General features: G+C 38.6%; 2 protein-coding genes and 3 pseudogenes across 3 annotated transcripts; 2 read left to right on the plus strand and 3 right to left on the minus strand.

Annotated features, from left to right (window-relative positions):
- The first annotated feature begins 55,097 nt into the window (after positions 1 to 55,097).
- METAP1 (methionyl aminopeptidase 1) lies at positions 55,098 to 213,308 on the plus strand. Of its 2 annotated transcripts, XM_037830299.1 has the most exons (11): positions 55,098 to 55,443; positions 166,015 to 166,066; positions 173,919 to 174,031; positions 175,856 to 175,916; positions 183,262 to 183,353; positions 184,165 to 184,248; positions 186,579 to 186,717; positions 188,215 to 188,346; positions 190,440 to 190,583; positions 195,394 to 195,459; positions 211,493 to 213,308. In XM_037830299.1, the coding sequence occupies exons 1-11, from the start codon at positions 55,330 to 55,332 to the stop codon at positions 211,654 to 211,656; spliced, it is 1,161 nt and encodes a 386-aa protein (XP_037686227.1). In that variant the 5' UTR covers positions 55,098 to 55,329; the 3' UTR covers positions 211,657 to 213,308. The 2 variants fall into 2 exon arrangements, with proteins under 2 accessions (XP_037686227.1, XP_037686228.1); XM_037830300.1 differs by lacking the exons at positions 173,919 to 174,031; positions 175,856 to 175,916 and having other exon boundaries at positions 55,099 to 55,443.
- Positions 69,636 to 70,181, minus strand: LOC119529677 (annotated as a pseudogene).
- LOC119529675 lies at positions 84,844 to 86,296 on the minus strand (annotated as a pseudogene).
- LOC119529676 lies at positions 99,594 to 100,145 on the plus strand (annotated as a pseudogene).
- An 8,596-nt stretch (positions 213,309 to 221,904) lies between the features above and the next one.
- On the minus strand, positions 221,905 to 243,020 carry ADH5 (alcohol dehydrogenase 5 (class III), chi polypeptide). Its single transcript, XM_037830302.1, has 9 exons — positions 242,907 to 243,020; positions 239,251 to 239,352; positions 237,402 to 237,543; positions 236,822 to 236,909; positions 225,560 to 225,779; positions 225,151 to 225,411; positions 224,259 to 224,394; positions 222,340 to 222,478; positions 221,905 to 222,190 (listed from the first exon to the last, which is right to left on the minus strand). The coding sequence occupies exons 1-9, from the start codon at positions 242,916 to 242,918 to the stop codon at positions 222,166 to 222,168; spliced, it is 1,125 nt and encodes a 374-aa protein (XP_037686230.1). The 5' UTR covers positions 242,919 to 243,020; the 3' UTR covers positions 221,905 to 222,165.
- Positions 243,021 to 260,067: the final 17,047 nt, after the last annotated feature.

The raw sequence follows: 260,067 nt of genomic DNA on the forward strand, positions 1-260,067 counted from the left end.
CCCTCTCCTTCCTCAAATGGACCTATGGCCTTTTATTTAGGTAATTACACACTTTGGAAAGGGGATTGCCCAAACATTTCAAACCTTGTTAGGCTCAGATTTGACTTGGCAAACTGTGCTGGTTAGAAAATGTTATGGACCCCAGAAGAGCCATGATCTTTTAACACAATCTTGTTGGGTGGAAACTTTTGATTGAGTGTTTCCATGGAGATGTGACTCACCCAACTCTGGATGAGAACTTTGATTAAATTATTTCCATGGAGATTTGGACATCGCCCATTCAGGGTGGGTCTTGATTAAGCTCACTGGAGTACAATACAGATGCTGACACTTGGAGACACTTGGAGATGCAGGACAAAAAGATGTTTGGAGATGCTAAGCTAAGAGATAAAGCCCAGAGTTGGCCCTGGAGAAGCTAAGAGAGGACCCCCAGATGCTTAGAGAGAAATGCCCTAGGAGAAAGAAGCAAGGACACACAGGAGCTGAGAGAGAGAAGCTAAGACAGAAGCCCAGAGACATTTTGGCAAAAGCCATTTTTTAGGGGGAGGGTATTTATTACCTTTGGTTTTTTTTTTTTTTTCTCTTCAGTTTTATTGAGGTATATTCACATACCATACAGTCATCCAAAGTGTACAATCAGTTGTTGACAGTATCATCATATGGTTGTGCATTCATCACCATAGTCATTCTTGGAACATTTTCATTATTCCAAAATCAGGTAATAAAAATAAGAATAAAAACAGAAGTAAAAAAGAGCACCTAAAACATCCCATTCCCCCACCCCCTGCTATTATTCATTTACTTTTTTGTCCTTATGTTTCTACTCATCTGTCCATAGGCTGGATAAAGGGAGTGTGAGCCACAAGGTTTTTACCATCACATGGCCACATGTATAAGCTATATAGCTGTACACTCGTCTTCACGAATCAAGGCTACTGGGTTGCAATTCAACAGTTCCAGGTATTACCTTCTAGCTATTCTATACCCTATAAACTAAAAAGGGATATCTATATAATGTATGAGAATAACCTCCAGAATGTCCTCTTGACTCCATTTGAAATCTCTCAGCCACTGAAACTTTACTTTGTTTGATTTCTCTTCCCCTTTTTGGTCCAGAAGGCTTTGTCAATCCCACGATGTCAGGTCCAGACTCATCCCTGGGAGTCATGTCCCATGATGCCAGGGAAATTTACACCCCTGAGTCATGTTTTATTTAATGTATTTTTTATTGTGAACTTAACATAAATACAGAACAGTGATAACTTTCAAAGTGCAATTTAACAAGTAGAGCAAATTTCAAAGAATGTCATGGGTCACAGTTCCACAACTTCAGCTATTTCCATTATTGTAAAATATAACATATATACAGAAAGGTGTTAATTTTCAATGTAAAGCTCAACAAGCAGTTATACAGGTAATTTCAAAAATTGTTATGGGTTACAGTTCCACAGTTTCAGTTCTTTCCTTATTATGCAATATAATGTATATACAGAAAGGTGAAGAAATTCAAAGAACAATTCAACAAGTAACTGTAAATTTCAAAGGATGTTATAGGTTACAGTTACACCATGTCATTAACCTCCTTCCAGGTATTCCAACACCCCAGCATCTAAAAAAAAAATATATATATATGTACATATATGTATATAAATTTTCAGTATTCATACACCTTTGTTAAATCTTGTTTGTTGCTACCCCTTCCTCTCACTTAATCTCTTGCTACATCTTCAGGGGTGTCTATGCAGTGAGCACTCTAACTTGTTCATACTGAAACAGGGTGTCGACAGTATGGGGAAGGTGGCTACAAGTGATTGTTGATCTCAAAGAGGCTGTTGCCTCTGGGTTTTAGGACTTGCCTGGCATAGGAACATTCTGGAGAATTTAAGTTTCTGAAAGATAAAACTTAGTGAGTGATTGTTTTATAGAATCTCAGGTAGGGACCTAGGTATTAAGGGACTACTTTTGGTAAGGGCATGGCATACTGTGGCCATTTGGGATGTCTATCTGGAGCATGCATAAGAGAAACCTCCAGGATAGCTTCTCAACTCTAGTTGACACTGTGACCTCAGCTTGTTACTTTTCTTTTTTCCCCTTTTTGATCAAGTAGACATTTTCAATCCCTCACTGCCAGGGCCAGGCTCACTCCTGGGAGTTGTGTCACATGTCGGCAGGGAGATTCATTCCCCTGGGAGTCATGTCCCTCATGGGGAGGAGTTGGTTAATGAATTTATTTGCCGTGTTGGGCTTAGAGAGAGAAAGGCCACTTCTGAACAAAGAAAGAGGTTCCCCCTTTCCCTCTTAGGCATAATTATAGGAGGGCTCAGGCTCCTATTTACAACCCTAAATTTTACAAGAGCAAGCTTCAAGTTCAGGGCTTGATTTATTAAGTACTAAGTTGCTAATTTCACTTAATATATATTTTATCCCAAAATAAATGGTTAGTTTCTAACATTGTCTTCACTTAGTTGTAGAATCATCACTCTCAACTTTAAACAATTATCATAACATAATACATCCTAGAACTCTTATCAGCTGCTAATTATTCATCCCACGTATTGGTGTAGAGTTAGTAAGATATTCCTATTAAATATAGTCTTTAATATGTAATGGGTAGTTTTTCCACACCACTCTGTTGTTAACCCTCTGCACCAGTGTCATACCTTGTAAGTATATCATGCTGACACTTACTTAGGTTTGTGGTGCTACTCTGTGGGTTACATGCTTTAAAACGGCCATTTATGAACATGTTCACTTCCAATGTGTCACTGATACTTATGATCCCATTAATGAACTACAGTCACACCTGACCATTCCCATACCATTAAGTTCACCCTCATTATCAGATCTGTACATTTTAGATTGTCATTCCCCCTTCACTAGTTTCTGTCTGTCTCTAGGTCCCCTATATTCTACATTATAAGACAGTTATTTTCCATTTTTCACAGAATTCACATTAGTGGTAACATACATATTACTGGTAACATGCAATATCTCTCCTTTTGTGTCTGGCTTATTTCAGCATTATGTCTTCAAGGTTCATCCATGTTGACATATGTTTCATGACCTTGTTCCTTCTTACTGTGTGTAGTTATTCCATTGTGTGTATATACCACATTATGTTTATCCACTCATCTATTGAAGGACATTTGGATTATTTCCATCTCTTGGCAATTGTTAACTGTGCCACTATGAACTTCGGTTTGCAAAGATCTTCCGTGTATATACTGAGATGTGAAATTGATGGATCTTAGGATAACTTGATACCTAGTTTTCTGAGGAACCTCCAAACTGTCCTCCAGAGTGGCTCTACCATTATACAGTCCCACCAGCAATGAATAAGAGTTCCAATTTCTCTACATTCTCTCCAGCATTTATAGTTTGTTTAATGGCAGCCATTCTTATTGGTGTGAGATAATATCTCATTGTGGTCTTGATTGGCATCTCCCTAGTAGGTAATGAAGATGAACATTTTTTCATCTCTTTTTTAGCCATTTGTATTTCTTCGGAGAAATGTCTTTTCATATCTTTTGCCCATTTTACAATTGGGCTGTTTGTACCACTGTTGTTGTGTTGTAGGATTTCTTTATGTATGCAATGTATCAGCCTCTTATCAGATACATGGTTTCCAAATATTTTCTCCCATTGAGTTGGATCCCTCTTTACCTTTTTGACAAATTCCTTGGGGAACAGAAGCTTTTAATTTTGAGGAGTTCCCATTTATCTATTTTGTTGTTGTTGTTGTTGCTTCTGCTTTGGGTATAATGTCTAAGAAGTGACCTCCTAATACTAGGTCTTGAAGATGTTTCCCTACATTCTCTTCTAGGAGGTTTATGGTATTGTCACTTATATTGAGGTTTTTGATCAACTTTGAGTTAACTTTTGTGTAGGGTGTGAGGTAGGAGTCCTCTTTCATTCTTTTGGATATGAATTCTCCCAGGCCTATTTGTTGAGGAGACTATTCTGTCCCAGTTCAGTGGATTTGGGAGCCTTATAAAAAATAAGTCGACCATAGATCTAGGGATCTATTTCCAAATTCTCAAGTCAATTCCACTGAACAGTATGTCTATCTTGCTGTGTTTTACTGTGTGGTTCCCAGTATCGCAGCTGCAGCCGCTCCTGGGTTTCTCCATTTTTTTTTTTTTTAAAAAGAGCCAGTCAGTCTCCAAATGCTGAACCCTGGCTTCCCCAGACCGCCGCACAGCTGCGGGTCTTCCAGCCAGCTTACTCACTCGTTTCAGAATGCAGACTCCTGGTTTCACCAAGTATACGGCCCCTCTGGAGCTAGGAGACCTTGTCCAGCTGGCGTATCGCTGTACCCAGCATTCTGGGTCACTTTCTGGTTTTTAGCTAGTGTTTTTCACGGAGGTGCTTTTTCGCCCTGTCTCACCTAGCTGCCATCTTAATTTCTCCTCTCTTTTGCTTATTTTTTAAATTCTTGTTTACAGGTCTCAACAACCTAGGATTAGAAATATTAGTACTATCTCTAGCCATCTATATTTATTTATTTTTCTTATTTTTTATGACTATTTATTACTAGGGACTTATGACATCAGGTAAGTATTTATACATAAATACTAAATAAATATATTTTTAAATTGTGGTAGCATGTATATACCGTAAAGGTTGCCATTTTAACCATTTTTAAGTGTCCAATTCACTTAATTGTAATTAATTCAGCAGCATTAATTATTTTTACAGTGTTGTATTACCACCACTATCAAAACTTTTTCATTACCTAAAACAGAAATTTTTTACCCTTTAAGCTATAACTCCCCATTCCCCCTCCCCCTAGCCCCTGGTAAACACTCATCTACCTTCTATCTCTGTAAATTTCCAGCCATCTTTCTTTTGCCTCCAATTCCTCTAATCACCTATTTTTCTTTCTTATGTCTTTAGACAGGAATGCACCTGTAGGTTACATATGACCGCATTGTTAGTTTTTTCAATCGAGAAGATAAGAGACAAAAACTTGATCAAAAGGAGTTTTATTGTCTGGCCTTGCGCAGGCGGGCTGAAGCCTAAGAAAATGGGACAGCTCTGAGCCAAGGGAACAGTAGGGCTTATAAAGGATGTTTGGCGGTAAGTTCTTTGCCCAGGGAAGGGGAGGCTGGCAGGCCTTAGGTATGCAGTTTCTCAGTGGCTACCTTGGGGAAAGGGGGCAGCTGGCAAGTTTCCATTGGCTGGTTTGAAAGCCGAGGCTTGGAGTTGGGAAAGTTCAAAATTTTAATGTTCAGGATTCCTAGGGCTGGGGCACTGCCTTACTGCAGATCTGCAGGGTTCCTAGAGTGGGGTGAGGAGAGGGTGAGGGCCTAAACCTCATACTCATGTAAGTACTTTATCAATTTCATCAGCTTGGGTGTTATAGTTCTTGCAGATCACTCTGGTTTGCTAATGCTGCCACAATGGATTGGCTTTTATAAAGGGGGTTTATTTGGTGTGCCAGTTTGAATATATTATGTCCTCCAAACGCCATTAACTTTGATGTAATCTTGTGTGGGCAGACCTATCAGTGTTAAGTAGATTGAAATTCTTTGAGTGTTTCCATGGAGATGTGCCCCACCCAACTGTAGGTGATAACTGATGAGATATTTCCATGGAGGTGTGGCCCCACCCATTCAGGGTCAGCCTTGATCAGTGGAGCCATATAAATGAGCTGACGGGCAGAGGGAACTGAATGCAGTTGAGAGCAACATTCTGAAGAGGAGCTACAGCCAATAGGGACACTTTAAGAAAGCCCAGGAGCTGAGAGAGAGTAACTGCAGCTGAGAGACAGTCTGAAGACTGCCATTGAAAGCAGACTTTTTCCCCATAGAAGCCAAGAGAGGACAAATAACCCAAGTGCAACTAAAAGTGACATTTTTGAGGAACTGCAGCCTAGATAGGAGCATCCTGGGAGAAAGCCATTTTGAAACCAGAACTTTGGAGCAGACACCAGCCACATGCTTTCCCAGCTAACAGAAGTTTTCTGGACACCATTGGCCATCCTCCAGTGAAGGTATCCAATTGCTGATGTGTTACCTTGGACACTTTATGGCCTTAGGACTGTAACTGTGTAACCAAATAAACCCCTTTTATGAAAGCCAATCCATCTCTGGTGTTTTGCATTCCAGCAGCATTAGCAAACCAGAACAGATTTTGGTACCAGATAAGTGGGGTGCTTTTGCTGCTGAGTTTGCAAATACCAAACATGTTGGAATGGCTTTTTAAATGGATAAGGGGAAGATTCTGGAAGAACTGTGAAGAGCTTGATAGGAAAGGCCTAAACTGATTTGAAGAGACCGTTTGTGGAAATATGGACTCTAAAGATACTTCTGACGAGGCCTTGAACAGAAACGATGAATGTGTTGCTGCAAACCGGAAGAAAAGTAATCCTCATTTTAAAGCAGCAGAGAATTTGGCAAAATTGAGTCCTTGTGTTGGATGGAAGGCAGAATTTGAAAGCAACAACCTCGAATACTTAGCTGAGAAGCTCTCCAGACTACGTGTGGAGGATGTACCCTGGCTTCTCCTTGCAGCTTATAGTAAAATGCGAGTGGAGAGAGATAAACTTAGAACTGAACTCTTGGGTTCAAAGAAACCAGAAGCTGATGGCTTGGAAAATTCAGTCTTCCAAGGGGTAGAATCCCAGAAGCTACAACCCAACATGAGGATGTACCCAAACATGGAACCCAGCTGCCATTTCAGTACAAGCCAAGATTGGAAAAGGAGTTAAGCAGAAAGGATTTGTGGAAAGTCCTATTGTCTGATGTCTCTGATCCCTGCGTGCTTCATGCGAAGCCAACAGAATTTTTGCGAGATCTTTACAGACAGAGCCATTGTTGGTCTGGACTGGAGCAGACAGACAAGGAAAAAATAGAAGAAAAAATTTCATCAAAGACAGAGCCATGGAGGTTGAGGTCTGGAGTCAAGAGGTCTTGGGCTGGGAGAGCCGAGCAGCCCACATGCATGGAAAGGGTGAGTTTGCCCTGGAGGTCGAGGGCGGGCCTTCTGCCTTGATGCTCAGGAAATGTTCTGCAACCCCAAGCCCCAAAAAGGGTGGAGCATATTCCCAGGGAATTGGGGAGAGCCTGGCTGCCACCCCACTGTTCTGAAGGGGTTGAGCATGTGCCCCAGAGATGGAAGGGAATCCGGGAGCTGCCCCAATGTTTGAGGAGGGTGGGGCTGAGAAGGTGGTCTCCCCAATGTGTGGATATGTTGGAGCACTCACCTGAGCATTTGGAGAGGAAAGGGCTGCCACAAAGGCCCTTAGGAAGGGTTAGAGTCCTGCTCTCTCAAGCCCCAAGGATGCAACTCACTTTGTTAATGACTCTCAGATTTTGAAATCTAATGGAGTTTGTCCTGCAGGTTTTAGGAACAGTTTTGGTCACTTAAACCCCGTTTTCCTTACTGTTTCTCCTTATCCTACGAATGTCTCTCCTTTGTATATTAGAAGCACATAACTGATCTTTGACAAAGAAGCAAAGGCAATTCAGTGGAGAAAGGATTGTCTTTTAACAAATGGTGCTGGAACACCTGGACATCCACATGAAAAAAATGATCTAGACACTGACCTTATTCCTTTCCAAAAAATTAACTCAAAATGGACCATAGATATAAATGTAAAACACTAAACTTTTAGAAGATAACAAAGGAGAAAATGTAGGTAACCTTGGATTTGGCGCTTTTTAGACACAACACCAAAAGCATGATCCATTAAAGAAAACAAAGTTGGACTTTGTTTAAATTGAAAACTTCTGTTCTGTGAAAGATACTGCTAAGGGAATGAAAAGACAAGCTATGGAATGGGAGAAAATATTTGCAAATGTTAATGCCACCAGAGATCATCCACCATGGAAGAAACACTGAACAACCAAAACAAAATGACCTTGCCACTTGACATCAGCCAGTCTCTGTCCTTAGTTACTTCAGTGCTTACAAAATGGTGAATGAATGGAATAGTCATGCTGCCAGGGAATGGAGGCTCTGCATTGGCTCAAAAATATGTTTTTTACTTACCAAGGTTGATCCAGCTACTGTCATTGCCAAACTCCAACTTAGCAGTCAAGAAGAGGAGTCATCATCTGTCAGAGATAATTGACACTGTAAATCGAGAGGAGGTAGCACATGGTGGCAGGAGGAATATGCTTGGTGCCTCTAGGTACCTCTGTGGTGATTTGAAGCTGTATGTACCCCAGAAAAACATGTTCTTAAATTTAATCCATTCCTGTGGGTGTGGACTACTGTAAGTAGTACCTTTTGATGAGGTTACTTCAGTTAAGGTGTGACCCACCTCATTCAGGATGGGTCTTAATCCTTGTTCCAGTTTGCTAAAGCTGCTGTTATGCAAAATACTGGAAATGGATTGGCTTTTATAAAGGAAATTTATTTGGTTACAAATTTACAGTCCTAAGGCCATAAAAGTGTCCAAATTAAGGCATCAACAAGAGGATACCTTCACTGAAGAACAGCTGATGGCATCCAGAACACTTCTGTCAGCTGGGAAGGCACATGGCTGGCATCTGCTTGTCCTTTGCCTCCAGGTTGTGTTTTGGCTCCTCTCTCTCAGCTCCTGTGCCTCCTTGCTTCTCTTTCCCAGGGCTTTTCTCTATAAGCATCAGGCTGACCCTGAATGGGTGGGGCCACACCTCCATGGAAATATCTCATCAGTTATCACCTACAGTTGGGTGGGGCACATCTCCATGGAAACACTCAAAGAATTTCAATCTACTTAACACTGATAGGTCTGCCCACACAAGATTACATCAAAGATAATGGCGTTTGGGGGACATAATATATTCAAACTGGCACACCAAATAAACCCCCTTTATAAAAGCCAATCCATTGTGGCAGCATTAGCAAACCAGAGCGATCTGCAAGAACTATAACACCCAAGCTAATGAAATTGATAAGGTACGTATATGAGTATGAGGTTTAGGCCCTCACCTTCTCCTCACCCCACCCTAGGAACCCTGCAGATCTGCAGTAAGGCAGTGCCCCAGCCCTAGGAATCCTGAATGTTAAAATTTTAAACTTTCCCGCTTCCAAGCCTCGGCTTTCAAACCAGCCAATGGAAACTTGCCAGCTACCCCCTTTCCCCAAGGTAGCCACTGAGAAACTGCGTACCTAAGGCCTGCCAGCCTCCCCTTCCCTGGGCAAAGAACTTCCCACCAACCATCCTTTATAAGCCCTACTGTTCCCTTGGCTCAGGGCTCTCCCATTTTCTTAGGTTTCAGCCCGCCTGCGCAAGGCCGGACAATAAAACTCATTTTGATCGAGTTTTTGTCTCTTCTCTTCTCTATTGAAAAACCTAACAATGCAGTCATATGTAACCTACAAGTGCATTCCTGTCTAAAGAGATAAGAAAGAAAAATAAGGGATTAGAGGAATTGGAGGCAAAAGAAAGTTGGCTGGAAATTTACAGAGATAGAAGGTAGATGAGTGTTTACCAGGGGCTAGGGGGAGGGGAATGGAGAGTTACAGCTTAAAGGGTAAAAAGTTTCTGTTTTAGGTAATGAAAAAGTTCTGATAGTGGTGGTAATACAACACTGTAAAAATAATTAATGCTGAATTAATTACAATTAAGTGAATTGGACACTTAAAAATGGTTAAAATGGCAATCTTTATGGTATATACATGCTACCACAATTTAAAAATATATTTATTTAGTATTTATAAATACTTACCTGATGCCAAAAGTCCCTAGTAATAAATAATCATAAAAAATAAGAAAAATAAATAAATAGAGTTGGCTAGAGATAGTACTAATATTTCTAATCCTAGGTTGTTGAGAACTGTAAACAAGAATTTTAAAAATAAGCATAAGAGAGGAGAAACTAAGATGGCGGCTAGGTGAGACAGGGCAAAAAAACACCTCCCTGAAAAACTCTAGCTAAAAACCAGAAAGTGACCCAGAATACCGGTTCAAGTGATGCGCCAGCTGGATGAGGTCTCCTAGTTCCAGAGGGACCGTATACTTGGTAAAACCAGGAGTCTGCATTCTGAAATGAGTGAGTAAGCTGGCTGGAAGACCTGCGGCCACGCAGCGGTCTGGGGAAGCCAGGGTTCAGCGTTTGGAGACTGACTGGCTTTTTTTTTAAAAAAAAAAAAAAAGGGAAAAACCCAGGAGCAGCTGCAGCTGCAATAGTGGGAATCACACAGTAAAACACAGCAGGAAGGGGCTGGACCAGCCTCTTGGTGTCTGGCCAGGAAGATAGCTCGCTGCAGATACCCTTGGGGATGGGGGAATGGAGGGGAGAGCCAGAAGCAGAAAGAAACCCCACGGCTAGCAGCTGGTACCCTGGAGGACTGGATAAACTTCTGCCCGGGGCCGTGCCCACAGTCCAGAGCCCAGACCGTTGTCCCGGAGCTGGGAAGGAGGAACTGTGCAAGGAGGATGGGGTTGAGACGCCCCATTCGGCCACTTTTGCTTCAGGCTGAGAGCATGCCGCTGCACGACGCGGTGGCCCGGGGCTTCCCTTGAGGGACGGCGTGCACTGGTGATGTAGCACGGCATTCCCTTGGCTGAGCTCCTGGAAGATCGCAGCTGGGCTGGAGGACCCGCTCAGAGAACCCAGGGACGCTACACCAATTCCAGTGGTTTGTGGGTCAGCGAGAGAGAGGGTCTGGAGCTGAACTGAAATGAAGGCTTAGACTCTTGCGGTGGCCTTGAATCTCCAGGAACCTGGGGGATTTGAATATTAAAACTGCCCATCCTCCCTGGCCACCCGTACACACGCCCCACATTCAGGGCGGACGCCTCCAGCAACACACCCAAACTGAGTTCTCCAACTGAACCCCACAGAATCATTTCCCCACACACCATGGGAACAAGGTTGAGAACTGACTTGAGGGATATAGGTGACTCACAGACGTCATCTGCTGGTTAGTTAGAGAAAGTGTATGTCACCAAACTGTGTTTCTGAAAAATTAGATCGATATCCTTTTTTTTTTTTTTTTACAACTTGAAAGAACCCTATCAAGCAAAACAAATGCCAAGAGGCCAAAAACAACAGAAAATCTTAATGCATATGATAAAACCAGACGATATGGAGAATCCAGCTCCAAACACACAAATCAAGATTTCAGAAGAAATGTTATTCCTAGCAAAAATTAATTAAAGAGGTACAATCAAAGAATGAAAACATGGCAAAGGGTTTAAAGGACATCAAGAGGACCATGGCCCATGATATAAGTGCCATAAAAAACACCCTAGAAGAGCATAAAGAAGACATTGCAAGAGTAAATAAAAAAATAGAAGATCTTATGGAAATAAGAGAAACTGTTGGCCAAATTAAAAAGACTCTGGATACTCACAATTCAAGACTAGAGGATACTGAACAACATCTCAGTGTCCTAGAAATCCACAGAACAGAAAATGAAAGAACAAAAAAAAGAATGGGGAAAAAAATTGAAAAAATCGAAATGGATCTCAGGGATATGACAGATAAAATAAAACGTGCAAACTTAAGACTCATTGGTGTCCCAGAAGCGGAAGAGAAGGGTAAAGATCTAGAAAGAGTATTCAAAGAAATTGTTGGGGAAAACTTCCCCAACCTTCTGCACAATCTAAACACACAAAGCATAAATGCCCAGAGAACTCCAAATAGAATAAATCCAAATAAACCCACCCCAAGACATATTCTGATCAGACTGTCAAATAGTGAAGAGAAGGAGTAAGTTCTGAAAGCAGCAAGAGAAAAGCAATTCACCACATACAAAGGAAACAATATAAGACTAAGTAGTGACTACTCAGCGGCCACTATGGAGGCGAGAAGGCAGTGGCATGACATATTTAAAATTCTGAGAGAGAAAAATTTCCAGCCAAGCATACTTTATCCAACAAAACTCTCCTTCAAATTTGAGGGAGAGCTTAAATTTTTCACAGACAAACAAATGCTGAGAGACTTTGCCAATGAAAGACCTGCCCTACTTCAGATTCTAAAGGAAGCCCTACCAACAGAGAGACAAAGAAAGGAGAAAGAGATATAGAGAATTTTAACAGACATATATAGTACCTTCATCCCAAATCACCAGGACACTCATTTTTCTCTAGTGATCACAGATCTTTCCCCAGAAGGGACCATAAGCTGAGACATAAAACAAGCCTCAAGAAATTAAAAAAAAAAAAAGTGAATATAGTCAAAGAACATTCTCCAAACACAATGGAATACAAATAGAAGTCAATAATTTTTGAACTATAACTCTACTATTTACTTCTTACCTGATAAGAAATACACAAACTCTAAGGACAGATCAATGGTTTTGAACTCAATGTAAAATGTGTAATTTTAGACAACTATATAAAGGTGGGGGAATGAAGGAGTATAGGAACATAGTTTATATGCCCTATTGAAGTGAAGGTGTTATCAAAGAAAGACAAGATTGATAGGGATTTAAGAGGTTGATTTTAAGCCCCACAGTAAACACAAAGAAATTATTAGAGAATATAACCATAGAGATGAAAAGTAGAGTCTGGATTAAGAGAAATGGGGGAAGAGGCAATGGGAAGTTAAGAAAGGAGTGTAGGGTTGCTGTTTGAGGTGAAGGGAAATTTCTAGTAATGGATGGTGGGAAAGAGCATAACATCATTCTAAATGTGATTAATCCCACTAATGGAAGGCTATGAAAGGGTTGGAATGGGAAGATTTAGGCTGTATATATGTTTCCACAATTGAAAAAAAAAAAACAAGACAGTCTAACTAGACGACAATTGAATGCTAAGGATGAACTTGGATGGGATTGGAGGGTGGAGGACAGGTGGCTCCAAGGGACACAGTTTAAACATAAGGAAAAGGAAATATGGAATGTAAGCATTGTATCCTTGTTGAATCTCTTATACTTCTTAGCTGGGCTTAATGGAATTACATAAAAAAATGTTCTTGTTCATGGGGAGTACATACGTGAATTATAGTGGATGTTCAAGGATGCGTGCTGCTAACTCATATATTCAGAAGACAGAGAAATATATGATGGATGATAGATAGGGAGGGAAAGAAATAGTGATGTGACAGCATGTTAAAGTTGGTGGATTAACCTGTTGGGGGAGGGGGGTCAGGGTATGATGGAATTCTGTGTATGGGGCTAGTATTGTTTTTGCAACTATTCATGTAACTTTGAATTTATTTCAAAATAAACAAACAAAAAAAAAGATGTCAGTTCTACCCAAACTCATCCACAGATTCAATGCAATCCCAATCAAACTTCCAACAACCTACTTTGCAGACTTGGAAAAGCTAGTTATCAAATTTATTTGGAAAGGGAAGATGCCTCGAATTGCTAAAGACACTCTAAAAAAGAAAAATGAAGTCGGAGGACTTACACTCCCTGACTTTGAAGCTTATTGTAAAGCCACAGTTGTCAAAACAGCATGGTACTGGCACAAAGATAGACATATAGATCAATGGAATTGAATTGAGAATTCGGAGCTAGACCTCAGATCTATGGCCAACTGATCTTTGATAAGGCCCCCAAAGTCGCTGAACTGGGTCATAATGGTCTTTTCAACAAATGGGGCTGGGAGAGTTGGATATCCATATCCAAAAGAATGAAAGAGGACCCCTACCTCACCCCCTACACAAAAATTAACTCAAAATGGACCAAAGATCTCAATAGAAAAGAAAGTACCATAAAACTCCTAGAAGATAATGTAGGAAAACATCTTCAAGACCTTGTATTAGGCGGCCACTTCCTAGACTTTACACCCAAAGCCCAAGCAACAAAAGAAAAAATAGATAAATGGGAACTCTCAAGCTTAGAAGTTTCTGTACCTCAAAGGAATTTGTCAAGAAGGTAAAGAGACAGCCAACTCAATGGGAAAAAATTTTTGTTAACCATGTATGTGACAAAAGACTGATATCTTGCATATATAAAGAAATCCTACAACTCAATGACAATAGTACAGACAGCCAAAATATAAAATGGGCAAAAGATATGAAAAGACAGTTCTCTGAAGAGGAAATACAAATGGCCAAGAAACACATGAGAAAATGTTCAGCTTCACTAGCTATTAGAGAGATGCAAATTAAGACCACAATGAGATACCATCTTACACTGATTAGAATGGCTGCCATTAAACAAACAGGAAACTACAAATGCTGGAGGGGATGTGGAGAAATTGGAACTCTTATTCATTGTTGGTGGGACTGTATAATGGTTCAGCCACTCTGGAAGTCAGTCTGGCAGTTCCTTAGAAAACTAGATAAAGAGTTACCATTCGACACAGTGATTGCACTTCTCAGTATATACCCGGAAGATCGGAAAGCAGTGACACGAAGAGATATCTGCACGCCAATGTTCATAGCAGCATTATTCACAATTGCCAAGAGATGGAAACAACCCAAATGTCCTTCAACAGATGTGTGGATAAATAAAATGTGGTATGTACACATGATGGAATACTACATGGCAGTAAGAAGGAACGATCTCGTGAAACATTTGACAACATGGATGAACCTTGAAGACAATGCTGAGCGAAATAAGCCAGGCACAAAAAGAGAAATACTATATGCTACCACTGATGTGAACTTTGAAAAATGTAAAACAAATGGTTTATAATGTAGAATGTAGGGGAACTAGCAATAGAGAGCAATTAAGGAAGGGGGAACAATAATCCATGAAGAACAGATAAGCTATCATGGGTAAATTTAATGTTCTGGGAATGCCCAGGAATGACTATGGTTTGTTAATTTCTGATGGGTATAGTAGGAACAAATTCACAGAAATGTTGCTATATTAGGTAACTTTCTTGGGGTAGAATAGGAACATGTTGGAAGTAAAGTAGTTATCTTAGGTTATTTTTTAAATTTTTTTATTTTCCATACAGTTAATTTAAAAAAAAAAAGTTAAAAAAAAAAACAAGGAAAAAACTATGTCGTGCCCCCTTGAGGAGCCTGTGGAGAATGCAGGGGTATTGGCCTACCTACCCCACCTCGATGGTTGCTAACATGACCACAGACATAGGGGACTGGTGGTTTGATGGGTTGAGCCCTCTACCACAGGATTTACCCTTGGGAAGACTGTTGCTGCAAAGGAGAGGCTAAGCCTCCCTAAAATTGTGCCTAAGAGCCTCCTCCCGAATGCCTCTTTGTTGCTCAGATGTGGCCCTCTCTCTCGAGCTAAGCCAACTTGAAAGGTGAAATCACTGCCCCCCCTCCTATGTGGGATCAGACACCCAGGGGAGTGAATCTCCCTGGCAACATTGAATATGACTCCCGGGGAGGAATGTAGACCCGGCATTGTGGGACGGAGAACATCTTCTTGACCAAAAGGGGGATGTGAAAGGAAATGAAATAAGCTTCAGTGGCAGAGAGATTCCGAAAGGAGCCGAGAGGTCACTCTGGTGGGCACTCTTATGCACAATTTAGACAACCCTTTTTAGGTTCTAAAGAATTGGGGTAGCTGGTGGTAGATACCTGAAACTATCAAACTAGAACCCAGAACCCATGAATCTCGAAGACAATTGTATAAAAATGTAGCTTATGAGGGGTGACAACGGGATTGGGAAAGCCATAAGGACCACTGTACCATGAGTAGAAAAATAGGGGAAGGAAACAAACAAACAAACAGGCAAAGGTACCCAGTGTTCTTTTTTACTTCAATTGCTCTTTTTCACTTTAATTATTATTATTATTATTTTTGTGTGTGTGCTAATGAAGGTGTCAGGGATTGATTTAGGTGATGAATGTACAACTATGTAATGGTACTGTGAACAATCAAATGTATGATTTGTTTTGTATGACTGTGTGGTATGTGAATATATCTCAATAAAATGAAGATTTAAAAAAAAAAGGAATTTAAAAAAAAAAAAGCAACAAGGTTCTGAAACATATGCCAACATGGATGAACCTTGAAGAAATAATTCTGAGTAAAATAACTAAGACACTAAAAGGAGAGATATTGTATGTTACCACTTCTATGAACTATCTGAACAATGTAAAATCAACGTCTTATAAGAATATTGGGGACTTAGTGATGGACAGTAGCTAGTAAGCGGGAATGACAATCTAATATGTTCAAATATGTTAATGATGGTGAATTCAAAGGTATGGTAATGGATAGGAGTGACAATTGTTAGTGAGATTATGAGTATCAAAGCTGTATTGAAAGTGAATAGAAATGAAAGGGGTTGTTTAAAGGCATGTTTCCCATACAACAGCAACACAAATATAGATAAGAGCTTGCATGATATACTTCTAAGGTATGACACTAGCACAAAGAGTTGACAACAGAAGAGTGTATGGGAAAAATCTACATATTGCATACTAGGGACTATTATTAATAGGAATACCATACTAGCATTACACATATACTAGGAACAAATAATTAAGGGCTGACAAGAACTACAAGATGTTTTGGGTCATGAGGACTGTTTAAAATGGAGAGCAATGAGGATTGTACAACTAAGTGATGATAATGTGAGATGTGGATGGATTATCATGGATATAACATAGGCTATATGAACTTAGGAACCCCCTACTTTGTAAGTCAAGCCCTTGATATTGAGGCTTGCTTGGGTGAAACTAATGGCTGTAGAGAGGAGGCAAAGCTCAACTGTAATAATGCCTAGGAGTTATCTCTAGAGAACCGCTTTTTTTGCTCAAATGTGGATTTTCTCTAAGCCCAACTCTGCAAATAAATTCATCACCTTCCCCCCAATGTGCGACATGGATTCCAGGAATGAGCCTGGCCCTGGCATGGGGGGATTGAGAATGTTTTTTGACCAAAAGGGGGAAAAGAAATGCAACAAAATAAGGTTTCAGTGGCTAAGATAATTCAAATAGAGTCAGGAAGTTGTCCCGGAGGTTACTCCTATGCAAACCTCATCTAGGTATGCCAAATGACCACAGTATGATAGGCCCAAGTCAACAGTAGTCCTGAAAACCTTAAAGAATATCCAGGTCTCTATCTGAGACTTTATAAAAGTTTCACTCACTAAGTTTATTCATCAGAAACTTAGATCCTTCATAGTGCTCCTATGCCAGCTAAGTCCCAAAACCCGGAGGCAATGGCCTCTTCCAGAACATCAACTAGATGTGTCTCCTTTGCTCATAAAGTTGACATCCCTTTTCAGCATGAACAGGTTAGGGTAGTCACTGCCTAGACATCCCTGAAGCTCAGGAACGTGATTAAACTAGAGGAAGGGGCAGCAACAGACACGATGGAATTTAACAAAAGATTATGAATACTGAATCCTTATATAATTTTTTTTTCTTGGTTGCTAGGCTATTAGAATAGTTAGAAGGAAAGAATTGAAATAGTGAAACTGTAACCCATAGCATCCTTTGAAATTTGTTCTATAGCTACTTGTTAAATGGTAATTGGAAAGCTTTACTTTTTTGTATGTATGTTGTATTTCAGAATAAGGAAATAACTGAAACTATGGTACTATAACTCATAATAATTTTGGAAATTTCCTATATATCTACTTGTTAAATATACTTTGAAAGATATTACCTTTTTTTATATATATATTTCATAATAAGGAAATAAACTGTGGAATTATAACCAATAATATTCTTTGGAATTTGCTAACTACTTGTTAAACTGGACTTGGAAAGTTGTCACTTTTATGTATATATGTTATATTCTACAATTAAAAAATTAAGAAAAGTATAAATGTGACATCAACGAATAGTATGATATGTAAATTATACCTCAATAAAGCTATTTAAATAAGTGGAAAAAATGATATATTGAAGGAAAGTAAACTAAAAGATTAATTTTTATGTTAATTAGCAAAGATTTTCAAAACGAACAATCAAGTCTGATGAAGGAAAATTGAAGCAGATAACCATCTACAACTGGTTAACTTGTATATGGGTACATTTTTATTGGAAGGGAATATGTACCAAATGTCTTTAAAATGTTCACCTGCCCACTTCTGGGAAACCATGCTAAAGAATTAAAGATAAATAAGGACAAAGATTTTTGAGCACAGATGTTCTCTGCCGAGTTATTTATAATAGCAAGTGTAATAAAATGAAATTAAAAAAAAAGTCTAAATAGATGACAATTGAATGCTAAGGATGAACTTGCATGGGATTGGAGGATAGAGGACAGGTGGCTCAAAGGGACACAGTTGAGACGTAAGGAAAAGGAAATATAGAATGTAAGCTTTGTATCATTGTTGAATCTCTTGTACTTCTTAGCTGCGCTTAATGGGATTGAATAAAAGAATGTTCTTGTTCATGGGAAGTACATACGTGAATTATAGTGTATGTTCAAGGTTGTGTGCAGCTAACTCTCATATGTTCAGAAGACAGAGCAATAGATGATGGATGATAGATAGGGAGGGAGGGAAAGAAATAGCAATGTGACAGCATGTTAAAGTTGGTGGATTGAGCTATTGGGGGAGGGGGGTCAGGGTATGATGGAATTCTGTATATGGGGTTAGTATTGTTTTTGCAACTGTTCCTATAACTTTGAATTTATTTCAAAATAAGATAAAAAAAAAAATCAAAAAAAAAAAAAAAAAAAAGCAGAAGAATGGGGGGGTGGGGAGGGTACATTTAGGTGGTTCCTGGAGCTAAAAGCAACGCAGGCTGCAAAGGTGATAAGTAACTGTTTTCCCAGTGAGAATGGCCTGAGGAAGTGTAATGTTAGGTGCAGTGTAATGCAGTTGCCTTGTTAGAAAGAACTTGACATTTGTTTTAACAAATTTAAAAACTGCCAGCTGCTACTCCAGGGGGAGACAGAAATTCACTTGAGAGCAGATCTTTCCTCTGAGAAGAATCACAGTGTGGCTGCTCTTAATTATGTAAATATAAGGATTACCATTGCCCTTTATTTTGTGACTTGACAAAGGCTTCCCTTTCTAATACCAATTGGTATGCAAATTTTCATAGGAAGCAAGGAGCCTCCAGGGTGGAAAGGAACCTAGACCTTGACCCTTTCCCTTTTGATTTCTCATTTGAATCTCTCTGATAGAATGAGATGGTCCTAAGTGATGCTCACTGGCAGAAAAAACCATCAAGGGCATCAAGAATTAACCATGAGGAAAAGGGACCTCTGGGGTAATAATGACTAAGCCCTATGTGGCAAGGAATGCAGCTGATGAAGATTTTCCCTACCCCCCCCCCCCTTCACATCTTACTTGTCTTGGAGTGTAAGTTACAATGCTATTGCTATTGCTTAGGGAGCCCAAACCTAGGGGGACCTGTGCACCATCTTGTCCGACAAGGCTATCATCGTTGCAGTAATAGGCAAAATTATAACTCCAAACAAAGGCTGCTAGTGGACAGGTCCACTTTGCTAATTCTCTCTTTGGCAGCTAAGCAGTTTGGAATTAGGACAGGCCCCTTTGGACTGAATACATTTTTAGGATTTTTGATAATTCGGGGGAAAATTCCAGAATAGAAACTACTCCTCCAATAATCAGTAGACACTAAAAAAATTCAATCAAGATGACCTAGGTGTAATCTCAGGGAGGCACAACTGCATTGTGATTTTGACCAAGAAACTTAACACTTAGCGATTGCAATAGAGTCTGCATGAAGAAAAAAACATGCTTTGACAAAGGGGGATGGGAGCCTATCTGTCATCTGTAAAAGGCAAGTATGGAAAGATAAATTTGTCTTTGTGTTACCTGTATTATTCAGGGCCCTGGAATGGTAATTAACTTGTATCAATGGTAATTGACTAAAAAGTTTGGTGGCACTTGTCATTTTAAAACTCAAGGACAACTCTCTAGAATTAATCTTGATAATTGCTTCCCTTTGAATGCTAATGAAGGTAATTGGAGTCCAAAATAGTTCTAATTTCCTTTCTACATCACCAAACATGATCCCCTAGTTAATGATAAAATCATCTTCCACTCACTGTTTTTCTAGAAATTTTGTCATTATCATTCCAATGACTGTCCCTTTCTCATCCTCCACATGTAGTAAATCAAGTTTTAACAATTCTTTTAATATTCTCAAATATCCTCTCTCCTCCTCTTTCTCACAGTCTTAGTGTAGTAGACATCCATAGCATTTGTATGCCTAGCTCAGCTTTCTTTTTCTTCTGGAACAACAAATCTCTTCTTTTGGGATCTACTCTTCTCCACCTAACCATATGGTCCCACTGGAACCTTCTCAGAGTTCCCCTTCCTCCAGCCACAGGTGGAGACACATGCCCTAGGGTAGGAAGTTAGAAAGGCAACCCTAACAGAAAGGATGCACTCAGGAACTTGACCTTGTGTTAGTCAAGGTTATCGTAGTGAAGAAGGTGGCTGTCTGCCCAACACCAATCCCTCCACAAATGGTTAGTCCAAATCAGTAAATAAATACTACTGACATTTTGGACCAGATAATTCTTGGTTGTGGAACACTATCCAGTGCATTGTAGGATTGTTAGCAGTCTCCCTGGCTTCTACCCACTAGATGCCAGTAGCACTTCTCCCCCTGGTTGTGACAACCAAAAATGTTTCCAGACACTGCCAAATATTCCCTGAGGTGGGGGTAGGGAGGCAAAATCAACCTCAGTAGAGAACAAATGGTCTAAACTATTCAAGGCAATCAATCCCATTATCTTCTCCAGTGTAAGTTTAGGACTGGGCAGGTCTTCCACATCTAGCCAAGGAAACATTAAGGGGATGTCCACTAGAGGGCTTCTGGGAAAATTTCTGGGAAGTGATCCTGAAGAGACAGGATTTCTCTTGCTGGATGGTATAGCATCAGCATGAGTACTTAAACCACTGCAGCCATCTCGTGACCACAGGGAGTAAGCTTTTGGATGAAGCTAATATGGAGGGAGAAATGTAGGCATGCAGAGTAGAGAAATGTAGGAAACCTGTGGCCTTAAATATTGAGCTGTTGATTTCCCTGTGTGCACCTACAGCAACCTTAACTCTGGAATGCTAGTTATCTCTGATAGCAAATCTCCTTATTGTTGAAGCCAGATTTAGCAGTGGAGTTCTGTGACTTGCAGCAAAAAGCTTCCTACGATAAAGCTATAGAAAAGCAGAATGTATTAGGTAGCAGAAGCTATTGGATGTTTACAAGCTGTAAAGTAGAAAGTGAAGAAACCAACTACAGCTGAGAAGAGATGCAGATATGTTCAGAAGAAGCAGACTTGTCGATATTAGTTACGTAAGTGGCAGAACACCGTTGTGTAGAGGTTGAGGTCACTAGAGGTGCAAATCCACTCTCCATTGCCCAGCTTTACTATTATTCCTGTTCGGGGATGTCAGTAAAATTCCATCTTTCTGATCGTTTCTTGCAGTTTTATAATAACAGCACACTAAGTCTAGAAGCTTTTTCAGGGCCTTCTAGTTCTTATCATTTGTGTAACAGTGTATTTACAGTAGTTATCTTGGATAATATATATTAACATGTGTGTATATGTGCATACATATGTGCATATGAATTTATATTTAATAGTTGTTACAGCTCTCTTTAAGTTACAACTTTGTTGAATAAGTAATCCATACATATGGCACAAAATATGAAAAATACAAATGAATAAGAACAAGTTTCTCTCTACCTCTGTCCACCAACCACCTGGTTCCCCTTCCTCTTGTATAACTGTTTGCAGCCTTCCACCAACTTGCTACGCCTAAACTCGTGTGTGTGTGTGTGTGTGTGTGTGTGTGTGTGTACTCAAAAATGTACATGCACCCAAATGGGAGTATACTGTATATACTGTTGTTTATGTTACTTTTTTCACATATTTGTAGGAGATGCCTCCATATAACTATATAAAGGTCCTCCTTACTCTTTTCATTCACTGCAAATTATTCATTTTAGCTATGAAGCATAATTTATCTAAACACTATCCTAGAGGCTGTTACATTTTTGTTTTTCAAAAATCTTTTTCTAATGCAAAGAAAGGTTCAATAAATTTCCAAACACATAAGTCAAAGATCTATAAGTGTTGGCTATTATGATTATTACCCTTCAACTGCTTAGAAGAGAGATGGAGAAGGCTGAGGCTATGGGCAAATTTTGTAGGTATGGGCTTCTGATTTTGATATGAACCCAGGTAGTCTTGCTCCAAGACTGTTTTCTTAACCACTAAACTGCCTCACTCTTTAATATTCCTTCAGTTTAGTCCAAATTCTTCTGTGTCTAGAATACACTTTTCAAATTAAAAAAAAAAACATGTATTTTTTAATATGTAATTTTGTAATATGGAGTGTTCCAAGTTCCAAGCATATACAAAAGTAATAAGAATAATATAAAAAGCCCCCATTTACTCATCACCCAGCTTTAGCTTGACCAGACATCTGGACATCATTACCTGACCATGTTGACATGTGAACCTAACCATCACAGATTCAAACTAGAATTGCAGGCTATTCCTTATCATAATAACTATTATTTCCCTGAAATCAATAGCCATTGCCATACTTAATGATGAGATATTATAAGCATTCATCTGAAACCAGGTCTAGACATTTTTGTTCTTTTTAAAATATCTTTAAAAAGATAATAGTTGGCATGACTTGTTATATGGTTTAACTTAAGTCAAGTTTCTAAACTTGGCTCAGAAACTCAAATTCTTACAGGGAAAGGCAGGTCATATAAACATATAAGGCAGCCAAGAAATAATAAAATATTCTTTACAACAAAAAGAAAACCATTGCCTTCTTTTCTCTAGAAACATGTAGCATATGAGTACAAGAAAGATTTTATTTTCCTTTGAATTTTACCACAAGAAACACAACAAAACAAGTATAATGATAAATGGCAATTGACAATGGCATTAATTTGAGGAAGCTGTATTGAGTAGTAGCTGCTGTGTGTTTGCTGGCCAAGCAAATGTCTCCATCTTCAGGCCCTGAAGCAGAAGCAGAACACGTACAGGGAGCTTGAGGTTGGCCTCCATCATTCCGAGTCTGAACTTGCATGTAACTGTCCACCACAGCTGTGGCAGAATCAGAGATAGGCCTGAGGGATGTGACACAGACACCATGTATGTCTCCTCACAGAGTCCATTTGTGAAATGGAAGAAATGGTCCTATAGGGGAAAAAAACCCCTAGGAGATTGAGTTAAATCTTTTGTTAAGACCAAGTTCATATGGTGACCTGACCTGTGGCGTGTTGACTAGGAATATTTTGGTTTTGTTTTTCTTTATTTTCTTTGTGATTTGCCGTGGTCGTCAGCAGGTCTTCCACTGTCTTCTGCTACAGAAAACTTCCCCAGACCTCAGAATTCTTTCACCTCATTTTGACAACTCCTCAATATGTTTTTCTTCAGCACATGTGAAATTTTCTAGCCTGAATATTTCTTAAATTTACTCTCCAGCTTATGTAAATCAAATTAACTACAGATAATTTTGAAAGTGCAAAATTCCATAAAGCTTTTTTTTAAATTTAAAATGAAGAAAATTCATACATAAGTTAAAGGAACAATAATAGAAATCGATCATCACATTTACTATGTGCCAGGCAATGTTCTAACATCTTCACATCTGATGTCTCATCTGATTATTACCACAACCCTATGAGATAGGCGTCATTATTATTCTCATTTTCAGATGAGGGAACTGAGGCACAGGGATATTAAGTGCAATACAGAGGTTCACACTGCTTAATAAGTATAGTCAGAATCAACCTGGATGGTTGGTGTTGGGGATTGAATCATGTCCCCCATAAAAGATATGTTCAAGTCCTTAAACCCAGTCCTGTGGGTGTGAACCCATTTGTAAATATGTTATTAGTTAAATTGTGGCCAAACTGAATGAGGGTGGGATTAAATCCAGTATGGCTGAAGTCCTTATAAGCAAAGAAAACTGGATGCTAAAGTAGAAACCAGAGTAGGAGACAGAAAGAGACCAATCATGACTGAACCACCACCAACCAGAACACTACAGATTTCAGAGAGAACATGGCCTGCCAATACCTTAATGTTGGACCTGTAGCTACAAAAACTGTGAGACAATAAATTCTTGTTATTTAACCAAACAGTTCATGGTATTTGTTACAGTAGCCTGGCAAACTAAGACAGTCTGGCTCAACTCTGTGCTCCTTGCCACTTTGCTATGCTGCCTCAAGAAAAATGACTAAAATATTTAAAGGAAACATTCCTTCTTTTATATATGTCAATTATTCATTTGCTTAGTCTTTTATCAAACTATTTTGAGGTGCATACAATGAAAACATACCCTTCTAGAAATGGCACAGATATTAAAAAAGCAAGCAAGTAAACAACGAACAAGAGCTACAGAAACCAAAGAAATATGTAAAATCAATAAAAAAAAGTCTAATTAGTTTTGTTAGTGATTTATTATAATCACATTTGCATTTAAGTTTTACCTAGTTCATGGTAAACCATTCCTAAATCCCCAATAAACACTTCTGACATTTTCTTAAAACTAGCTCAGCATTTCATTTTCTCTATTTAATTCTGTTCAATTTGGATAAATAACTTGGTCTAAGCAAGTCTAATTTGGTCACTTTCCATGGGTTATCATGATAAATTTAGTCTTCATTTTGTTTGTTCTTCAGTCCTGTGAATTACTGACAGCTTTTTTTAAATTTTATTTTATTTATTTATTATTTTTTTAATCTTCATTTTATTGAGATATATTCATATACCACGCAGTCATACAAAACAAATCATACTTTCGATTGTTCACAGTACCGTTACATAGTTGTACATTCATCACCCAAATCAATCCCTGACACCTTCATTAGCACACATGCAAGAATAACAAGAATAATAATTAGAGTGAAGAAGAACAATTGAAGTAAAAAAGAACACTGGGTACCTTTGTCTGTTTGTTTCCTTCCCCTATTTTTCTACTCATCCATCCATAAACTAGACAAAGTGGGGTGTGGTCCTTATGGCTTTCCCAATCCCCTTGTCACCCCTCATAAGCTACGTTTTTATACAACTGTCTTCGAGATTCATGGGTTCTGGGTTGTAGTTTGATAGTTTCAGGTATCCACCACTAGCTACCCTAATTCTTTGGAACCTAAAAAGGGTTGTCTAAAGTGTGCGTAAGAGTGCCCACCAGAGTGACCTCTCGGCTCCTTTTGGACTCTCTCTGCCACTGAAGCTTATTTCATTTCCTTTCACGTCCCCCTTTTGGTCAAGAAGATGTTCTCTGTCCCACGATGCCAGGTCTACATTCCTCCCCGGGAGTCATATTCCACGTTGCCAAGGAGATTCACTCCCCTGGGTGTCTGATCCCACGTAGGGGGGAGGGCAGTGATTTCACCTTTCAGGTTGGCCCAGCCAGAGAGACAGGGCCACATCTGAGCAACAAAGAGGCATTCGGGAGGAGGCTCTTAGGCACAACCATAGGGAGGCCTAGCCTCTCCTTTGCAGCAACCGTCCTCCCAAGGGTAAAACCTGTGGTAGAGGGCTCAACCCATCAAACCACCAGTCCCCCATGTCTGTGGTCATGTTAGCAACCATGGAGGTGGGGTAGGCGAATACCCCTGCATTCTCCACAGGCTCCTCAAGGGGGCACTACTGACAGCTTTTTAAATTATCCTACGATTCTGAATTTCAATGATTTATTATTTGTCAAACAATTTCTGCAAAGTTGCTGGAACCTGGCAAGTCTATGATTAATTACATTTATAAGATTAAGCAGTTGGCTCTGACATGATAGAAATTGGTTTTATTTTTCTCATAACCACAGTGTTTTCTGTTACTATGTTATCTTTTGCTAATGTCTATAGGGGTACCTCAGTTCTGTTTTTTTGGTGGAAAGAGCATATGTATTTGTGCACCTTTACCTGAAGACTCCCTTCTAATCTGGCAGGTAGAACTGGGAAGGAACAAAATAACAAACAGGATCGGAGCATAGGTAAGTTTCAGACATGAGCAAAGGTGTCTAGCAAACTGGTAGGGTGGGTCCACCAGGAACCATTTGCATGAGGACAAAGTTGCCTGTTGGAAGAAATCGTCTTGAAGAAAGAGCAAGTCTGAAACAACGAGCGTAAGTTTATAGAAGCGCCTTTGCTGAAAGAGAATAGTGCTCTGTGGGCAGCCTGCTGGCTCCCTCTCAGCTCCATTTCAGTTACAATTCCCCTGAGTAAGTATCTCCCCTAGAGAGAGACTGGGCAGTAAGTAAAAATTGAAGTGCTGATTCACTGAAGGCTGTAAAATACCAGCACCAGTGGTTTGGATTCCCCCTATCAGAACTGAACCCCAGAGGAAGAGAAGTATCCGTCCTTCAGTGCCTTTTGTGGTGGTGCTTGCTAAGAGGTGGTGGTGAAGGCACAGCTTAGCAAGAGACACTGCCAGGCAGAGCAGTGGCCAAGAGCAGTAAGAAGTGCCACGCCTGATGGAACAGACACAGACACAGACTCTGACATGCCCAGTGGAACAGTAGCAATGTCTAGAGGGACCTTGGCGCTGATCCAGAGGTTTCCCTGAACATCAGTACAACCCAGCAGGAATTGCCATGCCAGCCGAGCAGGACCAGATCCTGCTAGGGAAGCACGGAACTGGTGGAACGGCTACAGGGTCCAGGGAGCTAAATCCAGATGTTTTTGTGGGCATATGCGAGATACCACTGACGATGCCTGAAACACCTCAAGAAAGTGAGATTCTAAGATAGGACTGAAGTCCCATGTTATGCTTGTGATGGCATGAGTCAGTGACTAGTGGGTTATTCTTCTTAATGTGACCTTACTTGTGTCCACAAGGTAGTGGATGCTGGGCAAGTGGATATATAAAACAGCCTAGTGATCAGGAAGCCATTATCAGAACTGCTGGGGACACTCGAAGGGGACCAATTGGGAATTTGTGCCATAATAATTTGGAGACAAACAGAAAGCATAGTCGCGTTTTATAGTCACAGGCTACGGTATAGAAGACACTCAAGATTAAATAATTTCTACTTTGGGAAATGTAGCAATCTGGACTCTTTGGTCATTGCTTTATAGAGATTATGGGGACAAACTATGTCTATATAAGTAGAGGTGGAGTTTTATCCCTAAGAAAGAATATATTCCTACTGTCATTTGACCTAGAAGTAAATCTTTGGGCAGGAAATAAGGACTTAGAAGAGATGAGACTTTGCAGAAGTTGGAAGAAAGAATCTTTCTTTTTTTTCTGGTATTGAGAATGTTTCATGTAGACCCTAAGATCCAGAGAGCACTGGAGTGTTTCTTGTTGGGAGAGGCAGGTCAGTTGTGAGGCTGGTAGTGTGTTCAGAACAGTTCTCAAGGTAGGTGTGGTTTGTGTTGCTTATTTTTTCTGTTCATTCTCTCTGTTCTGTTCTGTTCTGTTCTGTTCATTTATCCCGAAATTTTAGTCAAGCCTCTTTAAAACTTTTAACCTGGTTTCAATTAAGATGTGGAGAAATAGAAAAAGGCCAGTGTCCATTACTGGGACAAAGTATTCTGTGGAAACCTGTATCCACTTTCTCAGTGCTACGGTGGAATTAGCAGCAGCAGCTTAAGCAGAGGATAGCAATGCCTGAAACAACCAAAAGAAACAAAAAAGAGAAATACAAAATAATCTGTAATCTCATTCTTCAAGGAAACAACTGTTAAATCTGTAGTATGTTTTCTTCTAGTCTCAATTGTATGCATTGTTTTTCTTACATATTTAAACTCATACTGTAAAGACAATTTGCAATCTGTTTTTTTCTTTCTTATGGTGGGAGGGAGTTCAATGATAATATATTATAAAAGTTACCCATTAGCATTTTCTTACCTTCTCAATTTCGTCTATTTTAAAAGGCTCATTCAGCTTTTCAAAAGTGTTTTTTTTGATGATGAAGAGTTTCAGACAAACAAAAAGAGAACTAATTGTACAATAAATTCCTATGTACTCATTGCTCAACTCCAACAATTACTAAATCATGGTCCTTCTTATTGACTCTATCTCCATCTATTTTCCACACTCTCATATTATTTTAAAACAAATCCCTTGCATCATTTCATTTTATCCACACATATTTTAATATACATTTCTAAAAGATGAGGATTCTTTTTTTAAAAAAAACCCACAACACTTATCATACAATTAAAAAGATTAACAATAACCTCTTAATATTGGAACCTCCTTTTAAAATGTTTTTAACATTTTATCGTATGCAGTTTTCCATGTCATTGAAAAAATCTTCATAAATATACTTTTTAATGTCTACCTAATATTCTTCATATCTATGATTCATTATTTATTTAACCACTTCAGTATTGTTATATTTGCAGGATGTTTTTATTGTTTGCCCATATAAAAATAATGCCATAAGTGATATTTTTGTGTGTGTTAATCTTTGTAACTTTTCTGTATTATTTCCATAGAATTCAGTTATAAAAGGGGGCTTACTAGGAAAAACTTTGTGAACATTTTGAGTTTTTTTTTAAACATGTTTTGCAGATAGACATCTGGAAAGTTTGCATAAACTTATATTCTGATAGTTATATTTGGTTTATTTACCCTATTTTTACCAGCAATACTGAACACGTTAAGCCTCAGAATTCCTGTCTGCCCACAGCCCCTTCTAAAAGGTTTTTCCATTTAGTTCTTTCTAGAGCACTACTTCTACATATAATTATTTTTTTTGTATCAAATGACCCCATCACTTTAGCCACAATAGATATGTATTTAATCTAAGGAAGGCTAGTCCATGGTTCAGTCAATTGCCTATGAGTTAATCTATCAGGAAAACTTTGTCAAACAGGATGAATATCACTTTTCTTTGGGAGGTGTTCCACTGGTAGCAAAGGCAAAACTGAAAAACAAACACTAAGAAAATTTTTAGAGGCTGTAGTACATTGAATCATGAACCCTACAAAAGATGCGTTCTTAAGTCTTCATCCACATTCCTGTGGGTGTGAACTGTTTGTAAACGGTATCTTTGAATATGTTAAGGTGAGTCGGGGTATGGACTCATTTGTGAATAGGGTATTCAAAGATCCTATTTAGGTGTGGCCAAACTGAATCAGGGTAGGCCTTGATATTTATTCATGAAGGCCTTACAAAGAGAAGTCAGAAGTCAGAAAAAGCCACAGGAGGAGACCAAAGACATTACCATGTGACAGGATGCAGAGATGCCAGCAGGAACTCCAAGGATTGTGACAACACACTACAGACTTCAGTATAAAGTATGGCCTTGCCAGCACGTTGATTTTGGATTTCTAACTTCCCAAACCGTCAGCCAATAAATTCCTGTTGTTAAGCCAACCCATTGTGTGGTATCTGTCATAGCAGCCCTGGCAAACTAAGAAGCGTATAAGAAGGAGAAACCAAGAATAAGGAGATACTAACCAAGCAGATGTTATTATATTGAGAGAAAGAACAGAGGGTCAGTTTCTTGGTGGCATCTGGAGTAGCTATTCTCTGTTATGGCGGAGCACAGTTGGGGTCGTTGGAGACTTACACAGTCACTAGAACTGCTGGACGTCCTGTAGGATCTCAAACAGTGTTCCTGTCTCCTTGAGTCCTGGTAGTTGAGTATGTTGCTATTCCTGTAACCTCCTGGGCCTCGAGTACACCCACACACCTGAATGAATTTAATCAGTTTTAAAAAAATCAATACTGAGTTTAATAGGTAGGAAAACATATTTGTTTACAAAAGGATATATGTAATAAAGTTAATAAAATGAGAATGGTAATCAGAAATTAGAATTTAAGAAAAATAAAGTAGTAAGTATTCTAACTCTAAGGATCTATAATTGTGGTGTGTACTGAGCATAAAACTTGAAACTGAGCTTCCAGGTAGCTAAAGCAAAAAGAAAAGAAATTGAGAACAAAAGAACAAAAGAATAGTTTCAAATATTTCTCTTTCATGTCTCTTTATTTTTCCCTTTTACTTCCTCTCATTTAAGTAGGTATCCAAGTCTGTGCTTTCTTCTTCATGGTGAAATCTGTAATAAGGATGGACATTGAAGTTGCCTGGGAAACTTTCTGGCTTGTATTTCAAAAGGCTGAGCTTCAAACAGAGAAACTGAAGAAGAAACCTTGGCCCACAAGGCAGAGGATAGGAAAGGACAGGCATTTGGTAGGCACAGGGTGCCTGGGATTCACAAAAAAAAAAAAAAAAAAAAAAAGGAAAAAAAAAAGACTGAGCCTCAGCAGGGGAGAGGAATTGCAGAAATTGCAGGTAGAGACAAAACACTTTGGAAAAAGTTAAAAGTAGAAGGATTTCCCTCAGATTAGAAAAAGATTCTATAGGCTTAATGTGGGGGGAGGCAGTGCAGAGGACTTGGATTTTGCACATGGGGAACTGAATCATGCTTTTGGGTACCAGTGCTAAGGAGGGAGCAGGACTAACCCCAGAAAGAAATGGCTGCAGGGCACATGAGAACCTGTGCAGGAAATTCTTAGCCTTAGCAAAGATATCCATGCTGCAAACGTGGTACAGAAGCAGTTGAGAGCAGCTGAACCTGAGGGATGATGTGGACAGAGGATGTTCAGGGTTTTGACCAGAGTGGCTTCCTGCCACATCTTCAATGTCTTGGCACTATACAAGATTGCAGAATTTTGAACAACTCTGGGGGTGTGGGTGGGGTGGCGGTTTGGGAGCAAGCCAAAAAGCTGAAGAATGAACACAGTTAAATTCCCATAAGCCTGGTGGAATGGGACCTCAGAATCAGGAAATACCATGACATACAACATTTTTTTGAACATCTGTGTTGTGAACTGAGGGTCACACCCACTATACTCTCTGCAATGGTTTTCCAGGCTGCTGTAACAAATACCACACAATGGGTTGGCTTATACGATGGGAATTTATTGTCTCATGGTTTTGGAGGCTTCCAGGTTTGTTTCCTCTGTGAGTCAGTAATGCTCTGGTGAGCCAGCAATCCTTGGGCTTCCTTGGCTTTCTTGTCACAGGGTGATACCCTTTCCTTTTTCTCCTAGGTTCCTCTGACTTCTCCTTGTGGCTTTCTCTTATCTGTCCTCCAGTTACTTTCTTTTTATAAGGACTCCAGTAATCCAGAGTAAGTCCAAACCTTATTTAGCTGGGCCACACCTTAATTTAAAATAACATGTTCAAGACATATTATTTACAATGGGTTCACACCCATAGGAATGCAGATTAAGATTAATCTTAATTGGGGAGCATAATCTACCATACTTTCATTATCAGGAAAGAGAAAAGCACCAAGTTCTTTTCTGAGTTCCAAATGAATCACAGTGGCTGTGATGGCAGTTAGGTTCTTTCAAATCCGAAGCAAAATGACATGCTATGGAATCTTAAATAATGGAGATTTAAAGTAAGGAAGACAAATAACTGCCTTACGGCCAGCCCTCTCTTTCCCCAACCCCCCCAACCCTCCTCACACACACACACACACACACACACACATGCGGTCGCAGTTGACTCGTCTCGGGGGGGGAGGTGGCGGCCGGTTACCAAATCCTAGGCTGTCAGGATTGCTTGGAGGGTACCGGCGGCGGGGGCTCTTTCCCGGAGGCGAGGGCAAGGCGGGGGACTGGGCCCGGTCCCCGGCGTAGGCGTGCAAAGTATGGAGGGCGGCGAGAAAGGAACAAGCGGGACACGGTTCTTTTAGGGTGAAGAAGCCAAGAGAGTTTATTAGGGGAGAGTACAAGCTTATATCGGGCGTTTAGAGGGCGGGGTAGCTGTAGAGGTTAAAGGCTTGGATTGGTTCTGAGAAGGCGCGGAGGTTGATTGAAAAGGGGCGAGAGTTGCTCCCGTAATGGTGTCTGGCAACAATGTATGCGCACTGGTGGTAATGGGAGTTGCACTGGCAACGGGGAGTGTCCGGGCAAGATAAGGGGGTGGGGAAAAGGCGGTTCCCTCCGGCAAGCCTCCCCTAACAGTGTTATTTTGGGTGAGGAAATGGGGCCTGCCTCCGGCCTCACTTTCCCAGGCCCGGGGGGCTGCGGAGGGCGCTGTCGCCCGTGCCCACCACCCTCCCCAGGGGCTGATCAGGTCCCCCAGCCCAGGCCCGCCAAGTTGAAGCACGTTATCAGTGTCCCGCACACACACACACACACACACACACACACACACACTCACTCTCTCTCTCTCTCTCTCTCTCTCTCTCTCTCTCTCTCTCTCTCACTCTCTCTCCACTGGAATGAATCTGGAAGATCATTCGAGATATTAGAGGCTCTCGCCACTGTGTGCTCATGCGGCCGTGGCTCCCTGTGGCAGCCCTGTGCCAGCCCTGTGCCATTCTGATGACTCAGCTACAGTCTGTAGCTGTTTATCTGTTAACTGAGCAATGAGCAGACTTCTCTCCATTGTCTTTCTTAGGCTTTGCCATTCATGGCTTTTGTCTGTGTTTGGCTTTTGTTGTCTCATGGCTCTTGATCATTGCCTTTTCTCTAGGTGTTTGGTTGGTTTTATTCTTTCGTTTTTTTTTTTTTTTTTTTTTTGAATTCTGTGCCCACAACAAATTGCTGATTTACTCTGTGTTATACATGCAACTTTTACAGGACAGACTATTGGCCTATTCATTCAGTTATGCCTACCTCTGTTGGGCAGAGCTCTCATTCCTGAGTGAGCTGCTTATCCCTGGGCCAAGCTGCAATAAAAACGATAGGTTTTTGAGACTTTCTGAGCCTGCCTGAGGAGTTGTGGTTGTAGCAGACTCTGTGAAAGGAATAATAATAATAGCTAATACGTACGGAGTGCTAACATTGTGTCAGATTGAAGTGCTTTAAAGTTAGTATGTGCAAATCTCTGAATGATATTATTCCCATTTTACAGATGAGGTAGCTAAGGAGCAGAGAGGTTAGAGCTGAGCAATAATCCCAAGGTTGCACAGCTAGTAAACAACAGAGCCAGGATACCAGCCAGGCAATCGGCTCTTAACCACTGCCTCTCAAATTCAACTGAATTTAGAGAAACTTACACTGGAGTTGCTGCGTGTAGCAAAGGTGGCTACCTGACCAACCAAAGGTTGGAATTCTGTTTTCCTAATATATAGTTGTTGGGAAGAAACTGGCCAGTCAGGGACTATCCCTTTGAATCTAGGTAGGGGCGCATGACTGGTTCTGGCCTAGGAAATATGTGAAATGACATTTCACCTCTAGGTGAAGGAGGTTAAATATCTGGTCCACCTTCCTCATGTTCTCCTCCCTTCTACAGCAACTTGGAAGCCAGATATATAAGATGGCAGTGCTCTACAATGGAAACGTCTGCATTGCTGAGTGATCACTTAGAGAAGAATTGCCCAGGAGAGCTGCCCAATCAGGAATATCTACTAGACTTAGCTTGAAGGAAAAATAAACTTTAAGGTACTGAGATTTGGGGGTTGTTGGTTATGGCAGTTAGCCTACCCTGACAAATATACCATGTAAGCATCCATTTCCTGAATAATACTTGAAAATTTGTTGATAAATATGTGGTTGAGATTTTCTTATCATATAAATGTTTTTGACACCAATATTTAGTGAGATGGCCTAAACAACTTTGAAAGAGGCTCTGGGAAGAAAATATTGTAAATCTTTACTGAAGATTAATATATATGACATTAATTGACTTCTATCTGCACCTGTGGCCATACATGCAAATATTGTTATATGCTGGAGCATCTTTCTCTAGACCTTCTAGTATTATCATATATATAATCAAGACCATCCAATGGCAAATACTGTGTGCTACTTCCACATTTTCTGGATCTAGTTTCTGCTATTAGTAGATTTAGGTTCTGATATTGGGATCTAGAATTTAATATTAGGCCCTTTGTCCTTGAGAATCAATATTCTGCATCTTCAGATCTCCTAAATCATCACAGGTGTAACCTTGCACAGCATGAGCAAGATTCTTTATATATGAACCAATCTCTAATATTGTGGACACAAAATTTTGTTTGTTTGTTTGTTTGTTTGTTTTTAGTAATTCCATGGGCAAGAACTCTCTACTTGCATCCTATGAAATATCTTAATGTTAGAAGTTGCTTCCTTGTTTTCTGAGTTAAGACAGATAATCCAACTCTTCAATTAAGTAAGGAATATCCCCACTAAGTTGCTTATTTCATTTCGATTTTGAATAACACTAACAGTAATAATAAGGAAGACTCTTTCAATAATCCCACAAATTCATTACATGCTTTCTTCCTAGGTAAAATGGAATAGAGAGCTTTTCTGATGGTAAGTATTTTCTGTTCAACATTATTCAATATCCGGGACTATCAGGAGCATAACATCATTCTTTTCAGGGACCTCTATTTTTGCTTATTTTTAAAACAAAATGGAAAAAAGAGAAAGAGAGAGAGTGAAGGCTTAGAAGAGCAGTTTCACTAATATCATATTTTTCAGAGAGCCCTCCAAAAGTATTTTATGATCATGTCCTGTTCAGATTTTATAATTTATGGAAGCAGGTACTTATAAGTAATATTAATGCTATAAATAAGATGAAATGACTTTAGGAATTGGAAGTCTGTACTGTTCATCTTTGTAAAAAATACAGAAATACGTGGAATTAAACAGTAATGAATACAAAATTATTTGAGAACCCTTGGAGACTCACTGCTGATATTCTTGTTGCAATGACTACTATTGAAAAAAATTGCCTAAATGCACCAAATGTTTTGAGAAGAAAAATGACTTAACTGTGAGATAGGAAAAGAGAACTGCATTATTCAATTGCTTTATTCATTTTGATGCTCATCAGAGTGGAGTAAAGCAAAGTAGACGGCTTATGCAATCCCAGGTTGCACATTTGCAACTTTTCATATTACGAGGAGACACTTGACTAAAGTAGCATCACAGTCACAGTAGTCAGTCTCACCACAGCAGCTGTACTCACTACTAGATGACATAGCATTCTCACAAAGGCATTCTGACCTTGGGAGCCTGATTGACCTCTCCTTTGAGCTTTCTCTTGGTAGCCTCTGTAGCGCTCACTTTTTGTACTGCTTTCAGACATTCCCAGAATAGAGTTGAAATGGAGTTCTGCCATAAATCAAGGTCCATGAATGGATGCTATAAAATTCCTAATTTATGTGCTACATGGTATGTGTTCCTTTGAGAGACATAAAGCTATGCAAATAGAGTAACCAGAAAGCCCTGATAGAAAAGGACTATTTTGCTAAGAAAGAAAGCAAGAGGAATCAGTAGGCTCATTTCATGTGAGTGTACCACCAAGCAGTGTGAAAGGGCAGCTGTAGAAGGGCTCCTATGAAGCTTGGCTAAGTTATCAGAAAAGAAGCTGACAAATTTTTAAAACGAATGGATGCTCATTTTTCGATTCCACACTGATTTGGTGTAGTGTAGTTGCCTTTCCTGCCATCTACTTGGAATGTTTTTAAAGCCATTCTGTGTAATTTGAGCCCTATCAAAAAGGAAAAGTATAAAAGAATTGTACTTCTTGCTTCTTTTCTGGCCTTTTTCTTTGCTAAAAGGGTTGCTGGGGACAGAAATAGAATATAAAATGCTGTATCCTTACATATAATTGTTACATTCCTGGGTAATGAATCTTCACCATCTTTTAAGTCAGCCTAGCTTATAGATGATGAATTATTTTCACAGCTCAAATGAGAAATAAAGTTCCAATTTTGCAATGTGGCTTTGTTATCTATCTATATATATCAAATATTCCACAATTTATGGATAACTAACTCAAATTACTTGAAGCTTCTACTTCTTTTAAGTTTGTCAGAAATTCTCAAGATAGAAGACCAGAATAGGGCTTATTATATCACTTTGCCAAACTTACTTTAAAATAAAAATCACTTTAGTTCAATTGGATTCTGTAATCAACCTTAGAACAGTTCTGTAATACATTGTAGAATATGTCAGCAGAAATAAATTCAAGAAACTCTAGAATCAGCAAATGATGCCACTTGCCATTTTTAATTTGTGTCCCCCAAATGCCATTATCTTTGATGTACTCTTGTGTGGGTAGACCTTATCAGTGTTGATTAGATTGTAATTCTTTGAGTGTTTCTTTGGAACACCCAGCTGTGGGTGATGACTCTGATTGGATAATTTCCATGGAGGTGTTGCTCCGCCCATTCATGGTGGGTCTAAGTTGATCAGTGGAGCCATATAAATGAGCTGACATAACAGAAGGAACTCAGTGCAGCTGAGTGAATGTTTGAAGAGGAGCTGCAGCCAAGAGGGACATTTGGAAGAAAGCACAGGAGCTGCAGATGAGAGACAGTTTGAAGACGGCCGTTGAAAGCAGACTTTTGCTCCGGAGAAGCTAAGAGAGGACAAATACCCCAAGTGCAACTAAGAGTGACATTTTTGAGGAACTGCAGCCTAGAGAGGAATGTCCTGGGAGAAAGCCATTTTGAAACCAGAACTTTGGAGCAGATGCCAGCCACGTGCCTTCCCAGCTAACAGAGGTTTTCCGGACACCATTGGCCATCCTCCAGTGAAGGTACCCGATTGCTGATGTGTTTGTTACCTTGGACACTTTATGGCCTTAAGACTGTCACTGTGTAACCAAATAAACCCCCTTTATAAAAGCCAATCCATTTCTGGTGTTTTGCATTCTGGCAGCATTAGCAAACTAGAACAGATGGTATTGAAGGAAACCAGACTGTAATGTAGCTCACATATTTCAAATTAAACACTGCAGAGCTTGCTTGTTATTTATCTGAGGGATTCCATTTTAGATGGTAGAGTTGCATTAGCACAGAATTTGAGTAAATTAATCTTGAGGCTGAATTGTAGAATGAAACGTTTTCTATGGAAAGTAGAAAAGATGGTTCTAGTAGTTTGTTGGGCTTGTGAGTCCAGACCTCTTTCTTAAATACCACTGTTTAGAAATGCATATTGTAGCATTCTCCATCTTTGTAGCTGAGCTGAAATCCAGATCTTTTAGCCAATGAAAATGAAGTAGGAAATTTTGAACAAATAATGTGGGCTTCATATTATTATAAATAGCATATAATGTAAGTTAAAGAAATAATGTTTCTTCTATTTTAAATAGCTTTTCCTCCTTATTTTAAGAAAACTCACATTTATTAAAGAAAAGCAGAAGATAGAAAAGTATAAGGAAGAAAAAACACCTGTCATTGTCCCACCATCCTAACGTAGGTATTATCCATATTTGCATATGTTTCCTTTGTACTTTATTTTTATGCTTCTGTTTTGGGTTGTGTTTGCTTTTATAATGTTTTTTAATCTGTCCTTTTCACTTAACAGTATATAATAGCATTTCTCTATTTAAAAAAATAAATGCATAAATAATTTTTAAGTCTAGAACAGTTTTATATTAAATGTATGCTCCATAATTTACTTATCTAATCTTGATTACTAGACATTTACATTGATTTAAGTTTTTACTTTCATAAAGTATGCTACTGTTAATATCTTTGTACATTGAAAATATTCTGAATTTTGAAGTTTAGATTACTTTATTAGGCTTTTTTTTTTCTCAGAAGAGAAATAAGATTTAAAGAACTTTTAGGATGCTGCCACTGTAAATCTATGAGAATACTTTTTATGACACTCTTGCCTGCATCAAATAGCATACCTGAAATATTATTTTATGAATACCTTGCATAAGATGAGACTACATTTTTTGAAACACTCTCAAATTTACAGAGAAATTGTAAGTAAAGCATAACAAATTATTTTTTCCTAAGCCATTTGAGAATAAATTGCCAACCTGCTGACCCATCACCCCTAATAATAATAGTCTATTTCATAAAACCAGGACATTCTCCTACAGAACCACATATTACTATCAAAATCAGAAAATTACCATTCATACATTATTATCATCTAATCTTAAAGTTTATGTTTTGCCAAATGTTCTAACAATTCCCTTTAGAGAAAAAGGAAGCAGTTCAGAATCATGAGTTGCTTTCAATTGTCTCATCTCTTTAGTCTCCTTCAAGCCAGAACAGATCCTTGGTCTTTCCTTTATTTTTATGACCGCAACCCTTTTGACAATTTTAAGACAGCTATTTGTATAAGATTCCCCAATTTTAGTTTGTCTGATATTTCTTCATCTTTGGATGCATCCTTGGACGTGACATCACAGAGGTGAAGCTGCGTTCTTCTCATTACATTCTCACCCACTAGCAGGTGGTGCATAATTTACATTTTCTTATTGCTGATGTTTAATACTTGATTAAGGTGATGTCTGCCATGCTAGTCAGTTCTAAAGTGACTTTTTTTTGTCTATAATTAATAAACATTTTATGGGGAAGTACTTTGAAAGCGTGTAAATATTATATTCTCATTAACTTCAATTTATTCATTTATCAATTTATGAGTATGACCCACTGTTTTCCATTTTATTCAGTTGGTTGTGATATTACTAGCATTTATTTTGATGCTGAAATTCTCCGTGATTTGGCCAATGAGAGTCCCTTCAGGTAGACTATACTGTTTTTTTTTTTTACTTGATATATCCCTATCATTTTTGAAGCACCTTCTTACTTTCTGTTATAAGATGTTTCAGGCATTTTTTGTACTTCCCTTGCCCCAGCTGTGAGGCAGTCATTTCTCCAAGTTATCCTGGTTCCTTTTAGCAGAGAAGGGAAGATCTTTAGAAGCTAAGATCTGGGTACTGAGTATAATCGTTGCTATTGAGATATTGCAGGTCTCAGGCTTTGAATATGCATATTTTTAAACTGCAGTTTTATTGAGATATATACACACACCATACAAATCATCCGAAGTATACAAGTACTGGCTCACATTATCATCGCATAGTTGTGTGTTCAACCCCATGATCAATTTTAGAACATTTTCGTTACTCCAGATAAAAAATAAAAAGAAAAAAGAAAACCCAACTCCTCCCATACCCCTTACCCCCACTCCCATTATTTGTCCAAAGTATTTGTGTAGTACATTTGTTACTGTTGATGAAAGAGTATGAAAATATTACTGTTAACTATAGCCCATAGTTTGCAATAGTTATATTTTCTCCATATATCCCTCTAATAATTAATTCCTTTTAATAGTGTCATATATTTGTTCTAGTTCAGGAAAGAACTTTTTAATATTTGTACAGTTAATCGTGGACATTGTCCACCACAAGATTCATTGTGTTATACGTCCCCATGTTTTAAGCTCCAACTTTCCTTCTGGTGACATACGTGACTCTAAACTTCCCCTTTCTACCACATTCACATTCCATTCAGCACTGTTAATTGTTCTTGAATATATGTATTTTTATACATACATATATGTACCTGTATGTATTGGAAACCATTGTTTATAACAATTCCTCCAATTCCAATACATTACCACAGGGTTCATTTGTATGTTCTACCTTTCCCTATTTGTAACTCCCTTCTCTGACAGTGGGAGAACTAGTTTCAATTATCTTTAACATAATTACTTATTTGTTCAATCCCTCTGATATATTACCAAGCTCCATCACTGCTGCTGCCACCTCCACTCTGTAGTTTTTTGCCTCATTGCCCTTGGGTTCTGTCCCTCTGGTCTCCTTCCACGTGCATAATTTCCTTACTCTGCTCAGGCTCTGACACCTTATGCCAGACCATTGCCTCCTTGTGGATACCCACCTCATAGTAGTGAGATTGATTCTCGTGATGGGTCTTCCCTGGTTGACTCCTCATGTTGGGTTGCCCCTGGGGGGAGAAGAGGATGCCCCCCTTACCCCCATTAGTTTCTGACTTTTCCTATCAAGCTGCCCCCTGGCGGACATCCTCCTTACCACACTCAGGGGCTGACAACCCCTCACCAGGCTGCCCCTCAGTGGGGATGCCCTTCTTACCCTGCTCAGGTTTTGACACTCCAGCCTAGACTACTGCACTGCAAAGATGTCCTCATTGCCCTGCTGGGACTCTGACATCCCACTCTAGGCTATCCTTCTTGTTGGGACACCCTCTTCACATTGCTTGGGCTCTGAGACCCCGAGCCAGGCCATTCGTCCTCAGGTACGCCATCTTGTATGAGCTCAGGCTCTGATACCACACCAAGATGCCTCTCTTTGGAGATTTCCTTTCATCCTGCTCAGGCTCTGACACTGGGCTAAGCTGCCTGCTTAGATGGACTCCCTCCATACCCTGCTTAGGTTCTGACACCCACTTCTGAGCTACATGGGCCCCACTCCTGCATGTCCTTTTCGTCACCACTCTCCAGCTCTGACACCCTGTGCCAGGTGGTTCTTTCCCCTTGCTCACCTCCACCCTCACTCCCCGACAAGGACACCTCTTTACCCTGCTTGATGCTCAGGACTGAGACTCTTGAAAAAAGAAACAAGTGGGGGACGTTGGGGATTGAATTATGTACCCCAGGAAAACATGTTCTTAATCTTAATTCCTGTGGGTGTGAACACACTGTAAATAAGACCTTTTAGTTAACATCTGAATAAGCCATAATTCAATACAGCTGAAGTCTTTATAAGTAAAGGAAATTGGATGAGGAGAGAGAAAGCCATGAGAAGCTAGAAGCCAGAAGTTAATGGAATCTGGAAAAAAAAGGAGAGGACATAGCCATTTGACAGAAAATTCAAGGACCCCCAAGGCACACTGACAGCCAGCACCAGAATGCCACAGTCTTTTGGCAGAAAGCATTGCCTTGCTGATGTCTCAATTTTGATGTCTCAGCTTCTCCCACCCTCAAAACCATCAGCCCGTAAATTTCTGTTGTTTAAGCCAACCCAATATATGGTATTTGTTTTATCAGCTGGAAAACTAAGGCAGAGGACATACTCTTTCAGATATCAAAACTTATATAAAGCTACAGTAATAAAAACTGTACAGTATAGAGGTAGAGGATAGCCAAAAAGATCAATGTAATTTAATAGAGCATCAAGACACTAATCCTCTCATATATGGACACTTGATTTAAGACAAAGATGGTATGGTATGTCTTGGAGAAAGGTTGGACTTCAATAAATGAAGCTTTTGTGTCCTGTTTATGAAATTATTGGCTTCCACAAGGTCATGAAGATATTTCCAATGCTATTGTCTGGAAGCTGTATTGTTTTATTATTTACATTTGTATTTATGATCCCCTCATAATTGAATTTTATGTAGTTATCCATATAGTAAAAAAAAACAGAGAGAAAGAAAATGTGAACCCTACACAAAAAAGTCCCAGAGAAGTCCGACTTCTTATATGGTGACTGGTTACCAAGACCAGTTGAAGCTTCAGACGGCTTAAGGCTTGACCTCAGAAGATTTAATATTCACTTGACCCAGGGGTGCTCACCTATGAAGAAGCTTGAGGTGGGGAAGAAGCCAATCCTCAAGTGGAGCCCTGTTGCTTCAGAATGGAATAGAAAGGGCTTACTTATTGCCTTGGCCAACAAGTCCACATTACTAGCCATCTAAGAAAGATTTTGGAAGCAACATTGAAAAAAAAAAAAAAAAAGTTTCTGGCTCTGTTTCCTAATTTTCTTAAGCCACCGAGAGTTTTGGGATTGCTTGTTACAGCTGTTAGCCTTCCCCGACTAATACAAATGTAATGCCTAGTCTGTGCCAGCTGCCTTCTAGGAATACAATAGTGAACAAACGAGAGACTGTCATAGGACATAGATCATAGGAGGGGTTAATAAATAGTGATAACTTATATCTGTATGGCACTTTATGGTTTACAAAGTGCTTTCAGAGGCATCAACTCATTTAATTTTCATAACGATATTTTACAGATGAGGAAGCAAAAGCTCAAAGATTTTAAGTGTCTTGACAAAACAAAGAGTAAGAGCCTGATTTTCATACCACTGAACCAAGATGCTTCTCAGGTATGAGGATATGAGAACAAAGATATGAAAAACAGCTAGTCCTAGTCAGAAAGTGCCATTGTTCAATTTTATTTTTAAAACAATTTATTATGTATGAAGATCTTTACTGATTGTAAAAGAAAACTATGGAAAACAAAGTATATGACTGTCAACCCGAACATCAATATATTGTGGCATTACGGATTGGATTGTGTCCCTGAAAAAGGCATGTTCAAGTCCTAACCCCTGTCCCATGAATATGATCCTACTTGGAAATAAGATCTTGGAAGATATTATTAGTTAAGATGAGGACAAACTGGATTTTAATGGGTCCTAATCCAATGACAAAGTATCCTTATAAGGAGAGAAAATTTGGGATTAATACTAGTACTTTCTTCATAAGGTCATTGTGAGGACTAAAACCGATAGCATCATGCCTAGCTTATCGTAAGTTCTTAATCAATGTTATGTAAAATCATTGCTAATTGTAACAATAACACTGTGTACCTCGTTTAGAGCTAGCACAGAGGAGGGAATGATTAACTAGCACTGAGGAGGTCGGCAAAATTTTCTGTGAAGTGGTGACTGAGCTGGATTTTGTTTTTTTATTGTGGCATATAACATATTTACATAGAAGTGATAACATTCCAAGTGCAATTTAACAAGTAGAGAGCAAATTTCAAAGAATGTTATGGGCTACAGTTCCACAGTTTCAGTTGTTTCTTATTGTGAAATGTAACATATAGGCAAAAAGTAAGTACGATTTAACAAGCAATTATATAGGAAATTTCCAAGAATGTTACAGTTTACAGTACCATAGATTCAGTTATTTCCTTATTGTGAAATATAACATATATACAACAAGGTGATAACTTTCAAATTACATTTTAACAAATAGCTATATAGCAAATTTCAAAGAATGTTATGGGTTATAGTTCCACCATTTCAGTTCTTTCCTTCTAGCTATTCTAAAACCCTGGCCACTAAGAATAAGAAAATTCTATAGAGATTCAGTATTCATAATCCTTTGTTAAATTCTCTCTTGTCTGTTGCTACCCTTTCCTCTAGTTTAATCACTTTCCTGATCTTCAGGGATGTCTAGGCAGTGACAACTCTAACTTGTTCATGATGAAAAGGGGTGTCAACATTATGGGAAAAGGGGGCGCAACTGGTGGATGTTATTGAAGAGGCTGTTGCCTCTGGGTTTGGGGACTTAGCTGGCATAGGAGCTCTCTGGAGGGTTTAAGTTTCTGAAGAATGAACTTAATGAATGAAACTTCTGTAGAGTCTCAGATAGGGACCCGGGTATTCTTCAGGGTTTTCAGGACTACTATTGACTTGGGCTTATCATACTGTGTCCTTTTGGCATATCTAACTGCATAGGAGTAACCTCTAAGACATTCTCTCAACTTTATTTGAAATCTCTTAGCCATTGAAACCCTATTTTTTTGCTTTTCTTTTCTCCCTTTTGGTCAAAAAGGTATTCTCAACCCCTTGATGCCAGGGTCAGGCTCATTTCTGGAATCTGTTTTCCACATCGCCAGGGAGACTAATTCACCTGGGGGGTTCTGTTCCATGCCGGGGGGAAGATGATGAATTTATTTGCAGAGTTGGGCTTAGAGAAAGTTCACATTTGAGCAACAAAAGAGGTTCTCTGGAGGTGACTCCTAGGCTTAATTATAGGTGGGCTTAGCCTCCCCTTTACAACCATAGCTTTCACTCCAGCAAGCCTCAAGATTGAGGGCTTGATTTATAAAGTAGGGGATTCCTAATTTCATATAGCGTATGTTCTGTCCATGACAATCAATCATCTCACACTGTCATCACTTAGTTGTACAATCCTTATCATTCTCCATCTTAAACAATTCTCATGATCCAAAACACCCCATAGCTCTTTTCAGCCCTTAATTATTTGTCTATAGTATTTGTGTGTTACTAGTAAGGTATTCCTATTATTTATTGTCCCTAGTATGCAATAGGTAGATTTTTCCCATATTACACTCTGTTGTCAACTCCTGCACAAGTGTCATACATTAGAAATATATCATGCAAGCACTTACCTATATTTGTAGTGGTTTGTTTAATATCAGCTATTCTTAATGGTGTGAGATGGTATCTCATTTTGGTTTTGATTTGCATTTCCCTAATAGCCAGTGAAGATGAACATTTTTTCATGTGTTTTGTAGCCATTTGTATGTCCTCTTCGGAAAAATGCCTTTTCACATCTTTTGCTCATTTTATAATTGGGCTGTTTGTACTATTGTTGTTGAGTTGTAGGATTTCTTTATATATGCAGGATATCAGCCTCTTATCAGATATATGATTTCCAAATATTTCCTTTGATTGAGTTGGTTGCCTCTTCACCTTTTTGACAAAGTCTTTTGAGGCACAGAAGCTTATGATTTTGAGGAGTTCCCATTTATCAATTTCTTCTTTTGTTGCTTGTGCTTTGGGTGTAAGGTCTAAGAAGCTGCCTCGTATTACTAAGTCTTGAAGATGTTTCCCTAAATTATCTTATAAGAGTTTTATTGTGCACTTATGCTGAGGTCTTTGATCCTCTTTAATTATTGTTTGGCTGCAAATTAAATTTTTTTATTTTGAAATAAATTCATAGTTATAGGAACAGTTGCAAAAACAATACAAACCCCATACACAGAACTCCAGCATACCCTGACACCCCTCCCCCGATACCCCAATCCACCAACTTTTACATGCTGTCACATCACTGTTTCTTTCCCTCCCTCCCTCCCTATCTATCATCCATCATCTATTGCTCTGTCTTCTGAACATACGAGAGCTAGCTGCACACATCCTTGAACAAACACTATAATTCACGTATATACTTCCCATGAACAAGAACATTCTTTTATGCAATCCCATTAAGCGCAGCTAAGAAGTACAAGAGATTCAACAATGATACAAAGCTTACATTCTATATTTCCTTTTCCTTATGTCTCAACTGTGTCCCTTTGAGCCTCCAGTCCTCCATCCTCCGATCCCATCCAGGTTAATCCTTGGCATTCAGTTGTCACCTATTTAGACTGTCTTTTTTATTTTTTACTTTTTTTTCCAATTGTGGAAACATATATACAGCCTAAATCTACCCATTCCACCCCCTCCCTAGCATTCCATTAGTGGGATTAATCACATTTAGAATGTTGTAATGCTCTTTCCCACCATCCATTACTAGTAATTTCCCTTCACGTCAAACAGCATCCCTACACTCATTTCTTAACCCTCCATTGCCCTTTCCCCCATTTCTCTTAACCCATACTCTACTTTTCATCTCTATGGTCATATTCTCTGATAATTTCTTTGTGTTTACTTTGGGGCTTAAAATTAACCTCTTCAATCCATAACCATCTTGTTTTTCTTTGATACCACCTTCACTTCAATAGGACATATAAACTATATTCCTATATTCCTCCATTCCCCCACCTGTATATAGTTGTCTAAAATTACATATTTTACATTGAGTTCAAAACCACTGATTTGTCATTAGAGTTTGTGTATTTAATATCATGTAGGAAGTAAATAGTGGAGTTACAATTCACAAATTATTGACTTCTATTTGTATTCCATTGTGGTTGGAGAATGTGCTTTGAGTATATTCAATTTTTTTTTTTTTTTTAATTTATTGAGGCTTGTTTTATGTCCCAACTTATGGTCCCTTCTGGAGAAAGATCTGTGATCACTAGAGAAAAATGAGTGTCCTGGTGATTTGGGATGTAAGGTACTATATATGTCTGTTAAAATTCTCCATATCTCTTTCTCCTTTCTTTGTTTCTCTGTTGGTAGGGCTCCCTTTAGTATCTGAAGTAGGGCAGGTCTTTTACTGGCAAACTCAGCATTTGTTTGTCTGTGAAAAATTTAAGCTCTCCCTCAAATTTGAAGGAGAGTTTTGCTGGATAAAGTATTCTTGGTTGGAAATTTTTCTCTCTCAGGATTTTAAATATGTCTTGCCACTGCCTTCTCACCTCCATGGTGGCGGCTGAGTAGTTGCAACTTAGTCTTATTTTGTTTCCTTTGTATCTGGTGAATTGCTTTTCTCTTGCTGCTTTCAGAACTTGCTCCTTCTCTTCAGTATTTGAGAATCTGATCAGAATATGTCTCGGAGGGGGTTTATTTGGATTTATTCTATTTGGAGTTCGCTGGGCATTTATGCTTTGTGTATTTATATTGTGCAGAAGGTTGGGGAAGTTTTCCCCAACAATTTCTTTGAATGCTCTTTCTAGACCTTTACCCTTCTCTTCCCCTTCTGGGACACCAATGAGTCTTAAGTTTGGACTTTTTATTTTATCTGTCATATCCCTGAGATCCATTTCGATTTTTTTAATTTTTTCTCCATTCTTTCTTTTGTTCTTTCATTTTCTGTTCTGTGGACTTCTAGGACACTGAGACGTTGTTCAACTTCCTCTAATCTTGTATTGTGAGTATCCAGAGTCTTTTTAATTTGGCCAACGGTTTCTTTTATTTCCATAAGATCTTCTATCTTTTTATTTACTCTTGCAATGTCTTCTTTATTCTCTTCGAGGGCCCTCTTTATGTCATGTATATCCTGGGCCATGGTCTTCTGGATGTCCTTTAAATCCTTTGCCATGTTTTCATTCCTTGATTGTAGTTCTTTGATTAATTGTGCCAAGCACTGTGTCTCTTCTGATATTTTGACTTGGGAGTTCGGAATTGGGTTCTCCATATTGCCTGGTTTTATCATATGCATTAAGATTTTCTGTTGTTTTTGGCCTAATGGCATTTGCTTTGCTTGATAGGATTCTTTCAAGTTATTAAAAAAAAGATACCAATCTAATTTTTCAGAACTACAAGTTGGTGGCATACACTTTCTCTAACTGATCAGCAGATGGCGTCTGTGAGTCACCTGTACCCCTCAAGTCAGTTCTCCTCTATCTTGTCCCCACGGTGTGTGGGGAAATGATTCTTGTGGGGTTAAGATGGTGAACTCAGTTTGGGTGTGTTGTTGGAGCCGACTGCTCTGAATGTGGGGTGTGTGTCCAGGTGGCCAGGGAGGAAGGGCAGCTTTAATATTCAAACCCCGCAGGTTCCTGGAGATTCAAGGCTGCCGCAAGAGTCTAAGCCTTCATTTCATTTCAGCCCCAGACCCTCTCTCTCACTGTCCCACAAACCACCAGACTTGGCGTAGTGTCCCTGGGTTTTCTGAGCGGGCCCCCTTTCTCAGCTGTGATCTTCCAGGACCTCTGCTGAGGGAATGCCATGCTACATCACCAGTGTGCGCCGTCCCTCAAGGGAAGCCCCGGGCTGCCGGGCTGTGCAGGGGTACTCTCAGCCTGATGCAAAGATGGCCAAATGGGGGATCTCAACCCCCCCCTCCTCACACAGTTCCTCCTTTGCAGCTCTGGGACAACTGGCGGGGCTCTGGGCTGTGGGCACAGCCCTGGGCAGGAGTTTATCCAGCCCTCCGGGGAGCCAGCTGCTAGCCGTGGGGTTTCTTTCTGCTTCCGGCTCTCCCCTCTGCTCCCCTGTCCCTGAGGGTATCTGCAGTGGGCTATCCTCCAGGCCAGATACTGAGAGGCCAGCTCAGCCCTCTCGTGCTGTGTTTTACTGCGTGGTTCCCACTGTCACAACTGTATCCGCTCCTGGGTTTTTCCCCTTTTTTTTTCTTTTTTTAAAGAACCTGCCAGTCTCCAAATGCCAACGCCTGGCTTCCCCACACCACAGCATGGCTGCGGGTCTTCCAGCCAGCTTACTCACTTGTTTCAGAATGCAGACTCCCGGTTTCACCAAGTATATGGCCCCTGTGGTACTAGCAGACCTTGTCCAGCTGGTGCATCACTGATCCCAGTATTCTGGGTCACTTTCTGGTTTTTATCTAGTATTTTTCACGGAGGCATTTTTTTGTCCCGTCTCACCTAGCAGCCATCTTAGGTTCTCTGAGTTAATTTTTGTATAGGGTGTGAGGTAGTGGTCCTCTTTCATACTTTTGATTATGGCTATCCAGTTCTCCCAGCCCCATTTGTTGAAGAGATTGTTCTGTCCCAGTTCAGTGGATTTGGGGGCCTTATAAAAAATCAGTCAGCCATGATCTGGGGGGTCTATTTCTGAACTTTCAATTCAATTCCATTGATTAGTATGTCTATCTTTATGCCAATACCATGTTGTTTTATAGTGGGCTTCAAAGTCTGAAAGTGTAAGTCCTCTCATTTTGTTCTTATTTTTCAGAATGTTTTTGGCAATTTCAGGCCCCTTTCTCTTCCAAATAAATTTGATAACTAGCTTTTCCAAATCTGCAATTGGCATTTGTTGAATCTGTAGATCAGTTTTGGTAGAATGGACATCTTAACAATGTTTAACTTTCCTGTCTATGAACATGGAATATCTTTCTACCTCTTTAAGTGAGCTGGATTTTGAAGGAATAATATCCCAAGGGAGATCGGGAAAAGGCAGTCCAGGCAGAGGGAACCACATATATAAGAACTTAGAAGAACAAACTAGCATTGCACATTCGGGAAACCATGGACTGTTTGCTATTACTGAAGGGTCAAGGCCAAGGCATGAAGATTACTGAGAGATGACGCTAATGAGTTAAGTAAGGAGTGTGTACAAAATTTCTGGATTTGATGTGATCCTGCAGGTGATAAGCATCTAGGAATGGTTTTAAAACCTTTTTGTTTTGAAATAATTTCAACCTCATGGAAAAATTGCAAGAATGTAAAAAGAACTGTGGTATACACAGATCCCCAACTTGTTAACATTACACCAGATTTGTTTTATCATTCATTTTCCCTTTCTTTGTCTCTAAGAATATGTATTTTTTCTGGACCAATGCAAAACTGCAGTACAACTGCTAAAATCCCCTAATTCGTAAGGATATAACACTACCCAGTTTCCTCTGAAGCAAAAATATATATTTTTTTCTGGTTGAAAATACAACCCAGGATCACATGAAGCATTTAGTTAGCATGTCTCTTTAGTCTTCTTCAATCTGGCACAGTTCCTCAAATCTTTCCTTGCCTTTTGGGACATTGGCATTTTTGAAGCATACAGGTCAATTACATTGTGGAATGTCTTTAATTTGATTTTTTTAAATTTCTCCTCATGATTAGATTCAATTATGCATTTTTGGCAGGAACACTGTGTTCTTCTTAGTGTTTCATATTAGGAAGTGCACAAAGTCGATTTGTTCCATTAGTGCTGCTAACTTTGATAACATGGTTAGGAGGGTATCTACTGGGTCTCTCTACTGTGAAGTTACTATTTTCCCTTTTAAATATAAATATTTTTGTTGGTAGGAATGTAAAATGGTGCAGCTGCTGTGAAAAATTGTTTGGCGGTTCCTCAGAAAGTTAAGTGTAGAATTACCACATGACTCGGCAATTCTGCTTCTAGGTATATATACCCAAAAGAACTGAAAGCAGGGACTTGAACAGATACTTGCACAGCGATGTTCATTGTGGCATTATTCACAAACACCAAATGATGGAAGCAACTCAAGGGTCCATCAACAGTTGAATGGATAAACAAAATGGAATATTATGCAGCTATGAAAAAGGAATGAAGTCCTGATACATATGACAACATGAATGAACCTTAAAGACAACATGTTGAGGGAAATAAGTCAAACACAAATATTGTGTGATCTCACTGATAGGAAATAATGAGAATAAGCAAATTCACAGAGTCAGAAACTAGAATACAGGTTATCAGGGGCTGGGATGGTGGTAGGGAATGGGGATATAATGCTTAATTGGTACAGAGTTTCTGTTTGTGGTGATGGAAAAGTTTTGGTAATGGATGGTGGTGATGGTAATGGATGGTGGTGATGGTAACACAACATTGTGAACATAATTAACAGCACTGAATTTTATATTTGAATGTGATTAAAAGGGAAAAATTTAGATTACACATATGTTACTAGAATACAAATTAAAAAACAGTAGGAATGTACAACACAAACAGTGTACCCTAATGAAAGTTATGGACTACAGTTAATAATATAATGGTAATAATATTGTTTCATCAATTGGAATGAAGGTACCACACTAGTGCAAAGTGTTAATAACAGGGAAAGCTGCATGTGTGAAGGAGGTATTGAGAACTAATATATTTTCTGTATGATTTTTCTGTAAACCTAGAATTTCTCTAATAAAAAAATTAAAAAAGTTTCGTAATGAGTCACACTGAGACCATGTAAATATCCTGTTCCTCAATAAATTTTCACTCAATCATTTTAGCAACCATTGATAAGTTTTGCCTGAATAAATTATTAATATAATGGCTTTCAGATGGGGCTTTTCTAACTCCATCATTCCTTCTACATTTATTAGTTGATATTCTATTGTAAAGAAGAGCTTACCCTGTCCCTCATTTGTTTGTTCATTTTTATCAGTATGAGTGTGTGGATAACTATTTTTTTCAATGGATTTTAATCTGATATGATCATTTATTTTGATAATCAAATTGTCCCTGGTTTGGCCACTGGGAGCCCATTCAAGTTGCTACTTTTTATGGTTTCCGTCATTTTTTAACTTTTTATTTTGCAATAATTTCAAACTTACAGGACGGTTGCAAAAATCATACAGGGAACTCCAAATACCCATATCCACCCCACCCCGCCAGATACCCAGATCCACCAGTTTAACGTTTTGCCCTTATCTGTCTGTCTGTCTGTCTATCTGTCTACCTATCTATCTATCTATCTATCTATCATCATAATCTATCAATGTGTTTATCAAACCATTATCAACCTTTTTCTGAACACTTGAGTGTAGGCTGTATACATGATGCTCCTTGAACACATAATACTTCCATGTACAGTTCCTATAAACAAGGATATTTATTCATTTATGTAATCACCTTAAGTGCAGTTATCAGCTCAAGAAATTTAATACTGATATAAAACTTACATTGTACATTCCAATTGTTTCTTATGTCCCCATAATATCCTTTTGAGCATTTTCTCCTCCATTCTTAGTATCATTCTCTAGTAACGTGTATTGCATTTAATTGTCATTATCTCTAATTTATCTTTCTTTCTTTCTTCTTTTTATACTGGAAACATATATACAACATAAAGCTTCCCGTTCAGTGGGATTAATCACATCCACAATGTTGCAGTATCCTTACAATCATCCACTACTAAATTTTCCATTGACTCCAAAAAGAAACACTACACTCATTTTGCATTAACTCCCTATTGACCCTTTCCTGACAGAAAACATTTTGGTGTTGATTGGGTTGGAGACTTTTGATTGGATGTTTCCGTGGAGATGTGATCACTCAACTGTGGGCGAGATCTTTCATTGGGTAATTTCCATGGAGGTGGGGACCCGCCCATTCAGCAAGGCCTTGATTAGTTTACTGGAGCACTATATACGCTCAGAGAGGAGTGAGCTTGCTACAGTCAAGAGGGACACTTTGAAGAATGCACAGTTGCTGAGAGAGGAGCTTCAGCTTACAGAGACATTTTGGAGATGGCCTTTGAAAGCAGACTTTTGCTCCGGAGAAGCTAAGAGAGGACAAATGCCCCAAGAACAATTAAGAGTGACATTTTTGAAGAGCTGAAGCCTATGAAGGAACGTCCTGGGAGAAAGCCATTTTGAAACCAGAACTCCAGAGCAGACGCCAGCCATGTTCCTTCCCAGCTAACAGAGGTTTCCCAGACACCATTGGCCATCCTCCAGTGAAGGTACCCAATTGTTGATGACTTACCTTAGACATTTTATGGCCTTAGACTGTAACTGGGTAACCAAATAAACCCCCTTTTATAAAAGCCAATCCATTTCTGGTGGTCTGTATTCTGACAGCATTAGCAAACCAGAACACACACCATACAAACACTGATACGTCTTGTACCCTTTGAACACTGAAGGGAAAGATTTAATGCTGTGTATGTTTTCACATATAAAGGTATAAATCATCCAACCTATAGAGTTTAGCTACCCAGGTCCCAAGGCAAGATACAATGAAGCCAAAAGGAAGTATGGTAGGCCACAGTAGGGGTGACGAGGACAAAGAAAATAGAAGCTGATGGCAGGACTAATTCATAATGATAATAACTACCACTTACAGGGCCCTGAAACATTTGCCAATTTCTATACAATTTAATTATCATGAAATTCTATGAGGTAGGTACTCTAACCTGTATTTTTCAGATATGGAAAATGAAGTTAAATAAGTTGCCCATGGAAACGTGACAAAGGGAAGGAAGTGGAAGGCAGAGCTTTCAACCCAGTTCCCTCGTAACTGTCCCACAGCACTGCTTTCATAAAGATGCAAGGAAGCAGCAGCCTCCAGAGCAGAAGGCCAGGAAGTGCAGGGGCATTTCCAGCATTACTGTGCCTGAGGAGAACCCTTAGGATCTTTGGACTACAATTTTCAGAAATTCCTGTTCCTCTATTGGATTAGCTCAGTGCTGGAGAGAACACATTAGGGGTCAACAAACTGGAATTCCTCCAAAGTAGAAGGACACAGATCACAAGTGATCTAAAACTACCACAAAATAAAAGGGATTGTTATAAGAATTGACAAACTATAAGATATGATATTTATTCTCAAATATAAAGGAAAAGGAAACGAAAAGGAAAAGGACTTAGTTTAATGCATTTTCTAAATGTAACATACAGTTACATGAAAAGGTAGAATAAAAAGTTCTGTCAATAACTGCAAATAAGTAAATATTGAATATATATGTAAAAAAGCATTAGAAAGTAACAAGGACAAATGAAACGCTGATGTATTTAGGTGATGGTATTGTGGGCAATTCATATCTTGGCTTTCATTTGTTTCTTTAGCATTATTTTGCAAAAAAGAAATCTTAAAGAACAAAAGCTAAACACAAAAGAAGAAACACAAATGCTAAATATGTTCAGTCTTGTAATAAATAGGAAATTTTAAAAAGATACAATTTCCTATTTATCAAATTGGCAAGCATTATAAATAAATAATATTCAAGTCTCAGGAAATAAGGTCTTTATTTCTTCTATGGATTAAATCGTGTCCCCCACAAAGACATGTTCAGGTCCCAACCCCAGGCCCTGTGGACATGAATTTATTTGTAAATAGGACCTTTGAAGATACTATTTTGTTAAGATGAGGCCAAATTGAATCAGGGTGGGCCTTAAACTAATATGACTAGAGTCTTTATAAGCAGTGGAAATTTGGACACAGTAGGAGGAGACAGATGGGGAAAGGGATGGCTATGTGATGGACCAGAGACTGATTGCCAGCAAGCCACCACCAGAATACTCTAGATTTTGGAGAAAGCATGTTTCTGCTGACACTTTGATTTTGGACTTCTAGCCTCCAAAACTGTGAAAACTAGTTGTGGTACTTCGTTACAGTAGCCTTGGCAAACTTAGAAAACTTCTGACTAGAGTGTAAGTTTGTACATGTTTTCTCCAGAAAAATTTGATGAACTCTGTAAAAAAAATAACAAAACACAATAAATTGATGTAGAAATTCAACTTTTAAGAATATATCCTAAGTAAATAAGGATGTATGCATAGTTCTAGCTAAAAGAATATTTACCAAAGCCTTGTTTATAATTTATAACAAAAATAACCTAAATGCCTATTATTATTGGATTTGGTTCAATAAATTATTTATACAGCAGGATATTAGGCAGCCATTAAAATTATGAGGCAAAAGTATATTTAGTGATGTTCAAGTAAGTTCATAATATAGTATTTGAAGAAAGCAGGCAATGAAATACTCCATATGGTATGGTCCAGTTTTTTGTTAAACATATTTTATATACATACATATACAACAAATTGTGTTTTCCAAAAATGGCCACAATAGTTTTCTGGTCCCACATTGTCTTCTAGAATTTGACACTCTCCCATCAAAGTATGGAGTCTTTTCCTCCTCCCTGCCCTTTAAATAGTGATACTGTGTGACTTCTATGCTAAATTGTAAAAGACAAAATGGCTTCTACCAGTTTCTCTCTCTCTCTCTCTCTCTCTCTCTCTCTCTCTCTCTCTCTCTGCCTCCCACACTAGCTCCTTTGGAACACAGCTATCATATTGTAAGGAAACTCAAGCTACGTAGAGAGGTTATATGTAGGTATTCCGGCTCTGGCTAAGGTCTGAAATCACAGCCAATGTCAACCTCTCAATGTCCAGATGTATAAATGACCTTTCAGATAAGTCCAAATCTTACCCTTCCAGCAGCCCCTAGCCTTCTGTCTACCTCTAGTGGAGAAGAGACTATCACCACTAAACTCTGCCCAAATTGCAGATTCATGAGCAAAATAAATGTTGTTCTAAGTCAAGAAGTTTGGGGTGGTTTGTTCCATAGCCCTAGATAACTGGAACAAACACATATAGAAAACAGCCTTGAAGACCATTTAAGTGTTTCCGTAAGTGTGGAATGTGGATCACAATCTAGGTGCAACAGAGTTACATTTTTGGTTTTTAATTTTAGTGCTATATACTTATTTAACATGTATTAGAAAAATATCCAACTAGCACATGACTTCACAAATAGTATTGCTTAGAATGAGCTTATAAAGTGCGTTGATTTAAAGAAAAATATTAAGTAACATAATGGTGGTGAGTGAAGTACATAAAAATTATGAAGGTAGTGGGTTGCTGAATGTCTGAAGTTTGGGAAACACAAATTAACTCTCAATGTTAATAGTGCTTTATCTCTGAGTGGAGGAATTGTGGGTGATTTTATTATTTTGCTTATGTGTATATAAAATTTTAAAATTTATTGACGATATTACATTATTTATTTGTATTGTTAATATAGGAAAGCAGTTCTTGAAAATAAAAGTAATATCTTTTCTCATCTATTAAATATGGATTTTTAAAAATATTAATTAGCACAAATTTTACATCACTTATGATGATCAATAAATATTAGTTCTGTTCTCTTCTTTACTGACAGGAGTGTTCAAGCAAAAGATAGTGACAGATCCGGGATGTGGCTGAAGAGATTTAGGCAACAGGTCAGATTTGCGTCAGATGACTTCTAAAGCCTCTTTCAACTCTGCCACTTCATGATGAACACAATTCTCCCCCGTCAACTGCGTTAACACAAAAAAGTTGTATCAAATATCTGGTAGTGTTACTATTAGTACTACTAGCATCATAGATTTTGAAGGGGGGTTGTGAATAAAAAATCGGGCAGATCCAAATCCCAGCCCACCTCCTCATTGACAGCTCTCTGGCTCCCGGTTTTGTGAATGAGCGGTGATCTTCGGGCCTCAAAGCAGACACTGTGAGAAAAAGAACTTAAAAAACGGAATTACTTTCCTAGGATCGGCCGGGCGAGCCAACCCCGCAGAAGAGTGGAGTGCCCTCTCCAACAGTCTGCGGATATGAGGACATTCAGGGTTCCTTGGGATGCTAATCAGTAAGAGACGACTGACCACTGGTGTCTCTAGGCACAGGGAGTGAGCGGTGTGCGGGCCTCTCCTCGCGTACCCCACCGGGTCCTCATCGCCCGTGCCCGGAGGTCGCTCTCGCTAGAGGCGTACGCTGGACCGCGCGGAGCCGCAGGAGGTCCCTGTCGGGCTTCCGCGTGGTTCCCACGTGTGCTCCCGCCGCCGCCAGGCGTGGGCGGGGCGATGGACGTGGGGCAGGGGCGGGACGGAGGCCGAGCGCCAGCAGCAGAGCGGGGGCGGGGCGAAGGCCGCGAGGCGGGGCGAGACCCCGGTGGAGGCCGCGCGCGAACCTAGGGGCGGGGGTTGAGAGCAGGGGCGCCAGCCGCGCGCCTCTGGGGCTGACCCGCGCTCCTCCCCTTTCCGCACCCAGGGCAGCAGCGGGCCGAGCTCCTCCCACGGCTCGTTCACTCTCGCGTCCCTTCCCCTCCTCTCCTCTCCGGCGGGTCATTCCTCCCTCCCTCCCTCCTCCTCCTCTTCCTCGGTGAGGCGCTCCCTCCCGTAACAGGCAGGCAGCATGGCGGCCGTGGAGACGCGTGTGTGCGAGACGGACGGCTGCAGCAGCGAGGCCAAGCTTCAGTGTCCCACCTGCATCAAGCTGGGCATCCAGGGCTCGTACTTCTGTTCGCAGGTAAACGCTCGCTTCCCGCACCGCAGCCGCAACCCTCCCCTCCCGCCCTCTCGGTGGGTCAGAACGCGCTCCTCCTCTTCCCTCGGCGGGCGCGCGGGCCGCACTTCCTTCTCCCCCCAGCCGCAGCGCCTCTACCCCCTCGGCACTCCAGGGTCCTAGGGGGACGGGGTCTCCTGGGGCGCCGTGTGGGGGTGGGGGCGCGGTCGACAACGGCCCTGTGGGCTGCGGGCGGAAGCAGACTTGCCCCTGGGTTCCCGGCCACCTTAGGACGTCGTGTTAGGGGTCGCGCATCCCTTGCTCGGGCGGGGGCTGACAGGTGTGCGGGCTGGCTGGGACAGGTGGGGACTCTGGGGGAGGGGGCAGCCCCACCTGTGTTAGTCACTGCAGCTGCAGCTCCCCGCGGGGCTCTGGCCCGGGGAGCAGGAAGCTGCGAGGCCAGGTAGTTACTCCGGTCCTGGCTGGATTGTGAGACGGAAAGGACCCCCTGAGCTTTGAGATGTGGACTAACTGGGGGCGGCGGGAGACGGAAGGAGGAGTAATTACGTAGCGCTAGCTCACTTTTGTCCTTGTGTTTTACTACCGCGCTTTGACACTTAGGGAACTTTGGGGGTGGAGGTGGAAAGAGAGCTGTGTAATTCATTCTTTTCATTTGGTATCCAAAATTATTAATTTAGAGTACCGTAAGTTAACGGGATGGTCACCTCTCTGTTACTTAAGTTCCCACTGAGTGAAGAAGACAGCTCCATTGAGAGGTTATGCTTTAAGACTTTAGAGTATTTTGATAAGTTTTGTGCAGTGGAGCACATCCAGCTTTGAATGGGGTCCTAACTGAAGTGTGTGCTCGTTTATGTTTACTAGTGTTTTTGCTGCATTTCGACACCCAGAATATTGGCAGGTTGCAGTAGCACGGTTCTTAGCGACAGTCCAGGTTTCCAGGTTTGTCAAAGAGACATGAATAATCAGATATTAAACTGATAATGTCCTGGGGCAAGAAGAGCTAGAACAGAGTCAGAAGGCCTTGTCAGGGCCCTGCCCTTGCCAGTTCCTGTGCAGTCTTGAAGTTGTCATCAGAGGTCGTGGTAATACTTTTCCTTACATATTTCAAAAGGCTGTTCTGAGACTCAAATTATCCTGTCAAGTGAAAATGCTGATAAAATATAAGACATTATTGTTTTTTCTAAGGATGACAATACGATTTAACACTGCCATATATAAAGATAAATGAATAAAAATGAAAAATATATAAAAACAATAAACAAATATAAATAAGTATTTTAAAATGTAAAATTGATAAGCATAAAGATGTGTGTAAAAATGAACATATATAAATAAAATCTTTAAAGTCACAACATTTGTAGATAAGCCATTGTTAGAGATCTTAGCTGTATTGTAAATTTATTTTTAAGATAGGTTATGATTCTTGGCCTTGTTAGTATTATTTGGAAAAAGTTGCACATGAAGAAGTAGTTGCTTGATCTAAAAATAGCAGTAGCACTCCTTAACATGCCAAACTTGGTACAGGTCCTTTTGATTGTTTAAAATGATTTTCAAATTCTACTTTGTTTAGGCTGATGTAGGACCTGGATACAAAACAAAGAACAATGGTTTGCTTTTGGACTTTGTGTACCATCTGAGTAGAATAATGTGGTTTATCCTGAGCATTTACAATTAGGTTGCATTTTGTAATGCTAAATGAATTAATATATACTGACATTTGTCTGTGTTGAGCTTTTGAAAAGGTAATATGAAACCATGTGGACCAAGGGTAGGTGCCATTCTCTTAAGCATATCATCCAGTAGAAATATTGGATCATTGGAGTTTGTGAAAAAGGCCAGACACATTTGTGAAAACATGCAGTGTGTATTTGATATAGTAGGATTGGGGGTATTCGATGTTGGATTCTGTAGGTATTTTTCTGCTACCACTGCTATACCTGTAGTCAAACATAGCTAGAGTGGCTCTCACAGCTATCTTTTTCTTTATTCCTATTACCACTTTCTGCTGTCAGGTTTTTAAATTTCTCACCATGTCAAGAGTAGTAGTCTCTAAATTGGTTTTTCTATTGTAGTTCCCCACATCACAGGCAAACACCTACAAAAAAACCAAATAAACAAAATGCTTTTGTATAGAAGTTATTTTCCCTTTAGCACAGTCTGATTGTGCTTATTCCACTTCCTGACAAATGGAGTTCCCACTGTCTGCAGGGTTCTAACCTGCAAGGCAGGGAAGGCATTGGGGCACCTGTTCTGGGTCCAGCCTTATTTTCTTTTTGTTTTAGCTAGAGGCTCTGTTTATATTCTTTCCTTCATCCAAAGTGTCACCCATCTTCTGCAATCACAGCCCTTCTCTCAGTCCCACCTTGAGACCTTGCTCAAGTCACATAACTTCTAAGCTAGTTTCTCCATTTGTGATCTAGTTATGAAATTAGGGCTTCTCCTTGCCAGTTTCTCTAATCATCTTCACAGGGAGTAGTCTGTCTTCTTTTTACCTCTTTTGTCCCCAGCCTAGCTGTCTGACCAGCCTACCTTTGGCAACAAATTTAGAACAAAACTACAAGAGGCCTTTCCAGGACACCATAGCAGAAGTAAACCTTTTTCCCTGTTAGTCTATCACACCACTTTGTTTATTTCTTTCATTAACATTTTGTACAATTCAGTTAACTCATTTGTTTTCTTGTTTACTGTTTTTCAATCAGGTGAACTCTGTGAGTAAACCGTCTGTTAATTACTGTATCCTCATTTCCCAGTACAATGATGTGTATGCAATAGGTGCTCAATCATTGAATAAATGTATTAAAAGGCAGAAAAGAGAGTTAGACTGATGAATTTGAATTTCAGTTCTACAGTTTATGAGCTGTGTGACTTTGGTCAGGTTTCTTAAATGCTCCGTGCTTCAGTTACATCATTTTTAAATGGGGCCATTAATAGTAGCTAACTCTGGGTTTTTGTGAAGTTTGCTAAGTGTATGTAAAGCACTTAGCACTAAAGTAAACTTAACTTTAGCTTTTTTTTTTAATCGTTGTACTGTTTCTTATGATTGAGAAGGTAGAAATATTTAAGATGCTTACTTTTAAGGAAAGTTTTGTTCTTTTAAAGGAGTAAAACCTCAGTTTTACTTGAAAATTGAGCTGTCCAAGAGGTCCTGAAAGAGTTCCTGATGTTTAATTGTATTTCTTGATAGAAATGTCCTCTTCTATTTAACAGTAATTTATATGTCTTATTTTCCCTAAGAGTTTATAAGAGTTTTTGAAGATAGGAATTGTGTTTTACTCATTTTTGTATTTCCCTAAGTGCCTTGCACACAGTGGGTGCTTAGTTCTTTAAATGAAAGAAAAGAGATTGATAGGCCTTTGATGGTGCCCAAAGAATTTCTGCATCTAAGCCCTTAGGGAACAGCATTTGGCAGATGCACTCTTGTCCTGAGTTAAAGGATCAGCCAGGCGGGACCAGAGTCATCTGCAACCATTTATATTTATTAGGAGCAAGAACTTAAAAGGTGGTATAGTGTAAGTGGAAGGGGACTGACGTTGCAGTCAGACCTGGGTTTAAGTGTTTGCTGCCCTGTCCTTGGGTAAGTCTCCTCCTAATCTCATTGTGGAATTTAAGGGAAGGTGAATAAAAGAGGATGCAAAGTGCCTAGCACAGTATTCAGTAAATGGTTTATTATGTATATAGCCTCATGTTTAATACTACTAAAAATCTGTTCTGAGCGAAGTTTAAAAATGTTTCATTTGTTTATGAACATGGCACAACTACATTTATGTTATCCTTTGTAAAGGCTGAATAGTATACTATGTAATGCAGGTATTGTCATTTATTCCTGTATGGTTGAAATGAGTTTCTTTTCAATTATTTAGCTGCTATTTAATTGCTCTTTGTGCAAGTTTGGATATATTATGTCCCCTGGAAAAGCCGTGTTCTTTAATGCAATCTTGTGGGGGCCGATTTATTAGTCTTCTGGTTAGGCTGGGGCTTTTTGATTAGGTTGTTTCCATGGAGATATGACTCACCCAACTGTGGGTGAAACCTTTTGATTATATTATTTCCATGGAGGTGTGACCCAGCCCATTCAAGGTGGGTCTTAATTAGATCACCAAAGTCCTTTAAGAGGCTCAGGAAGAGAGACAGGAGCAGGAGCCGACAGAGACGCTTAGAGATGCTTGGAGATGAGGATATAAGGAGATGCTAAGCTAAGAGATGAAGCCCACAGTTTGCCCTGGAGAAGCTAAGAGAGGACCCCCCCAGATGCTTAGAAACTTCCTGAGAGAAAGAAGCAAGGACATAGAAGAGCTGAGACAGAGAAAGTAAGACAGACGCCCAGAGACATTTTGGAGAAAGCCATTTTGAAACACAACCTAGGAGCAGAGGACACCAGCCACGTGCCTTCCCAGCTGACAGAGGTGTTCCAGACGTCATCAACCTTTCTTCAATGAAGGTACCCTCTTGTTGATGCCTTAGTTTGGATACTTTGATGGCCACAGAACTTGTAACCTAATAAATCCCCTTTATAAAAACCAATCCATTTCTGGTGTTTTGTATAATGGCAGCTCCAGCAAACCAGAACACTCTTCAATAAATATTCCTGCAGAATCTGAATCATTTTGATTTACTCAGGAGCACAGACTATTGGTAGAACTGTACATGAACCCAGAATTGAAACATCCCAAGCTAATTCAACATCCTTGTCCAGAAGCAGTAGTTCTCACGGTGTAGTCACTGGGTCATTGTTGGTTTGAGAGCCTTCTAATGGTTAGTGGGGATTTCCTTTTATTGTTAAGTTTATGTTATAAACAAGTTGGAGGTTCGGCGTGAGTTATACTTATATTGTAGTAGTACTTGTAAAAAGCAAGCTTCATTTTGTTGGAAGTGACTCAAGTTGCGCAAGTTTTTGGAGAGTGAGGGGGTATAGGAGTAGGTGTTATCTAATGCTGTTCACATAGTAAAAATCTTTACTTTTGTAAAAGTTTTAGTCACAGGTTTTTTTATTTTTTTTTATTTTTTTGAGTCTTTTTTCAGGTTTGGCATACTTGCAAAATTTTTACTTTAGTCTTAGGAAATTTGGTAGAGATGACAGATACATAAGCGTGTAGCTGAACACATACCAACTCTGGATGTTAGGAAGACATAATAGCCTGGCAACACCTATAATAATGTGGAATTGTCTTTGGTATTAACAGCAAACCCATTTATGTAGGTGTAATATAGGGGGGAATACTTTACAGAGTAACTATTTGGGTTCTGTCCAGTATTAAAGTTTTAATGTAATGGAGTGAAAATATAATTATAGTCCTATATGCTTGATTCTGAACCTTTCCTAACCTTTTCTTTTTTTTTGTCATGCAACATTGTTTTACACATGCTTGGGCTAGTAGAGCTCCCAGCTCAACAATTGAAAGTCTTTTGGTTTTGTTTTCCTTGATTGGTATCCAGTGTGTTTCTAGCTTTGAAAAAAGAATAGTTCTACCCACTCTGCAAGCCAGGCCTGCCTTATTCAACCTTTGTGTATGGCACTAAAGTTAAACCTGCAGAGAGACCCTGTGAAACTTGTCTCTCATTATACATTGTAGATGAATCCTGTTTTGTTCTTGTCTCCAGTAACTAGTCTGTTTTATTGCAAAACTCAGTAAAGACTTCTCCTAGACCAGAGCTGTGCCTTGCTCTGTCAGCTGGGGTCTTCTAGTGTGACATTTATCTGGGTCATACACTTAGGCATCTGAAGAGTTGTTGGGGTATAAATAATAAATGAAATTATGACTTGAGCAATTTCCCTTCACATCATGAAGTGGGAGGCAACAGAAACTTCTCCATATTGTGAATCTGTATTTTATGATTCTGCCTTGATAGAAGGGGCAAAAGGGCTATACTTTGCATCAGATTCTGAAGGTTACCCTGCCTTTTTCATCAAGCTACAAGCTTAAGTCATTGGGTAAAATAGGTAAAAGTAAGTACCATTAGGTTTTGGATGTCATAACCACCCCCACCCCCCCGTGGGGATTTATTTTATTCCTGATGAGTTTGCTAACTGATAATAGATATTTGTTTGACCATGTGAATACTGGTAACTTTGCATTTTTTGCTACTAGACAAATATAGAGAAAATATATGAATATAGTTATTACGTGAATAATTTAGTATTGCTTTTGAATCAAGGTTTTAAGTACCTTAGAATCAGGACCCATATAAGTATTTTCTTTTTATTAAGTTGTTTTTTTAAATTAGATATTGAGTAAAGTAGAAGAACTATTAGTAAAACATACCTAAGGCATAAGGAAAGATGGTACAATAAATACTTGTATTCCCACCACCTAACTTATTAAAAAGATGACTACCAGTAAAACAAGGAAAAACAGAAAGCCCCTGTGTGCTTCACCCAAGAGGTACTCCCTATACTGAATTTTGTGTTTGCCATTCATTTGCTAATATATCGATTTATTCATTCTTTTGCTGATAGAAATTTGGGTTGTTCCAGGGTTTTGCTATTAAAAATATTGCTGCTCTAAACATTCTCATACCTATCTTCCTGGTGCTTGTGTGCAAGAGTTTCTTTTGGATGTACACCTAGGAGACAAATTCTTGGATCGTAGGATATGTGTTCCGGTTTGCTAATGCTGCCGGAATGCAAAATACCAGAAATGGATTGGCTTTATAAAGGGAGTTTATTTGGTTACAAAGTTACAGTCTTAAGGCCATTAAGTGTCCAAGGTAAGGGGGTACCTTCAGTGAAGATGGCCATTGGTGACCGGAAAACCTCTGTTAGCTTGGAAGGCTTGTGGCTGGCGTCAGCTTGCTCCCAGGTTATGTTTCAAAGTGGCGTTCTCTTAAATGTTGCTCTTGGGGCGTTTTGTCCTCTCGTAGCTGCAGCTCCTCTTCAAAATGTCACTCTCACGAACAGATATCTGCACGCCAATGTTCATAGCAGCATTATTCACAATTGCCAAGTGATGGAAACAACCCAAATGTCCTTCAACAGATGAGTGGATAAATAAAATGTGGTATATACACACGATGGAATACTACGCGGCAGTAAGAAGGAACGATCTGGTGAAACATATGACAACATGGATGAACCTTGAAGACATAATGCTGAGCGAAATAAGCCAGGCACAAAAAGAGAAATATTATATGCTACCACTAATGTGAACTTTGAAAAATGTAAAACAAATGGTTTATAATGTAGAATGTAGGGGAACTAGCAGTAGAGAGCAATTAAGGAAGGGGGAACAATAATCCAAGAAGAACAGATAAGCTATTTAACGTTCTGGGGATGCCCAGAAATGACTATGGTCTGTTAATTTCTGATGGATATAGTAGGAACAAGTTCACAGAAATGTTGCTATATTATGTAACTTTCTTGGGGTAAAGTAGGAACATGTTGGAAGTTAAGCAGTTATCTTAGGTTAGTTGTCTTTTTCTTACCCCCTTGTTATGGTCTCTTTGAAATGTTCTTTTATTGTATGTTTGTTTTCTTTTTAACTTTTTTTTTCATACAGTTGATTTAAAAAAGAAGGGAAAGTTAAAAAAAAAAAAAAAAAGAAAAACAAGGAAAAAAAAAAAAGATGTAGTGCCCCCTTGAGGAGCCTGTGGAGAATGCAGGGGTATTCGCCTACCCCACCTCCATGGTTGCTAACATGACCACAGACATAGGGGACTGGTGGTTTGATGGGTTGAGCCCTCTACCATATGTTTTACCCTTGGGAAGACGGTTGCTGCAAAGGAGAGGCTAGGCCTCCCTATATTTGTGCCTAAGAGTCTCCTCCTGAATGCCTCTTTGTTGCTCAGATGTGGCCCTCTCTCTCTCTGGCTAAGCCAACTTGAAAGGTGAAATCACTGCCCTCCCACCTACGTGGGATCAGACACCCAGGGGAGTGAATCTCCCTGGCAACGTGGAATATGACTCCCGGGGAGGAATGTAGACCCGGCATCGTGGGACGGAGAACATCTTCTTGACCAAAAGGGGGATGTGAAAGGAAATGAAATAAGCTTCAGTGGCAGAGAGATTCCAAAACGAGCCGAGAGATCACTCTGGTGGGCACTCTTACGCACACTTTAGACAACCCTTTTTAGGTTCTAAAGAATTGGGTAGCTGGTGGTGGATACCTGGAACTATCAAACTACAACCCAGAACCCATGAATCTTGAAGACAGTTGTATAAAAATGTAGCTTATGAGGGGTGACAATGGGATTGGGAAAGCCATAAGGACCAAACTCCACTTTGTCTAGTTTATGGATGGATGTGTAGAAAAGTAGGGGAAGGAAACAGACAAAGGTACCCAGTGTTCTTTTTTACTTCAATTGCTCTTTTTCACTAATTATTATTCTTGTTATTTTTGTGTGTGTGCTAATGAAGGTGTCAGGGATTGATTTAGGTGATGAATGTACAACTATGTAATGGTACTGTAAACAATCGAAAGTACGATTTGTTTTGTATGACTGCGTGGTATGTGAATATATCTCAATAAAATGATGATTAAAAAAAAAAAATGTCACTCTCAGTTGCTCTCAGCTCTCTGTGTGTTCTTCCAAGTGGCCCTTGTGGCTGTAGCAAGCTCACTCCTTCTGCTTGAGCTTATGTAGCGCTCTAGTAAACTAATCAAGGCCCATGCTGAATGGGCATGGCCACACCTCCGTGGAAATTATCCAGTCAGAGTTATCACCTACAGTTGGGTGGATCGCATCTCCATGGAAACACTCAAAGAATTACAGTCTAATCAACACTAATATGTCTGCCCATACAAGGTTGCACCAAAGATAATGGCATTTTGGGGGACATAATACATTCAAACTGGCACAATATGTATGTGTTCTGCTTTATTTTTTGAAGGTGTCAAATTGTTTTCCAAAATGGTTGTACATTTACTCCCATCAACAGATAGTTTATATTGTTCCATGTCATGGCTAGTATTTGACATTATCAGAAATTTTGATTTTTTTTCCCCACTCTGGTCTTGTGCTGTACAGTATATCCTGACTTTATTATATATGAATATCAGTGTTCATTGGACTATTCATATTTGCAGACCTGCAGAAATTCAGAAGAGTTTAACTCTCAGGGGACTTGTGATATCTTTTATGGAAAGGAGGTACAGAAAGATAAATGACAAGGAGGTACTAAGTAAAAGATATAGTGAGGTAGTTACTTTTTCCCACTTTTTTTTTTTTAACAACTTTATTAACTTCTTCAGCTTTTTAATATGAAAAATTTCAAAGATATAGAAAAGTTGAAAAATAGTATAATAACTGCATACCCATTACCTAAATTAACATTTTGCTCTATTTGTTTTATTTATGCGCATTTGTGTGCACATGGAATGTGTATGTGTATTTGTTGAAACCTTTGAAAGTAAGTCACAGACAGCATGACACTGTATCCATTAAATATTCAGCAGCATCTTCTAACAAGCATGTTCTTCTGAACTCCAATACTGTTATTCCAGCTAAGAAAATTAGCCAGCATTCTCTAATATCTAATATCCAATCCAGTTCACAATTCTCAGTTGTCCCCAGTGTGTTTTTTTTTTTTTTTTTTTTTTGATTTTATATTTTTTATGACCTTCTCCAAATACAATTTTGCTTTTTGCCTAACCAGGGATACAAATAGACTCAAAATTAAAGTCCGAGAATTTTCCCCTCAATTTTCTGTGTCAAATAACGTAATAAGAAAAGGCAGTGGTGAAGGATACAAAAAACTTAGTACAAAGTTGTGCCCTGGGCATGACTTTTTTTTTTTTTAACCTCAAAATATAATGCCTAATAAATTAGCTTATTTTTTTATCTTCATTTTATTGAGATATATTCACATACCACGCAGTCATACAAAACAAATCGTACTTTCGATTGTTTACAGTACCATTACATAGTTGTACATTCATCACCTAAATCAATCCCTGACACCTTCATTAGCACACACACAAAAATAACAAGAATAATAATTAGAGTGAAAAAGAGTAATTGAAGTAAAAAAGAACACTGGGTACCTTTGTCTGTTTGTTTCCTTCCCCTATTTTTCTACTCATCCATCCATAAACTAGACAAAGTGGAGTGTGGTCCTTATGGCTTTCCCAATCCCATTGTCACCCCTCATAAGCTACATTTATATACAACTGTCTTCGAGATTCATGGGTTCTGGGTTGTAGTTTGATAGTTTCAGGTATCCACCACCAGCTACCCCAATTCTTTGGAACCTAAAAAGGGTTGTCTAAAGTGTGCGTAAGAGTGCCCAACAGAGTGACCTCTCGGCTCCTTTTGGAATCTCTCTGCCACTGAAGCTTATTTCATTTCCTTTCACATCCCCCTTTTGGTCAAGAAGATGTTCTCCGTCCCACGATGCCGGGTCTACATTCCTCCCCGGGAGTCATATTCCACGTTGCCAGGGAGATTCACTCCCCTGGGTGTCTGATCCAATGTAGGGGGGAGGGCAGTGATTTCACCTTTCAAGTTGGCTTAGCTAGAGAGAGAGGGCCACATCTGAGCAACAAAGAGGCATTCGGGAGGAGGCTCTTAGGCACAACCATAGGGAGGCCTAGCCTCTCCTTTGCAGCAACCGTCTTCCCAAGGGTAAAACTTATGGTAGAGGGCTCAACCCATCAAACCACCAGTCCCCTATGTCTGTGGTCATGTTAGCAACCATCAAGGTGGGGTAGGCCAATACCCCTGCATTCTCCACAGGCTCCTCAAGGGAGCACTACATCTTTTTTTTTCCTTGTTTTTCTTTTTTTTTTTTTTAACTTTCCCTTCTTTTTTAAATCAACTGTATGAAAAAAAAGTTAAGAAGAAAACAAACATACAATAAAAGAACATTTCAAAGAGACCATAACAAGGGAGTAAGAAAAAGACAACTAACCTAAGATAACTGCTTAACTTCCAACATGTTCCTACTTTACCCCAAGAAAGTTACATAATATAGCAACATTTCTGTGAACTTGTTCCTACTATATCCATCAGAAATTAACAGACCATAGTCATTCCTGGGCATCCCCAGAACGTTAAATAGCTTATCTGTTCTTCTTGGATTATTGTTCCCCCTTCCTTAATTGCTCTCTATTGCTAGTTCCCCTACATTCTACATTATAAACCATTTGTTTTACATTTTTCAAAGTTCACATTAGTGGTAGCATATAATATTTCTCTTTTTGTGCCTGGCTTATTTCGCTCAGCATTATGTCTTCAAGGTTCATCCATGTTGTCATATGTTTCACGAGATCGTTCCTTCTTACTGCTGCGTAGTATTCCATCGTGTGTATATACCACATTTTATTTATCCACTCATCTGTTGAAGGACATTTGGGTTGTTTCCATCTCTTGGCAATTGTGAATAATGCTGCTATGAACATTGGCGTGCAGATATCTGTTCGTGTCACAGCTTTCCGACCTTCCGGGTATATACCGAGAAGTGCAATCGCTGAATCGAATGGTAACTCTATATCTAGTTTTCTAAGGAACTGCCAGACTGACTTCCAGAGTGGCTGAACCATTATACAGTCCCGCCAACAATGAATAAGAGTTCCAATTTCTCCACATACCCTCCAGCATTTGTAGTTTCCTGTTTTTTTAATGGCAGCCATTCTAACCGGTGTTAGATGGTATCTCATTGTGGTCTTAATTTGCATCTCTCTAATAGCTAGTGAAGCTAACATTTTTTCATGTGTTTCTTGGCCATTTGTATTTCCTCTTCAGAGAACTGTCTTTTCATATCTTTTGCCCATTTTATAATTGGGCTGTCTGTACTATTGTCATTGAGTTGTAGGAGTTCTTTATATATGCAAGATATCAGTCTTTTGTCAGATACATGGTTTCCAAAAATTTTTTCCCATTGAGCTGGCTGCCTCTTTACCTTTTTGAGAAATTCCTTTGAGGTGCAGAAACTTCTAAGCTTGAGGAGTTCCCATTTATCTATTTTCTCTTTTGTTGCTTGTGCTTTGGGTGTAAAGTCTAGGAAGTGGCCGCCTAATACAAGGTCTTGAAGATGTTTTCCTACATTATCTTCTAGGAGTTTTATGGTACTTTCTTTTATATTGAGATCTTTGGTCCATTTTTAAGTTAATTTTTTTGTAGGGGGTGAGGTAGGGGTCCTCTTTCATTCTTTTGGATATGGATATCCAACTCTCCCAGCCCCATTTGTTGAAAAGACCATTATGACTCAGTTCAGTGACTTTGGGGGCCTTATCAAAGATCAGTCGGCCATAGATCTGAGGGTCTATCTCTGAATTCTCAATTCGATTCCATTGATCTATATGTATATCTTTGTGCCAGTACCATGCTGTTTTGGCAACTGTGGCTTTATAATAAGCTTCAAAGTCAGGGAGTATAAGTCCTCCCACTTGGTTTTTCTTTTTTAGAGTGTCTTTAGCAATTCGAGGCATCTTCCCTTTCCAAATAAATTTGATAACTAGCTTTTCCAAGTCTGCAAAGTAGGTTGTTAGAATTTTGATTGGGATTGCATTGAATCTGTAGATGAGTTTGGGTAGAATTGACATCTTAATGACATTTAGCCTTCCTATCCATGAACATGGAATATTTTTCCATCTTTTAAGGTCTCCTTCTATTTCTTTTAGTAGAGTTATGTAGTTTTGTTTGTATAGGTCTTTTACATCTTTGGTTAAGTTGATTCCTAGGTACTTGATTTTTTTAGTTGCTATTGAAAATGGTATCTTTTTCTTGAGTGTCTCTTCCCCAGTGTGTTTTATGCTTTTTTTTTTTTTTTAATCAGGACATACCCCATTTGGTCATTATGTCCCTTAGCGTCTTTTAACGTGGAATAGTCCTCTCTTTGTTTTCATCATGCTCACTTTTTTGGGGGTGGGGTGGGGTGGAGGGATGGCATTTGTTTATTTATTTGTAAATCTTCTTATTGTGAATTTCATTCAAACTTACAGGACAGTTCAAAAATAATAAGTCACTTACAGAGAACTCAATACCCATATCCCCCCTGATACCCAGATCTACCAATTTAACATTTTGCCATATTTGCCATGCCATTCTATCTATTTATCTGTCAGTCCATCTGTCTGTCCATCTTTCTATCTGTTTGTGAATCCATTTTCTAAACACTTGTGGGTAGGGTTGTATACATCATGCTCCTTGAATACATAATACTGCAATGTGCATTCCTGTGAACGAGGATAATAATTCACTTATGTAATCACCTTAAGTGCAGTTATCAAGTTCAAGAAATTTAACATTGATACAAAGCTTACAGTCTGTATTCTGTTTTTTTCATATGTTCCAATAATGTCCTTTTGAGCCTTTTCTCCTCCCTTGATAGATCCATCCAGGATCATGTAATTGTGTTTGGTTGTCTTTGTCTCTTTCATTGCTTTCTTTTTTTAAATTGTGGGAATGTAAATACAACATAAACTTTCCCATCTCAACAACATGTAAGCATATCATTCAGTGGGATTAATCACATTCAAAATGTTGTGGTACCCTCACCACCTTCCATTCCTAATACTTTCCCCTTTCTCCAAACAGAAACCCTACACCCATTATGCATTAATGCTCTGTTACTGCTACCTCCATTCCTGGCAACCTGTACTCATTTTCTGTCTCTGAGCATGCATATTCTCCAATATTTTCTTTGTAGTTACCGTGGGGTTTAAAATTAACATCCTAAATCTATAATGATCTCATTTTCTTAGATTATCAATTTAACTTCAATGGTATCTACAAACTATGTTCCTATACCTCCAGCCTTTATGTAGTTCTTGTCACAGATTGCATGTTTATACATTGTGGGTCCAAGACAACAGATTTATCACTATATTTTATATATTTGCCTTTTAAATCCTATAGGAAATAAAAAGAGGAGTTATAAACCAAAAATACAATAGTACTGGCATTTATATTAACACATGTTGTTACCCTTACTGGAGATCTTTATTTCTTCATGTGACTTTGATCTGTTGCCTAATGTCCTTTCCATTCAATCTCCAGAACTCTCTTAAGCATTTCTTGTGGGGTTGGTCTAGTGGTGGCAAACTCCCTCAGCTTCTGTTTACCTGGGAATCTCTTAATCTCACCATCATTTTTGAAAGGTAATTTTGCCTGATAAAGAATTCTTTGTTGGTAATTTTTTGCTTTCAGTGCTTTAAATATGTCATCCCACTGCCTTCATGCCTCTGTGGTTTCCAGTGAAAAATTGGCACTTAATCTTTTTTTTTTTTTTACCTTTAATTTGTATTTAATTTATGATGAATTTATTCCCGAGCCATAAGTTTTTGTTTCTTCAGTTTCTCCTGGGATATCTTTTTCTTCTGTGCAACCTCCTCTTCTGGTTTAGGAATGATTTGTTCTTTCTCAGGAAGGATCATCTCATTGTGGCAGGGAGAACTCATGTATGGCTTAATTCGACCATGAGCTCTGTAAGAACGGCGGCGCATCTTGGGGGCTTGGTTCACCTGGATGTGCTCAGTGACCAGAGAATCTCCATCTAAACCCTGAAGTTCAGCATTACTTTCTGCATTTTTAAGCATGTGCAACAAAAATTCAGCACTCTTTTTAGGCCATCAACTCTGCATCCAGCCCCACTGTTTGGCCTGGGCACACCTACCAACACCACCGTTGTAACGACGGAATGGCACACACTGCTTCTGTAAAGTGACATCTTTCAGGTACTTGGTGGCTTTTCGAATATGCATACCCTTGATGGCCTGAGCAGTTTCTCGGGTGTTCTTAAAGTGAACATTAAGATTTGAACCTCTTGATTTGCATGATTTTGTGGGGTTTTCAGGGTGAAGTGAATAGCGAACTGTTTTCAGAGATCACCTTGGGCCACTTACGGGAAGAGGAAGATGGCACTTAATCTTATTGAGCCTCCCTTGTAAGTGAATCTTATTGAGCCTCCCTTGTAAGTGACACATTGCTTCTCTCTGTGGCTTTCTGAATTCTCTTTATTTTTGGCATTTGACAATTTGATTATAATGTGTCATGGTGTGGGTCTGTTAGGTTTATCCTGTTTGGAGTTTGTTGAGTCTCTTGGATACGTATATTCTGTCTTGCATTAATTGTGGGAAGTTTTCATCCATTATTTCTTTGACCATTCTCTCTGCCTCCTTTTCTCTTTTCCTTCTTGGATTCCCACAATGTGTACATTGGTACCTCGATGGTGTCCCACAGATGTCTCAGTCTCTGTTCGCTTCATTCTTTTTTCCTTCTGCTCCTCAAACTAGATGATTTCAATGAACTTATCTTCAAGTTCAGTTTTTCTTCTTCCAGCTCCAATTTGCTGTTGAACCCCTCTGTGGAATTTCTAATTTTTGTAACTGTGTTCTTCAACTCTGGTTCCTTTTCATTATTTCCATCTGTTTTAGTTTTCTGGCTGTCAAAGCAAATACCATGCAGTGGGTTGGCTTAAACAATGGAACTATAGTGGCTCACAGTTTTGAGGGTAGGAGAAGTCCAAAATTGAATCATCAGCAAGGCAATGCTTTCTGTTACTGTGGTCTTCAGCTCTGTTGGTTCCTTTTCATAACTTCCATCTTTCTATTGCTGGTCTCTTTGTGTTTATCTCTTGTTTTCCTAATTTCCTTTAGTTCTTTGTCCATGTTTTCCTTTAGCTCTTTGAACATATTTAGGATTTTTTTTAGTCTTTGTCTCGTATGTCCCAGGTCTGGTCCTCCTCATTGAAGGTTTCTAATGCTTTTATCTTTTCCTTTACCTGGGCCATTGCTTCCTGTTTCTTTTATGTTTTTTAATCTTTTGTAAACCTGACATTTGGTATTTTAATGTGTTATGGCTGAAATTTAGACTCAGAGCCTGTTCCTTAAGCTTGTACTCAGCTAGTATTATGACAGAGCTACCAAAAAAAAAAAAAAAAAAAAAAAAAAAGGAAGAAACAAAGGGAAGGAAATGCTTTTCCAAGTCTTTACAGATTGACTTGTGTGAATGCTTTACTTTAGAGTTTATCCATGTAGTGAGTATGTGCATGTGCATGGGGCCTCAGGAATTTCCCCATTTATGCAGCTAGGAATGTTCCTTTTATCTAGCAATCCACTGTTTGTCCTATGGCCAGTAATCCCTTTCTCCTGGCAACACAACTTAACTGTTTTCCCACAGCAGTCTGAAGGAGAACTATGTGAGCTGCCTTCTAAATGCAGGGAAAGTTTTGGTGTGGTGAGCCTGTGACGAGTATCCTGATTCAGTCCCCCAGGCTGCCACTGTCAGATTGGACCAGACATACATGTTTCCAGTATGTGCATGAGGGTTACTGTGCTCCCTCCAGCACTGAGACCAGGGGCCCACACTGGGAACACTTAGCCAGAAAGGGGATGGAGGAGGGGCCAGCCAGGGACCTGCGAGATCCTACTGATTTTAAGGTGCCTTTTTCTTGATTTGGCAGTCACCCCATTACTACAGTCCTTTAAGTGTTGCCCTATTACTGCAGTCCTTTAAGTGTTTTCAGGAACTTTGAAAAAGATGTTTCTGCCTTTTTTTGCTGGTTGCTCAAAGCTTCTGTGGGGGGTTGGGTGGGGGGTGGGATAAAGCCTGGAAGGTTCTAATACCATCCTCTTGATGATGCTGACGTTTTGAAGAGATTAGTGTGTTGTCTTGTAGAATGTTGCTCAGGAAATGTTCTGCCACCCCAGGCCCCAAAGAGAGTGGAGCACATTCCCAGGGAATTGGGGAGAGCCTGGCTGCCACCCCACTGTTCTGAGGGGGTTGAGTGTGGGCCCCGGAGATGGAAGGGAATCCGGGTGCTGCCCTGATGTTTGAGGAAGGTGGGGCCGAGAAGGTGGTCTCCCCAATGTGTGGATATGTTGGAGAACTCACCCCAGCGATTGGAGAGGAAAGGGCTGCCAAAAAGGTCCTTAGGAATTGTTAGACTCCCGCTCTCTCAAGCCCCAAGGATGCAACGTCGTTCTGTAAATGACTCTCAGACTTTGAAATCTAATGGAGTTTGTCCTGCAGGTTTTAGGAACTGTTTTGGTCCTGTGAACCCTGTTTTCCTTTCAGTTTCTCCTTATGACAATGAGAATGTTTATCCTATGAATGTTCCTCCTTTGTATATTGGAAGCACATAACTTGTTCTAAATTTACAGTTCCACAGTCAGAGGGGAATTTTGCTTTTGGGCAGACCACACCTCTAACTGATTTAATGGGATCTTGTACTTAACTATTGTTACTGAAATGATTTAAGTTTTTGTGATATTGTGATGGGTTGAATGTATTTTGTATATGGAAAGATCATGTTTTTCTGGGGTCCAGGGGGTGGAATGTACCAGTTTGCATATATTATGTCCCCCAGGAAAAGCCATGTTCTTTGATGCAGTCTTGTGGGGGCAGACATATTAGTGGGGATTAAGTTTAAATGTTTGGATTAGGGTGTTTCTGTGGCGATGCACCCCACCCAACTTTGGGTGATGACTCTGATTGCATAATTTCCGTGGAGGTGTTACCCCGCCCATTCGGGGTGAAGTCTAAATTAAATCACTGGAGCCATATAAATGAGCTGACAAACAGAAGGAACTCAGTGCAGCTGTGAGTGACATTTTGAAGTGCAGCTGAGAGTGACATTTTGAAGAGGGGCTACAGCCAAGAGGGACACTTGGAAGAAAGCACAGGAGCTACAGATGAGAGATAGTTTGAAGACAGCTGTTGAAAGCAGACTCTTGCTCTGGAGAAGCTGAGAGAGGACAAATATCCCAAGAACAACTAAGAGTGACATTTTTGAGGAACTGCAGCCTAGAGAGGAACGTCCTGGGAGAAAACCATTTTGAAACCAGAACTTTGGAGCAGACGCCAGCCACGTACCTTCCCAGCTAACAGGTTTTCCGGACGCTGTTGGCCATCCTCCAGTGAAGGTACCTGATTGCTGATGTGTTACCTTGGACACTTTATGGCCTTAAGACTGTAACTGTGTAACCAAATAAACCCCCTTTTATAAAAGCCAATCCGTCTCTGATGTTTTGCATGCCAGCAGCATTAAGAAACTAGAGCACTTTGTTATTTATTTCCTCATTTGTCTATAAGCTATTCTTTTATCCCTATGTTTTCTGTAAGTGAGAATTTAGGTCCAAAGTCCTGATTAATTCTGGTTAAACACCTTTGACAAGACGACTCATAGATGATGGCTGTGTACCTGGTATTATAGCACCTCAGGAGGCACAGAATGCTGGTTGTTTCTCTCTTACTGTTGCTAAAGTTGATAACTTGGTTAAGTTGCTAGCAGTCACCATTGTAAACATATGTTTTTTTGCTGTGCAATTAGCATGTAATCCATGGGGGTGATACTCTGGCACTATGAGAATATGTATTTTCTCTGCATCCTTGCTTGAATTGCTTATTTCATTGAGGGGGGGGTGGATTGTACATGGTGATTCCCCCTACTCCTGTCAGTTAATAGCTAATTTGTGTGTGTGTGTGTGTGTGTGTGTGTAAAGAAGAGTTTTCCCTTATCATTGGGAAAATGAACTATGTTCCACCCAAAAGTGGTAGTATAATATTCTTAACTGAAAATGCAGGAAATGGTAGTATATTAGTTATCGCCAATGATTGCAAATGTTAGTTGTTTTCTCATTTTTCAGTTTAAGACTTTGGCTTTTTGAAAAATTGAATGGTAAAATTAATTACAGTCCTTATTTTTGATGTTCATTTCATCTTAAATTCTGGCAGTTGGATTGCCTTCAAAGTGGCTTGTACGTCTTTTTGACCTTCACCCTCCTCCATTAGTTTCTGATTGCTTCCTTGCTTTTTGGCACAAGATGGATCAGATTCACCTTACTTTCCCTACCCTAAATCTAAAATAAATCCTGTCTTCAAGGAGCCCTGGTTTCTGGTAGGAGTGTCGTTAAAATCTAGATCTGGGAGCTAGGTATGATCGTTGCTACTGGAGTGTCCTTGTTGCTAGGAAAAAGTGTAGTGACATCTTCAAGGAATTTGTGGATGGCTCTTAGAGGACAAAAAATAGCTAAAGACTATTTTTCAAAGCAGTACAATAAATGGGTGAGATATAATATAAAGATAGACCCTAGAAGGCCTGTTAAAGGAGGTGAGTTAAGAACTGAATTTTGAGTAAATAAAAAAGTGTATTAGGGTGAAGGGGAAGGATGTGTTTATGGAACTAAGAGCAAGTTGAGGCATGTGTGTTGTAGCAAGCAGATTAGCTTTATTTTAGTGAAATGAAATGGTTAGTAGGGATAGAGACCTTGCTGTTCCATTGAGTTGATTTTTTTTCAAAATGTTAAATATCTCCTTTGGTTTTTCATTATAAAAAGCAGTAAATAATCTTTGCAGAAATTTAAAACAGAGATGTATGAAGTGAAAACTCTTATCTTAAGCCTAACATCCCAATGTAATAAGTTTATTATCCTTTCTAGACTTTTTTTATATCTTATACAGAGGTTAAGAGCATGGATATGTTTCAAGAGTGGCTTCATTCAAAACCAGGTGTTGCCACTAACTAGTTTTCTGTTTCTAGACATGTAAATTAAACTTTCTGTGTCTCAGTTTTCTCATCTGTAAAACGGGATAATGATAACAGTACCTACCTCTTGAGGTTGTTGTGAGAATCAAGAAAGTTAATACATGACAGGTGCCTAAATCAGAGCTTGATATAGAGTAAACACTAACAGGTTAGCTGTTTTTTTTTTTTTTTAAAAAAAACCAAAATGGGATCTTTGCTCTCTACTACGATATATAGCTATACAGGTTTTTTAAACTTAACTTTTTTGAAACCTAAAACCTACTTGTAGACATCTTTTTTATACCCATATATAAGACTCATTCCATTACTCTCTTTCTCTCTCTATTATTTTTATTACAGGAGTTGTGGGTTTATAGAAAAATCATGCACGAAATACAGGGTTGCCATATATCACCAATTATTAACACTTTGTTTTGGTGTGGTACATTTGTTACAATTGATAAAAGCACATTTTTATGATTGTACTATTAACTATAATCCATGGTTTAATTTAGGATTCACTGTGTTGTGCAGTACCATGGATTTTTTAAAAAAATTTTATTCTAGTAACATATATACAACCCCAAATTTATGCTTTTAACCACATTCAAATACATAATTCAGTGCTGTTAATTACATTCACAATGTTGTGCTACCATCACCACTGTCCATTACCAAAACTTTTCCACAGTCCAAAATAGAAACTCAGTACATATTAAGTTGCAGCTACCTATTACTTATCCTTACCCCATTCCCTGGTAACCTTTTTTCCTAGATTTTGATTCTATGAGCTTGCTTATTTTAATTATTTCATATCAGTGAGGTTATTCAATATTTATCCTTTTGTGTCTAGCTTAAAGGTTCATCCATGTTGCTGCATGGACCAGAACTTCATTCCTTTTTAATGCTGAATAATATTCCATTGTATGTATATGTTACATTTTGTTTATCCATTCATCAGTTGATGGACAACTTCAGTTGCTTCCATCTTTTGGCGATTATGAATAATGCTCCTACGAACATCTGTGTGCAAATATCTGTTTGAGTCCATGCTTTCAGTTCTTTTGGGTATATACCTAGAAGCGGGATTGCTGGGTCCCTTCGTAATAGAATAATTAGCTTTCTGAGGAACTGCCAAACTGTCTTCTACAGCGGCTGCACCATTTTACATTCTCACCAGCAATGAATGGGTGCTACTGTTTGTTCACATCCTCTCCCAAGCTTGTAGTTTTTGGGTTTTTTTAAAATAGTGGCCATTCTGTTGGGTGTACAATGATAACTCATTGTGGTTTTCATTTGCGTTTCAAATGCTAATGCTATTGAGCATTTTTTTCATGTGCTTTTTGGCCATTTGTACATCTTATTTGGAGAAATATCTTTTCAAGTCTTTTGCCCATTTTTAGATTGGGTTGTTTGTCTTTGTTGTTGAGTTGAAAGATTTCTTTATATATTGTAGGTATTAAACCCTTATTGGCTCTGTGGTTTCCAAATACTTTCTTCCATTGTAGGTTGTTGTTTTACTTTAATGATAAAGTCCTTTGATGCACAAAGGTTTTTTATTTTGATGAGGTCCCATTTATGTTTTTTTTTTTTTGTTGTTGTTGTTGTTGTTGCTTGTGCTTTGGGTGTAAAGTCGAAGAAACCATTGCCTAACACTAGGTCCTGAAGATGCTTCCCTGTGTTTTCTTCTAGAAGTTTTATAGTTCTGGCTCTTGTATTTAGATTGTTGAGCCATTTTGAGTTGATTTTTGTATTTTTGAGATAATGGTCCACCTTCTTTCTTCTGCAATTTTAGATCCGGTTTTCCCATCCCCATTTGTTGGAGAGACTATTCTTTCGCAATTGAGTGGTCTTTTCTCCCTTGTGAAGAATCAGTTGGCCATAAACGTGAGGTTTGATTTCTGAACTCTCAGTTCATTTCCATTTGTCTATATGTTTGTCTTTGTGTCAGTACCATGCTTTTTGATTACTGTGGCTTTCTCATAAGTTTTAAGATAGGAAATACAGTCCTCTAGCTTTTGTTTTTCTTTTTTTAATATGGTGTTCCAGTTTGCTAGAGCTGTCATTATACAAAATACCAGAAATGGATTGGCTTTTATAAAGGGGATTTATTAGGTTACAAATTTATAGTTCTAAGGCCATAAAAGTGTCCAAACTAAGGCATCAACAAGAGGATACCTTCACTGAAGGAAGGCCAGTGGCATCCAGAACACCTCTGTTGGCTGGGAAGGCATGTGACTGGCATCTGCTGGTCTTTTGCTTCTGGGTTGCATTTCAAATTGGCTTTCTCCAAAATGTCTCTGGCTTTCTGTCTCTCTTAGCTTCTCTCAGCTCTCTGCTTGGTTCTCCTGGGTCATTTCTCTCTAAATATTGGAGTCCTCTCTTAGCTTCTTTGGGGCAAATTCTGGGCTTTGTCTCTTAGCTTAGCATCTCCAGACCTCCTTCTGCCTGCTTCTCCAAGCGTCAGCGTCTGTGTTGGCTCTTGACCTCTCTTAACTACTCCAGTGAACTAATCGAGACCACCCTGAATGGGCGGGGCCACACCTCCATGGAAATAATATAATCAGAGTTCTCACCCACAGCTGAGTGGACCATACCTCCATGGAAACACTCAATCAAAAGTTTCCATGCTAATCAAGAGACTAATAAGTCTGCCCCCACATGATTGCTTTAAAGAACATGGCTTTTCTGAGGGACATAATATATTCAAACCAGCTCAGATGGCAAAGTTGATGTTTGGCTTTTCCATTTCTGCGAAGATTGTTGGAATTTTGATTGGGATTTCATTGAATCTGTAAATCCCTTTGGGTAGAATTGACATCTTAAAAATATTTAGTCTTCCAGTCAATCAACACAGAATGTCCTTGTTTTTATTTAGGTGTTCTTTGATTTCTTTTAGCAATGTTTTGTAGTTTTCTGTGTACAAGTCCTTTATTTCTTTGGTTAGATGTTTTCCTACATGTTTGATCCTTTCAGTTGTTATTGTAAGTGGAATTTTTTTTTCTTAATAACTTTTTCTGATTGTTCATTATTGAGTTATAGAAACATGACTGATTTTTGCATGTTGATCTTGTATCCTGCCTGTTCTAGTTTGCTAATGCTGCAGAATGCAAAACACCAGAGATGGATAGGCTTTTATAAAACGGGGGTTTATTTCACTACACAGTTACAGTCTTAAGGCCACAAAGCATCCAAGGTAACACCTCAGCAATTGGGTACTTTCACCGGAGGATGGCCAATGGAGTCCGGAAAACCTCTGCTAGCTAGGAAGGCAGCTGGCGTCTGCTCCAAAGCTCTGGCCTCAAAACGGCTTTCTCCCAGGACGTTCCTTTCTAGCAAGCTTGCTTCTCTTCAAAACATCACTCCCAGCTGCACTCCCTTTTCTCCCCCCGAGTCAGCTCATTTATATAGCTCCACCGATAAAGGCGCACTCTGAATGGGTGGGGCCACGCCTCCATGGGAACATCGCATCAGAATCATTGCCCACAGCTGGGTGGGGCACACTCCAAGCAAATCCAACCAGCACCAAAATGCCTGCCCCACACAAGACCACAAAGATAATGGCATTTGGGGGACACAATACACTCAAACCGGCACACTGCCACTTTGCTGAACTTGTTTATTAGTAGCTTTGTTGTAGATTTTCAGGAATTTCTATATATAGGATCATGTCATCTGCAAATAGTGAAAGATTTACTTCCTCCTTTCCCATAATGTTGCCTTTTATTTCTTTTTCTTGCCTAACTTCTCTGGCTAGAACTTCCAATGCGGTGTTGAATAACAGTGATAGCAGCAGGCATCGTCATCTTCTTGTTCCAGATCTTAGAGGGAAACCTTTCAGTCTTTCACCATTATGATGTTAGCTGTGGGTTTTTCATAAGTGCCCTGTATCATGTTGAGGAAATTTCCTTGTATTCCTAGTTTTCTAAGTTTGTTTATAAAGAAGCTATGCTGGATTTTGTCAAATGCCTTTTCTGGATCGAGATGTGGTTTGTTTTTTTTTTCCCTTCATTCTTTTAATGTGATGTATTACATTGAGTTTCTTATGTTGAACCACCCTTGCATACCTGGGATAAATACCATTTGATCATGGTGTATTATTCTTTTTTATTTCTCTCATAATTGAGATTTTATTAGTTGAAGATCAGCACACAGACATTATGAACAATTTGTACTCAATTCTTTTTTTTTTAAATTAAATTCAGTTTTATTGAGATATATTCACATACCATACAGTCATCCATGGTTCATAGTACCATCATATAGTTGTGCATTCATCACCCCAATCTATTTTTGAACATTTTGTTTACACCAGAAAGAATGAGAATAGGAATAAAAAACAAAAGAAAAAGGAATACCCAAATCATCCCCTCATCCCACCCTATTTTTTCATTTATTTTTGTCCCCATTTTTCTACTCATCTATCCATAAAGGGATAAAGGGAGTGTGATCCACAGGGTTTTCACAATCACACTGTCATCCCTTGTAAGCTTCATTGTTACACAATTGTCTTCAAGAGCCAAGGCTACTGGGTTGGAGTTTGATAGTTTCAGGTATTTACTTCTAGCTATTCCAATACATTAAAACCTACCAAATGTTATCTGTATAGTGCGTAAGAATGCCCATCAGAGTGACTCTCAACTCCATTTGAAATCTCTCAGTTAGTGAAACTTTATATTTTTTCATTTTGCATCCCCATTTTGGTCTAGAAGATGTTCTCAATCCCATGATGTCGGGTCCAGATTCATCCCCTGGAGTCATATCCTGTGTTGCCGGGGAAATTTACACCCCTGGGAGTCAGATCCCATGTAGGGGGGAGGACATGAGTTCACCTACCAAGGTGGCTTAGGTAGAGAGCTAGGGCCACATCTGAGCAACAAAGAGGCACTCAGGGGGAGACTCTTAGGCACAATTATAAGCAGGTTTAGCCTCTCCTTTCCAGTAACGTGTACTCAATTCTTAATGTATGTACCGAAAATCTGAAAAGCTGTGGGTAGTTGTAATTCTTTTCTAAAGTGACTTTCCAGCTTTAAATTTGGAGACAAGTCTTCTTTAAGAGGATATCAAGCTGTTACATCGTAAGTCCCACTAATTCACAATTTAATATCTGTGCTGCTTTGAAACTGTTATGTACCCCAGAAAAGCCATGTCCTTTTAATCCAATCTTGTGGGGGCAGACCCATTGTTGGGTGGGACCTTTTGATTAGGTTGTTTCCATGGAGATTTAACCCAGCCCATTCAAGGTGTGTCTTAATTCCCTTGCTGGAGTTCTCTGTGAGAGGATAAAAGACAGATGAAACAGAGAGCGCTCAGAGATGCTTAGAAGGAAAATGCCCTGGGAGAAGCAAGAAGGACCCAGACAAGCTGAGACAGGAATGCCCAGAGATGTGTGGAGACAGCCATTGAGACCAGAAGCTGAGAGAGAAGGATCAGCAGACATTGCCATGTGCCTTCCCATATGTGATAGAGGAACCCCGGATGCCATCAGCCTTTCTCTAGAGAAGGTATCATCCTGGGACATTTTTCATGACCTTAGAATTGTAAATTTGTAGCCTAATAAATCTCCATTAAAAAAACCAACCTATTTCTGGTATATTGCATTCTGGCAGCTTTCACAAACTGAAACAATATCATACACCCCACATACTCACACTCACATTTCCAATCTTTCGCAGCATATGACAAAGTTATTACAAAAACTGTACAACCACAGTAAAGGGTGTTACAGAGTGCACACAGTTCTGACAAGGTGAGCCAAGATCAGGGAGCGGTTTTAAGAAACAATTCTACTTAAAAGCAAGGGAATAGAAGTGATTTAAAATGTTCAATACATACTAAATGCGTGACTGTGACTCCAAATAGTCATTTAGCATTCGTTGTGTTATAGGGTATAAAAACTGCCATGCCCCCCAACCCCTCCTGCCCCCCATGGGATGTGAGTTGACATCCAAGACAATCGAAGTTTCTTATAATTCAATATCCCACTATTTTTTAGTTGTACCAAAAGATAAACAACCAGCAAATGATTTCCTCTCTGAAAAAAAAAGTCTTTCCGTTTAAAAATGGGATGAGGTGGGATTTCAAACTCCTTCTTAAAAATGTTTCTTCTAGAGCTATTAAAAAACTTACATTTAGAAAATAGTTGATAAAAATATTCCTCTGGATTTTACAAGAAGTGAGAAACAGGGACCACTGAAAAGACATGGTATGTGTTATTAGTGAGACTTGGCTTCTTTCTCTCCTGCTTCATCAGAGGCTGGACTTTCCTCGTTTTCAGTTTCTCCACTGTCTGAAGGTAAATCTTTAGTTTCTTGGTTAGCTACTTAAGCTTGTTTTCCCTTTGCTCCCCTTTTCCCTTTTGGTTGCACTTATTTTGTCTGAAGATTTATCCTTTCCTGCTGCCTGTTTTGGCTTGGTTTCGTCTTTAGCAGGAGTAGGTTTAGCTGACAGCCTCGCCGACCTTCCTCGTGGGCATCTTGGTGGCAGAGTGGGTGCCTGCCGGGTGCTGTGGGCCGCAGAGTGCCAAGAGCCTTCGTGAAGGTGGCTGCTGGTTGCTGCTGCTCCTCCTGCTGCCTGAGCTGCTGGGTCCCCTGGGGGTATAATTCTTTTAATGTGCTCTTGAATTTGGTTTGCTAGTATTTGGTTGAGGTTTTTTGCGTCTATATTCATGAGGGATACTCGTCTGTAGTTTTCTTTTAGTATCTTTATCTGGTATTTGATATGAGGGTGATATTGATCTTGTAGAATGAATTAAGGAGTGTTCTCTCCTCGTCAGTATTTTGGAATTTTTTGAGCAGAATTGGTGTTAATTCTTGGTATGTTTGGTAAAATTCCCGTGAAGCCTCCTGGTTCTGGGCTTTTGTTTGTTGAGAGGTTTTTGATTACTGATTCAATCTGTTTACTAGCTAATGGTTTGTTGAGGTCTTCTGTTTCTTCTTGAGTCAGTCTAGGTAGTTTGTGCATTTCTAGGAATTTGACCATTTCATCTAGGTATCTAATTTCTTGCTGTGCAATTGTTCGTGGCATTTTCTCTTTTTAGTTTTTATTTTCTTTTTATTAGAGAAGTTGTGGGTTTATAGAACAGTCATGGTTAAAATATAGGATTCCCAAAACCTCCCTATTATTAACACCTTGCATTGGTTTGGAACATGTGTTATAATTGATGAAAACACATTTTCATAATTGTACTACTAACTGTAGTCCATGGTTTAACTTAGGGTTTACTGTGTAGTATAGTTCCATGGATTTTATTTTATTTTAATTTTAGTCTATTACCATATATGCAACCTAAAATTTTCCCATGTTAAAATGGGAAATGTTTATCTCAGTGTTGTTAATTACGTTCGTAATGTTGTGCTAACATTACCACCATCCATTACCAACATTTCCGTCGTTCCAAATAGGAACCCTGCACATTTTAAGCCTTAACTTCCCTGGCAACCTATATTCTAGATTCTGACCATATGAGTTTGCTTATTCTAATTATTTCATATCAGTGAAATCATAAAATATATGTCTTTTCGTGTCTGGCTTATTTTACTCCACATGATGTCTTCAACGTTCATCCATGTTGTCTCATATACTAGAATTTCATTCCTTTTGAAGGCTGAATAATATTCCACTGTATTTATATGCCTCATTTTATTTACCCGCTCATCAGTTGATGGACATGTGGGTTGCTTCCATCTTTTGGCAATTGTGAATAATGCCACTGTGAACATCGTTGTGCAACATAGTATCCTTTTATAGTCCTTTTAATTTCATTGTGGTCGGTGGTAATAGCCCCTTTCATTTTTGATTTTAGTGATTTGTGTCCTCTGTCTTTTTACTTTGTCAGTCTAAATAAAGATTTGTCAGTTTTATTGATTTTTTTCAAATAACCAACTTTTCATTTTGTTGATTCTCTTTACTGATTTTTAATTCTCCATTTCATTCATCTCTCCTCTAATCTTTGTTATTTCCTTCTTTCTGCTTGCTTTGGGCCTGGTTTGCTCTTTTTCTGGGTCTTCCAGTTTTGAGGTTAGGTTTCTGATTTGAAATCTGTCTTCTTTTTAAATATAAGCACTTAGAGCTATAAATTTCCTTCTCAGCATTGCCTTTGCTGTATCCCATGAGTTTTGGTCTATCTTATTTTCATTTTTATTCACCTCAAGATATTTACTAATTTTGTTTGTGATTTCCTCTTTAACCCATTGGTTGGTTAAAAGCACATTTTTTAATTTCATATACCTGTGTATTTTCCATTTCTCCCTCTGCTTCATATATTTTAGGGCTGTACTGTTAGGTGTATATATATTTAAAATTGTTATGCCTTCCTGTTGAATGGATCCCTTTATCAGTATATAATGATATGTTTTTGTCCTTCGTAACGGTTTTTGACTTAAGGTCTAGCTTATCTGATATTAGTGTAGTCACCCCAGCTTTCTTTTGGTTACTACTTCCATGGTAGTATTTTTTCCCATCCTTTCACTTTCAACCTACTTGTTTCTTTGAGTGTAAGGTGAGTCTCTTGCAGACTTGGATCATGCTTTTTTATCCATTCTGCCAATCTCTGTCTTTTGACTGGAGAGTTTAAGCCATAAACACTTAAATCACTACTGATAATGCATGCATTTGCTCTGCCATTTTCCTATTTAGTCTTTGTAAGTTCTATACCTTTTTTGTTTGTCACTTCTTCCATTAATGCTGACTTTCATATTTATTTGATTTTTTGTCTTGTGTCATATTTAATCCCTTCTCATTTCTATATGAATATATTTTAATATGTTTTCCTTGTGGTTACCATGGGGTTAAAATTTAATTTCCTAAATATAGGAAAGTCATATTTGATTTGGTACCAACCTGACTTCAGTAGTATATGCATACACTGTTCCTGTACTCCTCTGTCCTCTCACCTTTTTTAATATTTCTTACAAATTATATTGCTGCACATTGTATGTCCAGAACAGTAGATTTATCATTACTTTTTCTTTTGCATTTGTTACATTTATTGGAAGCATATTACAATGTTACTGTTGACCGTAGACTCCAGTTTGCTTTCATTATGTTTTTTCCCAAATACCATCCCTTTTTCAACATTCTGCATGGTTTACATTCATTTGTTCTCCCACATATCGTTACATTTTATGTGTTTGCATTTTAACATCTGTAGGAAAAAGAAGTGAAGTTACATGCTAACAAATGCAATGCGATAGTACTGGCATTTGTATTTACCCAAATGGTTACTTTTACCAGAGTTTTATTTCTTTATGCCACTGTGAACCACTCTCTAGTGTCCTTTCCTTTCAATCTGAACACAACTGCCTTTGGCATTGCTTGTAGGGCAGGTCTGGTGGTAATAAACTCCCTTAGCTTTTGTTTATCTGGGAAAGAAATCTTGCCAGATGTAAGATTCTTGGTTTGTAATTGCTTTCCTTTAGCATTTTAAACATTTCAATCTATTGCCTTCTTGCCTCCCTGGTTTCTGATGAGAAATCTGCACTTAGTCTAACTGGGACTCCTTTGTACATACATGTTGCTTTTCTCTTATAGCCTTCAGAACTGTCTCCCTATCCTTTTCATTCAACAGGTTTGCTCAGTGTGTGATTGGGTGTTTTTTCCTTCAAGTTTATCCTTTTGGTTTTCTGTATGCTTCTTAATGTACTTTTTTCACATCTTTTGCTAATTTTGGGAAGTTTTCTGTTATTATTTCTCTGAATATTTCTTCTGACCTTTCTTTCTTTTCCTTCTGGGATTCACATAATGTATGTACTGGATTTGTATGTTTGTTTCCCAGAGGACTCTTAGGCTATTTTCACCTGCTTTTTTTTTTTTTTTTTTTTTTTGTTGGCTGAGCCAACTGAGGCTTTATTTTGGAAAAGACAAAACTGGCTTCTAGTTGGGGACATGAGCAAGAAGGGGTACCCCAGGTCTTCTGTTCCCTATGCCCCCCTGCACAGCTCCTTGTCCCCAGGCTCTGGGACAGCATGGCAGGGGGGTGGCCTGGGAGGAGCTGCAGTGGTAGTTCACTTGGGCCGGACATCAGGCAACTCAGACACCAGCTTTCCATCGCGGGTCTCAATCTTCTTCATGATCATGGCCTTGGTGGAGCTGAAGGAGTAGTTGTTGCTGTACCTGAGAGACCCCCGAAGATGGGGCTCAGTGGACCTGAGTAGTAGCCACTGAAAGTCTTCGTATGAATACTCATGTTCTGCATCCCAGATTCCAGCTGGCTCTCCTTGCCCTCCAGCAGCTTGTGGTAGGTGGCGATCTCAATGTCCAGGGCCAGCTTGACGTTCATCAGCTCCTGCTACTTGTGCAGCTGCCGTGCCATGTCCTGCTTGGCGTGGTGCAGGGTGGCTTCCGGCTGGGCCAACTTGGCATTGGCGTCCTTATTGGCCAGCTCCCCATGCTGCTCGGCATCCACAATGGCAGCCTCCAGGGAAGCCCTCTGGCCCTTCAGGCCCTTGATCTCAGCCTGGAGCCGGCTGATGGTTTGGTTCATCTCAGAGATCTCCGTCTTCATGCCGTGGAGGTCATCCCTGTGCTTCCCGGCCAGTGTTTGCAGCTCCTTGTACTTGATCTGGTACATGCCCGCGGCCCCGGCCCGGCTGCGGTTGGCGATCTCCTCATACTGGGCCTTGACCATCGGCGATGATGCTGTCCAGGTCCAGGGAGTGATTATTGTCCATGGAGAGGACCACGGACGTGTCAGAGATCTGGGCCTGCAGCTCACGGATCTCCGCTTCATATAGCTGCCTGAGGAAGTTAATCTCTTCGGTCAGCCCTCCCAGGCGGGTCTCCAGCTCTACTTTGTTCATGTAAGCTTCATCCACATCCTTCTTGATGAGGACAAATTCATTCTCCATCTCTGTTCGCTTGTTGATCTCATCCTCGTACTCATTCTTGAAGTCTTCCACCAGCCCCTGCATGTTGCCAAGCTCTGCCTCCAGCTTCAGCTTCTACTGGCTCAGCGCCTCGTGCTGCTGCCGAAGGTTGTTGATGTAGCTCTCGAACAAATTGTCCATTTTGCTCCCAGCAGTCTTCTGCTACTGCAGGAGACTACACTTGGTCTCCAGCATCTTGTTCTGCTGCTCCAGGAACCGCACCTTGTTGATGAAGGAAGCAAACTTGTTGTTGAGGGTCTTGATCGGCTCCTTCTGCATCCGAGCAGCCTGGATGTTGGGGTCCACCTCCAGCTTAAGGGGGCTCAGCAGGCTCTGGTTCAACGTGATGGCTGTGATGCCCCCTGCACTCTCTGCCCCTCCATAGCCCTCCATCAGACCCATGCTGGTGCCCAGGTTGCCCTGGAAGCTGCTGCCGCCGCTGCCCACCTGAGAGTAGGAGCTGACGTGGGTGCCAGGCCCACTGGTGTAAGAACGGCTGCTGAAGTTCCGGGGGCCGGAGGAGAACACCCTGTAGGATTTCTGGGTGACCGTGATAGACATGGTGTAGGCTGAGGAAGTGGGCAGGCGGGCCAAACCAGAGATTGGAGAAGTTGCTGAGGATTGCTGCTTCTGGGTTCTATTTTCACCTTTTATAATTCTTTTTTCTTTCTGCTCCTCAGCCTGATTTCAGTTGTTTTGTCTTTGGGTTTGCTGGTTATTTTTTCTTCCAGCTCCAGTCTGCTGTTGACACCCTTTTAGGAATTTTTCTTTCAATTCTCCTTTTTACAGGAGTGTGAATGCCCCTCTACTTCCCAGAAAACACCTTCTGCCTCTCCTGGGTCTTACACTGCAGGTCTTAAAGCATGTAAACCTTTGCCCCAGCTCGTCAGCCTCAATTGTTTCTTACACCTCTTTTGTTCCTTTTGTCTGGATGGCAATTCTGGGAGGGGAGCACACCAGATAGGAGTTTCCCATGTCAGTTCTTCTCAGCCGGAACAATGCCAGGGATCCACAAGGGGAACACTGGTTAGCTCAAAACTGCCCCAGGAGGGGCTGTTGGAGGGTCCAGGAAGGGCACCAGGAGCTTCTTCCATGTTTCCCCAGAGCAGCACTTTCTCAACTTGGCCCCTGCCCAGACACTGCAGCGCTTCAGCTGTCCTCTGCAGCTATGAAGATGTGTACTGTCTTTGTGTCCTCTGCTGCCTTTGTTGGGAGTGGGTTGGAACAATGGCTACCCTCGGAACTGGGCCCCTGGCAATGTGAAGAAGTTTATCAAAAGGAACGATCAGTGATTGATCCACACACACCCTGGATTTAGGGCAAATGGATTTTTATACCCTTTTCTGGCACCAGCAAGCCACACCACAGTTCAGACCCCATTGCTGCCTGACTACGAGAATGGGGGGTTGGCAATGGTAACTGCTGTGCAGAGAGAACACTTCACTGCTATTTACTGTAATTTATTAGCTTCTTCCTCCGCTCTTCCCTGGATGCTGAACGGTGTTGTTCTGGGCTGCAAAGTTCTGAAATAGTTTATTCAGAGAGTTCCTGCCTGTTTAATAGTTCTGGTGGAGGGATTGATTCCTGGAGCTTGCTACTGTGCCATTTTCCCACAAACCTCCCCATTCCATTACTTTTAATGGCTATATAGCTTTCATTTGCATGGTTGAATCAAAATTTATTAAACCCATTGTCCTAGTTTGTTAATGCTGCAGAATGCAAAACACCAGAGATGGACAGGGTTTTATAAAACGGGGGTTTATTTCACTACACAATTACAGTCTTAAGGCCACAAAGCATCCAAGGTAACACCTCAGCAATCAGGTACCTTCACCGGAGGACGGCCAGTGGTGTCCGGAAAACCTCTGTTAGCTAGGAAGGCAGCTGGCATCTGCTCCAAAGCTCCGGCCTCAAAACGGCTTTCTCCCAGGACGTTCCTTTCTAGGAAGCTTGCTTCTCTTCAAAACATCACTCCCAGCTGCACTCTGTTTTTTCCCTCCGAGTCAGCTCATTTATATAGCTCCACCGATCAAGGCCCACCCCAAATGGGCGGGGCCACGCCTCCATGGGAACATCTCATCAGAATCATCTCCCACAGCGGGGTGGGGCACATTCCAAGCAAATCCAACCAGCACCAAAACTTCTGCCCCACACAAGACCACAAAGATAATGGCATTTGGGGGACACAATACACTCAAACCGGCACATTCCACCCCCTGGAACCCAAAATGACGTTATCTTTCCAAATACAAAATACATTCATTTCATCACAATATCACAAAAACTTAAATCATTTCAGTAACAAAAGTTAAGTACAAAATCCCATGAAAATCAATTTAGGCGTGGTCAGTCCCAAGGCACAATTCCCCTCTAGCTGTGGATCTGTGAACCTAGAACAAGTTATGTGCTTCCAATATACAAAGGAGAGACATTCATAGGATGAACATTTCCATTGCCATAAGGAGAAACAGTAAGGAAAACTGGGTTAACAGGAGCAAAACAGTTCCTAAAACCCACAGGACAAAGTTCATTAGATTTCAAAGTCCGAGAGTCATTTACAGAACAATGTTGCATCCTTGGGGCTTGAGAGAGCGGGAGTCTAACCCTTCCTAAGGGCCTTTGTGGCAGCCCTTTTCTCTCCAAATGCTTGGGTGAGTGGTCCAACATTTCCACACATTGGGGAGACCACCTTCTCGGCTCCACCCTCCTAAAACCTCGGGGCAGCTCCAGGATTCCCTTCCATCTCCGGGGCACACGTTCAATCCCTTCAGAACAGTGTGGTGGCAGCCAGGCTCTCCTCAATTCCCTGGAAATGTGCTCCACCCTCTTTGGGACTTGAGGTGGCAAAACTCTTCCAGAGCATCGAGTCGGAAAGCCCGTCCTCGACCTCCAGGGCAAACTCACCCTTTCCATGCATGTGGGCTGCTCCACTCTCCCAGCCCAAGACCTCCTGACTCCAGACCTCAACCTCCATGGCTCTGTCTTTGAAGAGATTTTTCCTTCAATTTTTTCCTTGTCTGTCTCCTCCAGTCCAGACCGGCAGCGGCTCTGTCTGTAAAGATCTCGCAAAAATTCCGTTGGCTTTGCATGAAGCATGCAGGGGTCAAAGCCATCAGACAATAGGACTTTCCACAAATCCTTTCTGGATAATTCCATCTCCAATCCTGGCTTGTACTGAAATGGTGGCTGGGTTCCATGTTTGGTTACATCCTCACGTTGGGCTGTAGCTTCTGGGATTCCACCCCCTGGAAGCTCGTAATTTTCCAAGCCATCAACTTCTGGTTTCTTTGAACCCAAGAGTTCAGTTCTAAGTTTATCTCTCTCTGCTCGCATTTTACTATAAGCTGCAAGGAGAAGCCAGGATACGTCCTCCACACGTAGTCTGGAGATCTCCTCAGCTAAGTATTCCAGGTTGTTGCTTCCAGATTCTTCCTTCCATCTGACACCAGGACTCAATTTTGCCAAATTCTCTGCCACTTTAAAACAAGGATCGCCTTTCTTCCAGTTCACAACAACACATTGATCATCTCTGTTCAAGGCCTCATCAGAAGTATCTTTAGAGTCCATATTTCCACAGTCTCTTTAAAGCAGTTTTGGCCTTTTCTATCAAGCTCCTCACAACTCTTCCAGACACTTCCCCTTATCCATTTAAAAAGCCGTTCCAACATGTTTGGTATTTGCAAACTCAGCAGCAAAAGCACCCCACTCCTGGTACCAAAATCTGTCCTAGTTTGCTAATGCTGCAGAATGCAAAACACCAGAGATGGACAGGGTTTTATAAAACGGGGGTTTATTTCACTACACAATTACAGTCTTAAGGCCACAAAGCATCCAAGGTAACACCTCAGCAATCGGGTACCTTCACCGGAGGACGGCCAGTGGTGTCCGGAAAACCTCTGTTAGCTAGGAAGGCAGCTGGCATCTGCTCCAAAGCTCCGGCCTCAAAACGGCTTTCTCCCAGGACGTTCCTTTCTAGGAAGCTTGCTTCTCTTCAAAACATCACTCCCAGCTGCACTCTGTTTTCTCCCTCCGAGTCAGCTCATTTATATAGCTCCACCGATCAAGGCCCACCCCAAATGGGCGGGGCCATGCCTCCATGGGAATATCTCATCAGAATCATCTCCCACAGCGGGGTGGGGCACATTCCAAGCAGATCCAACCAGCACCAAAACTTCTGCCCCACACAAGACCACAAAGATAATGGCATTTGGGGGACACAATACACTCAAACCAGCACACCCATTTTATATTGATGAATATGTGAATCATTTTAATTTTTCACAATTATAAATAGCGCTGCAGTGAACATTTTATTGCATATATCTTTCCTCATTTGTTAGGTTATATCCTTTAGTTAGATTTCTGGAAGTGAAATTACTGGGTCATAGAATGATTTGTGTGTGTGTGTGTGTGTGTGTATGTTTTTCACGTAAGTATTTATATAGATGTTACATTTTGATACATAGAGCCTTCTCGGTGCTGATTGATCATTTGATACTCTAGCATTGTATGGTATGCTCATTTGCTCATACCCTCATCAACATTAATGATTTTAGATTTGAGATGGTGGACAAGAAAGAGATAATGTAGGTTCTTGAGAGGACAGGATTGGGTGGGTATTCACATGAAAACTACTTAAGTTATGATGGTTTGGAGTAGGCAAGGATTAGGGATTAGTGTGTGGTAGGGAGACTACTTGGGAAACTTTTGCAGTTTGGCAAGTCAGTGAGGCCTAAAATAGAGACATAGTTGTAGGGATTAATTGGCTAAGGCAGGTAAGCAAGGAAATGGCTTTTTCTGACTGTGAAATGAGAATTTAAATATCTTAACCTTGATGGTACTCCTTTCACTCTCCAGTGGTTCTCAATTTTGGAAATTTATTAGAAGAACCTTTGTAGCCCATTCCTGGAGATTCTGATTTAATTTTAGGTGGAGAACCGCTTGGGTATTCCCTCCCCACTTACCGAGTCTCATGAGTAGCCAGGGCTGAGAACCACACTACCCGATACCAGCCCCTAAAACTAGCAGATGTTTGTTGGTTGTAAAGAAAAAGTATGTTCTCTTGGGAAAAACTCAAGTTTTACCTAATAGTTATAATACGTAATCAAAGATACAGTAGTGCATTTGGTGGCATTAAATAGGTGGAAAATAAGCAATGAGACAAAGGGCTCTCAAAGGAGGACTGAATAAGTACATATGGCATGTTAGGCTCAGGGAAAACACTTTATGGAGAAGGTGGCATTTAAAATAGTCCTAGTGGAATAGGTAAGACTTCTGAAGATACAGCTGTGAGGGTCAGATAGCAGATAGACCAGACTGTGCAAAGGGCAAGAGGTTAGGAAATGTGTTCTTTTGGGGAACTCTAAGTCTAGTTTAGTTAGGGCTTCGAGTACAATGTCCAGCTAAGGTGTTAGAGCTTGATTCTTCAGAGAATGAACAATCACTTAAGGTTTTGGATAGTGAAACATCTTATGAATCTGGTCCTAGTCTGTTAATGAATAGGAGGAAGAAAAAGAATGAACTTGGGGTATAGGTATGGAACACTGTTCAGGCTTAGGGAGTTATTAGGAGATATGTGAATATTCTTGACATCATCAATGATTATTTTTTTCCATTTTTTTTATTGTGAACTTTAACGTATATATGTAACAGTGATGACGTCAATGTATGATTTCACAAGTAGTTAGCAAATCTCAAAGAATGTCGTGGGTCACAGTGCCACAACTTCAGCCATTTCCATTATCCATACAGAACGGTGTCATCCCTCTATGTACAGCTCAACAAGCAGTCATATAGATAATTTCAAAAATTGTTATGGGTTACAGTTCCACGATTTTCGTTCTTTCCTTATTATGCAATACAAGGTATATACAGAAAGGTGAAGATGTTCAAGGCACAATTCAGTGAGCAACTATAGAGCAAATCCCAAGGGATTCTATAGGCTTCAGTTCCACCATGTCATTTAGCTCCTTTCAGCCACTATAATACACTTTTATGAGAATGCCTATACTTTCATTTGTCCTTATGTTCTTTTTTTTTTAGTTAAATTCAGCTTTATTGAGATACATTCACATACCATACAGTCATCCGTGGTGTACGATCAACTGTTCATAGTTCCATCATGTTTAAAAGTAAAAAAGAACATCCAAATTATCCCCCCATACCACCCTATTTTTCATTTAGTTTTTATCCCCATTTTTCTACTCATCCATCCATACACTGGATAAAGGGAGTGCGATCCACACTAGTTTTCACAATCACACTGTCACCCCTTGTAAGCTACATTGTTATACAGTTGTCTTCACGAGTCAAGGCTACTGGATTGGAGTTTGATAGTTTCAGGTATTTACTTCTAGCTATTCCAATACATTAAAATCTAAAAAGTGTTATCTATATAGTGCGTAAGAATGTCCACCAGAGTGACCTCTCAACTCCATTTGAAATCTCTCAGCCAGCGAAACTTTATTTCGTTTCATTTTGCATCCCTCTTTGGTCTAGAAGATGTTCTCAATCCCACGATGCTGGGTGTCGATTCATCCCTGAGAGTCATGTCCTGTGTTGCCTGGGAGATTTACACCCCTGGGAGTCAGATCCTACGAAGGTGGGAGGGCCATCAGTTCACCCGCCGAGTTGGCTTAGCTAGAGAGAGAGGGCCACATCTGAGCAACAAAGAAGTACTGTGAGGGGTGGCGGGGCGGACTCTTAGGCACAATTATATGCAGGTTTAGTTTCTTTATAGAAACAGGCTTCGTAAGGGCAAGCCCCAAGAGAGAGTGCTTGGCATACCAAACCTTCAGTCCTCAATGTCCTGAGAACATCAGCAACAATTCAGGTGAGGAAGTCCAACACTTGCATATTTTCTCCCAGCTCCTTAGGGGGCACCTGCATATATGTTTTTATTCTCTGCCCAAATTAATTTGAGATGTGTTGCTATTTCACACTAACCTATACAGACCCAGCAGATCTCACTTCCTATTCAAAGTTACAAATTGTGGTGTTTGGACAAACTGAGTGTAGAAGTTATATCATCAATGATTTTGAAGACCGTGACGTGGGTGCTTCATGGCCTCAACAAGGAAGAGATGTTGGGTGTCCTTACATAAGCGAGTGGTATTTATTATGGATCTTTGGTTCTTTCATTTACTTGATGCTCATATATCTTGAAATACAAGCCTTTAGCTAATTAAACTGTTTTGTGAGACAGTTCCCTGATTTATAAAATGAGAATAATCCTATTAGCCCTCTTATTAAAAAGCTGGGATTTGATGTAAGTTTCATGAACTGAATATAAAGTACTCTGAAATCCTCTAAGGAAAATATAAGGCTTACTTTTCAATGAATGTGCCACGTTTCAAAATGTTCGTTAAGTGCCAGTTTAATAGAATCATAGGTGAGTGAAATAGATTAAGTGACCATAATTGGGAGCTACCATTAATGCTTTTGAGTTTCTTGGAGGCTTGGTGACAGATGTAGCAAAGGCTACTTGTTTTCTATATGTGTAAGTGATAGTGTAATGTCTGTATGAAAATATAGTTGAGACAGAGTTAATCCGTTGAGTTGTAAATTTCGTCAAAATACCAGATGGTCTGAAAAATGTAAAATATATTCTACTTTTCAAGGACTAGTTTGAGGAAGGAGATGTTCTTGGCACACATGGAAAAATGGTTCCCAAATCAATAAGCTTAGTGTTGACTGTATATTATATCCCCCTCCTGGAGATTCTTTAGCTTATGAGAGAGAGGTTCTGAGAAATCTTTCAATAAAGAAACGTGTTTAAGTTTTCTCACGGTGTTTTCTGCATTTATTTGAACCTAGTACTCTTCAACTGGCTAATATCCAGGAGAGGCACTCTGAGGGGCACCAAATTGAGACTCACTATCTTATTCGTTTATGGATGATGGAATGATAAATGTATTATTAGTGGAAGTTGGGGGTACTTAGAGGATCCAGTTATTTTCTTCCAGGATTCATATCACTGGAGAGCCTCTCACCTTGTTCTCACAAAAAGCATTTTAAGAAGGTAGATGGTGGCTTTGACTCTTGGTGGAATTAAATTTTATTTTCAGTTATATGAATGATTCCTTCTCATTGTAAAAAAAAAATTGAATAAGGAGAGAGAATATGGCAGTCTCTTACACTTTTCCAGTCTACTCACTTTGAAGAAACCACTGTTATCAGCCTGAGGTGCATCCTGCCAAACTTGTTTCCATGACTTTACACTGATAGGAATAACTTTTTTTTCCCTTAAGGGAGATCATACTATATGTAGTTCCACAACTTGTGTTTTTTACTAAATTCATTTTAGAGATCTCTCCATGTCAGTCCATCTAGGTTTGCCTTCTATCTTTCAGTGCTTGTGTTTGTATGACGGCATTTCTTAACTCCTTTGATAGGGAGATAATCTTAATGTGCATTCTTTTTTTTTTTTTTCTGTTTTTTGAGGTTCTCTGGGGGGTGAGTCTTAGGCACAGTTTTAAGTAAGCTTAGCCTCTCCTATGCAGTAACAAACTTCATAAATGCAAGGCCTGAGATGGAGGGCTCAGCCTTCAAATTGGTGGTCCCCAATGCTTGTGAGAAGATCAGTAATTCCCCATGTGGGGAGATTTAATATTTCCACATTTTCCCCCAGTCCCTCAAGGGGGCTTTGAAACTACATTTTTATTCTCTGCCCAAATTACTCTAGGTTGTATTGGGACTTCACATTAACCTGTTCAAACCAACCAGATTTCACTCCCTATTCAAAGTTCCATGTAATTACAGTATTCGAATAAACTGACCATACAAGTTAAATTATATAGTGTGCTACAAAAAATGCAGATTTTGTACCTAATAAACATCTCTTCCTTTGGTCTCACACAGAAGTTGAAGTTTTAAAACACTGCCAATATCATCATTTATCTTTTTTTTTTAAATTTATTTTGAAATAAATTCAAAGTTATAGGAACAGTTGCAAAAACAATACTAACCCCATACACAGAATTCCATCATACCCTGACCTCCCCTCCCCCGATAGCCCAGTCCACCAACTTTAACTTGCTGTCACATCGCTATTTCTTTCCCTCCCTTCCTCCCTCCCTCCCTATCTATCAATGTGCATTCTTAAGTTCAGGTAATATTTAGTAAATGGATGAAAGGTTAAAGTTTACAAGAGATTATTCTTAGCTTGGTTTGCTTCATTTAAATATTTGACATATAATGGTCAGGATATTTTAAAGCTATGTTTGTTTTGTAATGAATTTTTTTGTCGTTGCCTGTTTAGATAAACTGAAATCCAAATATCTTCTTTCTGAAGCCAGATTTCAAAATAAGTTTGTTCTTTGCTTCCTGTAAGGTTTACATTACAGATCAAAACTATGGTATGCTTTGGAGATTGTTTTTCCAAATAGGGAACTGATCAAGCACTTTTCATTTGCTTTTATTTTACTTCAAACCTCAAGTATCTATAATAATTTGGATGACTTAAGTATGTTCATAATCTTTTTTTTTTTTTAACATTTTATTTTGGAATAAATTCAAAGTTATAGGAACAGTTGCAAAAACCATACAAACCCCGTAAGCATTCCCTGACCCCCCCATACCCCCGATCCACAAACTTTAACATGTTGTCCCACCACTATTTCTTTCCCTCCCTCCCTCCCTCCCTCTCTATTTATCATCCATCATCTATTGCTCTGTCTTCTGTACATATGAGAGCTAGCTGCACCCATCCTTGAGCAAACACTATAATTCTCATATACAATTCCCATGAACAAGAACATTCTTTTATGTAATCCCATTAAGTGCAGCTAAGAAGTACAAGAGATTCAACAATGATACAAAGCTTACATTCTATATTTCCTTTTCCTTATGTCTCAACTATGTCCCTTTGAGCCTCTTGTCCTCCATCGTCCGATCCTATCCAGGGTCATCCTTGGCATTCAGTTGTTGTCTATTTAGACTGTTTTTTTTTTTCTTTGTCAACTGTGGAAACATATATACAGCCTAAATCTTCCCATTCGACCCCCTCCCTAGCATTCTATTAATGGGATTAATCACATTTAGAATGTTGTAATGCTATCACCTTCCCACCCTCCATTGCTAGAAATTTCCCTTCACCTCAAACAGCAACCCTACACTCATTTCTTAACCCTCCATTGCCCCTTCCCCCATTTCTCTTTGATACCAGCTTAACTTCTATAGGACACATAAACTATGTTCCTATACTCCTCCATTCCCCCACCTTTATATAGGTCTTGTCAAAAATTATATATTTTACATTGAGTTGAAACCACTAATTTGTCCTTCGAGTTTGTGTATTTTATATCATGTATATCATGTAGAAAGTAAATAGTGGAGTTACAATTCAAAAAATTATTAACTTCTACTTGTATTCCACTGTGGTTGGAGTATGTGCTTTGAATATATTCAATTTTCTTTTTTCTTCTTAAATTTATTGAGGCTTATTTTATGTCCCAGCCTATGGTCCCTTCTGGAGAAAGATCCGTGATCCCTAGAGAAGAATGAGTGTCCTGGTGATTTGGGATGTAAGGTTCTATATATATCTGTTAAAATTCTCTATATTTCTTTCTCCTTTCTTTGTTTCTCTGTTGGTAGGGTTCTCTGTAGTATCTGAAGTAGGGCAGGTCTTTTATTGGCAAACTCTCTCAGCATTTGTTTGTCTGTGAAAAATTTAACTTCTCCCTCAAATTTGAAGGAGAGTTATGCTGGATAAAGTATTCTTGGTTGGAAATTTTTCTCTCTCAGGATTTTAAATATGTCTTGCCACTGCCTTCTCACCTCCATGGTGGCTGCTGAGTAGTCATAACTTAGTCTTATGTTGTTTCCTTTGTATGTGGTGAATTGCTTTTCTCTTGCTGCTTTCAGAACTTGCTCCTTCTCTTCAGTATTTGAGAGTCTGATCAGAATATGTCTCGGAGTGGGTTTATTTGGATTTATTCTATTTGGAGTTTGCTGGGCATTTATGCTTTGTGTATTTATATTGTGTAGCAGGTTTGGGAAGTTTTCCCCAACAATTTCTTTGAATACTCTTTCTAGACCTTTACCCTTCTCTTCCCCTTCTGGAACACCAATGAGTCTTAAGTTTGGACGTTTTATTTTATCTGTCATTTCCCTGAGATCCGTTTCGATTTTTTCGATTTTTTCGATTTTTTTCTCCATTCTTTCTTTTGTTTTTTTCATTTTCTGTTCTGTGGACTTTTAGGACTTTGAGTCTTTGTTCAACTTCCTCTAATGTTGTATTGTGAATATCCAGAATCTTTTTAATTTGGCCAACAGTTTCTTTTATTTCCATAAGACCTTCTATTTTTTTACTTACTCTTGCAATGTCTTCTTTATGCTCTTCTAGGGTCTTCTTTATGTCGCATATATCCTGGGCCATGGTCTTCTTCATGTCCTTTAAATCCTTTTCCACGTTTTCCTTCCTCAATTGTAGTTCTTTGATTAATTGAGCCAAGTGCTGTATGTCTTCTGATATTTTGATATGGGTGTTTGGTTTTATCATATGCATTGAGATTTTCTGTTGTTTTTGGCCTCTTGGCATTTGCTTTGCTTGACAGTGTTCTTTCAAGTTGTAAAAAAAAAAAAAATGCCAATCTAATTTTTCAGAAACACAGTTTGGTGGCGTGTACTTTCTGTAACTAACCAGCAGGTGGCTTCTGTGAGTCACCTATACCCCTCAAGTCAGTTCTCCCCAACCTTGTTCCCACAGTGTGTGGGGAAATGATTCTTGTGGGGTTCAGTTGGTGAACTCAGTTTGGGTGTGTTGCTAGAGCTGTCTGCCCTGAATTTGGGGTGTGTGTCCAGGTGGGCAGGGAGGAAGGACAGCTTTAATATTCAAATCCCCCAGGTTTCTGGAGATCCAAGGCCGCCGCAAGAGTCTAAGCCTTCATTTCGGATCCGTCCCAAACCCTCTCTCTCACTGATCCACAAACCACCGGACTTGGCGCAGCGTCCCTGGGTTTTCTGAGCAGGCCCTCTCTCTCAGCTGTGATCTTTCAGGACCTCTGCTGAGGGAAAGCTGTGCTACGTCACAACTGTGTGCCATCCCTCCAGGGAAGCCCCGGGCCACTGTGCCATGCCGTGCCGGGGCACTCTCAGCCTGACACAAAAATGGTTGAACGAGGTGTCTCAACCCCTTTCTTCACAAGTTCCTCCTTCCCAGCTCCGGGGGAACTGACGCAGCTCTGGGCTGTGGGCACGGCTCCGGGCAGGAGTTTATCCAGCCCTCCGGGGATCCAGCTACAAGCCGCGGGGCTTCTCCCTCCCTCCGGCTCTCCCTTGCACTCCCCTGGTCCCGAGGGTATCTGCCGTGAGCTATCCTCCACGGCCGACACCGAGAGGCTGGCTTAGCTCGCTCCTGTCGTGTTTCACTGCGCGGTTTCCACCATTGCAACTGGGTTCCCCCCCCCCCTTTTTTATTCTTTTGTTTTCTTTTTAAAAGAGCCAGTCTGTCTCCAACCGCCAACCCCTAGCTTCTGCACACCGCAGTGTGGCTGCGGGTCTTCCAGCCGGCCTACTTACTCGTTTCAGAATGCAGACTCCTGGTTTCACCAAGTATACAGCCTCTGTGATACTAGGAGACCTCATCCAACAGGCGCATCGCTGAAACCGGTATTCTGGGTCACCTTCTGGTTTTTATCTAGTATTTTTCACGGAGATGCTTTTTTTGTCCTGTCTCACCTAGCTGCCATCTTAGGTTCTCTCTCATAATCTTAATGAAAATGTTTTCTGCTGTAGTAGAGTCAAGAATTTTTTTTTGTGTGTTATAAAATGTGTTTAATGTATATTGATAAAGAGGCATACAATTTACTATCAAGAACAGGCTTAGTTTGTATGACTGAAAATTGCACATATTCAGTGGTCCATATTGATCCAGGTGGTATAAAGCTACAATTTTTAAAAATTCAGTTTTATTGAGATACATTCACGTATCATACAGTCATTCATGGTGTACACCCCTGGGAGTCAGATCCCATGTAGCGGGGGAAGGGCAGTGAGTTTACCTGCCGAGTTGGCTTAGCTACAGAGAGGGCCGCATTTGAACAACAAAGAGGTGCTCAGGAGGACTCTTAGGCACAATTATAAGCAGGTTTAGCCTCTCTTTTGCAGTAAGGAGCTTCATGAGAGCAAGTCCTGAGTAGAGAGCTCGGGCACATCAAATTGCCATTCCTCAATATTTGTGAGAACATCAGCAACAAAGGGATGATTATTTTTTAATCTTGGTAATTGCTCCGTAGCTTATCAGTATTCAGAATGGATATGAAAAGAGAATAATGTTCCATGAATACTGAAGGTGTGTCCCAAGTGATACGTCTTGAGGTTTTTAACTCTGCCCGTTTTGAAGTGAGGATAAGGGAGGAGAGTTTTGGTATCTGTTTCCTTTTTAAAAAATTATACTGCTTCTAGTTCAGATTTTAATCTGAGAATCAAATGAATGGTAGAGATCACAATGGTATAGATGGATAACTGATAAGTGAGTTGTAGGGATGGTAGTTGGTAAGGGGATTGGAAGTGGTAAGGGCCATTACTCACTGGGACACAGGAGGGGTTTTACAGAGGTGGTGTTTAGAATCAGTTATTCATATTTCTATATCCTTGAAGGACAGGTAGGGTTTGAGTAGAGGACAGAAGGGCATGCTAATTATTTAAACTTAATTGTTTTGAGATACACATTGCACATATGGGGTTTGGTATACAAGCAAGTGGGGTACCAGCTCCCCACTCCTGTGTCAGAGTAGCGCTTTTTTTTTTAATTAAATGTATCTGTTTATTTATTTCTTTTATCTGCTGCTTTTTAGAATATTGAAGGTAGCATTAAACTTCTTTTTACAAAAGATTTCTTTGAGCAAGAGAGGTAAAAAGAAAAGGTTGATACTCTTCAGATGGCACGTATTTGTAATTAAAAGTGAAAAGTCTCTCTTTAAGTCAAACTGCAATATTTCTTCCGTGGAGTTGTAACAGCTTCTGGCAGAGCTTGGATGTTGATGTCTCGTGGCTGACTCCGTGTTGCCCTTGCAGCTCACGGAGTCAGAGGTGTCCTGAGGAATTCCCTTATAGGCTGCTGTAACCTCATCAGCCCACTAAGATGGCAATGCAATTGGCCAAGAGGGTAATCTTTTGACTTTCACCTGAAGTAAATCAGATTTTGTATATAAGAAATTTGTCAAACGAAATCACAGCTGAAGAAATGTATGTTATGTGGGAAATACAGACCTATTTCTCACACTTGAAACTAGAGTTAACAGCTTATATGGTCTATGAAGACATCTTTGATGCTAATAACATCTGTGATCATGTATCAGGATTCATTGTGTATAACAGATACCTTGTGATTTTATACTATAATGCCAACAGAGCGTTTCAGAAGATGGACACAAACAAGGAGGGGAATGGTTGAAGCTTATCAAGGAGAAATAGGCTTCAACACAGATCCACCAAAATAAACATTGTTTTCTGCATTTTCATTTTGGACTAAAACCCGTAAATGACTACCACCACCTTTTCTTTTCTTTTCCTTTTTTTTTTTTTTTTTTTTTTTTTTTTAATACTGAATATTATGATTTCTTATTTGAGATTCAAAAATGACCTGCCTGGGAATTTGATACACGTTACAATATATTATTGTTTTAGTTTGCTAGGCTGCTGAAAGCAAATACCATGAAATGGGTTGGCTTAACAATGGGAATTTATAACTTAAACATTTTTGAGGCTGAGAAAAATGTTCAAATCAAAACATCATCAAGGCAATCCTTTCTCCCGAAAACTGCCTGCAGGATTGACTCCTCTGCCACATGGCAGGGCACATGGTAGCTTCTGCTGGTCTCTCCTTCCCTTGCAGTTTCTTGCTTTCAGCTTCTTGCTTCCCTGGCTTTCTCTGAATTTCATTCTCTTTTAAAATAAGAGAATTAAGACCCACCCTGGGCTGTGCCTTAACGGATGTAACCTCATCAAAAGGTCCTACTTAAAATAGGTTTACACCCACAGGAATGGATTAGCTTTAAGAACATTATTTTCTGGGGTACATACGGTTCCAAACCACCACAATTATGGAATAAACTTGTAGCTTTTTGTTAAAAAAAAGTGAAAAGTTTTTGTTTATTAAAATTCAGGAAGATTTGGTGAAAGTGTTAAGATGTTTTCATGTTGTAAATAACATTACCTTTTGGAAGGGAAAACTAAACTAGGAACATTCCACAAATAATGGTGAGTCTGTAGACTTACCAACTGAAGACAAACAACAACATTGTAATTTAAGGAAGTAAAAGAAAGGAGTAACTTTTATTGTTTCTCTTGAGGCCAGTCTGTCAAGTGTAGTTCACTAGAAGGGTGATGTGCAGTGTGGCTGGTGTTCCCCCTGCTCCCCTCTGGGAAGAGGCTGAAAGAGGGGGCTAGTGTGTGTTGGCCATTTGTGGGGAGATTCTCAGGTGTGGGGTAGAGAGTAACTTGTCCAGTCACACTGTGAGCAGGTAGGTATAAATGCATTGCACTAAGGTCATATTAATTGGTATAATGTCTGTCAATTGAAAAGGTTGTTATTTCTCTGGATAAGAAGACAGCTTATCTTTTAGTATGTTTCTTTATGCAGATAGAAAATGTTCAACAACTTAAAATACTGGCGGTAGGAAATGCCATGTAACTGTACTTTAATAATATGTTTGCACTGCACATTTTAGAGGATTATATTAATATTTTTTGTTTGGTTTTGATTATCAAAAAGACATGTATGCACTTGTCTTAAAGGGTCAAATAATTCTGTAACTTCCATACCCCATACTAGGTAATGTCTTTCAACATTTTAAACTCATTATTTTGGAATTTATTTTCATATTTCTAAATAGCATGATTATATTGGTATATTATGATAATTTGGTTTTAGGCCTTATCTCTAGACCACCCAGAATGGAAGAGGAAGATTTAGCTCTCTTCTACTTCTTCTTTGTCCGTATGCATATCTTCTGAATGTATGAATGGTTTTGTAGGGGCATGTAGTCTACTTACCACCTAAAAATAGTTTTGTGACCTTGAGCATATCACAAAACCTCTGTATGTCTCATCTGTAAAATGAATATATAAATAGTATCTCAAATTCCAAGAGGCAGATATAGTATAGCCTACTATATTATATGATGGATAATGGCTTAACAGTGGAAATTAATAATGAAAGCACATTCAATAAGTCAGTCATCAAAAAATTTATAAATCTCTTCTTAAAATCTCAAGTAAAAGAAGAAAGTCAGTCTAATTTAAAAAATACTTTAAAAATAATCATGTGAACACTGCAATATCATACCTACAGGCATGAACAAAACAATAAAGGGAGGAAAGTCACGGCATATACACTTTCATTATTAACCAAAAATATACTGAAAATGAATTAAACATTCAACTCAGAACTATGAAAACTCATGGAAGGTAAGAAAAGTCAGTTCAAAAAAACAAAAACAGTCAATATATTTTGGGAGGAAAAAGTGGGCAATCTAATGAACAAAGTAATGCAATTTACAAAATAAGATCCCAATTTTTTTCTCTCACACTCCAAAAAGAATAACAATGCTTAGGAGTGTTAAGGTACAGTTGTGCACAACTGGAGGAGCACAGCTTTTGTGAATGGCAGTTTGAATCTAAGTATTGAAAACATAGTAATTTCAAGTCAAGAAATTTATCCTAAGGAAGTTTCCATTTGTCCATCTATCCATCCATTCACTGAACTGGTTGGTACTGTAAGCAACTACTATGCCAGATGCTGAGAACACAATTATGAACAAAAACAGACATAATTCTCTTCCTCATGAAACTTACAGTATAGTGGAGAAGAGCAAGGCATATTCTGTGAACCTCTGAAAATATAAAAAAACTTACAAAAACATAACAGTATTTCAGACTTCAACATACCTCAGATCACAAAGAATTTTAAACAATATGAATGACAATAAGATTATTAAATTAATAGGTACATATCTTGCTGTCACAAAGAAAGAATACTCCATTTCAGGCATCTATAAACATTTACAAAAATTGTCTGCATATTAGACCACTTACAAAATGTCAGAAAACTCCAAGCAATGGAAATTGTACAGACCACATTCTGATCACTTTAAATGAATAAGAAATAAATGTTAAAGTTAAACATACGACTATTTTATATGTTAAAATTCTTAACCTAAATAAGTCTGGAGTCACAGAGAAAATCAAACGCAAACTTTCAGAGTATCTAGAAAATAATAAGAACATTACATATTGGAAATCCATGGATGTAGCCAAAGCTTTATGCAGGAAAAATGTGTCTTAAAATTACTAATATCAAACATTGTTGACAATGTGGAGCAACTGGACTTCTCACACACTGCTGGAGAGAGGGCAAATCAGTTCCCTCTCTTTGGAAAAGAGTATCTTTTAAAGCTGATACATAGGTATCGTAGTACGATTCCATTTATATAAAGTTAGACAGATATAGAAGTCACATAGTGATTATCCTTGGGAGATAGGAGTAGTGACTAGAAGGGGATGTGATGGTAGCTTAGGAGTACTTGATTGGTAATGTCCTGATTCTTGATCTGAGTGTAGATTAAACAGCTGTGTTCACTTGGTCACAGTCCATCAAGCTCTTCACTTGTGACTTGTGTACATTCTGTATACATGTTGTACTTTAGTACAAAGATTACTTAAAAGCTTTTAAACTAGCAAGCAAGAATAAAAAGAAATCAGAGAGTTCCACTTCTGGCATGACAGAAGTGATTAAAAAAAAAATCAAAAAACCAAAAAACCAAAAAACAACAACCAGCCATTTAAACATTCTGGGAATGGTCTGGGGGCATGGATATCTGGCACTATCTCTGGTGGCAGCCTGAGGCTTGCTGTCTCAGAACTTGTGTGCATGCAGAAGGCAACTCAAGAGCTTTCCTACAGAACGCTGGGAAGAGCACTTAGGTTGTGCTGCCTGGGACAAGAAATGGCTGGCTGTGGGATTACAGTGCAGAACCCAGGACCAAGAGGGCATGCCCTCTCCCCCTCTGAGTAGTGGTGCCTTAGTGCATTGTTGGAGGCAAAGCCCGGATTGGAGGGCGCCTGCAGCCAGGCCCTGGTCTCGTGATCATACTCCTCATCCACTTCTGTGCTCTCAAGGCTGGAACTCATAGTTAAAGTCGGGGCCCAACTCTGGCCCTTCCTGTTCCTCCACTTCTTCCACCATCGCCACTTTGTCCTTGTCCAAGGTCTCCACTCCTTCTCCTCCTTCGCCAGCTCAGTGGGCTGCGGAAGGTTCTTAGGCTCCATTTTTTATGACTTCCTAATTTCAGTAAAGTCAGAAATGCTTACTTTTCTATTGAGAGATTACAGAAAGAGAAAAATGCTTTCCTATTGAAATTTGATTACTGAAACAAAAATTTTTGTTTTTTTGGTGATAGCCCTTAACAGACATAAGAGTTTTAAAGTTGTGCCTCCATCTAAAACACTTAGAATGGGAAATAAAATTCAGCAAATATATTTCAAAAGTATTTATCAAATTCTAAAGCTTTCCATACTGAAGTGACTGTCCTACTCACTTCTTATTTACAAATTGGGATAGTGAGTCTTAGCATATTGAGTGATAGAGGTTACAGAGCTTGTGGCCAGAATTTGGATCTTTCAACTTCCAGACCATTGCTGATTCTTTTATTTGGAGTCCCATTGAAATCTGTTCAAAGTAGACATTATTCCAACTGAACAAATTGTGACTTTAAATGTAACTAAGATTTCTTTATTTTAAAACAAGGGAAGAAGAGAATTGTTTGTAACCCACCAAGAGGGATTAAAAAAACCAGGCTGTATAAAACATTCTGGCAATGTTTGCTATTTTTATTATTTACAGGATTGTATTTGACCCCACATGAAGTACTAGTGATCTAGTAGAGTGATTTGTTTAGCATTTAATAATCTTTTCAGTAATGCAATTTACAAGCCTATGAATTTATTTTGCTTATGGTAAGTCCTTTCTGGGAGAAGCTGATGCATCAGGTTGATTACATTCTGTTAAATATAGTTTTGATGCTGAGTATTTTTATGTACATGCATTTTAATTCCATGAAAATCTTGGAAATCTGTTTTGTTTTAGTAATATTATCTTTGTTTATTAGAAAAAAAGGTAATATGAGCTCATTGCCAAGAATGTTAAAGTCCCCCCCCCCATTTTTTATTCCGAATAACAGTTTGCTGTGTATGAGGAATTTTCAAGGTATGTGGTATAGCTCTTAATTGGAATGTTGGATTCAACAGAGATGCTCTATTTCCTGGTCTGTGCTTGATGACATGGGTCACTATAGTGCTTAATAAAGATGTAATTACTACCCATAAGAGTTAGAATTAGCATAACTTAAAATAATATAAGCTTTTGCATCAAAATATTTTGTTTGTAGAATGTTTTTTCACTTAGGGTAAATATGACTGTGCTTGATGCTAGTCTTATGTTTCTAACCCTGATTTCATCCTTTTGCCAGTTTTTAGCATATGCTGAGAAATGTTTGGATATTTTCCATGTTTATATTTTAAAATTAAAAAAAATTTTTATTTAGCCTTTTCTGCTAAGTCTACTGTCTCTTTTGTTTGTTACCTCTATCTCATCTGCTTGTCCTTCTCCTCCCCCTTTTTTGCTGTTTGTCTTTTTTTTTTTTGTTAATTTCGTTTTTTTTTATTAAATTCAGTTTTATTGAAATACATTCACACACCATACAATCATCCATGATATATAATCCACTGTCCACAGTATGATAACATAGTTATGTGTTCATCACCACAATCTGTCTCTGAACATTTTCCTTACATCAGAAAGAACCAGAACAAGAATAAAAAATAAAAGTGAAAAAAAACACCCAAATCATCCCCCCATCCCACCCCATTTGTCCTTTAGTTTTTATCCCCATTCCTTCACTCATCCATACACTAGATAAAGGGGGTGTGATCCACAAGGTCTTCACAATCACACTGTCACCCCTTGTAATTATTATATAATTGTCTTCAGGAGTCCAGACTGCTGGGTTGGAGTTTGGTAGTTTCAGGTATTTACTTCTAGCTATTCCAATACATTAAAGCCTAAGAGGTGTTATCTATATAGTGCATAAGAATGTCCACCAGAGTGACCTCTCGACTCCATTTGGAATCTCTCAGCCACTGAAACTATTTTGTCTCATTTTGCATCCCCCTTTTGGTCAAGAAGATACTCTCAGTCCCACGATGCCGGGTCCACATTCATCCCCGGGAGTCATACTCTGCGTTGCCAGGGAGATTTACACCCCTGGGAGTCGGGTCCCACGTAGGCGGGAGGGGAGCGAGTTCACCTGTCGAGATGGCTCAGTTAGAGAGAGAGAGGGCCACATCTGAGCAACAAAGAGGTACTCAGAGGGAGACTCTTAGGCACCATTACATACAAGTTTAGACTCTCCTTTGTGGTAATGAGCTTCATAAGGGCAAGTCCCATGCTCGAGGGCTCAGCACATCAAACCGCCAGTCCCAATGTTTGTGACAACATATGCTAGGGGATCAGCATCTCAAAGTTTAGAGGTAGGCCTTACACTTCAGGGATAGAGTTAACTGCTGTAAGAGCTTACAGTCTAGGGACTATTACAATTATTGTGTCCACGTTAGGCTATGTTCTAAGATTCAATTCTGAGTTTACACATTGTAGTTAGTCCATATTGGTGAGGCATCATCCCTCTCACCATGTTTTCTCCAACACTTTTACTCCTATATATATATTTTCCTACAATTTTATAGAGTTATATTCACATACCATACATTTATCCACAGTGTACAATCAGTTGTTCATGGTATCATCATAAAGTTGTACACTTATCACTACAATCAGCATTTGAACATACTTATTACTACAAGAAAAATTGTTTTTTTTGTTTTTTTGTTTTTTTTTTTAGCAATAAGAAAAAATGATAAAAAGAAAAATAACATGTCATACAATACAATATACTACTAAGGACAGCAAATAACACCACTACCAAGAATCCCATATTACTCCCCTATATCCCCTTCTCATATACATTTAGCATTGGCGTATTGCCTTTGTTACATTTAATGGAGGTATATTACAGTGTTACTGTTGACCATAGACTCCAGTTTGCTTTGATTATGTTTTTTCCTGAATACCATCCCTTTTTCAAATTTCTACATGGTTGACATTCATTTGCTTTCCCACATGCAAAAACATTTTTATATTTGTATATTTAGTAACAGTCATTGGCCACTCCAGTTTTTGCCACGTTATACAGTCCCAGTCTTTATCATCTATCTTTACCTCTGGTGTCATACATTCTCCTATCCCACCTCTTTCAGCTTTACTCACAGACATCTTTGTTCAGTGTACTTACAATACCGTGCTACCATCACACAGTATTATCCTGTCTATTTCTGGATCTATGCAATCAATCCTAAACATTCTGTAGTCCTTCAGCATCAAATGGCTGATCTCTGCCCTCTTTCTATCTCCTGGTCGCCTGTGTTGTCAGCTTTTAACTCCCAAAGTTTGTTCATTAATGTCTGTTCATATTAGTGAGACCATACAGAATCTGTCCTTTTGTTTCTGGCTAACTTCACTCAACATAATGTCCTCAAAGTTCATCCACATTATTACATGATCCATGTCTTTGTTCTGTCTTACAGCTGCATAATATTCCATCATGTGTATATACCACAGTTTGTTTATCCACTCGTCCTTTGATGGACATTTGGGCTGTTTCCATCTCTTGGCAATTGTGAATAATGCTGCAATAAACATTGGTTTACAGATGTCTGTTTGTGTCTTAAGTTTCAGTTCCTCTGAGTATATACCCAGCAATGGAATAGCTGGGTCATATGGCAAATCTATATTTAGCTTCCTGAGGAACCTCCATACTGTCTTCCAGAGTGGTTGCACCATTCTACATTCCCACCAACAATGAATAAGTGTGCCTCTTTCTCCACATCCTCTCCAGCACTTGTCATTTTCTGTTTTTTGGATAATGGCCGTTCTGGTAGGTGTGAGATGATATCTCATTGTGGTTTTGATTTGCATTTCCTTAATAGCCAGTGAAGTTGAGCATTTTTTCATATGCTTTTGAGCCATTTGTATTTCCTCTTCAGAAAAATGTCTGTTCATGTCTTTTGCCCATTTTTTAATTGGATTGTTTGTCTTTCTGTTATTGAGATGCAGGATTCCTTTATATATTCGGGATATTAAACCCTTATCTGATATGTGGTTTCCAAATATCATCTCCCATTGTGTAGGTTGCCTTTTGACTTTTCTGACAAAGTCCTTTGATGTACAAAACTGTTTAATTTTGAGGAGATCCCATTTGTCTATTTGTTCTTTGGTTGCTCGTGCCTTGGGTGTGAGGTCTAAGAAACCACCTCCTTTCACAAGATCTTTAAGATATTGCCTTACATTTTCTTCTAAGAGTTTTATGGTCTTGGTGCTAATGTTTAGGTCTTTGATCCACTTTGAGTTAATTTTGGTATAAGGTGTGAGATGGACATCCTCTTTCATTCTTTTGGAAATGGATATCCAGTTCTCCAAACACCATTTATTGAACAGGCTGCTCTTTCCCAGTTGCTTCGGCTTCACTGCCTTATCAAAGATCAGTTGTCCATAGACATGAGGGTCTACTTCTGAACACTCAATTCGATTCCATTGATCAGTATATTTGTCCTTATGCCAGTACCATGCTGTTTTGAGCACTGTAGCTTTGTAATATGCTTCAAAGTCAGGTAGTGTGAGACCTTCACTCCTCTTTCTCAAGACATTTTTGGCTATTCGGGGCACCTTACCCTTCCAAATAAATTTAGTTATTGGTTTTTCTATTTCTGTAAAGTAAGTTGTTGGGATTTGAATTGGTATTGCATTGAATCTGTAAATCAGTTTAGGTAAAATTGTCATCTTAACTATATTTAGTCTTCCAATCCATGAACATGGTATGTTCTTCCATTTTTTCAGGTCTTGTTCAATTTCTTTTTGCAGTTTCTTATAGTTTTCTATGTAAAGGTCTTTTGTGTCCTTGGTTAAGTTTACTCCTAAATACTTGATTCTTTTGGTTGCTATTGTAAATGGGATTTTTTTCTTGATTTCCTCCTCTTGTTGCACATTACTTGTGTATAGGAACACTACAGATTTTTGCGTGTTGATCTTGTAGCCTGCTACTTTGCTGTATTCATTGACTAGTTCTAGTAGCTTTGCTGTAGATTTTTCTGGATTTCCTACATATAGAATCATGTCATCTGCAAATAGTGAAAGTTTTACTTCTTCCTCTTCAATTTGGATGCCTTTTATTTCTTTTTCTTCCCTAATTGCTCTAGCTAGAACTTCCAGCACAATGTTGAATAGCAATGGTGATAGTGGGCATCCCTGTCTTGTTCCTGATGTTAGAGGAAAAGCTTTCAGTCTCTCCCCATTGAGTGTGATGTTAGCTGTGGGTTTTTCATATATTGCCTTTATCATATTGAAAAAGTTCCCTTCTATTCCTATCCTTTGAAGTGTTTTCATCAGGAAAGGATGTTGAATTTTGTCAAATGCCTTTTCTGCATCAATCGAGATGATCATGTGGTTCTTCTGCTTTGATTTATTGATGTGGTGTATTACATTAATTGATTTTCTTGTGTTGAACCAGCCTTGCATACTTGGAATAAATCCCACCTGGTCGTGGTGTATAATTCTTTTAATGTGCTGCTGGATTTGATTTGCAAGTATTTTGTTGAGGATTTTTGCATCTATATTCATTAAAGAAATTGGTCTATAATTTTCTTTTTTTGTAGTATCTTTGCTTGGTTTTGGTATTAGGGTGATGATGGCTTCATAGAAAGAGTTAGGTAGCTTTCCCTCTTCTTCAATTTTCTTGAAGAGATTGAGCAGGATTGGTACTAATTCGTTCTTGAATGCTTGGTAGAATTCACATGTGAAACCATCTGGTCCTGGGCTTTTCCTTTTTGGGAGCTTTTTGATGACTGACTCAATCTCTTTACTTGTGATTGGTTTGTTGAGGTCATCTATTTCTTCTTGAGTTAATGTTGGTTGTTTATGCTTTTCTAGGAAGTTGTCCATTTCATCTAAGTTGTCTAGTTTATTAGCATATAGTTGCTCATAGTATCTTCTCATTATCTCCTTAAATTCTGCAGGGTCGGTAGTTATATTTCCTTTCCCATTTCTGATTGCATTTATTTGCATCTGCTCTCTCTTTTTTTTTGTTAGCCTAGCCAGTGGTCCATCGATTTTATTGATTTTCTCAAAGAACCAACTTCTGGTTTTGTTGATTCTCTCTATTGTTTTCCTGTTCTCAGTTGCATTTAATTCTGCTCTATTCTTTGTTATTTCTTCCCTTCTGCTTGCTTTGGGGTTAGTTTGCTGTTCTTTCTCTAATTCGTCCAGGTGAGCAGTTAACTCTTCAATTTTTGCTCTCTCTTCTCTTTTAATATAGGCATTTAGGGCAATAAATTTCCCTCTCAGCACCGCCTTTGCTGCATCCCATAAGTTTTGATAAGTTGTGTTTTCATTGTCATTTGCCTCGAGGTATTTACTAATTTCTCTTGTAATTTCTTCCTTTACCCACTGGTTTTCTAAGAGGGTGTTGTTTAGCCTCCATATGTTTGTGAATTTTATGACCTTCTGCTTTTATTTATTTCCAACTTCATTCCATTTGGTCTGAGAAAGTGTTTTGTATAATATCAATATTTTTAAATTTGAGACTTGCTTTGTGACCCAACATGTGGTCTGTCTTAGAGAATGTTCCATGAGCACTTGAGAAAAAAGTGTATCCTGCTGTTGTTGGATGTAGTGTTCTATAAATGTCTGTCAAGTCTAGTTCATTTATCATACAATTCAACATCTCTGTTTCTTTAGTTATCCTCTGTCTAGATGTTCTATCCATTGATGAGAGTGGTGTATTGAAGTCTCCAACTATTATTGTAGAGGTATCTATTTCTCCTTTCAGTGATCGCAGTGTTTGCCTCATGAATTTTGGGGCATTCTGGTTTGGTGCATAAATATTTATGACTGTTATGTTTTCTTGATGAATTGACCCTTTTATTAATGTATAGTGTCCTTCTTTGTCTCTTTTAATTGTTTTGCTTTTGAAGTCTAACTTGTCTGATATTAATATAGGTACTCCCGCTTTTTTCTGGTTGTTGTTTGCATGAAATATCTTTTTCCAACCTTTCACTTTCAGTCTATGTTTGTCCTTGTGTCTAAAGTGAGTTTCTTGTAGACAGCATATAGGTGGGTCCTGTTTTTTAATCCATTCTGCCAGTCTGTGTCTTTTTATTGGGGAGTTTATTCCATTTACATTTATTGTTATTACCGTAAGGGCAGTACTTTCTACTACCATTTTGTTTTTTGGAATTTATATGTCATATCTTATTTTTTCCTCTCCTTTTACCTTTCCTGATAATCTTCATTTCTGCACTCTTCTCCAACTCTCTCTCTCCTGTCTTTTCCTATCAGCCTGTAGCGCTCCCTTTAGTATTTCTTGTAGTGCCGGTCTCTTATTCACAAACTCTCTCAGTGTCTGTTTGTCTGAAAATGTTTTAATCTCTCCCTCATTTTTGAAGGAAAGTTTTGCTGGGTATAGAATTCTTGGTTGGCAGTTTTTCTCTTTCAGTATCTTAAATATATCATGCCACTGTCTTCTTGCCTCCATGGTTTCTGCAGAGAAATCTGTACATAGTCTTATTGACTTTCCCTTGTATGTGATGGATTGCTTTTGTCTTGCTGCTTTCAGAATCTTCTCTTTGTCTTTGACATTGGACAATCTGACGAGTAAGTGTCTTGGAGTAGGTCTGTTGGGATCTATTTTATTTGGGGTACGTTGTACTTCTTGAATCTCTAATTTTCTGTCTTTTATAAGAGTTGGGAAATTTTCAGTGAATATGTCTTCTATTACTCTTTCTGCCCCTTTTCCCCTCTCTTCTCCTTCTGGGATACCCATAACACGTATATTTGTGTGTTTCATGTTGTCACTCAGCTCCCTAAGACCCTGCTCATATTTTTCCATTTTTTTCACCATCTGTTCTTTTGTGTGTATGAATTCGAATGACCTGTCTTCCAGTTCACTGATCCTTTCTTCTGCCTGTTCAAATCTACTGTTGTGTCCCTTCATTGTGTTTTTCATCTCCTCCATTGTGGCCTTCATTCCTATGAGTTCTGCCATTTGTTTTTTTAAGTTTCTGAATTCTTCTTTATGGTCAGCCAGTGTCTTCTTTATATCCTTCAGCTCTTTTGCTGTATCTTCCTTCATTTCATCAAATTTATTTAGCATTAGTTGCCTCCACTCCTGTGTCTCAGCTGAGCTATTAGTTTGTTCCTTTGGCTGGTCCATGTTTTCGTGTTTCCTGGTATGGCTTGTTATCTTAAGTTGTCTAGGCATCTGATTCTCTTGATTAGTTTATTTTGGAGCTTGTTTTCTGTCTTTTACCTAGTGGTTTTCTTGTTGGTTGGCTTTGTTCTCTGGCCTCTGTTATTCAGTTCAACTTATTCTAGACCTCTAACTTAGGTTCTATTTAGTTGATCAGAATTTTTCCCCTCTTGTTTTTTCTGTTTCTTGCTCTGACTCTGTGTAACCTTTTTGTGAGTAGGTCTCCTCAGATATGGTCGACCCTAGTCAGATTTTCCCAGTCTGGTGAGGCCCAGGTCTCACTGAGAGGGTATGGAGTTTTCCTGAGAATGAGACCCTCCTATGAGGCCTTTAGAATTGGTGCTTTTCCTCTCCTGTCCAGCAGGTGGCGCTGGCCAGCCCGCAGCTCCCCCACCAGTGTAAGGAGGTGTGGAGCCTTTAGTTCTCCTGGTGACTCTGATCCTGTCGGGGGCATGGCTGACTGAAGCAATGTTCGCTGTGATCTCAGCTTTTCCTCCAATTCCAAACTTGTGTCCAGTGTGTGACTGGTTACTGGAGACCCCGAAAACACTGTTTCATATAGTTCTTGGGTAATTGCCAGCTGCTCTACGGGAGAGAAGAAATTCTGCTCCTCACTACTCCGCCATCTTGCCCTGCCTCCTCCTGTTTAAGTGTCTTTTAAAGGTTTTAAACAGTGACAGTGGTTCTGAATGTAAAGCTAGGAAAGTAATGTTGAGTGCTTCTGTTCTAGTTTGCTAATGCTGCCGGAATGCAAAACTCCAGAGATGGATTGGCTTTTATAAAAGGGGTTTATTTGGTTACACAGTTACAGTCTTAAGACCATAAAGTGTCCAAGGTAACACATCAGCAATCGGGTACCTTCACTGGAGGATGGCCAATGGTGTCTTGAAAACCTCTGTTAGCTGGAAAGGCACGTGGCTGGCGTCTGCTCCAAAGTTCTGGTTTCAAAATGGCTTTCTCCCAGTATGTTCCTCTCTAGGCTGCAGTTCCTCAAAAATGTCACTCTTAGTTGCACTTGGGATATTTGTCCTCTCTTAGCTTCTCTGGAGCAAGAGTCTGTTTTCAACGGCCGTCTTCAAACTGTCTCTCATCTGCAGCTCCTGTGCTTTCTTCAAAGTGTCCCTCTTGGCTGTAGCTCCTCTTAAAAGGTTCACTCTCAGCTGCAGTGAGTTCCCTCTGTCCGTCAGCTCATTTATATGGCTCCACTGATCAATTTAGACCCACCCTGAATGGGTGGAGCAACACCTCCATGGAAATTATCCAATCAGAGTCATCACCCATAGCTGGGTGGGGTGCAGTCCAAAGAAACACTCAAAGAATTACAATCTAATCAACACTGATAACATCTGCCCACACAAGATTACATTAAAGATGTAATTAAAGATTTTTAATTACATCTTTGTAATTAAGTGCTAAGTTTAATGCTTTGTAATTAAATGCTAAGTTAGAGGTCTTTGTAATTAAAGATGCGTTTGGGGGGACATAATATATTCAAGCTGGCACAGGTTGCTTTAGAGTCCTTTCTTTTGAGTTCCAAATGTTGGGAGTTCTAAAGTTGAGTTTGAGTTCTAAAATTGGGAGAGAAGTTTATGACTTTTTCAGATTTGACATTTTTATATCAATTTTCATGAGATTGATTTCTCAACATTTTATTTCAGACTAGTAAAACAATCCATATTTGTTAACAAAACTCCTTTACAATGTTGAGAAAAAGATTACATTCCCAGTCTTGTCAAAGGGTTATCGCCTCGGTTGAGCCCTACCAGTCCTTATAAATATGCCTACAGATGTTCATTCATGCAGTTGTTACACAGTTATGATTGCAATTTTCATATGATTCTGTGCTTGATTTTAAAATTATAGCCTCTGTCAGACTGTCCACAGGGTCTTTGATTTCCCTATACCCACCAAAGATCCAGATCAACTGCCTTAGCACTTAGCATCCCTTTTTTGCACCTTGTAGTGGGGTGAACACATAGCAGAACCTCAAAAATGATTATTTGAGCTTCTGGGAAGATGTTGGATTAGGAGAGTCCGAGCAAAATTCTCCTCTGTGAAAAATACTAGATAAAGGACAGAAAGTACTCCAGAACAGCAGTTTCAGGGTTCCACTGACTGGGCAGGGGTTTCTGCACCCATGGTGGGTGTGTGCTTGGAGAAGCCAAGAGACTGCGTTTGCGACTGGTGAGTGTTTGGCCGGAAAGCCACTGGGGAACAGGCGGTTGGAGCTGACTGGCGAGTGTGGAGGGGAGCAGCCTTTCACACCCTGGCACCCTCAGCACTTGGCTTAGGTGATAACCCTTCATGGACCCATGGCTGAGAACTCCCTTGCCGAGGACTGGCAGTTGGAGCAGGTGAACGAGTGCAGAAGGGGGCAGCTTTCCATGCGCCGTGCAGCCATCTTTGCAGTTGTTTGGGGAGATGTCTCGTCACAGTCCTGTGGCCAAGAGCTTCCTTGGGGGAATTTGGGATTTGGGCGGGCTTGTGACAGTGTCCATTCTTCCGCCACAGAGGTCTGCAGTATGCACAGCCGAGAGGCAAGGGTGTAGCATGGAAGTGCCAGAAGCTCTCCCCCAATCCCAGGGACTCGTGGGTGCATGGCAGACAGGGAATATGGGACATTCGAGCTGGAAGATGAGACATGCAGCACTGTAGCTCCAGGGTACTTCACCTGCAGCCCTGAGAATGGGTGGGACCACTATGTCCTGGGACGGACTCCCTGCCAGATTGCACAGGGCATTCCCCCCCGCCCCCCAGGGCTGGCATTCCCCACTGCACATGGAAAATTGGTGCACTGATTGGACCTACACATGGTTTGGACCCCCTTCCAGTACATAGATGAAGTTGGGGGAGAACTGGCTTGAGTGAGGGGTGAGGTGGCTGTCTGCTGGTAGGTCAGGGAAAGTTCATTCCACCAAGCTGTAGCTCTGCCAAATTATAGACAAATGTTGAAATAATCCTGCATATCCTAAAAGAACCCGATCAAGATAAGCAAATGCCAAGAGGCCAAAACAACAGAAAATTATAAAGCATATAAAGAAACCAGAAGATATGGATAACCAAAATGTCCAAATTAAAAAGCCAGAGGGTACACAGAACTTGGAACACTTAAACAGAGAACATGCAAACATCAACATCATGGCTCAGGATATAAAGGCTATGAAGAAGACCTTAGAAGAACATAAAGAATTTGGAAGAGTAAATAAAACAATGATGGATCTTATGGAAATGAAAGATACTGCTGATCAAATTAAAAATATTTTTGAGACAATAGCAGATTTGAAGGGGTAGAGGAATGCATTAGTGACTTCAAGGACAGGACGATGGAATGGGAAAGCACAAAAGAGGGAATGGTGAAAAAAATTGAAAAATTTGAAATGGATCTCAGGGAAATGATGGACAACATGAAGTGCACAAATATAAGGATCATTGGTGTTCCAGAAGTGAAGGGAAAAAGGCTAAGAAGAGTATTCGAAGACATTGTTGGGGCAAATTTCCTATCCCTTCTAAATGACATAAATAGTCAAATCAAAGATGTCCAATGAACTCTAAATAGAATAAATACAAATAAATCCATGGCAAGACATATTCCGATCGGATTGTCAAATGCTGAAGAGAAGGAGAAAATTCTGAAAGCAGCGAAAGAGAAGCGATCTACCACATACAAGAGAAGCAATATAAGACTAAGTAATGACTACTCAGCAGGCACCATGGAGGTGAGAAGGCAGTGGTATGACATACTTAAAATTCTGAAAGAAAAATTTCCAGCCAAGAAATTTTCCAACAAAGCTCTCTTTCAAAATAGAGGAAGAGCTTAAAATTTTCACAATCAAATGCTGAGAGAATTTGTTAAAAACAGACCTGCCCTACAAGAAATACTAAAGGGAGCTCTGCTGGCAGAGATTAAAAAACAAACAAACAAACACAAGAGAGAGGCCTGGAGAAGGGCACAGAACTGAAGAATATTAGTAAGGGTAACTTAAAGGGAAAAAGGTGGGGACAGTGAACAGATCTGACAAATAGAAACCAAAGGAGAAGATGGTTGGTTCAAGAACTGCCTTCACAGTAATAACATTGATTGTGAATGGATAAAACTCCCCAATTAAAAGATAAAGAAGGGCAGAATGGATTAAAAAATATGAACCATCAATATGCTGTTTACAAGAGACTCATCTTAGACCCAGCGACGCAAAGAGATTGAAAGTTAAAGGGTGGAAAACAATATTCCATGCAGTCTACAGCCAAAAGAAAGCAGGGGTAGCAATACTAATCTCAGATGAAATAGACTTTAAATGCAAGGAAAAAGACAAAGGATGACAGTATATACTAATAAAAGGGACAATTCACCAAGAAGAAATAACAATCACAAATGTTTATGCACCCAATCAAAGTGCTCTAAAGTACATGAGACAAACATTGGCAAAACTGAAAGAAGCACTAGATAGGTATACAGTGATCGTGGGACACTTCAGTGCACCATTCTCTCCTATTGATAGATCAATGAGACAGAGGACCAAAAAGGAATTTGAGAACCTAAACAATGGGATAAACGAATTAGACTTAACAGACATATATAGACCATTACATCCCAAATTATCAAGATATCCGTTCCTCTCTAGTGCTCATGAAACTTTCTCCAGGGTAGAACATATGCTGGGGCATAAAGAAAAGCCTGAATAAATTTAAAAAGGTTGAAATTATTCAAAGTACAGTCTCTGACCTCAAAGAAATGTACCTGGAAGTCAATCACCATTGAAGATTTAGAACATTCACAGATATCTGGAGGGTAAACAACACACTCATAAACAATCAGTGGGTCAAAGAAGAAATTGCAAGAGAAATTGCTAAGTGTCCAGAGACAAATGAAAACAGAACACAGCATATCAAAGCTTACGGATTGCAATGAAGGCGGTTTTGGGGAAATTTACAGCTCTAAATGCATACATTGCAAAGGAAGAAAGAGCTAAAATCAAAGAAATAATGGAAATGAAGAAGCTAGAAAATGATCAGCAAACCAATCCTAAAGCAAGTAGTGGAAAAGAAATAACAAGGATTAAAGCAGAAATAAATGATATGGAGAACAAAAAAAAAAGAATAAATAAAAACAAAAGTTGGTCCTTTGAGAAGATCAACAAGATTGACAAACCCTTAGCTAGACTCACAAATTACAAAGAAGACCGAAATAAACAAAATAATAAATGAGATGGGGGACATTACTGCAGATTCTGAAGAAACTTACAAAATCATAAGAGGCAACTGTGAACAACTGTATACCAACAAACTAGACAATTTAGAGGAAATGGATAATTTCCTTCAATCACATGAACGATCTAGATGGACCAGAGAAGAGATAGAAAACCTCAACAAACCAATCAGAAGTAAAGAGATCTAATCAGTCATCAGAAGCTTCCTAAAATAAAAGCACAGGGACAGATGGCTTCACAAAGGAATTTTACCAATCTTTCCAATAAGAACTGACACCATTCCTACTCAGACTCTTTCAAAGTATTGAAGAAAATGGAACACCACCTGTGCCAGTTTAAATATATCATGTCCCCCAAACGCTATTATCTTTGATGTAATCTTGTGTGGGCAGATGTTATCAGTGTTGATGAGATTGTAATTTCTTTGAGTGTTTCTTTGGAATGCACCCCACCCAGCTATGGGTGATGACTCTGATTGGATAATTTCCATGGAGGTGTTGCTCCGCCCATTCGGGATGGGTCTGAGTTGATCAGTGGAGCCATATAAATGAGCTGACGTAACAGAAGGAACTCAGTGCAGCTGAGAGTGAACTTCTGAAGAGGAGCTACAGCCAAGAGAGACACTTTGAAGAACGCACTGGAACTGAGAGAGGAGCTTCAGCTTACAGAGACATTTTGGAGACGGCCTTTGAAAGCCGACTTTTGCTCCGGAGAAGCTAAGAGAGGACAAACGCCCCAAGAGCAACTGAGAGTGACATTTTGGAGAGAAGCTGAAGCCTAGAGAGGAACGTCCTGGGAGAAAGCCATTTTGAAACCAGAACTCCAGAGCAGACACCAGCCACGTGCCTTCCCAGCTAACAGAGGTTTTCTGGACGCCATTGGCCATCCTCCAGTGAAGGCACCCGATTGTTGATGACTTACCTTGGACACTTTATGGTCTTAAGACTGTAACTGTGTAACCAAATAAACCCCCTTTTATAAAAGCCGATCCATTTCTGGTGTTTTGCATTCTGGCAGCATTAGCAAACTAGAACACCACCAAATCCATTTTATGAGGCCAACATCATTAATATCAAAACCAGGTAAAGATGCTATAAGAAGGGAAAACTGCAGGCCAGTGTTCCTAATGGATATAGATGGAAAAATTCTTAACAGAATACTTGCAATTGAATCCAGAGACACATTAAAATAGTCATATACCATGACCAAGTGGGGTTCATTCCAGGCATGCAAAGGTGCTTCAAAATAAGGAAATCAATCAATGTAATACAGCACATTAACAAATCAAAAGGGAAAAATCAAGTGATCATTTCAATAGATGGTGAAAAAGCATTAGACAAAATTCAGCATCCTTTTTTGATAAAAACACTTCAAAATGTAGGAATTGAAGGAAACTTCCTCAATATGATAAATGGCATATATGAAAAACCCAAAGCCAGCATAGTACTCAATGGTGAGAGACTGAAAGCCTTCCCTCTAAGATCAGGAACAAGTCAAGGACGCCTGCACTCTTATTCAACATTGTGCTAAAAGTGCTAGCCAGGGAAATCCAGGAAGACAAAGAAATAAAAGGCATCCAAATTGAAAAGGAAGAAGTAAAACTGTCATTCTTTGCAGATGATATGCTCTTATATTTGGAAAACCCTGAGAAATTGATCACACACACAGCTACCTGAGCTAGTAAACAAATTGAGGAAAGTTGTGGGATACAAGATTAATGCACATAAATAGGTAATGTTCCTATGCACTATAAGTGACCCAACTGAAGAGACATTCAAGAAGATTCCATTCACAATAGCAATTAAAAAGATCAAGTACCTAGGAATAACCTTAACGAAGGATGTAAAAAGGCCTCTACACATAAAATTACATAACTTTACTAAAAGAAATAAAAAGGGGACCTAAGGTGATGGAAAGATAGTCCATCTTCACGGATAGGAGGGGTAAACATTGTTAAGAGGTCAATCCTACCCAGTCAGATCTGCAGATTCAATACAATACCAATCAAAATTCCAACAAGATACTTTGCAGACTTGGAAAAGCTAGTGATCAGATTTATTTGGAAGGGAAAGGGGCCTCAAATTGCTAAAAACATTCTGACAAAAATGAAGTGGGAAGACTTACACTTCCTGACTTTGAAGCTTAATATAAAGCCACAGTAGTCAAAACAGCATGGTATTGGCACAAAGAAAGACATATTGATCAATGGAATCAAATTGAGAATTTGGAAATAGACCCCCAGATCTGTGTTCGACTGATATTTAATAAGGCTCTGTTCTGGTTTGCTAATGATGCCGGAATGCAAAACACCAGAAATGGTTTGGCTTTTATAAAAGGGGGTTTATTTGGTTACACAGTTATAGTATTAAGGCCACAGAGTGTCCAAGGTAATGCATCAACAGTTGGGTACCTTCACTGGAGGATGGCCAATGGTATCTGGAAAACGTATGTTAGCTGGGAAGTCATGTGGCTGGCGTCTGCTCTGGAATTCTGGTTTCAAAATGGCTTCCTCTCACGACGTTCCTCTCTAGGCTTCAGCTTCTCTCCAAAATGTCACTCTCAGTTGCTCTTGGGGTGTTTGTCGTCTCTTAGCTTCTCCAGAGCAAGAGTCTGGTTCAACGGCCGTCTTCAAACTGTCTCTCATCTGCAGCTATTCTCTCAGCTTCTGTGCACTCTTCAAAGTGTCCCTCTTGGCAGTAGCAAGCTCGCTCTTTTTGTCTGGTTTATATAGTGCTCCAGTAAACTAATCAAGGCTCATGCTGAATGGGTGGGGCCACACCTCCATGTGTGTTTACTTATCCAATCAGAGTTATCACCCACAGTTGGGTGGGGCGCATTCCCATGGAAACAGCCTAATCCAAATATTCCTACTTAATCCCCACTAATATGTCTGCCTCCACAAGATTGCATTAAAGAACATGGCTTTTTCTGGGGGACATAATATATACAAACTGGTACAGGTCCCCAAACCCACTGGGGCTAGGAGAAGTGGATATACATAAACAAAAGAATGAAAGAGGACCGCTACCTCACACCCTGTACAAAAATTATCTCAAAGTGGACTAAAGACATCAATATAAGAGAGTACCATAAAACTGGAATATAGGAAAACATCTTCAAGATCTAGTATTAGCAGGTTCCTTTTTAGCCCTTACACCCAAAACATAAGCAATGGAAGAAAAAATAGATAAATTAAAATTTGTTCCTCAAAGGAATTTGTCAAAAAGGTCAAGAGGCAGAAAATGCAATGGGAGAAAATATTTGAAACCATGTATCTGATCATAGACTGATACCTTGCATATATAAAGAAATTTTACGACTCATTGACAATATGTACAAACAGCCCAATTATAAAATGGGCAAAAGATATGAGAAGACATTTCTCTGAGGATGAAATGCAAATGGCTAAAAATACATGAAAAATTGTTCATCTTCACTAGCTATTAGGAAGATGCAAATCAAGACCACTATGAGATATCATCCCACACCGTTAAGAATGACTGCCGTTAAACAAACAGGAAACTACAAATGCTGGAGAGCATGTGGAGAAATTGGAAGTCTTATTCATTGCTGGTGGGACTGTATAATGTTACAGCCACTGTGGAAGACAGTTTGGCAGTTTCTCAGAAAACTAGATATCGAGTTACCCTACAATCCAGCAATTTTACTTCTCAGTCTATATCCGGAAGATTTGAAAGCAGTGACACAAACAGGTAGTTGTACACTAATGATCATAGTGGCCTTGTTCACAATTACCAAGAGATGGAAACAATCCAAATGTCCTTGAACACTTGAGTGAATAAACAAAATGTGGCCTATACATATGATGGAATACTACACAGCAGTAAGAAGAAAAGATGTCATGTAAGATGTGACAACATGGATGAATCTTGGAGACATAATGTTGAGTGAAATAAGCCAGACACAAAAGGAGAGATATTGTATGTTACCACTAATGTGAACTCCATGGAAAATGTAAAATAAGTGTCATGTAATGTAGAATATAGGGGACATAGAGACAGAAGTTAGTGAAGGGGGAATTCTAATCTAATATGTGCAGATATGATAATGATATGGAAATGGTCAGGTGTGACATTGATTCATTAATGAAATTATAAGTATCAGTGATGCATTGAAGGTGAACATGTTTGTAAATGATTGCTTAAAGGCATGTGATCCACAGAGTAGCACTACAAACCCAAATAAGTGTTAGCATGGTATACTTATAAGGGATGGCAGTGGTGCAGAGGGTTAACAACAGAGTGGTATGGAAAAACTACCCATTACATATTAAAGACTATATTTTATAGGAATATCTTACCAACACTACACTACTACTAGGGGTGAATAATTAGCAGCTGATAAGAGCTCTGGGATGTATATGTTATAATAGTTGCTTAAAGTTGAGAGTGATGATTGTACAAATAAGTGAAGATAGTGTAAGAAACTGAATGTTTATCTTGGGTTAGAATATATATATTAAGTGAAATTAGGAACGCAGTACTTAATAAATGAAGCAGTCAACATGAGACTTGCTCTTGTGAAACTTAAGGTTGTAAATGGCAGGCTGAGCCCGATTATAATTATGCCTAGGAGGCATCTCTAGGGACGCTCTTTTGTTGCTCAAATGTGGCCTCCTTCTCTCTAAGCCCAACTTGGCAAATAAATTCATTAACCTCTTCCCCCACCTCCCATGAGGGACATGACTCCCAGGGGAATTAATTTCCCTGGTGACATGGGACATGACTAACGGGAATGAGCCTGGCCCTGGCAGCAAGGGATTCAAAATGCCTACTTGACCAAAAGTGGGGAAAAGAAGGGTAACAAGCTGAGGTCACAGTGGCTCAGAGATCCCAAATAGAGTTGAGAGTCTGTCCTGGAGGTTTCTCTTATGCAAGCTCCAGATAGACATCCCAAATGGCCACAGTAAGCCTTGTCCTTACCAAAAGTAGTCTCCAAATACCTAGGTCCCTACTTGAGATTCTATAAGAGATTCACTTACTAAGTTTTATCTCATAGAAACTTAAGTCCACCAGGGTGTTCCTATGCTAGAGAAGTCCTAAAACCCAGAGGCAACAGCCTCTTTAAGAACAACAATCTGATGCAGCCCTCTTCCCCATACTGTCGACATCCCCTTTGAACAAATTAGGGTGCTCACTGCCTAGACACCCCTGAAGATGGCAAAAGAGATTGAGAGGAAAGGGTAGTTACTAACAAGATAGTATTTAACAGAGGTCTGTGAATACTGTAACTTTATGTAAAAATATACATGTTTTTAGATGCTGGCGTGTTTGAATAGCTGGAAAGAGATAGATAACATGGTGCAATGTACTTTGTAGCATCCTTTGAGATTTGCTCTATAGCTACTTGTTGAATTGTGCTTTGAAAGTCTTCAGCTTTCTATATATACCTTATATTGCATAATAAGGAAAGAACTGAAACTGTGGAACTGTAACCCATAACAACTTCTGAAATTGCCTATATAACTGCTTATTAAGGTGTACATCAAAAGTCAACACCCTTCTCTATGTATGTTATATTTTACCGTAATGGAAATAGCTTAAGTTGTGGAACTGTTACCCATGACATTCTTTGAAATTTGTTCTCTAACTACTTGTTGAATCGTACTTTGAAAGATATCTCTGTTATGTATATATGTTAAAGTTCATAATTAAAAAAATGCATTAAAAATCATTACATGAATGAATTCATTTAGTGAGCCTTCCATTGTAGTGTGGGGCTTCTTGGGTGATAGGTTACCTATAGGTATTTGATTAAACTATATCACTAATTTAATAATTTATCAAATATTTGAGTTGCCTACTATTTGCTAGTCCTAGGGGAAAAAAAGGATGGGGAAAAAGAGGACATATTCCCTGTTCCACACAGCTTACAGTCTATAAGGGAAATAGACATCAAATAATCATGAATTAAATAGTATGATGAGTGCAAGGAAGGAAAGGTGGTTTCTCGTACCAGTGGAAAGTATAATAAGAAAGGGTTGCTGGCCAGAGAAGACCTCTTCAAGGAAGTGATATTTGAGCTGAGATTTGATGGATGCCAGGGAGCACCAGGTGAGGAGTAGAGGGAGAGCATTCTAGACAGAGGGAACTGCAGGAGTGAAGACCTGTGATGAGACTGGAGAAAGGGGAGGGTGGTGCAAGATTGATGTAAATAAATTTGGGGTCAGTCTACATAGGTCGTTGTGGGCCACCTAAAGGCTGTTGCTGTGTACGTCAGGAGACTGTGCTAATGCATACCAGGTTGAGTGGCAAAGCTGGAAAAATGTATGGATTTGAGAATTGTTTAGGAAGTAAGATTAGTAGGACCTGGAAGTCACTTAGCTCTGAGAGTGAGAAAGAAGGTGTACAGGATAATTCCCGTTTCTGATATATGGAACATGAATGGTGCTGACCTTTAGTGAGATATGAAAGCCTGGCAGTTGACTAGGTTTTGTTGGAATAGATCATGAGATCACTCTTGGAGAGTTACATCACAACTTTATTAAAGCAGGTCCTTGACATTCCTGAGATTTCTTAAACCGTACTGTACTGACTGATAAGTGAGGGATAGAGGGGAGATTGAGTGATGGGGTTGGTGAGGTGAGGGGTATGTGGGTTAAATATGTTTTTTAAAATCCTTGCTATTTCTTCTCCTACCTATCAGCATGCCAGGCTCTTCACATTCATTGTCTCAGTGGTTAAATCCTCTGAGGATTTAACCTTAGGAGGGTGTTATTAACAAATACTTTTTAGGTGCTCAAAATAATGAAAAATTTGCCCAAGGGCAAGTTTTGTTCTCAGTGGTAACGTCTTGTTAATAACTTGTCTGTGTAGAGATTGGCTTCATAGAAACCTTGAAAAACTGGAGAGGCAGGACTGGCCCCACCTGAAGGTGGACACAGCCAGTGTTGGGGGAAAAGGATTTTCAGTCTTTTGTGCTAATCACGTTGTCTTCATTTGGGCACAATTGCCAGGTGGTAGGCAGAGTTCTTTTTCCTCTGTTTATCATATTTCATTCCCAGAATATTAATTTCTTGGCAGAAGGTATACCTTAGTCAGAACCTCCTCCTGATATGCAGCAGTCTACTCAGAATGGATTACAGAAGTGCTTGAAGTACTGATTCTCTTAGCCCTCAGTGGCAGCTTGGTGCTGCCAGGTCCTTGTGAGGATTTCTGTTTCCTGTGTGGTAGGGAAAGATAGAGAAGTATTATTTCAGACAACCTGTGCTTAAGGCAAATCCAAAAAATAAAAAAATATATGTGTGTATACACACAAAAGGTATTTACAAAATAATTAAATGTTTTATCTATGGGAAATATTCATAGTATCATTAAATTGAGGAAAAACATCAACATCTGAAATATTCCATTTATTTTAAATTAGCATACATTTTTCTAGATAATATTTGCTTTGTAATTTGTGTAAATATATATATAAACACACATGCACACACATACACACAAAGCTTTGATGTACTGTTAGCTTACCTGGTAGATTCTATACTTACAAATTTTTTTTTTTTCCAATTTTATTGAGATATATTCACATACCATGCAGTCATACAAAGCATACAATCAGTTGTTCACAGTACCACTATATAGTTGTGCATTCATCACGAAACTTAATTTTTGAACGTTTTCATTACCACACATAAAAAAGTAATGAGAATAAAAATTAAAGTGAAAAAGGACAATTAAATTAAAAAAGAACACTGGGTGCCTTTTTTTTTTCTTCTTTTTTTGCCCCCGTTTTTCTACTCATCCATTTATGCACTGGACAAAGGGGAGTGTGATCCACATGGCTTTCCCAATCACACTGTCACCCTTCTTAAGCTACGTTGTTATACAATCGCCTTCAAGATTCAAGGGTTCTGGGTTATAGTTTGATAGTTTCAGGTATTTACTGCTAGCTATTCCAATTCATTAGAACCTAAAAAGGGTTATGTATATTGTGTGTAAGAGCACCCACCAGAGTGACCTCTTGGCTCCTTTTGGAATCTCTCAGCCACTGAAACTTAACTTCATTTCATTTCACATCCCCGTTTTGGTCAAGAAGATGTTCTCCATCCCACGATGCCAGGTCTAGATTGCTCCCCAGGAGTCATATCCATATTGCCAGGAGGATTTACTCTCCTGGGTGTCAGATCCCATGGAGGGGTGGGGGGGGCAGTGAATTCACCTGCCAAGTTGGCTTATCTAGAGGGAGAGGGCCACATCTGAGCAACAAAAAGGCATTCAGGAGGAGACACTAAGGCACAGTTATAAGCAGGCCTAGCCTCTCCTTTGCAATAACAGTCTTCTCAAGGGCAAGTCCTATGATTGAGGGCTCAGCCCATCAAACCACCAGTCTGCAATGTCTGTGAGCACAATCAGCAACCATCGAGGTGGGGAAGCCCAACACCCCTGCATTCTCCCCCAGCTCCTCTGGGAGGCTGTATGTGTTTTTTTCTTTCTTTTCTTTTTTTTTGTTACAAGTCTTTTTTGAAGGGACTTCATCATATCTCTGTTTTCATTCTTTACTTTTTTTTTAAATTGTCATACTGTAAAGTTGAGTTCTGTTTCCTGATTGTGGTTGTAGTTACACAGCTATGTATATATTAAAATTCATAGAGCTGTACACCCCTCCCCCAAGAGTCTTATTTTACTGATTGGGTAGTATAATTCTTTCAATTTTATTCTTCTTTTGCAGCATTGGCTTAGCTATTCTAAGTTGCTTTGTCTTTCCATGTTAATTTTAGAATCAGCTTTTTCTGTAACTAAGAAAAAAAATCCTGCTGGGATTTTGATTGGAATTGCATAAAACTTAATAGATGAATTTGGGAGAGAATGAATGTCTTTTCTATGTTTAGTCTTCCAATCCATGAACACAGTCTGTCTTTCTATTTAGATATTCTTTGATTTCTTTCATCAGTGTTTTTCAGTTTTCATGATACAGTTCTTATACATGGTTTGTTAAATTTATACCTATATATTTATTTATTATTTAATTAAATTCAGTTTTATTGAGACATTTTCACATACCATACAGTCATCCATGGCGTACAATCAGCTGTTCACAGTACCATCATATAGTTTGCATTCATCAACCCAATCTATTTTTGAACATTTTCCTTACATCAGAAAGAATTGGAATAAGAATAAAACATAAAAGTAAAAAAGAACACCCAAATCATCCCCCCCATCCCACCCTATTTTTTCATTTCATTTTGTCACATTTTTCTACTCATCCATCCATACACTGGATAAAAGGAGTGTGATCCACAAAGTTTTCACAATCACACTCTCACGAAAGCTACATTGTTACACAATGCCTTTTCTGTATTGATCAAAATCATCATGTGGTTCTTCCACTTTGATTTATTAATGTTGTGTATTACATTAATTGATTTTCTTGTGTTGAACCAGCCTTGCATACGTGGAATAAATCCCACCTGGTTGTGGTGTATAGTTCTTATAATGTGCTGCTGGATTTGATTCGCAAGTATTTTGTTGAGAATTTTGCATCTCTGTTCATTAAAGAGATTGGTCTTTAATTTTCTTTTTCTGTAGTATCTCTGTCTGATTATGGTATTTAAGGTGATGCTGGCTTCATAGAATGAGTTAGGTAGCTTTTCCTTTTCAATATATTTGAAGAGTATGAGCAGGATTGATACTAATTCTTTCTTGAATGCTTGGTAGAATTCACATGTGAAGCCATCTGGTCCTGGGCTTTTCTTTTTTGGGGGCTTTTTGATGACAGATTTAATCTCTTTACTTGTGATTGGTTTCTTGAGGTCATGTATTTCTTCTCGAGTCATTGATGGTTGTTTATGCTTTTCTAGGAAGTTGTCCATTTCATCTAAGTTGTCTAGTTTATTAGCATATAGTTATACACGGTATCTTCTCATTATCTCCTTTATTTCTGTAGAGTCAGTTTATATCTCCTTTCCCATTTCTGATTGTATTTATTTGCATCTACTGTGTTTTTTTTCCTTAGCCTAGCTCGCGGTCCATCAATTTTACTGATTTTTTTCAAAGAACCAACTCTGGTTTTGTTGATTATTGTTTTCCTGTTCTTAATTTCATTTATTTCTGCTCTAATCTCTGTTATTTCTTCCCTTCTGTTTGCTTTGGGGTTAGTTTGCCGTTTCTTTCTCTTGCTCCTGTAGGTGAACAGTTAATTCCTCATTTTTTGCTCTCTCTTCTCTTTTAATATAGGTGTTTGGGGCAATAAATTTCCCTCTCTGCACTGCCTTTGCTGCATCCCATAAATTTCGATATGTTGTGTTTTCATTGTCATTTCCTTTGACATATTTCCTAATTTCTCTCGTAATTTCTTTCTTTACCCACTGGTTTTCTAAGAGGGTGCTAACTTCCATATATTTGTGAATTTTATGACCTTCTGCCTGTTATTTATTTCCAACCTCATTCCATTACAGTCTGAGAAAGTGTTTTGTATAATATCAATATTTTTAAATTTGTTGAGACTTGCTTTGTGACCCAACATGTGGTCTATCCTAGAGAATATTCCATGAGCACTTCAGAAAAAATGTATCCTGCTGTTGTGGGGTGTAGTGTTTTATAAATGTCTGTGAAGTCTCGTTCATTTATTGTACAATTCAACATCTCTGTTTCTTTATTGATCCTCTGTCTATATGTTCTGTCCTTTGATGAGAGCAGTGTATTGAAGTCTCCAACTATTATTGTAGAGGTCTATTTCTCCTTTCAGTGTTCTCAGTGTTTACCTCATGAATTTTGGGACACTCAGACTAGGTGTATAAATATTTATGTTATATTTTCTTGACGAGTTAACCCTTTTATTAATATATTGTGTCCTTTGTCTCTTAATTGTTTTACTTTTGAAGTCTAATTTGTCTGATATTAATATAGCTACTCCCACTTTTTTTCTGATCGTTATTTTCATGAAATATCTTTTTCCAGCCTTTCACTTTCAGTCTATTTTTGTCCTTGTGTCTAAGGTGAGTTTCTTGTAGACAGCATATAGATGGGTCCTGTTTGTTAATCCATTCTGCCAGTCTGTGTCTTTTTGTTGGGGAGTTTAATCCATTAACATTTAGTGTTATTACTGTAAGGGTAGTACTTTCTTCTACTATTTTGTCTTTTGGATTTTATGTCATGTTTTTTCCTCTTTCTCCTTTTACCCTTCGTGATAATCTTCGTTCCTACAGCCTTCTCCAATCCCCTCTCTCCTGTCTTTTCCTATCAGCCTGTAGTACTCCCTTTAGTATTTTTTGTAGCGTTGGTCTCTTATTCACAAAATCAGTGTCTTTTGGTCTGAGAATGTTTTAATCTCTCCCTCATTTTTGAAGGACAATTTTGCCAGATATAGAATTCTTGGTTGGCAGTTTTTCTCTTTCAGTGTCTAAAATATATCATACAACTGTCTTATCACCTCCATGGTTTCTGCAGAGAAATTTGTACATAGTCTTATCAAGCTTTACTTGTATGTGATGGATTGCTTTTCTGTTGCTGCTTTCAGAATTCTCTTTGTCTTTGACATTGGACAGTCTGATCAGTGTCTTGGAGTAAGTCTATTGGGATGTATTCTGTTTGGGGTACATTGTACTTCTTGAAACTGTAATTTTCTGTCTTTCATAAGAGTTGGGAAATTTTCAGTGAATATTTCTTTTATTATTCTTTCTGCCCCCTTTCCTCTTTCTTCTCCTTCTGGGATATCCATAACAGTTATATTTTTGTACTTCATGTTGTCACTCAGCTCCCTAAGACCCTGCTTGTATTTTTCCATTTTTTTTTACCATCTGTACTTTTGTGTGTATGAAGTCAAATGTGTTATCTTCCAGTTCACTGATCCTTCTGCCTGTTCAAATTTACTGTTGTGTCCCTCCATTGTGTTTTTCATTTCCTCTGTTGTGCCCTTCATTTCCATAAGTTCTGCCATTTTTTTCCCCAAGCTTACGTATTCTTCTTTATGGTCATCCAGTGTCTTCTTTATATCCTTTATCTCTTTTGCCGTATTTTCCCTCAGTTCACTGAATTTATTTAGCATTTGTTGCGTCAACTCCTGTATCTTGGTTGAACTATTAGTTTGTTCCTTTGGCTGAGCCATATTTTCATGTTTCCTAGTATGGCTTGTTATCTTAAGTTGTCTAGGCATCTGATTCTCTTGATTAGTTTATTCTGGAGCTCATTTTCACTGTTTTACCTAGGGATTTCTTTTTGTTGGCTTTGTTCTCTAACTTTTGCTGTTCAGTTCAACTTATTCTAGACCTCTGACTTAGGTTCTATTTAGTTGATCCGGGTTTTTCACCTCTTATTTTTCTGTTTCTTGCCCTGACTCTATGTATCCTTTTTGTGAGAGGGTCTCCTTAGATATGGTCGAATCCAGTCAGGTATTCCCAGCCATGAGGAGGATATAGGGTTTCCTTGAGAATGAAACCCTCCTGTGAGGCCTCTAGATTTGGTTCTTTTCCTGTCCTGTCCACCAGCTGGCACTTGCCAGGCCACATTTCCCCCACCAGGGTAAGGAGGTGAATTGTCTCTAATTCTTTGCAGACTCTGAGCCTGTCGGGGGTGTGGCTGACTGAAGCTGGAATCAGAATTCCAGCCCCTTGGGTCTGGGTTCCCAGAAGGAGGGCTGCCAGTTGAGCTGAAACTCCTTCCACTCTCCCAATACTAGGAACTCTAGCTGTCTCCCAGGTGCAGTATTCCCTTCTCTCCTCTCCTCCTTGGGGCAACTGCAGCTTATTCCTTGGTCAGCCTGAGTTGCCAATTAAAGATGGGGGTGGAGACTTTCTTCAAAAGTGAATCTGAAATTCAAGGAAGTTCTCCGTACTCTTTCTCCCTGCCAAGAGTAGCCTCAACCTTCAACTTAGGTTGTCTGATAGAAAATAATCACATGTTACTTGTAAATTTAAAAAACAGGGGAGAAAAAAAAAAGAAAAAAGAAAAAAATAGAAGTCCGTTTTAAAAGGCTTTCCCAAGCCTGAAAGTTTTTTCAGTGTCAGAATAGAGTATTTAAAGATGCACTTCGGGCTATTGACTGGATAATTCCTCTCCAACAGCCTTAATCCTGCCCTTGCTGGGGGCTGTTGAAGTGTAAAAAGAGAGGCGGGGCAAGATGGCGGATTGGTGAGCTGTATGTTTTAGTCACTTTTCCAGGAAAGTAGGTAGAAAGCTAGGAACTGTGTGGACTGGACACCGCAGAGCAACTTGACTTTGGGCATACTTCATACAACACTCATGAACACGTTGAACTGCTGAGATCAGCGAAATCTGTAAGTTTTTGCGGCTAGGGGACCTGCGCCCCTCCCTGCCAGGCTCAGTCCCGTGGGAGGAGGGGCCATCAGCACTGGGAAGGGGAAGGGAGAGCTGCAGTGGCAGCTCTTATTGGAAACTCATTCTACTGATCCAAACTCCAACCATAGATAGACTGAGACCAGACACCAGAGAAACAGAGCAGCCAGCCCATCAGAGAGGAGACAGGCATAGAAAAAAACAGCAAGAAAAACTCCAAAATAAAAGCGGAAGCTTTTTGGAGTTCTGGTGAACATAGAAAGGGGAAGGGCAGAGCTCAGGCCCTGAGGCTCATATGCAAATCCCGAAGAAAAACTGATCTCCCTGCCCCCTGGATCTTTCCTTAATGGCCCTAATTGCTTTGTCTCTTAGCATTTCAATAACCAATTAGATCTGCGAGGAGGGCTTTTTTTTTTTTTTTTTTTAACCTTTTTTTTCCTTTTCTAAAACAATTACTCTAAGAAGCCCAATACAGAAAGCCTCAAAAGACTTGCAATTTGGGCAGATCAAGAGAAGAGCAGAACTAAGAGAGCTCTGAGACAAAAGGCAATAATCCAGTGGCTGAGAAAATTCACTAAGCACCACAACTTCCCAAGAAATGGGGGGTGTCCGCTCACAGCCATCATCCTGGTGGACAGGAAACACTCCTGCCCATCGCCAGCCCCATAGCCCACAGCTGCCCCAGACAACCCAGTGTGACGGAAATGCTTCAAATAACAGGCACACACCACAAAACTGGGTGTGGACATTAGCCTTCCCTGCACCCTCAGCTGGTTGTCCCAGAGTTGGGAAAGTGGAGCAGTGTGAATTAACAAAGCCCCATTGAGCCATCATTTCAGCAGACTGGGAGCCTCCCTACACAGCCCAGCAGCCCAGAACCACCCTGGGGGGACGGTACTCACCTGTGACATAGCACAGTCATCCCTCAACAGAGGACCAGGGGGTGCACGGCCTGGAAGAGGGACCCACTCGCAAGTCTCAGGAGCCATACGCCAAAACCAAGGACTTGTGGGTCAGTGGCAGAGGCAAACTGTGGCCGGACTGTACTGAAGGAGTAGACTATTGCAGCAGCTTTAAAACTCCAGGAACTCCAGGGAGATTTGATAGTTAGAGCCACCCCCCCTCCCTGACTGCCCAGACACACCCCCATATACAGGGCGGGCAACACCAACTACACACGCAAGCTTGGTACTTCAGTTGGACCCCACAAGACTCACTCCCGCACTCACCACAAAGGCAAAGCAGGGGACAACTGGCTTGTGGAGAACAGGGGGCTCATGGACGCCACCTGCTGGTTAGTTAGAGAAAGTGTACTCCACGAAGCTGTAGATCTGATAAATTAGAGATAAGGACTTCAATTGGTCTACAAATCCTAAAAGGACCCTATCAAGTTCAGCAAATGCCACGAGGCCAAAAACAACAGAAAATTATAAAGCATATGAAAAAAACAGACTATATGGATAACCCAAGCCCAAGCACCCAAATCAAAAGATCAGAAGAGACACAGCACCTAGAGCAACTACTCAAAGAACTAAAGATGAACAATGAGACCATAGATGGGATACAAAGGAAATCAAGAAGACCCTAGAAGAGCATAAAGAAGACACTGTAAGACTAAATAAAAAAATAGATGATCTTATGGAAATTAAAGAAACTGCTGACCAAATTAAAAAGATTCTGGATACTCATAGTACAAGACTAGAGGAAGTTGAACAACGAATCAGTGACCTGGAAGATGACAGAATGGAAAATGAAAGCAGAAAAGAAAGGGGAAAAAAAATAAAAAAAATCGAAACGGACCTCAGGGATATGATAGATAGTATAAAACTTCCGAAGATAAGACTTATTGGTGTCCCAGAAGGGGAAGAAAAGGGTAAAGGTCTAGGAAGAGTATTCAAAGAAATTGTTGGGGAAAATTTCCCAAATCTTCTAAACACCATAAATACACAAATCATAATGCCAAGTGAACTCCAAATAGAATAAATCCAAATAAACCCACTCCGAGACATATTCTGATCACAGTGTCAAACACGGAAGAGAAGGAGCAAGTTCTGAAAGCAGCAAGAGAAAAGCAATTCACCACATACAAAGGAAACAGCATAAGACTATGTAGTGACTACTCAGCAGCCACCATGGAGGCGAGAAAGCAGTGGCATGATATATTTAAAATTCTGAGTGAGAAAAATTTCCAACCAACAATACTTTATCCAGCAAAGCTCTCCTTCAAATTTGAGGGAGAGCTTAAATTTTTCACAGACAAAGAAATGCTGAGAGAATTTGCTAACAAGAGACCTGCCCTACTGGAGATACTAAAGGGAGCCCTACAGACAGAGAAACAAAGAAAGGAGAGAGAGACTTGGAGAAAGGTTCAGTACTGAAGAGATTTGGTATGGGTACATTAAAGGATATTAATAGAGAGAGGGGGAAAATATACATGACAAACATAAACCAAAGGATAAGATGGCTGATTCAAGACATGCCTTCACGGTTATAATGTTGAATGTGAATGGATTAAACTCCCCAGTTAAAAGATATAGATTAGCAGAATGGATCAAAAAAAATGAACCATCAATATGTTGCATACAAGAGAACTCATCTTAGACACAGGGACACAAAGAAATTGAAAGTGAAAGGATGGAAAAAAATATTTCATGCAAGCTACAGCCAAAAGAAAGCAGGTGTAGCAATATTAATCTCAGATAAAATAGACTTCAAATGCAGGGATGTTTTGAGAGACAAAGAAGGCCACTACATACTAATAAAAGGGGCAATTCATAAGAAGAAATAACGATCATAAATGTTTATGCACCCAATCAAGGTGCCACAAAATACATGAGAGAAACACTGGCAAAACTAAAGGAAGCAATTGATGTTTCCACAAGAATTGTGGGAGACTTCAACACATCACTCTCTCCTATAGATAGATCAACCAGACAGAAGACCAATAAGGAAATTGAAAACTTAAACAATGTTATAAATGAATTAGATTTAACAGACATATATAGAACATTACATCCCAAATCACCAGGATACACATCCTTCTCTAGTGCTTACGGAACTTTCTCCAGAGTACATCATATGCTGGGATATAAAACTAGGCTCAATAGATTGAAATTATTCAAAGCACATTCTGTGACCACAATGGAATACAATTGGAAGTCAATAACCATCAGAGACTTAGAAAATTCACAAATACCTGGAGGTTAAACAACACACTCCTAAACAATCAGTGGGTTAAAGAAGAAATAGCAAGAGAAATTGCTAAATATATAGAGACGAATGAAAATGAGAACACAACATAGCAAAACCTATGGGATGCAGGAAAAGCAGTACTGAGGGGGAAATGTATAGCACTAAACGCATATATTAAAAAGGAAGAAAGAGGGGAGGAACGTAAGATGGTGATTAGGTGAGACAGAGAAAAAAACACCTACTTGGAAACCACTAGATAAAAAACCAGAAAGGACGCAGAACAACACTTCCAAAGTAGCACCAGCTGGACAAGTTCTGCTAAAGCCACAGGGAACTTTGCGTTTGGTGAAACCAGGAGTCTGCATTCTGAAACGAGTGAGTAGGCTGAATCCCTCGGCCACACTGCGTTGGGGAGAAACGGTGGGTTGGACATTTTAGAAAAAATAAAAGAAGCCCGGGAACAGCTGCAGATAAGACGGGAGCGGTCTGGATTAATGTCTCGGTGTCTGGGGTGGAGCATACCCCTTCCCACACCCACTGCTGATTGTCTGGGTCCAGGGAAACAAAGGGGAGATGGACAACTTGCAGCAGTCTCCCCAGTGGGCAGGGCTGTTCCTGCCCGCACCGAACAGACAGTGCGGAGCCGAGCCAAGAGGCCCAGCCTCGCAGCCATCACCCCAGCGGGTGGGGCTGCTCCTGCCCGGGGTCGATCACATGGCGCAGAGCCCAGCCAAGAAACCCAGCCTCACAGCCGTCATCCCGGCGGGCGGTGGTGCTCCAGCCCGGGGCCGAGCACATAGCGCAGAGCCCAGCCGAGAAACCCAGTCTGACACCCGTTGCCCCAGCGGGCCGGGCTGCTCCTGCCTGGGGCCAACCACATTACACAGAGCCTAGCCGGGAGGCCTAGCCTCCCAGCTGTCTCCCCAGCAGGCGGTTCTACTCCTGCCCGGCTGAACACACAGCACAGACCCGAGACAAGAAACCCAGCCTGACAGGGAGTCTTTCCTGCAGCATCGCTCACACGACACAATATTGGCCGTGGACAGTGGCATTGAATACACCCACGGCTGATTGTCCCGGAGCTGGGAAAGTGGAGCCGTGCAGAAAGGGGGAAGTTAACGCGTCCCATTCAACCATCTTTGAAGCGGGCTGGGAACGTCCCTACACAGCCCGGTGGCCCAGGACTTCCCTGGAGGCTGGTGCTGACTTGTGATGTGGCACGGCCCGCCCCCTCCTCAACAGAGGTCCTGGAAAAGCACAGCAGAGAGTGGGGAACTGCTCGGAAATCCCAGGGAACCTACGCCAATACCGAGGACTTTTGTGTCAACGGCAGAGAACAGCCTTAAATCTCTGGGAACACCTGGGAGATTTGATTGTTAAACCTGCCCTTCCTCCCTAACCACTCAGGCATATGCCCCTCATTGAGGGCAGACAGCACCGACAACACACCCAAATTAAGTGCACCAATTGGACTCCAAAAGAATCAGACCCCCACATGCCACAAAGTTGGGGAGAAGTGACTTGAGGGGAATAAGTGACTCACGGACACCATCTGCTGGTTGGTTAGAGAAAGTGTGTGTCACCAAGCAGCAATTCTAACAAATTAAAGACTCACAGATGCCATCTGCTGGTTAGTAAGAGAAAGCGTACGTCACCAAACTGTGTCTCTGAAAACTTAGATCGATATCCCCTTTTTTTGATACAACTCGAAAGAACCCTATCAAACAAAACAAATGCCAGGAGGCCAAAAACAACAGAAAATCTTAATGCATATGATAAAACCAGACAATATGGAGAATCCAACTCCAAACACACAAATGAAGATTTCGGAAGAAACGTACCTCGCAAAATTAATTAAAGAACTACAATCAAAGAACGAAAACATGGCAAAGGATTTAAAGGACATCAAGAGGACCATGGTGCAGGATATAAGTGCCATAAAGAAGACCCTAGAAGAGCATAAAGAAGACATTGCAAGAGTAAATAAAAAAATAGAAGATCTTATGGAAATAAAAGAAACTGTTGGCCAAATTAAAAAGACTCTGGATATTCACAATACAAGACTAGAGGAAGCTGAACAAAATCTCAGTGTCCTAGAAATCCACAGAACAGAAAATGAAAGAACAAAAGAAAGAATGGAGAAAAAAATTGAAAAAATTGAAATGGATCTCAGGGATACGATAGATAAAATAAAATGTCCAAACTTAAGACTCATTGGTGTCCCAGAAGGGGAAGAGAAGGGTAAAGGTCTAGAAAGCGTATTCAAAGAAATTGTTGGGGAAAACTTCCCCAACCTTCTACACAATATAAACACAAAGCATAAATGCCCAGCAAACTCCAAATAGAATAAATCCAAATAAACCCACCCCAAGACATATTCTGATCAGACTGTCAAATAGTGAAGAGAAGGAGCAAGTTCTGAAAGCAGCAAGAGAAAAGCAATTCACCACATACAAAGGAAACAATGTAAGACTAAGTTGTGACTACTCAGTGGCCGCTATGGAGTCGAGAAGGCAGTGGCATGACATATTTAAAATTCTGAGAGAGAAAAATTTCCAACCAAGAATACTTTATCCAGCAAAACTCTCCTTCATATTTCAGGGAGACCTTAAATTTTTCAGAAACAAACAAATGGTGAGAGACTTTGCCAATAAAAGACCTGCCCTACTTTAGATTCTAAAGGAAGCCCTACCAACAGAGAGACAAAGAAAGGAGAAAGAGATATAGAAAATTTTAACAGACATATATAGTACCTTACATCCCAAATCACCAGGACACTCATTTTTCTCTAGTGATCACAGACCTTTCTGCAGAAGGGACCATAAGCTGGGACATAAAACAAGCCTCAAGAAATAAAAAAAAAAAAAAAAAAAAAAAAGAAGAAAGAGCCAAAATCAAAGAACTAATGGATCAACTGAAGAAGCTATAAAAGGAACAGCAAACCAATCCTAAACCATGTAGAAGAAAAGAAATAACAAGGATTAAAGCAGAAATAAATGACATAGAGAACAAAAAAAAACAAAAGTTGGTTCTTTGAGAAGATCAGCAAGATTGACAAGCCCCTAGCTAGACTGACAAAATCAAAAAGAAAGAAGACCCATATAAACAAAATAATGAATAAAAAAGGTGACATAACTGCAGATCCCGAAGAAACTAAAAAAATTATAAGAGGATGCTATGAACAACTGTATGGCAACAAACTGGATAGTGTAGAGGAAATGGACAATTTCCTGGAAATATATGAACAACGTAGACTGACCAGAGAAGAAATAGAAGACCTCAACAAACCCATCACAAGCAAAGAGATCCAATCAGTCATCAAAAATCTTCCCACAAATAAATGCCAAGGGCGAGATGGCTTCACAGGGGAATTCTACCAAACTTTCCAGAAGGAACTGACGCCAATCTTACTCAAACTCTTTGAAAACATTGAAGAAATTGTAACACTACCTAACTCATTTATGAAGCTAACATCAATCTAATACCAAAACCAGGCAAAGATGCTACAAAAAGGGAAAACTACCAGCCAATCTCCCTAATGAATATAGATGCAAAAATCCTCAACAAAATACTTGCAAATCGAATCCAAAGACACTTTAAAAAAATCATACACCATGAACAAGTGGGGTTCATTCCAGGCATGCAAGGATGGTTCAACATAAGAAAATCAATCAATGTATTACAACACATTAACAATTCGAAAGGGAAAAATCAAATGATCATCTCAATAGATGCTGAAAAAGCATTTGACAAAATCCAACATCCATTTTTGATAAAAGCACTTCAAAAGGTAGGAATTGAAGGAAATTTCCTCCATATAATAAAGAGCATATATGAAAAACCCACAGCCAGCATAGTACTCAATGGTGAGAGACTGAAAGCCTTCCCTCTAAGATCAGGAGCAAGACAAGGATGCCCGCTATCACCACTGTTATTCAACATTGTGCTGGAAGTGCTAGCCAGGGCAGTCCGGCAAGACAAAGAAATAAAAAGCATCCAGATTGTAAAAGAAGAAGTAAAACTGTCATTGTTTGCAGATGATATGATCTTATATCTAGAAAACCCTGAGTAATCGACGATACAGCTACTAGAGCTAATAAACAAATTTAGCAAAGTTGCGGGATACAAGATTAATGCACATAAGTCAATAATGTTTCTATATGCTAGAAATGAACAAAATGAAGAGATACTCAAGAAAAAGATACCATTTTCAGTAGCAACTAAGAAAATCAAGTACCTAGGAATAAACTTAACCAAAGATGTAAAAGACCTATACAAAGAAAACTACATAACTCTACTAAAAGAAATAGAACGGGACCTTAAAAGATGGAAAATATTCCATGTTCATAGATAGGAAGGCTAAATGTCATTAAGATGTCAATTCTACCCAAACTCATCTACAGATTCAGTGCAATCCCAATCAAAATTCCAACAACCTACTTTGCAGACTTGGAAAAGCTAGTTATCAAATTTATTTGGAAAGGGAAGATGCCTCGAATTGCTAAAGACACTCTAAAAAAGAAAAACGAAGTGGGAGGACTTACACTCCCTGACTTTGAAGCTTATTATAAAGCTACAGTTGTCAAAACAGCATGGTACTGGCACAAAGATAGACATATAGATCACTGGAATCGAATTGAGTATTCGGAGCTAAACCCCCAGATCTGTGGCCGACTGATCTTTGATAAGGCCCCCAAAGTCACTGAACTGGGTCATAATGGTCTTTTCAACAAATGGGGCTGGGAAAGTTGGATGTCCATATCCAAAAGAATGAAAGAGGACCCCTACCTCACACCCTACACAAAAATTAACTCAAAATGGACCAAAGATCTCAATAGAAAAGAAAGTACCATAAAACTCCTAGAAGATAACGTAGGAAAACATCTTTAAGACCTCGTATTAGGCGGCCACTTCCTAGACTTTACACCCAAAGCACAAGCAACAAAAGAAAAAATAGATAAATGGGAACTCTCAAGCTTAGAAGTTTCTGTACCTCAAAGGAATTTCTCAAGAAAGGTAAAGAGGCAGCCAACTGAATGGGAAAAAAATTTTGGAAACCATGTATCTGACAAAAGACTGATATCTTGCATATATAAAGAAATCCTACAACTCAATGACAATAGTACAGTCAGCCCAATTATAAAATGGGCAAAAGATATGAAAAGACAGTTCTCTGAAGAGGAAATACAAATGGCCAAGAAACACATGAAAAAATGTTCGGCTTCACTAGCTATTAGAGAGATGCAAATTAAGACCACAATGAGATACCATCTAACACCGGTTAGAATGGCTGCCATTAAACAAACAGGAAACTACAAATGTTGGAGGGGATGTCGAGAAATTGGAACTCTTATTCATTGTTGGTGGGACTGTATAATGGTTCAGCCACTCTGGAAGTCAGTCTGCAGATCCTTAGAAAACTACATATAGAGTTACCGTTTGACCCAGCAATTGCAATTCTCGGTATATACCCGGAAGATTGGAAAGCAGTGACATGAACAGATATCTGCACGCCAATGTTCATAGCGGCATTATTCACAATTGCCAAGAGATGGAAACAACCCAAATGTCCTACAACAGATGAGTGGATAAATAAAATGTGGTATATACACACGATGGAATACTACGCGGCAGTAAGAAGGAACGATCTCGTGAAACATATGACAACATGGATGAACCTTGAAGACATAATGCTGAGCGAAATAAGCCAGGCACAAAAAGAGAAATATTATATGCTACCACTAATGTGAACTTTGAAAAATGTAAAACAAATGGTTTATAATGTAGAATGTAGGGGAACTAGCAATAGAGAGCAATTAAGGAAGGGAGAACAATAATCCAAGAAGAACAGATAAGCTATTTAATGTTCTGGGAATGCCCAGGAATGATTATGGTCTGTTAATTTCTGATGCATATAGTAGGAAGAAGTTCACAGAAATGTTGCTATATTAGGTAGCTTTTTTGGGGTAGAGTAGGAACATGTTGGAAGTAAAGCAGTTATCTTAGGTTAGTTGTCTTTTTCTTACTCCCTTGTTATGGTCTCTTTGAAATGTTCTTTTATTGTATGTTTTTTTTTTTTAATTTTTAATTTTTTTATTTTCCATACAGTTGATTAAAAAAAAAAGAAAAGTTTAAAAAAAAAACAAGGAAAAAATACGTGGAGCCCCCTTTAGGAGCCAGTGGAGAATGCAGGGGTATTGGCCTACCCCACCTCAATGGTTGCTAACATGACCACAGACATAGGGGACTGGTGGTTTGATGGGTTGAGCCCTCTACCAGAGGATTTACCCTTGGGAAGACTGTTGCTGCAAAGGAGAGGCTAGGCTTCCCTATAACTGTGCCTAAGAGCCTCCTCCCGAATGCCTCTTTGTTGCTCAGATGTGGCCCTCTCTCTTGAGCTAAGCCAACTTGAAAGGTGAAATCACTGCCCTCCCCACTACGTGCAGTCAGACACCCAGGGGAGTGAATCTCCCTGGCAACATGGAATATGACTCCCGGGGAGAAATGTAGACCTGGCATCGTGGGACGGAGAACATCTTCTTGACCGAAAGGGGGATGTGAAAGGAAATGAAATAAGCTTCAGTGGCAGAGAGATTCCAAAAGGAGCCGAGAGGTCACTCTGGTGGACACTCTTACGCACAATTTAGACAACCCTTTTTAGGTTCTAAAGAATTGTGGTAGCTGGTGGTAGATACCTGTAACTATCAAACTACAACCCAGAACCCATGAATCTCGAAGACAATTGTATAAAAATGTAGCTTATGAGGGGTGACAGTGGGATTGGGAAAGCCATAAGGACCACACTCCATTTTGTCTAGTTTATGGATGGATGACTAGAAAAATAGGGGAAGGAAACAAGCAGGCAAACAAACAAAGGTACCCAGTGTTCTTTTTTACTTCAATTGCTCTTTTTCACTTTAATTATTATTCTTGTTATTTTTGTGTGTGTGCTAATGAAGGTGTCAGGGATTGATTTAGTGGATGAATGTACAACTATGTAATGGTACTGTGAACCATCGAATGTATGATTTGTTTTGTATGACTGTGTGGTATGTGAATATATCTCAATAAAATGAAGATTTAAAAAAGAAATATAAAAGATAGTCAGTGAGAAAAGAGAAGGGACAAAATGTAGGAAAAAAAAGAAAGCGTTTTTGGAGCCTGGGAATGTGTGCCTGCTTTTAGGTGCCCCGTATTCTCGGAGTCCAACCCTTCTCTAGCATCCCCAACCAAAAATTAGTTAGCTAGTTTGTTAATTAATTCTACAGTTGAGGCTGGGTTGAGCCCCCTTTCTTGCCTTCAGCAGATTGTTTTTTCAGGGAGCCGGCTGCAAGACAGTCTGGGTGGGGAGGGTCGCCGGACCGCTGGTCAGGGGAACTTGAAAGTTCACTGAGATCTCAGCTATTTCACTGGTTCCAAACTTGTATATGATGTGGAACTGGTCACTGGAGACCCTGAAAACAGTGTTTCATACACTTCCTGTGTAGTTACCAGCTGCCCTAGAAGAGAGTCTAAATTCCACACGTTAACACTCCGCCATCTTGCCCTGCTTTCTATACTTATTTATTTCTTTGGGAGCAGTTATAAATTGTATAATTTTTGTTTAAGGTTTTGAATTATAGATTGCTAGTATATAGAAATATGGTTGGTCTTTTTGTGTTTTTGTATCCATGACCTTGCTAAACCTTATTTTTTTTAGATTCCTTTGTATTTCTACATAGATAATCATGTCATCTTTGAAAAGAAGTTTCTTTTCTTCCTTTTGAGGCTGCATGCCTTTTAGATATTTTTGTTGCCTTGTTGCATTGTTTAAGACTTTGAGTGTGATGCTGAAATAGGAATGTTGAGAATGGGCATCTTTGCCTCCATTCTGATTTTAGGGTAAAAGCATTCCGTCTTTTAACATGAAATATGATGTCATCTGTAGGCTTTTTTTAGATACCCTTTATCAAGTTGAGGAAATGCCCTTCTATTCCTAGTTTACTGTTGTGTATTTTTAAAATCCATGCATCAAAATTTTGTCAAGCACTTTTTTTGCATCAGTTGATAGAATGTGGTTTTTCTTCTGAATATGGTAGATTACATTGATAGATTTTTGATTATTGACCCTGCGTTGAATTACTGGGATGAACTTCATTTGCTGGTGGTGTATGGTTCTTTTTAATATATTGTTAGATTCAATTTGTTAAGATTTTGTTGAGGATTTTGTATCTGTGTTCATGGGCAGTATTGATGTGTGGTATCCTTTTTATGTGCTTTGTCTGGTTTTGTTATCAGGATAATGTTGGGCTCATCAAGTGACCTGGAATGTGTTCCTTTGTGTTTTCAGGAAGAGATTATATAGAGTTGGTGTTATTTCTTTAAATATTTTGTGAACTGCACCAGTGGAATCATCTGGGACTGGGGATTTCTTTTTAACTAGAAATGCAATTTAAAAAATAATTTTAGGATTATTTAAGTTATTTATTTCATCTTGGTTGAATTTTTGTCATTTGTGTTTTTCAAGGAATTGGTCCATTCCGTCTGAGTTATCAAATTAAATGCATAGACTTGTTTGTGGTATTTTCTTCATTATCTTTTTAATGTCTTTTGAGTCTGTAGTATTTTCCTCATTATCTTTTTAATGCCTGTTGAGTCTCTTTGATTCCTTATATGTTAATTTGTCTTTTACCTTTCGTTCCTTGTGAGTCTTGCTAGAGGCTTTTCAATTTTATTGATTTATTTCAAAGAACCAGCTTTGGTTTTATTTTTCTGTTTCCTTCGTTTGTTTGTTTGCAGATTCGGATTTTTGTTCTTGATCATTTCCTTCTACTTTATTTTAATTTACTCTTTTTGTAATTTTTTAAGATTGTGGCTTAGATTATTATTTGAGATCTTTTCTAACATCAGCATTTATTTCTACAAATTTTCTTCTAAGTGCTGTTTTAGTTGAATCCTACACATATTTATATGTTGTATATTCATTTTTATGCAGTTCAAAATATTTTTTAATTTCCCTTCAGTCTTCCTCTTTGACCCATGGATTATTTAGAATTCTGTTGTCAAGTTTCCAAGTATTTAGAGATTTTCTGTTACGTTTATGTTATTGATTCCTAGTTTAATTTCTTGTGATCAGAGAACATGGTTTGTACGATTTCAAATCTTTTACATTTGTTAAGGTTTTATTACTGAAGGTGTGACCTATCTTAGCTAATGTTTCAAGTGCACTTGAAAATAATCTATATTCTGCTGTTAGATAAACTGTCCAAATGTACCTTTGATACAGTTGGTTGATGTTAAGTTCTATATCCTTGCTAATTTTCTATCTAGTAGTTTTGAAATTTCCTAAACATAATTGTAGATTTATTTTTCTACTTTAACTTCTGTTATTTCTTGTTTCCCATATTTCAAAGTTCTTTCATTATATCCATCACATTTAGGACTGATGTACCTTTTAGGTAATTGAACTTTCTTTAAAAAATTATGTAATTTTTCTTTTTACCCTTAGTAATTTTTGTTTATTGTCACATGGGTCCTGAGCCTTCCATTTAAAAAAAGAAAATCTTTTTTTTCAAGTAGAATTATTTCTTTTTTATTAGTTAATTTTTATTAGAGAAGTTGTAGATTTTTGGGGAAAATCATGCAGAAAATACAAAGTTCCTATATACCACCACCCTCCCTACAATATTCCCTATTAACATTTTGCATCAGTACATACCTTTGTTATAATTGATGAAACAGTATTATCATTATATTACTAAATATATTCCACAGTTTACATTTGGTTCATTGTTTATATTGTACAGTCCTATGGTTTTTTTCTTTAAACTTTTATTCTAGTAACATATACAAACTAAAATGTTCCCTTTTAACCACATTCAACTGTATCATTCAGTGATGTTTAATTACATTCACTGTGTTGTGCTACCATCATCACCATCTGTTACCAAAACTTTTCCATCACCCCCAAAAAGCTGTGTACCAGTAAAGCATTGATTCATTCCCTACTCCTACCCAAATCCCTGGTAACCTGTATTCTAGTTTCTGAAACAGTGAATTTGCTTTTTCTAATTATTTCATATCAGTGAGATGACACAGTATCTGTCCTTTTGTGTCTTGCTTATTTCATTCATGTGTTTAAGATTCATTCATGTTGTTGCAGGTATCAGAACTTCTTTGCTTTTTATGGCTGAATAATATTCCATTGTACGTATATACCACATTTTGTTTATACATTCATCTGTAGATGGACACTTGGCTTGTTTCCAACATTTAGTAGTTATGAGTAATGCCAATATGAACATTGGTGTTCAAATATCCCTTTCATTTCTTTTGAAGTGAGATTTCTGGGTCATATGATAATTCTTATACTTAGCCTTCTGAAACTGCCAAACTCTCTTCCATTAGTGGCTGCACCATTTTACATTCTCACCAGCAATAATTGAGTATTCCTGTTTTTCCACATCCTTCTCCAAGACTTGTAATTTTCCCTAATTTTTTTTAATAGTGGCCATTCTAGTGGGTATGAAATGGTATCTCATTTTGTTTTTTTTTTAAATTCACTTAACACATTTTTTTAAAAAGCAGTTTTATTGAGATATATTTACACACCATACAGTCCATCCAAAGTTTACCATCATGGGCTTGCATTATAATCACAAAGTTGTGTATTCATCACCACAATCAATTTTAGAGTATTTTCATTACTCAAAATGAAAAAAACCCATACCTCTTATACCTCCCCCATTTTGTTGACACTTAGCATTGGTGTGGTACCTTTGTTACAATTGATGAAAGAATTTTAAAATAGTACTGTTAACTATAGTCCATATTTTGCATTAGGTGTGTTTTTTCCCTTATACCACCGTATTATTAATACCTTGTAATCATTTTATATGTTTGTTGTAGTTTATAAAAGAACATTCTTATATTTATACTACTAACAACAGTCATTGTCCACAACAGGGTTTGCTGTGTTATACAGTCCGTGTTTTATCCTCTAGCTTTCCTTCTAGTGGTATAGACGATCCTAAACTTCCCCTTTCAACCACAGTGACACTCATAATTCAGTGCTGTTAATTACACTCACAATTATGTGCTACCATCACCTCTATCCATTTCCAAACACAATCAACCTAATTAAAATTCTGCAAAAATTAAGTATCAGCTTCCCATTTTCTGCCCTCATTCTGTCTTCTGGTAACCTATATTCTAGATTTTAACTGAGTTTGTTCATATTAGTAAGACCATACAATATTTGTTCTTTTGCATTTGGCTTATTTCACTTAACATAAAGTCCTCAGGGTTTATGCATGTTGTCAAATGCATCAGGACTTTTCTCCTTCTTAAAGCTGAATGATATTCCATTGTATGTAAATACCACATTGTGTTTATCCATTCATAAAGTTGATGGACTCTTGAGTTGCTTCCGTCTTTTTGGCAAATTGTGTCTAATGCCGCTATGAACATCAATGTGTGAATATCTGTTTGAGTCCCTGCTTTCATTTCTTTTTAGTATATACCTAGAAGCAATTTGCTGGGTCATAAGGTAATTCTGTACTTAGCTTCCTGAGGAACTGAAAACTGTCTTCCACAGTGGCTGTACCATTTTACATTCCCACTAGCAGTGACTGAGGGTTCCTGTTTCTCCACATCCTATCCAACACTTGTAATTTTCTATTTGTTTAATAGTAGCCATTCTATTGGGTGTAGAAAAATAGGAATACATGTTCATTGTTAGTGGGGATGTAAAATGGTGCAGGCACTGTGGAAAACACTTTTGTGGTTCATAGAAATTTAAGTATGGAATTACCAGATCAACAGGCAACCCCCTTCTAGATATATACCCCAGAGAATTGAGAGTAGGGACTCAAACAGATATCTGCATACTGATGTTCATAGCAACATTATTCACAATTCTCAAAAGATGGAAGCAATCCAAGTTTCTATCAGCAGATGAATGAATAAACAAAATTTTGTATGTACATACAAAGGAAAACAAGAAGCCATCTTGAATCCTTTAGGTTGACAAAAATTTTAGGTCTGGTAATATCACCAATTAATACAAGAATGTGGGGGAAAAAGAATTCTTTTTCATTGCTATTAGGAGTATAAATTTGTATAGTCACTTTGGAGATGTATGTTTTCTTCAATTTTATTGAGATATATTCACAAACCATACAGTCATCCACAATGTTCAACCAGTTGTTCACAGTACCATTATATAGTTATGCATTTATCACCACAATCAATCTTTGACCATTTTCATTACCCCACACAAAAAGAATAGGAATAAAAATTAAAGTAAAAAAGAACACTCAAAACATCCCATACCCCCCATCCCTCCCTATTATTCATTTACTTTTTGTCCTCATTTTTCTACTCAGTTGTCCATACACTGGTTAAAGTGAGTGGGAGCGACAAGATTTTCACAATCACATGGTCACACAGTTTAAGCTATATAGTTATACAGTCATGGAGATCTATTTTTAATACCTAATAGATTTAAAGATGTGCCTGTTCTATGACCACATTAATTCTTTTATATATGCAGAGAGAGTAAATATGTGTATGTACTGTAGAACAAAATTTTTAAACCCTTTAGTGAATTAAAATCAATTTAGTGGGTAGAAACCAGCCTCTTTTTTTTTAAGGACAAAAAAATAGAAAGATCTACTATAGTAAAAATAAGCATTTTATGAAATTTTTCTTTCAGTGTTTTTACATAGACATATATACACAAACTCTGTATACACAGGGTCACAATATACTAGTGAAAAAATTTTAATATGTTTTATCTAGATGGTAGGTGCATGAATATATATAATTTATTTCTTGTACTATTGTGCTTGAAATATACAAATTACAATAAAATATTTTAAGGAAAAGTTAACAATTCAAAGGATATAATACCTCAAAACTCCGTAATATATCTGTTGCCATGAAGCAAATGCTTCAGTTTGAAGAACTCTTTTTAGCCTTGCTTTTAGGGAAGGTCTGTTGGTGATGAACACCCTTAGCTTTTGTTTATTTGGCAATGTCTTAATGTCTCCTTTATTTTTGAAAGATAGTCCCGCTGGTTGTAAAATTCTTTGGTATTGTTATTTTCAGCATGTGAAATATTTTGTCCCACTGCTTTCTTGTGTCTATGGTTTCTCATGAGAAATCTGTACTTAATCTTATTGGGATTCCCTTGTACATAAAATGTTGCTTTTCTCTTGAGCTTTCAGAACTCTCCCCTTTTCCTTGGCATTTGACAGTTTGACTATGTTGTGTCTGTATGTTATTCTTTTTGAGTATCTCTTGTTAGGAGTTTGGGCTTCTTGTATGTGCATATTTGTGTCCTTCAGTAAATTTAGGAAGTTTTCTGCCATTATTTCTTTGAATATTCCTTCTGCTTCTTTTTCCCTGTTCTCCTGGGATTCCCATAGTACATTTATTGGTATGCTTAATTGTGTTCCACAGGTCTCTTAACCTCTTTTACTTTTTTTCATTCTTTTTCCTTTCTGCTCTTCAGCCTGAAGTATTTCAAGTGTCTTTCTTTCAGTTCACTGATTTTTTCTTTTGCCAGCTCTAATATGCTGTTTTAACTTTTAGGGAATTTTTCTTCTCACTTACTGTGGTCTTCAATTCCAATATTCCTGTTTGGTTCCTTTTTAAAACTTCCATCTCTTTTTTAAGGTTCTCAGTGTTCATGCATTGTTTTGCTGTAATCCTTTACTTCTACCTCTTTGTTTTCCTTTATCTCCTTGAGCATATTGAAATCATATTTTAAAAGTCTTTGTCTTGTATGTCCAAAGTCTGGTCTTTTTTGTATGGAGTTTCTCAGTCTTTATGTTGTTCCTTTGGGTTGGCCATCATTTCTTCTTTTCTTGTTTTGTAATCTTCTGTTTTACCATGTACAGTATTTTAATATGTTAACTCTGGTATTTTATTCCTTAGCTGTCTGTTCCTTAAGTTTGTACTGGCCAGTGTTTTAACAGACCACTCAAGACAAAGCAACTCTTTCACAGTCTTTGTAACTTGTATCTGAGTTGGCTGGTATTCTCCTTTGGAGTTTAGCCCATCCATTATGAAGATCAACCTGAGGCAAAAGTGAAGTACAGGGTTTTCTCTTTTCTGAGCCTGAGAATTGTCCTGGGCCTAGCCTTGCTTGTGGCCTTAGGAATCCCCCCACTTACAGGATTTGGAAGGTCCCCTCTACTCCCTATGAAATAGACTCCTCCCACCCTACAGGACTCTCTATTGTATGTTTTAAAGCATTTAATCCTTTGCCCCAGACCACTTCAATTTAATTGTTTCTTACACTTCTTAAGCTGCTTTTTTCCCCCTGCAGGGCAGATTCTGGCAGGTTAAGCCAGAGACAAGTTTCTTGGTTCATTCTTTTGAGGCTACCATATTGGCATTGAAACACAGGCATCCCAGTATGCAAGGAGAGGTTATTCTATGTCCTTCAGAACAGGATCACAGACCCACAGTGGGAGTATAGGCTAGCTTCACACTTCACTGGGAAGGGGTTGGAGAGAGTGGCCATCAAAGACACCAGGAGCAGCTTCTTCCATTGTGAAAGTTGTGTTTTTTTTGATACCACACTCACCTAGGTACTGCACCCCTTTAAATCTTTTCTGGAGTTTGAGGAAGATGGCTCTGCCAGTTTTTGCTAGTTCAAATATTCTTTTGGGGAATGCCACCCTGTAGCATCTTATATTGCCGTCTTGGTCTCCTGAAAGCTGGAGTAATTTCTTTTGATGTTTTAAATCACCGAGTCTTTCCTCTTTGATATCCATTCCACTGTTGAGTCCATCCAGTTAGTTTTCTTATTTCATTCATTGTATTTTTCAGTTTTAAAATCTTCAGTTGACTTTGCTTTATATCTTCTCTTTGCAGTGACTATCTGTTTTGCCTTTGGTTTCAAGAGTATTCTTGATTCCTTGTTAGAGCATTTTAATAATAGCTGATTTAACTTCTTTGTCACTTAATTCCATCATCGGTGTCATTTTAGTGTTGGTGTCTATTGACTTCTTCCCCATTTCTTGGTTCTTCATATGCAGAATAATTTTGGAGTGCATCCTGGAGATTTTGAATATTATAAGTCCTTGCGTCTTTTAAAAATCCTATGGAGAGTGTTGATATTTTGTTTTAGCAAGTTATTGATCTCATTATAATTAGGATACAAGTTCTAATCTGCATTCTGTGGGCTGTAATTCCAGTCTTAGTTCAGTTGTCAAAGGCTTTGTAGTGATACTCAGACCCATCTCAGTACTTCTTCTAGAACAAGATTATGGTCTTTTAGTTCTGTTTTCTTAACCATCAGTATGCTGAAGAGGATCAGATTCACACATTTGCAATTTAGTGCTGAGCCAGGATTTTATGAGCACCTTCATAGGGTTACTTTCTGGAACTTTTTGCTCTCCATGATCTCCCTGGCACTTCTGGTTCCTTAGGAATCCTCTTTTTGGTTCTCTAGCGAGGAAACTGGGACTTGCTCCATGTTTTTGTTTCCTAGCTGCTAAAACAAGTGTCATACAGTAAGTTGGCTTTAACAGTGGGAGTTTGTTGGCTCGTGATTTAGATGCTGTGAGAAGTACAAAATTAAGTCATCAGACAGGTGGTGATTTCTCCCAGAAGAATGCATTCTGTGGCTTGCTGTTGGTAATCCTTGGCCTTTCTGTTACGTGGCAATACACATGGCAGCATCTTCTCCTTTTTATTCTGGGTTGTATTCACCTCCAGCTTCTGCATGCTCCCTCAATTTTGGATTCCCTCTGTTTAAAAAGGACTCCAATAATCTAGATTAATGCCCAACCTGGTTCAGCAGAGCCACAGCTTATCTGGAGTAACATCTTGAACAGATCTTATTTACAGTGGGTCCATGTCCACCAGAATGCGGACCAAGAATAAGAACATGTCAAAACTGGGTACACAATTCAATTCACCACACCTCACTTTTCTGTACGCTTCCACAACTGTGTCCATGTTTGTGGTCACATGGCAAGGGGACAGAAAGAAAAGAGCATTGATTCCCCCCCCCCCCAGTATTGTATTTTATTATTTTTTTATATTGAAAAATTCAAAGTTATAGGAACAGTTGCAAAAACAATACTAACCCCATACACAGAATTCCATCATACCCTGACCCCCCTCCCCCGATAGCCCAATCCACCAACTTTAACATCCTGTCACATCGCTATTTCTTTCCCTCCCGCCCTCCCTATCTATCATCCATCATCTATTGTTCTGTCTTCTGAACATATGAGAGCTAGCTGCACACACCCTTGAACAAACACTATAATTCACATATACACTTCCCATGAATAAGAACATTCTTTTATGCAATCCCATTAAGCGCAGCTAAGAAGTACAAGAGATTCAACAACGATACAAAGCTTACATTCTATATTTCCTTTTCTTTATGTCTCAACTGTGTCCCTTTGAGCTTCCTGTCCTCCATCCTCCAATCCCATCCAGGCTTATCCTTGGCATTCAGTTGTCATCTATTTAGACTCTTTTTTTTTTTTTTCAATTGTGGAAACATATATGCAGCCTAAATCTTCCCATTCCACCCCCTCCCTAGCCTTTCATTAGTGGGATTAATCGCATTCAGAATGTTGTAATGCTGTTTCCCATCATCCATTACTAGAAATTTCCCTTCACCTCAAACAGCAACCCTACACTCATTTCTTAACTCCGCAATGCCCGTTCCCCCATTTCTCTTAACCCAAACTCTACTTTTCATCTCTATGGTTATATTCTCTGATAATTTCTTTGTGTTTACTTTGGGGCTTAAAATTAACCTCTTAAATCCATAACAGTCTTGTTTTTCTTTGATACCACCTTCATTTCAATAGGACACATAAACTATGTTCCTATACTCCTCCATTCCCCCACCTTTATATAGTTGTCTAAAATCACATATTTTACGATGAGTTCAAAACCACTGATTTGTCACTAGAGTGTGTGTATTTTTTATCATGTAGGAAGTAAGTAGTGGAGTTACAGTTCAAAAATTATTGACTTCTATTTGTATTCCATTGTGGTTGGAGAATGTGCTTTGAGTATATTCGTTTTTTTGTTTTTTTTGTTTTTTTTTTTAATTTATTGAGGCTTGTTTTATGTCCCAGATTATGGTCCCTTCTCGAGAAAGATCTGTGACCACTAGAGAAAAATGAGTGTCCTGGTGATTTGGGATGTAAGGTACTATATAGTGTCTGTTAAAATTCTCTATATCTCTTTCTCCTTTCTTTGTTTCTCTGTGTTGGTAGGGCTCCCTTTAGAATCTGAAGTAGGGCAGGTCTTTTATTGGCAAAGTCTCTCACCATTTGTTTGTCTGTGAAAAATTTAAGCTCTCCTTCAAATTTGAAGGAGAGTTTTGCTGGATAAAGTATTCTTGGTTGGAAATTTTTCTCTCTCAGAATTTTAAATATGTCATGCCACTGCCTTCTCGTCTCCATGGTGGCCACTGAGTAGTCACTACTTACTCTTATGTTGTTTCCTTTGTATGTGGTTAATTGCTTTTCTCTTGCTGCTTTCGGAACTTGCTCCTTCTCTTCAGTATTTGAGAGTCTGATCAGAAAATGTCTCGGAGTGGGTTTATTTGGATTTATTCTATTTGGAGTTTGCTGGGCATTTATGCTTTGTATATATATATTGTGTATAAGGTTGGGAAGTTTTCCCCAACAATTTCTTTGAATACTCTTTCTAGACCTTTACCCTTCTCTTCCGCTTCTGGGACACCAATGAGTCTTAAGTTTGGCCGTTTTATTTTATCTATTGTATCCCTGAGATCCGTTTCGATTTTTTCAGTTTTTTTCTCCATTCTTTCTTTTGTTCTTTCATTTTCTGTTCTGTGGACTTCTAGGACACTGAGACGTTGTTCAACTTCCTCTAATCTTGTATTGTGAATATCCAGAGTCTTTTTAATTTGGCCAATGGTTTCTTTTGTTTCCATAAGATCTTCTGTTTTTTTATTTACTCTTGCAATGTCTTCTTTATGCTCTTCTAAGGTCTTCTTTATGTCACTTATATCCTGGGCAATGATCTTCTTGATGTCCTTTAAATCCTTTGCCATGTTTTCATTCCTCGATTGTTGTTCTTTGATTAATTCTGCCAAGTACTGAGTCTCTTCTGATATCTTGATTTGTGTGTTTGGAGTTGGATTCTCCATATCGTCTGGTTTTATCATATGCATTAAGATTTTCTGTTGTTTTTGGTCTCTTGGCATTTGCTTTGCTTGACAGGGTTCTTTCAGGTTGTAAAAAAGAAGATACCAATCTAATTTTTCAGAAACACAAGTTTGGTGACGTATAGTTTTTCTAAGCAACCAGCAGATGGCATCTGTTAGTCACCTATACCCCTCAAGTCAGTTCTCAACCTTGTTCCCACAGTGTGTGGGGAAATGATTCTTGTGGGGTTCAGTTGGGGAACTCAGGTTGGGTGTGTTGCTGGAGCCGTCCACCCTGGATGTGGGGCATGTGTATGGGTGGCCAGGGAGGAAGGGCAGCTTTAATATTCAAATCTCCCAGGATCCCAGAGATTCAAGGCCACCACAGGAGTCTAGGCCTTCATTACATTTCAGCCCCAGACCTTCTTTCTTGCTGTCCCACAAGCCGCTGGACTTGGCGTAGTGTCCCTGGGTTCTCCGAGCGGGTCCCCCCTCCCAGCCGCGATCCTCCAGGAGGTCTGCCAAGGGAATGCCATGCTACGTCACAAGTGTGCGCCATCCTTCAAGGGAAGCCCCAGGCCGCCGGGCTGTGCAGCAGCGCTCTCTGCCTGATGCAAAGATGGCCGAACCGGGTGTCTCAACGCCCCCCTCCTTGCACAGTTCCTCCTTCCCAGCTCCGGGACAACTGGCGGGGCTCTGGGCTGTGGGCACGGCCCTGGGCAGGAGTTTATCCAGCCCTCTGGGGAGCCAGGTGCAAGCCATGGGGTTCCTTTCTGCTTCTGGTTCTCACCTCCATTCCCCGGCCCTGAGGGTATCTGCAGCAGACTATCCTCCAGGCCAGACACCGAGAGGCCGGCCTCGCCCCCTCTTGCTATGTTTTACTGCGTGGTTCCCACTCCTGCAACTGCAGCTGCTCCTGGGTTTTTCCCCCATTTTTTTTTTTTCTTTTAAAGGAGCCATTCGGTCTCCAAATGCCTAGCCCTGGCTTCCCTGCACCGCTGCACGACTGCGGGTCTTCCAGCCAGCTTACTCACTTGTTTCAGAATGCAGACTCCCGGTTTCACCATGTATACGGCCCCTGTGATACTAGCAGACCTCGTCCAGCTGGCACATCGCTGTAACCGGTATTCTGGGTCACTTTCTGGTTTTTATCTAGTGTTTTTCATGGAGGTGTTTTTTTGCCCTGTCTCACCTAGCCGCCATCTTAGTTTCTCCAAGAGCATTGATTTTTGACTCCACCTTCCCTGAATCATAGCTTCACTGATCAGAAAAGAATGATTCCTTACTGTCAGAATTTTGGCTTCTATGAGCTCCCCTTATGACTGCTAATGCTGTTGCCACCACAAGATTGGTTGGGGACTGGGCATGAGAGAACGGAGAAATGAGAAAAGGTGGATTTCTGTGCTCTGAGCCTTAGGAGATCCCTTTCCTTGAGCCAAAAGGAGACCTCTTTCCTGGAGTGTTCCTGATTGGTGCTCTCGTGGCTACTTCTGTGTTGGTTGGGGGATTTTACTAGTGAGGAAAAAGGGTAAACTCACCACCAGTTCATGGTGGTTTGAATTCTGGTCTTTTCTAATCTGTCTGCTACTATTTATTTTTCAGAGTCCTAAAATAGCTGTGCCATGCATTCTGTTCAGGTTTTATCGTTGGTCTAAATCTGTGATGTCTATCTCCTTGCAGTGTGTGGCCATTGATGTCTCAGCTTAGTGTTTTTTGTTTGCTTTTATTTTTAAGCCTAGCTTCCTAGGGGTTGTCTTTGTTTCTGCATAATTTAGTGTTCCGCCAGTGATTGGTCACCAGTTGTGCTCAGATAACTTGAGCCAGTAGGCTTTCGTTTTCTGTGATGGTCTGTGTGTAGGCTGGGGAGCACATGCAAACTTCAGGATCTGCCAGGTTCTTGCATTGTTTTTCTGAATGTGCAGGTTCTGTAGGCCAGGGATGTTTGTCACATACAAAGCCCACAGTAATCACTGTGTAAGTGCATGGCAATTTTCATTATAGTCAAGAATTTGGGCCAGTATTGGTTGATATACCCACATACAGTACATATATGCATGCATATACAAACAAGTTAAAGATAAATGTTTTATGTGGACCATTTTTTCAAATTTCAAATGTCAATTTCTCTTAGAAATAAACAACATAGTTGCTAATAATTAGAATTGAGCACTTATTGTTGGCCATACATTTTATATGGTTGTTTTCCATACTTTACTGTAGAAGAAAGTAGATCTTAAGAGCTACTAGGATTTTATTCCAGTGTCCTACAGCTAATAAGTGACCAAGCTAGGATATAAGCCCATGATTTCATCTGTTTCCCTAAACTTAGTTTTGAAATTGAATATGTAATAAAAACTTATGGATTTTCTTTCGTCCCTACTCATAAGCCCATTGTGGGATTAGGAGTTATTCCTACTAATTCTGTAGATAATGTGGATTTTTACCATTAAAAGCAATTAGGTGAAGATACTAATTTCTTGTAATATTTTAAGCATTTAAAATGTTTTTAATTTACCCCTCCTTTCTGATGGTTCCTTTTTTTCTTTTTTTGCTTCTCTTTATTTAAGTTGGTATGTAAACTTATTTTGTTCTCAAAATGAATTGGTTGGGATAGGGATGTTATTTTATTCATGGAAATGTGTGTCAGCTTCTGTGAGTATAAAAAAAGATGCTCCTTCCGAAAGTATTTTGTTCACATAACCTATTTAGAAGAGTTTTATAAATAGATTATAGCAGATTGCTATCTAAGGCAGTCCTCATTTTTACATGGCTTAGGTATTCATGAATTTAGTTACCATAGGTTAGTTAAATAAAACTAGTCCCCCAACAACACAGTTCAGATTACAGTATATTAACTTGGAGTAGTTACATGAAGAACAAACTTCACTGTTAGATCTTCAGTCCCTAGATCACCATGTAAATAATAGGTGTGAATTTTCCTCAGTAACCAATCACAGCACTTCTTTCCTAGCCTGTCAGTGATTGGTCACTCCACATCTGTTACTCAAATTATGACAGCGCACCATAGAGTTGCATTGCTTCCTTGTCTCCCAGTGATAACTCCACATGACATTTTACAAAAATGGGTAATCAAAAGATGGAATTAGGCAGCAAAGATGAAAGTGCAGCAAAGAAGCAGTAAGTGATAATATTGGAAGTGAAACTTGACTCAAGCATAAATGTTTGTAGAAGACATAGCTGACTGTGGGAATGTTTCTAGAGATTCAAGATATGCAGCCAGAGGAACCCAGTGAAGCTGAAGTCGACATACATGAGGAAAGTGCTTGTAATGGAAGGGTGAAAATGTCCTAGAGGAAGTGATACCAGCCCAAACTTCACATTATAGGAACCCTCAGAGCTATTGAAAGTGCAAAGCATAAAATTTGGCAGCTGCTCCAAACCTACAAAGGTGTATAACAATTACCCAGCATAAAAAAGATGTTTACTCTATATCATAAGTTATAGGAAGGCAAGCACCATTCAGACTACTTGATAAGTTTTTTACAAAGCAATAAAACACTTTAATTCTCAGTGTTTCTCATGTTTTTAAACTGCATTAATTGTATACTAAATAAATATTTGTTCTAATACTTTTTTCATTTTCCCATGCATTTATAATCGACAGTAACCGAGTTTTTAATGTTTTGACAAATTTTAAAGGTCATGGAACAATCATAATTTTTCTGATTGATTATGAAGATTGCATGGTTACAGCTTGCATGGTCTTTTTTTACGGTGCCACACTACCCTGCAAAGTGACCACTGCCTGTATTGAAAACCAGTTTTATGGATTTCTTTAAGGCCATTTTGTATTATTTAGAAAAAGGAGTTTTAACTTTAGTTTCATGGATGGAAATCAGGGATGCCTGATTCCAAGTCTTTTTATCAGGTTGTTTCTTGGCTTAAAATCTAATGCCTTTCTATTTCTACTGAAGACCAAAATCTATAATATGATCTGGCCTCTTTCCCGTAGCTTTAGCTTTTGTCATCTACCTCTTCTCATAGCACTGTGTATTTTATTTTCTAGAATAAATGACTTAAATTATGCAGTTAATTGTAATATTACCTGTGTAAAATTTGTCTATCCTAGAATGGGCAGGAAACTGCCTATGTAGTTTACTCCTGACTGTCTAGCACCTAGCAAAGTGCTTTGGTCATAAGGTATACTCAGTGTTTGTAAGGATGAATGCATGAATAGAATTGTATGTGCATGGTTATATGTTTTTTTCTGTGGAGGAAAATCATTGCTTTCTTCAGTTTCTCAAAAGATTCAGCTATCTAAAAAAGTTAATAATTATGCTATACAGTAAATGGATGCTCAGCCTAGAAGGTAACATTAAACATTAAAGATGTTCACTTTTCAGTCTCAAACTACATTTGAAAATCTGGATATAGAGGATATTATATATTGCCATGAGCTAGTATTTAAATTATTATATTGTCTGTAGAATAAAAAATTCACATTTAAAAGGTTATCTGTGGTGGGTTATATTAATTTAACAGTATTTTCATGATCTCTACTAGTTCTTGCATAAGATAAATGGCAGCAGGGTAGAGTTAATGCTGAGTGAGGAGGTTGGCAATTTGCTGTTGCTTTTTCCAGTTTTAGCCCTAACTAGTTGGATGATTGCAGATATGTTGTTCAGCCCTTTCTATGCCTCAGTTTCATTTTATGTAAAATTCTTAATTTCTTTTAGTTTTAAAATCCTGTGTTTTTCTTTTAACATTATCAATATTGATTTTTATTAAATGCCAATTCATTCATATTTTAAATCTCTTAAAAGGGATTTCTTCAGCAATGGGTATATATGTATATAAATATATGCTTTTAAAATCGCATCAAATATTATTTTGCAATAAGGTAATTCAAATATTTCTTGATAGGGTTAATGTTTACTGTCCTAACATAGAGGTAAAATGTGTATAATTAATTAAAATAATAATCTGTAACTTTTTAGTTTGTTTTTAATCCAAGTTATTTAACATACCTAGTCAAATGGTTTTAATGAGATCTGATACAACTTCTCTCCCCCTTTGTTTCCCATTCTTTTAACAGTTTCTTTTGGTAATTTACTGATTCATCCCCTAACTCTCCCGCAATTTTATAGAACTCTTCTCAATAATTTTAAATATATTAGGCATTTAATCAATTTTTTCTTGGAAACCTCTCTTTCAGAACTCTCTGACCTCTTCTAGTCAGAACTTCCCGCTTCCTAGTAGTCATCCTGAGGTCTCTTCACCCATCATCCTGGAAATTCCTTTTACTTCTCTCCTCTTGTCTGTATCACCACTTCCTTTTTCTTGGTTTATTCTCTTGTTCTTATGGAATGTCTGCTCCAATAGCTTCCTTAGAAAGATTGTTTGGGAGGTAAAAATTTAAGATTCTGCATATCTGAAACATCTTGTTATTCTGTGGCACCGAATTTTCAGTTTGGCTGGGGTATAAAATTTGAGTTTGGAAATTGTTTTTTAAAAATTTTTATATTATTGCCCCATTTTCGTTTATCTTCCAGTGTTGTTGAAAAGTCTGATACTATTGGTATTCATAATCTTTTGCATATCCCTTTTCTCCCTCCTCTCTGGAAGCTTGTTGGATCTCTATTTGTCCCTGGTATTACGAAAATTCATTTGTTATGCCTTGGGTGAGTTGAATTTTATCCGTTGAGGGCCCTTTCAATCTGGTAAGTCCGATTTTTCTGTTATGGGTAACTTTCTTAAGTTATTTCTTTGATCTCTCCCCTTCATTTCCTTTCTGTGACTTTTATTATTCAGAAGTTAGACCTGTTGACTTAATCCTCTAGTGTTTTTAAAAATACAGTGTCTCTTTTTGTCATTTTGTGCTACTTTTTGGAAGATTTTCCTAACTTTATTTTGAGATATTCATTTTTGTTTTCATGTTTTTTTTCTTAATATATATTTTCATTGAGATTGTTCACGTACCATACAACTATCCAAAGATCCAAAGTGTACAATCAGTTGCCCATGATACCATCATACAGCTGTGCATCCATCACCACAATTAATTTTTTTTCAAGTTTTAGAACATTTTCATTACTCCAGAGAAGAAATAAAGGCAAAAAAAGGAAACTCAAATCCTCCTATACCCCTAACAGCACCCCCCCCCATTATTGATTCATAGTTTTGGTATAGTACATTTGTTACTGTTGATGAAAGAATGTTAAAATACTACTAACTATAGTATATAGCTTGCAGTGGGTATATATTTTTTTCCTATATGCCTCTCTATTATTAACTTCTAGTTGTAGTGTCATACATTTGTTCTAGTTCGTGAGAGAGATTTCTAGTATTTGTATAGTTAATCACGGACATTGTCCACCACAAGATTCACTGTTTTATACATCCCCATCTTTTAACCTCCATCTTTTCTTCTGGTGACATACGTGACTCTGAGCTTACCCTTTCCACCACCTTCACACACCTTTCAGCACTGTTAGTTATTCTCCCAACATGCTACCATCACCCCTGTCCATTTCCAAACGTTTAAGTTCACCCTAGTTGAACATTCTGCTCATAGTAAGCAACCGCTCCCCATTCTTTAGCCTCATTCTCCATCCTGGTAGCTTATATTTCATGTCTATGAGTTCACATATTATAATGTTCATATCAGTGAAACCCTGCAATATTTGCCTTTATGTGTCTGTCTTATTTCATTCAATATAGTGCCCTCAAGGTTTCTTCATCAACCCCTTTCTTTTAAGATGGTTTTGTTCACACACCATACATTCCTTCCTAAGTAAACAATCGTTGGTTCCCTGTATAGTCATGTATTTATGTATTCAGCACCATTGCCACTATCTATATAAGGACATCTCCATTTTTTCCACAAAGAAGGAGGAAGAGTCAAAGAAGGCAGAGAAACAAAAGAAAAAGAAAAGGAAAAGAGAGAGAAAGAAAAGCAACAACAACAAATAATGGCAGCGAGAAAGCAACAAAAGGAAAGATAGTATTAACCTAAAGTAGAGTAAAGAGTCAGACAGCATCACCAATGCCAGGAGTCCCACAGCCTTCCCCCATCTCCCCGCCCTGCCCCCGCCCCCATATGCATTTAGTTTTGGTATATTGCCTTTGTTATATTAAAGGAAGCATAATACAGTGTTTCTGTTAATTATAGTCTCTAGTTTGCATTGATTGTATTTTCTGTCCATTCCCACCCTATTTTTAACACCTTGCAATGTTGACATTGATTTGTTCTATCTCATATAAAAACATTTTTGTACCTTTTATTACAGTCGTTGAGCACCCTAGGTTTCCCTGAGTTACACAGTCCCAGTCTTTATCCTTTGTCTTTTGTTCTGGTGTCCCACATGGTCCTAACCTTCCTCTTTCAACCATACTCACAGTCATCTTTGTTTTGTGTACTTACGTTGCTGTGCTACTATATTCCAAAATTGTTTTCTAAACCTCTCACTTCTGTCTTTTCCTTTCTGTCTGCAGTGCTTCCTTTAGTGTTCCCTGTAGAACAGGTATCTTGTTCACAAACTCTGTCATTGTCTGTTTGCCTGAGAATATTTTAAGCTCTCCCTCATATTTGAAGGACAGTTTTGTCAGGTATAGGATTCTTGTTTGGTGGTTTTTCTCTTTGAGTATCTTAAATGTATCACCCCACTTCCTTCTTACCTCCACGGTTTCTATTGAGAAATCTGCACATAGTCTTATCAAGCTTCCTTTTGTATGTGATAGATGGCTTTTCTCTTGCTGCTTTCAAGATTCTCTCTTTATCTTTGACGTTTGATACTCTGATTGGTAAGTGTCTTGGTGTAGGCCTATTCAGATTTATTCTGTTTGGGGTATGTTGCACTTCTTGGGTCCGTAATTTTATGTCTTTTATAAGAGCTGGGAAATTTTCATTGATTAGTTCTATTATTGCTTCTGCCCCTTTTCCCTTCTCTTCTCCTTCTGGGACACCAGTGACACATACATTCCTGATTTTCATTTGGTCCTTAAGTTCCCAGAGACGTTGCTCATATTTTTCCATTCTTTTCTCTATCTGTTCTTTTGTGGGTAGGCTTTCAGGTGCCTTGTTCTCCAGTTCCTGAGTGTTTTCTTCTGCCTCTTGAGATCTGCTATTGTATGTTTCCATTGTGTCTTTCATCTCTTGTGTTGTTCCCTTCACTTCCATATATTCTGCCAGTTGGTTTTTCAAACTTTCAGTTTCTACCTTATGTGCGCCCAGTGTTTTCATTATACGGTTTATCTCTTTCGCCGTATCTTCCCTAATGTTTCTTAATTGATCCAGTACTAGTTGTTTAAATTCCTGTATCTCAGTTGAAGTATACGTTTGTTCCTTTGGGCCATAACTTGGTTTTTCTTAGTGTGGGTTACAGTTTTCTGTTGTCTAGGCATGTTTTCCTTGGTTACCCCAGTCAGGTTTTCCCAGACTAAAATGGGTTCCGGTCCCAGAAGGAAGAACTATTCAGTATCCGGTTTCCCTGAGGGTGTGTCTTAGAAAGTTGGTACACCCTGTAAGGCCTCAGGTTGCTGTGCTTTTCTGCCCAGCAGGAGGCACCTATCAGTCTGTAACTCCAGACTGGTATAAGGAAGTGTGGCCCATGGCTATTTTCCTCCAGGCTCTGGGGTCTGGTTCTGAATGGAAGGTTGGTAGTAGAGCTGCCCCCCCCTTTCCTTTTAGGGAAGGTAACCCCCCTAGGGAGAGGTCATTAGCATTTCAGTGGTCTCTGTTCTCCCCACCCTTGTCTGGGTCAGAGAACTGGGAACTGAAAATGGCTGAGTTTTCTTCACTGAGCCAAAAACAGGGACAGAAAGCCCCCTTCAGGGCCAGTCTGCCGCCACCCTCTGGCTCTCCAAGGTCAGTCTTCACCCAAAGCCTCTGTCTTATTGGGGATTCATATGGAGCAGTCCATGCTTGTTAATTAAAACCAAAGTTGGAGCTCAGCTGAGCTTTATTTTCTTGCTTGGAGAGAGCTGCTCTCTAGCTCCACCAGGCTTTGCACCTCGGGCTGTGGGGTTTGGGGGCTTCCGGCTTGGATATGCAGTTTTTACTTACAGATTTTACACTGCGATCTCAGACATTCCTCCCATTTCAGTTGGTGTATGATGAGTGGATGGTCATGTTTGTCCCCCGACAGTTATTCTGGATTACTTATTAGTTGTTCCAGGGGGAGTAACTAGCTTTCACTCCTCTCTGTGCTGCCATCTTATATCTCCTGTTTTCATGTTTTTCATTTCCAAGAACTTGCAATCTTCCATACTTACTTGTAAAATGGAATCACAGGTTTTGGAGCTGAAAGAAATCCAAAGGATCATGTATGCTGATCCCTCTCTGCTCAGAGATCTCTTCTATAATGTTCCTGACAGATTGTTTCTCATTTTCATGATCTTCTGCTTCTGTATATCCTAATTTCAGTGATGTCAGGAAGGAGGATAGCCATGTTGAGGGTAAAAAGCTGTGTTGGTGCTTATATAACACATGAAATAGTTTTGGATGTTATTAGGGTGGAAAGCTACTATATAGATGTGATGGGCCAAGAATGCTCTTAATTTTTTCAGGGAAGAATATTCAGAACAGTGTTGTAATATAAGCTCTTTAGGAAATATGTAAGCCATTTAAGCCATACATGGTTCTCACTGGACAGACCTTTAGTTGATTTATTCTAAGCTGGCAAAATGAAAATGAATGGAGAATTGTACTAATCATGGTTGATATGCATATGGTTTGTCTGGTGTTAAGTAAATGCTGTTATTAAAGCCTTGAAGTGAAGAAGAGTGCTAGTGTATCTGATATGTGGTCATGTTGGGATTTACTTCTAGGCCTGGCAGATCCTGGGGTTTCTAAAATGACTTGAGCTCTTGTTCTAGGACCTGCCCTGAACTTCTGTCTGTACTCCTTTCCTTCCCCTGTCTTTGTCCCTTTCCCTGTTAACAGTCTTACTGCCATAAACATCTCTGCTATATGCTATATCGAAGAAGAAAAAGCAGTGAAACTCTAGTCTAGGGAAAAGATGTTTGCCAGCTATATTTATGATGAGGAATAGTTTGGAAAGAGAAGAGAAAAGGTTGAAATTGCTGGCAAGTTATATTTTTTAAAATGTAAGTCTTTGCCCTCTGTGTTTAAAAATTATCATGAATAATTGGGATTTGATTCCATAAATAACTACTGTAAGCAGGGAAAGCTGTAGATAAACTATAATTAGTCCTTCGCCCTGCTTCAATTTAAAGTTTATGCCCTGATATCTTGTTTGTTACTGTTACTGTATTAGTTTCCTGTTGCTGCTGTAACAAATTACCACAAACTGGGTGTCTTCAAGTAGTAAAAATTTATTCTCTCATAGTTCTGGAGGCCAGAAGTCCAAAATCAGTTTCACAGAGCTGAAATCAAGGTATTGGTAGGGATAGCCTTCCTCTGGAGGCTCTAGTCTAAGGGTGACTCCTTTGCTTCTTTCAGCTTCCGGTGACTGCCAACATTCCTTGGCTTGTGGTCACAGCACTCCAGTCTCTTCCTTTGGTTACACTGCCTCCTTTTCTTTGTGTGTGAAATCTCCCTCTGCCTCTTTCTTATAAGGACACTTGCAGTGGAATTTAGGACCCACCTGGATAATCCAGGATAATTGCCCCATCACAAGATCCTTCGTTCAGTCATCTTTACGAAGACCCCTTTTCCAAATAAGGACAACTGGCAGGTTCCAGGGATTAGGACTGATATCTTTGGGTAGTCACAATTCAGCCTACTACATTTACCATTGCCATTCTGAGATACCACCTCCCTCCCCCGCCCCTGCACCCTTGTCTGTTATTAAAGAGGTAAGTGACTGATTTGTTTGTGCTACTGTTCTTTGAGTTTTTGTTTCTCACATTCCAGTGTGATTGCTAACCAATACCTTTTCCAAAAATAAGAGTGCAGAAGTTTTTCTGATGTCTTTTGATGTTGTTTTTCTTCTATAATCAAGATTCTGGAGGTGGACAGTTTGGGACTAGAAGAGCAGCTCCATAGTGTTACCAGGGCCTCAGGCTCATTTGACTTTATTAAGGTATTCTAAAGTTTCTTTGTGGTCAGAAGACTGTAGCTTCTCCTGAACAGCTCTGGGTTTGAAGCAGGAGGCAGGGAAAAGGCAAAGGGCAGAAAAGATGTGTTTGAAGGTTCTACCTTTTTTCTAAGAAGCTTTTCTGGAAGCCTCACCCAACAACCAGGCTTACATTTTGTTGCCTAGGCTAGGTCACATGGCCACATATATCATGAAGGAGGCTGGGAATGGTTTTAGCTGGGCATGCTACAGCTCCAGTTATAGCAGGATTACGTTGGTAGTAAGGAAAGGGGAGTCTGGCTGCTAAGTAGACAGCTTGTAGTCTGTCCCAGAAGGTAAAAATGAAAATAATTTACATTCCTGTCTGCAACTAGGAAAAGGCTTTTTTGTAAGTGGTCACATTAACCTGTATTTATTCTCCAACATGTATTGAGGACTTGTTCAATGCCATGCCTAGAGATAAGCACTGGGGCTTCATATATTGATAGTTAATGTGTGCTATATTATCAGCTATATTATCTTTTCCTGTAGATATCAGGCCCACTTCATAGGTGGGATCAATCTCACTCTTTTATATATGAGGCAACTGAGGATTCTTGAGAATTGATGGTCATTTTTGCCATTTCCTAATTAGTAAAATAAGATAGATTTGAGTCCTAGTTCTGCTGTTTATGGTTCTGTTTTGTGATGGACAAATCACTTAGCTTCTTTGTGCCTCACTTTTGTCATTTGTAAAATGGGGATAATGTCAACTGCCTTGCAGGCTTTTTCTGAGGATTGAATGAAATATAACACCAGGCATGTAGTGCAGATATTCAGTAAATGGTAGCTGCTAGAGTTATTACCATCATCGCTGTTGTCTTCATCATTATAGTTTAACATTGACTTTTTTTTATTCCATAATAGGTGTGGTAGTACTGAAGTGAATTTTGGTGAATTTTTGTGGATTTTGGTCTTCTGTGGCAGGACCATAGATAAATGCTTGTTTGTTTATTTTTTATCAATTTCCTGTAACTGTGGGGTGGGAAGGAACCATTCTTTTTACCAGTTGTGAGTAGTTTTTGCAGTTTGACAACATATGGAATAAACTGTTTTATCTTCTGTATTAGTTTTCTGTAGCTGCCATAAAAATTACCACAAACTTTGTGTGGTTTGAAACAACACAGATTTATCATCTTACAGCTCTGCAAGTCAGAAGTCTGACCTGGGTCTCAGGGCTCAAATCTAGGTGTTGATGGGTCTGTGTTCCTTTCTGGAAGCTCTAGGGGAGGATTCATCTCCTTGCTCTTTTCAGCTTCTCAATTCTATCCCCATTCCTTGGCTCATGTTCCCTTTTTTTTTTTTTATCTCCAAAGCCTGGGTAGAATTTTCTATGACCCTGCTTCTGTTTCCTGGCATTGCTTTCACTGACTCCTGCTTATCTCTTCCACTTTAAGGAAACTTGTGATTACATTTGGCCCATCTGGATAAGGCAGGATAATTTTCCTACATTTTAAGATCAGCTGATTAGCAACCTTACTTCCATTTGCAACTTTTAATTCCACTCTGTCACATAGCCTAATATATTCACAGATTTCAGGGATTAGCATGTGGACATCTTTGAGGGGCCATTCTGCCTACCACACCTCCCATCCTCCCCAAATGACCTAGCTTCAGAAGACTTGGTTTTTAGCTTTAGCACTGAAAAATCTTTTAATATTGCAGTTACCTTTTTATACATTTGAGGTCTGTTCAGATTGTGGTTTGTAGTAGGAAGGAATAGGTTTGACCTGGCTTTGGTTTTCTTGACTTAATTATTGTAGGCTGTTGAGGATACAAGGAGAGTAAAGTAGAATTAGTTAAGATCCTGGCCCAGAAGGGGGAAACTAACCCTTCACGTATCCTTGGGGAAGCCTTTAGGGAAAGTATCTGTAGCATCACTTATGTAATGTGATTGGATATTACGTAGTCCAGAGATTCTTTTTTTTCAAAATTTTCTTAACTTCTCTTATCCATACTGCTATTATATTTGCAAAGATAAAATATTTGATAATTTGGGGAAGAATCTGCAAAATTTTATTATTTTTCTGCAGCTTATGTTTTTTTAATTGGCTAATTCAAATATTTCAAATAATTTGGTGACATAAAATTGAAATATAACTATTATTTAAAATACAAACTAGTGTGTCTTGCTTACTTGAAATAGCTTAAAGTTTAGATTTCCTTTTTTTTTTTTTTTTTTTTTTTCCAAGTCTTCCAACAGTTTATTAGAAAGAATGTAGACATAAAAAGAATTCCCACTGTCAAGAACACAAATTGAGGTTTTTCAGCCCTGGTATAAGCTGAATCAGTAAAAGAAATAAAAAAATCCAATAGTGTTTGTTCTGGTTTGCTAATGCTTCTGTTATGCAAAATACCAGAAATTGATTGGCTTTTATAAAGGAAGCTTATTTGGTTACAAAGTTACAATCTTAAGGCCATAAAGTGTCCAAGGTAAGGCATCAACATAGGATACCTTCACTGAAGGATGGCCATTGGCATCCAGAAAATGTCTGTTAGCTTGGAAGGCATGTGGCTGGCTTCTGCTTGCTCCGAGGTTATGTTTCAAAATGGTGTTCTCCAAAATGTTGCTCTTGGGGTGTTTTGTCCCCTCTTAGCTGCAGCTCTTCTTCAAAATGTTACTCTGAGTTGCTCTGAGGTCCCTCTGTTTGTGAGCTCTTTTTATAGGACTCCAGTGAACTAATCCAGACCCACCCTGAATGGGTGGGGCTACATTTCCATGGAAACATTCAATCAAGAGGTCACACCCTAATCAAAGGTGTCACTCACAGTTGGGTGGGTCATGTCTCCAGGGTTCCAACCTAATCAGCACTAATACGTCTGCCCCCACAAGATTGCCTTATGGACATGGCTTTTTCTGGGGGACATAATATATCCAAACTGGCATATTGTTTTCACTCATTTGCCATACTGACAGTGCAAATACAAATTTGGTAGATTTTTTTTGAAAATCAATTTTTGAGTAGGTGTCATTTCTTAAGCTTTTCCAAATATTTTATATAGTAAAATCTCAGACTTTGATTTTTGCAAATAAAGTTTACATTAACTATTTCTTATATACAGCATGCCTTAAAATGTTTCTTATTAAGGAAGGCCCTGCACTAATTTTTATTTTTGCTCTTTTAGGAATGTTTTAAAGGAAGTTGGGCTACTCACAAGTTACTACATAAGAAAGCAAGTAAGTAAAATCACATATCTCTACATCATTTGGCTTAGAAGTGGCTTTTGGGCAGAAGACAAGAATTCTTGCAGTTCTGAAAGCTTATCTTTGAATGTTCTGAAAATGTAATCCTGAAAGCTAGAATTATGACTTGTTAAAAATTATTTTGTGATGTGAGTCATGGAAACAAAATGTGGCTACGTAACGTCTTTGTTAGTCTTATATTGCGTATTTAACATGAAAACGAGAGTGTTGAGAAGACAGATGGATCTTGCTTGATCAATACCTGATGGTGCCCTAATCTTTTGGTACCCTCCTTTCTTTGATAGAAGTGTTTGCATATTCTAGGTGGGGGCATATTTGACTCCTTTTAGCCAGATTCCTTTTGTTTTAGGTTAGTTTAAATTTAGATGTTTTTTTCCTACTCAAAATTATGTTACTTTGCTTTTGGGGGACTTAATGTTATTAATGCAGTCTAATATTTAATCTTTTTTGGCGTTGCTTTGTGAGACACCACAGAATGAAACTATTGGCTGCTTTTAGATTTTGCTGTCAGCCACACTGATGTATCTCTGGATTCAAATGGCTTTCCTGATCTGGCTGTTCATCCTATACATTCATTTAATGTATAGGCTAACTTAAGACAACCCATCACAATTATGGGAAAATTGACAAGGGCTTTCTGTTCCTATACCATTGCCATCTGATATCAGGCAGCACATGATTCTTGGCATGAGGTTTCTGATTCAACTTACAGATCCTGGTATTTTATATTTATCTGCTTATATATTTTTTTGGAGTTAGCTGATTTAATGAAGTTTGATAGATTAAAATCTCATTGAGCTCAGCTAAATCACCATTTGAGGGAAAGGAAATGAAACTAAAAAGATTTACTTCTAGTTGTAGAAAGTGAAGTCTGCATTATTGGTTATATTAGTCTATTGTGGGAGGAAATGTGGTTAGAGATGAGAAAAAAATGTGAATAAATGAAGGAGCTTATCAAAACAAATGACAAGATTTGTTACCTCAAATCAAAGTACAGAGATAGTTTTAAATAATGCCATTTAATTAGTTTTGTTTACCAGAATATTAAATACTGTATTTCTAATGTGTTAGGTATTTCCCAGAGTGCTTTGAGCCAGTAACACTTTATACTCAGGAAGTTTAAGCATGGGGAAGTGAAGGGTTACTTGAGGTTAGATAGTATGTTAGTAAAAGAGCTTAGAATGAGCTTTTGCTCCAAATGTTTGCTAATTCATTGAAGTATCCTGTTACCCTCAATACTGGATTTTCTAAGGGTAGAGCTATTTCATTATGACTTCACTACAAGGGAATTAAATAGCAAGTATTCCCTAAGTAAAAAGAATATAATTATTACAGCATTGGACTTTTTGTAGGCTATCTGAATATTCCCTTATTCCTTTATTTTTTGGTATGGTGCCATCTTTTAGATAGTGCCCTCGTGGATCTTTTGGGGTGATTTTCTTCATTGGTTGAACTTAATGTTCTTTAGGCTGTGTTGGACAGAGATAGCCCTCAGTTGGCTCAGTCATGTATCTTTCACACTATAAGAAATTGATACCAAGTGGACTGTTGTGGGTGCAGTCCTAGAGGGAATGGCGTGGGGAAGGCTGATCACCAGAGCTAAGAAAGTATCAGGAAATGGATTAGGAGACAAGAATGTTGGGATAGGAAGGAACCAGGGAATCTTAAAAGATAGCACTTTATTCCAAGAAATAATAGAGAGATGGCATGTAGCAAGCAGTTCATGTCCTGAAGGGTGATATACTCAATCTTTTGTTTTTCTGTTTTTTGTTTTTTAAATAAATATAATGTGTGCTAATCTCTGGCTTAGGATCCCTGATTTGCATCTGTGTTCATTAGGGATATTGGTCTGTAATTTGCTTTTAATATTTTTGTCTGGTTTTGGTATTAGAGTAATCCTGATTTCATAAAATCAGATGGGAAATGCTTTTTCTTTATTTTCTTTAAGAGATTGTATAGAAATGGTATTATTTCTTCCTTAAATATTTTGTAGAATTCATAAATGAAACCATTTGGACCTGGAATTTTCTAGATTTTTTGTATAGGCCTTAGGAAATTTTCAAATGTGAGCTAAAGAGCTGACTCAAGGGCAGAGTTTATATTTTAGGTATCATAGTAAAGAAGACCAGTCAGATTGTAAAATCCTTAATTAAAAACATGTAATGCTGATGGCTTGAGTGCATGTTTCCTACACCTCATCTACTGCCAGAGTGTACTTAAGTAGAATTTGCTTTTAGTCTGATCTGTAAAAGGTATACTATTTCACATCTCAAGACTATTTATTTTATACTTTTTATGTCTATGAATGACATGTTGTTTTTTTTGTCTCCCATTTTCCTTAAGTAAAAGGTGACAAATGTCTATTGTTTTGTTTTTATTCATTTGTTTTTTGACAAATATATTTTGAATAGTCAGAAATATGATGTAAAATCTGAAAAAAGGATCTGTAAAAAGAACAGTAAACAATACTTTTTCTTGTAGTCCTTTATCCCTCCAAACTAGTGCATGGTAGATTGTGTGTGTGACTTTTAGGATTGCAGAGAGAGTGTTATGTTTCAAAACTGGCTCCACTGAATTTTGCAACCATGAATTACTCTAAGCCTCATCTCCAAAATGCAGAAATCATAGGTTTGTGGTACGGGTGAAATAAGCAAATCCATGGAAAGTGCTTGACCTGTGTGTATAACATTGTTGATTAATAACTATTTGATAATCATCTGGAAGAATTAGGTCAGAGTTTTGATCAGAAATACTTGTCCCAGGTAAAGCTTAGACCTCTGCAGTTATTTTGTGTTAGCTAACTGGAGGAGTCTGCCTGCACAGAGCCTTTTGAAGAACACTTTGGAGTGAATGTGATTTATTTTGGACCCGACTTTGCGCATATCAGGTCCTCCTGACATTACCTGAAGCCTAGGTGGCCCTGTTGCATATTGATGTTTGAAAGACAGTTTTACAGGTGCTTTCACTAGACCAGTTTGTATGCAATTTTGTTTACCAACCCCCAGTTCAACTCATATTTATTAGGTATTGATTATGTGTCTAATACTTAGTGTCCAGATCAAATTGGTTCCAAAATGTAAACAATTAACTTTTCCAGTATAAATTTCCATAAGTAAATTATACCTAGAGATGAGAAAAGAATTTGCCATATTTCAATCATACTTCCCTAGATAGCTTTTGGGTTATATTACTTGTTCAAGGACTGCTTGCAGTTCTCTTTTGAAAAAGATTGTGGAAGGTTAGGACTGCAGATTAGCAGGAAGCTTTGAAAGATTTTATGTCCTCTTCCTTTCCCTGCTCCCTTTCCAGCAGTGTGTTAAAGCAAAAAGCCTGCATCTTAATTGCTATTCTGTCCTAAGTTTCATGTGAAAATTACTCTTGAGGTTTGTATTGCAGACAAAATCACTTGATGCAATTCACAGCTGAAGCAGACTTCAGTTGGCTTGCATTTTTTTTAAATTGTGATAACAGATATACCACATAAAAATTTCCCATTTTAACCACTTTCAGGCATATAATTCAGTGTTATTAATTACATTCATAATATTGTGCTTACCATCACCACTATCCATTACCAAAACTTTTCCATCTCCCTAAACAATCTCTGTACCCATTAAGCAATAGCTCCCCACCCCCACTTCCTGCCCCTGGTAACCTGTAATCTAGTTTCTGTCTCTATGAATTTGCTTATTCTAGTTATTTTCATATAAGTGAGATCATACAATATCTGTCCTTTTGTGTCTGGCTTATAAAACTCAACATAATGTCTTCAGGTTTCATCCACGTTGTAGCTTGTATCAGAACCTAATACATTTTTATGGTTGAGTAAATGTTCCATTGTATGTATATACCACATTTTGATTATCTCTTGATGGATAGTTGGGCTGTTTCCACCTTTTGGCTATTGTGAATAATGCTGCTATAAACATTGGTTTACAAATGTCTGTTTGAATCCCTGCCTTCAGTTCTGTTGTATATACCTAGAAGTGTGATTGCCAGTTCATATGGTAATTTTATACCAAACTTTCTAAGGAACCACCATACTGTTTTTCACAGCAGTTGTACCATTTTAGCTCCCCATCAATAATGTACGATGGTGTTCTCTGTATCCTTGCTAATACTTGTTTTTTTTTGGTTTTTTAAATAGCCATTCTAGTAGGTAAGAAGTGATATCTATGGTTTTGATGTGCATTTAATAGCTAATGATGTTGAGCATCTTTTCTTGCTTATTGGCCATTTGCATATCTCTTTGGAGAAATGTCTATTCAAGTCCTTTGATCATTTTTTGATTGGGTGGTTTGTCTTCTTGCTGTTGAATAAGCGGGCTGCATTTTGAACTATTTCCTTTCTTTTCTTTCTTTTTTTTTTTTTAATTTACTAAGATCTCTTCAAACCTTAATATTTATTTAAACTAATTTATGGTTAAAAAAAACAAAGAAATTAAAGAAAATATTAATCTTTTCACTGTTCTGTATATTAATTTTGGAGGTCATGAGGATTTATCTTTTTATTTTTTAAATGATGTAAGGCATTTTTCTCTTTTGGCTTTCACTTAGGGGAAAAAAACAATAGTGCTACATTGGTATATTCTATTTAGAACCATTTTGGACAAAACAAAATCAAAAAAACAGGTTCTCAAAAGAACCCATAATAAGTAATGCAAAAAAGGGAAGTCACTTGAAACTTTTAACACTATCCTTTTTTGAAGAAAATCTGATACTTTAAAGTAAAACATCTTCCTTTGTTCATTACACTTTTTTTTAATGGCATAAACAAATCAGGAAGGTAACAGGAAAGGAAGCAATAACTGGATCATGTTAAAGTAAGGAAAATTGGCTAATGACATGATTTAAAGACTATTAATGAAGAACCAAAAAGAGCTTAGAAAAATAAAAGGACAATTAAGGTTTTGAGTTATACTAAAAAAGAAAAACATGGCAGTTTCCTGCATTTTGTTAATGTTTCTGTAAGATGCTCCATCATAAAACTGAACTGTAAAATTATTTAAAAAATGTGATATATATAACAAAATGAATTTCTAGCAAACCTTAGTAAACCCTTTTGTTATAAATTACCCAATTTCTATAAACAAATCTCTCCTAAGTAGCATTTTGTTTTAAATAATAACTTTATATCATACAAATACATTTCAAGTATGAAAAGTGCATTATTGTAATAATACCTCTTTGCAAGTCCAAAATTCTTGGTTTATGGTAAAACTGTAAAGTGAAAAATAAAAAACCCAAAAAGGAGTAAACCGTCAGTGCCATCTATTGTAGAAATCCTACATCTTCTTAAAATGTTGCTCAACAAGTTACAGAGAAACATGTAAACATGTCTGGAAGCAACATATAATTGAAAAGAAACTTTTTTTTTTTTTTTTTTACAGTTTTACATTATTATTGTCTCTAGTATTTTCTTCTTCCCATCTTGTATAATGTTGCTCTTGAGTCAGCTATTCTGTGCATTCGCCACTTGCATGTTTCCAAAATCATCGTCTTCTTCATGTATTCTCTTCAAACTGCCTCTGTTACCAGAATGTACAGATAATGACCTTTCTATCTATAGTGGTGACATCATCTGTATTGTTAATTTTGCTAGGTAGATGGTGTCATTCCTGAAGTTAATGGACAAATCCAGCATTAGGATTAACACAAAATCTTCTTTTCTTGAACATAAGCAAATGCATCTCTGTACTTCATTTAAAATGCTTCCATAATGTATGCAATAACAAAGGCAGCAGTCCTGGAGATTTGCATTTCCATGGACAAGAACTTTTTCTCCAGTCTGTAAACTCCCATACATAAATTCTTTAGTCATGGGAAAAAGAACGTATTATATTTTCATCTGGATTATCTGCAATATCCAAGACTAAATATCTTGCTTTTCAGAGCAGATTATGGGCCCAAAAACAATCCAGGTAAAATTTCCTGCATCTCTCATCTCTTAGGATAGGTCCATTACTCGGCATCTTTTTTTGCACTGTGGGAGGCTGGGGAATTCCAGCTTCATGTCCTCCATGGTCCTGGCCCACGGGCCTGTGGGTGGGGTAGGACGGCGAGTTAACCCCGCTGGCTGACTCTCAGAGCTGGCAGTGGCTGCACAAGGGAGAACTGGTGGACCTGAGGACTGGCGGGCAGATGGCAGACTTACAACTAACACATGCCATCTAAAGGATCTGGTGGCAGTGACAGCGAAAGCGAGGAAGAAGAGGGTTGGACGGCTTGTACCCAAGCTGCCATGCTGCTGCTGTCTCCCACCCCCAGTGTCTCCGCACCCTGAAGCTGCCCAGGCTCTGGCACAGACACCAGCCCTGCAACTGTCTCCCCCCCACCCTCCTGAACTATTTTCTCTAAATGTTTGACTGTGGTGGTGGCAATGAATAGTCCTTTTTTGTCCTGGAATGAGAGACAGTTTTCCTGTTGCCATGAACATTCACAGTAGCTTCTTAAACTTCAGAAGGGAGAAAGATATTTAAATTCAGTAGCATAGTAGAGCTTCTCTTTTTTTCCCCCTCGCTTTATATAATATTGTAAATATTCTCTTCAAATGCAGCGTGAATGGATTTGGTATGTTTTTGCTTTCTTGTCTGTTGTTTCTCGAGGTCTTTTCAATCCAAAGTTGACTGCATGCAGCATGAAGAGAATACTGGACTGTGATTAGCATTTCCACGCCATTCTGCTGGGCAAACCAGATGTCTCCTCAGTTTCCTTATCTGTAAAATGAGGAAATTAGATTAGATTGTCTTTGAGATCCTTTCTAGCTTAACATAATATGATTCCATCTGCTCTCCTTCATTTCTCACTTTTTAAAGGGGGAATTTTTTTTTCTTGTACCCTTCTAAAATTAGTTTGAGGTCTGACTTTCAGAACTTATGGTAGCATGACAATAATCAGGAAAAGTTCTGTGTGTATTAAATGTTCTACAGGTTGATGTTTGGTCTACAGGTCACTTGAATTCCTGCTGTATAAAATCTTTGTAGTTTTTTGTTTTTTACTTGGTGGATAAGAGGTACAGTCTATTTGCTGACACCATAGATGATCTGTTCTGTCTGAAAAGGATTCTTTGGTGCATTTCTGTAAACATAACATTATATTTTAACAACTAACATGGTAGGGTTTGTGTGTGTGCTTGTGATAATTCTTTTCTCAACTTTTCTACTGAGTTTTCACTAACTTTCAACAAATTGTTCCCTCCACTTGTCTCTGCCGTTCTCCTGCCTCCTTCTATTACCCTTTTCCTGACAAGAGACAAATGATGCTCATAATAATATTTTCAAAGGAGTTTGAAATGTTGACTTGAAAGACATTCATCAGCTAAGGATGAAATTTTTATTTTTGACCTTATATTTATTTGGAGGTACTTAAAATCTTGTTTCAGTAAGAGCACAGAATTAATTTGTAATATCTGCTCTCATTTGGGAAGATTTTGCTATGGCTCAGATATATTTAAAAATGGGCTTTCTATAAATTAACATTTTAGAGAGAATGCACTGACCTGAGACTTGAGATAAAGAGTTCTATGAGCTTACCTATTTGGTATTGTGTAAAAAACCTTGGAATATGTTTAGATTGCACTTTTTCTTCCATGACACTTAAACATCTTTTAAATTGAGCTATAAGGGTTGTGAGTATAGTAATAAGGTCAGTAGCTTTGATGATTTAGGTTAGAGTAAAAGTTTGCCAGATTTTTGTGTCTGGGCTCTCTGGCCTGGTTTTTAAACAAGTGATATTAGTATATGCTGCTGTTCAGTAGCTTCACCGTTGAATAGAGAAATATGCATTCATCTCTCTGTCTATCAATCAATCAATCATCTATCTCCCAGAAGATGAAAAGGCAAAGCGAGAAGTGTCTTCCTGGACTGTAGAAGGAGATATTAACACTGACCCATGGGCAGGTTATCGATATACTGGTAAACTCAGACCACATTATCCACTGGTGAGTAAATAAGGTAATAAGAATTTAACATTCTTTTAAACTACTTCTTAGAATTTTCATTTTCCTAAAAATGATACTCTTAATTCCTATTCAAATAATGAATCAAATAATCAGTATTAAATTTGCAGAGGAAATTGTGTTCTAGCTTTTTAGGTCTTGGATGCATTGTTTGGAAGTTAGTAGGGGATGATTTCCAGTCATTGGAGAAGTAGAAAAATTTTCGATGAAAGGATTAAAAACTTTTTAATCTTAAAAAAGAATAGAGTAGGGCAGAATAGATGTTTCCTGATTGGCAGGATGGTATGTGTATATTACTACTTTTCTAATAATTTTTTGGTTTGATTTGATTTGTTTTTATATATATTTTTTTTATTAGAGAAGTTGTGGGTTTACAGAACAATCATGCATAAAACATAGGATTCCCAAATACTACCCTATTACTAATACCCTGCACTGGTATGGAACATTTCTTAGAATTGATGATAGCACGTTTTTATCATCGCACTATTAACTATTTTCCATGGTTTAACTTAGGGTTCACTGTAAGTGTAGTGTAGTTTCATGGATTTAAAAAATTTTTATTCTGTTCTCATTTATACAATCTAGCATTTCCCCTTTTAATCACGTTCAAATATATATTTCAGTGCTGTTAATCTAATTATTTTTTAAACATGATACAGTTCTACCTTAATTTAGGTATGGGTTATCTTTCATTCCCACCCCTTCCTGTGTTTTTGGCAGATGGTCCTCAGATTCTTAACATAGCAGTCTACATAAGTTGAAATCTATTTGTCATTCTTAAATATTTAAATTCTCTTTAGTGATGTTTTTCTTTTTATAAAAGGAATACATCTTTAATTTTAAAAAGTTTGGACAAACATCAAAAACATAAGAAAGTCCATTTAATTCTGACTCTCAGAGATAATGACTAGATACATGTTGATGCTCAAGTCATTATTTTGTTGTTGTTGTTTTGCCAGTTTGTTTAGAACAATGCAGGCACCTTGTATGTATTGAATCTTAAATGCTTATTGGCCTTAGCCACTCTCTCCCTTTCTTACATGTTATAAGAATGGAGGTGGCATTAGCATCAGGAAAGCAAAACTTAATCTTAAGGAAATAGATACCTGTTAAGATATTTAAGATGCTGTTCTAGTTTGCTAATGCTGCAGAATGTAAAACACCAGAGATGGACTGGCTTTTATAAAAAGGGGGTTTATTTGGCTATACAGTTACAGTCTTAAGGCCATAAAGTGTCCAAGGTAACACATCAGCAATCAGGTACCTTCACTGGAGGATGGCAAATGGCGTCCGGAAAACCTCTGTTAGCTGGGAAGGCACGTGGCTGGCGTCTGTTCCAAAGTTCTGGTTTCAAAATGGCTTTCTCCCAGGACATTCCTCTCTAGCAAGCTTGCTCCTCTTCAAACCGTCACTCACAGCTGCACTCCATTCAGTCTCTTTGAGTCAGCATGTTTTATATGGCTCCACTGATCAAGGCCCACCCTGAATGGGTGGGGTCACACCTCCATGGGAGTATCCCACCAAAGTCACCACCCACAGCTGGGTGGGGCACATTCCAAGCAAATCTAACCAGCACCAAAAGGTCTGTCCCACACAAAACCACAAAGATAATGTCATTTGGGGGACACAGTACACTCAAACCGGCACAGATGCCATTTAAAGTCTTTTTTTCATTTAAAAGTTTTGAAGGGGTTGTTTTATTTAGTGTTTTTTTCCCCAGTTTTATTTTCTTTTAGCAAATTTTAGTAACAGAATTTACTTCCGTATTTGAATCGGTTTTAACTAAACGTTTTGATGTTTTAGATGCCAACAAGGCCAGTGCCAAGTTATATTCAGAGACCAGATTATGCCGATCATCCTTTAGGTACGTTCTGCTATGTTGATTCTTCAGTTTTCAATTTGTGGGCTTGATGGCTGCAAAAGAAAGGAATGCTTTTCTTGTAGAAATTTTCTAGTTTGTGCCAGACTTCTTTTAAATGTAAATACCTGTGTTTTTTTTTTTTTTTTTTTCCCCAAGCTATGCTAGAACATTGAAGAAAGAGATATTCCTTCTCCATTGGAAATCTACCCAATCCCAGAAACATTGTTTATATAGCTGTTAAGGGCTGCATTCAAAATAATAGTGTTTTTGTATTGTTAGAGCAAATTCTAAGTTAAAAAACAAGTTTGATTTTACCACAGTCTCCTCCCTTCATTAAATATTATCTATTTAGATAAAAGTAAATTGTGGAGTGCTTGAGTGAATGTCTAACTAGGGTATAGCAGATACAGAAATAGTAGTAGTGATGATAATTATGATGATATAATACTAACTGATGTTTATTTTTACTTAACTGTGTGTCAGGCACTGTGCTAAGTTCTTTAAATGAGTTATTCCATTTAAGAATTTTAACACTTCTCAAGTGGGTTCTGTTGTCCTCTCCATTTTATATATAATGGTAGTGAGTGGCCCAGAGGAGATAGGCAGTTTCCAATACGTATTAGTGGAGCAGTCTCTGACCTTAGCACTTGAACACATAACGTAAGTTGAACTATATGAAATTTATGATCTTGCATGTCAAAAATGCAAATAAATATTGTCAGTGTCATAAGGTTCAATATATCAAGCTAAGCTGCCTTTGCTTTTTTCTCTAAGAAGTGGGGAATTGTATTACATTCTTACGATATAATTTTAAAATTCAGTTAAATCTCACTATTTCAGATAATATGAAGGAAAAGACAATCTGAAGATAGAATATTGTTCAGGACATATAATTTTATTTGTCTCAATACTGAATATAATATTAAATTTGTAGTTCAAAATGTACATAGATCAGAAATTCTAACAGAATAAAATACTATGTTGTGAAAAGTAAGTCCTCCTCTCCAGAGGTAGACACCATTACCAGTTTCTTGCAGACCTTTCAGAGAAGTTCTATGCATGTGCACTCATTAGCTCCCCACCCCATTAGACACAAAAGGAATGAATTATATTTACCTTTTCACCTTGCTATATTCTTTTAATGTATCTTAGAAATAATTCCACATGAACTCGTATGACACCACCTCTTTCTAATGACTTCGTAGTATTCTATCGTGTGTTATATCATACAATATCATAATTTATTAAGCCAGGTTTCTACTAATGGATTTTTTAAGATTATTTCTAGATTTTTGCTTCTAACAATTTGACTTCAGTAACTATTCTTGTATTTACATCTTTGTACACATGTGAGAGTGTTGCTCTAAGTTAATATCCCAAAGTAAAATATCAGAATCAAAGGATTTATGCATTTTTGATTTTGAAGAGATAATACAAATTTCAGAGATTCTGCCAGTTGATACTCCCATTAAAAACATATGGGCTGGAGAACCTAAGATGGTGGCTAGGTGAGACAGGGCAAAAAAAAACACCTCCGTGAAAAATACTAGATGAAAACCAGAAAGTGACCCAGAACACCACTGCTAGCGATACACCAGCCAGACAAAGTCTGCTCAATCTACAGGGTATGTGCATTTGGTGAAACCAGGAGCCTGCATTCTGAAACGAGTGAGTGAATCGGCTGCAAGTCCTGTGGCCACGCTGCAGTGTGGGGAAACGGTGGGCTGGCGTTTGGAGATGGACTAGTTTTTTTTAAAAAAAGCCCAGGAGCGGCTGCAGATACGATGGGGAGAGCCGCACAGTGAAGCACAGTGGGAGCGGGCTGGGCTAACGCCTTGGTGTCTGGCGTGGAGGATACCCTTCCCACACCTGCTGCTGATTGTCTGGAGACCAGAGGAGTGGAGGGGAGCCAAAAGAAGAAAAAAAACCACATTCCTTGCAGCCATCTCCCCAGTGGGTGGGGGACGCTCCTGCCTGGGGCCAGACCCACAGCCCAGAGCCGCGCCAAGAAACCCAGTGTGACAGGGAATCTTTCCCATAGCACTACACATAAGCCACAATATCGGCCGTGGACAGTGGCCTTTAATACACCCACGGCTGATTGTCCCGGAGCTGGGAGGGCAGAGCTGTGTGAAAAGGGGGAAGTTAACACGTCCCATTCAACCATCTTTGAAGCGGGCTGGGAGCGCCCCTGCACGGCCCAGTGACCCAGAGCTTCCCTGGCGGGCTGGTGCGCACTAGTGAAGTGGCGTGGCCCTCCCTCAGCAGAGGTCCTAGAAGAGCACAGCTGGGAAGGGGGAACCACTCGGAAATCCCAGGGACCCTGTGTGAATACCAAGGACTTGTGGGTCGGCGGCAGAGAGATTCGGTGGAAAGACTGAAATGAAGGCTTAGGGTCTGGCGACAGCCTTAAATCTCTGGGAACACCTGGGAGGTTTGATTATTAAAGCTGCCTGGCCTGCCTAACCACCCAGACACACACCCCACATTCAGGGCGGACAGCACCAACAACACACCCAAACTTGGTGCACCAATTGGACCCCACAAAAATCAGACCCCCACACACCACAAAGACAAAGTGGGGGAGAACTGACTTGAGGGGAATAGGTGACTCATGGATGCCATCTGCTGGTTAGTTAGAGAAAGTGTACACCACCAAGCTGCAGTTCTGTCAAATCAGGGATCAAGTAAAGCAAATGTCAAGAGGCCAAAAACAACAGAAAATCTTAAAGCATATGCTAAAACCAGATGATATGGAGAACCCAAACCAAAATACCCAAATCAAAAGATCAGAAGACACACAGTACTTGGAACAGTTAATCAAGGAATTACAGACAGGCAGCAAGAGCATCGCACAGGCTATAAAGGACAATGAAGAAGAGCATGGCACAGGATATAAAGGACATAAAGAAGACCCTAGAAGAGCATAAAGAAGAAATTGCAAGAGTAAATAAAAAAATAGAAGATCTTATGGAAATAAAAGAAACACTGGCCAAATTAAAGAGACTCTGGATACTCATAATACAAGATTAGAGGAAGCTGAACAACAATTCAGCCTCCTCGAGGACCACAGAACAGAAAATGAAAGAACAAAAGAAAGAATGGGGAAAAAAATTGAAAAAATCAAAATGGATCTCAGGGATACGATAGATAAAATAAAACGTCCAAATTTAAGACTCACTGGTGTCCCAGAAGGGGAAGAGAAGGGTAAAGGTCTAGAAAGAGTATTCAAAGAAATTGTTGGGGAAAACTTCCCAAACCTTCTACACAATATAAATACACAAAGCATAGATGCCTATCGAACTCCAAATAGAATAAATCCAAATAAACCCACTCCAGGACATTCTGATCAGACTGTCAAATACTGAAGAGAAGGAGCAAGTTCTGAAAGCAGCAAGAGAAAAGCAATTCACCACATACAAAGGAGACAACATAAGACTAAGTAGTGACTACTCAACGGCTACCATGGAGGCAAGAATGCAGTGGCATGACATATTTAAAACTCTGAGAGAGAAAAATTTCCAACCAAGAATACTTTATCCAGCAAAACTCTCCTTCAAATTTGAGGGAGAGCTTAAATTTTTCACAGACAAACATGCTGAGAGATTTTGCTGATAAAAGACCTGCCCTACTTCAGATACTAAAGGGAGCCCTACCGACAGAGGAAAAAGCTATGGGACTTCATCACCAGTAGATCAGTCCTATAAGAAATGCTAAAGGGAATTGTGCAGGCTGAAAGGAAGGGACACTAAACAATTACTGAAACTACATGAAGAAATAAAGGGTACCACTAAAGATCACATGGTAAATATAAATACCAGTACTACTGTATTTTTGATTTGTCACTCCACTATTTACTTCCTACAGGATCTAAAATACATAAACTGTAATGATGAATCAGTGGCTTTGGACTCATGTAAAATGTGTAATTTTAGACAAGAACTACATAAAAGTGGGGGAATGAGGGAGTATAGGAACATAGTTTATGTGTCATATTGAAGTTAAGTTGGTGTCAAAGAAAAACAAGATTGTTATAGATTTAAGATGTTAAATTTAAGCCCCACGGTAAACACAAAGAAAGTATCAGAGAATATGACCATAGAGATGAAAAGTAGAGTAGGGGTTCCGAGAAGTGGGGGAAGAGGCAATGGGGAGTTAAGAAATGAGTGTAGGGTTTCTGTTGGGGTGAAGGGAAACTTCTAGAAAGGGATGGTGGGAAGGTGATAGCATTGCAACAGTCTAAATGTGATTAATCCCACTAATGGAATGCTAGGGAGGGGGTGGAATGGGAAGATTTAGGCTGTGTATATGTTTCCACAATTGAAAAAAAAAAAAGGCAGTCTAAATAGATGACAGTTAAATGCCAAGGATGATCCTGGATGGGATCTGAGGATGGAGGAGAGGAGGCTCAAAGGGACACAGATGGGACATAAGTTAAAAAAAAAAAAAAAAAAAGGAGATATAGAATGTAAGCTTTGTATCAAGATTGAATTTCTTGAACTTCTTAGTTGTACTTAATGGGATTGCATAAAGAATGTTCTTGTTCATGGGAAATATATATGTGAATTATATTTTTTTTTCAAGGATGTGTGCAGCTTGCTCGCATATGTTCAGAAGACAGAGCAATAGATGATGATGATAGGGAGGGAGGGAGGGAGGGAAAGAAAAAAAAATCGGGGTGTGACAGGATGTTAAAGGTGGTGGATTGGGGTATCGGGGGAGTGGGGTCGGGGTATGCTGGAGTTCTATGTATGGGGCTGTACTGTTTTTGCAACTGTTTCTGTAAATTTGAATTTATCTCAAAATAAAATTTCTTTAAAAAAAAAAAAAAAAACCACACATATGGGCTGCTGGAGAAAACATGGAGAAAGGAATGTACCTTAAAAACAAACAAACAAACAAACAAACAAAAAAATATGGGGATCTCTTCTCTTGTATCTTATCCAGGATAGTATGTTATCAAGCTTTATGATCTGTGCTAATCTGAAAATGAGTAATGGTATTTTGCTGGTATTTTAATTTGCAATTTAAAAATTATGAGCATCTTTTCACATGCTAAAAGTCATTTGCGTTTTCCTTTCTTTCGAACTTTCTCTTCATATCCTTAGCCCTTTTTTCCCTTTAGTTTACTAGGTTTTTCCTTATCATTAACCCATTTTTCTAAGTTACAAATTGCTCTTTTATATTATGAGTAGTAGTGTTTTGATGTATGGGCTATAAATAGTTTTTCTAAGTTGACCATTTATGTTCTTTGTTCATAGCATTATATTTTTCTGATTTATAAATTGCTCTTTTATATTATGAGTAGTAGTGTTTTGATGTATGAGCTATAAATAGTTTTTCTAAGTTGACCATATATGTTTTGTCTTTGTTCATAGCATTATATTGATGATGAACTTCTAACATTTGTATGTAGTAAAATTTTTCAGTATTCTCTTTGGTTTAGGATCTAGAAAGACTTTTTTGCTCAGAGGTTATAAAAATGTTTTCCCACATTTTCTTCCAGTAATTTTATGGTTTTACTCTTTCTGTGTATGTGATAAAAAATTTTAGTTCATCTGAAGCTTACTTAGTATTAGGAGTTAAATAGGGGTGCAACTTTTTGTTTTTTCCTGGTTGTTGCATTATCAGTTATTTAAAAAATTCATTTCCTTACTGATTTGAAATGCAACATATACAGTTATATTAAATTGTCACATGTCTCTGGGTCCCAATTTTTGGATTCTTTTCTGTTCCATTAACCCATTTTTCTAATTGTGTGCCATTGCCAAACTCCTAGTTATTGTATCTGTAAAATGTTTTAATATTTGGTAGGCCTTGTTGCCACCCCCTACGCTTCCTCTTTTTCAGAAGTTTCCTGGCTATTCTTGCATGTTTGTTTTTCCATATGAAATTTAGAACCAGCTTGTCTGGTTCCTAATATCCTGATGACATTTTTTACTGGGATGGTATTAAATTTATAGACTAATTTTGGAAGAATTGACACCTTTACAATATTGAGCCTTTCTATCCAAGGACAGGGTGTTTTTCTTTTCTTTTCTTTTCTTTTTTTTAAGTCCCCTATGTCTTTCGGTGGTGTTTTCAAATTTTCTTTCTTTGTATAGGTTTTTTATTGTTAAGGTTATTCCAGTATATGTGATCTTTTCAGTTATTCTTGTGAATAGGACCTATTGCTGTATTTTCTAGCTCATTGTTTATAAATGGAGAAGTTGGTGATTTTTGTTTTTTTTATAATCTGCCAACTTGCTCAACTCTTATTTCTAGTCATTTTCCAGGCGATTCTCTTGTTCAAGGGATAAACAGTCGTATCTGAAATTGATAAAGATTTTGTCCTTTTCTTTCCAGTTTGATGCATCTTATTTCTTTCTCCTGTTTTATTCCGTGTGCTACTACTGCCAGAACAGTGTTAAATGTTAGTGTTGGTAGTGAGGGTCCCATGATGTTGGTTCTTGGCTTGAGATTTATATTTATCAAGTTAAAGTGGTAGTTAGCCATGTTATCAGAATTACCTTTCTTTTGAAATGATTATTTATTTATTTATTTTTTCTTCTTTAATCTATGACTTTGGTGAATTATATTAACAGATTTGCTAATATTGAACTATACTTGCTCTTCTGGTATGAAACTTATGTAAGTCATTGTGTATTATGCTGTTTTGCATTCTTTTGGGTGGTGTTTCATTTAGGATTTTTGTATCAGTATTTACACACAAGATTATTTATTTTATTATTTTTGTCAGGCTTTTGAATAGTTGTAATGACTTTGTTACTTTTAAATGTATGAATTACTTGAATTAAGCTAGTTGCAATGAGCAGAGATTCTTAGGGCAGTATGCTTTTTGACCATGACCAAGAGTGACAAATTTATTTATGTCATGATCTGTGTAAATGTGTATGTGTTTATATAAATAAATATAATAGCCAGACACTTTACAACACATGTCCCTGTTATGGTATGAAACAGTCTGATATTCTTTTTCAAAAATGTTAGTCATAGTCCACTAATGGGTCACAGACTACAGTTTGAAAAACACTAATTTAGGTTCCTGTTTCAAAAAATAAGAAATGGAATTGATTCATCAGCTGTTAGTATATAGTTTTTCATGAGATAACGATCATGAAAGCACTTTGTAAATTGTATGGCACTATTCACATGTGAATCATTTACTGAGCACACTTCTGGCATGTAATAATTACTCCATTAATATTGCTGATTTTTAATAGATCTGAATGTTTTGCTATTTTGAATTATTCTGTCCCTATATTTAGCATGTTTCCTTTTCATGTTGAAGGCATTTAATATTCTGTCTTTTCATTAATCGCTACTACTTACTAATTTTCTATTTCAGGAATGTCTGAATCTGAACAGGCTCTTAAAGGTACTTCTCAAATTAAATTACTCTCAACTGAAGATATAGAAGGGATGCGACTTGTATGTAGGGTAAGTTATTTTTTATGCCCCATTGGCAGGCCACGTTTAGCAGTCATTAGAAAGAAAGTCAATGATTTGCTGATTTATAAAGGTATCAAGTATTATATTGTAAGACTATGACTAGACATAATTACTTTTTCATTAAACTGTTGTATCATACAATTTTATGTAACAGTTTTCTAGTTAAATAGCCTATTTGAAGATTAATGTGGCAGGTAATCTGTATTTACTTGGCAGTCTATGTCTTTTACCCTTGGTATTTTTAAAAAGATAACCAGATTTTTATTGACATTTTGTCATTTTATTTTCATGAGTCGTCATAAGATAGGATGCAGTTTGAGATTTGTATAAGGTTAAGTTAAAGATCTTGTTGCGAAATACCTATAAGTAGTGGTTGATACTAATTTTCTTTGATATGCTCAAGAGGACTTTATATCCCTGTTACTTATGTGCTGGGGTTCTTTGAGGAAGTTCATTCATCTTTTCTTTTACTTCATTCTACCCTCCTCCATTATAGAAATGTTAGAGGGTTCAACCTCTCTCAGTTGATTATTATTTGGTTCACTTAGGACATGCATTGTCACATAAAAGTCAGTCAAATCTACTTATTAAGCTATTTGCTAGTTAGTACACCCAATTGTATTTATATTTTGGTTGGGTGTTAGAAATACAAATGGTTTCAAAATGGAAATGCAGAGTTACTACTATTCAAGGGAAGATTCATTTTATCACTGTTACCCAAAATCTAAGATAGTATAAATGGTACAGATTTCTATTTCTATATTATTTCTTCTGAAGGTATTGTGTTCCTCTTTTACAGCTTGCTAGAGAAGTATTGGATATTGCTGCTGGAATGATTAAACCAGGTGTGACTACTGAAGAAATAGATCATGCTGTGCACTTAGTAAGATATCTTTACTTTGAAAAGTATTTGCACATTATTAGATGATTTACACTTTCAAAAAATACAGTAGACTTAATTTATGAATGTCTAAAGTAATTTGGCTAAGCTAATTTGAAAGCAAACTTTTTACTTTGTTTAAAATATGGAAAACATTTGAATAGGCATTCACATATTTAAGTATCTGTTATATTGAGATCCGAGGTGAGGTTAAAATAACTTGTTTCTGAGACATCTTATTTCATAAGCATTTTAGTTAAGCTTTTATGAAATGATTAAAATCAGTGTTTAAATAAATCATGCCATGGTCTGTTTGTGCATGAAATATTTTGAAATAAAAAAGAATACAACTTATGAAGTGAGGTTAGTAGGCAATAGGCTTCTTTTCATATCCACAATAACAAGGCAAAACTCAGACCAGAAAAATATTTGTAGTAACTATGTTATGGGGATTTCTTTTTTTATATAAAGATTCCCCAACCATCAAGGAGGGACCTTAAAACACAAGTAAAGTTCATACATTATATAAATGGAGTGTGCATAGAAGAAGAAATATAAATCATTAGTAAAGTAGTACATGAAAGAATGATTAAACCTGTTCAGGCAATCAGAAGAAAAAAAGCAAATTATAAAGACCTACTAAGTATTTTAAAGATGTTTTTATCATTGCTTATATGCATATTATGAAATGGATACTCCTTTACATACATGGTGATGATATTGTAAATTGGGACAACCCTTTTGAAAGGAAATTTTGACAGTATGTTTTTAGGTATAAAAATGTTTATAATAATCTTTCATTCAGGAATCCTGATTTTGGAGTATTGATCCATCAACTTATAATTGATCCAATTATAAATTATATAGTTGCAGGTGTTCTTTTAAATGCCTCTTTTATGTTATTTTATTTAAACCCCCAGTAACACTATGAGGTAGATACTATTATTTCCATTTTATAGATGAGGAAACTGAAGCAGAGAGAGGTTAATTAACTTGTCCAAAGTTACACAACTTGTAAGTGAAGGAATTGGCATTTTGAATCAGGGCAATCTGATTCTGTTGCTCTTAACTACTACTTACTACTGTGAGACACACAGAAGAATAGACTTAAATAAGGGAAAACCCATAGGCATGGAGTTAGTGGTTGTGATTTTTTTTGTAGTAAAGGGAACTTCAAATTAGTTTAAATTTCTAATTATTGTGGAATTTCCCAGTGAAATTATGGCTTATGCAATGCATGGTATTATATGCAATCATTAAAAAATTATTAGCCTGAAGACTGGGTGGCAATATGTAAAGAGAAATAATATATTCTGTGATTACCACTGTGTGTGAAAACATTCAAGTAAAATTAGACTAGCTATGGGAAGTCAGACCATTTTCTCTCTAAGTGTTCTTTTGTTGCTACACATGAATGTAGTGATTAAAATGTCTCTGGAAGTACTTTAGCATTTCTTAATTATACTAGTATTCATTTTTTGGACATAGGGATATAGTCTTGTTTTTATAAAGAAATTATAATTACATTGAAGGTACTTGTTAATATTTACTTTAAATATAATTCATTTCATAAGAAGTGGTTAATTCTAAAGTAAAAGATTTTTATATAGTAACATTGCTATATATCTGTAATATGTGAATTTTTTTCCTTTGCAATTATCAGTAAATTGTTTGTGTACAGTCTAACTGGCAGAAATCCTATTGTATACTGTTTAAGAGAATATTCACTACCATTTCTAAATAATATAATAAATATGTCCTTCTTAGTAGTATCTGTCCAAAATTTTCATTTTCCCAATTTTAAAATCAGATTCATGAGAGAGTACCATAAATTGCACAGATTAATTTTTTTAATTCATTTTTATTGAGATATATTCACATCCTATGAGGTCATACAAAGCGTACGTTCAGGTGTTCACAGTACCATTATACAGTTGTGCATTCATCACCAAAATTAATTTTTGAATGTTTTCATTACCACACACACAAAAATAATAAGAATAAAAATTAAAGTGAAAAGGAACAATTAAAGTAAAAACACTGGGTGCCTTTTTTTTTTTTTTTTTTTTTTTTTTCCCCCTCATTTTTCTACTCATTCATCCATACACTGGACAAAGGGGAGTGTGGTCCATATGACTTTCCCAATCACATTGTCATCCCTCATAAGCTACATTTTTATACAATCGTCTTCAAGATTCATGGGTTTTGGGTTGTAGTTTGATAGTTACAGGTATTGCTAGCTATTCCAATTCATTAGAACCTAAAAAGTGCTACAGATTAATTTTTTCTTCTGCCTATTCCAAGTTATTTTTCTGTATTTTAATGTATTATAGGCATGTATTGCAAGAAATTGCTATCCTTCTCCACTGAATTATTATAATTTCCCAAAGTCTTGTTGTACCTCAGTGAATGAAGTAATCTGTCATGGAATTCCCGACAGACGGCCTTTGCAAGAAGGTGATATTGTTAACGGTAAGAAATATACATGTGATTTGTCACCATGAGCAAAGAAATAACGAAGTTTTGGGTATCTCATAAAGTGACTTGTGTTTTCCTAATTTGCTTCCTGTACAAAACTTAGGCTTTTTTATATTTAAAATTTGGTATCACTCAAAAATCTACATAAACATCTTTTACGATTTTATGCATCTTGCTTTTAAGATACCTTTAGTATGATCTGTTTCATATAGTGTGCATTTCTTTAAAGCAGAGAAGTGCACATATCTTATATGTGATTAGTAAATAGGTGAAAGATGTCAGTCAAGTATGGAAGTCATCTTGATTCAAGTGTGATCCTCCCAGTTCACTGATGGTTTTGAAGGGGCCAGGGCAGGCTTTCTTAGTTAAAAAACCCTTAATATATGAAGATCTTAAGAAAAAAATCTTGAAAACCTGCAGATGTGCCTTCCTTTAGTGTAAGAAGTTCAGAAAGTAGAAGGCCCATCATGCTAAGCCATTCTGGGAAGGTACAAGTGCAGAGAAGGAAGCTACGAAGACATTTCCTTCTGTGATTAAAAAAAAAAAAAAAAAAAAGTGACGAAGGCTCCCCTAGAGAATATTTATAATATTGATGAAATTGGTCTCTCTAGCTAAACATCTTCAAGGACCCACATAATAAATGGGGAAGCGCAAGCCCAGGTGTTAATGTTAAAACGTTCTCCAGGTGGAGGATGTACCACCTGTGAAGCTGGCCACAAATGATGGTGGATATTTAATTGTGACACTATTTTTATTAGGGTTGTTATTGCTTTAGTTAGAGTATCTGTTTATAAAGTCCCAACCCCTTTTATTATAAACCTTGTTTTCAGTACATGCAGAATGTGTGAGGTTTTTCAGGAACGTACATGTCGTAGAGGTGAAATACTTCTGAAAAACTAGTGATGTTGTAGGTTATTTGAATTCATGGTTTAAAATATTCATCTCATTTGCTCTCTAGATATACATTTAGTATGTATTGCACTGGTGTAGTAATAATCTGTATTCTTAAATATGGGGACAAAGAGAAGGATGAATATTCACAAATAAATGTGAGCAATAAGCAATGAGGTTTTAAAAATAAGTGTAGAACAGTGTATATTTTTCTATTTAGTTATTCCCTAGGAGGAGGAAGAACTTAAATCTGTAAGTGAAAGCAATATTTTTTCTTTAATGTAAAAATGTAGCAGTCCTCAACTTAATGTTAGACTCTCTTTATTGATCTTGCATAATTGGATCCTGAATACATCTTTCTTCTGCCATAAGTGATATGGTTAAATACTATGAGAGTGTGAAAACCCATCATCTAGCTTGTGCTGTGTGTCCATATCACTGTTCTCCATAGCGGAGTTAGAGGCAAGGAGTTTCTGTTGGGCGATAACTATATATTAATTGGTGTTTAATTTGAGAATGCAGAATTTACCTTTTTCATTAAACTGCTTTATTTTAAAATAAAAATAAATGTGGTCTTTATATTTGCACATTCTTTTGCAGTGGACATCACTCTTTATCGCAGTGGTTATCATGGGGACCTGAATGAGACTTTTTTTGTTGGAGAAGTGGATGAGGGAGCACGGAAACTAGTCCAGACCACGTATGAGTGCCTGATGCAAGCCATCGATGCAGGTCAGCCTCAGGGCTAGGTACCCCCTGGAGAACTGCTCTGCGTTGATGGGCAGCGAATAACTTGTCACTCCATTGTGCAGTCCTTGTACCTACCAGCTTTTGTTTTTATTGTATCTCAGTTAGCTTTGGGCTTTAGCAATAATAGGTTTAAGGATGATTTGCTAATCCCTTGATGAGGATGGGCAAGATGATTGCTTAGCATCCTTTGGCTCTCCTGTGATTTATCTCCTTTTTCATTGGCTGATTGTTTTTAGTTCATTCTTTAACATGAATGGGAGATGAAATTTTTACTAATTTAATAAAGCTGGAGGAATGAAAAATGAAAGAATGTATTATTTTTATGTATATAGAGGTGAAATTTCTTTTGTTATCCACTATTAATTATTTTAAAATTTTAGAATTCTTGGAGTTGTTATGAAATGAGACCTTTAATAGTGTTAAATTTCTCATTTGCTGAAGCTTCAGTTTAAAATAATTTTTAGGGTTTCTGCCAGATAATGTGTTCAATGTTTATATCCTTTTTTCTTCTCTGAATTGATTTAAATAACCAGATAGTGGGAACGTTTTACAAAGATACAGGAATAAAACTTGCCAAGAAACCAATGTCTTAACAGTAACCAGGAAAGAACAAAAGATGTTTGCTCTTTTGAAAGTACTGTTAACATATTACATGTCATTTCTGCACCTTATTTTCCACTAATTTGGCTGCTCCCATCTTGGTGAAGAGCACTAGAGAGATTGGAGGACTAGTGTCAAAATTAGCCTTTTAGAAAAGGATTTCTCAACCTCTGCGTTAATGACATTTTGGGCCTGATAATTCTTTGTCGTAGGGTCCTGTCCTGTGCCTTGTAGGCTGTTGAGCAGCATACCTGGCCTCTACCCACTCGATGCCAGTTGCACTACCATCCTTAGTTGTGATGACTGAAAATGTTTCCAGATAATGACAGATGCCCTCCTGAGGTCAAGATTGCTCCCAGTTTTGAGAATTAGGGAAGAATCCCTCTTCTTACCCTAAGTGTTTATTGTTGATTGGGGATTTTCTTTACTGTATACTATGCAGCATAGATTAAACCCTACTCCCACCCCACTTCTAGTTGATCAGGACTGATAAGAAGGTCCAGATGGGAGTGAAAGAAAAAATCGTGAAAGTCAGCATGGTTTCTGAAAATCAGAACCCTCCGGCCCACCCCCACCACACACACACACACACACACACACACACACACACACAGTCAAGCTGGAACATATGGTTAAGAGGAAGTCAAAATGTTAATTAAAATTCCTTTGAATATTTACCTAGAAATTTGATTGAGTGAGCAAGATGCATCATACTTGAGCCTCAGGTTAGAAATCAGATAGGCAGATTGGATGACTGCAGAGAGTTGAAGAACCCACCAGATCCTCTGGCAGTGTGGCGGTGCCCAGCTCCTGAGGTCTCAGTGCAAGGAGAGCCATAGCTGCAGTGAGAGCCACTTCCTTTGCTTTGTATTTTACTGAAAAAGTGGTAAAAGTCATACAAAATTACAGGGTTGGAAGTGTATTGGGAAAAGTACTTTCCTGTACCTTCTCCCCAGGTCCTTCAGCAGAGGCATCAACTATGAATAGTTTGAGGAACATTTTTATAGGGATAAAGAAGGCCAGGAGAAATAATTTTTTCTGAAGTTGACCAGACTGAGCTCAGAACAGATCAAATTACTATTTCTTTTTCTCCTTGGGGTCTTCCTCTCCTATCTTTTCTGTTTACTTTACTAGAATAGAAGAGAGAAGTGTGTGACCTTAGGGAAGGAGAGGAAGAGAAGCATGTGTTCCAGTCTTGGAGAAAGCAAAAGGTGCCTCTCTCCAAGCTCTTAATACTGTGCATGCTTCCTTCTTTTCTGGCATAAAAGGAGGAACTACAGGGGCTCCTGGTTAGAATCTCGCCTTTGCCATTTGCTGACTGTGTGTGCTCTCTATGCCTTGCTTTCCTCATTTGTAAGTTAAGATAGTAGGCAGATGAAGCATTTAGTAAGGATCTTTGCACACAGGTAGCAATAGCTTAGTAAATATTATTACCATGAATAATCTTTGTCATGAGTTTTCTCTTTTCCTTTCAGTGAAACCTGGTGTTCGATACAGAGAATTGGGAAACATTATTCAGAAACATGCCCAAGCAAATGGGTTTTCAGTTGTTCGAAGTTACTGTGGGCATGGAATCCACAAACTTTTTCATACAGCCCCTAATGTACCCCACTATGCCAGTAAGTACTGTCCAGAGATTTCGTATTTGCTCAAAAAATATTTATTGAACAAATACTTACCTGTACCTACTATTTTGTACTCATTAGAGCTATGCTATTAGGTATAACAAATAGACTCCCAAAATGTATATTGGCTCAAACATAATACAGGTTTATATCTTGCTTACATAACAGTACAAGGCAGGTGTGCTTGGTCATTGTGGGGGTGAGGCAGTTCTGTGACCCAGGTTCTGTCATCTTCAACCTGTGGCTTCCAAGATCACCTTGGGGGCTGCCATCCCAGACAATAGATGGGGCAGAACAAGCATGGAGATGTGTGAGAGCTTTTAATGAGATGGTCTGGAATTGATAAATCACATTACTGTCCATTGGCAGGAATTCAGGCACATAGCCACATCTAACTGCAGGGGAATCTGGGAATATAATCTAGTTGAGTGCTCTAGAAGAAAAGTAAACTAATTTTAGTGAACAGTCAGTATTCTCGGCCACAAACCTTGCCATCACTATTCTGATTCTGTAGGTAAAATCAGTTCAACTTGGTTTGATTTGAGTTCCTAATGTATTTATACATGTATGTATACTTTAACAGTTGGTGGTGTGAATAGAGGGGAATACACAAAGTGCCTCTCCTCAAGCTGAGTTCTGGTCTGATCAGAGTACAAAGGAAATGTAAGACAATGTCTTCCAGAAACTTTTTCTCAGGAGAGATAGTATATGTACAGGAATGAGTTTGTTATTTAGTGCCAGTAATGACTGATCACAATGATTGATCTAGGAAGGAATTTAACGTATGTTGAGTGTCTGCTATATGGGCACTTTCATGTATCTTCTTGTGCCAGAGTTTTCTCATCTGTGCCAAAGTAGGGAATGGTACGTACGTTATATTTGTTCTGAGGATTAAGTGAGATAATACATGGAAACCACTAGAATGGTACCTGAAAACAGTATATGAAAACACTCAATAAATATTTACTCTTAAGGTGACAAGGATGATGAAATACATTATCTCATTTGATCATCACAACTCTATGAATGATTTCTTAGTCTTATATCAAAAAGTGGATTCTGTGCTTAGAGAAGCAACCTGCTCAAGGGTACACAAATTAGTAAATAAATGCCAGAGCTAGGATTAGTACCTGGGTTCTGTCTGCCTTTCTAGAGCTAATCTTCTTTCCTATACTTCATGTTGCCTTTTAAGCACTGAAGCAGTTCAGTGCTGGATCCTGTGGGAGATGTAGAATGTGCACCTGAGAACTGAAGAATGGTTGAGTTTGGTTCGGTTGAGAACATGAGAAAGAGCATTCCAGGTGGAGGGGCCCATGACTGGGAGCTTCACGGTGAGACTGAATAGAGGCAGGATAAGCTTGGCTGGGTGCTCAGGACTAGCGACAGGCAGGACAGAGTGCGGTAGATGCCAGACTGAAGAAATTTGAATTGATCTGTAGTGATTTGCTGCAATAATTTTATGCAGACGAGTGGCATGATGAAATTAGTGTTTTGGAAGATTAATTTGTCAATGGAATCTAAAAATTGTAGGTGGGAGTTAGTCAAGTCAGTCAACATGACAAGCAGTTGTTGACATAGACTAGGAGTGAGGTGGTAAAATCTTTCATGTGGATAGTTGTAAAGACAGAGAGAAATGAGTGAGAAATATCTCAACAGTAGAAGCTGAGAAGTTGTCTAGAATACAGCATCTGACATACATCAGTAAACATTTTACTGGCAAACCATATAATTGTTTTCATTAAAGCTGTGAAAGATGCTTGAAATAAAAACTAGCAATGGAAAACAAGTAGCTGACTTCATTCCTTACTGGTAAGTTGTGTAATCACCTGAGTGCTTATTCCCTTTTACAGAATGGAAGGAGCTATTCTGACTACAGTGGTGTGTGTGTGTGAAAGAGTGTGCAAGGCAGGGAATGAAAAATGTCCCCTTGCTTGCAGAGGTTGAGGGTGGACTGGAGAGAGAGAGAGAGAATGCCTGAAGATGGTAGAATTTATAGGAGAAGGGGATATGGGTCAGTGATGGTGATGTCAGCAAACTGTGGTGCCCCTATAACCAAGAAATGCCACCTGAGTTTTATATTGAACCATTTAATTAGAAATAAAAAAAATTGTGAAAAACAAGCAAGGGCCAGTTATACTTCATTTCGTATGTTTGATAGATTTATGAAAATTCAAGTGTAAATAAGGATTATATAAATCAAAATATGAGTGATCACTTTGAGAGGGTGTTAAAGGAAACTCCTGATGGATTCTTTGTTCAGCAGAGGTACCTTTTGTAACTCCATATTACTAACCCTACTGAGGAGGGGACCAGGAAATTGTTGTATAACTTCCCCCATTCCCTTCACCCAACCTTTCATCTAGTAGAATTATAGTATCTCTAAGATTAACTTAATTTGATTCCTGTTTTCTCAGGCATGTTTTTATTTTGTAAAAGTAGTCCTTGTTAGGGTGAGAGTTTGCTGCTTTTTTTTTTTTTCCTATAGAAGTGGTTTTACAGAATAATCATGCCTAAAATACAGGATTTCTAGATACTACCCTATTATTAACACCTTGCATTGGTGTGATACATTTGTTACAATTGATAAAAGCACATTTTAATAACTGTACTATTAAAACCATTCATGGTTTAATGTAAGGTTCACTGTTTCTTTGTGTTGTGCAAGATAGATTGTTTTAAAAAATGCTTATTCTAGTAACATATATACAACCTAAAATTTCCCCTTTTAACCACATTCAAATATATAACTCATTGCTGTTAATTATGTTCACAATGTTATTCTACCAACACCACCATCTATTACCAAAACTTTTCCATTGTCCCAAATAGAAATTTTGTACCTTTTAAGCCTTAACACCCTATTTCCTACCCCCACTGCTAAGTCATTAGCAGTTGGGAACGAATGATAATATCCTGCATTTAAACTACATATTATTTTCTTCAAAAGTGTCTTGAGCTGGTGTGTCCAATTATTAAAATGATTCTCTGAGGTAGACAATAGAGAGACACATTTTTAAAAAAAGTACCAAGCATAGTGCTGCAATGATGTAGTCACTTGGTTTAATGTGTGTTTGTTGAGTGAGATGTGTTGAGAAAGAAACCAGAAGAGTGGAAACGGGTGTGAGCTGCAATTTGTCTAGAATAATGAATCAATGGCAAAAAGAAGTGTAACTTACTTTCTCTGTATCAGCAATGTACAGTAGACATCTAATATGAGCCATATGTGTAATTTAAAATTTTTCTAGTGGCCACAGTAAAAAGGTAAGAAGAAATAGGTGAAGTTAATTTTAATAATATATGTTTATTTAACCTCATATATACAGAATATTAGCATTTCAATATGTAATCAATATAAAAGTTATTGAGATATATTACTTGCTTTTTTAGTCTTCCAAATCTAGTGTGTTTTTTAACTTATCACACATCTCAATTTGGTCTAGCCACATTTCAAGTACTCATAGTTACATGTGCTCAATGCTGCACGTGGCCAGTGACTGGATATCTGTATCCTTTTTTTTCTTTCTGTGACACCGTATTGACGCTACTGACATTTTCTTTTTTAGAAATCCCCAAAGGAATACAGACCAATTTTGTATATGTAGTAAATTGAATGTCATTTTGAGAGAAACTTTGTGAGATTAGAAATAGAGTCAAAAACTTTTACCCCTCGGATTGGATAACAGTTTAGAAACTGCAGATTTTGAATATGTGGTAAATGTATTTTTAAAGGCAGTACCTCTGATGGTGGAAAGCAGCATGATAGCTAGTGACAACGAAATCTTGTCATACAGAAATATAAATGTGTGGGTGAGATTAGGTCATCCATAGAAAGAGGGGAGTTGAGTAGATTGAGCCCCAGTGGACCCACTGTAATTCATTACCAATCATGATCATGAAGACTAATGCGTTTGCCACCTGGTGGTCAGGTAGAGCTAGTGCAACCAGTCATTTTGCTTTTTTTAAAAAAAAGTTGTTTTTTAGATTTGAAATTTAAACTAGTTTTGTACTTTGGGATTGTCTAGAAAGGTCAATTTGCCCCCCGTCCCTGCCCCGCCACTTTGTCCTTTCTTTTGGGGATAACAAATCTGAACACTTGAGTTCATAGTTGTGTTTCTCATGATGGTCCTGAAAAATGCTTTCTTATTTTAGTGAACTTGGACAAAAAGATATAAAAAAGTACTTGGAGACAGAAATGGAATTTCTGTTTTGAAATGAAAATAATAATTCAGTATTAAAAAAAAGTTAAGTGTGCGGAAGTTTTTTCTCTTTTCAAGAAGAGTCAAAAAAGACAACTCACAAAACAGTGTGAAAACTGTGTAGTTGTTTCTGTAAGCCATGCCCATCTGCACACACACACACGCTTTCAAAGACTTGGGAAACTTTTGGCGTAATCTGAAACATGTTCTCTTTTAAACTTTTATACCAGGATGAGTAACGGAACTTTGTTTGGTTCAGTGATTGCAATTCTGATCATGCAGTGTATCAGGGAGCATAAATGGTGTCGTCTTTTCTCTAATACCAATGATAATCATATCTGAAATTCAGCCTAAGGATATCTGTATTTTCCAAGCAACATAAGCAGAGTGAAGTGTGCCTAGGACCCCATCTGCCCCAAAGGAGGTGGTTATCAGTAAAATACCTGTTTGTTGAATGATATACTTTAAGAAAGGAGAATTGAGAGAGGATGAGGTAAGTAGTTTAAGAATCACTGGTGGGGATATAAGTTGTGTACTTTTTCCAGTGAGATGTTCCATGGAATACTGTTGGTTTTGCTATATTTTGAGATTGTTTTCTTTAATTTCAGAAAATAAAGCTGTTGGAGTGATGAAGGCGGGTCATGTATTTACAATTGAGCCAATGATTTGTGAAGGTGAGAACAAAGGATGCTGTAATGCTGTTTAATTGGATTTTTATTTATCTATTTTTGTGGTTACCAATGTTCACATTAGTGGTATGCTTCACTTGATTTCTGTCTGCTTTGTTCACTTTCTTTCCGAACGTCCGATCTTGAACTTGATTTAGTGTCATGTAGAGAACTGAAATGTAAGGGTTGGCAAGCAAGTAATGCTTTCTACATGTTTGTTCTCCTCATTTCAGTAGATGGCAAAGTACTTGAATCCTAGAACTTTGTTTTTTGGTTTCAATCTAATTTTTTAATTGTAGAATATAACATATATACATAAAACTGATAACTTTCCAAGTGAAATTTAAGTAGTTAGCAAATTTCAAAGAATGTTATGGGTTACAGTTACACAGTCTCAGTTATTTCCTTATTGTGAAATATAACGTATATTCCAAAAGGTAGTATCTTTCAAAGTATGCTTTAACAAGTACTTATATAGGAAATTGTAAAAAATGTTATGAGTTACAGTACCATAGTTTCAGTTATTTCCATATTATGAAATATACATACAAAAGGGTGATAACTTTCAAATTAAGATTTAGCAAGTAGTTATAGAACAAATTTCAAAGGATGCTTTGGGTTACCATTCCACCATTTCAATTCTTTCCTTCTAGCTATTCTAATACCCTAGCAATTGAGGAAAAGAAAATCATATAGAGATTCAGTATTCATAATCCTTTGTTGAATTCCACCTTGTTTCTTGCTACCCTGTCCTCTAGTTTAATCACTTTCCCTATCTTTAGGGATGTCTAGGCAGTGACCACCCTAACTTGTTCATGTTGAAAAGGGGTGTCGACATTATGGGAAAAGGGGACACATCTGGTTGATGTTCTTGAAGAGGCTGTTGCCTCTGGGTTTTGGGACTTAGCTGTCATGGGAGCTCTCTGGAGGATTTAAGTTTCTGAAGAATAAACTTAGTGAGTAAAACTATTATTGAGTCTCAAATAGGGATCTGGGTATTCTTTAGGGCTTTTGGGACTACTGTTGACTTGGATTTATCACACTGTGGTCATTTAGCAAATGTAGCTGAAGCTTGCATAGGAGTAACCTCCAAGATAGCCTCTTGACTCTGTTTGAATTCTCTTAACCATTTAAACCTTATTTTGTTGCCTTTCTTTTCCCCCTTTTGGTCAGAAAGACATTCTCAACTCTTCGTTGCCAGGGTCAGGTTCATTCCTGGAATCCATGTCCCACATCGCAAGGGAGACTCATTCATCTGAGGGATCCTGTCCCATGTTGAGGGAGGGTGATGAATTTATTTGCAGAGTTAGGCTTAGAGAGAGAAAGTTCACATTTGAGCAACAAAAGAAGTTCTTTGGAGGTGACTCCTAGACATAAGCCTCCCCTTTAAAACCATAAGTTTCACCAGAGCAAGCCTCAAGATTGAGGGCTTGACTTATTCCACAGTGGCTGTACCATTATACATTCCCACCAGCAGTGAATAAGAGTTCCGATTTCTCCACATCCTCTCCAGCACTTATTGTTTCCTGTTTTTTAATGGCAGCCATTCTTAATGTTGTGAGATGGTATCTCATTGTGGTTTTGATTTGCATCTCCCTAATAGCTAGTGAAGCTGAACATTTTTTCAAGTGTTCTGTAGCCATTTGTATTTTCTCTTAGGAAAAATATTTTTTTCCCATTTTATAACTGGGCTGTTTGTACTTCTGTTGTTGAGTTGTAGGATTTCTTTATGTATGCAGGATATCTGTCTCTTATCAGATATATGGTTTCCAGTTCACCTTTGAATTTTTTAGAGCTGCAGAAGCTTTTGATTTGAGGAGTTCCTATTTATCCTATTTATCTATTTATCCTATTTATCTATTTTTTCTTTTGCTGCTTGTGCTTTAGGTTTAAGGTCTAACAAGCTACCTCCTGTTACTAGGTCCTGAAGATGTTTCCCTGTATTATCTTCTAAGAGTTTTATTGTGCTGTCTCTGATAATGAGGTTTTTGATCCACTTTGAGTTAATTTTTATATAGGGTGTGAGGTAGGAGTCCTCTTTCATTCTTTTAGAGATAGATATTCTGTTCTTTCAGCCCCATTTGTTGAAGAGAAGTTTCTGTCCCAGTTCTGTGGATTTGGGGGCCTTATCAAAAATCAGTCAACATAGATTTGAGGGTCTAATTTCGAACTCTCAATTTGATTCCATTGATCAATATGTCTATCTTTGTGCCAATACCATGCTGTTTTGACGACTGTGGCTTCATAGTAGACTTCAGAGTCTGGAAGTGTAAGTCCTCCCACTTCGTTTTTCTTTTTAAGGATGTTTTTGGCAATGTGAAACCCTTTCCCTTCCAAGTAAATTTGATAACTAACTTTTCCAAGTCTGCAAAGTAGGTTGTTGGGATTTTTTAAAAATTCAATTTTATTGAGATATATTCACAAGCCATACAGTCATCCACAGTGTACAATGAATTGTTCACAGTACCATTATATAGTTGTGCAATTTTTGAACATTTTCATTACCAAGTTTGCAAAGTAGGTTGTTGGAATTTTGATTGGAATTTCGTTGATTGTGTCGATCAGTTTGGGTAGAATTGACATCTTCACAGTGTTTAGCTTTCCTATTCATGAGCATGGATAGGATATTTTTCCACCTATTTAGGTCATTTTAAAAAATTTCTTTTAGTAATGTTTTGTAATTTTCCATGTAGAGGTATTTTATATCCTTGGTTAAGTTTATTCCTAGGTACTTGATTTCTTTAGTTGCTATTGTGAATGGAATTTTTTTTTTATTGCCTCTTCAGTTAGGTCATTACTAGTGTATAGGAACATTACTGACTTATGTGCATTAATCTTATATCCCGCCACTCTACTGGATTTTTTTATTAGGTCAAACAGCTTTGTCCTCGAATTCTCAGGATTTTCTAAATATAAGATCGTATCATCTGCAAATAATGACAGTTTTACTCCTTCCTTTCCAATTTGGATACCTTTTATTTCTTTGGCTTGCCAAATTGCTCTGGCTAGAACTTCTAGAACAATGTTGAATAATAGTGGTGACAGTGGACATCCTTGTCTTGTTCCTGATCTTAGGGGGGAAGGCCTTTGGCCTCTTACTGTTGAGTACGGTGCTAGCTATGGGTTTCTCATATATGCCCTTTATCATATTAGGAAAGGTTCCCTCAATTCCAGCCTTATGAAGCGTTTTTATCAAAAAGGGATGTTGAATTTTGTCAAATGCATTTTCAGCATCTATTGAGATGATCATTTGATTTTTCCTTTTGATTTGTTAATGTGTCGTATTACATTAATTCATTTTCTTATGTTGAACCACCCCCTTGCATGCCAGGAATGATCCCCACTTGGTTGTGTGTATAATTCTTTTAATGTATCTTTCGATTCAATTTCCAAGTATTTTGTTTAGGATTTTTGCATCTATATTCATTAGGGAGTTTGACCTATAGTTTTCCTTTTTTGTAGTATCTTTATCTGGTTTTGCTATCAGAGTGATATTAACTTCATAAAATGAGTTAGGTAGTGTTCCTTTTTCTTCAGTTTTTTGAAAGAGTTTGAACAGGAATGGTTTCAATTCTTTTTGGAAAGTTTGGTAAAATTTGCCTGTGAAGCCATCTGGCCTTGGGCTTTTATTTGTAGGTAGATTTGTTGTTGTTGTTTTTTATTGAGATTGTTCACATACCATACAATTATCCAGAGATCCAAAGTGTACAATCAGTTGTACATGGTACCATCATACAGTTGTGTATTTGTCATCACAATTAATTTTTTCTCAATTTTTAGAACATTTTCATTACTGCAGAAAAGAAATAAAGACAAAAAAGGAAACTCAAATACTCCCATACCCCTAACCACCCCCCTCTATTATTGATTCATAGTTTCAGTATAGTACATTTGTTACTGTTGATGAAAGAATGTTAAAATACTAACTGTAGTATATAGTTTGCAGTAGGTATATCTATTTTTCCAATATGTCCCTCTATTATTACCTTCTAGTTATAGTGCATACATTTGTTCTAGTTCATGGGAGAGATTTTTGATATTTGTGCATTTAATCACAGACATTATCCACTACAAGATTCACTGTTTTATACATTTCCATCTTTTAACCTCTAGCTTTCCTTCTGGTGACATACGTGACTCCGAGCTTACCCTTTCCACCACCTTCACACACCATTCAGCACTGTTAGTTATTCTCACAATGTGCTACTATCCCTACTCTCCATTTTCAAATGTTTAAGTTTACCCTAGTTGAACGTTCTGCTCATATTAAGCAACCGCTCCCCATTCTTTAGCCTCATTCTATGTCCTGGTAACTTATATTTCATGTCTATGAGTTCACATATTATAATTAGTTCATATCAGTGAGACCCTGCAATATTTGTCCCTATGTGTCTGTCTTATTTCACTCAATATAGTGCCCTCAAGGTTTCTTCATCAACCCATTTTTTTAAAGATGGTTTTGTTCACACACCATACATTCTGTCCTAAGTAAACAATCGTTGGTTCCCTGATTTATGTATTCATCGCCACTGTATATATAAGGAAATCTCAATTTCTTCCACAAAGAAGGAAGAAGAGTTGAAGAAGGTAGAGAGATAAAAGAAAAAGAAAAAGAAAAAAGCAAGAGAGAGAAAAGAAAAAAAAGACAGCTGCAAAGCAACTAAAGGAAAGATAACATTAAATTAAAGTAGAATGAAGAGTCAGACGACATCACCAATGCCAGGAGTCCTATACCCTTCCCCTATGCCTACCCCCCTCCCCACATAATGCATTTAGCTTTGATATATTGCCTTTGTTATATTAAAGGAAGCATAATACAATGTTTCTGTTAATTATAGTCTCTAGTTTGCATTGACTATATTTTCCCCCCATTCCCACACTATTTTTAACACCTTGCAGCGTTGACATTCATTTGTTCTGCCTTACGTAAAAACATATTTGCACCTTTTATTACAATTGTTGAACACCATAGGTTTCACTGAGTTACACAGTTCCAGTCTGTCTTTCCTCTTTTGTTCTGGTGTCCCACATGCTCCTAACCTTCCTCTTTCAACCATACTCACAGTCATCTTTGGTGTATATACATTAGTGTGCTACTATCTCCCCAAATTGTTTTCCAAACTTCTTGCTTCTGTCTTTTCCTTTCTGTCTGTAATGCTTCCTTTAGAGCAGGTATTTTGTTCACAAACTCTGTCATTGTCTGTTAGAGAATATTTCAAGCTCTCCCTCATATTTGAAGGACAGTTTTGCCGGATATAGGATTCTTGGTTGGTGGTTTTTCTCTTTCAGTATCTTAAATATATCACCCCACTGCCTTCTTTTCTCCATGGCTTCTATCAAGAAATCCATACATAATCTTATCAAGCTTCCTTCGTATGTGATGGATCACTTTTCTCTTCCTGCTTTCAGGATTCTCTGTTTATCTTTGACATTTGATAATCTGATTATTAAGTGTCTTGGCATAGGCCTATTCAGATCTGTTCTGTTTGGGGTATGCTGCATTTCTTGGATCCATAATTTTATGTCTTTCATAAGAGATGGGAAATTTTCATTGATTATTTCCTCTATTATTGCTTCTGCTCCTTTTCCCTTCTCTTCTCCATCCCTTCCTGCATTTCGTGTTGTCCTTCAACTCCCAGAGACATTGCTCATATTTTTACAATTTTTTTTCTATCTGTTCTTTTGTGTGTAGGCTTTCAGTTGTCTTGTTCTCCAGTTCCTGAGTGTTTTCTTCTGTCTCTTGAGATTGGCTGTTGTATGTTTTCCATTGTATCTTTCATCTCTTGTGCTGTGCCTTTCATTTCCATAGACTCTGCCAGTTGTTTTTTTGAACTTCCGATTTCTACCTTATGTATGCCCAGTGTTTTCATTATATGCTTCATCTCTTTTGCCATATCTTGCATTGAACTTTTTGAATTGATTTAGCATTAGTTGTTTAAATTCCTGTATCTTAGTTGGAGTGTAAGTTTGTTCCTTTTACTGGACCATAACCTTGTTTTTCTTAATGTAAGTTGTAGTTTTCTGTTGTCTAGGCATCTGGTTTCCTTGGTTACCCCAATCAGGTTTTCCCAGACCAGAATGGGCTCAGGTCTTGGAAGGAGGCAGTAGTATCTGGTTTCCCTGAGGGTGTCTTAGAAGATTGATATACCCTGTGAGGCCTCAAGTCACTGTACTTTTCTGCCCAGCAGGTGGTGCCTGTCAGCCTATAGCTCCAGACTGTTGTAAGGAGGTGTGGCCTGTGGCTGTTTTCCCCCAGGCTCTGGGGTCTGCTTCTCAATGGAAGGCAAGTGGTAAAACTTGGCACCACCTTCTTCCTCTTAGGGAAAATACACCCCCTAGGGGAAGGTCATTTGCATTTGAATAGTCTCTCTGCCTGTGCTATCTCCACCTTTGTCTGGGTTGGAGCAGTGGGAACTGAAAATGGCTGAGGCTTTCTCTACTAAGCCTCAAAAGGGACAGAAAGCCTCCTTCAGGGCCAGTCCCTGGCCACCCCCTGGTTCTCCAAGGTCAGTTGTCACCAAAAGCCTCTGTCTGCTTATTGGGGATTCATAGCTTGTATTGAGCAGTCCACGTTTGTTAATTAAAACCCCAGTTGGAGCTCAGCTGAGCTGTATTCACTTGCTCAGAGACAGCTGCTCTCTAGCACTGCAAGGCTTTGCAGTTTGGGCCATGGGGGGAGGGGGCTCTCAGCTTGGATCCGCAGTTTTTACTTACAGATTTTATGCTGCGATCTCAGGCATTCCTCCCAATTCAGGTTGGTGTATGATGAGTGGACAGTTACCACATTTCCACCTCCACCCCCCACCCCCCCAGTTATTCCAGATTATTTACTTCTTGTTCCTGGTTGTTTATTAGTTTTTCCAGGGGGACAAACTAGCTTTTACTCCTCTCTGTGCTGCCATCTTCTTCCATCTGTAAGTAGATTTTTGATGTCTGATTGGATTTCTTTGCTTGTGATTGGCTTTTTGAGGTCTTCTGTTTCTTCTTGGGTCAGTCTAGGTTGATCCTGTGTTTGCAGAAAATTTTCCATTTCCTCTTTTGTCTAGCATGTTGGCATAAAGTTGTTCATAGTATCCTCTTATGATTTTTTTTTTATTTCTTCAGGATCAGTAGTAATTATTCTTTTCTCATTTCTGATTTTATTTATTTGGGTGTTCTCTTTTTTTGCTTTTGTCAGTCCAGCTAAGGATCTGTCAATCTTGTTGATCTTCTCAAAGAACCAACTTTTGGTTTTATTTTTTTCTCGATTGCTTTTTTGTTGTCTGTTTCATTTATTTCTGTTTTAATCTTTGTTATTTCTTTTCCTCTACTTACTTTAGGGTTAGTTTGTTGATTATTCTCTAGTCTCTTCAGTTGTTCAGTTAGGTCTTTGGTTTTAGCTCTTTCTTGCTTTTTGATAAATGCATTTAGAGCTCTAAATTTCCCTTGCAGCACCACCTTCCCTGCATCCCATGGATTTTGATATGTTGTGTTCTCATTTTCATTCATCTCTAGTTATTTGCCAATTTCTCTTGCAATTTCTTTTTGACCCACTGGTTGTTTAGGAGTGTGTTGTTTAACCTCCATATATTTGTGAAAGATCTGGTTCTTTGGTGTTTATTGATTTCTAGTTGCATTCCATTATGGTCAGAGAATGTGTTTTGAATAATTTCATTCTTTTTAAATTCATTAAGACTTGTTTTGTGCCCCAGCATAAGATCTATCCTGGAGAACATTCCATGTGCAGTAGAGAAGAATGTATATTCTGCTACTTTGGGATGTAATGATATGTCTGTTAAGGCTAATTCATTTATCATATTATTTAGGTTTTCAGTTTCTTTATTGGTCCTTGGCCTAGTTTTTCTACCTATAGAAGAGAGTGGTATATTGAAGTCTCCCACTATTACTGTAGAAGTGTGTATTACTCTGTTCAGTTTTTCCACAGTTATTGTATAAACATCAATTGCATCCTTCAGTTTTGCCAGTTTGTCACATGTACCTTGGAGCACTTTGATTGGGTGCATAAACATTTATTATTGTTATTTCTTCTTGGTGAATTGTCCCTTTTTGTTAGTATTTAGTGTCCTTCTTTGTCTCTTAGGATATCCTTGCATTTAAAGTCTATTTCATCTGAAATTAGGTTTGCCACCCCTGCTTTCTTTGGGCTGTAGCTTGCATGGAATTTTTTTTCCCATTCTTTTATTTTCAGTTTTTTGTGTCGCTGGGTCTAAGTTGAGTCTCTTTGAAACAGCGTATTGATGGTTTATTTTATGATCCATTCTGCCAGTCTTTATCTTTTAATTGGGGAGTTTAATCCATTCACATTCAGTGTTATGACTGTAAAGGCAGTTTTTGAGTCAGCCATCTTTTCCTTTGGTTTTTATTTGTCAGGTCTGTTTTTTCCCTCTCTGTCTTTATTTCCTTTATGTTACACTTACTTATACTCTTCAGTTCTCTGCCCTTCTCCCAGCCTCTGTCCCCTGTCTTTTTTTTTTTTCTCAGATGGTAGAGCTCCCTTTGGTATTTCTTATACGGCAGGTCTCTTGTTAACAAAGTCTCTCAGCATTTGTTTGTCTGCGAAAATTTTAAGCTCTCCCTCAATTTTGAAGGAGATGTTTGCTGCAGAAAGAATTCTTGCTAGAAGTTTTCTCTTTCAGAATTTTAAATATGTCATACCACTGCCTTCTTGCCTCTGTGCCCGCTGAGTAGTCATTACTTAATGTTATGTTGTTTCCTTTGTATGTGGTGAATCACTTCTCCCTTGCTGCTTTCAGACCTTTCTCTTCAACATTTGTCAGTCTGATCAGACTATGTCTCGGAGTGTGTTTATTTGGATTTATTCTATGTGGAGTTCGTTGGGCATCTTTGATTTGCGTATTTATGTCATTTAGAAGGGTTGGGACATTTTCCCCAACTGTGTCTTGAAACACTCTTCCTAGCCCTTTACCGTTCTCTTCTCCTTCTGGGACACCAACAGTTCTTATATTTGTATGCTTTGTGTTGTCCATCATTTCTATAAGATCCATTTCAAGTTTTTCCATTTTTTACAGCATTTCTTCTTTTGTGTGTTCACATTCGATTGCCATGTCTTCTCCCTCTTCACATATGCTGTTGTGTGTCTCTAGTGTATTTTAAATTTGATCCACACTGTTTTTTATTTCCATAAGTTCTGCTCTTTTTTTAATTTAGTCTTTGAAATTCTTGTTTATGTTCTTTTAGAGTCTTCTTGATCTCCTTTATGTCTTTAGCCATCTTGTTGAAGTTGCTTTGGAGATTTGTTTGTACTTCTTCAATTAATTGTTGTAAATTTTGTGTTTCTTCTGGCTTTTTAACTTGTTTGTTTGGTTTGTCCCTATCTTCTGGATTCTTCAAGTGCTTTGTGATTTTCTTTTGACTCCAGGGCATTTTCTCATCTTCATAAGGTTATTTTGGAAAATAAGGGATTATTTGAGCATCTATGTATAATTTGGGAGAACTATAGCTTGCTGTAGTGCAGTTTCCCTATCCTACCAGCAGGTCGTGCTCTCCAGCTTATCTTCCTTGAAATTTTCCTGTGGGTTGGGTGGCATCCAAACCGGTGGGGAACCAATCATTGCACTGGTTCTCCATGTACGCTGGGGACTGCCTGCCCTTTGGCTGCAATGTGGGCCCTGGTCAGTTAGGCTGGGAGTCTGCTGAAGGGGACCCTGCAGATCAAATGTGCCTGGCTCCCTGCTTGCTGGGCACCTGCAAGTCTCTTGGGTGTGGGAAGGGCTCCTAATGGGCTGGTATGGCACCCTCTCCTATCCCCACCTCTTGCTGGTGTACCCCCAACCCCCCGACTTCCATGGTGGGGGAGGAAACGCTGCCTCCCAGGTTCCTTCATGGGAGCTCCCAGCCGTTGGGCTGTGGAGGATCACCTCCCCAGCTAACCACCAACGTAGGTACACGGAGGGTGGAGAGGCGCTGCTCACTCCCTTTTCTGGTGGCCTTCTCGCTGCTGCTGGCCAGGGATGTGGTCCCGGCAGGGGAAAAAAAAACAAAACTCCCCCACCCCTCCAGGCACCATCTTCTGCATTTTTGTCCATATCCTCTCCACGTCCTGTGGGGGTCCCTCTATGGCTGGTCATACCCTGAAACCACAGTCCTGGGCATCCTCCGGCCCCTCGCTAGTTTCTTTCATGGAGGAGAAGCCTGTTCCACCTCACCTACTTCGCCATCCTCCAGGAAGTCCAATCTTTGTCTTTTTCATAAAAGGCATGTTGTAATAATCAGGACAAGCCTATAGAAGTTATTGCTTCACAGAGGAGTGGGAAAAGAAGGAAAGTAGAAGGATTGCATTTGATGAGCATCTACTCTGAGACAGACACAATTATATGCTTTACATCTCCACAACTTACGAGGTAGGTATTAACCCCATTGTACAGAGGAGGAAGCTGATCCTGATCCTTGGAGAGGTTAAGTAACTAGTTCAGGGTCACTTAGCTACTTTTGTGGCAGAATTTGTTGGACTCTAAACTTACGCCCTTTGTATGATGCTGTGCTGCTTCTTCAGGGACTGCATGCATGTTGTCATGTAGTGTCACACAACTGTTGGGGAGAAAGTACAGCACACTTCACTCTGGCATCCCTATGTCCTTGCTGCTGTTATTCCCTGTGACAGGCAGGTGCCAATGATAGTGGATGGAATTGGTGTCATGATTAGGGCTCTACACTGAGATTATCATAGCAATAGTAATAACTGGGGCCTGTTGTGAGGCCTTCACCTTTATTTTTTTCCAGATGTATTTTCTTAACATGGAAGCATTTCCTGATAGTTCCTTGTTGGAGCTAGGGGATGCGAAGTGAAGCGATAGTAGTAGGGCCTGTGTGTTCTGGACCCTGTGTTAAAGGATGCTTTACCTCCAGATCCTTCTTGGAGGAAAGTCCTGCCAAGTTTTGCTGGCTCCAACAGAAAGGATGAATCCGCTGCTGCCCTAGAAGAAGCTAATTGCTACAGCCCTGTTGGATTCTTATATCCCTAGCATTCATGGTCCACATAGCAGCAATCACAGTCTTTCTAAAATGAGTCAGTTCTAGTTTGTGGAGGAGGATAGACCCTAGGGGAGAAAGTGTGTGCAGGTAAACTGAGTAGGAGATTGTTTCATAGTCTTGAGTGAGATGTGGTGGCTTGGACTAAGATTTTTTTTCTTAGTATCTTCATGACTGTTTTTCCATACTTGACTGAATATTTATTAGCACTAGCTGTGCCATTACTATTCAGATTTTTTTTTCTTAGTATCTTCATGACTGTCTTTCCACACTTGACTGAATATTTATTAGTACTAGCTATGCCATTACTGCTCAGATAAGGTTTCAATAAGGAACTGAAACCATTTGTAGATGGTTTTTCATGGTGAATTCTGTTGGGCCAGCTTTCTGTTAGGTAACTGAGTTCAGAAAAAGTATAGCACGTGGTCTTCAGCTCAAGAAGAGTGCCAAGTTTGGTCAGGGAGAAACATAATCTAGTTCCTTTTCCTATAATATAGAGGCCACACAGGTCAGAAGACTAATCTGCCTTAAAGGACTTAGTTGTGTGACTTGGGCAGTGTATTAGCCATCTCTTGTTGTTTAATAACCCCAAACTTAGTGACTTAAAAACAAGTATTTATCATCTCACAGTTTCTATGGGTCAGAAATTTGAGCCAAACATAGTGAAGTGCCGCTGGTTCAAAAGTCTCTCATGAAACTGTAGTCAGGCTGTCTGTTGGGGCTGTGGTCTCATGTGAGGACTCTCATTAGGAGAGGATCTGCTTCTAAGCTCACACACATATACCTGTTCCTTTAGGGCGGTTGGTCTGAGGGTCTCAGTCCCTTGCTGGCTGTTGGCCAAGGCCTCCCTTAGTTCTTTACCATGTGGACCTCCACATGCTGTCTCATGACATCTGGCCTCCTCTAGTGGTCCAAGAGAGAAAGTAAGCACATCCAAAGCGGAAGGGTAACCTAATCCTGGGAGTGACATCCCAATACTTCCACCATATTCTCTTCCTTAGAATTGCTTGATGTGCAATCAGTTGCAGGGGCAGTGGTAAGTATATTAACAGTGAAAGGAGAGAGTGTGAAAGTAAAGTGTTGTGTTAATTATGTATTTTTTTTTTTGTTTAATTAACTGGTACTTGGTTGGTGAGGCATAATATAGTACTTCTTGGAGTAAGCAAATAACTTTGTGTAGAACTGGTCCAGATAATCATCAGATTATAACAGCTATACTTAAGTGTAACTCACCTAGGCTATATCCCAGCTTCAACTTGAACGTCTCAAGTTAGAAGAGGCATTTCCTCAGAATAGTGGCCAAATATGTTTTTACTTGATGTTGTTAAAGAACCTGTTTTAGCAGATCAAAATAAAATCAAAGAAATATTATGCCTCAAATCCATTTGTGAAAAAGATCATTACATTGAGAAATACCTATTTATTCATCCTTAGGTGGTTGAAAAGCATGAGTTAACTTTCTTTAAGCATATTTTCTTTTTACCCTAGGATTTAATATTGCAGAGGTAGGTTATTTCATTGCAGTTTGTATTTTGGGATTTCTGTGTGAGTTAGTGAGGCCTAGAAGGAATAAGTTTCATCTAAGGGTTATTCAAAATAAGAATGTAGTGGTTTTTGTTTTTTTTTTTTGACATCTAATTTGGAAACAAGGAAGTCACTATAAATACATAGTTTTAGTAGGAGGTGGTTGTACCTAGAATTGCCTCACTTTTTCATCCCACCTCTGCTTCAGAATCTCTTGTGCCTTATCTTTCCACTTTGCTTTCATTGCCCTGTGCCTCCCTACCCCACCCTTAGTGTAGAGTTTCATTCATTGTTTCCCATCTTCTTTCTTTGTCATTTCATTTCCTTCCTCTAGTTTTAACCCCTCTCTAACCCATTCTGCTTCAGCATATTTTTCTTATCCTCTCTTCAACCCATTTCTTTTTTGCACCTTGTTGGGGATTGAATCATGTTCCCCACAAAAGGCTTGTTCAGGTCCCAACCCCTGGTTCTGTATACGTGAACCCATTTGTAGACAGGCCCTTTGGATATGTAATAGTTAAGGTGTGCCCAAACTGAATGAGGGTGGGCCTTAATCCTGTATGACTGAAGTCCTTAAAAGCAAAGGAAATTGGACATGGAAGCAGAAGCCACAGGGAGCAGCCAGAAGGTGGAAGTCAACAGAACCTGAAGAGAAAGAAGATACCACCATGTGACAGAAAAGCCAAGGACAGAGGATGACCAGCAGTCATCCCTAGAATGCCACAGTCTCCAGGGGGAAAGTTTTGCCTTGCTGATGCCTCAGATGTGGACTTCTGCTAGCCTCAAAACCACGAGCCTATAAATTCCTGTTGGTAAGCCAGCCCACTGTATGGTATTTGTTTTAGAAGCCAGAAAACTAATACAGTTTTTGGTACTGGAAAGTGGGGTGCTGCTATGAAAAATACCTAAAAAATATGGAAATGGCATTGGAATTGGGTAGTGTATAGAAGCTAGAGGCATTGTAAGGCTCTTGATAAAAAACCTAGATTGCTTTCAAAGAAACAGTCAATAATAGTATAGACATTAAAGTTACCTCCCTCTCATTAGGCCTTAGAAGTAAATGAATTTGTCATTGGAAATTACAAGACAGGCAATCCTTGTTATATAGTGATGGAAAACGTGGCAAAATTAAGTTCTCATGTTGGATAGAAGGTAGAATTTGCAAGCAATGAACTTGGATATTTAGCTGAGGAGATTTTCAGGCTAAGTGTGGAAGGTGTATCCTGGTTTCTCCTTGCAGCTTATTGTGAAATGAGAGAGGAAAGAGAAACTGAGTATTGAACTGTTAAGCAAAAGGAAACCAGCAGTTAGTAATTTGGAAAATTCTCGGCCTATCCAAATAGTGTGCTCTGAGACGAGGCCAGAAGCAGCTCTCTCAGGGACCTCTCCTTGAGCTTCTGGGAAGTGAGTCCCCAGAGGATGGGGCTCCATTTGAGGGTTAAACTGAACAACTTTTTGCGAAAGAGGGTGGAGCTGAACATGGATCCGGTCAGCCATTGTAGTGGAAGTCAGGATTAGAAATGCACTTACCCAGGAAGGAGTTGTGGAAAGTTCTATTGTGTGATGATTTGGACCCACTTGAACTGCATGCAGAGCTGACAAGATTTTTGTAAAATCTGTATGAGTAGAACTACTGTTAGCCTGGACCGAAAAGGACAGAGAAGGGACAAATTGAAGGAAGAGTAACTTCAAGTACTGAACCATGGAAGGAAAGGTCTGGACTGAAAAGTTCTCCTTGGGCCAAGAGAGGAGGCCCACCCACATGTGTGGAAAGGGCAGGTCTGCCCCTGCACTTGGAGGGCGCTGGCCATCTGCCCCAGTGATTGAAGGGGGTGGGCCTGGCACCCCAGTGTTCAGGGAGAGTGCCAGCCACACACCAGTGATCGGGTTTGTGCCCAGGCGTTTGTGGAGAGCCTGGCCACCACCTCAATGATCAGAGATGATGAGGCCTATATCCTAAGGTTTGTGAAGAGCTTGGTCGCCATCCCAATGCTCAGAGGATAGGGCCTACACCCCAGTGTTCCAGAAAAGCACGGCTGTTTTGCAAGTCCTGGGAAGGTGTGGGTGGGGCTGCTGCTGCTTCATGCCTGGAGGACAAAGAATCAAGCCGCACATGGCTCTCAAACCTTGAGATCTAATGGAGCTTGCCCTGCTGAGTTTTAGAATTGTTTGGGACCTGTGACTCCTGTTTTCCTTCCAGTTTCTCCCTTGTGGATGGGAATGTCTATCCTGTGACTGTCCCACCATTGTATATAGGAAGCAGGTAACTTGTTTTCTAGGTTTCACAGGTCCACAGACAGAGGGGAATGTGTCCTGGGACAGACCACACCCATAGTCAATTTTGATGAGACTTGGTACTTAGCATTGTTTCTGAAATGAGTTAAGGCTTTGGGGATGTTGTGATAGAATGAGTATCTTTTCATGTGGGAAAAATAAGTCTTTTTGCGGGGTTCAGAGGGTGGACTGTTGGGGATTGAATCGTGCCCCCCACAAAAGGTCATGTTCAGGTCCCATTCTCTGGTTCTGTGGATGTGAACTCATTTGTAGACAACCTTTGAACATGTTATTAGTTGAGGTGTGCCCAAACTGAATGAGAGTGGGCCTTAATCCAATATGACTGAAGTCCTTAAAAGCAAGGGAAATTGGACACAGAAAGAGAAGCTACAGGGAGCAACCAGAAGCTGGAAGTTGACAATCTGGAAGAGAAAGGAGAAGATACCTCTAGGTGAATCGCCATGTGACAGAAAAGCCAAGAACCAAGGATTGCTTGCAGCCAGCCCCAGAATGCCAGTCTTCAGGGAGAAATTATTGCCTTGCTTTCACCAGAGATGTGGACTTCTCCTAGCCTCAAAACCACAAGCCTATAAATTCCTGTTGGTAAGCCAACCTACTGTATGGTATTTGTTTTAGCAGCAGGAAACTAATATATCCTTCTTTCTGGTTACAAGGGTATGTTCTATAAAAATTTCACAGTATATATCTGTTCTCACCATCTGATTATGTGGCTGCCATTTTAAAATTGATTCAGAAACTAAATGATATAATACAAGTATGCAGATATTTACATTGTCTTTTGCAGTATACACTGGCTTATAGTTAAGATGCCAAAGTTATACCAGGAACGAGCTAAATTCATTAATTAAAGTTTTTACTTATAGTACTGTCACGTGTAGTATTAATGTGAGTTCTAAAATGAAATCCAGTGCCTTTATTTTGAAATACCATCTTAATTTGATATTTGGGAAATATAAAAATGTGAAGTTATAACCCACTTGAGGAAATGTAAACATCATCATAATTACTTCATTGGCACTGAAAACCAAAATGAAGTTGGAAAGGCATTAGCCTAACGCAAACAATTAAGTATGCAGTGTAAATCGCAATCTTGATAGTGAATTTTCTAGTTGGTTTCTTGCTTGATATCCAGGGATGTAGGAGTACGTGTAAATACACTTACCTAGGGAGTTTATTTAGAAAATTAACTGGACAACAGAATTAAGGAATTGTGTTTGTTTGTTTGTTTAAGGTGGATGGCAGGATGAAACATGGCCGGATGGCTGGACTGCAGTGACGAGAGACGGGAAGCGGTCGGCTCAGTTCGAGCACACACTGCTGGTCACGGACACTGGCTGTGAAATCCTAACCCGGCGACTTGACAGTACACGGCCTCACTTCATGTCCCAATTTTAATTTCTCCCAAAATGGCATCATACCTTCTGGCTGTACTACGCATTTTATTGAGAGTACAGAAAGGAAGAGGAAATTTTTATCACTTGTTTTGTTTTGACCATAGATAAGAAAGGACTACAGCGTTTGATGTACATCTTCAAGAACTTGTCTTGGGTCTGAAAAAGCCTAGAAGAATAAAAGAAAAATTTCTCATCTTCTTTCAATGTCCCTTTCCTCCCTGCCCCCTGTCCCGAATAGTCTTTGCGCCTCTGTTTTCTCATCTACTCTTTGAGCACTTTTACTTCATCCTGCTTCTAGTTGCTTTTATCACTGTCACAACTGGCCACCGAGAGCCAGCTGCTTTCCAGGTGAATGTTGAAGATGAGAATCCTTGAAACTTTAGCAATATATGTTGTTACTGATTTTTAAAATTAAATATATATGTGAAAAATATATGTATACATTTTAAATTCCACATCCAAAATTACTGAACACTATGTGACCTGGGGGTTGTGTTGATTCTGCTCTGACAGGGTTATATGCTGTCGTAAGTGGACCCATACTTTGCAGTGATTTAATTCTCAGTTGGGAATTGTCATCCCCCCCACTAATCATTTACCCTTTCAATTGTGCTGAATGAAGCACTCCATCAATGAGACTTTCTCTCCAATGTGGACTTTCTGCTTGCGTGTCAGTTAATGGATGTGTCAAAATTCACTTTGGAAAAAGTTATCAGACTTTTTCAAATCTAGTTTATGGCAAAAATAGCCATGCTCCAGTTGTTGTCGGGCTGTTGCAGGGCATGAGAATTTTATAACACACTGCTATTTCAGACCTCTGTTTGGTCCGAAATGGGAGGAAAAAAGCTGACTTTCTTCCCCTCTCTATTTTATTTCAGGAACATACCTTGGATGTACTCAGGAGGGGGTGGAGGTTGTCCTGGGAGGATGAGGTGGAAGGACAGTTCTAGAATCTGTCCAGCCATGAACAGAGTAAGTCTGGTTGGCCGTTGGTTTCTAACATTTGGTCAGCGATACTGAGGAGGAAGGAACTACTTTCAAGACTTCCCTTGCAGTAGGGATGCAGCTGCCCTTCTTGGTGTGCTGAAAACACACCTTGCCTTTACGTAGTTGGCCCTTAACAGAAATGACCTCAGCTGCCCAATGTGTATGTCTGTTTCAGTATTTCAGTCCAAATAGAATACCCAGTGAAGACATATCAGAATATAAAGTCATTGTCATGGAAGTGTACTTGATTACTGGGTACCTAGTGACTTCCTTGTAATATAATTTGATACCACTGACACATTATACTTGTAAGAGAACATCATCTTTCCCAGAGTGCCTCAGACCTTTATTGCTTTAAAAGAATTATGATAATGTTTTTCATTTTATTTTAATGATTTAGTAAAGTGACCGAATCTGGTGTCAATTTTTGGGGGGTATGTGTGTGAAGTTTTTAACAAATTGTAATATTTGTGAATGGAATGTCTTGCAATATGAATGTTAATATAATGTGTAAAGGGAGATTAAAAAGTTTGATTATCCCACCACCTAGTCATTAACTTTGTTGCATTTGTTTGGGATTTCAGAGGGAAGTGGTAGAAATGGCTGATTTTACCATTTAAAACAAACTCATGAACATTTGAGTAAAAATGCTTTTTCAGGTTTAATGGCTGCACAGTAATTCCACCACTGTTTACTTCCAGAGTTTGTCAGCAGCATTTGAAGTACAACTGTATTTTTGAGAGCTTTTATGATAGAGAATGCTAAATGTTTAGGGAAACATTTTATGTGCTGATAATGAAGTTAAAAGTGTGGGTTTATTCAGTGTCTCTCATCAGAAAATAAGCTCAAGGAAAAAAAATATTAGTGGGATAGTTTTTTTATTTCTTTATTAAAAGGTAAAACACCATCCTGGCAATACAATTTTCGCAGTTTGGGAGATTTTAAAACAACATGGGCTCTAATCTTGCATATTTTAGTTACAATATTTGCTTAGTAGCTTTATGAGAGTAAATATCTAGTTTCATCCTTCTGCCAACTTTTTACAAAATAAGCCTGTATGTTAACTTTTAAAATAGTCCTTTTTTTTCTTGCTAGTTCTCCATTAGAAGAATGGAAAGATGCTTGCCTTCTATCTTCATTTTATGTCTTTTGCTGCTAAAATGGATTAAGTGACATTGGAATCCATTCACTGACACCTTTATACCACCTGCCACCTAAATTAATATGCAAGAAGAGATTTAGGAATTTATTTGCCATCTTAGGTTGATTCTTCAGTTTGGATGTTACCACTTTTAGATTTTTAATGGGTTTGGTTAAAATTGAGAACAGGATTCTCCATTTGCAAAAGTTCCCAAATGCACCCTCCTGGTTATCTGTAACCTATTTATTTTTTTCCTTACCTACAACTTTTTATTTAGAAAATTTTTGAATTGACAGAAAAGTGGAAAGTATAGTACTTGAAATAATTATATAGCCTTTACCTAAATTTAACAATTGTTTCATCTCTATATATAAGCACTTTTCCTCAGAAAGAAGTGGCATCATACTTCACCCATTACTACTTAACATGCGTCTCCTAAAAATAAGGAAATGCTCCTACATGATCATAATACAATGATAATATCCAAATAACTTAACACTGATAATTATGTAACATAGTACATACATTAAACTTCTCTATTTCTCTTAAAAACTGCAGGATCCAAATTCATGACATTTAGTTTTCATGTACCCATAGTCATCTTTACTCTAGAACAATCAGTGTTCCCACCTCTTTTGATCTGTTATGAAACTGACACTTTTGAAAAATCAGGCCAGTTAGCTGGATTTGTCTGATTGTTTCCTCGTAACCAGGTTCAGGTTAAACATTTTGGCAGGAGACTACATAGAAGGCAGTTGTAAACTCTATTCATTGCATCACATCAGGAGGTACATAATGTTAGCTTGTCACATTTCTGATAGTAAGTTTGATCACTTGGTGTCAGATCTTTCCATTGTACAAATATCTTCTTTTATTTTTTTAAAATAATCTGGGGTGAGATATTCAGAAACCATTTGGATAGCCAGTCACTCAGTTTAGCATTCTTTGATAATCTTTGCCTGAATCAATTATTTTATTATGCCGGTGGCTGCAAATTGGGATTTTCGAAGTCTAGCATGGCTTCTACATTTATTAGCTGGCATTCTTCTACAAGATGCACTTTCTTTCCTCCCTACTCTTTTCTTCCCTTTTTTTAGTGTCAATGTGGACTCATGAATTCTTTTTTATTTTACTTTGTTACTATAATTGTTCCAAATTTGGTCAATGGGAGTACTTTTAAGTGGGTCATTTTGACCTGTGCTTATTACTCTTTACGTACTCTTTTTGCACTTCATAGCAGGATTCTAGGCTTGTCATGTACTTTTCATGCCCTAGACTTAGAATTGGCTGTTTCTCCAAAGGAGCCCTGATTTCTTGGGGTGAGGAATGGTATTTGGAAATCAGTAACTGGTACTACTGGGATGTCAATGCTTCTAGGCCCCTTTATGGCCTTTTTATAAATCGCAAGTTCATTCTAATACTTTGACTTCACACCTAACACTAATCTTCCTTACATTTCCTTGTTCCATATTTATATCTTCCCTTTCCCATTGTGAGAGCACTGGTTCCAAACAGCATTAACTTATTTGCTTGATTCCACAAGACCAACAAAATTATTTCAGAATTACTATGTCAAAATTAGTACCCACAATAAACTTAAGTGCAAAATTCCTGCATGGTTGATTCTAAGGATGTATCTAAGGGGGTGCAATCAGTATTGGTTTAAAAACTGTGAAATAATTTTTTAATCCTTTATTATTATAGATTTCATAAACCATGAGCTACTTTTTAACAATGAGTGCATTGAATCTTTAGGGCAAAGCATATATAAGGGGTGGGGGGATTATTTTAGTGGTGTGGGAGTTAGAAATATTGGAACCATTTGTAGTAGTATGGTAGGGTTCTGTCTACATTTGATGATATTGGACTTCTGAATTTTGAGGCTTATAGAAGGAGCAAATTTACCACTTGTGTTCTGGATGTGTGGACCACTTTTCAAATTCCTTTGTGTTAGAAAATAGCATCTGAACATTTATGTTTTAGGAAGTTTCATAAAACGCAGGCAGAGTGCTATGCCAATATTTTTCAAGTTAGTATTCATTTTAAAAATGAGTATCTAAGGAAAGGTTAGTTTAACAACACAGGTTCTATGCATGGAAATTTTGGCCAGGTGTGTTTGAACATAGGAGGGACAAGCAGCCTATGGTGACTGCTGCTAAAAGTTTTGTGGCAACCTCCTCCCTTCCCTCTTCCTTCTTCCCTTTGGTGTTAAGTATGAAAGACAGAAAGAGTGGTTTGCATTTTGGTGTTCTGCAAAAGAAAACAAGAATAGTGTGGCCTTGGCTATGTGTTACCTGCTGCTTTTCACTTTGGGACTGGGTGAACTACAGAACTGTTGGTATATAGCAGGTTTGTGGTTATTTTTAAAAATGTCGACACTCGTATATTGTTTTACTAAAATGTGCCAAAAAGTCAGTGTGTGGAGCACTCAAGAAGGGCTTTCTGGCAAGATTTTCAGCAGACACTAATGTGTTTGTTAGTAGTTCAAAGTTTTTGTTTTTGTTTTTTATTTAACTATTGAAACTCCTGTGGTGTCCAGCCTTTTTATTACTGTAAAGATTTTAGTAGAGTAATTGCTCTCATTCCCTGGGTAACTTGAGATTCTCAGCCCTATTTATATTTTTCCAGACCCTCACTCCATGCCCAACAACAAACACATGCTAAGGATATTTATTTTCTAAAACATGGAAGCACACTAGCACTACAGTATCATGAAAACTGCACAAGACCAATGATCAGGACACCATGCTCTAATTTCTCCTATTTAATGAACTGGTTGCCATGGCTATGACAAATTGTCATACCTTTCTTTGGAGATCTCCTACTTGTGGAATGATACCACAACTTAACAACTACTTTATTCTATATATAATGTGATTATAAAGCAAATTTGCTTTATTTCATAGCTGAGGCAGAGATCAACAGGAAATTGAAGCTAAAATTTTTTTTAAACTTACTAAGTTTTAAAATCTCATGTTTAAAATCAGGGACTTTGAGCCCTGGATGCTTCTGAGAAAAAAAAACAGCCAAGGATAAACACTTAATGCTAAAATGTAGAACAGAGAAAAAGATCAACAGATATTTTAAAGCAAATTTCTGTCTTTTTAATCTTGCTTAACACATCTTGACATTTTTGGCAGTCAAGAGTATTTAGTACCCCTCTAAACTGGTGGTAATTCTCCTTTCATGAAAGGAGCATATACATATTTACCTTATACACAAAGAATTCTGTTACGATATTCAATTTGATAAAGTCAATTTGCTTAAGAGCCCATTGTGTTGCCATAGAGAAAAGTTCCACCAAAAAATCTTATAGGACTCTGTACGCCCCTAGTCACGCAGTGTTTGTTTCTTTAAAAGACACCATTGCTTTAATACAGTTCTATACATTTATTATCCAAATAGTTGTTTAAATATACCCAATAAATTGTGCTTTCTAAATGTGTTTGCAGTATACTTTTTCTGAAGGGTATTTGCTGACAACCTAATCTTGCATACTAATTGAAACAAAATAGGCTGAGTCCAAAATTCGTCTTCATCCTGGGTCAGCAAGCAGTCCTTAGGCCCAAAGAACTGTTCATTTAGAACTTTGATCTTCAGCCTACTGGTAGGTTAGGAGCCAAGAACGAAAAGACCAGAAGCATTCTGGTGCATGTAAAATACTTCCCTTTCCCAAAGCTACAAAATATTTTGAAATTAGCTTAAGTTTAATTTTGCATTCAAATGGGATAACTATAAATGACATTATGTATATTTTTTGGAGCCATTTTTGTTTGGTTCGAGTTGTACACACACATTAGCTAGCTCTACTGAAACAGGCTTGGACATAACAGAGTTTTTCCTCAGCCCCATCTTCAAAAAACCCATACATTCTACTTTGTATGTCCATTCCCTGTGGCATGTCCTGTACATGGACATTGTGCAGCTGACATCACCGGGTGGGTTAAACAGAAAGCAGAATAGTCCAGGATGCTGAAAATGGAACTGCAAGATTTGAGAAACACTAGGTATATGCAAACTTTCCAATTAAACAAAATAAAGGTGCTTAAAGTTAGTTGTTAAGATTAAACAATTTTAGATGTCCATCTTAAAAAGTTAGTTTTCATGAAATATGCAGAAGTTAATAATCGCCTTTTGTGTTAAAATGATACTCCTTTTGTCTAAGAAAGCAGTTTAAAGACAATTTAAAAAATTTTCCAATTTTTCCAAGGTGGTAGAACCCTGGGTTATGAATCGAATAATTCTGGGCATCCAGGTTAGATGTGCTGACATGCACATAGTGAATGATTTTTAGTCCTGTGCTGTGTCTGTATTTTGTTCCAAAAACTATTGGTTTAGCACCATTTTTAAAACATATTAGTATGATTCTGTGCTGGTTTGAATCTATTATGCCCCCCGCAAAAGCCATATTCTTTAATGCTGTCTTGTGGGGGCAGACTTACTAGTCTTTTGATGAGGGTGGGATGCTTTGATTAGGTTATTTCCATGGAGATGTGACCCACCCAACTGTAGGTGAGACCTTTTTATTAGAACATTTCCACTGAGGTCTGACCCTGCCCATTCTGGGTGAGTCTTAATCCAGATCACTGGAGTCCTTCAAGAAAACGCACGGAGAGAAGGTGCACAGAGAAGCTGAGAGACATTTTGGAGAGAAGCTAATGTATGTAATCAAGAGTTTGTCCCTGGGAACTAAAAGCTGACAGACCCAGACACTTGGAGATGCTGGGAGATGCAAACAGAAGGATGTTTGGAGATGATAAGCTAAGAGATGAAGCCCAGAGTTTGCCCTGGAGAAGCTGAGAGGACTCCCAGGTGCTTAAAGAGAAATGCCCCAGGAGAACCAAATAGAGAAGCTAAGAGACAGAAACCCAGAGACATTCTGGAGAAGCCATTTTGAAACCCAGGACCAGCAGACACCAGCCATGTGCCTTCCCAGCTGACAGAGATGTTCCAGATGCCATCGGTCTGTCTTCAGTGTATCTTCTTGTTGATGCCTCAGAACTGTAAATCTGTAACCTACTAAATCTCCTTTGTAAAAGCCAATCCATTTCTGATACTTTGTAATAGCAGCTTTAGCAAACCAGAACAGATTCCATCCAAGAGTATGTATTCAAGGATCTGATGAAGAAATTTCTATTTTATACTCACAGTTGAGCCCCTTGATCCAGGAATCCTTATAGCATGGATCTTGTAGAATTGATTATACTGGATCTTTGTAAAAGACAATCGTGCTTTCAACCAGCAAATGCTAACACTTGTTAAACTGAATTAGCTGCCTCAAAAGTATGTACTTACCTGTGGCAAAAATGGAAAGTAAACTCACTAATTGACCAGCTACATGGAATAATGTTATTTTGATATCTTAAACTTTTCAAATGGGTGAATATAAAAATATTTGCCATTTCCCATTAACGTATACTTCATGTAGAAGAAAGGACAAAATTCTTTAGGAGTTTTTCACTCTCCTATTGTTATTATTTCTCTCCACCCCCATTCTGTCATTGCAGTTACCAAGACAGTGCAATTTGTCCTTGGAATGCTGGGCTATACCAAACCAGATTAAAAGCACAATTCCTGTGACTGAGGTAGAAGCTGGTTTTAATTTCTTCTTCCTTCCAGATCACCTAGCCCAATAGTTCCAGGCCATTTGGGCTCTAGTGTGTCTCTAGCCCTGTCTGTCAAATGAAGGAAAAAAACATGATCATCTCAATTGAGGCAAAAAAGGCATTTGACAAAATCCAGCATCTGTTCTTGATACAAACACTTTGAACACTAGGAACAGAAGGAATACTTCCTCAACATGATAAAAGGGTATCTGTGAAAAGCCCAAAGTTAACATCCTACTTAATGGTAAAAGACTGAAAGCTTACCCCCTAAGAAGCAAGATGAGGATGCCCACTGTTATTCAACATCATACTGGAAGGACAAGGCATCCAAATTGGAAAGGAAGAAATAAAACTTTCTCTATTTGCAGATGACATGATCCTATACACAGACAATCCTAAAAATCTACAACAAAGCTCCTATCCTAAAAATCTACAACAAAGCTCCTATAGCTAAGAAAAGAATTTAGCAAAGTGGCAGGTGCAAGATTGACAATCCAAAATCAGTCGTGTTTACATACACAAGTTGATGGTTTGAAACTGTTATGTAACCAGAAAAGAACATGTTCTTAGAGCTAATCCACTCCTGTGGGTGTAAACCTATTGTGGATGGGATCTTTTGATTAGGTTGTTTCAGATGAGGCATGCCCCAGGTGGGTCTTAATCCTTTTAAGTCCCTTATTAAGAGGATGCAAGACAGAGAGAAACATACAGAAACAGAGAGGAAGCTACTGAAACCAGAGGCCGTAAGCAACAAAATCCGGGAGAGACCAGCAGACATGCCATGTGCCTTACCATCTGACAGGAGCCCAGGATCACCGGTAGTCAATCTTTGGGGAGAAAGCATTGCCTGTTGATGCCTTGATTTGGACATATTCACAGCCTCAGAACTGTAAGCTTATCAGTTAATATATCCCTATTGTAAAAGCCAACCCATTTCTGGTATATTGAGTTCCATCAGCTTTAGCAAACTAAAACAGGCAATGAACAATGGGAAGAAGAAATCAAGAAAAAAATTCCATTCACAAAAGCAACTAAAAGAAACGAATAGCTAGGAGTAAATCTAATCAAGGAATTAGAGGATTTGTACATGGAAAACTATAAAACATTGCTAAAAGAAATAAAACTTAAACAGATGGACATTCCATGTTCACAGACTGGAAGACTAAATATCGTTAAGATGTCAGTCCTACCCAAAGCAATTTATAGATTCAACACAACCCCAATCAAAATTCTAAAGAGCATTTTTGATTGCTTCTTTATACTTCTCTTCTCTGGATAAAAAAACCTAAGTTACTTAATACTACTACCAGGAGACCTGCAGATGTGATTACATTAAAGTATAAACACTGTCAACAAGATACCATAAAATGAAAAGCTACAAGATAGACTGGGAGAAGGCAAAACATATAAAACTGACAAAGGATTGGTATCTAAAATAAGTCTTAAAAATTAAGAAACATGACATAACCTAATAGAAAAATGGCAACAGATATAAACACATCACAGAAAAAAGGAAATGCAAATGGCCAATAAAATGAAAAGGTCAACTGAAGTAGTTCAGGGAATGCAAACTAAAGTTACAGAGAACTACCATTACATACATACCTGATGGACAAAAATTTACAAACACTTTGAAGAGCAATATGCCAATATCTAAGTTAAAATGTGCTATCCTATGATCTACTTCCTAAGTACCTAACTCACTGAGCACAGTGCATAAGACTGTTCTAATGCAGTGTTATTAGGAATACAGAAATCACTTTAGAAACAAACTTATGGCATCAAATGGAGCTCAGATAAATCATGGTAGTTCATAAAAATGAATACTATCCAGTATTGATCTGAATGAGATAAATCACAAAATGAGTGAAAAATGAAAGCTGCAGAATGAGACAGTTATCAGGTTCAAAGACATTAGGAACTAATTGAAGATTACAGTGTTTATGGACATTTTTGAAAAAGTATTCAACATGCATGGGAGGGATGAACACCAGATCCTATGTGGTGGCCATCTCTGGAGGAGGAGGAAAGGGAATATGGTCTGGAGGTGGCCAAATGTTAAGATTTGACAAAAGCAGGTGCTGGGAACTTATACATTCAGTATGTAAGTTACCATACTTGTTATGTGCTTGAAATAGTTCATAGAGCAACCAATGACATACCCATCTTCTAAGCAAGGAAGAACATTTCAATGATGAATTTTAGTGCCTACTGTGGGTCAGATGCCATACTACGAAGTGGGTGTATAAATGTGAATAAGGCATGGTATCTGCCCTCAAAAAGATAACCTCACAGATGCAGATTTGTGTTCATTTACACTGCCACTGATGGCTAGGGAAATGTGTTATTAAATGGACCTGAGACCCTTAAAAGTTAAGTTCAAGTAACTGAGGATCACAGAACACAAGGTTCAGATACTCCCAACTTGCCCTGCTTCTTCCACCTTTCCTTCACAGAATGAAGACAATGGGGAGAGGAACCATGAGAATTACATAGCATAAAACAGAGCTGACAATTTCTACACAAATGAAAAAATTACTTTTATTGTGTTAAAATATTCCTTGACAAGTTAGCAATTATTTGTATGAAGGAGAGTCCAGAAAACAGATTTATGATTTCATTAGCCTTGTCCTTGATTACAGAGTTTAGGAATTACATATGAAACATTATTTCCTAGAGTAGGTTACAGAAGGTTTCTGAGGCTGTGAATGTGGAAGAGCTTCTCTCTACCTGTCTGGCTGCTCCCATGATAACATATATTTTTACTCTCTTGAACTTACATCTTTACAACAGTTCGAATGCTGTTAAGAGAAGGAAGCAATAAACATAAATTATGAATCATAACTTTTTAAAGACCACTAAAATTACATTCTTTCTGATACTGCCCCTACTGCCCCCCCCCCCCCGTCACTGTTACCTTCTATAACATATTGCCAAAGAGAAAGCTTACCTTTTTCCTGCATGCATCAGTTCAAAGGCTGTGTTAATTTGGTCAAAAGGTAGACTGTGAGTCACAAATTCATCAACTTTTATCTTTTTAGACATATATTCAGACACCAGCTTTGGTACACTTTCTACACTCTTCCATCCTAAAAGGAATCATATGTCTATTAATTTATATAGCAAATCTCTACTGTAGGCTTATTACTTTGTGGGTGACAACAAATTTAAGAGATCAGTTTTTTGATCAGTTAAAGAGGATTAAAAAACTCCACAATAAGCATGGGGAGGAGGAAGAATTTTTCACACCTCGTTAATGGTAAGAAAGTAAAAACCTTGTATTTTCCTTTTTTAAAAAATCAAGATTTATTAAAATCTAATTAATGTTTTGGCCAACTGAGACCTCTGAACTATCCAGGATAGAACTCTGGAATTATTAGAACATGCTTTTTTGGTGCACAGCAGCAAAGATTTCTATAATCATGAAATTCAAGGAAGAAAAATACTGATGTGATTTATGACCTCATTTCCTTGGTTTTAAATTTAACAATGAATAGGGATAGCACCTCAGAAGAGAAAACCATGGAAACTGAAAAGCAAAGTAGGAAATCTTTAGCTACATGACAAGATTTTACACAATTAGAGCCTTTAATTTCTCACTTGCATTGAAAGAAACAGTAAATCACTGAAGAAGCCCTTCCACCTCCTAAACCAAGGACACTTTGGACCATATTTCAACTTTTGAGCCTTCTCCAAATCTCCCCCTCACCCCACCCCCACTAATTGTGTGAACAACTTCTTTCTCCTTTAAATCTCCTGGTAACTGAGATGAACTATAGCCATCACTATTCCTAAACTAAAATTTGTATTTACATCTTTGGGTCATATTTCAGCAACTCCAAGGAGCCCCAATGTTCCAGCTTATTTCCCAACTGGGTGATTTAATATGTTTAAGATACTTGGTTATAGCATAAATCTAGAGCTTTGGAAAGGAAGGCTACTCAGCCTGACATTTTCTACAGCAAATTCTGTAGTATAAAGAAGGAAAACTGGCCAAACCCCTCATTTGAGCTTACTTTCCTAATCTTTTCTTCTGGCCTTTGAAAAAGCTGGCATAAAATGAATTTTAAGGGTTATCAACAGACACCTTGTTAAACACAGATAATTCAGAACTTGATTTTTATTTCCTAAGAGGATGATCTATATAAAATTTTTTAAAAACCTGTAAAATTTTAGATTTCATTCATTAACAATAGTTGGGATATAAAAATATGTTTTGATGTCTCTTCTCTTCCCTAGCTGAGCAACAATGAAAAAGATGGAAACTATTCCCCAGCATTCTACTGGTAGTTCGGCAACCCCAAATAACCTTTTAAGATCACACAAGGGAGAAATGATCAGTCTGGCAGCTCTTCAATTTTGTTGTAAGGTTCTGACTAATATTTTAAGTTTAAGACTCAGCATTGGTTACTGCTGAAATCCATACAGTTCAGATAGGGGTATGATGACATCTGGTGTTACTTCTTCTTCCCCTCTACCCTCTCGAACAAATGAGTAAAAATGCTGATAATCTATTTAAATCCACAACATAAAACACAGTGTGGCTGACACTCTGCTTGCTTATTCTGCCCTGTTCTATCCCAAACTATTTGCTTACTAAGAAAACACTGATCTTTAAAATATTTTAAATATTAAGAGTATAACAAGTGGTCATGTTCTTCAGGAGAAGCTGAGTGCATCTCCAACTCCAGGGGTAAATACTGATTAAATAGGAAACCCTTGTATTAAAATAACTTTGCATGCAACAATTTACGATAAGAAGGTAACCAGTGAAAATTCTTGTTAATACAAGAAGATATGCCTAGGATTGAAATTCAGCCAAAGAAAATAGTAAAAGAGAAAATGTGCCCATCGCATCCACTGAGTTACCTCCAAAGGCGGTGCCTTTCCATGTGCGACCTGTTACCAGCTGGAATGGACGAGTGGAGATTTCTTCACCTGAAGCAGCTACTCCGACTATCACGCTGACGCCCCAGCCTTTGTGGCATGCCTCCAGTGCTGCTCTCTGCAGGCACAGAGATATGACCAAATCACAGAATAGGTGCATTTTGCTCAGAGCATCTGCTCCCCTAGAAACTTTATTGGGTGGAGGTGAAGTGGGGGAATGAGTCTTTTAAAAATGGCAACAAAATGACCAAACTGAATGTTTACTAAAGTTAATTTTTTTAACAATTACATTTTAACAGGTATTTTAAAAATTTGGCTAAATATGAACACAAATTGAAAGGATTTAAAGCTTTTATTTGCTTTATATATTTTTAAAAGTAAATCCTAACTCAAAGTTCTAAAGACTGTAAGAAAAAGAAGCAGGAAGGAGTAGTAGTAATAGTAGTAACATTTACTGAATGTTTTACTCTGCAACAAGTAGGTGCTATTATCCCCATCTTACAGATGAGAAAAGTGACATTTAGAGAAGTCAGTCCTTTGCTCAAGGTCATTGAGTTAGTAAGCGGATGTGTAATTCCAAAGCCCATGCTCTTTACTCACTGCTGTACCATTCTGCCTTTACACTTAATATGCTAAGATTAAGAACATGGACTGAAGGCAAAGAAACATTTTTTCAGCTTTCCCTGTCTACTCTTTTTATCATTTCCCATTTGTAGTTCAATTAATTATTTTTACCTTTTCCATTAGAATAATTCTTATCAAGAGACTTCTTTGCAAAAAACAAAATTTTTAGCCTTAAGGAAATGATGTCCAAAGCAAAAACAAACAAAAAAGGCAATACCGCAAAAAGGGGAATGAAACCAGGCATACTTACCATGACCTTCACATTACCAATACACTCAAAGGAGTAGTCCACCCCTCCATCAGTCATCTCAACAAGTACTTCCTGGATGGGTTTACTGAAGTCTTGGGGGTTAATACATTCAGAGGCTCCGAACTCTTTGGCCCTTGCAAATTTATCTTTATTGAGGTCCACACCAATGATCCGAGATGCACCAGCCAACTTACAGCCCATAATAACTGCCAATCCAACTCCTCCCAGGCCAAAGACAGCACAAGTAGAGCCAGGTTCCACCTAATGGTAAAAAGAGTCTATGAGGTCATCATTCCAGAAAAAGTAAAGGAAACCAAGTTTCTTACAGATCAGGCAAATTTCACTATCCAGCAAAGCTTTGCTGAATCAAATTAGAAGGCAGAAGCTAAAATCCAGGCCAATCTCTTACCTTGGCAGTGTTTACAGCAGCACCATAACCGGTTGAAATGCCACAACCAAGCAGGCAGACTTTATCCAAGGGTGCTAAGGGATCTATTTTAGCAACTGAGATATCAGCCACAACGGTGTATTCAGAAAAAGTGCTGGTTCCCATGTAATGTAAAAGTGTCTTTCCTTTGCAAGTAAATCTGCTAGTACCATCTGGCATTAATCCTTTCCCTTGAGTGACTCTAAAGAAAATAAAAAGGAAAAGGACAAGGTAGAATCAAGTTTCTGAAGAACAGGAGAAAGAAATCAGTTTTTTTACAATAATGAACAGGAATGTGGCAATGTAAGCATCCCTCAAAAAAGCTGCCCCAAAGATTTAGTGACTCGAAGGACAAATTCTACTTGCTTTGAATTCTGGAGGACTGTAGAGACTGGAGAACAACTCCACAAACACTGAATCAAAGAAAGAGAAAAATCTCAGGTAGGAGAAGTCCATCCTGAACTGCGAGTCAGTTCCCATTTCCCCTCCCCCTTACTCAGTTCCATGTTGCTTGGGAGCCACACAGAATCAGCATGGCCCTGGGTCCCTCTCACTGTGGAAAGAGGTTGTAGACTGAATCACAACAGTGAGTTAGGACTCCACATACATTCAGGCAGAGGGACCTAAGTTCATAGAGACTTGGGGTGGAACACGAGCCACTGAGGAGCGCTGTATACAGAAGGCCCTCAAGGCCAAAAAAAAACAAAACTGTTGTGACCAATCCAATTTTAGTTGGCTGGACCACCTAAAGGCAAAATGGACTTTTCTGAAGTGATCAACCTTTCTGGAGTAACCTAACCTGGCTTCTCAGGGCGGCGTACCCTAATGGGGAAGAAAGCACAGGCAGGAAAGCCTCACAGAGAAAAACAAAAGGGGGAAGAGGGTTTAAACTGGACTGCTGTAAGACAGGTGCCAGAACTGAAAAGTGTAAGGAAAATGAGGCTCTGAGTAAGGGAGAGAATTTAAACAAATCATAGGAGCTGGAGAGAAAAGTCTGCACAAAAACAAAAAGAACAGATTAAGATTTCCAGAGATGGAACAGAGAAAAGGAAGCTCACTCCTGGAGGTGAAACAATTAGACAAAAAGCAAAATTTAAAAACTGCCCCACATATCCAAGGCAAGAATGAAGTAAGGAAGAGCTGAGAAAATCTGAACAGTTAAACAGACTTCTAAAGGTCTAGAATAAGTTAGATCAAGCATCAAAGAAGAGCCTTAATACAAAGCCAATCAACAATAAAACCCTAGACTCAAGGGAGAAATGGATTTTGACAGTTAACGCATTAAGAAAATCAGATGCCTAGACATCAGCAAAAAAAATCACAAGCCATACTAAGAAACAGAAAGATATGTCTGAGTCAAGGGAACAAATTAAAACTTCAGAGGAGACTCAGAGGTTGGAACCACTAATCAAAGATGTTCAAACAAATCTCCTGAATCAACTCAAGATGAAGGAAAATATGCATAAAGAGATAAAAGATATTAAGAAGACAATGTATGAGCATAAAGAAGAACCTGTAAGTATAAAAAGAAAAAACAGAATTATAGATGAAAGCCAAAATAGTAGAGATTAAAAAAAAAAAACAACACTAGAAGCATATAACAGGAGATTTGAACAGGGAGAAGAAAGAATCAGTGAGCTAGAAGACAGGACAATCAAAATTGTAAAGTCAGAAGAGCAGACAGAGAAGAGAATAGAAAAAAATTGAGCAGTGTGTGACAGCAGAAAGTGTAAAATCATATATGTCACGGGTATCACAGAAGGGAAGGAGGGGGGGAAGGGACAGAAAGAATATTTCAGGAAATAATGGCCGAAAACTTCCCAACTCTTATGGAACACATAAATGTACATGTCCAAAGAGTACAAAGTACTACAAAGAGAATAAATTCTAATAGCTCTATCCTGAGACACATACTAAACAGAATGTCAAATACCAAAGATAAAGAGTGAATTCTGAAAGCAGCAAGAGAAAAGCAATTTTTCACATAAAAGGGATCCCCAATAAGACTAAGTGCCACTTCCTCATCAGAAACCATAGAGCAAGGAGACAGGGGTATGATATATTTAGCTGTCCTTCAGAAATGAGAGTGTTTAAAGTATTCATAGAGAAACAGAAACTCAGAGAGTTCATTAATGAGAGATCTGTCCTACAAGAATTACTAAAGGGAATTCTATAAGTTTAAGGAAAAGACAGGAGAGGCTAAAAGTGTAAATGCAAAACCAGTAGTACTGGATCCTCAATATACAATTCTATTCTTTAACTCATTTAAGAATCAGAATACAATTGAACAAGAAAAAGGTGTATTTCCGGATAATGGACATGCAAAATGTAAAGTGGGACAAAAACAACATAAAGAGGGATACAGGGGGAGCAGAGAACATGTATGGTACTGAAGCTAAGTTGGTATCTTTTCAAATTGGTATATCATAAATGTAGGTTGTGTAATAAAAACTCCAGGGTAACCACAAAGAATTTTAAAAATACACAGAAACAGAAATGGGAAAGGAATCAGTCTGATACATCTCAAAAGATCAATCAAACAGAAAAGATGGTTGCAATAAAGGAAAAGAGGAAAAAAGAAAAAAGACATGTAAAAAACAAAGGACAAAATGGGTGAAGTAAGTATTGTCTTTACAGTAATACTGAATGTTAATGGATTAAACTCCCCAATCAAAAGACACAGGGAGGTAGAATGGATAAAAAAGCATGATCTAACTGTATGTTGTTTACAAGAAACTCACCTTAGACCCAAAGAAGCAAAATACGTTGAAAGGACGGAAAAAAGATATTCCATGCAAATAGTAACCAAAAAAGAGCTGGGGTAGCTATACTAATATCGGACAAAACAGAATTTAAGTATTTAAGTCAAAAGCTGTGATAAGAGACAAAGAAGGACACTATATATAAATAATAGGGACAATTCACCTAGAAAAAAAAAATCATAAATATTTATGCACCTAACCACGCTGCCCCGAAATACATGGTGCAAACACTGGCAAAACTGAAGGGAGAAGTAGACACCTCTACAATAATAGTTGGAGACTTTAATACACCACTCTCATCAACTGACAAAACATCTAGACAGAGTATCAATAAAGAAATAGAGAACTTCAATAATATGATAACTGAACTAGACCTAACAAGACATACGAAACATTGCACCCAAAACAGCAGGGTATACATTCTTCTCAAGTGCACATGGATCATTCTCCAGGACAGAATGCATGTTGGGTCACCAAACAAGTCTCAATAAATTTAGAAAGACTGAAATTAAACAAAGCGTCTTCTCTTACCATAATGGAATGAAGCTGGAAATCAACAGCAGGTGGAGAACGAAAGCCCCAAATATATGGAAGTTAAATAACACTCTCTTAAACAATCAGTGGGTCAAAGAAGAAATTACAAGGGAAATCAGTAAATATCTTGAGATGAATGAAAACAAGAACACACAATATATCAAAATTTATACAATGCAGCGAAGGCAGTGCGGAGAGGGAAATCTACAGCATTAAACACTTATCTTAAAATAAGAAAGAGCTAAAATCAAAGGCCTAACTGCACACCTGGAGGAACTAGAAAAAGAACAGCAAATTAACCCCAAAGCAATCAGAAGGAAGAAATAACAAAGATTAGAGCAGAGGTAAATGAAACTGAGAATAAAAAAGGGAACAAAACCAGAAGTTGATTCTTTGAAAACATCAATATAATTGACAAAACCTTAGCTACACAGAGAGAAGATGCAAATAAATAAAATCAGAAATGAGACAGGTGACATTACAGAAAAAAAAAGGATCATAAGAGGATATTATGAACAACTGTAGGCTAACAAATTGGACAACTTAGATGAAATGGACAAATTCCCAGAAACAGATGAACAACCTACACTGACTCTAGAAGAAACAGAACACTTCAACAGACCAATATAAGAAAGAGATTGAGTCAGTCATAAAAAACCTCCAAACAAAGAAAATCTCAGGAACAGACAGCTTCACAGGTTAATTCTACTAATCATTCCAAGAATAATTACTATCAATCCTGCTCAAACTCTTCCAAAAAAATTGAAGAGCAGGGAATACTATCTAACTCATTCTATGAGGCCAACATCACCCTAATATCAAAGCCAGATAAAGATACTACAAGAAAAGAAAAATTACAGACCAAGTACTCTAAAACCCTCGGGGGAGAAAACATGATCACCTTGATTGATGCTGAAAAGGCATTTGACAAAACCCAGTATCCTTTCTTGATGAAAACACTTAGAATACTAGGGATGGAAGGGAATTTCCTCGACATATATGAAAAACCCACAGCTAACAGCAAACTCAGTGGTGACAGAATGAAAGCTTTCCCTCTAAGATGTGGAACAAGACAAGGATGCACACTGTCACCACTGTTATTCAGTACAGTACTGGAAGTTCTAGCCAGAGCTAATAGGCAACAAAAAGAAATTGAAAGCCATTCAAATTGGAAAGGAAGAAGTAAAACTTTCCCTGTTTGCAGTTGACATGATCTTATAAATAGAAAGCCCCCCAAAATCAACAACAAAGCTATTAGGGTAAATAAACAAATTCTGCAAAGTGGCAGGATACAAGATCAACACACAAAAATTAGTGTTTCTGTACAACAGGAATGAGCAACCTGAGGAGGTAATCAAGAAAAAAATTCATTTTAAAATAGCAGCTAAAAGAATCAAATATTTAGGAATAAATGTAATCAAGGATGTAAAGGACTTGTACACAGAAAACTACAAAACATTCCTAAAAGAAATCAAAGAAGACCCAAATAAATGGAAGGCCATTCCGTGTTCATGGATTAGAAGATTAGGTATTGTTATGATGTCTATTCCACCCAAACTGACTTACAGATTCAACAAAATCCCAATCAAAATTCCAACAGCCTTCTTTGCAGAAAGAAAAAGCCAATTATCAAATTTAATTGGAAGGGTAAGGGGTCCTGCATAGCCAAAAACATCTTAAGAAAGAAGGATTAAGTTGGAGGACTTACACTTCCTGACTTTAAAGCATAATACAAAGCAACAGTAGTCAAAACAGCATGGTACTAGCACAGGGATAGATATATTGATCAATAGAATCAAATAGAGTTCAGAAATAACCCTCACTTCTATGGCCAACTGAATTTTTTTTAAATACAATTTTATTGAGATATATTCACATATCATACAGTCATCCAAAATGTATAATCAACCATTCACAGTATCATCACAGTTTGTGCATTCATCACAATCAATTTTTTTGAAGTTTCATTACTCCAAAAAATAGGAATAAAAATAAAAGTAAAAAAGAACACTCCAAACATCTCATACTCCTTTTACCCCCTATTATTCATTTACTTTTTATCCTCCTTTTTTCTACTCATTTGTCCATACACTGAATAAAGGGAGTGTGAGCCACAAGGTTTTCACAATCACACAGTATAAGCTATATAGTTACAGAATCATCTTCAAGAATCAAGGATAGTGGATTGCAGTTCAACAGTTTCAGGTATTTCCTTCTAGTTATCCTAGTACACTAAAAACTAAAAAGGGATATCTATATAATACATAAGAATAATCTCCAGAATGACTTCTCAACTCCATCTGAGATCTCTCAGTCACTGAAACTTTATTTTGTTTAATATCTCTTCCTCCTTTTGGTCAGGAAGGCTTGCTCAATCCCAAGATGCCGGGTCCAGGCTCATCCCTGGGAGTCATGTCCCATGTTGCCAGGGAGATTTACACCCCTTGGAGTCATGTCCCACACAGGGGGCAGAGCAGGGAATTTACCTGCCCAGTGGGCTTAGAAAGTGAAGGGTATGGTTAATTGATTTTTGACAAGGCTACTAAGTTTAGACAATTGGGACAGAATAGCCTCTTCAACAAATGGTGAAGAGAACCGGATATCTACATACAAAAGAAAAGGGCCCCTATCTCACATATATAAAAATTAACTTAAAATGGATCAAAGACCTTAATATAAGAGCCAGGACTATAAAACTACTATAAGAAAATGTAGGGAATCATCCTCAGGATCATGTGATAGGCAATGGTTTCTTAGACTTTACACCCAAAGCACAATTACCAAAAGAAAAAACAAACAAATGGGATCTCCACAAAATTAAAAATTTTTGTGCACAAAAGGATTTTGCCACCAAAGTGAAAAGGCAACCTATTCAATGGGAGAAAATTTTTGAAAACCACATATTTGATAAGGATTTAATATCCAGAATATATAAAGAAATGCTACAATATAACAATGAGAAGACAAACAATCCAATTAAAAAAATGGGTAAAAAATTTGAATAGACATTTTTTCAAAGAGTAAATATAAATGGCTAATATGCCCATGAAAAGATGCTCAACATCACTAGCTATTAGGGAAATACAAATCAAAACCACAATGAGATATCATTTCACACCCACTAGGAATGGCTATTGAAAAAAAAAACAGACAATTACAAGTGTTGGAAAGGATGTAGAGAAAAAGGAACACTCATTCATTGCTGGTGGGAATATAAAATGGTGCAGCCACTGTGGAAAACAGTTTGGCAGTTCCTCAGGAAGCTAAGCATAGAATTGTCATATGATCCAGCAATCTTGCTACTATATACGCAGAAGTATTGAAAGCAGGGCCTCAAACAAATATTGTACACCAATATTCAAGCAGCATTATTTACAAATGGCAGAAGATGGAAGCAACTCCAACCCATGTGTCCATCAACAGATGAATGGATAAACAAAATGTCGTATATACATATGATGGAATACTAATTAGCTGTAAAGAAAAATGAAGTCCTGATGCATGCGACAACATGGATGAAACTTGAGGACATTATATTGAGTGAAATAATCCAGACACAAAAGTACAAATATGTTATGATCTCACTGATATGAACTCATTATAAGCAAATTCTTGTATATACAATCTAGAATATAGGTTACCAGGGGATAGAATGGGGAGCTGATGCTTAATTTATTTAGGTTGATTGTAAAGGTTTGGAAATGGATGGTGTTGATGGTAGCACATTATTGTGAGTGTATTTATTAGCGCTGAACTATATACATGGTTGAAAGAGGAAGTTTTGGGTCATGTATGTAACTCGAATGAAAGAAGATAAAACATGGGACTGTGTAACACAGAATCCTGTTGTGGACAATGGCCTCAGATTAATAGTATAAGTATCAGGATGCTCTTTCATGAACCAGAACAAATGTATGAGAGTATTACAAAGTGTTAATAATATGGATGGTATACGGGAAAAATACACCTAATGTAAAGTATGGACTATAATTAATAGTACTGTTTCAATATTCTTTCATCCATTTTAACAAAGGTACCACACTAAGGCAAAGTGTCAATAACAGGGTAGTATATGGGAATGCTGTACTTTTTACATGACTTTTTCTGTAAACCTGTAATTTCCCTAATTTAAAAAAAAAAAATAAAAAAAACATTATGCTAAGTGAAAGAAGCAAGATACAAAGTACTACATATTTTATGATTACATTTACATAAAATGTAAATATAAATCTACAGACAGAAAGGTTAGAAAGATTGAGAGGTAACTGGTAAGGGGTATTGGGTTTTGCTTTTTGGAATAATGAAAAAGTTCTAAAATTGATTGTGGTGATGAATGCATAACTCTAATAAGAATATTAAAAGCCACTGATTGTACACTTCGGATGGACAGTATGGTATGTGACTACATCTCAGTGAAAACTGCTTATAAAAAAATAAACAGTAAATATTTAGAAAAGTGTGTTAAAACTAAACATCCAATTTGTAAGATATTAAAAACTTAGCATCCTTTGCAATGCCTTATTGAGGAAACTCATAAAAGATTTATAAACTTATCCATCTTTTCCAGCATTCAATATCCTTGCTGTCAGAGCACTGAAGTCATTTGAACAGGTGCCAACTCATGGATCAGATAAAAGTATTTTAAAATTCTATCCTAAAACTCTCTGAGAAAATATAGGTTCATAAAATATATAGCCAAAACCATTATGTCTACAAGCAGAGATTACAAGCAATTATCCAGTGCAGCTGATGAAGACAGATGGCCAAATTGGCTAATTTAGATCTTTTAGAAGGTCTTTTACAAAACTCTTACAGTCCTCAAGGGCTCAAATTATTTTTTTCTCTTCACTTTGTTTTGCCTGGGTAGTTGGTTACACCACGTCTTGGTTTGCCCGGGCTGCTACAACAAATACTACAGACTGGCTGGCTCAAACAACAGAAATTTATGGTCTCAGTTTTGGAAGCTAGAAGTGTAAAATCAAAGTATCAGCAGGCAATGCTTCCTCTGAAGTCTGAAGCGGTCTGGTGGTGGCTTGCTGGCAATCCTCCATCCATCACATAGAGATGTCTCCTTCTGTCTCTCCTCACTTCTATTACTGTGTCCAAATTTCCTTTGTTTATAAGGACTCTAGTCATATTGGATGAATACTCATCCTGATTCCATTTGGCCTCATCTTAATAGGATCTTTGAAGATCCTATTTACAAATGAGTCCACATCCATAGGACCAGGGGTTAGGACTTGACTGTCTTTGTGGGAGACATGATCCAATTCACAACACACCATTCAAAGGAGTATAAAAAACTCCACGAAGACAACCAATACAATGAATAGTGACAAAAATTACTTTTGATACTCTATACTGATAGGTAACATAATGGCTAGCTGAGGACAATGGACCCTGAAAGTCAGACACACTTGGGTTCAAATCCTGTGTGATCTTGGGTAAGCCAACTAACTTCTTTGTGCCTTAGTTTCCACATGAGAAAATGGGGGAAATGATAGTACTTTCCTCATAGAGTTCTATAAAAATGAAATGAGATGTTATATAAAGCTTAGCACTGTTCCTGGCATGGAGGGGGTTTAGTAAATGTTTATTTTTAATAAAAATAAACATTATATTTTGATGTACACCCTTGGATAAACTGGTTGAAATGTATACAAATAAATAAATATACAGAAATAGCAACACTGCTTGAACCATAACATAAAGATGAAGAGAAAATGGACTGCCTCTCGATTTGAGATAAAATTTCCTTTGAGATAAAAAATAGTACATATGATCAGAGTGACAAAGTAACTCTAACTAGGTGACAAAGAAGTAACAGCTCCATCAAAAATAAGTGTTTTATCTTTAATGAGAGTTTAACTCTGTTTAGCCTTCCTTAATGTGAGAAATCACTTCTGTTTCAAAGGGGTTTCTTGAATAAAAGGTAACATGGGATAAACTTTATGCTTTGTAAGAATCTCTCTCTGTAATAGGCAACAAAAAGCCTATCACCATTATTATACACCTGAAGGGGGGCAAAATTTTTCAGATTGTGTTTGAAATTCCCCTTCAAAATGACTAGATTCCTTTTGTTCTAGCTTTGCCAAAAATAACTGGATTTTACATGATAAAAAAAATGCAGGCTTGTTATCTAAAAATTTTAGAACTAATTTTGTCAATGGCATTAGAAAACAAATGCAAAAAGAACTCAATTTCCCACACACTACTGGTAGGAGCTACAGCAGACAGACGTAGATGCGTATCCTATGACTCAGCAATCCCAAACCTAGGAAAATACCCAAGAGAGAGTGGTGCATATATTCACCAAAAGACATGTATAATGACGTACCTAGCAACTTTAATCATAATAGTCCCAAGCTGGGAGCAACCTAAATGCCCACCAACAGGAGAAATACACCGTGGTATTTGAAAGGGACTATGACACAGCAATAAAAAAAAATGATGCACATAGCAACTTGGACACATTGCACAGACATTATGAGGAGTGAAAAGAAACCAGATCAAAGAGCATGTATATTGCATGATTCCATTTATATGAAGTTACACAGTGCAAGAAATCAGAATAGTGGTTACCCTTGAGGGAGGAAGATTTTGACTAGGAAGGGACATCATAAACTTTGTGGGTTGTGGGAAGGGTTCTTTCTCTATACTGATCTGGTGTTGGTTATAACCATCTGGTGCATGTATATATGAAAATTAATTAAGCTGTATACTTAAGATTTGTACACTTTAAGTACTTTATTATATATATGTTACACCTCAATAAAAAAGAAAAAGAAACAAACATGGGACTTTTTTTTTTAATGTTATCTGCTTCCTTTTTTTAAACTCAAATTTACTGAGATATATTCACAAACCATACAGTCATCCACAGTGTACAATCGTTCACCGTACCATTATATAGTTGCACATTCATCAGCACAATTAATTTTTGAACATTTTCATTACCACACACACACACACCCAAAATAAGAATAAAAATTAAAGTAATAAGAATACCCAAAACATCCCATTCCCCCATCCCTCCCTATTATTCATTTACTTTTGGTCCCTATTTTTGTACTCATCTGTCTATACACTGAATAAAGGGAGTGTGAGTCACAAGATTTTCACAATCACATGGTCACACAGTGTAAGCTATACAGTTACACAGTCGTCTTCAAGGATCAAGGCTACTGGGTTGCAGTTCAACTATTTCAGGTTACTTCCTTCTAGCTATTTGAATACATTAAAAACTAAAAACGGTTATCTGTATAACGCATAAAAATAACCTCCAGAATGTCCTCTTGACTCCATTTGAAATCTCTCAGCCACTGAAACTTTATTTTGTTTCATTTCTCTTCCCCATTTTGGTCCAGAAGGCTTTCTCAATTCTATGAAGCTGGGTCCAGGCTCATCCCCGGGAGTCACATCCCATGTTGCCAGGGAGATTTACACCCAAACATGGGACTTTTAATTGCCTCAAAGTAGTAGTTCTTAAGTGCTATAATATTACTACAACAAAATAAACTACCTTTCCTGAGTCAAGGAGTTATATTATATCTTGTACTCTTCTCACTACCTGCTGAGGTAAGTTTTATTACCTTGATGTAGTGGGCCAAAAAGTGTTTCATTAAAATGACTTCATTTACTCTCATGAGCATGTCCCCCCTTACTACATATTTTGGCAAATTTAGCCTAGTGTTATGGAAAGAGAATGGGTTCAGAAAATTCTGTTTTATCTCTTACAAGCTGGTAATACTGGACAAACCACTTAATTTCTGAGTCTTAATTTTCTCATCTATGAAAAAATGGGGATACTAATAATGACAGTGAGGGCGCAATAAGGTTGGAATGAAATAATTCATGTAAAAAGCACTTTATAAATGGTTGCACAATTCATTATTATTTTCATTATTAACATGACTTGCTTTAAAAATAACACAGAAAAGACACTAACCTTATCTTTTGGCAAAGGTTTGTTTTAGGATTCAGACAAAATTTGCATTCTCCACACTGTGGGATGTAAAGTGGGATGACAGTATCACCTGGGAAACAAATGCAAAGACATTATCCTGAATTGTCACCATCTGTTTCTAAATGAATAATCAACCCCTGCAAATTCCCATTCCTGTCCTCTTTTGCTGCTTTGCAAAATGAACAATTTCAAGGCTTACAATTTTACCTATATAATATCATTCAAACACTACCTGACCATGCAAGAAATACAAGATTCACAATTTTTATCTAAATGAAACTCTTAAAACACTAGTAGAGAACAGAAGCTGATGCATCTTTAAATGTCTTGGCTTAACTGGGCAAAACTCACTTTAGAAATGTCCTCAGACAAGTAGCAGCCTGGAAAATCAGAGAAAAAACAAATATTTGTGCTTCCCAGATGAGGAATAAAAGCAGCCTTGACAACTCAACTTAGGTGATAACCTGTTCATATACATCAATAGCGTATAGTTAACACACAAATAATTTCCTTATAGAAAAAGTCAAAATCATCAAATAAGTCGTTCAAATACTCTCTTTACCTGCTTTCAGCTTAGTAACTCCATCTCCAACACTCTCCACAATCCCAGCACCTTCATGTCCCAAGATCACTGGAAAACACCCCTCAGGATCAGCCCCACTCAGGGTATAAGCATCCGTGTGGCAAACAGCAGTGGCAAGAATCTATTAGAATATTAAACAGTGTCTAAGTGTGTGTGTATGCAATTCAGAGTGAGGTACAGAACAAGTGAAAAGGCACTTTTATGCTAATACCATATCTCACTGATTCTAAGATACAATTCTTTACATTTCTAAAATCAGCACGCACTTCTAATCAGTCATAATAACTATAATTTATAATTTATAGTAGTACATAATAATGGTGCATTTTATAATGATGGCATTTTTACTGCAATGAAACATGGTATATTTATTCTCATTTTCAGTGCATGTTAGCAAGAGAAGGTAAACAAGGTGATTTTATGGGGCCCTGTGCCTTCAGGTGTGGAGGAAAACATCACCTTGGCAAAATAGGTGGAGTTCATCTCACTGCTGGCCTCTCCTGACTGTTGGAAATTGGTCTATTTATTGTTTCAAAGGTTACTGACTATTTCTGAACTTTGCCAGCTTGCTTGAGTCTGGGCCAAAACTCAAGGCTTTTGATTGCAACAACTCTGGTTTTAGTAGCTGCACAATTTCTACTCAAATAAGCCCTTTAACCATATTTCTCTAGCATTTCAGTATCTCTTTTCAAACCAACAAAAACACAGAAAGGAAAAGTTCTGGAGTTTTTGTTTTTTGTTTCTCTGCTTCTCACTTACATACCCACTTACAATATAAAATTATTTGGCTATGTTAATAGCCTCCCAGGAAAGAAAGGTAAACCCAATATGCCCAAGACAGCTCATCTTAGTACATCCAGGACATTTTCTTCTTCAGTGGCAAAATCACAATGAACTTAGTTTTTGAACTTAATGGAAAATATACAAGCTATTACAGGATTTCAGATTCCTGGGTTTGGATTGAAAAGAATCTTAAAAAATTATCTGGCCCTGAGCTTCTCAAATTAGTATGTGTGATCCCTGGGAGTATGAAACAATGTGCACATGTGGTGTCTGTATATTTAGAGATTGGATGGGGAAGTGTATTCAAAGTCACAGCAAAAAGGAAAAGGCTCATTTTCCTAGAACATTAGTTTTATTCAATTGTCAACACTCTAAAGCATTAATTTTATATCAAAGTAAGCAAAGAGTACAATACTAAAAACATGAGGTTTTGTAAGTTTCAAAGCTTTAAATATCTTCCCAGCTGGGTGTCTTGTGCAATATGCCTCCTTCCAGGGGTAACTTTGTTTCTCTGCCAAAGCAGGGTTTGAGATGCACTGGAATAATGAATCCTCTGAATCCTGACCTTGTCTGCAAGGGTTAGCACATTATAAAGCTCTATAAGCAGGTAGATTTCACTTGCTTATGGCTTCAGTATATCAGAAACCTCTTCCCAAATCTATCTGAAGTCCCTTCTAACAAAATTGAAGGACATTTCTTCTTTTGTTTCTAACAGGGCACCATACATTTTAAGCTATGAGCTCAGCAGAAATGGCAGCATCCTACAAAGTTACCTTAAACTCAGGCTATGAAAAATAAACTGCAGTAATCCAGTGATCTATATGGATTTCACTACTCAGCTCAGGATCAAAGGTAAAAAAGATGTACAGAAGTACTGCAAAGGTGAGAGACAAAATAAGAGGCTGTTGTGATTCCAAGGTTGGATAACTTTCAATACCTTCTCCTTGACACTGTCCTATGGGATATATCCTCTGCAGAGGTCTACTTATCTCCCCAGAGACCTGATTATGAGTCTTTTTCTCTAGTGTTTTGGATGTATCATTACCTTAATTCGAACTTCATGAGCCTTTGGGGGAGCCACCTCTATTTCCTCTATGGAGAGGGGCTTTCCAGCCTCCCAGGAAACTGCAGCCTTGCACCTGATAACCTGAAATAGGGAGAAAGAGAGCAAGCTATTTTTTCTCCTAAAATAATAAAAAACTACTTACTGGTCAATTCAGATACTACTGAATGCTAATCTTGGAAAATATATCACAGACTCACAAAGAAATATGTACCTCTAAGTAATACGGAGAACTGTTCTGCATGCTTTCAGATCTCATAATATCATACTTTAAAAAAAAAAAAAGATTTCAGACAACCACATGATCAGATATAAAAGCCTCTTTTGGTTAAGAAATTTTATTCATCCAATAAATGGATAAGCAGAAGCAGGTTAAGATCTGATTCATTAGGCCTGACAAGAGGTTCAAGGAATCTCTAGGTTTAACATGTGCCCCATAAAATTCTTTTGCTCTGACTGGTTTAAATAACACTGGTTTGGTGCAATAACTGCAGGGTTGGAAGGAGGACAGATTATCAGAACAAGGAACCTTTAAAAACCACATCTATCCCTTATAACTGCACTATCCAGTACAGTACTCACTAGCCACATGTGGCTACTGAGCACGTGAAAGCGGCTTTTCTGAACAGAGAACTGCTGTAAGAGTAAAATATATCCAGAAATTGTCTGAAAGAAGAATGTAAAAATATCTAATGATATATTATCTTGGCTATAATAGACTAAATAACTATTAAAATGGATTTCACTTTTTCCTTTTTACTCTTTTTAATGTGTCAACCAGAAAATTTTAAATTACATATGTGGCTTGTATTGTATTTCTGTAGGATAGTACTGCCTTAGAGATTGTAGTCAGTACACCCCTCCACTACCAGAGAACCACGCATAATGAGGAAGGTTTTGATAGTTCACATAATGCTTATGAAATGTGCTGACTGAATAAAGGTTGCAAACCACTGAGTTTATAGGAGACAGACTTGAATGTCAATAATTACAAAACAGTGTGATTAAAGAGATAGGAACAAAGTGCTAGAGAAAACAAAAACTGGGGAAAGTAATTTTGGACGGGATGGCGAAAGCCTCACCTTTAAATGCAACAGGATGGGGAAGAGTTACAAATAGTGATAAAGCACCTACATACAGGGTGACTGTGAGGCATAAATGAGAATACAAAGTCTCTAATACAGTCTTTGGCACAGTGTAGCTTTGCAAAAATAAGTTATTAGTAGCAGAACAAGGAATGGAGGAAAATGGGAGGTGAACCATACACAGGCATAAAGAGTGGCCTGTGTAAACTGGTGAGGCCAGAAATTGTTGCTTTTAAAACTGAAATGCAGATATAAATCTGATAGTACAAAGAATTTGCATTACAATCTTTTTTTAACCTCAAGATACATGAATCTCAAAACAAAATCCCAAAGGTCAAATTCAGAATACTAACAACAAAATCATGTAACTCAGGGATCTGAAGCAACAAAAATAAACAAATAATTTAATCCAGAATCTTAAATTTTATGTTCCTCCTTTTAAAAATGTTTCAAAGGAGATTAACCTTTTCCTTTCACTGACAACACTTGTAAGCAAAACAAAGCCCCATTCTAAATCCCCTGGCAACTGCCCTCCCTATTTTAACATGCAAACTATCGTTAAGAATTATACATAACTTTCCACCCTCTCCTAATAAAGACACTTGGTATCATGGAAAAACAACTGCAATTTTTGAAGTCATGAAAGATTGTTTTGGAATTTACCCTTTTATTTTCTTTCATAATTGAGATTTTATAGGTTGTTTTGAAGATCAGCACACAGACATTATGAACAAATTCATACACAATTCTTAATGCATGTACTGAAAATCTAAAGAGCCATGTAGTTGTAATCCTTTTCTAAAGTTACTACAGTGACTTTCCACCTTAAATTCTAGAAGCAAGTTTTCCTTAAGAGGATGTCGAGTACCAGTATCTTCAAATGCTAATGAGCTGTTATACTATCAAGTCCCACTAATCCACAATTTAATGATACACACCACATACTCACATTTCCAATCTTTCGCAGCACATAACAAAATCATTAGGAAAACTGGATGACCACAAGGAAAAGATTGTTACAGAGTACACACAGGTCTGACAAGGCCAATCAGGGAGTGGTTTTAAGAAACAATTCTAATAAAAGCATGGAAATAGAAGTAATTAAAAATGTTCAACACGTATTAAATACAGGACTGTGACTCCAAATAGTCATTTAGTATGCACTGTACTATAGGGTATAAAAACCTCCACCCCCCCCAGCTTAAAAAATGGGATGAGGGATTTCAATCTCCTTCTTAAAAACGTTTCTTCTAGAGCTACTAAAAAACTTACATTTACAAAATGATTGATAAAAGTATTTCTTTGGATTGCAGAAGAAGGAATAAGACATGGTATACGATATTAATCAGACTTGGCTTCTTTCTCTCCTGCTTCATCAGAGGTTGGACTCTCCTCATTTTTAGTTTCTCCATTTACTGCATGTAAATCTTCTTTAATTTCTTGGTTAGCCACTTCAGTTTGTGTTCCCGTTGCTCCCCCTTTCCCTACTGGTTGTACATTTTTGTCTGAAGACTTATCCTTTTCCGCTGCCTTTTTGGTCTTGGTTTCCACTCTCGCAGGATCAGGTTTAGCTGACAGCCTTGCCGATCTCCTCTTGGGCATCCCGGGGGGTGGAGCGGACACCTGCCGGGTGCTGCGGGTAGCAGTGCGCCTAAAGCCTGCGCCAAGTTGAGCTGCTGGAGGCTGTCGCTCCCCCTGCCGCCTGAGCTGCTGGGACCCGCGGCAGGGGCGCTGGGCACCACTTCTTTTAAACCCTTAAACACTTCCTAGAAAATTTCTAAAATCTGCAAGCATTAAAGCAATGGGCGACTCTAGGCTGATTATTCATGTTACTCAGTGTATTTCTGTTCTTCTTTATCGTCCAATGTGTATTTCAAGAACCTGGAATGTTTCTGTCGCACAGAGACAGACACGGGTCCGAAATCCAGCTCACTATCCCCAGCGTGACTAGAGAGCACGACCAAACTCCAAGCTTCAGTATCTGGTCTGAGAAATGGGATAATATACTTCGTGGAGGTATTACGTGAGGATTAAAGGATATAAAGCTTACGGTGCCGAAATGCTCAAAAATGTTACTGAAAGGAACTTCGGGGTCTTCCCAAAATACATCCTAGGCGGCACAATAATTGAATTTAGGCTCAATTATGGATTAAAATTATGAAACGCAAGACAACCTAAGGCTTAGGAACACGAGCTCTAGCTGCAGCTTTATCATTAAAGACCATGACCTCCGGCAAGTTACTTAATTCCGCGTAAAGAAAAAGGCGTGGTCGCTAGACAGAAGTAAACCATGAGCATGAGGATACCGACCTGACCACCCCCCCATCTCTCCGGTTCTCCCCACCCCCACCAGGCTCCGGCAAACCCTCCCCAATAAAGAAAACTCTCCCAAATAAGCAACCGAAACAAAGCTTCCTTCCCGCCGAGCCGCTCGCCGGAGGCCCCATTTCAGCTAGTTCGGTCGGTGCCCGTCCCGGAGCCGAGACCCTAGAGCCAGCGGCCCGGTTCTACCCCATGCGCTTCCTCCCAGGCCCGCTGCGTGGCTTACGCTACCTGGTTCGCCATATCTACGGGTTCAGGTCAGCGCTGAGATTGCATCCGGGAAGGGCCGTGCGGGTACGCGGTGTGGGCGGGGCGTGCGTCCTGCGTGTCTTTACTCGTCCGGGGCGGGGACGAAGGGGAGTGTGTAGGCGGGGCGTGCTCCAGGCGCGAGGGTCGGTGGGTGTGAAGGGCGGTTTCCGAGGCCTTGGGTGGAAATGAGTGGGCCTGAGGTGTGGTGCAGGGCGCACTCTAGTGGGTGTCCAGACTGTCTCGCCCGCAAGGCCCGATAGGTTTCTGCGAGGCTGGAAGGCTGCGGTTTTCGTGGCTAATCCGACAGGCCTGTTGCAAAACGTCTGTGTCAGGAAAGGGTTTCCCAGTGTAATTTTTGGCCCAGGCATTTTAAAGGTTCACAAAAGACGTATATAGAAGGTGAGGAAGCGGGAATTGCATTGGAAGCACAGAGAGAAGTCTGCCCCAGCTTTGTGTTCTGCAGAAGTCCTCGATTTAAGAAGGAACTGCAAGTGTACCAGCCATGTAAAATTTAGTGTTTTCTACCAAATTTCCCCTCAATTCTAAACAACGGAGGCGTCTTGGAGCAGTAGCTGACAAACGATAGAATAGAGAGTAGGAAAGTGAGAAGAAGCAAATCTTTCACTTGTTCCCCACTGCAGGATTTCCAGTTTGAGGCAGACTTGAATTGGTACAGGAAAAGTTTTAAATCGGGTGAAATATTGAAATATTGCTTTAGACCGTTATGGACTTTTTTCCTTATATATGAAAGTCATTGGAATAATTATGGGATCTGCTCAAGATTTCATTCAGGTCAGGAAAACAAAAAGGTCCACACAAGTTCCTGGTGGATATTTTCTATTATGTTGCTGCATCTGAACCTCCTGCTGATATTTGGGGAATTCACGACCTTATAAGTCTGAAAATACTTAGTACTCACATTTCTATCCTTCCTTCAGCCAGGGAATGAGCTCATAACCAAGGCTTCACCAGTCAGGAGTCTGTACACAGGACCTCAGATTAAAAGCTGTGGATCCCTGAGGGACACTCTCTGGCGAAAGCAGAGGTTGTGAGCAAATAATGTTAATTTCCTAGGGCAGCCATGCCAGCCATGCCAGCCATGCCAGCCATGCCAGGGGTGATGTTCTGTGTTCAGGCTCAGTGGTATTGGTGATTCAGTCTGCAGCTAGGGAAATGATAATCACATCAGTTCTGCCACATAGGTTTGGGCATAATCTCAAGCTGTATGTCTCTGAAATTATTCTCTAGCCCTCCTGATTATTCTATGATCCTTTTCCAGTATCCTTTTGATCAATTCTTTATTTGATTAAATAAGCCTGAATTGATTTCTGTGACTTGCAGTTAAACCATTTAAAATCAGTACGAGAAATGTTGCAAGAGAACAGATCATCAGGGAAATGGATCAATCTGAGATGGATTATCTGACCTGGTTGAGGCCAAAGGTGGTGAAAATTCAGCTGGCTTTAAGCTGCAACAGTTATTAAAAAAAAAAAATCAACTCTGAACTTCCAAAATGAAGTAAACATTGAGAGAAAGGCTTTAGGGAACACATAGTTATTGCCATAGAAGAGTATTAAAGTGCATGAGTCCTTCAAAGCCTGTGGGTTAGATGGTTACTTCTAAAAATGCTGAATAGTTTAATGAAAGAGAATGGCAAGCTCCAATTTTCAGATTCTTGGATCAAGACATGAATTTAAACCTAAGTTTTCTATGACAATAATAGAGGACTCATTAATTTCTTGAAGCCAAAATCTAAACTAGTGAGAAGCTAAATTAAAGTTTGATCCTGTAGGCTTCCAGTTTCAGTATTGGGTGAAGCCACAGGAGTATCAAGTGTCTTATGTGAAAACTAGGGCATTGATTGGGAAAAAGTAGGATCCCAGGTATTGGAATGAGGCTAAATTGGAAGATTCAGATGACTCAGATTACTTTGACCAACTAAAACATTTTCCCTTGCCTATCTGATGAGGTTGTTACATGTTTGATTTGAAGAATATATTAAGGACCTTGTCTGAACAGTTTTCCTCATGTCCCAGCTATCTCCATCCCTCATTGTCTTCAGACTTATAATTATAGTCAGAATGTACAGGGAGGGGGCAATTAAGTTAAATGTGGAAGGTGAAGGGTTAAACAACAAAATAACTAGCACTAAGTTTTGCTAATGCCTGCTGATAAAACTCTGGCCAATTTTTGTAGGAATGAATTCTGTGAATACTAGTTCAAGGAAAGAAGACCATAATTTTAGGTCAGGCTTAATTTATCATTATGGATACCATTACTAGAAATTCTGTATTCATTGTTCTAACTCTAATAGTCTAGTGGTTAAAATTGTTTTTTCTATTTATAGATAGAAACTTTAGCTCAAGGGTGATCCATGTTAAATGATGCTGAGACACCAGATATTTCTTTTTATAATAATTTTTTCACCAAAGTATTGAGAAGTACATTGTTGAGGGGTGTGCTGTGGTACATTTTCCTTGTATGTTGGTGGGAGATGCTATATTGAAAGGGTTTGATGGTTGAGTTCATGTGTTGATTTGGCTAGGTTATGGTATCCAGTTGTTTGGTCAAGCAAACGCTGGCCTGATTGTTGCTGTGAGGATATTTTGTGGATTTAAATAATTACCTTCAGCAATGACAGAAGTTTCATTCAATTGGTTGAAGACCTTGAAAGGAGAACTGATGATTTCAGCAGTTAGAAGGAAGACTTTCCATCTCTACTTCAGCCAGCCAACTTCTCCTGGGGAATTCATCGAAAACTTTCATGGAGTTCCCAGTTTGTATCTCGCCCTATGGAATTCAGACTTGCCCATCCCCACAGTTGCAAGCCAATTCCTAAAATAAATCACATAACATTTACATTATATATAGATATAGGTTTATATCTATATATCTCCAGTTCGCTATGTTTCCTTGAAGAACCCTGACTAATAAAAATGAGTTTCCTGAATTTAACCAGGATACCATATCTCAGGGTGGCAGAGGCCAAGCAGTGAGGCAAGATAGGTAAGGTGGGCATGTTTATTATTATAGGCAGTAGGACCAGTTTGGTAAATACTGTTGTCTGAGCCACAGTGATTTTTTTTTTTTTTTTTTTTTTTTTTTTTTTTTTTTTTTTTTTTGGTTTAACAACAGACATTTATTGTCTCATGGTTTGAAGGATTAGAAGTGCCCAAATCAAGGCCTCAAGAAGGCCATGCTTTCTCCCCAGACTGTAGCATTCTTGTGCTGGCTTGCTGCAGTTGTTGGGGTTCCTTGGCTTGCATCCCTGCTGCCCCCACCCCCCGATCCCCCCGCGTCATATGGTCATCTCTCTCTCGTGTCTGCTCTGCTAGTTTCCACTGACTTCTGGCTTCTTCCCATGAGGCCTTCTCTGACTTCCACAGTGATTTTTGGAAGTGGCTAATTGATGTGCCACATACATGAATTAGGTTGTTTTGCCTGGATAGAGTACTTGAGTAAAAGAGACTTAAAAAATGCAGATGTTTTCTTACATAACCAGTCTTCTAGAGGGGGTCTGATAAATTCCCCTGCTCAATGATGTCAGGGTTCTAGTTCAGTTTCTCTGCTATTCTCTTGTCTTTCCCATCATGGTCACAAGATGGCTGCAGCAGCTCCAGCTGTCATGTATTCACATGGCAACATCCAAAGGCAGGAAGGAGAGGGTTTTTTCTTTACCCTTCCTTCTTTTTTTTTTTTTTTTTTCCTATCAAGAGAGAAATCTCTCCCAAATGTCTCCCAGCAGTCTCTCCTTTATGTTTCATTCCCCAGAACTGGGTCACATGTCCACCCCACATCAGACACTAGCAAAGGGGATGGAATTAGACCAATCACAGCTTATCTCCTGGAGATAAGAGTGTCCCATTTCCCCTGAGCTTATTATTGCTTGTTTCCAGAACAAAATTGGGATTCTGATTGTGAGGGAAATCTGAAGAATGGCTGATAAATTGGCAACTAATGTAGGCAGCACCATATTTAGGCAGCTATCCCCTATTTACAGTGTGACCTAAAAGACTACCAACTTTGACTTGGGCCTAGAGCAAAACAATTCTCTGCAGCTGGTCCAAACTGCCATGAAAACAACTTTTCTACTTTCTTTTTTGTAATCTAAATGTTTTTTAAGTGTCCATAGCAAGATGTTGTATGGAGGCTGTAGGAGACTTCCAATAGTAGAAACATGACAAAGAACCTAGGGTTTTAGAGCAAAGTCATGCTCTTTTCAGTCCTGGTTATGACAAAATGCCTGGCCATGGGACACTAGGTGATTATGCTATCTGAGTTGCTCGTTATGAATTGAGTAGTACCTGATCCACGGAATTATAAGGGTTGACATGCCTGGGAGAATAGCAGTGTCAAGTGAAAGTGATTTATAAAGGACCAAACCCAAGCAGATCTGAAAGCACAATAAATTGCCTGATAAATAGACTCACACTCCTACTTCAATTCCACTCCTTAAGAGGTTATTTCCTATCATCAGTTCTTAGAGGAGGAAGAGAATTCCAACTTGATTTATAAATGCCCTTTACAATATTCTGGCAGTTACTAGATGTAGGCTTAGAAAATCTTGCCACTGTAGAAAACTGTAAGCATTATATCTCTTTGAGTTCTCTTTTCCAGGAATGAAATGACCTGAGGTAGAGATCTACATTGGGTAATGATTTGGTCAGATGACCAGGGACTTTGAAGGAACAAGATTGCAAGGTTGGTAATAAGGAAGTCTGGAGAAAAGGCATGCAGATGGACCTTTCATAATGGGCACCGAGTGTGAGGAAATTTATGTTCTGTGTGAATCTCACTAAAAAGTCAGATTTTGGAGGAGATTCTTAATAATCATTATTTGCAGATGATATGATCTTATACTTGGAAAACCCTAAGAAATTGATGACACAACTACTTGAACTAATAAACAAATTCAGCAAAGTGATGGGACATAAGATTAATGCACATAAGTCAGTAACATTTGTATACAGTAGAAATGATGTAACTGAAGAGACACTCAAGAAAAAGATTACATTCTCAATAGCAACTAAAAAAATTAAGTATGTAGGAATAAACTTAACCTAGGATGTATATGACCTTGTGCAGTTTGTATGTGTATTATGTCCCCCAGAAAAAGCCATATTCTTTTATGCAGTCTTGTGGGGGCATCAATCTTGTTGATTAATCTTTTTGATTAGGGTGTGACCTCTTGATTGGTTGTTTCCATGGAGATGTGAACCACCCAACTGTGGGTAATATCTTTGATTAGATTATTTCCATGGAGATATGGACCCTGCCCATTCAGGGTGGGTCTTGATTTAATCACTGGAGTCCTATAAAAGAGCTCACAAATAAAAGGACCTCAGAGCAGCTGAGAGACATTTTGGAAATGGCTCTGCTGAAAGCAGATCTTTGCTGACACTTTGGAGATGCTAGCCCAGTGTTTGTTCTGGAGAAGCTAAGAGAAGACAAATTGTCCCAAGAGCAACATTTTGAAGAATGCGCAGTTGCTGAGAGAGGAGCTGGAACACAACCCGGGATCAGCAGATGCCAGCCATGTGTCTTCCCAACTAACAAAGGTTTCCCAGATGCAATTGACCTTCCTTTGGTGAAGGTATACTCATATTGATGCCTTAATTTGGACATTTTCATGGCCTTCAGACTGTAAATTTGTAACCAAATAAACCCCTTTTATAACAGCCAATTCATTTCTGGTATTTTTCATAATGGCAGCATTAGCAAACTGGAACAGACTTCTACACAGAAAATTACATAACTACAAAAAGAAATAAAAGGGGTCTAAAGAGATGGAGAGATATTCTGTGTTCATGGATAGGAAGGCTAAACATCGTTAAGATGTGAATCCTACACAAACTGATCTACAGATTCAATGCAATTCCCATCAAAATTCCAACAATCTATTTTGCAGACTTGAAAAAAGCCAGTCATCAAATTTATTTGGAAGGGAAAGATACCTCAAATTGCTGAAAACATTAAAAAAAAAAAAAAAAAAAAAAACAAAAACGAAGTGGGAGGACTTATACTGCCTGACTTTGAAGCCCACTATAAAGCCACAGTGGTCAAAACAGCATGGTATTGGCACAAAGATAGACATATTGATCAATGAAATTGAATTGAGAATTCAGAAATAGACCTCCAAATCTATGGTTGGCTGATTTTTAATGAGGCCCCTAAATCCACTGAATTGGGGCATAACAGCCTCTTCAACAAATGGGGCTGGGAGAACTAGATGTCTATTTCCAAAAGAATGGAAGAGGATCCCCACCTTACACCCTATACAAAAATTAACTCATTTTGGATGAAAGACCTAAATATAAGAGACAGCACCATAAAACTCATAGAAGATAATGTAGGGAAATATCTTCAAGACCTAGTATTAGGAGGTCACAGCTTAGACCTTACACCTAAAGCACAAGCAATGAAAGAAAAAACAGATAAATGGGAACTCCTCAGAATTAAAAGCTTCTGTACCTCAAAGGAATTTGTCAAAAAGGTAAAGAGGTAGCCAACTCAATGGAAGAAAATATTTAGAAAACATGTATCTGATAAGAAACTGATATTTTGTTCATTACATGAAGAAATCTTACAACTCAATGACAGTAGTACAAACAGCCGAATTATAAAATGAGCAAAAGATATTGAAAGACATTTCTCTGAAGAGGAAATACAAATGACTAAAAAACACATGAAAATATGTTCATCTTCACTAGCTATTAGGGAGATGCAAATCAAGACCACAGTGAGATACCATCTCACACCAATAAGAATGGCTGCCATTAAACAAAAAGGAAACGATAAATGCTGGAGAGGATGTAGAGAAATTGGAACTCTTATTCATTGCTGGTTGGACTGTATAATGGTTCAGCCATTCTGTAAGACAGTTTGGCGATTCCTCAGAAAACTAGATATTGAGTTACCCTATGATCCAGCAATTTCACGTCTCAGTATCTACCCAGATGATCTGAGACCAGTGACACAAACAGATATTTGTACTTCAATGTTCATAGTGGCATTGTCCACAATTGCCAAGAAATGGAAACCACCTAAACTTCCTACATCAGATGAATGGATAAACAAAATGTGGTATATATACATGATGGAATACTATGCAGTAGTAAGAAGGAATGAGTTTGTGAAACGTATGACAACATGGATGAACCTTGAAGACATAATACTGAGTGAAATAAGCTAGACACAAAAGGAGAGATATTGTATGTTACTACTAATGTGAAGTCTGTGAAAAATGTAAAATATGTGTCTTATATTGTAGAATATAGGGGACCTAGAGACAGCAGCTTGTGAAAGGGAAATGATAATCTAATAAGAACAGACAAGATATTGAGGGTGATCTTAATGATATGGGAATGCTCAGGTGTGACTATGGTTCGTTGATTTTCTTTTGGTATGGGAGGAGTATATCGGAAGGAATGAAGTTATTTCAGGATATTTGTTTTTCCCATTGCTTTATTTGTTTTGTTTGGAATTTTTTCTTTTATTTGCTAAATAAAGTAATTTTAAAATTAAAAAAATCAGGTGAATGACATGACCCATTGTTGGTATGTGGTTCAGCAAGAGCTTGTTCCATGGGCTTATACATTTAGTGGCTCTGAAGATTAGCGTGGGCCCAACTGCATGGAATTCTCCTTAGCAAGTTTGTTCTGGCTCTGCCAATGCTGAATGCTCACTCATCATCCTGGGGTCTCCAATATGACACAATGCCTCAGGGGATCAGCCGGCCACATTATGACAGGTTGATTACATTGGATCCCTTTCATCATGGAGGAGGTACAATTTTTTCTCACTAGAATCAATACTTATTCTAGATATAGAATTTATTTCCCTGTCATGCTTCTGTTAGAACCAGCATCTATGGCTTTATAATTTATTTATATGAACATAGATAATAAATATGGCAAAGGCATAGGCTTTCAATCATTCCATAATGCATGTGGGGAAAAGTGTTAATGATTTTCTTTAAATTTGGCTGAAAAATTAAAATACCATTTGAAAATACAGATATGTCGATTCAACATTGTTACTGGGTAAAAACCTTATCAAGTAAGACAATCAGAATTACAGATTCCTTTTGGAGGTTGTTTTCAGAAGGCAGGACAGAAACTTCTAAAGCCTTTGGAGTCTTATAAGACCTTTTGGTTCAAATAACAGAAAATGGATTTTCTTTTTAACAAAGAACAGAAGACCTTCTAGTAACACAAGAATTCACACACATCTCCATATTGCTGAGGAGAATAAAATTGTGATTCTTGGGAACGTTCTTTATTTAATATCAAGTTGTATGAAGTAACATATGATGCAAAATTGTATTTCTCTTTTCATAGATGCAAGGAGAAGAGACATCTCTGTCATCTCTTTTTCAGACTCCTTTGATTAATTATAATGACATTCATTTTTAAGGCCAGGCTCTGAAATTTCATTGTCTACATTTTGATTGGAACTATAGAACAGAATTTTTGGAGAAATGGGGAAGTGGTAAAAATATTTTTACTTAATAACAGTAAAATAAGAATTATAGAAAGTTTTTCCTTCTATATTACTAAATACTTTATTTACTTGCAATTTCCTTCTAAAAAGTCTTTGACGTTTCCTTGGGTTTAAAATGATAGAATAAGGGCAATCTGTTTTAATAGCATTCAAAAGAGAAAATAATCACGAATTTTACAAGGTTCAATATTTGTCAACAATGGTCAATGGTTGACAAAAGAATACATATATACAAGCTAAATTTATTGGTACATTATTCAGATTGCATATGGAATATTGGGTTTATGCTTAGAGATATTTATTTAGGAAGAAAGAATGCTTGGTGGTTGGGAGACGGAGATCTGCCAACCATCCTTACCTGCTAGAGGAAGTGGACCTTCTCTATAATGCTTCAGAGAGCAGAACTAGGAGGGCAGGTTTTATCTTTAACCATAAGGAAGAAATTAGCCTGGGAAAGTATTTAATCTGAGGTTGGCTGACCTTCTGTCTGGCATATTTTTAAAAATTCAGTTTTATTGAGATATATTCACATAACATACAATCATCCTTGGTGTACAATCAACTGTTCACAGTACCATCATACAGTTGTACACTCATCACCCCAATCTATTTTTTGAACATTTTCCTTATGCCAGAAAAAGTAAAAATAAGAATAAAAAGTAAAAGTAAAAAAGAACACTCAAATCATCCCCTCCCTCCCACCCTGTTTTTCATTTAGTTTTTGTCCTCATTTTTCTATTCATCCATCCATACACTGGCTAAAGGGAGTGTGATCCACAAGGCTTTCACAATCACACTGTCACCCCTTGTAAAGTACATTGTTATACAGTCATTTTCAAGAGTCAAGGTAACTGGGTTGGAGTTTGATAGTTTCAGTACATTAAAACCTAAAAAGAGTTACCTATATAGTGCATAAGAGTGCCTACCCGAGTGACCTCTCGACTGTATTTTTAATCTCTCAGCCACTGAAACTTTATTTTGTTTCATTTTGCATTCCCCTTTTGGTCAAGAAGATGTTCTCAATCCCACAATGTTGGGTCCAGAGTCATCCTCGGGAGTCATATTCTGTGTTGCCAGGGAGATTTATACTCCTGGGAGTCAGGTCCCACGTAGTGGGGAGGGCAGTGAGTTCTCCTGCCTAGCTGGTTTAGCTAGAGAGAGAGAGGGCCACATCTGAGCAACAAACAGGTACTCAGGGGGAGACTCTAGGGCACAATTATAAGCAGGTTTAGCCTCTCCTTTGCAGTAACGAGCTCCATAAGGGCAAGCCCCAAGATAGAGGGCTTGGAATACCAAACCACCAGTCCTCAACGTTTGCGGGTGACTGAGCTTGTACCTCGACTTACCAGGCCTGGGCCAGGGGACCTGATATCACCCCCTGGGGAGGGTAGTAGGTACGGGCGTGAGTGCCCTCTGCAGCCCCCCCGAGCCTGGGGAGCGAGGTCAAGGCAGCTCCCTTTTCCTCACCCAAAATGCCACTGGCAGGGGAGGCTTGCCGGAGGAAACCGCCTTTCTCCCAACTGCCCTTTCCCCACTTCCTTATCTTACCCACTCACTCCCTGGTGCCAAGGCCACTCCTGCCACCGCCAGTGCGCATGCACCGTGGCCAGAACAACCCCCGCCCCGCTGCAACGGCTCCGGCGTTCTCTCAGAACCAATCCTAGCCCCTACCCCTTCAGTATTGCCATTTAAGGCTACTTCACCTCTTTTCCAGCCCTGCCCTTCTTACCAGCCTATATAACCTGTAATCACCCCTGAATAAATCTCTCTCTCTTTGGCGCATACTCCTACTGGATGAAGAGTGTCTTGTCCCTATCGCCGCCCTCCATACCTTGCACGCCTCCCGCCGAGGACCCCGGCCACGTCCTCCGCCTCGCCCTCGCCTCCAGGAAAGAGCCCCCGCCGCCGGTACCCTTTAAGCAGCCCCGAGAGTTGAGGGCTTAGCTACCGGCCGCCCCTCCCCCTAGAAGCAGTAACCGCGACCGCAACTGGTGCCCCGTGTGAGGAGCGTCTCCACACAACAGTTTGGCAGGTCGCCCGCTCGCCCGGACGCCTCTCCAGCTTCCCGTTTCCTCGCCTGCAAGCTCTTCCAGGAGCCGAGTAAACCTTTCGCCACCTTTGTCTCCAGAGTCGAAGAAACCTGCGCCAGGAAGGTAAGTGATCCCCAGGCCCAATATTACATGTGCCCATCCTCAAATCCTAAAAAATCATACTGCAAATCCCCAACAAACTATTATTGCCCGTACTGGGGGTGTGAAACATTAGCCACTGGCTGGAAACCTTCTGTCCCTGACAAATTTCTAAACCTCGCAGTAATCCCGTATTCTTGCCAAAATCCAGGCTATCGCTATTTCAACAGGTACCCTTGTCCTAAAAGACTAATGCTCACCATACAAAACCCTGCCGATACGTCTTGGCTCTTGGGTAAAACTTGGGGCTTCCGAATTTGGCTATCGGGGTTCGATCGGGGAACCCTTATATTCATAAGAAAGGAGGCTATAAACCAACCAAAGAAAGATACTATTATAAAAAAGCCCTTTAACATTAGTCCCAACAAGGTCATTAACCCTCTTTTTCCACAGCCCTCCAGCCGCACCTTAGCTCCGGCTAAACGCACTTCAATTACATCTCAAACCCCACCACCCCAGCTTCCTTTGCCCCTTCTCGTTATTCCTCTCCCCTCCTCAGCCTCATCCAAGCCGCCTTTGCCTCAGTGAACTCCTCCAACCCCAATTTTACCTCATCCTGCTGGCTCTGCCTCTCCACCTCTTCCTCACTGTACGAGCCCGTTGCCTCCAACCTCTCCTTTTCAGAAAGCACAGAAAACAGCCCCTTGGAATGCAATTGGAATACCTCTGCCGTCCCCCTGACCTTTCATTCAGTCTCCTATACGGGAAAGTGCGTCCGCCCTCGCTCCATTAACTCTCCCGACCTCACTGCCTGTGCCAGCTACTCATCTCCCAGCAGCTCGGCAAAATTTCTCATTCCTCATAACTCCTCCCATTGGCTCTGCTCCTCTACAGGACTTACCCCCTGTCTCAGCACGAATGTCATCAATGAATATAAAGAAACTTGCCTCCTAATTGTCCTTATCCCTAGGGTCTTATACCACAGCGAAGAAGACTTCTTCCTCCGTCTGGAAAAAACTGCGGCTCCTGCCCCACTGCAAAAGCGAGAGCCCATCACCGTCCTTACAATTGCCTCCCTCCTAGGTCTTGCCGGCACTAGCACCGGAATCGCTGCACTAGCCAGTCAAGGCTCCGCCCTATCTCACCTCCGGGCGGCTGTTGACGAAAACATTCATCACTTACAAAACGCTATTCACCATCTAAAAAATTCTGTCAATTCCCTCTCTGAGGTAGTGCTCCAAAACCGCCGAGGTCTTGACCTTCTCCTCCTCAAAGAAGGAGGCCTCTGCGCCGCCCTAGGAGAAGAGTGCTGTGTTTATGCCAATTCCACAGGTCTCGTCGAGGACAGCCTGAAAAGAGTCCGAGAGGGACTGGAAAAGCGTAAAAGAGATCGTGAAGCCACCAGTTATTGGTCCAGTTTTTTCACTCCCATCCTCCCATACATCCTTCCTTTTCTTGGCCCCCTATTAATAATTATTCTAGCTCTCATCTTAGGACCCTGCCTCATCCGCAAAATTGTCCAGCTTGTAAGAAAACAAACGGATGCCATTTTTTCCTCGTTCGTGCAAATCCAGTATCAGCGACTCGCCACCTCTGACGCCCCCCACTCCAAGATGACAACCAACCCTCCGCGACCTCAACGCCACCGGTCGACTCGCCAACCGCGAGGCCCTTCTCAATCACCTGAACATCGTTCTCACCTTGAGTTCCAGCTTCTCTGAACCCCTGAACTTTAAACCCCTCACCTTCACCCAGCCCGCTGCAGCGAAGCCATTGTCAAACGCCCGAGCACCACACCAACACTGAGTTCCAGCCTCTCTGAGCCACCGTCAACCCCTTTTTCCCTTCCCTAACCTCCCCCTTCCCTCACCCTTAGTGGGCCTCTCCGGTAAAGCCTCTTCCTCTAATTAGAAAAGAAAGGGGAATTGCGGGTGACTGAGCTTGTACCTCGACTTACCAGGCCTGGGCCAGGGGACCTGATATCACCCCCTGGGGAGGGTAGTAGGTACGGGCGTGAGTGCCCTCTGCAGCCCCCCCGAGCCTGGGGAGCGAGGTCAAGGCAGCTCCCTTTTCCTCACCCAAAATGCCACTGGCAGGGGAGGCTTGCCGGAGGAAACCGCCTTTCTCCCAACTGCCCTTTCCCCACTTCCTTATCTTACCCACTCACTCCCTGGTGCCAAGGCCACTCCTGCCACCGCCAGTGCGCATGCACCGTGGCCAGAACAACCCCCGCCCCGCTGCAACGGCTCCGGCGTTCTCTCAGAACCAATCCTAGCCCCTACCCCTTCAGTATTGCCATTTAAGGCTACTTCACCTCTTTTCCAGCCCTGCCCTTCTTACCAGCCTATATAACCTGTAATCACCCCTGAATAAATCTCTCTCTCTTTGGCGCATACTCCTACTGGATGAAGAGTGTCTTGTCCCTATCGCCGCCCTCCATACCTTGCACGCCTCCCGCCGAGGACCCCGGCCACGTCCTCCGCCTCGCCCTCGCCTCCGGGAAAGAGCCCCTGCCGCCGGTACCCTTTAAGCAGCCCCGAGAGTTGAGGGCTTAGCTACCGGCCGCCCCTCCCCCTAGAAGCAGTAACCGCGACCGCAAACGTTTGTGAGAACATCAGCAACAATCCAGGTGAGGAAGTCCAACATTTCCGCATTTTCCCCCAGCTCCTTGGTGGTGGTGGTGGGGGGCATGAATATATATTTTTATTTTCTGCCCAAATTACTTTGGGATGTGTCGCTATTTTACACTAACCTGTACAAACCTACCAGGTCCCACTTCCTATTCAAAGTTCCATGTAATTATGATATTTGAAGAAACTGTATGAGTTAAATTGTTTAGGAAATATAGATCTTCTGGCATATTTTTAAAAGTGATTTCTTTATTGAATTTGGAGTTGAATACCATCTATCTTTCTTCACCCAACTTTTTGTTGTGAAATTTTCAAAATTTCAAAATTTGAAAAAATAGTACAAGACACCTATATGTCTTTCACCAGATGAACTGTTACTATTTTTGCCACATTTCTTCTCTTTCTTTCTCTCTCACTCTCTCTCGCCATCACAGAGACACACACTCTCTTTTTGCTGAACCATTTGAAAGGAAGTTGCAAAATTCATGAACCTCAGCCCTAGCTACTTCAGTATCTGCTAAGACAAGGACATTCTCCTACCTGTTACTATCCATCCTTAAGAAACTGTTCAGCTCGCGGATTCTGTGATTTTCTTAGGCAAGTCAGAAATACGTTGTCTGTTTTCTCTAACACAGGATTCATTCAATGAGGTTAATAAACTCTGCTCTGCCTACCTCATAAGGTACATTGCTGGAAGGCTTGCTATATGTAAGATATTCAGAGAAAATGAAAATTGCCTTGCCCTCAAGAAGCTTGTGGTCTGGTGGAGATTGTAGTGAGAATCAGATGAAACACACTGTATATGAAAATACTTTTTGAAATGTTGATTATGATATAAATGGAAGTTACTATTATTTTCTCTCCCTGTGTTCCTTTTCTCAGAGAAAATAGGATCTTGGTGCTAGAAAAATGTAAATGAACACCAGAGGGCACTGCAGTAACATGTGGAAAACAATGACAGGTTGAGCTATTTGAAGGAATAGTGAACATATGTTAAAACTACTTTTTTTTCCCCTTCTCAGAATAACATACTGTGACTGTATTGCCTTCCAAATTCAAGTATCATGTACTCTACTAGCATTTTAAATATTTCTAATAATTTAATACAAAAAAATCAGTCTTTTGATAGAACTGTGTGTCTCATATTTTAGAAACTACTCTAGGAAGGAGAAACCAAACTTAAAATAATTTTTTGGGAGTGGTCAGTTTTCATTCCAGTTTTGTTTCAGTGATGTGACCCCCCCCCCAGAAATATTACTTGTGTTGTCCCTAGTATTTAAAAAAGTAACATTCTTTAAGTGTAGAATGAATATGAGAAGCAGACAGCTATCCATATGCAGAAATTTTATGTTTTTAAGGTGCAGTTCTCAAATGAAAGTTTTCTACATTTTGCTAAATACATTATTGATGCAAAATTTTTGTTGTTCTGGAGTATCTTTAACATTGTTTCTCATTTTGTGAAAGATGTATTTGGGAAACATGCACTAGGTATACATTTTGAAGAATTATACTGTATTAACACATTTAATAACAATTTCAATGGAGTGCTCCAAAATGGATGCATGGGTGAGAAAAAAAGCCTCTGCTGCTGAGGGAATGATCAAGCTCAATCCTCAAGTCATACATTTCACTGTACAGTTTTACTTAGTTTATAAATAATTCTAACAACCTTGTTAAGAATAATCAGATTTTTTTTTTCAAATTGCAGAACCAGATATGGAAAATTAGAAGATAGATTGAGGCAGGGATGCTGACTGCAGGGGTGCTTGCTAAGACACAGAGAGAGAGATAAACTACCAGATCACAGCTTGGCATAAAAATTAATGCTCATAATGACTCTTCTGAGTTATTGGAATTAGATTTAGTGTTCTCTATTTTTATGAAAAAAGAGAGAAGTGTCTAAAATATTTTAGAAAAATTTCATTCAAAAGTGTTAAAATAAATTCTTTGAACACTTAGGATAAGCTTCATTGACCAAGCAGCATATATTTTTCGAGCATCTCTGATAGGCAGAGGGTTGGATTCAAAGATTGTTCTGCCATCAAGGAATTTATAAACATATGCTTGAAAAGCTAACAATGAAAGCAGCATGTGTTACAATTTTGATAAAGACAATAAGAGTTAAAGGAGAACAGCTTTTTGGCTGCAAAGATCTGAGAAGGAGATGTGTCTTAGACTGAACCTAAGAAGGAGGGGAGAGGGTGAGAGATAGAACATAACTGATATAGGGAAAGCTCTAGAAAGGCTGACAGCCTGTGGGATGTCTTAATTCCACACAATGCCAATAAAGGAAGCATTTACAGATGGATTAACTGGCTTCCATTTCTAATGAAAAAGATTCTTAAATAAGCAGAAATGTAAGTTTCTACGTTGAGATATTACTACCCATCTCAGCCAAGTCTTGAGAAGTTTATCCTCTCACAGAGAAACATGTGGTAAACATTTTTTTTAAACTGATAGTTTTCAGAAATTACTCCAAGCCGAAAGCTAGTTTTTATTACTTGGATTCAAATTTTTACCTATGTTATTCTTTTAAACCTTTTGAAAACTCATATTTTGCTTATTTTATGTAAATCTTCTTGTCCCTTAAATCTTATAACTGTAAATATTTGTACTTACTACACTATTTTATTATAAGTATGTTTTCTTTGTCACTTTTGGTTAGCTATAGAAAAACAGCATTATTTACAGTAAAGTACTAAAATTATATGTTATGACATTATAGAAGATAAAAAGGGTAGTTATTTTTATAAAGATGGAAATTTGAAGATGTAGACATGTTTTCTCTTTTTGATTTAGAGGTGGGGGGAGGGGACAGAAGGCTTTCAGAGGTCCAGCTATGGATGTTTGGATTGAAGTTTTAAAATATGTTTTTCTCTAACCCATCAGCACAATAAAACAAAAATCATTGGTTCAAACAATAGGTTTTTTTTTGTTTTTTTTTTTTTTTTGTGACATGTAAAATTACATGAAATTTATATTTTAGTGTCCATAAAGAAGTCTTACTGGAACAAATTTGCGTTTATTTATGTATCATCTCTGTGTACTTTTTTTTTTTTTTTAATCTTCATTTTATTGAGATATATTCATATACCACGCAGTCATACAAAACAAATCGTACTTTCGATTGTTCACAGTACCATTACATAGTTGTACATTCATCACCCAAATCAATCCCTGACACCTTCATTGGCACACACACAAAAATAACAAGAATAATAATTAGAGTGAAAAAGAGCAATTGAAGTAAAAAAGAACACTGGGTACCTTTGTCTGTTTGTTTCCTTCCCCTATTTTTCTACTCATCCATCCATAAACTAGACAAAGTGGAGTGTGGTCCTTATGGCTTTCCCAATCCCCTTGTCACCCCTCATAAGCTACATTTTTATACAACTGTCTTCGAGATTCATGGGTTCTGGGTTGTAGTTTGATAGTTTCAGGTATCCACCACCAGCTACCCCAATTCTTTAGAACCTAAAAAGGGTTGTCTAAAGTGTGCGTAAGAGTGCCCACCAGAGTGACCTCTCGGCTCCTTTTGGAATCTCTCTGCCACTGAAGCTTATTTCATTTCCTTTCACATCCCCCTTTTGGTCAAGAAGATGTTCTCCGTCCCACGATGCCAGGTCTACCTTCCTCCCCGGGAGTCATATTCCGCGTTGCCAGGGAGATTCACTCCCCTGGGTGTCTGATCCCACGTAGGGGGGAGGGCAGTGATTTCACCTTTCAAGTTGGCTTAGCTAGAGAGACAGGGCCACATCTGAGCAACAAAGAGGCATTCGGGAGGAGGCTCTTAGGCACAACCATAGGGAGGCCTAGCCTCTCCTTTGCAGCAACCGTCTTCCCAAGGGTAAAACCTGTGGTAGAGGGCTCAACCCATCAAAC

This window comes from Choloepus didactylus, chromosome 3 (genome assembly GCF_015220235.1).
Source record: "Choloepus didactylus isolate mChoDid1 chromosome 3, mChoDid1.pri, whole genome shotgun sequence".
Classification (NCBI taxonomy): domain Eukaryota; kingdom Metazoa; phylum Chordata; class Mammalia; order Pilosa; family Megalonychidae; genus Choloepus; species Choloepus didactylus.

Excerpts from the sequence above, each read along its gene's own strand:
- METAP1 (XM_037830299.1), top strand. The coding sequence starts at position 55,330 with ATGGCGGCCGTGGAGACGCGTGTGTGCGAGACGGACGGCTGCAGCAGC. Across the intron at positions 175,917-183,261 it reads TTATGCCGATCATCCTTTAG|GAATGTCTGAATCTGAACAG; the intron begins GTACGTTCTGCT and ends TTTCTATTTCAG. Across the intron at positions 190,584-195,393 it reads TAATGTACCCCACTATGCCA|AAAATAAAGCTGTTGGAGTG; the intron begins GTAAGTACTGTC and ends CTTTAATTTCAG.
- ADH5 (XM_037830302.1), bottom strand. Across the intron at positions 237,544-239,250 it reads CTCATGAAGTTCGAATTAAG|ATTCTTGCCACTGCTGTTTG; the intron begins GTAATGATACAT and ends ATATTCTAATAG. Across the intron at positions 225,412-225,559 it reads CTGCTGTAAACACTGCCAAG|GTGGAACCTGGCTCTACTTG; the intron begins GTAAGAGATTGG and ends TTTTACCATTAG.